The 288,358-nt window shown below is 41.4% G+C and overlaps 6 protein-coding genes and 1 long non-coding RNA gene across 12 annotated transcripts; 4 read left to right on the plus strand and 3 right to left on the minus strand.

Annotated features, from left to right (window-relative positions):
• The first annotated feature begins 324 nt into the window (after positions 1–324).
• Positions 325–24,759, plus strand: chrna6 (cholinergic receptor, nicotinic, alpha 6). 3 transcript variants are annotated; one of them, XM_037116107.1, is made up of 8 exons: positions 325–485; positions 11,979–12,118; positions 13,115–13,159; positions 15,887–15,996; positions 17,102–17,309; positions 18,752–19,372; positions 19,861–20,133; positions 22,958–24,759. In XM_037116107.1, exons 1-8 carry the CDS (start codon positions 428–430, stop codon positions 23,081–23,083), a joined length of 1,581 nt encoding a protein of 526 aa, XP_036972002.1. In that variant the 5' UTR covers positions 325–427; the 3' UTR covers positions 23,084–24,759. The 3 variants fall into 3 exon arrangements, with proteins under 3 accessions (XP_036972002.1, XP_036972020.1, XP_036972010.1); XM_037116125.1 differs by lacking the exon at positions 325–485 and adding an exon at positions 6,645–6,730; XM_037116115.1 differs by lacking the exon at positions 325–485 and adding an exon at positions 6,872–6,989.
• Positions 24,760–43,721: 18,962 nt separating this feature from the next.
• On the plus strand, positions 43,722–58,192 carry chrnb3a (cholinergic receptor nicotinic beta 3 subunit a). The gene is made up of 8 exons (XM_037114744.1): positions 43,722–45,402; positions 51,166–51,317; positions 53,139–53,183; positions 54,680–54,789; positions 54,919–55,432; positions 56,568–56,758; positions 57,198–57,411; positions 57,661–58,192. The coding sequence occupies exons 1-8, from the start codon at positions 45,342–45,344 to the stop codon at positions 57,790–57,792; spliced, it is 1,419 nt and encodes a 472-aa protein (XP_036970639.1). The 5' UTR covers positions 43,722–45,341; the 3' UTR covers positions 57,793–58,192.
• A 9,492-nt stretch (positions 58,193–67,684) lies between these two features.
• Positions 67,685–116,188, plus strand: LOC119028579 (neuronal acetylcholine receptor subunit alpha-7-like). The gene is made up of 10 exons (XM_037114731.1): positions 67,685–67,797; positions 78,527–78,666; positions 88,186–88,230; positions 93,292–93,401; positions 101,518–101,597; positions 102,559–102,726; positions 108,911–109,105; positions 109,672–109,758; positions 111,923–112,032; positions 112,826–116,188. Exons 1-10 carry the CDS (start codon positions 67,728–67,730, stop codon positions 113,423–113,425), a joined length of 1,605 nt encoding a protein of 534 aa, XP_036970626.1. The 5' UTR covers positions 67,685–67,727; the 3' UTR covers positions 113,426–116,188.
• Positions 85,810–110,366, minus strand: LOC119028592. Its single transcript, XR_005077754.1, has 4 exons — positions 110,287–110,366; positions 108,964–109,101; positions 102,575–102,694; positions 85,810–85,886 (listed from the first exon to the last, which is right to left on the minus strand). It is a non-coding gene; the product is annotated as an uncharacterized LOC119028592 (long non-coding RNA).
• An 8,948-nt stretch (positions 116,189–125,136) lies between the features above and the next one.
• On the minus strand, positions 125,137–184,623 carry dnah6 (dynein, axonemal, heavy chain 6). Its single transcript, XM_037077719.1, has 85 exons — positions 184,488–184,623; positions 183,912–184,002; positions 183,106–183,182; positions 182,608–182,787; positions 182,222–182,318; positions 181,943–182,019; positions 181,630–181,773; positions 181,145–181,366; positions 180,865–180,999; positions 180,666–180,762; positions 180,510–180,576; positions 179,723–179,888; positions 179,402–179,503; positions 179,202–179,309; positions 178,956–179,045; positions 178,749–178,869; positions 178,355–178,506; positions 177,928–178,080; positions 177,494–177,739; positions 177,198–177,326; positions 176,965–177,078; positions 176,713–176,856; positions 176,400–176,555; positions 176,080–176,130; positions 174,848–174,940; positions 174,631–174,750; positions 174,124–174,304; positions 173,906–174,002; positions 173,403–173,616; positions 172,504–172,668; positions 172,208–172,318; positions 171,918–172,043; positions 171,598–171,753; positions 171,111–171,272; positions 169,445–169,582; positions 168,945–169,112; positions 168,456–168,604; positions 166,446–166,553; positions 166,114–166,240; positions 164,876–165,088; positions 164,576–164,797; positions 164,309–164,431; positions 162,796–162,978; positions 161,967–162,110; positions 160,185–160,406; positions 158,555–158,702; positions 158,247–158,404; positions 156,293–156,424; positions 155,908–156,079; positions 155,097–155,243; positions 154,610–154,683; positions 154,366–154,520; positions 153,359–153,590; positions 153,071–153,223; positions 151,983–152,123; positions 151,223–151,465; positions 150,820–150,987; positions 150,451–150,671; positions 148,788–148,932; positions 148,361–148,477; positions 147,386–147,509; positions 146,961–147,157; positions 146,366–146,569; positions 144,903–145,028; positions 144,659–144,823; positions 144,039–144,106; positions 143,674–143,854; positions 143,311–143,490; positions 142,902–143,135; positions 140,351–140,486; positions 139,923–140,089; positions 138,839–139,029; positions 138,500–138,660; positions 137,878–137,966; positions 135,773–135,919; positions 135,509–135,647; positions 130,202–130,321; positions 129,959–130,080; positions 129,458–129,587; positions 129,130–129,257; positions 128,375–128,560; positions 127,383–127,455; positions 127,045–127,196; positions 125,665–125,887; positions 125,137–125,433 (listed from the first exon to the last, which is right to left on the minus strand). Exons 2-85 carry the CDS (start codon positions 183,979–183,981, stop codon positions 125,330–125,332), a joined length of 12,273 nt encoding a protein of 4,090 aa, XP_036933614.1. The 5' UTR covers positions 183,982–184,002; positions 184,488–184,623; the 3' UTR covers positions 125,137–125,329.
• A 197-nt stretch (positions 184,624–184,820) lies between these two features.
• On the minus strand, positions 184,821–198,345 carry sclt1 (sodium channel and clathrin linker 1). The gene is made up of 22 exons (XM_037077829.1): positions 198,238–198,345; positions 197,763–197,811; positions 196,436–196,503; positions 196,163–196,215; positions 195,957–196,029; positions 195,548–195,603; positions 195,103–195,238; positions 194,138–194,260; positions 193,863–193,928; positions 193,119–193,189; positions 191,060–191,150; positions 190,743–190,834; positions 190,242–190,419; positions 189,968–190,066; positions 188,675–188,746; positions 188,464–188,538; positions 188,178–188,320; positions 187,814–188,006; positions 186,742–186,938; positions 186,002–186,080; positions 185,250–185,345; positions 184,821–185,126 (listed from the first exon to the last, which is right to left on the minus strand). The coding sequence occupies exons 2-22, from the start codon at positions 197,794–197,796 to the stop codon at positions 185,067–185,069; spliced, it is 2,055 nt and encodes a 684-aa protein (XP_036933724.1). The 5' UTR covers positions 197,797–197,811; positions 198,238–198,345; the 3' UTR covers positions 184,821–185,066.
• c1h4orf33 (chromosome 1 C4orf33 homolog) lies at positions 197,781–205,051 on the plus strand. 4 transcript variants are annotated; one of them, XM_037078093.1, is made up of 7 exons: positions 197,874–197,891; positions 198,590–198,676; positions 199,041–199,234; positions 200,939–200,999; positions 201,088–201,139; positions 201,229–201,428; positions 204,136–205,051. In XM_037078093.1, the coding sequence occupies exons 3-7, from the start codon at positions 199,054–199,056 to the stop codon at positions 204,230–204,232; spliced, it is 591 nt and encodes a 196-aa protein (XP_036933988.1). In that variant the 5' UTR covers positions 197,874–197,891; positions 198,590–198,676; positions 199,041–199,053; the 3' UTR covers positions 204,233–205,051. The 4 variants fall into 4 exon arrangements, with proteins under 4 accessions (XP_036934065.1, XP_036933988.1, XP_036933917.1 ...); XM_037078022.1 differs by lacking the exon at positions 197,874–197,891 and adding an exon at positions 198,357–198,499; XM_037078170.1 differs by lacking the exon at positions 198,590–198,676 and having other exon boundaries at positions 197,781–197,891.
• The last annotated feature ends 83,307 nt before the right edge of the window (positions 205,052–288,358 follow it).

The following is a 288,358-nucleotide window of genomic DNA, read 5'->3' on the forward strand; positions in this document are numbered from 1 at the left end:
TTCACCGTCTCGGCTCCATTCAAACCTGCACGATGAAAACAAACAGAACTTGCCTTCAGTTAGCAGGCACCGGTGTCAAAACACTCCCCCTGAATTCAGCCTCACATTTTGATTTATTCATTAACGTTCTCTCTCCTGCCATCGCCGGAGCCAAATAACGCCTATTATCCTTGAGAGCAATTGTCAGGGCGGTTTTTTTTCTCCCCTCCCTGTGTGGAGTCCGTATGGATGCGCCAGAGGGGAGCTTTGCGCTCATAGGGGAGGGACGAACCAAGTCAAGTTTGGATCGGATCAGGAAGGAGCGCACCGGCAGAGCGAGACAGGCGGCACCAGGGGACAGACGCGCGTTTGTTAATGCGCTTTCACGATATTTCTTCCTCTCGTCGACTGGAACCAAAGAGTTCCTACAGAAAAAAGTGAAGAAGCGATGGAGCCGGCGGCGAGATGCACTTTGCTGTTTGTTCTCGTGGGTTTGTTGGCGCAAGGTAAGTAGGATTCATCCCAGGTTGGCTTTTATATGATGTGGATTTGATGCTGCCAGATAGAGGATTTTAGAGGATCGTTAAAAGCGATGGAAGGTCTGAGATTTACGCGCGGCTGTGCCTCGAGAGTCAACTTGGAGATGTTGTGACGGTCAGATGAAACGCTTTTCACTAACTTTGTCTTAATCTCTGCGCTGTGAGAAGTCAGGAAAGATGGAGAGGAGTTTCTGTCCGGCGCGTAAAAGCCGAAGAAGTTCCTCAGCCGTTAGCGCAAAAATAATCAATTACCAGTCTCTTAACTTTTTCAGTTTTATCATAATTCTGAAAGTGACAACATAATCTTTAGACGTCCGGTGATTAAAAGCCAAAGTGTTCATTTTATCCCTGTGAATATATGTAAAACGTGCATGTGTCCCCACATGATCGTGTCAGAATCCTCGTCCACGAGTTGTTTCTCTGTTAACTAGGCCAACAAAATGAAATGCAGAAGAATGCGAGGAAAAAGCAAATGAATTTTGATGAATGCAAATGATGTTGTGAGGCGTGAGTCGTGATTTCAGGAAACCCAGAGAGATTAGACTTTGTTTACAGGATCTCTTCCCCCGTGGACGGCGGGTGAGGGAGCTTGTGGGGTGACGCGGGGCCTGCGCACAACAGTGTTTTATTCCGACTGAGGGCAGATAGATAGGCGCTTTTCAGCCAGGGCAGGGAGATAGTCTGTCTGCAGGCTTTTGATAAAACAAAACAAAAAACCTTCCTCACTGCAGTGTGCGTCTTTGGATAAGCCTGGTAACCTTACTTCGTTTTACCCCCTTTATGGAACAAAAAACTACACTGGCTTGTCTTTAGTGTGTCTGTTCCTGTCTAATGCATTTTTAGACAATTGGAGTGAGGGTGTATTGTAAAGTGGGGTCATTTAAAGGCTGTTTCAATGGACAACCCCCCACCCACACACACAAAATTCACTCTTTTTGGTTACAAGTTGTGTTTAACTGGGTTAAGTTTATGAGGATATTTTTAAGTATACTGATGACTGAGATAAGGACAAGGTAATCTCTAAAACAACAAAAAGGAAGGATAGAAGGAAGAAAATGAGGAAGGCTGATAGAGGGGGACAGAGGGTGAAAGACAGGAAGTAAGGAAGGAAGGAAGGAAGGAAGGAAAAGGGAAGGACAGATGGATATAAGGGACAACAAAAGGTGTTAAAAGTGGAAGGTACAAATTGGATAAAGAAAGGGTGAAAGGAAACAAAGAGGAGGCAGGGTCAGAGGAAGCAAGGCATGATGGGTGGAAGGAAGAAAAGGATAGAGGAAGGAAGGAAGGAAGGAAGGAAGGAAGGAAGGAAGGAAGGAAGGGAAATTAGAAGGAAGGGAGGGAGGCAAACATTAACAAAAGAATAAGGAAGGAAGGAAGAAAAATCGGCAAATCGGGCAATTAAGGAATAGATGGAGGAGGGAAAGAAGGGAGGTGGCTGAAAGAAATAAAATAATAATGAAGGATGGAACGTGGGCAAGAGGAAGAAGTAAGGAAGGAAGGATGGAAAAGAGAAAAGATGGAAGTAAGCAAGGACAGAGGATAAAGGAAGGAAGGACAGAAGGAAAGTGTTTGGTCCTTTTGAAGTCCATGCAGAGAGTTAATCAGTGACCGCAGCTGAGGCAGAGCCTGGCTGTGACCTGGAGCCTCTCTGTGAACAGACGCACACACGTAATTATGCAGCGGCATTTCAAAGCAGTAACGTAAACATTTGCTCCGAGGGCACAAATAGCAGCTATCTGATTTATGGAAGGTGGCAGATAGGCTCTGTTATGGTTTATCAGCCTCTACACACATACTTTATTCTGTGCATGACCCTCTCGGCTGAGAGGTGTCTGTCTGTGTGTGTCTATGTGTGTGTGTTTCTCTTTCACCCCGTGTTATCTGAAGCCACATGTGGAACTAAATCATGTGTAAATGTTTGTGGGAATACGTAAACCTGAATCACAATCTGTAGTTGTAGTAAACATGTACTCTGACCAAGGGACGTATGGGAACCATTTTAACGACTTCTACTGGTATTTACTGGGAGGCCAGATACAACAGTTAGCGTTAGCCAGGTAGGATGAGAGCTTGCTAAACTGTACTGAAGTTGACTAAGCTCAGAATCCTGCGGTTTTCATGATCAGATCTGAAGAACCTTTTTACAGATTAGAGTGAAATACAAACAATTCAGCGCACATTTCTAGATTGTTTAACATAAATATAAATACTATAAACTGTCAGCAAATTGACATGCATATCATGGCATCTAGATGAACCCTTTTCTGGTTTTGTCCTTGTATTCCAAGGCACTATTTTACTAATCAAAGTGTGTGAACAGGTGAACAGAACAACTGCATACCTGAAAAGGCAGGATAAAACTTCTTGTGGCTCTAGATGAAGCTGCATGTAGTCTGATAAATTGCCTCTAGTGATGTCACTCAGTGGCCATGTTGCATTGTGGGTGATGTATGCATGATATCTCTGGTTCTGCTGCATAGATTTTGATCATTTTGTTTCTAAAATGTCCACAATAAGTCCAACAGTGTTATCGGAATGCATAGCAGACCAGTAGACTGCTGTTCAAGACCTCGCACCTACATTACCCACAATGCAACATAGCCACTGAGTGACTTCAGATTTTGTGCAGCTTCCTCTGGAGCCATAGCATAAGATAAAAATGTCTGTATATCACATTTTCACATATGCTTTAATACTCCCCAAGACCTTTACAGACATTTCAGTAAGAATTGGTGAAATTAGCCTTTATGGTTAAAAAGAGGATCATAGTGTTTTAAGTTTAAACTTGAAAGAAAAGATTGATTGAAAATTGGTTTGAAGCCTGTTTTTGAGTAACCTAAAGACAAGAGAGGCAACAACATAACTTTGTACACTTATCCATCTGTTGAATATGTATATATATGGAAAATGGTGATGTCACACTTGGTGAAAAGGCAACATTGCAGTGAATGCAATCAGGGTAGCCATTATGTTTTGTCTGAAGCATATTTTGCAAAGTTATCAGACAGGGTTGAAGTAAGTCACTTCTAAATCCAACTACACATTTATGGATGGAAAACATACTCACAACTCCACACATAAATCAGCAAACAATTTAAGCCATGTTAGCTGACAGTTAAACAGTTCGTAAGTCTTTGAAGCTATAGATAAATGAGGTCAGCTTGTAAAAACAATGATAGCAGCACACTACAGGACTACAAACTGTAGCAACTGCTCTGATCACCATTTGTTTATTATGTATTATCAAAAACTGTGACATCACATCCTTTGTCGGGGCTGAATGTGGGGAAATGTTGGTAAACAGACAGGATAATATGACTGTACCATTGGCCTCATACGCACGCCAACTGTTACTGACGGGGAGGTCCCTGTGCCTTCAAGATACACGCCAACACACACAGAGTAAATAGCATGTACACATGTAATATTTATTTAGCTTCTGGGGGGTTCAATGTGCTCGGACTAATGTGTTACCTCAGCCTGTAGGTATGCTCATGATGCTGTCGCTTGTATTCAAATAGAGGCTGCTCTCTTAATGCATTTGAATGCATGACTGATGATCCGGTCGGTGAACTGTGGTGATGAAGTGTGTGTGTGTGTGTGTGTATGCGTGTGTACAGTAGCTGTGTGGTAACAAGGCTTATATCACAGTCACATTTATAGAGCAGAACACAGGGCGGAGGGGGCGTGGCTAAAGAGGACCGAGCCACAGATAAATGCTTTGAGCATGCCTCACACCCGCACTGTAATCGTAGACCTGTTTTCATGAACACCCAACCGGAGCACTAGATTTCACTCTTTTACCAGAACACATAAAGTCTGGGAGTGTTTTGATTTCCGTAACAAAAAGAAGTCCAATGTCAGTCATCAGCATATTCAGTGATAAGGAATATGTGTACAATCCCCAAAAATGACGCATAGATGATGGCTTATTTCTCTTCTCCTTTGCCAAGGTTAAGATGACATTACCTGAGCCCCGGAGACAGAGGAAGAATATGGCCAATTCAGGGCCTCATTTACACCGAATCGCCAAGAAATGTACATTTTAAGATGTTCAGATATTGAACTACAAAGGTTGAATGACTCTTTTACATGAAACACATTCAAATTCATGTAACCCACTTTTTTTTTGGGGGGGGGTGCCTCAAGGGGGAAAGACGAGCAGTTTCTTCTTGATCCGCTCATTTTGAAGGTGAAAAAAAAATGTCTTTCTGCATGTAATTGTTGGAGCGCACGGAGAGCTACTTGTGCAGTCTTCTGTGAACGTCACAGGGCTTTTAATAGCACCGTATTGAACCTGCATTAGTCCTTATATCGGTCCAAAAAAATATAGAAGCAAAGAATGACACTCCATTTGCTGGACACACACACACACACAGACGCACAATCCCTGCTCCACTATCCTATCTTCTCTGGCTCTTTGCACCTGTCCCTCACATTCGGTTGCGTCCACCACACTTTCTCACCCACAAATCTCCCAGGTTCTGTTTCTGTCACCAGATTTTCCACTCGGCCTTACTCAGTTGTATCTCTGTCTCCCTCTCTCTCTCTCTCTGCTCTCCTCCTGCCGTTTAATCTCCGTCAGTCGACTTCAGCTCATTTCAACCCGGCTTTAATCGTAACAAAAAGGAAAACAAACAGTCTGAGCAGGGCCCTCCAGCTCATCTTGAAGCAATTACTCCTTTTTTTTATTCAGTATTTACAATGTAAGCGTTGCGCACAATGAAGATGTGAAGAGTGAAAACATACTTTCTCCTTCGCCCCTGTCTGGCTCTCTTCCTCTCCGTCTCTCTCACTCTCCTTTAAAAGCATTTGCACGCTCAGGGGAGAATGGAAGCTAAATGGCTCTAACAGTATCCTCTCGTGAAGCCCATAAAACGGCGTCCTCTTCTCCATCACTCATTATTTGTCCTTCGCTCTATTCCTCTTGTTCTGTTCATGCTCCCTCTCCATCATCGTCCTGAGTGACAGTCATCTCCAGACCATGTTTTTTTTCCTGCAGCATGCCGATGACCTCTAACCCTCGTGTCTACGGGAGCATTAAATGTCTCACGGGATCTGTGTTTCAACTTACTTGCTTTCAAAGTGGGTTTTGACAGTTTCTGCATATCGAGTTGAATAATTGATACTGTACATTTGAGTGCATTAAATGTACACGCTGCTGACTTGACCGTAATCAGTCACTGCTTTTTTTTTTTTTTTTTAACGCTGCAGCCGGCTTCTTTTTCTCTTATTTTGTTTAGTCCAATTGAAAAGAGAACCTCAACCAGTGATGTAGAACTACACAGATATACAGCTATTTGAGTCATATCAAATTGCTGTTTAAGCTGTCATTATGTTAGGACAGAGGTCAATAAACATGTCTACATTGACATAGTGCTAATGAATGAAATACTTCTATGTGGCTAAAACTAAAGCCACACTAAACCTTTATTCAGGCTTGGGTGGCATCCGAAATTTTAGAATACAATATTGTCCTGTCCTCATATCGCGACAGACGATACTGTCATTGCTTGTTCCATCACTTAGACCAGCCTAGCCAACTGCATTGGGTGATGTACTTTTAAGTGAGACTGCAAATGTCTGGTGTTGCTCTGTTTAGTTAACACCTGCTCATAATAAAGACGACATGTAGCCTCATTCTCTCCCACTTTGAACTGGAATTATTGACACATTGGTGAGCTGGCGTTCCTTACATCAGGCCACTTGACCTATAACCTCCCAATATTGACGTGCGTTGCCTCGCTGCCATTGCAGCTCTGTGTCAAAATGAAAGCCCAAAGATGCTGTCACGGCTGTTCATTACTCGATTATGAAAATAAAAATCCCATACAAAGAGAAATGTAAGATAATATCCAACATCAGCCCAAGCCTACCTCTATTCCATATAAAACATGACCCAGGTTGTGTCAGATGCTAATAAGGACCCAGATGCACTTGATATTCTTCTTCCAATTTGTCCTTATTGCACATGTGTTTGAGTGAAGATTTAAGCATTAATAAATCAGACAGGGTTGCACTGCATAAACAAGTTCTTACAATGAGATTAGTCTTTAAATATTTTAGGCTTACCCAGTAACTGTCAGGCTCAACTGTTGCTTGGCTAACTCAACCATTTGACAAAACTGACGTTAGCTTAGTCAGGAGAGGATCCTCAAACACAACCGTCCTTTTTCATGGACGACACTTTGTCACAGCAGGAAATCACAGGTGTAAGTAATACAAAGATTGATGGAAGTGCTGCGTTTAGCTGCTTTAGTTTGGAAGTCCTGTTATTTTGTTGGCCGGTTCACTGTCACAATATCATGGGTCAGCTCACTGGGACACTTCAGTAGAGCAGAACCATGGTTAATCTCATTAGCAACACCTGTGCTTTGCCTGAACGACTGCCGTGACACCTCATGAGTCATGGCTTGTGTTTCTGTCCTTCCTTTTGGCAATGATAACACATTTCTGACAGCAATTCTCCTGGTGAGTACTATTTTAGTATAACTGAAAGAAATTTAGTATTTGTGAATAGTTTTGCTGGTGGAAAAGACAACTTTCCTAGGCAGCTTGTGCTAGCGAGCTTGCTAGCTTAGCCCTCTGCTGAAGTGGTTGGTGAGATATTATTCTAACAGCAGAATCGTTGAAATACTAAATATAAATACTAAAATACTAAATACTGAATACTAAATATTTTGTGTCATAAGCTAGCCAGCTGGACCAGCCAACTATTATAGCTCACAATAGTGTACATTAATACACACCATAATCAATTTCTCAGACATTCGCTGTTGTGTTTTTGATTTTGAAATTCATCTCCAGACTCTTCAAATGCACTTGAACTCGCTTATTACAGCCCCATGGTTACAACACATGGAGAAAGCCAAAGCTATAGCAATCACAGCTGGCCTACAAATTGCAGCCATTTAGTTTGCAGTATAGTGGAGAGGAAGACTCCCCCCTCCCCCATGTGCTCTCTGCTTAGTAAATAATTGTTCACCCTGATACCTTTTTGCCATGTTAATCCTAAAGAAAGCAGCCATTGAAAACAGGCGAGTTACACAAGAAGACATATAATTGGATACAGATAGAGAGACGGCGAGAGAGAGAGAGAGAGAGAGAACAGAAATGTGATAAACCCAGATGAAAGTGGTTTGAACCTGTGGCTCATTCTCTGTCATAATTGGTTCTCTTATGATTCTCAACGTGAAATGCACCTGACCAATGTTAAGTGTGCGCAAGTGTGTGTGTGTGTGTGTGTGTGTGTGTGTGTGTGTGTGTGTGTGTGTGTGTGTGTGTGTGTGTGTGTGTGTGAGAGCGTGTGAGTGTGTGTATGAGCGTGTTTTGATCAAAGAGGTGGTTTAGTCAGTGGACATGTAACAGAGAGCAGCTCTGCTTTTGTAATTACACTGACAAGTCCATGAAGCAGCACGTCCATTTCAGGCCATATAATTTCTCAGATTCTTTTATTCAAGCTTTCCATTAAAATGACCTTTTATTCCTGCCTTTATTCCTTGTTCTATTCTATTCTATTCTACTCTATTCTGTTCTACTCTATTCTGTTTCTTGTGTGTGTCCAAACATACTGCTGTCAGCGTCGTCTTTTGGAATGCCCCCCCCCCACACACACACACACGGATCAGATACAAAGTGTTCTAACGTGCTGCCTTTAAACTCTACTTAAACTCTATTTAGCATAGCATTAGCACATGCTAGGCAGCTAACAGACAGACGGCTATGAAGTCTGGATTCACATAATCTGCTGAATGACATCTTAAGACGGCTTTGCTTTCATTCTCTCTCCTCTCCTCTCCTCTCCTCTCCTCTCCTCTCCTCTCCTCTCCTCTCCTCTCCTCTCCTCATCTTGATGTTTTTTAACATCAGCTGGGTTTCTGGTGTCATTGTTATCTGCACGATGAGGGTTATCTCTTGCCTTTAAGGAAGGCATCTTGATGTAATAGGGTCAACACTGTTTCATCAGCACTGGTTTTTAATGCCTTCTCCAAAGAAGTCCATTTCAATTAAGAGAAGAGATCTCATCTCAAACTCACTTTTGATTTTTCAGTCAAATGAGGACAGTATTTGAGGAGTTTAGGGGAAAAAACAACAGAAGCAAAATCTGCTGGTGTCTTTGAGGTGGCAAGATCTGCAATGTTTTTCTGACTGGTCTTAGTCTTTCTGCTTCCCTTGTTCTCTTTGTTTTTTCTTTTTCATTTTTTTTTTGTCCCTTTGACGCATTTCCTATCCAATCTGGCTCTGTCCTGCACCCTTTCTCCTCCATCCACCAACCTTGAGAGCTGTCCAGCAGAGAAGAATGTGTTATTGATTTAGATATTTATAGAGTGTGATGGGGAGCGAGCAGGGTTTCTGCGTGACAACTCTGAGGGCACTGGGGGTCTTGAAGCAGGAAGAGTGGGTGATCATCTTCACAAACTGCGGGAGTGATAGCTGCTGTGACTCAGTCGGCCTCAAGGCAGCAAAAACCAGTGTGGGGAACTTTCAACTAGTCGCTTTGATATGGTACACTTTGAAAACGTGCGCCGCTTATGCAACCAACAAAAACTGGTTTGTCTTAATAAAGAGTGCTGTTTCACTTGGAATCGGAACGATTTCAGAAGTGCAGTTTAATACTACAGGACCCAGAATATGGGATTGCGAAAAACTAGCGACCACCATTGCCTATCATTAGTTTAGTAAAATCTTGATATCGATTTGGGGACAATGACATGGTTAGCTAGCGTTCTAGTCATGTATCGTTAAATTAGATTTACTGTTTGTCAGCCTAGCTTTGTCTAGCTTCCTGGCTAGAGGTTTTTATGTGTTGAGCAGACTAGTTTATCTTTAGCCACATCTAAAAATTGTCCTATTTTACAGGAGCAGCAAACAACATTTCCATTACATAGGAACCAAATGAGATTTTAATAATGTTCCAGTATTAGTCGAGCCCTGAGGTGTCGCCGGGGATAGAGAGTTATTGCCAGTTGAGGTGTTCATCATCAGGAAATTACGGATTCCCCGGAGGTCTCCACAGCGTCCATTAATTCCTGATGATGGACACCTTGTCGAGCACTTTATTTAACGGTGACAGATAAATTGCATTTCATTTGGTTTTCTTGCCAATAAAAGCCACCCCCTGTTTAGCCAGTTGAATGCTTTTAATGTGAAGCATCAGCAGAGGGAAATCATTGGTTGCCTCAGCAGTAAGTTGATACTGATCTGATATGGTGTTAAGAGAGTGACCAGAAAACGCTGAAGTTTTTATCAATGAAATCAAATTGAAACAGTTACACTCTTTCCTGTGCACGCCTCATATGTAGAACGGTAATTTGAAATAAGCTAATCGGCTATTGGTGAAAGAATCCCGGGCGGCTGTAGCTCAGCAGGTCGATTAGTGATCGGAAGGTCGCTGGTTCAAATCCCGGCTCCGGGCAGGGCTGAGCTGCATGTTGAAGTGTCCTTGGGCGAGATACTGAACCCCACATTTGTCATCAGTGAGGGCCCTGCGATGAGCTGGCGACTTGTCCAGGGAGTACCCTGCCCTCGCCCTGAGTCAAGGCTGGGATTGGCTTCAGTAGCAACACCCCGCGACCCCATGGAAAGGGATACGCGGTTACGGACAATGACGTGACATGACATGAAAGAATACTGGCCATTAGTAGTACCAAAACATTTAGTTTCAGGACAATCACAAGGATTATTGAATTGGATCGGACTAGTTGGGAGAGAACAATGTCTTTTGAATAATATTGAGGAACAGAAGTTCTCCAACTACTTGATTTCAAACCTGCGCCAAAAAAATAATTAAAAAAAAAAAACAACTTTCCGTTCTTCACCTCCAGTCCTCAGGCTACAGTCTATAACTCCTCTGCACTATGATAAAATAGCTTGCTGTGCATTTTTGTAGACATGCTAATATTGTGCCTCAGGCTGTCCAGGCTTCTTCCTGGATAATTAGTAAATAACGCCCCTCATAGTTTGGTTATGTGTACAGCACTTAAGCAGCAGTCTAGACCTAAATATAACTCTATTAAGGTAAATTATTACAAAGTGTGTCCTCATACAGGATGAACTCCCACAGCTGCCAACACCCACCTATCTATATTTACCATTAGTCAGGAGAAGAGAAGAGGACATGCTTGTCACTGTGATTTATCTCCATTTAGATGTTACATTTTTTATTTGTGCTTAAATGAGTTTCTATTCTAGGATATCTTGGATATGGTAATATACCACCTGCCCATAATTCTACCAAAATAAGCAGACACGTTTTGGGCTTTTAAAGTGATACTACTCCCACACACGTAACAACAATGGACTGAAGAGAGGCAGGGGATTCAGCTGAAATAAGCAGCTTCCATGTTGGATTGACTTGAAACATTTACTGTAGCCATGACCTTGAGGCATAACTGTGGAAAACATATTGCTCAGCAGGCAATTTGATGACATGCTGTAAACACAAGATCAAGTGGAGGAAGAAATGAACAATCTGAGTCAATAAAGTAGCTACCAAAAGATTTGTCACCCTGGAAGGTGTGTTTGTATAGATACCTGGAACTTCAAGAAAGGCTGATATCAGGGAGAGATTAGGTGAAGGTTCGATTTGTCAAATACTAGTTGGATATCTGCAGTCGTAAAAGCTGAGCCGAAACTAAAATCAGGTCTGTAAAGACAGTAGGTCCCAGATCAAGAGGGCAGGACGGTGGCTTTGGAAACAGGAGCTAATGAAAAAGGCCTCACGGTTAACTGAACTGAACTGAAATAAATTGAGGCATCGAGACTGTAAGCCATCGTGTCACTCAGGAGGTCAGGTCTAAAGGTCACTGTGGGGCGTCCGTGTCCTGAATGAAGTGATGAGTTTTCTTCCTCCCTTCTCACATTCCCAATTGAGAGCAGCAGCATAACATGAATGTCACAGATCAAATACTTCAGACTGCATGTGATATATCACTATCATTCAAGGTGGACAAGGCTGTTTTGTACTTCCTTACTTTGCACTTTCAAATGACATGACTCCATTTAAACACCCTAAAAAGCCATCTCATGTCACAGACTTGTTCAAAGTGGACTTTCTCCTCTGAAGATGTGAGCAGGGGATCTATAATCTAAAGAGAATTTCTTCATAGACGATTCATCAGATATCATAAAACATTAATCCACACGCTCAAAAGACTTGACTGATGCGACGCTTCATCAAAACTCGGAGAGACCAATTTCTGTTTTTCTCTCTGTTGGCGATAAAAACTGATGCGTAGCGGTGAGTTGAGTTGATTTGAATGTGGTGATTATCACCGATAGCATCAGCCTTTCAGAAATCTATCACTTCATCGAGACGGTTAGATTTCTATTGGATTTACAATGTGTGGTTTACAATTCAGAACACTTCTTTCACTTCTTTCAGTTTCTTCCTCTCACTCATCCAGCCACTGATCACTCTCCATGTCCCTTCTCTTCTTAATGTCTCTGTCCATTGTACAGATTGCTTCTCATCCAAGGCAGAGGACCGGCTGTTCAGGAAACTGTTCAGAAGATATAACCAGTTCATCAGACCAGTCGAAAACGTCTCTGACCCTGTTACAGTGGAGTTTGAGGTCTCCATCTCGCAGCTTGTCAAAGTTGTAAGCTACTCACGCATAAACACACACAACCACACACACACGCACACACACACACAGGTGTCGATATCATAATCATAATGTGCGCACAGCTTATAAAAGCTTAGTTTGAAATGATGTCAAAGGTGTTTTAAGCACCTTTACGCTTTCATTTCATCCAGCTCTGTGTCTTGTTTTCTACGTGTGCATGAACAAAGGTGACCAAAACCATGTTTTACTTACAGCATCCAGTGTGCGAGTCTCTGTGAACTTAGAGACGTCCTCCTACGAACATCGTGATCATATTTCATACCTTTGATACAGAAAAGGCAGAAGATAAGCTGCAGAACGAGAGGAGTGAAAGCCGAAAGTGAATGCAGTCTTTATTTAGTCTGCTCAATTTCACGGATTCGGAAAATGCCACACAGTGTTGTTATACACTGCTATTTTGCTTCGGCAATGTTAAGTTTAATGCGGGTGGGGGATGGTGCTGTTCGGGGGTTTGCGGCACATCCGCCAGTGAAAAGAGGTTTTGAGCTCAGAATGGAAATCCTCAGATTAAGAGAAAATTGCCTGCAGGAGCCTTTTTCAGACTGGACTGATAGGTAGCTATATCTGCTTGCTCGGCAAGGTGCGGTTAATCTAAAGGTGTGTGTGTAAACTTAGGCGCATTGACTGAATATGTGTGTCTCTGTGCATATTTTCACCTCTGTTTCTATGCAGAATATGAGGCTCATCTGTGTGTGGTGGAATTTAGAGAATCACATGACTGCAAATCAAACTGAATGGGTCACAGACAAGGATACCCCTTACCTCATATATTATTGACTTACTCATGACCTTTTCTGTCAATCAACTTCAGCCCTGGAGGACAAAGCATAGGGATGAATTCCATTTCGTTCATAAACACACACTCTTTCACATGGACGTACTCAAACACACACACACACACACACACACACACACACACACACACACACACAACTGGCTAACAAGCTCTCCTCCTCCTTGTCTCTGCAGGATGAAGTGAATCAGATCATGGAAACAAATTTATGGCTTCGACATGTAAGTACACACACACACACACACACACACACACACACACACACACACACACACACACACACACACACACACACACACAGACACACACACACACACACACACCATCTCACACAACATGCAACACTACTGACATAAGCTCATCTCTACAGGAGACTACAGAGACAGAAGTAAGTGAAGACTGAGGAGGGTTCATGTGTGTTAGCACATATCTATACATACTAAACAGACATCAATATGGGATGTCACCGCTCTCTGTTTCTCTGTCCCCGTGTGTGTGTGTGTGTGTGTGTGTGTGTGTGTGTGTGTGCGCGCACGCATATGTCTGTGTGAGTGTCATACATCACTGAAATGTTAACAGTAAGGAATAAAGGAGAGGGGGCAAGTGACCAAGAACGATGCATATCTCAGACAGATACCAGAATGCAATCAGCTGGTGATCAATGTTAGCATTATGTTGAGTCACGCTCTGCCTCTCAGCAGACACGGACCCTGAACTTCTGACCTCACACAGCAAGCTATTCTCCAGAATAATGCATTTTGTCTCTGTCCTGCAGGCTGCTTCTTTTCAGATACCTTTAACCTATTTTAGTTTGATTTGTTTCTGTACTAAATCCCTTTAAATGTCCCCTTAAAATAAACTATGATTTAAGCTGCAAGCGATAATAAACATAACACAACTTGCCTTTTTAAATCAGTGACTAATTGCATTACATTGGACAACCAGCTGTTGGATGCTGATGTGATTCAGTGATGGATAAGATGCTGTGATCTCTGAGCTCTCCAATTAAAATGCATTGAAAGACCCGTACAGACTGATCGTATTTGTTCTTTGTAGTGGCTGAGCTGTTTATTTATAACAAGGCATCACTAATGAGAAGCTGTGTCAACACCACAGTCACTGATAAACACTTTGAATCGCAGCCAGTGGGATTATAGTGGTAGCCATTTTAGGAAGCCCCCCTTGATGAATGTATTGCATCTGTTCTGCAGTAACACTGCAGGGGATTCCTCTTGTATCAGAATACAGTGTTTCTAAATGTGTTCATTTCAGGCTCCTTCAGCCACACTCCATTGACTACTTTTATGTTGGAGATAAGAGAAGTTAATTTCAACAAATGAAAACTCCACACTTACAGACAGCCTCTGTGTAAGACTCATTAAATAAGTGATCTTTGCTGGGCTTTAAATGTATAGATGATTTATAGCTGAAGTGTGCTTACAACACACAAGAAGCAACATTTAAGAATACTTGATCTACTTATGAAAAAGTTTAGTTTTTATGTTTCTGATTTTTTCAATCATGTTCTTATATCCGCTTTTCACCCCCATCAACCAGATGGGCCATACATTTAATACATAAACAGACAATTATACAGTAATTGCTACATTTAATGAAGATGCATACTACTATATGAGTATCTCTACCTAAATTGAATATTATAAATTATGTTAAAACTAACCCATTCCATTACTGTGAGTTATGAATATATGTTACTGCACTGTCAGTTGGGATGCTTCAGTTTGGCTTTTGTATGGATGTGATTACATTTTTTTTCATTCTTTCCTGAGAAGGTCTCTTTTATTTATTTTATGATGTAAATATTTCAGTTTGACATTTGCTTGTCAGACAACCTTTGATTTGGTTGCGCTGTTGCATGGAAGAAATTCAGTGAAAAGCTATCGAGTCAGACCAAAATCCCTAAACAGTACATGAGTATCTAAATATTTTGTACCCTCATTTAGTATGTGTGAATAATGATAAGGAAATATTACATGATCCCAAATTTAAGAAAAAATATAACACAATCTGCATCCTATCGAGCTACTATTAGCTGTTAGTACAGTCACAAAATGTGCCTGTAGAACAGTCTATTCCTTGTGGAAATACTAGCTGTTCCACACTCTGGCAAACTGTTACACTGCATTAAACAGAAACACACATCAAATTTACCAGCATGTTTAAATGTCCTCAGTGTGTGCTTTTCACATTGCTAGATTGTTGTGTTCATTGATAGTAGGTGTGCGTGGATCATTTCATTTTGTAAATGGTGAGCCATAAACCTCGACCTAGATCAGGAATTACATCTCCAGCCAATCAGATTGTAATAACTCTGGATAGATAAATGGAAAAGCCACTGTAGCATGAAGTGGTTAATTAAACTGCTCCCAGGTCATAACTGGGTATTAATCCGCCATGCTAATGAATGAATTCATCTTGAATGACATGCAAATAGCCAAGACTAATGGATCTACAGCTCATGAAATATTACCCTCAGGTATGTTGACAGAACAGCAACTGAGCGCACACATCCTTTATTTCTCCGCGTCACTGAGAACTGCTTTTTATACAAATATGACTAATGTAGATGTCTTATTATTTACCTATTGAAGCTCTGTGGCTCTATTACCATGAGGAATTGCATGAAAAACATACATGTTTGTGCTTGATTTTCTGTAGAAAAAAAAAAAAAAAGAGCAGCAGATGCTCCTTGAAACTCATGTTTCCGTCTCCAAACATCAGATTTTTAGCTAAAATATCCTTCTTTGGCTCTACTGTAAGACATCAAAGGAAGTTCTTCCGGCAGTATAAATATGTATTTCAAAATATTCCCATGAAGGGGGATGTCTCCAGTGACTAAGACTGTCTGCAGTGTACAATGCAAAACACAAAACAGATGGTTGACTCCTCAGTATGCTCACAATGTTTTTCTCTCCCCCGTCTCTCAGATTTGGAACGACTACAAGCTGCGATGGTTGCCAGCTGAGTTTGACGGGATTGAGTTCATTAGAGTTCCATCAAACAAGATCTGGAGACCCGACATTGTGCTCTACAACAAGTGAGGCATAATTATCATCATCATCATCATCATTATCATTACCATCACCTTGTTCACTAGTATTGCATCATTATTAGAGTTCGGCTTCAGAAAGACAACAGTGACCTCTGCAGGGTCGATGGCTCTATATACAAAGTCAAACAATTGTGTATTAGCCTTGTTTTTTGTTTTTGAAACCTAATCTGCTGTTAGAGTCATTGTTTTAGCTAACTTCCTGTCCATTTTGCAGTCAGCAATGTGCAGCAGTAATTACCAATATTAGCAGCAATTTCATTGCGCGATCACGAGCAGACAGGACCGCCTCCTTCTGGAGTTCTCTGTCCTGATTGGACAAACTAAGCAGGGACATCAGAAAATGTTTTATCTCTTTTACTGCAAGAGCAGGGGGAGGAGAGACATGAGTTACTGATACTCTATGACAGTTATTGCTGTTGGAATAATGAGCTATTAAATAGTTATTTGATTGAAAATATATGACCAACAGCAGCTTTAATTAAACCTTTACCCACTGAGTTGGCAGATACTACTACTCATATGAAGGCATTAACAATAAACCCTTGCAGTTTCAGCATGAAAACCTGTTACTTACATCATGAAAAAATGACAGCATTGTCCAAATTTGCGTTGCTTTCATTTATCCCTCCAGCTGCCACACTGTGAAACACAATGTACTGTAATAACACTGAAGTATGCGAACATGATTGTCTATTGTTCAGGGTCAGTTTGTGCTCTGCTCTGTTCTTCAAATGTTAATTATGGTCTCAATTATTTTTTCCACACACAAAGGTGACTCATAATGTTAATCAAAGGCAATTTTGTATTTCACAATACTATGTAATGCAGCTTCATTGTCCTCTGTCTTTTAATCCTAATGCTCTCTCTCACCTCCCTATCTTCACCTTTTTTATCTTCTCCCCTCTCTTATGTTCCTCGCTTTCATTTTCTCCTCGCCTTCCCTCTCATTGTTTGATGGGTCCGCCTTCGTCTAACCTTTGTGTCCTTTACAAAACCCACATATGCTTGTGTCATATCTCCTCATTCCCCCTTGCCATGGGAATACTTGTGCTCGATTATACAAACACACACACACACACGTCATACACAGCGCTGTAGGTGATTTCCTAGTGGAGGATAAGACCAAGGCTCTCCTGAAGTTTGATGGCACCATCACCTGGGTTCCCCCAGCAATTTTTAAATCCTCCTGCCCCATGGACATCACCTATTTCCCCTTCGACTATCAAAACTGCTCCATGAAGTTTGGCTCCTGGACTTATGACAAAGCCAAGATTGACCTGGTACTTATCGGGTCTAAGGTCAGTGTTTGTGACTGTGTGTAAGTCTGCTGTAACTTTCAATTATTTATCTCTTACATCTCTGAATGACAACAACTAATAACACCCATCCAATCAGATACTGCATGCATTTACTTTAGGGATCATTCTTTTTTCTTTTTTTTTTTCCATTGGAGGGAACTCCTGATGGTATCATTTCCTCTTCATTTATAATATTACTGAAAGACTGTCTGTGTTATTTAGTTGAAATAACAGTTCTCAGTGCCTTCTTGAAACAATATAACATTTTGGGTGCATGTAAACATGATGTCTGTGACAATCAGCTTTGAGTTGACAAATCCAACAAATTCATTTTGTCAGCAAAAAGAATGAGTGCTTTTATTGTGGTGACTAACAAGGTCTAGGGTCTAATCATTGACTGTAAAAATAGCAGACGGAGCCGCCGTGACATCACCCATAGCTTTTCTAAAGACCAAAAATGAACCTCAAGGTGGGTGGTGGTGGTGGAGGGGTGGAACATGAGTGGAGCTGAACTTGGAAGCTGCTAACAAGCAAAACTGAAATTCGCCTCAGGTTAAAGGTGTGAGTTTGATTGAGATCATTTCTGTGTATTCAAGATTCTGTCATGTTTTTGAACATATATTTGTCACAAAAAGCCTAATTGTACATTACCAGCAAGAAAGTGAACAGCAACTGACACTGAGGGTTTGTGTCCAGTTTTGTCTTTGACTCTGAGTTAGAAAACACCAGATACTCTGTTTCTTTCTCTCCCATAAAGTTACCATGAGCAGGGAAATTAATGTTTTAATACTATTCATTTTGTTCCAGGCTGTAAACATGTATATATTTGCTTTATTGTTAAGTATAGCCTCAAGTGACAATTCCAGTACTTCTTAACTGGTTTCATTTTTCAGCCCTGGAGGATTCTTATTGAGAAACAGCCGCAGGACAAAAGTCCCTGGATGTAATTGGATTGACATATAACTAATCAGAGCACCAAAATGTGATGTAGCGCTGCAAGTCGAGAAGGTTTTCAAGGAGATAAGAAATTGCAGCCTGGTCACAAAATACCTCTTCAGCTAAACAGACCACCACAATCCATTTCTGAAAACACTGAAGGCAGGAAACAGGCAATGCAGTCACAGAATCTTGATTTCTATTTGGCAGTTTGATCTGAGTATTGAGACCTTGGTGCATTGCACTAGATGCTCCTGTGTCAGTCATTGTATTAAACTTATCAATATAAACAGTTGTCACTCGTCACAAAGCAAGTCACATGCAAAGCTGTCTGAATAGGAGGCTGGTCAGACGTACTGTATCTGTCAGAACTACTGAAACATGAGCTTGCAAATTTGTTTGCTTACCAAGCTAGACATGGCCCTTTTAAGAATGGTAAGTTGACCCTGAATGTTGTACTTGTGTTAAATCTTTATGTGATTTTAAGACTGTTATCAATCTCCTAGGTGAACCTGAAAGACTTCTGGGAGAGCGGTGAATGGGAAATCATTGATGCTCCAGGCTACAAGCATGATATTAAGTACAACTGCTGTGAGGAGATCTACCCGGACATCACCTACTCCTTCTACATCCGGCGCTTGCCGCTCTTCTACACCATCAACCTCATCATCCCCTGCCTCCTCATCTCTTTCCTCACAGTGCTGGTTTTCTATCTCCCATCTGACTGTGGTGAGAAGGTCACGCTCTGTATCTCCGTCCTGCTCTCCCTCACTGTGTTCCTGCTCGTTATCACGGAGACCATCCCCTCCACGTCGCTGGTCATCCCGCTCATTGGAGAGTACCTGCTCTTCACAATGATCTTCGTCACACTCAGCATCGTCATAACTGTGTTCGTGCTGAACGTACACTACCGCACGCCAATGACCCATACTATGCCGAGTTGGGTGCGCTCAGTGTTTCTCAAAATGTTGCCGAGGATTATGCTGATGCGGAGGCCGATTGACGAAGACAGCAAGGCTCGGGGGTTGGACAGCAGTGGGGAGGCAGGAGGAGCTGGAGGGGGAGGAGGAGGCGGAGGAGGCAAAGGAGGCAAAGGAGGAAAGAAAAGGAAGAACAGCTTGATGCAGGTAAGGCCTTCTCATCCCCTAACATCAAGTTCATGTCTGGACTATTTAATTAAAACACAGAAATTTATGGGGGGTATGTCTCCCTTTCACCACCTAGAGAAGGTCAAGAACCTGATCAAGACAGGTTAGATGCATGATACCTTTTATTTCCCTTTTCATGTTGCTTAAAAGACTAAGTACTGTCAGTTGAAAATCTAAAAAACTTTTCTTTGCTAGTGAAGAAGTCGGTTCTTACACACAAACTATACACAGTATGATCACGTAAGTTCCTTGTGGTCAATACTGAGAGCTCAAAAGAAGCCCCTATTAAAGTTTTACTACCAAAAACACTGGAAAGAAACAAGTGTGTCCTTGAGAACACCTTGCTAAGATCCCACTGACATACCCCACAAATCCCTTTGATTTATAAATTATTATCACCTGATAATGTCCACTTTGAGTTGAAGCGGAATGTGGAACTTAATCTGATCTCTGCTCACGATTCACAGCAGGTTGGAGGAGGCTCCCTCAACTGTTTGGAGTTCGGGGACAGTAAGCTCTCGTCTGTGGAGGGCTGCACTGGGAAGAAATGCCCCTGCCCCTGCCAGCATGGGAAGGAGACCCCAGAAACACCAGAGATGGGAAAGATCACACGTCAGCTGAGTCCACAGAGCATCAACACAGTGGTGGCCTTTTCTGTGGTGTCACCTGAGATCAAACAGGCCATCGACAGCGTCAAGTACATCGCTGAGAACATGAGGAGTCGCAACAAGGCCAAAGAGGTGAGTCATTATTTTCATTGAATGACAGTGAGAATAAAGTAAATCAAATGCAACACAGGTCTTCATCAAGAGCCGCTGATGTTCAGTGTCCTCCAAATTATACATGTATACAAATATACGGATGCTCCAGGTGTTCCTTTTCGACAGTTCAGTTGTTTGCTTTCTCTCAGATTGTTGTCCTGCGTTTGTCCTCACACAAAAAAGATATTGTTTTATTTAGGGCAATACAGAATGTGTTCCATAATAATAAGAATCCATTTTTTAAAATGTCAGTAAGCATTTGTCTACACTGTAAATAAATAATGAAGTTAGTATCAGCTTTCACTAAACCATCACTAAGGAGAGAGACAAATGGAAAGCGAAAGTGAACCGAAAAGTATATCAAAATCCAAAATTAGTGATATGTGGAACTTAATACATACTTAAAATGAATGGTGGGCAGTATAGTGCTAGAGGAACAGCTAAGTGCTGCAAATAGCGTAGCCATGCAGCTAGCAGCCAGGACAGGGAGTGCAGGAAGTCTTGTTGTTTTCACCGTTTATACAGGAGCTTTGGATCGGGATGGGCTAAGGATAGCTGGTTAACGTGCTGAATCAGATGCTCATTAACACAGATTCTCTGCATCACAATACACACTACTCATATTGTCAAAAAACGTTATTGCCCCGCATACTGTTGATAATTTTAGTCAGTTTTTTTTTTGTTTTTTTTTTAAGTTTTCTGCCAAAACACGTATAGACAATATTGCACATTTAATTAAATTCACCAACATATCTTTTTTATGGAGACTGGTATTGTGAGGATTAGCAGGTGGTGAGGTGTGATATTTTCAGAAAATAGCAAAAACGCCAGTAGGTGCTACCAAGGGAAAAGAAAACCTCCAAAACTGTGAGGGAAGGAATGCACCCAAAAAGACATGGCATTAAACACATAGTTGTGTGTCTGAGAACTTTGCAGTTTCAATTCTGGTGATACCTAGCTCGTATTCCTATGGATTATAAACGTAATTTTGACAAGAGTGTAAAATATTAAACCGTGGCCAGCTGCTTCCAGTTCTCTTAAGATTCTCCCAACCACAAACCAAAATTGTTCTTTTCCTATCAATAGTAATGTCAGTCAGTAAGGACAGCATTGTGTTTACGTGGCTACTTGCTGTGATCTATGAACATCACTGAAAGGAAGTCAACACAAGCAGTCCAATCACTGGCCTTTTCATGGCACACATGTGACTGCTCCCGACAGGAAAACAACAGTGATAATTAATCATATTTATAATGGCGCTGTCCCAATAAGTTTACCTGTGACTTCGCATGCACCGTTCTTCACAGCAGATATTTTGACCCGTCACGGGTGTTACTAATAAAATGAACAATGGCTCTGTGGGTTTTTTCATGTTCCAGTCAGACATGACATTGAGGTAGTGACAGTCAGCAGACGACACAAGAACTTGCATTTAAGCGACTAAATTCTGCCAGTATATTTTATTTACATCTGAGCCGGCTCCTGCTGTGACACATCCACATATTTTCTGTGAAAAAGGTCAGTGGTAATGAAATGCAACTGTTTTTGTCTCAGTATTATTGGCTCAACCTGCTTTGTTCTGGGATGACGTACCAAAATGTCTGCTGTGAAAAAGGATTATCAGACAGAGTTTAAACAGACCTCATAGGTCAGCTCTGTTAATTTTGAAGACAAAACAAAGACAAACAATGTAATTATTATCCAAGGTCATGTAAACCTACATCTCAGCTTACAGTGGTTTTGATAATCATGCTAAACCATGGGCTTGTTTCCAACCCATCTTACTGCTTGTGTCTCGATCAGACTATCACACAGATTAAAATGTCATAATAAAAGACAGAAGTGATGCCCAAGCTATGACAATACAATACAAATTGTAATTAATCTCATTTATCTTTTTAAAGATGACACTGCACATCAGCACAGTTTTCCGCAAGTGAAACAATATAAGACCGCCTTTATTGTGATGTTCCATAATGACAAGTTGTAGTTACTGCACTGTATGTGTTGAATATAACACCAACAACAGTAAAATGCTCATCTTGTAGTCTGCAAATAAAAATGGACTACTACGAGCTTTTTTAGGAAATACAGTAGCCGACCAAAGGTTTCCGATCAAGTCTCATTGGAAGTCTGATATTGTAGGTTTTCTAAACTTTATATAAACCTCCAGGCAGTCATGGAAAGCGAACAGACAGGGAATGTGGTGGATGCATAATGTATTTATGCAAACACACTCCTAGGAGCATTGGCCTGGGAGCGCACTGCTGTGATTCAGGGCAGCATTGTTGCAGATCCTAACCTGCTCCATAAGTGAATATCAGTGTAAGTTAGAACCAAATAATTTTAGATTCGAGTGGAGAGCTCTCCCTCCTCCCTCTCAGTCAGTTATAAATACAGTGGGTGAAATCTCCCAAAGGGGAGAGGCAGCCTTTGATATGCAAAACTCGTGGCTCAATCAGCTTTGTCAAAACGCCTGTCGCTTCTTTTGACACCATGGTTTGAATGTGATTATCATAGTAATTTCCTCCTGTGTAAATTATGTATCAATTTTCTGTTGGCTTAAAAGAAATCTTCAACTCCTTTTCTTCTTTCTTTGTTTCTTTCCTTCATTCCATTCCTGCTGTGTAATTCTCCCCCATCGACTCCCACAAACCTCCCACCCTCTGAGATTCTGAACCAGTGTTTCCCCTCACTGAGCACCTCTCCTCACCCGCTTTTCCCCAAAATCTCCTCACTTTTCATCTTGCATTTGCCACTGCTGACACTGTCCTCATTGTTGTGTCCCCTCCCTCACTCACAGGTGGAAGATGACTGGAAGTATGTTGCCATGGTGATCGATAGAATCTTCCTTTGGGTGTTTGTGACCGTGTGCGTCCTGGGAACCGTGGGCCTCTTCCTCCAGCCGCTTTGTGGCTTCGTCTCGTAACTGCTATCCGATCAGGGTTCATTGCCGCCCTGTGTCGACCAATCCTGAACAAGTGACTAACTCTCAGTTCTCAGTTGACCAATCAGAAGACAGAGTTTTGAGTCCTAAAGCACTGCTTGGTGTGCGGGTTTTGCTTCTTGCCTTTTGCAGAAAGCAGTGACATGATCATGGATAAATGTTACATTTGTACTTAAACTTAAGTTAATTGTTATATGATTGTTAACAAACAATGAAATGCATTATTTACCATTTTTTATGCAGTTGTAAAGGTTTATAAAAATCATTTTCAACTTTACAATAACAAATCGTTTATAAAGCATTGTACTGTAATATTAACTAAAGTTTAATTAACTTTAAATATGATCTATATTAACGATGGTTATTCAGTGTTACCAGTATTAATGAAGTCTTACCAAGGGTTTTAAAGTTTTTAGACTGGCTGATAAAGTGCAGATACAAAGGTTGTAATGCCTTAATTTGAAACTTTGTAAGACTGATTATCTGACCTAAAAAACACTGACGAAGAACCAACATTATTCCTAAAAGTGTTGCATTCTGTCTCATTTTCACAAAGATTTGTACAGGTTTAATAGATTTATTTGATTAGATGAGAAAATGTAATTAAAAGTTGTTGTAGATCCAGGAGATAACTAAACAGACTGTAGTTACAAATAAGTTAATGTGATAGAGCTCTTTATTGCAAATGAGACATGTTATCTCCATGCACTTTATTTATATGGCATTATGATCATTCATATGGTAACACATCGAAGAGTAAAATTAAGGTCTTACCTTACTTTTGACCAAATTCAGTTACAGTGGTTCGCCTTGTAGTCATGATACCTGTATAATTAAAAAGAGGCATGTTAGTGCTTGGCTGGGAACAAAACTTGGCACATCTAGTAGTCCTTCAGGACTGGAACCAGAGAATCAACATCCAATAGATGTGAGCGAACTGGGAACTTGTCCACATCCAGTAGCTATGACACAAACTCTCCTGAACTCAGCCCTGCAGCAGCCGGTTAACTCTGTCCCCTCTGAGCTGACTGATGACTGTCGTACCCGCTCCTCAATCTGATTCATCAAGCTGCTCCCTGTCAGAGCCGATCGCGCTCACCGCTTTTTTGTGTCATTTCCAATTAGAGTACCGATTTCGGTGCACTTGGCAGTGCTTTATACAAATAAGGGCAGGCTGTTCTTCTTTTTGTAATTAGAAACCATGTGTTTATAAATGTTCTCTCTGATTAATGTTCCACAAGGTAATTGGTTGGCCTGGTAAATATTGAATTAAATGGTACTTGATGAGATTCCTGAAATAGCATTGCATTAATTAATTCATGAGAGGATTCTATCATCCAATTCCATGGCTATTAATTCAATGTTTTCTTTTTCTTGTCACTTTTGATTACGTTTGTTATTACGAGCAAACATGCAATGCAAGAGACATGCATGACAGAAATTTTGATTGCTTTGGCCACAAATATATTGTCCCCTGATTACAGCCCTATGATGGTACTGCTTCAGTGGTTTAATTTCATTTATCCCCAGTCCTTTTTGGTCATACGATGCATTAGAAAATTCACAACTCATGCTAATGGGAGAAAACCTGTTTGTATGAAATTATCTTTGTCTTTCTTTTTGTCTGATTGTCTTAAAATAAATGCAATATTTCTTCAAATAAAGTGAATGGCATTTGCTGGTAGAGGTTTTCATAAATACTACTGGAAAGAGTCTATAATGTAATAATCTATTCTTCAGAGGGCTGTAACACATACACATTTACAGTATGAGCACACGCACACACACACACACGCACACACACATGCACAAACACACAGAAACAGGAGGATTGCTTTGATATTTTTCTTGCCATTTCACACAAAAAACAGCTAGCAGAGTTATAATTAAGCCTCCAGTTCCAGCGTCTAATTTAAATCTGGACATTTAAGTGCTGCAGACATAATTTTAGAGGTAGATGAAATGCATTATTATGCATGACATTGCCGCTTGATCACATTCTTCTGTCAGAGGGTCGACCTCCTAGCTTTATTATACATGTGTAAATATGAGTTGCAGTGGCAGAGTCAGCTGTTAGCGTCTGTAAAGAGTCAGTATTGCATATTTATTTTACTACGGATGACTCTTTTACTGTTGCACTGGCTTTTGTGTGCTGTACTGTGGTATCTCTAAGCTCCCCCCTTGTCTTTATGTCCATCTCACCAGGTACAAACAAACAGTACGCAAACATCTTTATACTATGGAACAGTGGATTGTAGGCTGCGTGTCTAAAATCACTTAATTTCTTTAGTAATTCACTGCAACTTATTTAATTGATATTCACAATAGTGAAATAAGAGCAGGACAAGAGTCATATTAACCACACAATAGTAGTATTTTGACGTTTTCGAGAGTTTGTGGACATCAGTGATTCTGTAATTAGGTACTGTAGTTGATGGTTGAGCGTCATTCCTAGGTTGCATGGTTGTTTGAGGGCCCAAGACATTGCAATAGGCAATCCATCCAGGCAATAGGCATCCATCTATAAAACTGTGATGGACTCCACTTCCTGCACCTTCAGCAGTTCCTCTCTGGAGGGCCTGACCAACCTCTTCCTCAGCCTTTAGCTTAGCGGCAAACTTGAGGTTGGTTGATGCCAATTCCCCTGGTCTTGTTTCCAGACTCTCTAAGTCCTGACGGAGAGCATCCAGCTCACTGCTCAGCCCCTGATCAGCTTCTGATCTGAACCTTTTCAGTATCTTCATGTTAGCCCCAAGTTTTGCTGATGGTTTTTTTTTTTTGTAACTGCGCCGCTCGCCAGTCCAGTCTTCTGGTCTGCCCTCCCTGGAGCTCATTGCTGAGATACTTTGTGTGCTTCCAGAGGGACTTGTTAATTTTTTGAGAGCTCACTGACTTTCTCCTCCTAACACGCAATATGTCATCGCATTTAACATAAATCTCTGGTGCAGAATAGTTGCGTATATAAATGTAATTCATTGGAGACATGGCTGCACACACACAAACGCGGGCTTGGAGGAGATCAGAGAGCAGTTTGACTCACTGGATAATCTCTTCTATGGTAAGTTATGGTGCCATCAGAGCATGAAACACACGGCTGTAGCCCAGAGGCTGGAGAAGCCTCAGTGATGCAGTAACAGTTACAGGGGGCAGGGACAGCTAACAGGGACACTGAGGCTGGTCTAGAAGAGAACACACTGTTCATGCTGAGTGGGACTAAATGCTGCATTACACAACTAATTGTTGCCCAGTGGATGAAAATCTAATGAAAAGGCAAAATGAAAAGGGCTTTTGCTGTTTGAATATTTCTGTATTGACACAGAAATATTTGAGATGTCATCTTTTATTAGCTGAACAACCTTCACACGTTCACAGTTACATTGTCTCAGTAAAGTAACTGTGTGGTACAAGGCTGTAGAAACTGTGTTTCCAGCACCCAGCGTGGTCTTACTGTCAGTAATTATTTGTTAGTGAGGGAGTTCATTTGTCTCTGTGTGTGTGTTGGTGTACAGATTGAATTTGGATGATGGATTAACTGGCAGAAAGTCTTTGCTAAGGAAAACAAATTCCACACAGAAGAAAGTTTAACACTCGGCGCTTCCTCGATAAGTCAACCAAACAAAGAAGTTGCAAACAGAAATAACAGCTGTGCTTTTATATTCAATGTATTGTTCATCACAATCTCCATGCAAACAAGCGCAGCCTTCCTAGCTTAATAATACGCATAATAAACAAATATTTAGTATGCAGAGTGGGTCTGGAGACCCAGAGAGTCACACAGGAGATGAATGGCTTCATTTGTTGTGATAAATGCAAAAACATAACATCCTGATCTGTCCCCTGGGGCTTGTAATCATACATACGGCACTTTAACAAACTTTTAAAAGTGTATTTGTGTGTGTGCGTGAGAGAAAGAGAGAGAGAGAGAGCAGACAGAATACAGAGAGAGAAAATAATGGCAGCAGAGGAAAACACAGTTTTTCAAAGACTAGGTTGGAGGTAAGGTAAGGTATGAGTACAAGAATGAAAACTTTCAGATGAAGCAGGCTCACTGGGAAGAATGTACATATTAGCTGTTAGTCTGCAAAAATAAACCCTAACTAGATGTGCACTCAGTAGAGTGTATACCTCTGCCAAGGACACAGATTCTCCTACTCAGTCTTTGATACCAGTCAACTAATCTATGTCCAGCAAAGTCAACAGAACATACTCAGGCTGTGCAAAAAGAGGGAATTAAAAGGTCTTAGGAGTGGGTTTCCAAAAATTGAGTATTACAAGGTGAGAGTATGCTCAATTTGTTTGATTTTCCCTCAAGTGTGCACAGCACTTCTGTCTGCGTATGTGTTGGCATCTATAAACAAAGTGTGGCTTATATTCGATGATATCGGTCCCTGAAGACTTCAATGTAATTGGCGGATATTGCTTATGTTGAAATTGCTGATACGTTCATTTTTTATGTCATGGCTAGAATATTGCATTGCTACCCAGCTGTGATTTTCTCCCAGTGCCAGAAGCATCACAGTCAGCCAGTGCTTGATTAATAAATCCTGGGTTTGCAGAGGCTTCCAATTCAACTCTAAAGCTTCATCTTTAGATGGTTTGGCAGTGGGTGTATTTTTTTTTTTTTTACACCCACAGACCACAGGCGGGCAGTAATGAGATTCTTACAGCACCAAGAGACAAACTTAGACAGGCCATGCAAAGGTGAGATTTATACTTTATTTTCTGACAGATTTTGGGGGGTTTGCAGGACTTAAAGATTACTGTTTGGTTTGGAAAGTACCATGCTAATTGGTTAGCTTTTTAATGAACTATGAACTACAATCAAAAAACAAGCCTTTGCCTTCAAATTTGATGGTTCACCCTGTAAGTACCAGCGTCTACTCTCTAAAGGAGGAACAGACTTTTGCATCCACAGCTTTTTATTCGCAAAGCTGTCGCCTCTTGACCGGTCACTGTCTCTTTGTCACTTCTCATCTTCTTCTGTCAGTGTCCTCTTCAGCCTCTTCACCTCTGTCTAGTCCAGATCCAGATCCAGGTGAGCGGGCCGTGGAGCCAGACTCAGCTGTCTCCACGGCCCGCTCACCTGGATCTGGAGAGCATTCCGGCCCCTGGACCTGAAAACCTCCTTGTCCCAGTGATCCAAAACTGCTGTGATAGCACTGATGCTAACAAAGCTAACCTGCAGCTACAGTACGCAGCAGTTACAGGTTGCTTTCAGTAAACTCTAGTAAAGTAGCCGGAGAACTTCAGATTGAAAACCAGAAAAAATGTTCTCAACAAAATACGATCCAGGTTCACCAAAATCAGTGATAGATGGTGCTGTTTGTAGCATATGGCTGCAAAGTTACATAATGCAGGAACAAGCCATATGTGGGGCAGAGTGGCTGAGACTCTATCCACCTTATCAGAAGCTTCTGTACCATCATATTGGTTGTGGAGCTGTTATTTTAAGGTGACGCAGATATTTAATGTTACTTGACTCAACACACTGAATTCAGAGGAACCCTTTTTAGATTGACAGCCAAACACCTTTGACGTTTTTGGAGTCATTCATTGAGTTTCTTGTCAGGAGCCACGTGTAAATCGAGTTTAGAAAAAATGAAGATGCTTTGTGGACTCGATGACGTCGACACTGAGTCATTTGGCCAGAAAGTATCAATAATGTATGCTTTGCAACTGGCAGGCGTTTTGTGCGCTCTGTCGCTTCATTTCCCACTTTGTATACAAGATTTGATTTATATTTAATTTGCAATCAGTTTAGCTTTATGCTTAGAGGCAGAAGGAACATGGCCAAATGAAAAACATTAATGGAGAAGCGTGACGCCACACTATAAAGTGCCATCGACAATAGAGGGCTCTAAAGTAACGGAGGTCAAATGAAATTGGGATGTCAGGCAGAATTGGAATTACATTGTATGCCGTGATTCATGTTCTATTTTCCATGGGATTTGCAAAAAAGGGAATGGCGCTCGATCCTAATAGAAAACATTATCATATGTAATACAAATTTACATCTGAGTCCCTCTAGAAAATTACCTCTCTGGGCTGCACTGGCATATTCAATCTTGTTATATGACTTTATGAAAAGCCAAGTTGTGGAAATGAATGAAGCCAAGCAACCTTGTGCTCGGTTCTGGTATGATATTTATATTCATATTCAATTATTTTTTTTTATGCTGTGAAGGATTTATGATTTTTTTTAAGAATTCTATTTGAGGAAGAGTTTGTAGAGGGCGAATAAGAAAGCCTAGTTGATCAAATGAGTGAGTGGGATGATGACAATGTTGAAAATTGTGTTAAATGTAACAGTTTGAACGTTGTAATAAAGCAAGTACACTGATGTATGGGCCCAGATCGTGTTATCTGAAGCTCTGTTGCTCTCAGAGAGACGCCGACATAGTTGCTGGCAGAGAGTGTAAAACAGCTGTGCACTCGATTTAAATTCATTTTGAGTTGTTGGTTTTTATTTTGTTAACACTGGAGATTCTTATTAAGAGTTATGATGGGACCAGTAATTCAGAAATTTCATCTAAGACTCATATCCATCTAGCTTTTCAAGGCAGCGTTTAATTGTATCAAACACACACACACACACACACACACACATGAAGGACTCCTTCTAGTCCCGGGCACCTCGGTCCACACAACAACTGTTGACTGTATTAATGGTGGATAGAGCCACCTGAAATTATCCCGAGGTTCCTGAAGAGCCAGAATGAAGCTCAAAGTGGGTGGTAACAGCCGTCCCAGTCTTAACAGTAGCTAACTCCTGGTTAATCAAAAGTGAGCAAAGACATTGTGGGTGCAGCTGAGATGATCCAAATGAAGCCTGTTTAATGAAATGCGCCCACCTAGCTCCAAGCTACCTAGCTAGGGAAAGGTTAAAAAAAATTGCTAAAAGCGAAACCTCACAAAATTCAGGTCTTTGTTGGATCATTTGTGCTTATTTGAGTTACCTGTGTGAGTTTGACCATGAGTTTATTCAACCCAAGCAGCCATATGTCATGGTTCTGTGTCTTGTGGTGTCTTGTATTTGATTTCCATGCCCTCTTGTGTTTGTCTCCCTCTGCCTGTCAGTGTTTTCTTCCCCCCTCGTCACCTCACCTGGCCTCCTCCCTCCTCTGTCTCCTCACCCGTTCCTCGTCTCATCGTTAGTGTTTGTGTATTTAGCCTAAGACCTGCCTGGTGTTATTGTGCGTGATGTCTCCTCCAAGTTCCTTCCTCTGAGTTCCTTGTGTTTCATCTCCAGTTTTTGAATGTTTTTGCATTTTTGATTTGAAGTTTGCTTTTGAGTTGTACTCAGCCTTTGTGTTTGCACTTTGTTCAACTGTTTGATTTGCTACTTAGCTTTTCTCCCTTTTTACTAGTTTGTATATCTAGCTCCCTTGGTTTGTCTGCATTCAGCCACTTTTTGTTCCATCTGATCCTGCCTCCTGTTCTAATCTGCGTTTGGGTCCACCTTTAGTTTTCCCCTTTAAACCTGTGACACCAAAATATCTTGCTGTACATAAGCCAGAGAGCAACAGCCAACCCCGTGTGTGTGTGTGTGTGTGTGTGTGTGTGTGTGTTTGAGTTCAGTGTAACATTCTGACTGAGACATTCACAAGAGATTGTTAATCACTAGAGGTTTCTGTTACCTTCCAGTGTCTTTCTCTGTTTTAAGTAAAGTACATTTACCCTCCATTCAACTGTCAAATCAGAGAGAAGTACAGTACAGTACAGGGGCCTTGGGCTCTGTGCTACAGTCATTTTTAGAAGTGAAGAAAAGTCCTCTTTGAGTTCCAAAAGTTTAAGTAACAACCTCCTCGACTCCAGGTGTTCATTCCTCCACTAGCTCCAGGCTCTGCCCATAGCTGTCTCCTCTAGAGCTCACAGCTCCAGCAGTCTGCAGGTTAACACTTATTTGCTAAGTTGCTTATTAATCCAAAACCCTGGCATCTGTCCCTGCACGCTGGTCTGATCAGTACATGCACTGGCTAATTAAGCAACAAAGGGCCTTGCAAAGTCAATAAATACCATCCTTAGTGGTGCTGCTGTTGTAAATACTCCCTGACCCTCAGTCTATTTTACAATGATTAAACTGACTGTGATGGGATACGTTTGTTGCAAATCACGTAGCCTCTTCTGATCATTCCCATTGGGAATCAATGTTGTTTGACGTCCCATCAGGCACTTCAGTAGTTTACCACAATGAAAGACTCTCAACCATCCTCTCCCCCTTCTGATCTAATTAAAGGATCATCCCGTCTGATTCAATCGGATACTGTTCAATATCCTGATGCAGACAAGATAAACAGATACAACAAGCCTCATCTTCTGTGATGCTATTGGTGGACACGTGTATAAAACACCTGACTTTGTTATTCATACCCACAAACTTTACAGAAGTCTTTTAATGTGTGAAACTCCTTCCCTCACTTTTTTTCTAGCGGTACTTATGAGGGCGACTTTCCCTTTCATGAGAATCTGTTTGCATGTGGGATACTGGAGGAGGAGGAGGAGGAAGAGGTACAGGAAAAGAAGAAAGACAGTGATGCTGCGGTCCAGAGCAGCAGCAGCAGCAGCAGAGAGGTGTTTCTTTGATGGCTGGCGGAGGCAGGAAATCACAAGATTTAATGTTCAATGTTAAACTGAGCAGCTCTCACAGGCACACTTCAGACAGAGCAGTGGGAGGGAAGTGTACAACAACGCTGCATACCGGCTTTAGTATTGTGATTTCACTGCAAAAATATATCATTTTGGGTGCTGTTACGCAATGTAGCATTCCCACGCATAAATGATGAACTTTATAATGCAAAACAGTGTAACAATATGGGAAAAAAAATCCTTTCTGTGAAAAAAAAACATCTTAAACATTGGAAATAGGAAGTTGGACAAAGTGCTTCACTGTGCTGAAGACTAATATTTCAGGCTTGTTCAATGCAACAACACTACATATTTTTTATAAATTAAAAAAAAAATGACTGTCTGATGTAAAAAGGCGTTAGTTGTAGTCTGAACTCAAACAGAATTATCACACAGCTCAACTCTACAAAGTGTCATTGCATCTTTCAATTCATCTAAGAGCACTAACTGTACTATCAACTGCCTTTCAAGTGGCAGCAGGCAACTGAACCTACGATACACTGCTAGTCCTGTACCAAATGGCAGATGTACAAAATTAGCGTTTAAGCTGGTGATTATGATGGAGCATTTCAGAACTAAAGAGACAAATATTTCCATCAGTTTGTCAAGACCAAAACAGTGCTAAAAGACAGTAAAGCTTGTACTTTTGGGCTTTTCACACATACCAACTCAAAAGGAAGAGACCTGGCTTTGAAGCCTGCAGCTACAAAGATCCATAAGGTGCCCACTGCTATGGGCTTCTTTTTGTGTATGCAATCAAACAGAATAGGTTTGAAAGCAAAACTATTGACACTGCCATTAAAAAAATTTATTATTGCAAGTAAAAGATATTTGTGATGAAAAATGTATTATCGCAAATCTGAAACTTTTGTTTGCCATGTTAGATCGTTGATCATAATTCCCGTTAACTAGTGGCTAACTTTACATGCACATGCAGGCTAATAGGCAGCCTTTTTTTTTTTTTTTTTTACCCATTATTATATCACAGATCGTTCAACAAAAGCAATCTACATGCATTACTTCAAATATTATTTCTATTACTAGGACAGAGGTGTAAACATACCTGCTCACTGATTAAGTGTCTTTTACCGTCATGCTCAACTCCCGCAGGACTTTAAAAGCTGTCACTCCCATCGACACTGGCCAATAGAGACATTTCTTGCATCTTTCTGCATAGATCCCACCCACAAGATGCAGCTCAGCAGTGACCAAAACCTTTTGATTTTCATTAATACATTTTTACTTGCAATAATGGATTTTTTAATTGCAGTGTCAATAGTTTTGCTCTCAAATCTATTCTGTATTGCATAATAAAGACACAAAAATAACTTCATAGCCCAGGAGCACTACAGGGGAAAGTTGAGAAAAGCTCAAACTTTATGCAAATGTCTTCTGACGCAATCCAAGCGACAACCAGGCAACAGAGGCTGAGAGTTGTTTACGCCTCTGCTGCACTGGTGGAGTGGGGGCTCGCTCCCAGCACAAATTCAAGGCCGCAATGAGAATCAGTCTTGCCAGGTCAGGCAGCAAAATTGTTTCAACACTTTCAACAGTGCCACTCGGTGTACACCTCACTGACAAGCCAGAATCTGCCTCCTACTGCCTGTGAAGTCAGCGTTACAGTTGTCAGTCATCCAGAAACACTAGTTCGCGTTAATGATGGTGTTGCTTCAACGTTTGCATGATGTGTGAAGGCGGCTGTCGGTTAACAAATTCACTGCAGCAACTATTTGAGCTGATAAAATGTCAATATTGAATTTACAACTTATTCTGCTGCTGCCAAGTGGCCAAAAAATGATCTATTGCAGCTTTAAAGCCTGTCATATTTACCTTTCAAGTTTCTAACTTTCACAACCAGGGCTGTAAATGGTTTATTATTATTATTATTATTATTATTATTATTATTATTATTCCAGAATGACAAGGAACGCAAAACTCCCCTGATATTTCATAGTTTTGGTGTAACATTTTTCTAAGAACACTGTTTCCTTCAGCACTGAGTAACAGTGACATAAAGTCACACAGCTTTGAAATGCAGAGAAAGACCACTGCAGATGGCACCAAGGCCATGTATAATTCAGACAGCTGAGCCCCTTGTAATCTTCTGCCTGTAAGAATCCCTTTGACAACTCATTTACACCGATGACCAGCTCCTTTGCGCTTCCATTCTGAACACAAGAGGATAACTTGACGCTAAAGTGTCACTCTTCTGTATCAGTCTTGACGCTGATGCACCCATCTGCCTTGTCTTGTTTCAACGTATTGAAAATGTAACACACGCTGTGATTCTCAAATATTTCAAGTTCAACTTGTGTAATCTTGTGCCTTTTTAATGACTTTGTTTGTTTGTCAGCTTCTCTAACCCTTCCGCGCTTTTCATTGTTTTACTGTATTTTCTTGGGTCATCAAATATTCACAACCCTCGACTGAAACATTCTGGCGTGTGAGTGCACGTCTTGGGATCAAATGCAAGTTTGTGTCAGCGTCCCGGCTTCCCCACAGGCGGACCCACACGCAACCCTCCCCCACCCACCCCCCACCCCCATCTCAAGTCGCTTGTTTTCTCCGCCTGCCTTTTTGACTTCCACTTTCTCTTCCTGTTTATCCGACAACATCGTGAGCACGGTGGAACAAATCAGCTGGGCCTCAAGCCTGCTTGTTTGCACTTAACGCAATCCGGCTCTTTTTTTTTTTTTTTTACTAGGTCAGTGGGGAAATGTTGCTTCATTGAGAATGTATTCCTGAAGAGCATGTGCTATACATGTTGGCAGATTGTTTATGTTGTATGTGCATTTGTGCGTGTAGTACTTCTGTACAGTTCAGCATTATTGCCATGGAGCTGCCACGGAAATAACAAGGAAGAGGCTTGCGTGTCTCTCAATAATTAATGACAAGTCAGACATCCCTAGATAACAACTCCTACTTTTGGAATTCAACCTGTTACTGAAATGATTCAAACAGTGGAGTCAGTAAATTTATAATGTTACCCTTCTGTATGAGCCTTGTACACTGTGTAAAACATGAATAAAACAGAATGTGATCATCTGCTGAAAAACAACAACGTTGTAAACAATATTTTAAACAGTACAGGACAAGACAATGTATTTAAAGTTCAGTGACTTTAATAAATAAATGTTAAACATTCTGAATTAGATGGCAGCATCAAGTTCCAAACAAGTTGAAACAGGAGCAACAAAAGTCTGGGAGAGTTGCTCAGACACTCTACAGGTGAACAGGTCCACTGGTCACACGTGTTAGTATCATGATTGGATATGAGAGAGGCATTTCTCAAAAGGCCCAGTCGTTCACATGCAGGGACAGGATGAGGTTCAACACATGTTTGCATAAAGGGAATTACTACATGGGCAAAGGAACACATCTGTAACACTGTTTCTTTGCACGTGATGGCATTCTGTTTTACTGATGAGTTACACATCATCCCAATGTTCTGGGAGTGAGGATTGTACAGTGTCCTCTGGTGTCTCATTGGATTGGTTATGTGATCAATTGATGATGATTACATGCTGCAGTGATAATCAAATGCATATTTTTGATTGGATTTTTTTTCCTGTTGACCCCTATATATATATATAGACAGACATGTAAACATACAGGAAATATGGAAAATTATTGATTAATTTCATGCTGTGTTCAGGCAGCTTCACTAAAGCCCCAAATTAACATAAACATACAGCCTGTAGTCATGAAAATCCCATCAGTCATTTACCGTCATTTACTCAGTCACCCACGTCACTCATTTATTAAAGTGCTCTCTCAGAAAGCTTCATATCTCTGATGTCCAAAGGTCATTTCAGGGAAGTCACGCAATCCACAGCATGATCTGACCCTCGCTAAGACAACTGGCATGACATATTCATCCCACTGTCCTTGACGATGACTCAGTGAGACAGCGCTGTGACATCATAATGGCTTTTTAATGACCCACTCATTAGAAATCTCCTCAAAGACCCCTCACTTAGAGCTCTTCTCACAGCGAACAGGAGTGGGCAGAAAGAGATATGTTTTTATAATAACACACTTATCACTCTGTGAGCATCATCACTTTTTTAACACTTCAGAACAATTGTGGCGCTCACAGTCGGCTGGTAAAGCGTTTTTTTTTTTTTTCAGCTTCAGGCATGTCCTCCGCTGAGACTTACCAGGCACATTTACACTGAGCAAGGTCTTACTTCCCAAAAGTGTTCATCATTACCTGGTCGCTTATTGGAACAAAGACTGTTAATGCCAGATATCTGACTACAATTCCCAGTGCAGGGGACTGTAACTGTAGATAAACTGCTAGGTAAGTTTTGCAGTGACAGAAATTCATGAGAAATCCAGCACAAGAGTCAAATCAGAGCACTACTTTCTATTTTCAGTGTGCATATAGTAATACCACAAGACAAAGTGTGTGTGTCTGTGTGTGTGTCTTTAAGTATTTTGGAAAAAAAATACATTCCATATTACAGCAAGCTGGGTGAATCATTATGCTTTGATAGCTGCCACTGCTTTGCCCCCAGGGTACTGCAAAGACTTCAGATACCAGTCCGTTGCAGGGTGGTAGATAACAGGGTTTCTGTATGTTTGTGTGTGTGTGTGTGTGTGTGTGTGTGTGTGTGTGTGTGTGTGTGGCAACAGAATTGCTACAGTCTGAATGAGTCAGATCCGCAGAACTGTCTGCATATTTGTCACAGCTTTACTTGATGACATTTGTGTACGTGAGACATTGGTGTGTGTGTGTGTGTGTGTGTGCGCGCGTGTGCGTGTGTCGAGCATGCATACACTGAGACATGCCATGTGCGATGCAGTGAGTAGAGGGTGTAAAAGTAAGGAAGGGAGAAGGAGTCTGATTGAGTCATACCTTTAAGTCTGGGATCAGAACATTTTTGTGACAACTTCGGTGGTGGAGGAGCAGGGGGAGTGTGTACACCCTGTGTGTGTGCAGATGGAGCATGCGTGCATGTATCAAGGTACGCAGCATCCACGAGAGCAGACAGTGAGTCGCACTGAGTCAGTTCTCTGTCTCTCTATCAGAATATTTTTGTGACAGCTTTAGTGGAAAAGAGGCAGAGAGGAAGAGTAGAAACGACAGACTTGGTTTTAGTTAATGCCAACTCCTGTTTCTCCGGTGTGTGTGTGTGTGTGTGTGTGTGTGTGTGTGTCTGTGCACATGTAGATTCGTTGTATTTGCTTGTTTGCTGTTGTGATGACTTTGTTTTTCACTGAACGGGCATGTAGCTGTCTTCAGACAACAAACAAAACGTCAGTTCAGCTCTAGATGCGCTACAGCACACAACAGAACTGATGCTACAAGACTGATAACGAAATGATGACGTTGATTTCATTAAAAACTTCAATTCCACTCCCTGTCTGTCAGCCCGTCGCACCAACAGTGTACTCATATTAATCAAGTGGTGGAATTTTCTTCTACTTCAGTGACTTATATAGATTCTTGTTCATGGAAAATATCTTTAAAATCGAAAGGGTCCACAACAACAGACGCTCCACTCTCCCACAGGAAACACAGCCCCTGAAATGCCTCATCATTAATTCCGTGACCTTATGACATCACATTACATCACAGAGTAACACAATTTCCATAATTTATGTCCAACAGCTAGTTTGGCACAATTTTTTTGGCTGCTCTGTTGTTGTTGTTAGCAGTGCAGAGGAGACTTGGCATTCAGGGAATGGGGCCTTAAAGAGGGACAGAAGTTAAAACAGAAGATTTCAGGCACAGGGGGGAAACACTGAACAGTATGAGCAAAACAATGTTTTTCTAGCACTAAAACATGTAAACTTATTTTAGTAGTTACCCATAATGAAATGAAAATCTTGAAAATGAGCCTAATATGTCTCCTTTAAGGGGACTCATCTCTCATTTGTTGGACAATAAGCTGCTCCCAGTCCAGGTAATCCATTCAGTTTTAGGGTTAATGGCCTTGACACACTGGGTCTTGATACATTTTTTTCAACTGTTGTTTGTTTGTTAAGTATATTTACACATCTCACATCTCCGTTGTGTGTAGGCGGTGTACAAAGGGTAAGAATAGGGTAAGGATAGTCCTGTTTGAGATCCATCTCATCCATGGCTTCACAGATATTGCCAGATGTTAACCACTGGGAAGGTGAGAGAAGCAGTATTATCAGAAGGGTGTCTTAGCTGCCACCTTTGGCAAATGTCTTAATAAACATCCACCTGTAACAGCAGCTCTGACCATCAACTTTGCCCCAAATTCCAACAGGTTGTAAACCCATTTTCACTCATGTGCAACATGAAGAAAACAAACGTGAAAACTTACTTGACCACAGGTGAGATTTACGGATCCAATCAAACATGGATCCTCTATGTCATTAAATCCAAATGATGTAAGCGCTCACTTGACATGGAGTCATTGCCATATTTAGTATCTGTCTCATGTGAGGGGATGTGGCATCACACATATGGTTAATGTTAGTGTAAATCCCCAGGGAATTAATGAAAGTCGATACAAGTACCTCCTGAGGGACGCAGCCAAGTGTGCGTGTGTGTGTACGCGTGTGATTGTTTTCCCTTCCCCATTGTCCCTCGTGCCTTTGAGCATGAACTGGTGTATCAGCTGGCCAACAACATGTCCCCTTCTCCCCCTCGCTCTCTAACCGCTCCTCTCAGTGTATGTCTCACCCACCTCCCCCCTCCTGAGGCCCCAGCATGTGCTGGGCAGCGGGCCCGGCAGGATCTTCCTTGCTTTTCCGTATCATTGATAATCGACCGGCTCGGGGAACGGAGGAGAGGAGCTGCAGAGCGAATGCTACCCTGCAACTGCAGCTGCTCCTGGCTGCCACGGCAACTGGGGCAGAAAATCAGGCCCATCGCTTTGTCGTAATCAGCGACGGATCGTGGTTCCCGATGTGCCTCTCCGCACGCTGTCTTTGTTGTGCTTGTTCTCGTTTTCATTTGATGATCTGTATCTTTCTCAGGTATGATTTTGCACTGGAGTGACTGTTTTGCTAAATTTTGTACACATCTATCGCTCTCCTGCCAGGCACCTGATCCATGCTGTTTGTTTAAACAGATGTGTTGGTGTGCGTCCAACACATGTGCAGCTCTGGATCTTTCCTTAAGCACTACAGAACTTTGCAGGCGCTTTCTCTTGGGAGTCTGTATATTCCTGTTCCTGTTCCTGTGGTCCCTACAGACTCCAGAGAAACTGGTAGTTTCTGTTCTGTCCTTGAGATCTTTTCATCCTCTTAACCTACATTAAAACACACAACCTGGGCATGATTTTGTTTAGATCCAAACAAGTCTCTTTGAAATCCACAGCTCTTTCTTGATTCAGCTGTGGTCCTCTCTGGCCTTTTCTCTCTTTCTCTCTCTTGGTCTCTGTCAGAAGATTTAGCTTCATTCCTCCGGGCGATGCTCCTTGCAAGAGAAACTGGTCACTCAGCCATACTGGATCACTGCACGTGGGAAAGGCTTTGCACCAGCCTTTCTTTGGCACCCGAATGCTTGGATGTCTGTTTTATTTGCTACTGTGTGTGTGTGTGTCTGAGGTGGAAGGAAAATGTGTTTTGGAAGCACAGATGTGTTATAATATGTAAATAAAGAAGCACTGGTATGAAAATGAGGCACAGAGGAGGAGGGAATGATAAAGACGTGACACAACAGTGATACCTCCACAGATGACAGCAGCTGAGGTCCCTGCTATCGGCTCCTGCAGCAGGGATTCGCAGTCTGACTCGTGTCAGCTTTCTCTAAATCTCCTTGTGTGAGATTTAGCTGCTTATATGCTTATACCTTAATGCATAGATTCAGTGCAGGAGTTATCATGCTAATGCACCTTAACACTGTGCCCTACCAGTACGTCTACATTAGATTCATCCTCCAGTATCCAAGCTCAACTCTACAGGCGTAGTCATTTCTTTAAAAAAAGGCAATCAAGGAGGCTGAGATATCCTGTGTTTTATACGACTAGCTGGCTATCTTAATGTAACCTCTCTCTGATAGCAAATGATGCCGGAAAAGTCCAGCAGTAAAGCTGCTGCACTTGGTACCACTCCTGTAATGTCAGTGCAGACTGGCAGGGTAGGAACACGGGTTGCTAATGTTAGCCTACAAAGCTCCACTAGCTAATGTAGCAGTGTTTCTTTTAATTTGATGACTTGATTGATAGCATGATGTTAGCATACAACTGAACAAATTTAGTGTCCATGTTTCTCTCTCTTCCCTTTGATTCAAATGAATCCCAAACAGCCTCGCCTCTCTTTGCTCCATAGGGTTTAAAAAGAAGCTGGTCCTCGTAAAGATAGATGTACAGGAACACATGTGTACACAGCCACAGGCAAATGCTCCTATTTTAGCTGTAGTTTTCCTTTTTCTTTCACTGTTTGCATTGAAAAGGTCACCGAGCACACACTGGAGCCTGACTGTTGAAAGGTGTTGGGAACAACAGATTGAACTGAGCATGGAGGCATGCGTTGTCACTTTGTTTTCCTCGCTCTCTCTCTTTCTCTCTCTTTCTCTCTCTCTTTCTCTGTGTGTGTGTGTGTGTGTGTGTGGTCACTCAGGTGTACACACCCTTATGTTCCTGCAGTAAGCCTCAGTCTGTTAGGGATTGCTAAAAAAGGCAGCTGCTATTCCACTGACTGAGAAGTCCAACAGCATGAAGTGTTGCATAAAGTGAAACTCTCACCATTTGTGAGTGTGTATTAGTCAAACTTTTGTGTAAAAGCATAATTACGACGAAGGCACGTTTAAGAATTACCGTAGATTCATTTTCGGGCAAGAGGCGTCGATCCCTGAGTGCGACCTAACAGGAAGGCTTGAGGAGTGGTCCACCATTACTTACCACCATTACTGCTAATGTGAGTTGCTCAGAAACCTTCTTTTTAGTAAACTTTTTGCACACAAATAAAGTTCTCAATGCTTGTGTTCATGTGTGTTTATCCTCCTCAAAAGGACAGAAAATTGAGATTCCTTCAAATTTGGGGAAAAATTAAGGGTTAAGCAAAAAAAAAAAAAAAGAAGGGGAAAAAAAAAAAAAAAGGACATGTTCACATTGAAGATAAGATCCGGTCATTATCTACTCACCTCGGTGCTGTTCCAAAAGTTGAACGTTTCAAAGTCCAAAATAATATTCTGGATCTTGGGGCTTCTGGAGATTTGCATTATGCCGGACAAGTTATTTGAAGCCATTTTATGTTTTTTTTGTGGGGTTTTTTTCCAGTCGTTTTGGGGTTTTTTTAACATTAAAAAACAAGTCCCCATTTACGTCAGTTGTTAAGCAGAATGCTGTTTTGCTGTGAAGCTATCTTTGTGGACTAACTAACTAACACACTAAATTTCACCTGGCTGACCACAGGCATTGAAGGTGAGTACAATAACTGAATTTTCATTCTGGGGTACACTTACTCTATAAATCCTATTGTGAGGCAGAAGAAAGAAAGAAAGACAGAAAGACAGAAAGACAGAAATAAAGAAAGAGCTCCTATCTTCTGCACAACACTCAGCAGTTGAGTCAATTCTGTCAGAAAACATGGGGCTTTTCGCATTTCTCTCATAATTAAAGCACAGATTGCTCTCCAGACTTCCCCTCAGCTCTGATGACCTTAATGTGAACTCATTTTCTTAATTAACATGGATTGAAAGTGGAATGAGACTAATTACTGAAGTAGTCTGCAATTTAAAGACCATCCAGAATCTCCATTTACCTCCAGCACCAGATAACTAATAAGACTTTCTGGAGCACTCCTGCTGCCAGTTTGTGTGCACTGACACAGAAGTGGCAGAGTTTGTTTGGGTGTTAGATAAGTGGGAAGGTTGTGCCTACTTGAAAGGTGTGTGTGTGTGTGTGTGTGTGTGTGTGTGTGTGTGTGTGTGTGTGCGTGCGCGTCTCTGTCTGTGTGTGTGTTTGTGTGTGAGGCAGATAGGCTGGGTTCCCCCCCGTGGGCAAAGTCTTGGCAATCGCAGAGCTGCGATCAGGTGCCTGAGTAAGACAGCATTTAATGAGATACACAAAGCCGACACTCAGCCAAGTGGCAGATTTTCAAGCATGTGACCCGCGTGTGTGAAAGGAAAATCAGGGTGTGTGCATGTCGATTATGAATGGGCCGTCAAATCCCGTGCATTTGTTGGTTGTGTTTGCGCGTGGGTGCAGAGTGATTCACCTCGCAGTTCTTCTTCCAGCTGCTGTTTGCTCCAAATTAATTACGAGACAGAGATAGAGGGGGATGGTGGGAGGGTGGAGGGGAAGGAGTCCATCTCCTTGTCGAGCTCGCCGTGACTTCTTTACGAGTCAACTAACTGCTTCTTAGATTGCCTGAATAAATGACACAAAGCAAATGAATCCGAGCTCTCAGACCCGCTCGCTGTCAGATGGTCCGGCTTGTTTGTACGTCGGCCCCCCTTCCATAAATCCCCTCCCATTCTTCACATCCTCTGTCTTTTACACAGTCACACAATGAATTTTATATCACATGTGAGGGAAATAAATCCGCTGAGCCTGTTGTGAAGCCTGACCATATTCATGTAGCTCCTATTTTCTTTCTACATTAACTCCAAACAGAGGTAAATTGAACCGGAGGGGATGCGTGCTGGAGTATGGAAAACTCTCCGTGCGATCGATAACTAGATTGCCTCATCTGCTCAGCTTGTACAGCAGGTAATTAGATAGATAGTGCTACAGTAAGTGCTCATATTTGCCACTTTAGTTTTTAGCAGCGAAAGGCGAGAGGTTTGGAATAACACATACACGAAATAATAGCCCCGAGCACCTCCAGTCTCCGCTGGAATCAGGCTCTAATCGCGGTCCATGATGCACTCGTACATAATGGGCTCTAATCAGATTCGGTCTCTGGATGTGGTGTGGCAGGGTGGATCGTGTCAGTCATCTGGGATCTGTTTTTCCCTCTGGTCTCTTTACATCATTCAGTTGCGCCTGAGTCATTCTTTGTGCTTACGGCCTCGGCCATAGTCTCTGTGACAGTAAAGGGATGATGGCATAGCGTGACGTGGCATCTATACGTTATTTGTGTATCTGAGTGAGAGAAGCATCAGATTGCCCTCCCCACTGATTTATGATAATGTGCAGGCTCACCGCCTATAAAACAATGTGATGGGCTTCTGAGAGGAAACGTACAGGTCACTGCTTCCCGAAAGATGATCTTAAGCCATTCATCATCAACTAAAGTGCTCCACGACATCTCCAAGCGTTACTCGTAAAGTAAATTGCTCGGCCTTGTTGTTCCACGCAATCCCCCGCTCCTTACTGCACGTGACCTTTGGTGCAATAACTTGAGTCGGGGGCCTTGATGAAGTCATGTTGACGACTGATGTCGGTAATGTTAAGAGCGAAGAGTGAAGAGCCTCTGTCTCTGATTTAAAGAATGGGCTCACATTTTTCAAGGCTGATACTCAAGTGATACTCATATGCTTGTTTGTACACTGAAGGAGTTTTTGTGAGTTTTTGTCCACTGTCTGCTTGGTTTGTCCAAGATTCCACTCTTTATGTATGGGCAAGGTCGAAAAAAAAATCCACAGTCCTCATTCAGTGCAAAAGGGTATTTCAGTGCAGGCTTTATTAGTCAGTGTTAGGCAAATAAAGTGGTTATCTTTAAAAAGTCACCTCTTCTTAGTGTAAAGCTTAGCCAGCGCAGACTGTCTGTTAGAACACAAACAATACTACACTGTAACTTGAGATGACACCAACCTCATTTGTGTAAATGTTAGACTCAGAGATTAAGAACTGTGTGAACCCAATTAAATCATTAACTAGGGCTCTCCATATGACCAGGAACTCCATCCATCCATCCATCCATTTCTTTTTCATTTTACATAAATCAACCTGTAAATCAAACATGTCAGTTGCAATCAAAACTCAAGAAAGGGCCTCCTGCACACTGGACTCTGCTCTGTATTTACGTACTTTGCTTCATGAAGCTCATTCTCCCTCATGCAGTAACTGTTTAAACGCACAGAGTATAATATCTGCCACTAGGGGGCTCTCCATCAAAACAAAACAAAAGACTTGTGATGACCTGGGTGACTGAGAACCTTCCTCAACAAAACAAAAGGGGTTGTTGTCATTGTTAAAGCAAAGTTATGTAAAGTAAATGCTTCAGAATCATTTTGACGGTACAGTGTAATAGGGTGAATGGTGTCCGCATGTAACTTCAGCGAGCGCGTAGGATCACAGCCTTACATACATGTTAACTTCAAGAAACACATTTTCAACATATAACGTTGTGATGACATAAAGAGTTTTGTCTGACGAATGGTTACAGACCAGGGATTTCTATTTACGACACTGGTGTTGCAGTCAGGAAACTGTGGGGGGCGCCAAATTGCACGAAATGCCAATTTCTACATAATGTTGCTTTCAACAACCACCACTGCTGATGAACATATCTATCTATGTGACTGAGGGGGAAATGTTACGGGACGAGGTAATGTATTAAAGCCTCTGTCGTACACGGAAGTTATATTGCTGGGTGACGAAATGAAGCGCACCGTTACCTTGAATGAAAAAAAAAAAAAAAAAAGATTCCTCTGGATTCAAGCATCGTTGGAAACATTTGGGATCACGTAAGTACACCGCTCGACAAAACATTTATTTTCAGACAGTTTTAGGCAGATACGTTACACATTGTATCTTTAACAGTGGCTGAGGAAGTCTTCATTCTGTTGATCTTCAGCGGTGTTACGTGTCATCTTGCTGCAGTTGTGACAGAGCGTAGTTCTCCCCACCTCTGACCACACCACCACACCTTCTTTCTTCCACACCATCAGTGATGCTAAGCCAGAAGTGACACACACCTGACACTTTTAAAATGCCTTTTAACCCGCTGCCAGATTAATCTTTGAATATACACCGAGAAGTTTTAGGTCGATGTGGCAAGTTCTTTCTTCGCTTCTTGATTCATTTGCATCACCCGCATTAGAACAGCATCCAGATTACTGTGAAATACTTAAATATGAGGTGTTGTTTATCGTTTGACACCTAAATGAAATCTACCAAATGCACATAACCAGAGTGAACTTACTGACTGTTGTTATCATCACTGAGAGATGTAGTATAGTGTGTAGCCTTCATAAAATAACAATTGCCATGTGTATTCATCCAAGTTTGTATTTTGACCTTTATCAGACCTTTATTTGACCTCTATCTATCTATCTATCTATCTATCTATCTATCTATCTATCTATCTATCTATCTATCTATCCCTCTCTGAATGTGGACCGCATCTGTCCTCCCTCCATCTTCTCCATCCTCTATCGGGCCAGCCCTCCTCCGTCCCGCCCTCAGCACCGGCTCCGCTCCGGCATCGTCCATCTCGGCACCGGGACACACACACACACACACACACACACACACACACACACACACGGGAAGCGGCGCAGGCGACACAACTGGAGGAATTAAAGCAGGACTGAAGGGACCGAAGCTGCGTCTGTTCCCTCACATCGTGTTGTACAAAGCCACCAACACGCGTCCGTCCTTCATCATTCAGCCCGGACACCTCGGCGGTGACGCTCCGGAGGTCCCGCTCGGCTGCTGAAGTGAGGAGCGGGCAGGAAAATGAGCTGATCCTCGCTGTGGACACATCCAGTCGGTGCTGCTGAGGATCCGGAGAGAGCATGAAGTTTGCGGTTGCGGTTTTGTGGTTCTCCCTGGCTGTCGGGAAGGCTACTACGCAAGGTAAGAAAAAAAACAGAAAACACACTATTCGGTCTTTAAACAGTTGAGTCTGTTGGTCTTTAAACAGTTGAGGCTGTTGACCTGACTGGAAAGCGTCCCGTCTGTCCGCAACGGCACGGACGCAAAAACCCACTCCGGGTCCAGGAGCAGTCGGACCCTGGAGAGGATTTTGGGGTCTCGTTGCGCGGTTGAAGCGCAGCATCCCACCACGGTGCAGCCTCGTCCATCCACACCACACTTAATTGGTGCTTCTTAATGAGGATGGAGCTTTAATTATAATGTTGCGTAATTCATGTATAGATGCGCTACAACCCGCGGAGGAGGCAGCGGGACGACACGGTGGGGTCAGGTGAGAGGAGCGCGGTCATGATTTATTCAAGAACGGGAGCGCAGCGCCCCCTTGGGATCCCTGACCGAGGGAGAACGACTGAGTGAGCGAGTGAGTGAGTGAGGCGCGACAGGAGGACAGTGTGAGATGGGACAGTCAGGACATGGACATCAATGAGTCAACAGTTCCCTTACATAATAATGCAACTGTAAATCTTTTGCGTCACAGGTGTTATTGTGACAAGTGACGACTGAGATATTGTGTGTGTGTGTGTGTGTGTGTGTGTGTGTGTGTGTGTGTGTGTGTGTGTGTGTGTGTGTGTGTGTGTTGATTCAGCTGAGTGTAAAGCATATACACCACTCTAATCTTAAGATGGAGTAGCTCTTGGCAGCACATGCTCTAAATCTTGCTTGCTGTATATTTATGCTGTGTGTGTGTGTGTGTGTGTGTGTGTGTGTGTGTGTGTGTGTGTGTGTGTGTGTGTGCTAGTGAGAAAGAGCAAAAAAGGGAGAAGGAAAGAGATGAGATGAAAGGTTGACCAGAAATGAGTAATCTGCCTTGGGTAGTGCAGGGCAATACATCCATATCACATTGATATATTAGATTTTGGCTATCGTTATATTGTGATATGGCGTAAGGCTCATTAGACCCACAGAATGCTGGATTCCACAATATTTCGATATTCGATTTTGTCACCCAGTCTCAGTGTTTATGAAGTACTTTTGTGAATATGAACATCACATATCAATATAGCTTGAGAATATCCTGAAAGCGTTCTGAGGCCATATCACTCAGCCTCAGCCCTCAGCGGACAATTAGCTGTCCCAGTGTCAGTCCACGCCGAAGCTCAAGAGGAATCACACTTTAAACCGACACTGATCTTCCTGTAAAGAAGCTTTAATTAATGCCGCTCAGTAGAGGCTCGTTTGCATGCTGCGTCATGCACACATTTGTTCACCCAAATTGCAAAAAACCCCAAACAAAAAAAAACACCATATGTTTTCACTTATTTGTGGTGTAAACCTGCATAATGAATCAAATATCTATTTGGAATAATTGCAGTATCCACTCTCAGTAATTGTGAATCATTGTGCCGTTGCAAAATCCGTCAGATAACTTGGATTTTATCTGTCCAGGTTTCAGATCTGTGGCCGATCTGCTGCCACCTGAAAATAACTTAACAGAATTTCATTTCATTGACCTTAAAAATTCAACTGCAACTGAATCTGTTACGCCAGACGACTCACATATCCTGTTTCCACAAGTACTGACGCTCTGTTACTTCAATGGAAAACAGCTCAGAACTCTGATATTGCACACATGTGGTCACCTCTGGTCATGTGATGTTAAGCGTCTTTGGCATCCAGTGACTGTGTGCAAACCAACATGGGTTGGCGTGCACGCTCACCTACAGTAACCACACGGGCATTGTGACTAATGAAGTTAACCAAAGTGAAAAGTCTTGGCTACCCTAGAGGTACCTGTCTTGTTGCATCATGGGTAAACAAGCTGGTAAACCTTGCTGTCTTTCTCTCTGTATTCTGGATTTAATATTCCTCTATTCCAGCAACCTGGACGCACCTCATCATAATCCAGTGACGGCTGCATGGAGAAAAGACAACAAGTTGAACTGTTTTTTTTTCTTTACACACTATAGTGCAAATGAAAGACAGATTCCCCTTTGTTTCCCTATCATCCCTTTACCCCTTTCAGTGGTACATCCCGCTGTGGCTCTGTAGAGAACAGATGGCGGCAGAGACAAGGTGATCATACCACTGTGTAGCCCATGGGGTGTTTCAGATTGAGAAGGAGGCAGGGTGTTTGTTTGAACACTGGGTCACCCTGGTGTCTATATCAATCATCAGGAAAGTGTTAAACACACACACACACATACACACACACACACACAGTGTATGCATGCACTAATGCATCATAATTTCCCAGCAGAGAGTCAACCCCATCCCCCGCAGCCATCAGACTGTGCGTTCTAATCAATACTCTCCCCTTCACCTCTGCTCAATCAACCACACACGCGCGCGGACACACTCAGATTCAGTCAGCCCCTGTCTGAGGGAGGACGCGGTCTCTTTGAGGAATCCATCCCCGCGGTGTTCGACTTGCTGGGCTCCTGCGTCTTCTGTTGATGACGATCTTGAGACAGAGTTGCTTCCTGCAGAGATGGTAGATAAGATTCAGCTGACTGAGTGTGCCGACTCCCCGTTTCAAGCCTGTACAAAGTGAGAGCTTTACAGGGGCTCTGATGCAATGGGAAGTAATCTGTCTGAGTGCGAACACGCCGCCTGCTTTAAACCTCAGTTTTCAGCACGCCCAACAGGAAGCAGGTGGAGGCAGAAGACAGGAAATGTACTTATTTGTGTCACACACCCGAAAAATGTCGACAGTTTCTCACAATGAAATGTAGACAGTGTGGATTTTCTACATAGGAGACACTATAAATAAAACCCAAACCAGAAATGAATTAATCCGTCACCAAGCCGCTTATCCAAAGTCTGATATAGCTCACTCCTCTGTGCCACAGAGCTCCATTGTTTCTTTTTTACACCATTCATAATTCCTTCATGTTTGAGTAACATTTGCTTAAAACTACGTTGCCCAGCTGTTGTAGAAAATGACTGATTCTCTCGTTTTACTCGTTGAAACACACAGGCAGTAAGAAATATTGAAAGTATCGAGAGACAGACTAAGACATGTGGAGCAGTTGTGCAGCTTTGAGAACCTACTTTACACCTCTCATCTGGTCAAGGAGGCCCTTCTTTTTCCTAAGGGTCCTGAGGTGCAACAACCCCACCTAAAACTGTTTGCACACTTCTACAGCTGCACTATAGAAAGCATCCTCACACACTGCTTTACATCTTTTTTCATTCCCAGAGCTGTGGATGCACTGCTGAACACAGGACACTCCCTCACCCCACCCCACCAAAATACTACCTGACTACAGTACAATTACTGTCAAGTACAATAGCTTAAATGTTTTCAGCACTGAATCATTTTTAGGGACTATTTATTATGGACTTCTTATTGGACACATATTCTATAGACTATACACTATATAGACATATTCGTATGTGGTGCTGCTGTGATGTTGCAGAGAAAATCTCCTCTCTCTCTAAACTACAATAGCACAATACACAAGAGTAATATGTGTGGCATGTCAGATAAGAAGGTTTGCACACTGTAGAGCCTTGTTTAAAAGAGTTGAAATGGGAATCTGCTTTCTCCTCTCTATCTGTTTTGCTGTCTGCTCTCATTCTCCTTGCCCCAGTTAACTTCTCCTTCTGCACCAACCTCTACCCTGCCCCCTCGCTCTGTCTCTCTCAGACGCCGCCGGGAATTGCTCCGGGTCACTCTGTCTCACTCTTTCCTTATCAGCTCTCTCCATTCCTCTGCTGCATCCCTCTTGTTTGAGTGGCTGTTGATTTGAACTTCTCTTCCCTGTCTATCAGCCTCGGCCTCTGCGAGGCCACTGTCGGCGGTGCCAAACAACTCAGAGCCGATAGAGCCACTAAAGTACAGTGGGAGTCTCCGTCATGCTGATCAAGTACAAAAACACCACTAAATGCTCTGAGCGTCCAGCAAATGCTGCTGTCATCTTTTAGGCTGAGTTACAAAGTGAAACAGGGAGGAGGTTCAGTGTCTCACTTGAGGACAACTCGAGGGGACACATAGCTCTTGGTGAGCACCCGGGCTGTCAGTACAATCAAGTATGCAAACTTTAAGTCTCCGAACTGTCTGACTACAAGACTAAAACATCCGTTCTTACTAAATACAACATGTCCCTCTGTCCATTGTGTATTTTCAACTGAACCCAAACTGAATTACAAACCATAATGTTTTTTTTTTTTCTGCAACCGTAAAACATCAGAGTGTGTTTACTGTAATTGTCTACCAAAGAGACCTGATATCTCCCAGCTGTCTGCATTTGAACCACGGCTGGTGGAGTGAAAGCCCTGCTCCTTCACTGCACTGTCTCCTGCTCAGTGTGAGCGTCACTCTTTAACTGACTATTATGTCTTGTGCCTGGCTGCACAAAGCGCTCTGAGCTCAGCTCGTCTCCCCTGGCAATTGTTCTGTCTGAGGTGATCATGTCAGCATGATCATTTTGTCAGCCTTGGGAGCTTAGATGCATTCGCTTGGCCATGGCCAGCTGTCAGTCCAGGGCTGACGGTATTTGTGTGTGTGTGTGTGTGTGTGTATGTGACTCTTAGGCCTTGACTTAATTTTTCTTTCCACTTGCTGTTGAGACTCTTGAGAGGTGGTTCACTTTGTTCATGTATCACGTTGTCTTTGCATGATCTTGAAAGAGAGTGACGTGTATGTACACATCTACATCTGTCTGTGCACATGGAAGTTACATATTACTATTTTATTCAAATTTGTTTTGTTTTTTTTAAATCAAGTAATTTACTTTATAAAATGTCTGAAAAAAGAAAAAAAAAAATCCCATCACAATCACCCAGAGTGTTGAGGTAGCTCCCTCAAATTGCTTGTCTCATCCATCTGTTTATCCAGATTATAGCAGCATGACTCCAGGCATGTCAATCAGTCGGTCCACTCAAAAATCAGTAGATGGATCCAGATATTTATGCACAGATGAACCCTCGTGACCTTTTTGAGCCTCATCAGCTGTACGTTGTTTTTAGTGCTAATCAACGAATGAAAGCTTGCTGACACGCTTAACTTAAAATGTGGAACATGGTAAAGATGACATCCACCACCTCCACCCACCACCATGAAGCTTCCCACCACACTATACTCTACACTCTTCCCTACAAACTGATCTACAAGTTGTAGAGTTAGAATAGTTAGGAGCTAAAAGTTTATAAGAACGGACTTGTGGCACTTACTGGTGTCATTTTTTTCATTGAAGAAAATGTGAAAATGACATAAGCTTGCTGTTATCAACAGCCTTATTTAAGGCGTCTCCCTGGAAACACATTAAATAATAAGAAACGATTGATTTGAGACAAGAAAACAGGAAGTGGATAATTAGAATACCAATTTCCAGGCTGCCAAGACTCATTCATGTGGTACTTCATTGTGTGTAGGCCACCTGTGTTTTGACAGCACTCACCCAACAAATCCAAAACATAATCACTGTTGTTACACATGTGAAATGGAAGAAAATACAGCACAACAGCTGTGTAGACAGTTGCATTGATTGAAAGAGAGGAATATCTGTTCCAGCTTCTGGCAGACGACTGCAAAACAAGGCTTAAACGTCTTGTGGGCAGACACACATTTTTCCCCTTTATCAGAAATTAATTCATCAACTATCATGATTGCTGACAAAACATATAAGCTAACTGATAATCGACTAACTCATTTATTTCACATCCACAGCTGTGCTCTGGCAAACCCTTCGTACTTCCTCTGTCTTCTGTCTTCATCACTTTTCTCTTCTCTGGCTCCCTCAGCTCAAGAAGACTTTGTGTCGCTGGCTGAGATGGAGGATTCTCTGTTGAGGAACCTGTTCAAGGGTTACCAGAAGTGGGTGCGGCCCGTCCAGCACGCCAACGACACCATCACTGTGCGCTTTGGGCTCAAGATCTCGCAGCTGGTTGACGTGGTGAGGAAACAAGGCGCAGCATTTGTGAAATGCAACTTAGTAATCTTCTTTGTATTGAACTCCACGGTCATCGTCTCCCTGCGTCAGATGGGAGGACCTCAGATTGATATGAAAAGAGCACAGATATGGACGTTATTCTCCAGATTTGGATTGGAACACCTGCATCTCATTGGTATGCGGCTGACGAGCTCACTCTGCATTTTTAGTTACGTTGACAGAGGGAGAGCAGCTGAAGGGAAATCAATAGAATCAGTCTGGCCTTTGAAAGGTCAGTCAGCAACGAGATGTTGCCAAAGCCCATAAATTCACCATGTAGAAAAACAAAAACAAAAAGAATGCTGAGGACATTACTTGGTATCCTGATTGTTAGCTCTGTCTCTCTCCTTGCCATACATTATGTATTATATTAATATGATACAGGTGAATTTACTTCTAAGTGTCTCTGGAGTTCCTGAGCGCCCTTGAGCAAACCAGACATAGAGGCTGTAAAGCTTCCAGGAGACAAACCCTGTTCGCAGTCCTTAACTGTGTGTACCTGTTAAGGAAGCTCTCTGCAGAAATTAAAATAGCCTTACGTAACATGGTTAATAAAATCCTGTTAGTGTCTTCTGAGGATCAGAGGGAGGAAAGTAAGAGAGGAAAGGAAGAAGGAGGGGAGGAAAATTGAACTCACCATCGAAGCGATGCATGAGGGAGCGGAAAGAAGTCAATGAGATTTTTTGCGTTCAGAGTTGACTCGTTATCTGTTTTAGGATGAGGCGGAAGGTCTTTATTCAATCTCAGGAAGACATAATAAAAGATAAGCAAAGCAGAAGAACGCATGCGCAAACATAGAGAGTAACAGATGGAAATGGGCGACTATTGAGGGAGTTCAACAGAGGAACTGCAGCACAGAAGCTACGCCGAGGACAGCAGTGTCAGGATAAACAAGGAGGAAGGTGAAGGGCCGAGGGATTTAAAGAGGCAGGAAGAGAAAACGAAAAGTTGAGGGGGGGGGGAGGAAGGTGAAAGGAGAGGTCCAAAGTGGTCTTTCACAGCAGCAGGGGAAGTAATGAGGCCATCAGGCTGAGAGGAACCACGTCACATTTATTATTTACGCAAGGACACACACACACACACAAAGTTGCTTCCACAATTCCACAGAGAGCCACGTTTTGACTACATCAGCATCTGATGTTCCTACTGAAATAACATTTAGATTTAGAGTGCCATCTTGTGGAGTTCTGAATAAACCACCTACTCTCAACTCAATTTCTGCTCCGGATGGGTATGCGATCAGGTTTTTCCTCAGCGCCTCTCAAAAAAAATAAAAGCTACAAACTGCAAAATCCATGCCATAGATTTTTCTCTTTTCTCTGGTTTTGCTTCCCGTTAAGGCTCCCTCCTGCACAGAAACTCCGGCTTCCACAAACTCATTACTGCTCACACCTTCTTTCACCCGCCCTCCACGCTCGACGCTCCACGATACATCGATACTTGCATTCGGCAAATGAGGCAGATCTGCCTTTGTTAGCGCTGCCAACAGTACCATCTCTCGCTCATTAAATGGTAAAGATGTACCCTGAAACAAGGCACTTAACCCCCGAGATGTTCCACTGTGCTTTCTTGGTGGCAGGCAACGGAAGCAATCAAACCACCTTGAAACAAGCATTTCCTTTCTCACCAGGTTTAAGTACTTTCTCTAATCTCACTCATTTTTTTTTTTTTTTTTTTGTCTCACGGTTTGCTCCTTACCACCTCATTAGCAGCTCTTATTGTTCACAGTAAGCCCTGCTAAGATGTGTGAATGGTGAACAAAACCTCTCCTCTGTCTTCCTGCAGGATGAAAAGAACCAGCTGATGACTACAAACGTCTGGCTCTGGCAGGTAACAGTTGATGTCTCTATGTTACAGATACTGGATCTTTAAACTGTGAGGTGCTGTTGTCATATCTGTGAACTCTTCAAGCGCTTCACCACTGAATCGGAGATCTGCTCATGTTAACACAGTTTGATTTGTCAGCTGCAATTTGCTTCTGTGGCCCGAATAAAATGTTCAGTGTCACGCGTTGTGGTGTATTACTGTATTCAAGTGGAGCTTACAAATCTATACTGAACTCTTAAAATACACACAGGTTTTATTCAATTCAATATAAAGACAATGTGGACTTATTTATCTGCTGAAAGTATGGTTTTAGAGTTACGTTCAATGCTAGATGACCGCAGTGTAGAAACACAGTGAACACACAGGTTCCAAGCATATTTTCTAGTGATTGTAAAATATATCAGTGATCGTTATGATTCATATTTGAGGCAATAAGAACATGTATTTTTGGATAGTTTTCACCTACTATTTGCGTTTGTTTGGCTCCCTCTCAATGCAATTCTTGCTGTATCGCAGCAAAAAAAATATCTTGCGGCTCAAAACAGTCAAAACCGTTGACAGGACGATTCGAACTGCAAGCAAGGTCACTTATGACTCGTTTTATTATGTTTTGTCTGTTTTTGTGAAACTCTCCCCCTGCTGAGAAAAGTAATTGTATAAGTATTTAAAGTCTTCACACTGTTAATAAGTATATTAAACGTAAAATCCAAGGGCTGAGTGGGAACTCGTGAGAGCGGGAGAAACACCACTGCGTATATTAATCGGGCCTCGTAACCAGGAAGTAAATCAGGCGAGCAAATCTCCTTGGACTGAATGGGTGCCATCTTTGGGTTCACTTTGTTGTTCTATTCTACCTCTGCTATATAACCTTATTTAATAATCCCCATTACTTAATTATAAATGTATTAGATTATTGTTAATTTCACATGTTAGTTGAAGAAATGAAACATTTTAGACAAATAACGTTGGTTAGCAGAAATAGCAAAATTACTTCGCAGACCAATATATCATGAGTACATTCAAAGGATCGGAAAATGAAAAGAAAATCTGGTAGATAAAGGGTAAATCCTTGTCTCTGATTGGCTCGCCTGCTCAGGTTAGATCATATGTGTGATCATCATGTAATAACTTGAGAGCTGATCTTATCTGTTCCTCCAACATGTCACTGAGAACCTTGGTGACTGTGATTTATTGCTCATTTTCAGTGAAGACAACATCAAAATTGAAACCCGTTCTGTGAAAATAAAGAATTTCACATATTAATCAATACATCTTGAAGGTTAAAGGAGATTATATGGAATCAAAGGCACAAAAATATGGACATGGACAAAGCAACAAAGTCGGGACTGTTTGCATTGCCTTTGTGCAGTCAGCTGTCGGGTGCTGTCCATGGTGCTGAAATGCAGAAGCTGCAGCTGAAGGCTTTTATACAGCGGCCTAAAGTGTCGGCTTAATGTATCAGATTGTATAAGTTATCATGCATTGTTATTTATTTAAAGGAGTGGGTTGATGTGAAGCTGAAGTGGAACCCAGATGACTATGGAGGCATTACCTCCATCAGAGTGCCTTCGGAGACGATATGGCTGCCTGACATCGTCCTGTATGAGAAGTGAGTTACACAGCACTCTGCACACATCAGCGGCACATTGCGAGGCCGTGCTTGTTAACTCTGCTGCATATTTCACACCTCTCACTCACTGGTCTTTATGACCTTTTCATCATCCTTCTCTTCTCCCAGTGCGGACGGCCGTTTTGAGGGTTCCCTGATGACAAAAGCCATTGTGCGCTGGGATGGCACCATAACATGGACTCCGCCCGCCAGCTACAAGTCCTCCTGCACCATGGACGTCACCTTCTTCCCCTTCGACCGACAGAACTGCTCCATGAAGTTCGGCTCCTGGACCTACGATGGAAACATGGTCGACCTGGTCCTGGTGGATCACTACGTGGACCGTAAGGACTTCTTTGATAATGGAGAGTGGGAGATCCTCAATGCCACAGGAGTGAAGGGCAGCAGGAGGGACGGGGTGTACTGGTACCCGTTTGTCACCTACTCCTTCATCCTCAAGAGACTCCCCTTGTTCTACACCCTGTTCCTCATCATCCCATGCCTCGGCCTCTCCTTTCTGACCGTGCTGGTGTTTTATTTGCCATCCGATGAAGGAGAGAAGCTGTCACTTTCCACATCAGTGCTGGTGTCGCTCACTGTGTTCCTCCTGGTCATAGAAGAAATCATCCCTTCGTCCTCAAAGGTTTGTTTCCTGGGGGAGTTTACATCAAACCCTGTGTTCACTTCGAGGTTTCTACTGGGATGTATTTTTACATCCATCCAGCTTTTTTTTTTGTTTGGTTATCATGATTGTAATCTTAATTGCAGCATGTCCTAATTAGCACATATCACAGCCACAGCCCTCTCAATTACCTGCAGCTTAAACTGCATGTCAACTCAATTAACGAGCTGTCGACTTCAGATACATCTCAGGTATACACAGAACTCTACAGTAAGAGCCTAACATGACACAAAAAAACAAAATACCTTTCCCTTTACTATATACATACTATTCCATATTCGCATACACTCCATATGATTTTTTTTTACTTTATGTAGAAGTATCTAACACAATTCAATGTAAAAACTCCTAATGAAGACTAATGAAGACTAATGAAGCTTCTTCTCTAGTGCCTACACAAAGTGGTTCACAGTAAAATACCTCAACAAGTATTAATGGATCCCCTCTTGCTGATGGAAACTTTTCCTGCAGTTATTCAAGGTCTCCACTGGATGATTTTCAAATCATTTTGCTAGTACCCTAACTTTTCATTAAGTGGGGGGGGGGGGCTAAGGGGCGAAACTAAGAATCTGGTGAATACGACCACATCAGCATGCAACGGCGTCATTCTCAGAATGTTATCAATAAGTTTGTGTGATACTTCTGGTGCTCAGCGTAAGTAACAAAGTTTCATGATAACTGTCCCAGCGACAGCACTTTCAAGGCTTTAGAGGCATTAGCTAAGTGGGCTAGGCAAAAATAACATTGTGAGTAGTACTGACTCATTAAAGCCACACCTAATTCTTCATCAATTAATGATACATCGTACTTGCTCTAGGAATGAAAATTACCATCTTGTTATGGCAATATCATTACCACTAATACTTAGGATTGTGTTTTTCAAGCTTTAGAAAGTTCTCTCCAGTGTCACAGAAGACTTCATAAAAATGTTCCCACAGGCCGAGTACTCCTATGAGAAGGGCAACCTGAACTGGTTGGAGTGCCCCTTTAAGAAGCAGTCATTGTGTTGTTTTTTTTTTTGGTTTTTTTCATTTTTGAAGTGCTAAATCACATAATTTCGCTTAATAAATTCTCAACATTACATTTCTGTCTCCAGGTGATCCCGCTGATCGGAGAATACCTGCTCTTCATCATGATCTTTGTCACTTTCTCCATCATTGTTACCGTCTTTGTCATTAATGTCCACCACCGTTCCTCTGCTACTTACCACCCCATGGCCCCCTGGGTAAAGAGCCTCTTCCTTCAGAGACTGCCCAGACTGCTGTGTATGAGGGGACACACTGACAGGTGATCAGCTATGGTTAAAGGAATGGTTCGACACTTTGGGGAAAAGGCTTCTTTGCTCTTTTGTGAGAGGTAGAGGAGAAGATTAGATTAGCAATAAAAAGCTAGCCAGCTAGCTAGGCTGTTGCCAGGCAAGTAGCTGGAAGTAACTGATCCTGGCCAAGAAATAGTCTGATATGTAATACTTGTTAAATGTTGAATTGATGGCTTTACACTTGCTGTTGTCAGCAATGCTAATGTATGCTAGTCTATGCTAACCATCTCCTGGTGGTTGCTTCATATTTAGTGTCCAGCCATCAGAGTAATATTGATCTTCTTGTCTAAATCGCATAAAAGCAAATAAGAATATATCCCAAAATATCAAACTATTCCTCTAAAATCTGCCAGTTTATAAAAGACTTAGCAAAACATGTGTTAAACAGTGAGCATCTATTATCCTCAGATACCACTTTCCAGATATGGAGATGCGCAGCCCAGAGCTGAAGACCCGTAAAGGTGTGGGGAGGAGGGGGGTTCCCGGCTACAGTGGCCAGCAGAGAGGCCCCCTCGCAGGGAAGGAGGACGAGAGCCAAGCCTGGCTGGCCATGCTGGAGAAAGCCACAAACTCAGTCCGCTACATCAGCCGTCACATCAAAAAGGAGCACTTCATACGAGAGGTGTGGGGGCGGGCCGCCTGAGAGAAGGCGTGGGATGAAAGTCTTTGCATGCCTGTGTATTACATTCTCTTTTTACATTTTTGTCTCATATGCACTGTAACTGCTTTAATAGGGACACAAAGAAGATCTGGAGCTCTGAACGAGGGATGTTATCACATGTTATGTGACAGAAGCGCTCAAGGCTGATTCTCACCGGTGCACCTTTCTCTTTTGTTTCTGTCCCTGTCTGTCCCTCTCTGCCTCACTCAGGTTGTTCAAGACTGGAAGTTCGTGGCTCAGGTGCTGGACAGGATTTTCCTGTGGGCCTTCCTCACGGTGTCAATACTGGGAACTGTCTTAATCTTCACCCCGGCTCTGCAGATGTACCTCAGCACACCTTGACGAACACACACATATACTCTCCAACGGCACAGTCTTGTTTTCTAGTATGTCTTCAACTATGATTTATTGATAACACTGTATATTTCTACTGCAGAATCAAACTTTTACCTCCCTACAGTTTGGTCTACACCTGCAGCCTGTAATGACTACTGGAAACTGTAATGTTTGAGATGCAACCTGTCATTCATGTGCATGCACAGCAGTGCAGAGGAGTGCGAGCAATAAGCAGGTTATAGTAGCGTGTATGATTTGAATATCCATGTTTGTGTAACTTTAACTTTGTAATTATACATGCACACAACAGGCACAATGAATAATGAGTTCTGTGTGTCACATGCACCATGTTTTGTCAAGCCATCTGTTCTCTACTGTCAGTGCTGTAATTATGACGATAAATAAAATAAATCTGATGTACGAAATACATTTTTCAGTCCTGTTTTTGAGACTCTGTTCGAGACAAAAAGGAGGAAACCACCCTGGGGCCCAGAGACTCTCAAAGAAGCAGAGGACTGCAGGTTTACAGATAGCAATTTCATTGTGTTAATTTGATTAACTGCAAATTAGTTTGGTAATATCGCCTGCGCCACGAAAGCATCAGAATGTGAAGTAATAGGGTCCTTAAAGGTTCAATATGTGGCAACAACAAAACAAATAGGGGCAGCAAATCACCAGAGTGACTTCTAACTACAGCTAACCACAGCTAGAGACGTGGACTAGGAGCTCAGTGACGAGAGGACTGTTGGTGTTACACAGGCTAGGGCTAGCTGGTTAGTATGCTAACTTCTGAAACACACTAAACATAATTTTCTTCATGCTCTGTTGATAATTAAAGTACATTTATGGATATTTTCAACTTAAATTCTAACACATTGCACCTTGAAGGTGGCCATGGGCCCGTTTTGTAGAAGACAGTGTTTGTGCATATTCCTGATTAAATTCACTACTTGCTAATCACTAAGTGAGCACAATGAGATCACAGAAACAAGGTCAATAGGATCTTAATTTTTGCACTCTCTGGGGTCCCTAAAGGGTTAATCTGGCCCTTTTCCTGAGAACAAGAGCTATGAGCTACAGCAGCCACTCCTATACTTCGATTTTAAAATGGAAAAATCATTTGAGTCCAACCCAAACATTTAATTTGACGCAGTATGAGACAGCCTACATGCTGGTGTGCACTGTTGGCTGCAGGGTTATGGTTGCATACATATTGATGTGACTTAAACACAACCACGGATTAAAATAGATCAAAACATGTATTGATTGTAAATATGTAATTCTAAATATCTTTTGGCCATTCAAACCTGATTTGAAAATATCCTGAACATTCATAAAGTTTGTTAATTTATTGTAAACTGTCACAACCCACCACAGACCACAACCCACACTCTGAGAAACACTGAGCTACAGACCGGAGCAAAGCTGCTCTGCCTACAGACCTAAGTTGGAAGGTTCAATTTGGCCCAAGAAAAATAACTGTGAATAAGAATATTTTTAAAAATATGATGATTATTTGTGAGGTGAAAATCCCCTTCATTATGCACATCCCTTCTCATTAAGTATTTTTCATAATCTGAGCATGGCAGAGTTACACTTTGCACAGCAAGTCAGTCAATTAAGTATACTTGGGATCTTTGTACCATTTTGCATCTTCACAATACGACACAATGATGTTTGCTTTTGGCCTGTTGCCCACCCTCAATTTTCAGTTTTGGGCCTCCAAGGATAAACGTATGCGTTGAGTTTAACCCTGGGCAAGAGTAGACCACTTAGGTTGTGTTGATGGCTGTAATGCCAGAGCATCACCACTAAATGGCAGCAAACATCATTTTTGCCACAAGAAATGCTGCTCCTGCTTCATTAGTTGCTTCACAGAAATAGTGGTGTGATTAAAAACAATATCAAATCAGACATATGAGCACACAAGTAAACAATTAACCAGACAGGGACTGATGATCTGTTAATAAGTCAGATAATTAGACAATTTGTGACCATCTCCTCACACTGCTAATCTACAATGCAGCCATTCAGGAGAAGGAAACAGTGGAGTTTCAACCTGTGCGATGAGATTCAATTTGACAGATAATGTCTCTCTGAAGCTGATAATATCCGATGTTTGTTGATTCAAGGTCATAGAGCATTATAATACCATTACTGTGCCTTTACTGTGCCGATCAGCTTGACTCAAGATTCCCTGAGTTGCTCAAGGGCACTTCCTCAGCAGTGATTACAAGAGGAGACTGTGGTTCATACAATCCCCTGCACTTGTTTGCCCGGCTGGCTGAGTTCACTCTCCATACTTCCCCTGTTATTAGCTGCTGTAACCTTCAGGCCTTCAGTCTTTTGTCACCCAGCAAACATTGTTACAAGTGGCTGTCCCTGGTGATATCATAGCGTTTTGCGCTTTGGCCTAGTTTTTTTCACAGACATGAGTTTGTTCTCTGACTTATTAAAAATGGCTGGCATGCTTAAGTGAAAGCCTCTCCCCATGTTTCCCCTGCACTTGAACAGTCTGACCTCAGCCCGGTCTTCTATTATTCACAGCCACAGATCTGACTCAGGCAGACAGGTGTGTGTGGTGTGTGTGCGTGTTTGTCCATATGTCTGCATGTTCAGGTCAGACAGAATGAGAGTGCAGGAGGAGGGTGCAGTGTGTGTGTGTGTGTGTGTGTGTGTGTGTGTGTGTGTGTGTGTGTGTGTGTGACGCTGACGGACAGCGACAGAGCACGGTGTGAACCCCTCAGGACTGGGCTTATATAAATAAGCTTTTAGGTCTTTGGACGGAGAAAAATCTGTGACCAGATGTAAGACTAGGAAAATATTTGGAAGGGAAATCCTCTTTCCACCAAAAACATATTTCTTGTACTTGTGTTCTCTGTGGAAAATTCATAATTTAATACTGCTAAATTGAAAAAAAAGAAAAAAAGAGAGCAAAAAAAAAAATCTATATTAAACTTAATAGAGTTGCTACCAAAAGTTCACATAAAACCAGAATAAGAATATCGTTATTAAATTCTGATTTCAATAAAAAGAAAACATCATAGCAGCTTTTTAATATGTATAATAATATAGTATTCTATTAAAGAGTGCTGCACTTGTTCACCAACAAGTAAAAACTCATCATCTCTGTCATTATCTTTTATCGATTTCATGTCACGAGAAAGTCTGGTGAAGTTTTTAAGTCCAAAAAACATTTCTGATGTTCCAAAATGTCATGGCAGCATCCTTCTGAACAACCAAAGCAGATGAGGACTTGTTTTAAAACGTGAATATACAACAGAAAAAAATAAATAAATAAATTAAAAAAATGGCTTCATCCAGCACATCAAACATAATTAAGTCTCCATATCCAAGCGATTTCAAATTGATAAGGGAAGATGCTACTTACACCCGTAACGTGTCGTGGAGCATGTCCAGATGGGGTGCGTGCTAACACCTTTAGCTTAGCAGCTCAAGAGCCGATTGCGGCTTAGCACTGTGCTAGCATGCTAACAATAGTCATAATAACACACTTTCTTTACCGAGAGTGTTAGCAACATTCGCAACAAAAGCATCGGGGTAAATTTAAAATGTAACTTCAGTCTAACAGTTCATCCTGAAGGCAACATGGATGTCTGTACGTATTTTTCGTGGCAATCTATCCAATTATTGTTGAGACTTTTAGCTTCAAAACCAGAAACCTCGTCAGGATTCATCCTCTGGGGACCATGGATTTCTGTACAAACTGTTCTCACAATCCTTCTTGTAGTTGTCAAGATAATTCAGTCCTGTTCACAGTGCTGGAACAACATTATTATCCCTAGAGCCGCTAGCGTGGCATATAATAAAACCAGCAAGTAGTTATTAGATGTAATATGAACTGCATATATACTGTACATCTAGGGGCCTGATCCAGTTATATGCTGCACTGAGTCCACAGACATTATTTTCATTTTCATATAGATTTCTGCTCAGTTGTAGTATTTACCTCGTGCCATAGGGCAATTTGATCCATCTGAGAGAACATTCTTCACTAACCTCAATCCTATACGACCTGAATCAGCCTGACCTGCATTCACGTGTCAGCTTCAGTGATTTAAAATCATGGCATTGCTTGACAGACACACAGGCTCGAAGTACACAATAAAGCCCTCACGCTGGAAAACATTCAGAGAGTGTACAGTTTTGCCTCTGTTTGGTATTGACTGGGGAAGTGCATGCTTTATTTTCTGTGACACTAATGTACAGCTCCAGCGGCAGTAAACAAGACAAGATTGAAACGGTGATCACAAGTGGAACTCTGGGGAATTTCAAGGTATATGGAAAGACTCAATTTTCTGCTTCACATCTGTTATCGCTGCTGTGGACTGAAGCTCATCTGGACGGAAAGACCGAAACACATTCTCCACAAGGTCAGTCTCACATACATTGTTAATGAAGCAGGTCCAGGTTGTACATCTTAGGAGAATTACAGGGTAGGGTCCTGCCTCTGTGGCTGCAAGCAGCTCGAGGAGAGTGCTGATCAGGAATCCAATTACTGATGGAAGTGCCAGGAACTAAAGCAATAAGATGGCAGTATCACACCTGTGTTATCCTTTATACCGTCACATATACAAAATGTGTGTGCTTGTGTGGCCCTTGTCACTTCCTGACTACATGACTCAGACAGCCAGAAGCACTATGGCGTTGTGAAAAGGTCAGCGTAGGTGCTGCAGAACAGGCTCTGTTACTCACCTCGACTTCCCCTCCTGAAGGTGTGATCCTGCCTTTTCAAGAGAGACTATCCTGCCAACGTGACCTTTACCTCTAACATCACCTGAGAAGACAGTCAGCAGTGTGAATGTTGCAACATGTGTTAGTAGGTTAATGTCTCTTTGTTTATGTTGCTGACTCAAGCCAGAGAAAGGGAGGCGAGGACATGTATGGAGAAGCCAGAGAGGCAGAAGAAGAGGATCCTGAAGAGGCACTGGCTCCTGTGGGACAGTTAAAGAGGCACACTGACTGTGGTGACGGCTGTGGATTTGAGGACAAGTCTACGGTGCAGCGCACAAGACCTGTGTAAATAAATGTAACTATCCTATTACCCAAAAGTCATACTGGTAACAGTCAAAATCACCCATATGAATAGTACTTGAGTTAAAGTCTTAAAGCATCTCATGTTAAATTTACTGACATCTCAAAGGTACAAGTAAAAGTATAATATACACACGTACGTACGAACAGTATACCCTGGATTGACTGATTAGAAGCCTGGCCAACAAAAGGATTAATAGTAAAATAAATCTGAATTTGAAAGTGCGTTACCTTGGCTGATTCAGCATGTAATCTATAAAGTAACTACAGTTCAAATGAATAGTAGCAGAAAATGGAGATACTCAAGTACCTCAAAATTGTACTTACAGTGTGAGTACAGTGTAATCACTACCTTATGGTCTAAAAAATAGGCAAATGAGATGCAATGAAGTAACAAATCAGTCCATCTAATCATCATGTCCTCATCAGCATGTGCAGACCGAGAAAGAGCGACTGTAAAGGAAAGACAATGTTTAATTTGTATATACAGCGCCAGAGACACAACTCCAAATGAAATCTGACAGCGCTGCATGTCTGCTGACAGTAAATGCACAACTGCTTGCTAAGACATTTACTACATCTACTTTAAAATGTAGCAGTCTGACAATGTTATATTAAGAGCTTGCCGAACTTGTATGTAATTATTGTATGTAATCATGATGACTGAGAATTGTTTTTCCCTTTTTCACTGTTTTCCTTTTTAATTAAATGCCAGTACTATGTTCCTGCAGTAGTAGAGGCTGCACTTTGTAAAGACTGCAGTTTCAGAACCCTGGTTTATTACTTTTTGTTACAGTTACGAAGGTTTGTTCAACCAAAATAACACTTTGATTCATTATTTATAGTTTTAGAGGTTGGTTCACCCAAATGATACCCATTGTTTATAATGCTTACACCTCTGCAGCAAACTGTTATAAGTTTATTATACTTACAGATTTCGCAAACTATTTCCCTCTACCTCCAAAGGTGTTGTCAAATTCAGTAGGTGGTGCTGTGGCTCCTAGAAATGCAATCCAGGCAGTGTGGCCTCCTCTACTGTAGCTACTCCTTAAATATGCAATAAATTAGGGAACAGCAGAAAAAGTTGCTTGTGCAAACCTGTTAGCAAACAGCTCTTTATTCTGCCAACAATTCTTTTGCAACATTATCATTCATCTGGAGTTGTATTTCTAGCAACCTGGTGAATGAAACACCAACATTCACTTTCTTTTAGCTCGTCGTTTGGTCTCCACCAACTGTACACTGCGTCTATCTGCAGTGAGATGCTGGGCAGATGCATTTTATCTTTTTTGCCGCCGTCTGATGAAAACACACTATGATGTTGGCGAGAGTGACACAAAGCAGTAGCAAAGGAGTGGGCGGGACCGCTAAACAATGAGCTGAAACTCTCTATGATGCTCTTCAAAGCCGAGGGGAACTGGAGATCCAGTTAATGATTCTGTTTGCACATTATCATTTGGTTTTAAATCAATTTGGGGGTTATTGCATTCAAGTTATTTCTCTTCCTATACACGTACAGTATAGCAGCCGTGTGGTGAGGTGCGCTGACACATATATGCTATGGCATGGACCTCAGAATAAATCACATGTCCAGCCCTTTGCTTGATGATCGTGCTTGTGATGTTTTTTTATGTGTTTACGATATTTATGGCTTGTGCTCGGGGCCACTATGCCATACAGTGTTGTGTGTGGCAAAGGGTAGTGGGGTCTCTTCAAGTAAAAGGAGAGAACACACACCTACAGTACAGGCGTGCACTGTAAATAAACAGGTGGACACACAAAATGAGAGACATAAAAACACACATCACACAAATACACAAAGCACCACTCCAATCCCTGCAGGCCCAGCCAAGAGGACATTTATTTAATGTGAGCTGATGGCCGTCCACATATATGTGCAACAACGTGTTCAGACTGAAGCCGGAGGGAGACAGAGGGACAAGGAGGCGGGGGAGGTTGGGAGGTTGGGAGGTGGGGAGGTGGGGGTTTACACATCGAGGCTGAAGCGGATGGGAGAGCGAGTGTGATGGATAGCGAGAGCTGGAGAGGCGCTGCGGGCGCTCTCGTAATGGTCTGAGGACATCACTGCATCTAATGCTCACAGGCAGAGCTGCATGAGCACAGAACAGAGAGGTGGCAGGAAGGAAACAGAGGGGGGACAAGAGAGATGGAAGGCGGAGAGAGGACAAAAAGGAGGACAAAAAGGAGGACAAACGGGGAACGAGTAGCAGATGGGTAGAGGGTACAGGAAAGGAGGAAAGAGAGTCAGTGAAGGAGTGACTACGAGGAAGACTAAAAGAGTGAAGAACATTTAGTTTACGATGCAAAGGAAGACAGGGGGCAGTGCTCATGATCAGGAAACAGATCATCAGCATCACAACTAGAAGCATCTCCATGTAAGCTAATGAGACCACACACTGACTCCTACTCACACCTGCACACACACACAAAGGCACACACAGACACACACACAAACACCCACACACAGGAACACTCCATCTCTTGTCATGGCGGAGTATAGGTGTGCTGCCCCGAAGATGTTTTCCTTCCCGCTGACAGCACTGCACTGAAGCTCAGGCAGTCTCATTAGAGGTAATTATGTAGAGCAATATGCTATAACAACTGGCCACATGCACCAAAATCCACCGGGCTGGACGGCTGCCAGGCTGATTAAACAGGCATTCAGTGGTGCACGCTGACACAAACTTCATTCGTCATCCGCACCGCTGCTGCGCAGAAAAAGCATGTTACTTGAAATAGCAATGTGTAATGCCCTTGTTACGAAACGTACGGTACACCGGCTAATATCACAAGTGCAGATTTCCCAGTTGTTTAAAAAACTGAGCAGGAAAACTGACTGAGGATGAAGCAGCGTATGTACCACATGAAAAAGTAAATGAGCCGCAAAAACGATAAGGTTTTTAAGGATAAGCCTCTATTTTAAAGGGGTGACTGGGTTGTTATCACATAGGACACAATGATAATGAGCAGACAGGGTTGGGATCAGCGCCGGTTAATCAACAGTTTCTCTGCCACATGCTGAGATTTATGAATTTCAAAATCAAACTGTGGCGTATAACCTGCTCTGGTAATCATGAGCGAGATGAGTCATGGGCGCCCGAGCAGGCTGAAAGAACTTTTCACCTGTGTTGAGTGAGCGTGCACTTTTTATTGAAATGAATGGGCCCCCAGGTTGGGATACATGATCTATCATCTGTCACATCTGCAAACAGGCCTCACCTTTCATTTGCCCCCATTTCTAATTGTCGTTTAAAAGGGGCTCAGAGGAACTCCATGTGTTGTGCTGCACGCTCGTCATTAGTTTCTGTTAGCGGATCCGTGTCTATGCTAACATTAGCTGCTGTTACTATCAGTTAGTGACTTGATGCGCATCCTCGTTTGCCTCTCAGCTTCGCGAGCATTATTAAAAGACTGGAAGCTACTGTGAGTACAGTCATCATTTTAGCTTACTTACTTAGCAAGCCCCTCCCTCCTCTCTACATCACTACTCCTGCGCAACCCCTTCATTTTTTTGGAGGCAGTGATTTTTTCTGCTCTTGGCCTGTTTGGTAGCATACACTGTCAGCAGATGTACTGGAACTGGCAGCTTTCCCTGTCCAGCCATTGCCTGAGGCAGGAGAATCCTGCAGGCAGGACTATTCCTTTAAGGAATTCTCTCTCCTAATTGGATAAAGTGGGCAGGGATACCAGAATGTCAGGGGGGAAAAGAGACATGGGCGACTGATCAAACACTCTTTGACAGTGAAAACTGTTGGAATACAGAGCTATTTAACGCTTGTTTCAATTAGAAAATAACACCAACAAATCTCTCTTCACGTCGCATGACAGTTGACTCACATATGGCCAATAAAAGCAGTGATCAATACAGTTAAATTGCTACAGTTGTCACGTAAGAGCCCCTTTAAATACTTGAGACAATTCCTTTTAGTTGTTTTATCGTGTCCTGTTTGTCCACTCCATGTAATCATCATTTCATTACTGTCAATTTATTGTTTTATAAAGAAATTCTGCCCCTACGCCAACCCTCCAACACCTTTCTGTTTGTTGTTCAATGAAAAACAAGTTAGAGGACATGTAGAGGAGAGGGCTGAGGATGACACAGGTGATGCCTTGTGGCTGTAAAAATCAAGGAAAGAGTACCAGATGTTTGGTTGGAGGGTGAGCTCATGTTTGCTCCTCCAGAACAGCCCAGAATGCCCCCCTCCCCAAATCCTGATGATTAAGGGCACTATTGAGCATGCGCCAAGCAAATCTGAGCCCACTTGGTTATTATACATTTACACGGCTGGAAAAAAAGTTTTCCAAAGTCGGGGGGGAGGGGTCATGTCGCCCTCTGTTGGAGGTGCCTGTGTGCGTAAAAGCCCGCGTGTGTTCCTCTCTCCCTGAGTCATCGCCCATTACAGCCAGATGAGGATGAGAGGATGAGCCCGAAGTGTCCGGAGGCGACAAACGTTGACGAAGTTGACGACATCGGAGCAGGGGGAGCAGCCAGGGAGACAGGTGGCTGTCATCAGCGGCGCGCACGGAGACGACAGGAAACACGCAAAGGACCGGCTGGAGATGTTTGGTATAAAAAGACAGCTGAGCGCAGGGAGAGGGCGAGAGAGCGGGACCCAGAGTGACTTTTGAGGCGACAGTCGAGTCAAACACAAGGAGACAAGAGACAAGAGTGTGTGTGTGTGTGTGTGTGTGTGTGTGTGTGTGTGTGTGTGTGTGAGAGAGAGAGAGAGAGAGAGAGAGAGAGAGAGAAAGCGAGAGAGAGAGAGAGCGCAGAGGCTGCAGCACCAGCAGTCTGACAAAGCCGCACTCCCTCCAACTTTGACATCCCCAGCAGGCTACAGAGGGAGTTCTGCTCCGCCGCTGACATGGAGCCTTCGAAGTGCACTGGATCTGTACTGATTGGAGTTTACCTGTTGGCCACGTTCTGCTGTCAAGGTGGGTCACTGATGGAGAAGTCAGCCTTGTTTTCTGTCCGTCAAAAGGTGCAGCGAAGAAGAACACGCTGCTCGGCAGTTTTTGTTTTGTTTGTTTTGTTTTTAAAATCTCGTATTTCCGTCATTTGAGCCACTTCGAGAGAAACATTTGTCAGAGGGATGAGAGCTGCTGTTGAGGCGCAATTCGGCTTAGTTCGGCTGCTGAGTGCGCATCTGGCTCGACAGGAACATCTGTATCTAACTGTCAAAGGCAGGTTCAGGAGTTTATTGAGACAAACGTTCATTCAGAATAACTTAAAGGAGAACACAGATCCCTTGACTACACGTATAATAGTTAATTTATGTGTTACACTATGTGCTGATTCCTAAACTAAATGTGTCAGTGTGTGTGCGCACACACGCCAGTGAGCCTTCTCTAGCAGCCCGACCACATCTGGCTGAGAATAAGGAGGGCGTCCCGGCGGTGATGCTTGAAGCCCATTGGGGCCGCTCATCCCTTCAGTGTAATCTGCAGCTAAAGGATTGTAAGATGCGTGACGACAGTAGACCAGAGCCAGTGGACCCCTCAGAGGAGGTTAAACCTCATCATGTGTCTGACTCCCTGGTTTACAGTCACTGGTGCTGTAGGATTTTTTTTTTCTTTTTCTTTTTAATGTACATGTTTTACTTATGCAAGCTGGAATTGTTGTTTTGCCCCGTGAGACTGATTGAAGTAGATACCTAGAGAAAAAGTGAGAAGGTTTTGATACAGAGACACGTAACACATCCCGGGAGATGTGAACCACCTGTCTCACAAATAGATGAATTGAGAGTAAATGATGTTAAATGGCACAGAGCTTTTGTTTGAGCGCCAGCATGTTCACAGGCGAAGGTAAAAAGTAAAGAGCGTCCTCATATATTCTCCCAACAGGCTGTAGAGACTTGTGTTGAGAAATAACACACACATACACACACACAGACACAGACACACGAGGTTCAGTTCTACGTTGTTATTACAAAGGTGGGTGTGATGGCTACAGCACGAGGTGGAGTTGTTCCCACCTGACAACATGATGCACTTTCACACACACCAAGATGAAATCAGATGTTCCTCATGCGATCCCTTACTGTGTAAGCATCTTTTGACCTTAAAAAAACACTTGAGGGTAAAATTCAAGGTAAATGTCTTCCTCTTTTATTTCTCAGTAGAAAGCTATCGCTCTTGAGGGGTGATGTGATGCTCCTCTACGCACTGGTAACAAGTTACAGGACAGCATTATAGGGGGGACGAGCTGACATTCTCCCTGGTGTTCACATAATTAGATGTGTGGGTTATTATGTCCACCAACTGTCCCAGACACAGTCCCTCTGATGAGTCAGATGTAAGCCACACACAGTCTTGTCGCTGCTCACTCATCAGGCTCGTCACAGATGTTGTCAACAGCGTTTGCTCTTGACACTTCTAACTCATGAACAAACTATGAAATAGTTTTTCAGAGGCAATTACACTCGTACTGTACACTATAAATGTGAGGGGAAAACTCCCACTCCTTCTCATTGTTGACACTGCTCCAACACGGGTGTGATTGTGTATAGTGGTTGTTGTAAAAGTTACATTAGATACATAGATTTATTAAAGAACTTTTTCTTCTAAGCGACAGTGTCAAAGGCGTAATATGTAAGAATTCACCATGAAGATGTCTAAAAATGACCATTGTTATATATTTTGTTGAGCTGTGTACTTACATTATCCCAAATGTTTCCCACAGTGTTCAAACCCAGAGAAACCCATAAGTTTACTTGAGGTAATGATTCAGTTTAACGTGATCAAAAGTTGAACCCATGATGATCTCGTCTCTGAATATTTCTGCCTGAGTCAGTTCAAATAGATTTCCATCGGCAATAGTGGTTGCTAAGTTGTGTATACAGCACCAGAGAAGCAAGTTTGACTATGGCATCATTTGCCTTTATTTGCGTTACTTGCAAGTGTTTATTTGCCCCAGACAGTCAGATCACTTTACTGAGTATTAGCTGTAAGATATTAAGCCACGACACCAACCACGGGTGTGTCTGTGTGTTTAAATTCAGGTCGACCGCTGCTGCAGTCAGGTTGATAACTGGCATCTGTAGACTCCTCCTAATCAGAGCAGCATCCAATCCAACTTTAATTGATGACAAATATGTGTTGTGTTTCAAGCCTGCAACACTGCCCACTAGTGGCCATAAAATCTAATAATGCAGGTTTGAGGAAACAAGATAATACAAATAATGCTGCACCTCTGCATGAAAAATACATCACGTTTGTAAACTAATACAGAATGCAACAAGGAAATCTTGCATAATGCATGAGACGACTCTGCATTTAAGAAACTTGTTCCATGTGTACTCTTGGGTCAGAGGAAATGCTCTTTGAAATGTATTTGCATAGGCTAATAAAGTGACCTTGTTTGATATTCCCCTAGAAAAATAAGTTGACCCGATGAGATTCTGTTCTACTGTCCTCTTTGCTTTTCAGATTCTGGATAAGTATTGATCTTGTACAGATATCTGTGGTCCAGCTGCTTTAATGCGATTCGATTTTAGACTTGTCCAAGTCTCCTCGATGTTCAGTGTGCCTGAGGCTAATCAATATTTAATCTGTCTCTGTGGTGGGATAGTCCTTGTGAGTGTTGTCATGTTCTTGAGTTCTTGTATCTAGTTTCTAGTAAATTCCTTCATCAGACTGCAGCAGAGACCCTAACAGGTGCCTGCTGGTACTCTTCTATTGCTATGCATATCTTGAGGTGTTGTGCATACTGACGGACACTGTAATAACTCATCTAACATGATTATGTGAGTAAAACGTGAGCACCAGCAACATTATTGTGAAAGATGACGGGAACATCTGTAAAAGAAAATGTAATATTGGAGATATGCATATATGTCTAAAGCCGTAAAAAGTGCAGGGCCATGTGCAACATGAATGAAATGAAAACTGTCTCAGGTGTTTTATCTTTTATCCAATCGTAGTTGAAAGTAGTTGTAATTTACTGCAACAGTAGTGTATCTCACACTTTCATAGCCTTCGCTCAAATGGTCACAGTGACAATGGTCCATTGTGCCTTTTATTTATTGCTGTTTATTGCTATTCAATTTGATTGCTGTCTGTAAACTAAACTGCTTCATTGGGGCTTGAAAGACTCTTCTCTGGCACGGCCCTACTGTCCTCGAGTGTCTCCCTTAGTGTGAAGTCAAAATTGCTCTGGGCAACAAGCTGTTAGCGGTTGGCTTCAGGCCTTTGAAAGCTCTTATATGGGTCACGATAAGATGGGAAAAGCCCAGGTTACAATTATGCTTAGGGATGTAGAAGTCTGGTGTCCTACGGCTGCTCTCTACTGTACTCCAACAATTTCATAAACATGACCTGCGGTGAGGCTATGCCAGTGTTTGTGTTGATGCTCTAGAACTAAAAAGTAGTTCGTCCCCTCACAGTCGCAGTAAGGCAGGAGTTGTTGGTGTTTGTGACATGTGGTTTTCTTATCGAACCTGCCCATGTAGGCTAACCAATGGCGTTTGGTTACATTGGTATCTCTGGTGTTTCCATTCTGTGGGCCGCTGCTAGTGGGTTTCTTTCAATGGTCCCTTTGTTGTTAGCATTTTCTCAGCTTAGCTTCCTTAGTATAGCTAGTCGGCTGACTTTGAGGTGGGGAGACAAAGACTGGATAGTTGGATGTCAGTCACTCACCAGGTGGGAACATGAGATTTGTTCTGACTGCTACCTTTTGCAGGTGACAGAGGAAAGTTGTCTTTCTTTGGCTGACACAACCCAACCAAAATGACTGGAAAAACAAACCAAATTGCCTTCAGGTGGTTGGGAATGGTTGTGTTTCAGTAACCGGGCCACCACTCTGAGCATTATGAAACCTGATGCCATGACTGCAAATTGGAGGCGTTGAGTTTGAAAGACATGGACATACATGCTGTTAAGTTTTACAATTGCATTGTAAAATCCCATGTTTTTTTTGGAGCCTGACTTGGCCCTCCAGTCTACCATTTTGTGACTCTACCAAACGTGATCTGAGACTGCCATTACAAAATTGTCTGATCATTCCCAAAATTGCAGTTAGTCAAAAAGATCCACCAATCAAAAAGGCCTGTCTTGAATTTCCCTGAATGTGAGATTTGAGTTGGATTTATAACTGGGAATACTGCATGTCAAACCTGTGGCCGGCTTTGTCTCACTGATTTGTAACACCTGCGAGTGTCATCGTCTGTGGCAGGAAAAACGAGCGCACCACACCAAGTCTGTAAAAATGATTTTGAAGGCCGCAAGTACTTTCAAGGGTGAACGACTCATAAAGTGAATTGCCTGTGTGTCTACGGCTGCGTCCTCCCAGCAATAAAAGAAACCCTTTTTATTTCTGCACATTATAACTGAGCTCTAATGATTGAGGATCGAATGAGGCCCCCAGTGGGCTCCGAAATGGAAATATGAGAGGTCAGTAATGCAATGAGGGAGATATATGGTAGCTATTTGAAATTGATAGATGCCTTTGGGCGACATCAGGGATCTGTCTGTATTGGTATGTTCAGTGTATCTGTTGGGGCTGTGGATCATGCAGCAAATCAGTGAGTGCTGGGTTTATTGCTGAAAATTGAGAAAAAACAAACAACAACTGTTACAATGTGAGTGCAAGAAAAGGAGGATAGAAGTGGAATAAGAAATGGAATGTGGGTTATAAACAAATATTGAGCTGAACAATCACATTCTTTAAACTGTATGAGAACGATGATGCAGCCAGTTGCCAAGAGATGCAATACTGTGCACAAGCAGTGATGGTGTATGGCTTCATTTATAACTTTTTAATTCTTAATTTCCAAACACAGTGTGTCGATGTGTCTAATGCCCAACTGGGTAAATCAGCAGGGCAGTGCTGAAGAAGAATACAGTCTTACCTGCAGGTCTGCCAGAGCTGGCCAGATGATTGGATCTAAACAGAAAATACATGCCTGAGTTCATCCATTATAAATGTTTCAATTGAGGTGAATGGAATGTGGATTGAACCCCATCCATCAATTATCTATAACCGACAACCTTTGGAGGGTCAGGGGTGGCTGGAGCCCATCCCAGCTGACTTTGGGCCAGAGGCGGGTTACACCCTGGGCAGGTTGCTAGTTCATCACAGGGCAGGCACAGAAACAAACCATTCATAATCACATTTGTTCTGCAGACCACAAATTACTTGTTGTGCATGACTGCCTTATAAAAGTTTGAAATGTGTTGCCAAATGTGGTTAAAAAATACAACAAATACAGTTTCCTGTGTTGTCTGTGTTGCATTTGAGTAGAGTTGCAAAAATTAGTCGATAAGCAATAAACAGAAAATTAACCCACTGAGTCATTTGTCAGGAAAACATTGCCAAAACTTTCCTGTTAATATTCTTAATTGTGATGTCTGCTGTTTGTCGTTGTCCTACATTTTAATAAACTGAACACACTTGCTTTTTTGTTGGATGGATAAAAGAATATGTTTGATCAGAACAACTAAAGCGCTGGGACGTCATGGTGGACATTTTTCTTTTCTGACCACACCACACAATTAATAAAAAAAATATATTGTTAGATTATGAAATAATGGTTAGTTGCAGCAGTACATTGCATTTATGAGCCCTGCCAATCATTGCCCTCATTGAAAAATAAGCAAATTCAGACACTGAACACAATATCTGGTCTAATGTACATTTCAGGTGCAAATGTCTCCTTGTAGGGTAAGAAAAGGTATAAACAAACTAAAACATTGTAAGCTTTCATCTGCCGTGTTTGATTGAGTTGATTGCCAGCACAGTCGCGCCTTTACAGCTGCCCTTGACAACCACAGCCTCTCAAACATCGTCCTTCAGAACAATAAAGACACAATAAAAGATTATATGAGGAGTTTAATTCACATGTTACAGCATTACAAGAAGAGCTGCGGAATTTCAAATGAATACATTAAACAAAAATAACTAATTATCCAAAGACATTTAAGAGCTAAATATTTATAACACCACAGTACCCAGTAAGAGTTAATGGTGATGAGGCAGGGAAGAGTGTTTTCTAAAGAGAGGAGAATTTTGTTTATTGATTGACCAATAAGATGATGCTGCACACACACGCACGCGCACAAACAGACACACATACACACCAAAAGACTCAAGGCAGAGACGGTGTGAGGGCAGGAGCGTGCAGACAGGCTGCAGTCGCTGCCATCAGGCCCACACAACACAATGAGGCAGTAATCCGGTCCTCTCCTTAAAACCCCTTGTGACCTCCTTTAACGTGGTAGGTCACACTGTCTGCCAAGTACAGTGCACTGGGGTGGTAGACTGATGCTGAACAAGAGATGAGCTATTTGCTCTTATCGGTCGCAACAATCTCGTAACGGAGCTTGTTCTTGCAGCCTGTCGTGACAACAGAGGCTTTTTCTTTATGCGTGTCAGTGACCCATTTAATCATCTGTACATCGGTCGGTCAAATAAAATACGAGTGATGTTGATCCTCAGATTTTCATCATAACCAGTTTAACATCAGTTCTGTTTCATTTTCAGTTCAGGCTAAAGCTGCCATCAGAATTCAAAATAAAAATTTATTTAAAATCTATAATGACCTCCTCCAATGAAAATCAAACAATGAAAATTTAAGCTTGTTAACCTGTCCACATGGTGTTTTTTTTTTTTAATATCATACAAGACAGCAACAACATTGCTGAGCATTTCTGCTCTGAGATTTAGACCGCCAGGGTCACAAACCGAAGGAACAAATCCCGTCAACTTAAACTGCTGACATGTAGCATCACCTTATGGGACACTGTGCAGCTCTCACAGACCTGTCATGATGCAGACCAGAGCCCGGCCTAATAACTCAGACACACTGCCTGAAGCCACTGTGTGGTGTAGTTCAGTCTACAGGACCTGTTGGCAGTTCAGTCTGTCTGAGGAGCTTTTATAAGATGCGTGTCTCTCTGAACCTTTTGGGATTCACAGATAAAATGGAAGCGCTGGTCACAGTGTCATTAAATTCACCCCCGGGTCACTGTCGTCTGCCTCCACCACCCTGACCATCACATTCTGTTACAACAACCTTGCTGATAACCAAAAAACAAGAAAATGAGAGTGCGGGTCCCTCCTGCCCCGCCGAACGAGACTGACAAGGCCAGCGAGGTCACAGAAAGTTTGCCTCATCGGTAAAAATAACTTTTCTGTTTACTACTGCACTTGCGCTCCATGTGCGGCGTCTGTGTCCTTGCAGCAGCTGCCCAGAGTTCAAGTCCAACCTGTTCCCCTTTGCTGCATATCATTCCTCTCTCATCCTATTTCCTGTCAATCTCAAGCAGCCCTGTCAAATAAAGCCACAAAAGGCCAAAACAATAAGAAAGTAAACAGCTTGTGGCCATTAGAGAGAGACTTGCTGCACATAATAATTGCTGTTTATAGCAGCTAATGGCAATGAATGTGCATTACACCCGTGGAGCTAGCGGTCTGCTGACTGTACCCAGATTGGCAGCTCCCAGTGAAGACAGGCAGGCTCGGATGGAACACAACACAGCCCCTGAGAAGAAGGAGGCCGGTTTAACAGTACTGGCTTCAGCTCGCTCTCTGGCTGGAGGGGCTGTGTGCTTAGTCCAACTGAATTATCATGCTGCTGAGGAGCAGGCTCCATGGCTGCGTCATCACTAATTACACCCAACTACTGCATGTCTCACTCACATGTAAGAGAACGCCCGATATGATGGTAATGAGTGGAAACAACAAACATGGCTGCTGTGAGTACTCACATTGGTGTTGGGGAATTTTCACTTTCTCTCATCCTTGTGCCACTAGCTCGCAAAAAACGGGATACGGTAGACGCAAAAAACACACGCCTGCCTGGCCTTGTTGGGGACTCCTGCATGCAGGCAGGTAGATACATAGGTAGACAAACAGGTTGCCTGTCTCATCGATTCATATAGGCTGAATAAGCTGATTGGATGCTTATTAGAGGCCTGTAACTGCAGCAGTAACTGGATTTTTAAATTTTTATTGTCAGATCACTTGATTCATTGATTTCTGTTGAAATGTTCTACAAATAAAACAAAAATGCATCTAGAACAACTAACTAGCTTTAAGAATATGTACAGAATGACTTATTTGATATTTTTGGGCCTGATACTGGCTTGTAGGTGAGATATAAGGCAAAGCATAAAGCATATATATATATATATATATATATATATATATATATATATATATATATATATATATATATATATATATATATATAAATTTCATAACATAATAATATAAAATTTAATCATAAAGCACCTCTCAATACCAGAGTTACAGAGTTCCTCACAGGCGGACATTAACATACATGTAGTAAACAGGCATATAGAAGACAAGTATATAAGATGTTGAACAAATAAATCTAAAAAACACTTAAGTTAAGAGAAAGCCCTACGATAAAAGAAAGTTTATTGTTTTGTTTTGTAATTAATTTTCCTTGTATTACTTTTATATTATGCCTTGATGCCATATGCAAAGCAGCTTGAATTACCTCAGTGTGAAAGGTGCAGACAGATTGATCCGTTGTGCCTTACTGGAGTAGAAAGTACTTGTAGCGCGTACCTCTCTGCTGGAACCCTGGAAAACAAATCGTTCAGAAGTTATTGTACTCGACTGTACCGTCTTCTGTCTTATGGGCAGAAGGTACATACTGCCACTACTTAAAAGACATGAAAAATGACTGTAGTAAACAGATAATCTGCTGTGAACAATGGAAACACTCAGCTAAGAAACAGAGGGATTGACTTAACTAAATAGACTGCAGTAATATGAGCCGCTGTGTATCTCAGGTTGCCATCTATTCCCAGTTATGTTCATTTGTACAGTGGCTCTGTGACAGGGTTCCTCGCTGTCGAGCTCAACTCTGTTCAGCTTGTTTTCCCCCAGCTCGCTTCACTCCATCGAACCCCTCAACACTTCCGCTGGCTGCCACTCTCACCCATTACGCAGATTCCCTGTCACGCCAAGATTTAGGGGTGCCTCATGCGACACTCGCCAACACCCTCCCACCCAAACACACAGGGAGCCGTCTTTGTTTATTTTTGCCTCATTAGCTAATTAGTCATCCACTCAGTCACTGTGGGCGCGCTCGCGTCTTGGCTGTCACTCTGTAATTGCTGAAATATGTTGAGACAACATCTAATTTGGACAAGGGTCGCTGGGGAGAACGCAGGCCGAGACCTTTTCAGTTCTGGCTGAGATGAGACACTGAAGGATGAGGGAGTCTGGGGGTTTTGTAAATTGAGCCTGTGGTGACCTCGACATGAGACATGAGAAGCCACTGTGTTTGGAATATTTTTGTGATTCTGGCGTCCCTTAAATGATTCCGATGGACAGGAAAATGAGACGATCTTGATGCACTTAGCATTTCAAATAATAAAATGTTCTCCTTTAAGTCCTCCCAACCAACATTTCTTTTTAAATACAGTTATAAATACTGACATTTGCCTACAACTACATCATAAGGGGTTTATAATGCTAGACTGTATTGACATGATTGTAAATAAGATGAGGGGCTCTTTTCCCATATGGACATGAAAAGGAGTATCTAATGTTAAATGTTGGGTGACAGGTGGTTACATCTTGAGACTCGTAGCAGCAGTTTGGACCACTGCCTCCCTCTCTTGGATCTAAATATTGCAAGCAGCACTGGACAATGTCGCATTCTGTCACAGACGGATTTGCATCAGATGAGTCATTGCCATATTGGCACATTGGAAACATTGTCGGTACCTTCCAAAACTGTTGAATTACTGTTGGAAAATAAATCCGTGCTGTCGTCAGGCAGCACTTGGGTTAAGGTTTGGTTGGCTGGAAAAAAGGTTCGTAAACAAAATGTGGTTCAGTTTTGTGAGCTAGCTTATTGTACATACAAGACCAGCTTACAAGGTTTTAGTAATGGGTTTTCTGGGAGCGTTAAACGAGACCACATCACTACGACTTTATCAAGTAGAAAAATTATCTTTTAAATTGACAAACAATGTATATATATTTCATGGCACAATTCAGACAGGATCAAAACATTATTTTTTCTCTCTCCATTATTTTTCTGAGGGTTGAGGCAAGGTTCCATGACGGTCTACCTGAAGGGGAGGGAATTCTAGTCTAGCACCCACCTTCATGACTCTCTACGTTTTCCTTTGCATCAGGGACTGAGCTATAATATCCATTCCCGTTGAAGATGGATGCCTCAGTGTTCAATCTAACCCTCCTGATGAGGCCTAATGACACTGGAGAGAGAAAATGAAGGCACAGTCAACACAATTAAAGATTCACTGAGTTAATGATGTGCTCATTACGTCCACCGTATCCCGACTTAATCAGGATTCCTTGAGGGATTTGGCGCGGTGTGAACAACGTTAGAAATAATTGCAATAATAACTGTGATTAGATTACAGACACTGATATGTGTGGGAGAGTATGTTTCATTAAAGAAGTGGGTTCATTGAGTCTTTGGAAGATGTGAACCTCCTGCGCTCTCTTCCTTTCTCCCATGTTTTTTCCTCTTCCCTTTAACTCAAACTCCACTATCTATAATTATTTTATTCTTTTTCTCCCTTCTCCGCTCTCTTACACTGCAAACGACTTCCATTCTTTTTCATTTTACTCTCTTTCATGCTTCACTTTGTCTCACTGATGCTCTCCCTCTCCCTCCATCCTCCCTCATTTTCCTTGTCCATCCTCTTCCTCCAGGCTGCCACGGCGGTGCGTACCAGAGGAAGCTGTACCGCGACCTCATGGTAAATTACAATCGGCTGGAAAGACCCGTCCAAAACGACTCTGCGCCCATCGTGGTGGAACTCGGCCTCACGCTGCTACAAATCATTGACGTGGTGAGTGTGTGAGCCTGTTTGTGTCTTGGCAATGTGCAGAGGTAGAGAAAAACACAGAGAGAAAGTTATGCCGAACGCTCTTTGTCGCACTTTCGGCACTTGGGACTTTTTCCTGGATTTTTTTGTTTTGTTTTGTTTATGTTTAAGCTACTGCGTCTGCTTTATCTACAGCGACTGCGACGCATACTAATTCACTTACTTGAGCTTGCTGCACTTTATCTTCCTCTGAAAACTGTTACCCCAACCAGTGGAGCCCAGCCCCCGACCAAGTGAGAATATTCACCTTTGAAAGAGCGAGTTCTTTGTTTCACCCCCTCGATCCTTTTTCATTTGGTGGCACTACGAGCCCTTTCATTCCGCTCTTTCATCCAACGAGAAGATTCAGTCTCTGTGCTGAGATGTGCTCCGTCACATCTTTTCCCCTCTCACTCTCCCTCCCCCTTACACATTATTTTTTTCCTCCATTCTGATCACAATTTCGGTCATTATGTGTCATCTTTAAAGTAATAGTATAACATCTTGGGAAATGTGCTTACTTGCTTTCCTGCTGACAGTTAGATGAGAGTCCTGAATACCACTTACACATCCACGTTGTTTTTCTCAATTGCTATCTACAGTATACGCCGTCTTGTTCTTTCTTAATAGACGTGATGTTGAGTTGCCCTTGGAGCAACTCTCCTCACACTTTCAATGAAACTCACACACAATGAAACGAACAATATTTCTAAGTCCTGGATCCAATTCAAACTTGCCTCAGACAACACACTCAAGATGCCAAAAGTCAACATGATCTCACTCCCAGCTCCTCAAAGTGAGCTGACAGCTTGGTCAGTGGAATCAAACTGTAAACTATGAGTCTGTACCTGTCCCCCTAGCATCAGTTTTGCATTTGAAGGGCTCCATGGTCTAGTTAGGGGCAATACTACTTGCAAAGTCAAGTTAGATTTTCAAAATAAAGCTGGCACACTGTCACGCTTTCAAGAGAAATTCAGAACACCAGTCGTGACAGAGAATGTTTTTGTTGTAAAACCCCACCATCAAAAGTACCTGTATAGGTATAGCACAGGGCTAGATGTGCACATGGTGCAGCCAGTGATAGGCTATATTTGTGTGGAGTGTTTTTCACAAAAGGTCCAATAATTCTGGATCTGCTGCTGTCATGCCCCAGCGTAGCCAGTTTCATTGATTACAGTGGAAGCATTGTGTTGCAGCAGCTGCTCTATTAAAGCTCTGCCATACGTTAAGTGTTAATTGTAGCCAGCCTGATTCCAAGAAGTCACCCAGCCAAGAAAAAAACAGAGCCTGTGAAACCACAACATGGCATTTTAACACAACTTTGTTATTGTGCATATTAAAATGGGAATCAGTGAGCTAGAAGAAACTATTCCTTTAAGCACTTTCTGTACACTCACAAAACTGAACACAGCAGGCCATCAAGGTATTTGCTGTCTCTAAGGGTTAGGGTTTGGGAAATCTATGCCTATAACATCTGAAGTGGTTTCTCAAGAGAATAGCTTTGTTCAAAAAAGATCTGTTTTAAATCCACTAACACACACACACACACACACACACACACACACACACACACACACACACACATACACAAAAACATACCCATACACAGAGACCCCATTTAGCTCAATGAGGCCACAATCTTACCTTCACTCTTTTTCATGTCAAACTTCTCTTAGCTCCTAAATTGACACTTCTGTGGTTTGGGCAGATTTTCTGTCACATCTCATTTGACGTATTATTTTTAGTGCATCATCGCGTCTTTCCTCCTGCTCCTCTAACTCGTGCACCTTTCCTCCCTCAACCCGTTCATAACCCTGCTGCCTGTTAGCCCCACCACACTGCTGAAGCACTCATCCAAAAAACCCAAGCCGACACCCCATCACATCCCTGAGCCTGCCCTGTCACAAGACGTGTATGCAGTCTTCTCATGATAACTACATGGCTGGTATGAGCTGTGCGCTCTTATGTGCCTTATTCTATTATTAATACGAGTAACTTTTCTACAGCACGTGTGAAAAAAACATTTGAATGTATTCTGAGAGCTTGCAAACAGCAGAATGGAGACAGTCGAAAGGCGAAGCAATCCCCTGAGAGAACATATGGCACTTTGAACACAATGTGACGAGATGACGTAGCTCTTGTTCTGAAGGACGTTTCAATATAAAATATTACTGAATTGGTGTCGATTGAAAATGTGTTTAAATTTTCGTTGTGTCATTTGTTGAAAGGTTATTGCATGTTTTCATATATTTCATATATATATATATATATATATACATATATAATGTGTGTGTGTGTGAGTGGCTGTTAACCACATTGTTAGCTTACTCAATTCATTATGGATAACCTGGCAAGACCATGTAAATTAATGCTTACCGGGCAGTTGTAAATAATGTAAAGCAGGTTGTGTGTGTGTGTGTGTGGAATGTGGCCTTTGATTCGTCCATCTGCTCCTGGGCAACTGTCTCACCAGGAAACTGGGGCAGGTCGATGTCCACAAACTGGGCTCATCACCATGAATAAAGATACACAGACAGACGTGAACGGGACTGGTCAACATCTGCTATATAAAGAAACATCATCTTCCTTATGTTGCTTACAATGAAATTACATTTTAGCACTTAATTATTGTACTTAAGTACAAATTTAAGGGTATGTGTGCTGTACTTAGTATTTAAAGGGACCGTGTGTAACCGTGTATATCAAGTATTTAGCGCCATCTAGCTGTGAGGTTCTACATTACAACACTCATTTGCTCACCCCTCTCGTTCTGAAGACGTTGGAGACATTCCGGAAGCTACGGTGGCCCTGACGGACAAGAAACTCATTTTCAAAATATGGACTCTTTCCCAACAGCGTAGAGTATTTCTACTGATTCAAGTAATGAGGTAAAGATGTAGTTAGTTACTAAGACAGTGACGAGAGCTTTCGCTGAGCGCCCTCTCATTTCCGCAGTCAAACTGGCTCTGAGCGAAAAACACGTTTAGCCTTACTACGTAGCACCACTTAGTGCTTTGTGTCCCTCTCGGCAGTCCATAGTTTTTTTAAAACCAGAAAGACATGGAGGCCTCCATAGAACTTGCCCGTGCTATGTATATTCAGATAGGTAATTCTTCACTCAGGAGGATAAGTCAGATTGTTGGCAGAGGTAATTGTACACCAATGAGGACTTACTTATGAACGAAAACGATGATTTGAGTTAATAAATTACTTAAATCATTACACACTGTCCCTTTATGTTTCATGACACCTAATGTAACTACTCTGTTAAATTCAGATGGGAAAATTGCAACAACTACCAACTATGTGATTAGTGGATGACCCTCTGAACCTTTTGCTCATCAACCGCCCAATTACTTATACGCTTTAGTACTTTCACTAAATTTAAAGTAGTATTGCTGCTTCTATTTAGACAATAGTTTGAACGTTTTAGGATATTTGCTCTCACATGGAGAAGATTAGAAAAGGAAAATCTTGTCATTCTCTACTCTTCGGTGAGGGTGTAACTATTGTCTTTTCACTTCTAATTTGAGATCTGGGTTTCGGGAGCCCTGGATTACAACAGACAAGTTGCATTTCATGGTTTCTCCTTCTACTCCACTTGTTTAGCAGAATCCTGCAATTGTGTTTTGCAGCGAAGCTCCAGAAATGTTTTGCACACTATTTACTTTCCAACTGCATGGGTGTGAGTGGATGCTGGGTGAACTTTTCCTTTAATACAGCCATTCCTGTCCATTAAGCAACTGCCAGTTCCGAGCCAGCTAGCAGGATATGGCACTTGGGATACCAGTGTTATCAAGACAATGTAGTTCAAGCTAATATCAAGCTTCTTGCTTATCAGGTCATTTTATTTTGTGAAATTATAATAAACCATTTGTTCAATCAATCCGAAAAAATTAAATAATAACCTTTCTGTCTTTGTCCCCTTATGGATAATTTCCAGTAATTGCCTGGATGCTAATTTATTGGCAGTTGCTAAGAGCCATAAAATAGCTCTGCTAATTTTAGACAGTGAGCTGTGGAGGTGCTTGTGGGTGGATTCCTTTACCTTTGGACAGACCAAGGCTGGATGTTTCCCTGTTTCCTGTCGCTATGCTACGCTAGATTATCCAGCAGCTGCCTATTTCATAGATAATGGACAAACACTAGAGCGGTGTCTATCTTATCTCAAGCCTGATTCAGAGAGGATTGTTAATACTGCACCTTCCACAGGACCACCTGTAGCTGACATGACAACAGCATATTTGATGAGCTCACAGCGTCTTGCTTAAATTGGTTTTCGCCATTATCCTAGGGTTTCCGATTAGGCCTACATATGGGTGTTACTGTCTCTCTGTCTATTGTATAAGCAAAATGATAGTATTTCACACAAGGCTAAACAAAATGTAGCAGAAGGAAAAACAGAATCAGTCAGCAATCACCGCTAAAGGTAAAACCAGCAAAGCTAAAGATCACCCAACTTCCTCTTGAGAAAATAAATCAGACCAAACTCTTTATTCTGTCGTCAACTGAGATGTCAGCTACTCACATCAGCCAGTCCCACCCATGAAATAGCACAGCAAGGAACCTACATTGCGAGTCTGTCCTCTTGCCGCTTTTTTTTCTCTTTTCTTTTTTTTTAATACATTTAATTCTTTGCCTTTAGTCTGCCTTTAGTTCAGGCATGCTGCTCTTTTGCACACCTCCCCACCACAGGCCAGTCTTTGCACATTCAGCAGCTTGTCATTTTCATCAGCCTGTCAGTCTCAGCAGAGTCATCAGCTGCCACCGTCATCACCGGTATCTGGATCATCCTGGTGATGCTCAGGGCAGATGCCCCTTGATTGCAAAACTCTCCCTGTAGAGTCTCAGCACCAAGGACTTTCTAACAAGGCTATCACATATCATCTGCTGCACTTATCATCATCTTTACTTCAGTCACTTGTCTCTCCTGATTGAAACACACTAACCACTATAAAAAGGAATATGGAAATTTCCCAAAAGGTTGGCTCTAAGGATCTGAAAAATTCCTGCACCAGTCCCAAGGTTATACTTTGTGCATTAAGAGTAAAAAGAGACGTCACCATAAAAAGAGAGAAGAAATGACTGAAACAGTCAACCTGAGTCTCTGTTGGCACGGTGATTATTCTGTGACTTTCACAAGTGCTTCCTGTCAAGATTCACTTGGTCAGAAACATTTATCTTAATAAATGCTCCTCTGCACATCGTTTTTGTGCTTGTCTTCACATTTGCTTCTATCGACTCCAACACAGAAAGTTTATTCAGATTATATTTGAGAGACGCCTCTCGTTGTGCCCCTGCTAAACCAGGCCACGTTGCATCCTTTGTGCACCCACTACGTTGTGGTGGAGCAGAAATCTGACCCTATCTGTCAGTGATGTGCACAGGCACTAAAGTCCCACTTGGGAGCCAAAACATGCGCTAAAGTCCCACTTGGGAGCCAAAAAAGCATGCCAAAGTGCCCTCTTGGTTGGCAAAAGACAGTAAACTGCCCCCTTGGCTGGTTAAAACATGATAAACTGCCCTCTTGGGAGCCAAAACGCACACTAAAGTGCCCTCTTGGGAGCCAAAATGCACACTAAAGTGCCTTCTTGGGAGCCAAAACGCATGCTAAAGTGCCCTTCTTTTCACCACTGCCCTTCAAAAAGTCTGCTCACGCCACTGCTATCTGTTGAACTATTCGAACACAAGGGCATCCAGTTCGTCTGTCATCTCAAAAAGCCCCATTAAAGAGCTGCTTTTTCAGGAGACTGATGAAAATCCAAAGTGAAGCCAAGGACAAGAAACACAATAGAGGGTTTCGAGATACGCTTCATGATTTCATGATTTCCTTTCTTCAATGTTGATTCTGTATTTTAGAAACAGTGGTCGCCTGATCTGGGTCAAATGAAATCATGTAGAAAGTTATCGTGTTGTTCCCCACCGAGGATAAACCTGGATAAATCCCACAGATTGAAACACCACCTCTGGAACAATATACATGAAGATTTACAGTAAAAGAACAATTGATATATGTGTCCTTGACAATATGATGTCGGATGACTTGCAATAAAACATAGATAAGGAGCTTTCAATCAATGCAAGTGCCCATCACTCCCTTGCCGGCCTGTCTGCAACCAATCTGAGCAGATTTATGAGGAGATTAGTGTTGATGGTGGATGTGACGGGGCTGATACCGCCCATAGCAGCTGAGTGAAATTTCCACAAAACACCACAAAAGAGAGGTCAGGTAAATAATAGAGCGAAAACACAGCAACCTCAAGTCGAAGCCAAATCTCCTCAATTGTGAGGTTGATCACAAACACTCACACTGAAAGGACAGAAAAATGCTGCTTTGTGAGCAACACAATGGGTGGCTGTCCTATTTCAGCAGCGGAGAAAAGGGGGTTGTTTATATGAGGGACGGATCAGAAAGGACAGGTGGAGATAAGATTGGAGAGCGGAGGGAGTTAGGGAGAAGGTGAGGAGGCGGGGACGAGACAAAGGAGCTGCGATTGTCTAGGAATTGATTTTCACTACAAGGAGAAGTGAGAGCAGCGAGTTTGCTTTGCTCATCGTCCATGACAACAGGCTATAGCACTTTTTGAAGTCTGTCACACGGTTCATCCAATTCAATGCACTATGGGGATTGTTGGAGTCTAGGATTTAGTGGCATCTGTTGCATTACCATCAGTGTCAGAAAAGCATTTGTCAGAGGAGGATGGACGGAAACCTGGGGGAGAGATACACAATTTGAAAAAGTCATGAAAACCCCAGTCATTAGAAATTAATGAGTTAAGCTGATTTCAGAGATGGCGATCTGATACCAAGCTGGATTTCTCAGTCCCAAATCCGGATTTTAATTATCTAGAGCAACAAGTCATTAAACTTGCAAGTGTGTCCATAGATTGTTTATATTGTGCAAGCGAGAACACATCCTGTAGTTTCACACTACTGCACTGGTCAACAGCTAGCAGCAATAATATGCTGACAGTGTCCCTCTGTGCCCGCAAATAAAACCATTTGAGACATTAAGAGGGAAAATCACTCTTCAGCAGAACAGATAACTAAAATGGAAATTAGCATAAAATGGAAATGAAGTACAAAAAACAAAAAAAATAATGTAATGTACAAAGCCGCTTTCTTTCTCTGGATCTTGAGGATACACACAAAGCTCCCTGGACTGGATCAACTGGATCAGGCCGATTCCAAAATAGTTGGGGACGCTGCGTAAAAAACAGAAATGAAGCAGAATGTGAAATGTAATTCTTTATGTCATTATTGAAAACAGAAAGTTGTGAATGCTCCTGTTTGGAACCTTCCACAGGTGAACAGGTTCACAGGTTACAGGTGATGGTTTCATGAAAGGCACAGTTGTTCAGCACTAAGGACTGGACAAGGTTCTTTGTGAAACACATGATTATGTGGAGGATATAACTGCTGGGGCTCAGAGACACTTCGTAATGCTGTTGTCTGTAAACACAGTTAGTTTGCTAATGACTGCATTCTGTTTTCATTAATGGACAGCCTCCCAGCCTTTATTTTGGAATCTGGTTTGTAGGTTCATCATGTTTAATGACTACTACTTTCTTCAGAGGCACATACGAAGCAGTGCTCCTCTTACTGCGCTTTGATGAACAGGGTTAATCAAATGAAGTACATGGTACTGAGACATCACCCAGATCTGGTAGTCTCTGACAGATATAGGTTTGGTTGAATAACTATCACAATTGAAACACTGAAGAATTAAACACCAAGGTAATAAATTCTGTGCTTTTACAGAAATGAAACAATCCAAATTTACACATGTATATCGGACTGGTAGTAATATGGCTATTGATTTTTCACTTAAAGATTCAAATTTATTTGTAAGCAGATGAAGAAAATGGAGTGAAACACATCTCACACACAACACACACACACACACGTGTCTCAGCATGATGCAATGCAGTTCAGCTGAACCTGGAAGCATCAGTAGAATTATTAAATAATTAAATAAATAGCAGCTGAACATTATAAATCCAGTGGAGGGAAGGTTGAGGAGTTAGTGCAGGTATGTTGAATCAGTATTGAAAGAGGTGCACCTAATAAACTGTCAGATGGGATGAGTGCTGGTGTTGGTTTCCAGCCTCTGATCATGCATGCTTTTTTTCTGTTATAAATCACATTTATGGAGATTAACAAAAAAATAATTCTCCATACGTTTTTTTTTAATACTGAAAATAAGATCATCAGACTATAATCCCTCACTCTGTTTAGGTGCGATACGTTTAGGTGTTTCGCTCGAGAGGGGCTTATACACTACAATCCCATTAAATGCTGAAAGTAGTGTACACTGTGATAACTTCAGGAACGTCTTTTCTCTTCAAAAAATAAACTTTTCAAAAGGCAGTACAGGCGATTTTGTTAAGTTTTATCCCATTAACTACAAATTGCACATACTGCTGAGCATTTTGAAAAAGGCAGCGATAGGGACTGTGAAACCAGCCATTCAGTTAAGGTCAAATCTAAACACTTCAGGTTTCATTTTTCAGCTTCCACTTCTGAAAGTGTCCCTCAGAGAGGCAGGAGGAAACAAGCGAGAACAGCATGGAGCCGTGCGATAAGGAAGAAAAAACTGTACAGTGGATCACGTCTGCTGGGGTGAGAAATAGAGAGGAAATAAAGTGAGCAAATTGATTTCATGATTTCAAACATTAAAGGGAAAGTTTTTCAAAGGGTCCAGTCACGGAGAGGAGATAAAGTGATAAATCTCATAAGTGATTCTATGGAAGTATAACATCTGTGAATAAACAGAGGATAAGAAGACACTGCCGTGACCGCCTAACACTGTCAAGCAGTTTACACTTTTCTTCAGCAGAGGGAGGGAGGTAATAAGTGAGCCACACAGCGCACCAGTGTGGAAAAAGGAGCGAAACTTGTCGCCGCCATGTAAGATCCTGCAAAACACAAGTCCTCAGGTCTCTATTTATGACCTTGTTCTATCTTTTTCTCTCCGCTGTGCCATGAATTATCTCAGCGTCTGTCTGTTTTGCTTTTTCTCCCCGCCAATCAACATTTATCTCACCCTTTCCCTATTTTCTCTCTCCGGCTATTTGACTATGAACTCACAATGCAAATGGAAACGGAGGAGCCGCACCGCTTCTGCGCGGGGTTCACCGTCTATTTCTCGCTCAAATTGCTGTTTACCGTTTATTTTTCATTCAGTGTCGTATTATCAACAATTTCATCCTAGATTTACAATGGCAAAACATGACCTCTGTTGCATTACAAGGATCCCATACAAGGAGGGGGGAATTGTCATTCAGTGAGCACGCCGGCTCTGAGTCATCAGGGTTTGCGGTTTGACTTCATTGCCGATCCGTCTCATAATCTCATCTTGTGTTTACCAAACATGCAGCGTTTATTTTTTTTCACTTCCTCACACCCTGCGGAATAATTTCCTTCACTATATGTCTACAGTCACATCTACTCACTGCTGATTGCTCTCTCTCTCTCTCTCTCTCTCTTCCTGTTCCCCTCCAGGATGAAAAGAACCAAGTGTTGATCACAAACGCCTGGCTGCAGCTGGTATGTCTCCTCTCCAAGCTCATTCTGTGTGATCACTGCATAATTGTCATGAAGTATATTTTTGGAAAGTGCGCGTTGCTCGTGTCCTGTGGGCTCACATCTAACTGCTCTCGGAGTCACAAAGCATGATTCAAGCTGCAACCAAAAACCTCTTGAGATGAACAGAAACAGTTTTCCGTGACCGAAATGACAGGTGTTGTTCTGGGCCTCATGTGACAGCGTGGAATATAAGCTTGAAGTTTACGCTCAGCAAACTGCTTCAATAGATTAAAAGGCAGTCACATTAGGTCGTGTCAAAAACATAGTGATATAATGTGTACTGTCAGCTTTAGGGTATGTAACAGGAGGGTTAGGATAAAAATATCTGACTTTAATATCTTTAATATCTTAAAGCCAGCAACTCATGTCAACTCACAATTCTCGGCCTAGCCAATGGCTGCACTGGATTTCTTATACATATCTTTATGCCTGTAATCTTTCCATTCCAGCCCAGTGATTACGGTGCAGATGAACAACTTGAAAGTAATTCACAAATGGTCCTCATTTTACAGTGGAAGACACAGTGGGTTCATGTCTACCTGGTAACCATTGTCTTTGCTGGCTGAGAAACAGCTGATGCTCCCTGATTTTAAAAGCAGCAGCCTGCTAGCTAATTGAACTAACAATAGCGCCGTGACTAGCTGGCTGACCTCTTTATTTTTACAACTAACATGTTTTTACATTTAGGGCATTTAGCAGATGCTTTTGTCCAAAGCGACTTAGAGTGATTCATACATACATTCATACACTGATGGCTGGTGACTGCCGTGCAAGCTGCCGACCAGCACATCCAGAGCAGTTTGGGGTTCAGTATCTTGCCCACGGACACTTTGATATGCAGACCAGGAGAATCGAACCAGCGACCTTTCGATGACAAGATGCTTGCTCATCACTTGAGCCACAGTCGCCCTCAGTTTCAAGATGAGAACTCCTTTGAAGGTGTCTAAATTGCACTTGATCATGACCACTTAAATGATAATTGTGCCAAAAGAGGCTAGGCTCCATGTTCCAGGAAGTCAGCATCCTTACCAGACTATATAAATCTTCATTGGTATGGTATTGCAGTATAGAACTATAATCAAGACAAAGAATATGAGATGAGACCAGGACTAACTGATGTTCTTGGACAAATGTAATGCTTTAAATCTTTTTGACATTGGTTGGTTTCGGTGGAGTTGTACATTTTGTGGAAAGACGGGCAAAGTTGCTAATGTTAGCCTCATTAAAAGCATCAAATTCTTCAGTGGCTGTAAATGGAGTTATTTTCTTTACATAATCTTTAATTCCACAATTTTAGTTACTTAATCTTTGCCCGGTATCCCATTGAGAAGTGAGAAAGCAGATTTAATCAATAATGTGTCTTAAAAACAACCGATAAGTAGCCGGTGAGAGAACACATGGAGTTACTTAATCCTAGTTCTCAGATTCACACTCTTATTTTGTGTCTTTTGCTCATGCTGTCCATTGCTCCAGCTCCTCCATTAGCCCTCTGTCTGAACACACCATTAGAGTGCCTGTGCTTTTAAGAAAAGCCCGGTCTGCTCTGATAGGTCAGCTCTCTTAGGCCCGAGCAGGCACCTCCCACTGGCATCAGCTGTGCCTTGGTGTTTTTGCAACCACTTTTTCATTTGGACATTTTTCAGTGGATTGAGTATTTTGATACATCCACAGTATTTACAGTGTATAATACCCGGACCTCCTTTTTTTTTACGCATAAAGGATATGCAAACCTAACTTTCCATAATATGGGACCTTTCATGTAGTAGGTTGACGATATGCTAACTCTTAGACTTTGAAATAAGTCTCAGTGACTAATCACACTAAGCTAAACAGCCAAACATGCTAACGATTAGAACTTGCGCTAGAACTGATAAATACAATCCATTACGTAAACTGCCTGGGTGTTTTCAGGCTTTGGAAAGGTAGAACATTCCAAATTCTTAAAATGCACATTGTTAACTATTAATCTATGCACATCGCTCACATCCCATTATAGAAAAGCTGACACTGAGTCAGTGGTAGAAGGAATATGCATTACAATGCTCAGGAAACTGTCACATCAATCAGGTCAGGTAGGTACAACAGCCTCATTATCACCAAAGCCCCAGTCAGAACAGCCCATTAAGGATTTCAGCGTACACTCAGTCAGGCTGAGTTGGCTGCTCACCGGCTTACAAGTTATGAATGAATCAATTATTAAGGAAGCCACCTCTTTAATACCGGCATCCACTTTGGTGTAATGGCCTACAGGACTTTGCCGATGCAGCAGATTTCTAAGGAGACTTGAGAAGTAGGTGACATTAACTAGCTCGCAGACAGTAAGGCACTGAAGGGTCGGATTCAACCCCCCCTCCCAACCTGCTGCAGCATGGAGGATTTTAGGATTACAGGTTTATCAGGTAACAAATGTCCCACATCTGAATGGATTGGATTTTGCATGGTTTTTGGATGCGAGAATAATGAGTTTGAGATTTCTAAGAACTGGGTGCTACCTCCGTGTACTCCTCTACAGTCGGCTCTTAAGGGTGATGAAAGACGGCTTTTTAATGGGTCAGTCCGCCCAAATTTCCCCCAAAAAACTGTTTTCCGTGGAACCGTGTTGCCATGGGTCGATAATCCACACATCATCGTGTCAACAGTTTTCAATTATTTTCTACCAACGAAAATATGACACCTGTTCACTGTGAGCTCTGTGGATTATCCAGAGTAGACAGGACTCTGTTAATGGAAAAGTATCTTACTGTTGAACATTTTAAATACGCTTATTCAATGCCGTGAGTACTACCAATGATTTATTTACCTCAGTTGGTTTGAGGAAAATACATAAATCTCAGAGACAATTGTCTCAAAACCAGGGCACCCAACTCTAAAGTCCAACAACACTGCTAACAGGATGAATTCAATCAACAACGACAGTTCAGCTATTATCTACTCACAACAATGCTGATGGAACATCTTGGCAAAGTTTCAAATATTTTTGGAGCCTCACAGCAAAAATCTGCTGTAAGCTAAGACTCCAGAAGCTCCAATATCCCAAATTGATTTGAAAAGATGCAATTTACACCATGACATGCTATTGGACTTCTGCACCCATTTCAGACAGGGTGCATGCTTTTTTTTTTTTAATATATTTTTAATTTAGCATCTACAGTGGAGATTTTGTCTAAGGAAGGAATGAATAGCTTATTATCAAATCAGTTTGAGATCTTGAGGTTTACAAAGACCTGGATTACACCTGAGGAGCTGTTTTGGAGTTGCTTTTCTTTTTTCTTTTTTTTTTACACTGTTTGTCAAGTTACCATCTATTGTTTATGTGTATATATATATATATATATATATATATATATATATATACATATATATATATATATATATATATATATATATATATATATATATATATACTGTATATATATATATATATATATATATATATATATATATATATATATATATACTGTATATATATAGATATCTAAGCATATTAGCGTCCTACTCCCTAAAATATGTATCATCGTCAATGTTGCATTCAGAGAATAATTTTCACACTCTTGTAATAAGAACCGAGTTGTCTCAAATTAGTGACGCTTTCTTAAATTTCTCTTATGTAACTCCAAAACCTATTCTTAGACAGCTGTTACCTTACGTTGCCTAGTGTCTTCCTCATCTGTCCCTGACAGACTACAAAGTTACCGAGCTGTAATTTGTTCTGTTGGCTGTTGGCTGTGCTTTCCCAGCCAACGAACATGAAAAGAAGACTTTCAAGCACCAAACCGCCAAGGCCCACAGATGACAAGTGTAGTGATTAAGTCATTAGCTGCGTGAGTGGAGACATATGTCAGCAGGCACTCTTCAGATGGATGGCATCTCTTAGTGGTGGTGGTGGTGTAGAAGACACTTTTATGTACAGGGGCTGGGGCTGATTGTAGGTTGTAAACATTATTGAGATGGACGGACACATACATCAGTTCTAAGAGCACATTCATGCAAACACAATACACAGTGCCTACTTTTTATATGCACATATGCACGCGCACAGACACAAATATATACATATATATATATAGGCACAAACAGATGTGCCCGGTGTACTGTGGCCACATTAGTAACAGGACTGTGTTTGCTCCATAGAGAATGTGCCCTACGGCTACAACATCTGAGGGCCTACATCTATACGTGACTTCTATATAAATACATACTGTATACTATACACACATACAAACACACACATAGAAAAAAAAAAACAACAGCAACAAACAAATTAATTGCTTACATGCCACACATTTGAACGGTCATTCCTCACATCTCACGTCTTCCAGCTACTTATTGTTAGTGGTGAAGAGGCACCGAGGCGTCACAAAACACACACAGGCTCTCAGTTCTTTTAAAGGCTTTGATGCCCCTTGCTGAATATGGACCAGCTCAAATGGGAGAGTAGGAGTCAGTGCCAACAACTGTTGCCTTGGCAAGACTTCACTGCCAGGCTCCATTATCATAGCTGGAGACAAAGCGCAAGAGACAACAGCTGCTGGAATATTACTCTGAGTAGAGACGCCATGTTTGACTCTTAATGGTTTGTGGTTGATCAAAGACAGTTCTGACACACTTTGGTTTCACATTGCTGCTGTGTAACATATTGTTGTGTTATAGATTTTAGGAAAGATGCTACGCACAGATGACACATGTATTTTTGGTGGCATTGCACCAACACTGTTGAAGCTGTGAAATGCCCGTGGCTGTCAGAGCTGTAAACATATGCTGTCCCTGCCACACGATATAATCAACAACAAAAGTAACAAAGTGGCTCGTCTGGCTGAGATACAAACTGAAAACCGATTAGTGTGGAGAATCTTAAATGTGGCATTCATCCCATTTTAGTTAAACCTCAGTCACTTGTCCTCAACTGTTCTGTCATTTGCACACTTGGTTTTCATTATCATGTGTTTTGCGCTCGTTTATGTCTTCCCCTCATCTACTGCATTTTGTGTCAACTCGTTTCACTCCCTATGTTGTTTGTTTCAGTATTGGACAGACATTTACCTGTCATGGAACCCAGAGAGCTACCCTGGGGTTCAGAACCTGCGCTTCCCTTCCAACCTGGTCTGGGTACCGGACATCCTCCTCTACAACAGGTAGGGTATATTAACAAGATTTTGCTCTTTTCAGTGGATTAGTCTTGTCTCATTTTATATCCTCTCCACTCCTCTCCCACTTAATACTATGCCAATCGAAGCATTCTTTCACCAGCTACGTGTCAGTTGATTTTAAGACATATTATCCATTAAATCTGCTTTTTTTTACTTCTCAACAGGATATAGGGCACTACACATCCTGAGATTATCAGTGGTAACATTTTTCTCTTCAGTCCTCAGGCAAATAACCCGTCGACAGGCAGGAGCAATAAAAACACATTGAGGTCAAGGAATGAACCATTTATAGCAAATGGTTATACAGTTAGATCTGGCAAAAAAAGAGGCTCTCCACTTTTGGTTAGTTCACAAAGAATCCAAGACACAAAGAGGATCCTGCTGGAAGAAATAATGCAGCCCTACCAAACATAAATGAATGTCAACTCTTTATTAAAGCTAGGTTTGGTAAGTTATTCTGCAAGCATATATCCCATCAACAATCAATACATCAAATCCACTGACAAATGATATCTATGGGAAGCTCCACTACATTCAGCTGGTATGGAAAGGTGTCTTTCTGCATGCTAACATGCTAGCCAGTCAGCAGTGGGTACTAAAAATGTGATAGTAATAATGATAGTGTTAGGTGTTTTCTTACATGTGAGCGAGACATGATACAGTTGGATGTGGTGAGCGATGACATCCATGTGTTACAACGCAATGATGCACAAAGCACACAGCCCAAGAACAGAGCTGCAGTGACGGCCACAGCCAGTCAGCTACTGCAAGCGCTACTTCCTGCTTTGCCTCCTTAGCAATACAAAAAGCTTGCAAGCTAGTTCAGAGAATTATATAAGGTATTTTAAAAAGTCATGTCAGTATTGGTATAATCACTTTAATGTAGTTTTTAATCTCTATTCCACAGACTGTGAGAATCCCACAGCTTTCGTCCTGACAGAGTGATTTATTATCTCACTGCACTAAAACCACAGAGTAGTTTTACTCTTACAAATTAGACTGGCTATTTAATAAAATACATTGATATTAAGGAAGGAATGATGAAAGGAAGCTAAAATGATGAGACCTCACTTTTTGCAAGTAATTGTGTGTATCAGTGCCTACTGGCCACTGTCACGATCAGCACAGTGGTTAATCCGACATTGCTCCGGCTATTTCATTCCATTTTGCACACTCTCTTCATTGTATCTATTTCCTCCACTCTCCTCTCTCTTCTTCTTTTCTTCCTCTCTTAATACCAATTTGTTTTCTGTAATGCACGGACAGATATACGAGATTGTCTGGGCTGTGTTTACCCAATAACCCAGTGGGAGAAAATATTCCCCAGATGAAATTTCACTCTTGGTTACAGCCTTGATTATTGAGATGATCGAGCAGCTTCCCGCTGGGAGGACATAAACCATAACTCCCAGGGGTCTTTGCATCTGTTGCCTGCAATGGGCAGTGGGCATCAGACTACTTATACACTACTGTGAAACAGGAATAGTACATTTAACTAGAGAAAAATAGACAGAATTTAATCTCATGCGTTCAATTTGCAAAATGTACCTTTAGTTGGGTTAGAGTTATTTATGTTTTCATCATCATCACATATAATAATATCATACTCCACAGGTCTTATTGGAAACAGTTACCTGACGGACTCCTTTTCTTTTCATACCTTTTCCAAAGAATGGGATTTCGAAAGAAAGAATCTGTCCTGTGCACAGCTCATTGGTTTCTTTTATTCATAGGTCAGTCTAACTGAACCTCATCTCTATTCAACCTGTGCAGCCATTTTGGCTTTTTTCGCTGTTTGGATGGAGATGAGGCTCCTGTGGCTGCACAAAGAAATTAGGTTTCTACGCGCCTCTGAGATTGATATTCACAATGTGGTTTAGACCTGCTCAGTTTTGGAGAATAGTCCTTGGAATCATTACAGACTTGATCATTTTCCAGTGTCCATTGTGTTTTGCGCTTTTGTGCACGCTAGATGAATATGTGTGGCACCAATTTGGTCCCCAAACATAAGCTTGTTTTAGACATAAATTGCTGACAGCTGCCTGCATGGTAAACATCCAGAACATTTACCTTCTTGTTTCACAGCTGCGGCAAACTGAATAAATATAGCCCATGTACCTGTTTGAGGTGCATGGCTTCATCTAGCACATGCATCCAAAAGGGCAACAGGAGGGAAGGACGGGCAAAAGAGGAAGTATAAAATATGTCAACGTACCTCTCACAGACATACATTGTTAATTTCCAGACCTGCAACACCAGGATAAATTCATACGTTAGATAACATGTTGGAAAAAAAACAAAAAAAAAACAGATGCTTTAAGTCTGTTATCTGGTTATTGCTATAGGAAGCATTTTATACAGTTCCACAGGCAAACAAAGTGATGGAGGAGAATCCTTGCTTGAATGAGGACCTCCCTTGCTAAACATAAATCATATTAATGTGTGAGGGAATACCACTTGAGGAAATAACAAAGCGGTGTTTATCTGTCGAGTAAAACTGCTTTTTTTTATAGCACTGCTGACTGCAAAAGATACCGTGGGGAGTGTGTGACTGTTGACCATTATTTTACTGTCTCGCTCCAAGATAGGCATTTAACGGGGGGGAGTAAGATGCTTTAAATGCATCATTCCCTCTCATGCCGCCTTAGAATCACATGATCTTTTCCCTCACACACACACACACACAGACACACACACACACACACACACTGAACACACTTGAAGAATCACACTTGTAATGGGGGAAAGACATTGCGATACAAGGCAGAGGTGAGGCTGATTGATGGTGCTGGCTTTCCAGCTCTACCTTCAAGGTGATTGAGGATTCTTTTATGGCTCGAGCTGCATGTATGGCTGTGTGTGTGTGTGTGTGTGTGTGTGTGTGTGTGTGTGTGTGTGTGTGTGTGTATGCATGTGAGAGACGAAGAGGGAGAAGGGAGAGGTTTGGCTATCTTACAGGGATGATACAGAACATTAAGCAGCTTACGGTGGGGATCAGTGATCACTAACGATAACGACAATATAGTCCTGACGCAGAACCAGATTCGAGCTGACATTCCGTATGTGCGCGGTGTAAATCAGGAGTAAAAATCATTCATTTCTATTTTTATGCAGCAAGAAATGAGATTAAAATTTTCGCGATAAGATGAACTTTTACTGATCCCCGTCTGGAAATTAGGTCGCAGCACCAACAGTCCAGCAGGGACAATGACAGAAAGTGTAACAAATATGAACATTTTATATAAAGGTAAAAAAAAAACAACTGTGAACAAATGACCAGTCAAGCAGAATGCACCAATTGTGAGCTTTTATAAATGCCCATGTAGTGTTAAAAGCACTGACCCTATAACCTAACAACAGCAGTCAGCCTGTATTTCAACAATGGAACACTGACGCTTGGTTTCAGTACTTTGATTTTGCCCGAGGGATGACCACGAAAACCTTTCTAAGAATCCCTTTGAGAGATGTGGCGTTGTTTATATATGGTGATAAGGACTTTGAAAGCAGTCATAACCTTTATATTTGGTTGCTCACAACAAAAGTGACAGATTGTTGTGACAAGAATGAGGAAGAATCAGCCAAGCATCTGGATATGCTGGCACCTTGAAGCCGTGTTCCGACCAACTTCAGCAGAAGTGCTCCGGCAGAGAAATCGCGGGGTCAACTTGCAAAGAAGTTGGTTTCAACTTCTGTCCGACCAAATGCTGCTGCGGCCAATAAAACACAAGAAAGTGCTCATTCCTGGCATATTACCTTCTACTGTTGACCTCACAATCACAGAGACAACAGGCAATCACCACTCTCTGGATTTTGGCATAATTAGACTTCAAACTCATGGATTTGTGAGTCAAACTCAACATCCTGGATCGTATTTCACGTCGCCCTGGTACCTGAAGCAGCACATGCAGGGCTGTTTTTGCTCCTATGGTCTTGCTTTAAACAAAGTGCAAAGTCAGATTGTCAGACACTTCAAACACGGGGGGGGGCCCTCTGTTTGACAAGCATAGCCACTTTATGCAGCAGTTTGGGTGATGTGTGTGTGAATGTCTTCATTCTTTGCACACCAATGTTACATGCTCTACTTTGTGTGTACAACACTCTGAGGAGAGACTTACTGAGAGAGCGATTGTCTGTGCTTATTCCCCTTTATATGATTCACTGCATCTTGTTCTTCTCGAAGACTAAAACCACGTGAACCTATTTGTTTCCAGTGTACCTCGGCCTTAACCTTTGGTTCAAGCTACCTCGCCTGGGTTCCCCTCCATGAGCGAAGTCTGGGAGGGAAGCTTGCAGTAAAAAAAAACATGTAAAGTTCAGCGTAGAGGCCTGGTGCTCTGTCTATCATGAGGCAGGGGAAGTTGGGGTCCCTGGTGTGCTGACCTCTGTCTGCAAAAACTGTCTCTGGGGACATGAATTGTCTGCGCCCTGGTGGGAAAGAAGCCGCAGGTAGTGCAGGAGGTGGAAAAGGTAGCAAAGGTCACAAGCCTCTCGGCTGAATGCTTCAATGTTGGAGTTTTCTCCGAGAGAACGGGAGGGTTGACTCTTTGTGACTGGGTGTTTTGGAGAGGAAGGCTTGAACTGTTGTTTATGCTTAAGCAGCAAACAGCAGTACAAAGCACAGTGTCTGATCATGGAGCCTTTGGATGGGGTTCAGAAGGAGATGCTGCCTGGGGACTTATCACCAGGCTTTTTTTGATCATAGGGTGGTTCATACAACAACACCTCAGGCCAGAGATCAGTGACTGACTTTGATGTTATCGCGTTTGCAGAGAATGTGCACAGTTATGCATTTTCATCTATCCATGGGTAGCAGATTGTCTGTTTCTTCAGGCCTCAGTAGGGAAGTCTCCAAGTTAGCCAAGACTGTTAAGCCCTGACTGGTGGAGGATCCACGAGTTAGACAGCTGTATGTTCTGCATGTCAGCACAGGAACTTTTCCTAATCCCATTTCAGATGAATAATGTAGAAACCATTTGTGACACCCCTGACATGATCTTGAATATTTCACCATCTATAGCCACTTGGGAAGCTGGGACACCAAGGGACTTGGGGCTAAGTTTTCTGCTTTCATTGTGTTTTCTATGTAAATAATGTAAGCCACCATGCTGCTGAGCTGCTTTCTTTACATGCGCAGATGGTTTCACTTGTGAATCCAGCCAGCACAATGTTGTCTTTCTTTACCTTAGTAGCATATCTTGATGGTGAGGCTTTATCACACACTGCAACAGCATTTTCACAGGCATGAAAAGCCAATGCATGGATGAGGCCAATTCAGTATCTTCTATTGGAGGAAAGGTTATTTTCAGAAAATGTCATTCCTCGATTGTTCCTAGGTTCAGCAGGTTATTTAGCAAGCCAAGTTGACAGATGTGTCTTTTGGCTTTTCAGGCAGTGGTTCACATCTGAGAAAAAAAACTCCACTGGGGGCAAAATGACTCCATTGGGATTCAATACCCTCACCATGCCCTTATCTTTTCCACATGACATATGACCTTTTCTGAAACATGTTCTACTTACCTACTGATCTGATTAAGATGTGATTTCAATTACGCACATCGTAGAAGAAGAAATCTCCTGTGACACAAATGTCTTCCTGTCATATGTCCTAGGTTTAGTTTAATATATCCATATTTCGAAAAGGTTTAGTTTTTAACAATTTATTTCTCATCCGGATCTTTACTGAATCTCATTTTAAAACAACCTCTTTCATTGTAAAGATGTCCTGCATTAGTATTTTGATAGATGAATTAAATAACCAGCAACTGAGGGTCAGTTTTTTTAATGTTGATGCGACCCAGATAATATCCCTATTAGGTAGATGAATTCCAAACACCTTTGCAAGGCTAAATGCTAATTTAGCTCATTTATTCTTGCAGTGGACAAGAGCAATTGCCGCTGTTCCCACGTATTCTCGCAGCCTCTTAGTTTTTCCAACCTCTGCTGAGTAAAAAAAGAGTGATTAGATTTAGATTATTGATGGAGCCGTTATAAATCTGCATCGGGTATAGCCTTGTCTTTTTAAATGCCTCCTGGGCTCAGTCCCAGAGCACTTTGCTTAAATTTATGTTCTACCTGTCCAACAAAAAGCCTTCAAGAGGAGTTTAGGCATGCTCCTCACTTTCTCCTGCTGCTTCCAGGCTCAGACTGTAAGTGGTAGAAATGCACTTGTGTAAAATAATAGATGATGGTATGAGTCAGGATGTTCTGTATGGCTTTGGATTGCATTGCATTCAGTGTATCTCATTCAGCGTTTCTATGGTGTCACAGCAGACCAAAAGAGATGAACGAAAATCATTCGAGTTATGAATACATAAATAAATCCTGTGTTTCCATCAAATGAAGCTTTATACAGTTTAATTACTCCTGTCAGGGTCAGGGTTATGTTTTTAATCCTCCATGGATTTTAGCCTATATGTTTGTTTTTGTCTGTGATGCTAGCAGCTCTGTAAAGTCTGATTTAAGGAACAGCACTAAATGCTTTTTATGTCACTTTACAGACATTAGTAGTGTTCAACTCTTTCCTTTCGTGTCATGTATTTTTTTTTTTTTTTAATTGCAACGTTTTTATTTTGAAGTGTAATTTTCTATTTCATGTTTAGTTCTGTGCTTATGCTCAGGTTAGGTTTAGGCACAGGTATTTTCAGCCAAAACATGATCTTTTCTGAACTCTAAACAACTGTTTTTCCGCTTTGTTGGGGTTAGGGAAAGATCTGAGGTGAGGAAAATACCTGTTTAGGATGCTAAAAATGCAGCTGGAGTTGTCCCAATGTTTCATTGAAGACTGGGGTTTATTGCCACAAACATGGATGGAGAAATCCTGACTTCAAGTCAAAAATATCCAGTTTTTGGTGCCATAAAAGCACTGTCAGGCTTACAAATATTGAAACGCTTTCTTGAACTGGGGTCACTGGCTTGCCCGCCAACAACTGCACCAGCCTCGTCTCCTCGAGACATGAAAGTCAGGTCACAAACATGCAATGTCAATGTTATATGACATGTTTTGCTGATATACAGCTATATATCTATGCAATCAAAGCTGTTGTTTTTGCAAATTGCACATTCTAAACACAGAAAGAACACTCAGGGGTCTCTTTTTAAAATCAAGATGATTTAAAAACTTCCCACTGATGCATAAATTGAAAATGACACACCCCTTTTTTCATTTTCAGATGAGCGACACTCTTTGAAAGTGTACCGCACCGTACCATAATTCATAACGCTGTACAGAAGTGCCTTGAGTTAAACACTAACATTTTCACATGACAATGCTAATGCCGATGCTGAGGAGACAGAGTCATTAAGATTCCATGAGAGAGACTCAGTTGAAATATTGTACAATTTATTTTTGCACGAAGCCCTAAAACCCCGGACGGCATTTAGGACTGTCACAGTATATTTTATTTGGTTTAAAATGACTAATCCTCAAGAAGTAGAGGGCTGTGAAGCCTTGGTGGAGGGAGTGCTTTTTAGTTAACAGTACCACATGACTGAATCAATTTCTTTGGGTCTGTCCACTCTTGTTGAAGATTTTTAATATCTGATGTTGCTGACAAGCTTCTTTTTACTATAATGAATGGAGGAAGAGACTTTGAGACAGAATCCTGAACATTTGTTGTTGTAGTGTAAGCACGACTGTTCTGTGTCCTTGGGTCCTCTTTTACCCCCTGTAAGAAAACTGTTTTCATGTTCCTGGGGTGATTTCTGTTCCTGTGGGAAATATGTATTTTTCTGATTATGATGCTTATAGTTCAGTTTTTGAGCGTACCTAATCCCTGTCTGTTTGAAGGACGCCATGATGGCCGACAATCATGTTTGCTGAAGACGATCAGTAAAATTAAACACTGTCTGTCTGGATCGCCACTAATCCCGCTTGTCTCTACCTCTCTGTCACCTTCATTCTCACCTTCTCGTCTTTTTTTCTGGATTTCTCTTTGCATCTGATTTTACCTTTGTGCTCTAGACCAACTTCATAACCTGTGGACCTTTTATTCAGCTTTCTGGCTTTTGTCCTCTTCCAAAGATCAGTCCCCTTGTTTCTAGGGGTTTCTTCTTTAAATGCTCCAGTGCTGTTCTTACATCATCCACTCTTTTCCCCTCGCAGTGCTGACGAAAGGTTTGATGCTACCTTCCATACAAATGTGCTGGTAAATGCTTCAGGATCCTGCCAGTACATCCCACCAGGTAAGACAGTCACCATGATACTAAATGTGTCTACTAATGTCACTAACTTAATTTCAGTTTCTATTTCAAGTCTAACTATTGCATAACCATTTTGTATGGTTATTGTATGGTCTCTTGTCACATTAAAACTATTAAGATCAACATCACAGTCTTCAGAAAGATCATTAGCTCGATCACTGTCATCAACACCTATCTCGCTAACACCTTTCACATGGTTGGTAATTTGCAAGTATAAATACATCTTGGTGTCAAAGTAAAAAAAAAAAGACAGGGGGGAAATTAATTGTTTTTCAGACACTGTGTTTAATAAAACCAGTGTTCCAATGCTGTTTCAATTACATTACAATGTGGGATCTGCCACAGGTTGAAAACTATTGAAACAACAGTTGAATTTGACATAAACATCTGAAAAAAAGATCTTCTTTCCAGGATTCACCAAAGCATGGTGATAACTACAGTTTTGTTATTATTTTATTGTCAGTAAATTATTAAAACTACAGCTTTAACACTGGGAATTCTTTTCATTTACTCCTCATTATAATGACTTTGTCCTCTTGTTTTCCTTAGAAGTGACTGAAAACATATATATATTTTTTTTAATAAGGTTGGGTAATAATGTTAAATAATAGCAACATTATGTAGAAATTAGTGTTTTGTGTGATTCGGCACCCCCCACAGTTTCTGAGTGCAATACCACTGCCATAAACACAAATCCCAAGTCTGTAATAATTTCTCAGAGGTAATGTAGGTGCTTACTACAGACATAACTCATGACATCGTAATGATGTTATGTCTTGAAAACCTTGTATCTTGAAACATGTATGTGATGCAGTGATCCAAAATGAATCATGAAACAAGACCTCCCACCTCAACATGTTTTTGTGTGACGTTCTAGCATCAGCTGGGCCATTAAAAACCTTGTTCAGTGCCAGAAGTAAGCTCCCCCAACACTTTTCTCCAGGCATCCTGAAGAGTACCTGCTACATCGACGTGCGGTGGTTCCCATTCGATGTGCAGAAGTGTGACCTGAAGTTTGGCTCCTGGACCCACAACGGCTGGCTGCTGGACCTCCAGATGATGGACGTGGACATCTCCACCTACATACCCAACGGGGAGTGGGATCTCGTAGGTAAGAAGAATCAACAAACATATACAGATTCAGTAAGCAAAGTGTAAGACCCGACCCCCCTCCAGTTTCTGTCTGCCTATAAAAACAATAACAAATTCTCTTACAATGCTTTTCTCAAAATGTGTGTTTTTTTCTGACTGATTTAGAACAAATGTATTACATGCTAAGTGAGAAGAGCTTTGGGGAACCGGTATACCACAATGCAGTGTTGTCAATCACAGAATAATTTGATGATGATCAGGTATGGACGAGTCAGAATTAGAATTTGGATCAACTAAATAACAGAGTGCAAAAATAAATGCGGAGTTTGCGCAGTGCCATAAGCGGGATAAAGACACCGTGTGTGAGAGCTGAAGTGAAGATTGACTGAAAGCTCTCCCAATATTTGAGAGAAATGTTTGAGCAGCACACTGTGAATTCCTTCGGGGACCCTGACAGACTGAGACAGACAGACTTTAAATATTAGCTCGGCCCTTCATGTCATATTTCAGGGAGTTAGACAGCCAGTCGGCATTATACAGCTCTGACAGCAGGTGTTTTAGAGATGTCGACTTTCTTGTAAGATGCGACTCTCACTGACATGTTTCTGTCTATCAGTCATCGTTACAGAGCTCCAGACAGCCTGGAGCAGAATCCATATAGTTTCTTCTGGCTGATGAATTCTTCAACACACCAAACTTGCATATTTATTTCTTTTAAAGATATTTGTTTTCCGGTTGATGAGGCCCTTTAGAAAATGATTAACTGATGAGCTATTGATTCTGGCTTTGTTAGAGAATTATGAGACAAAAGGTTAATTGGCTGCTACGGTTTAGAGGAAATTACTCGTCACCTCGTATGATTGAGGTGGGCAGTTCTTTTCAGAGGGACTTTTGGTGCAGGACCAAAATGAAAAAAGATACACTGAGCCAGGTAACAGAACCAAAAGCGAGCATCAGTAATGAAACTGATGTCCAATACAAGAAAATCCCAAATACAAAAATGCAAATGCAAAAGGCAGTCAACAAAAAGCTGGCGACAAAAGGCGATAAAAACAGAGAGAGCCGGCAGACGGAGAACTAAAGCAGTACCAAAAACAAACATGTAACAACGTACAAACCAAAAAAGCGACTGGGAACAGAGGCAGGAACACAAGGAGTAAGCCGAACACAGGAGACACAGGACTGATGTGGGGAAACAGAGCAGAACAGAACACAAACCAAAAAAGAGTGATGGACCAACACAGGCTTTAATACACACTAAAGAAATTAGAGGATGAGGTGCAGGTGGAGAGACACTGAGAACAGGGCAGTGCCAATGGTGAGCATTAAGTGGAAAGTGACACATGTATAATCTAGTATAATTAATAATCAGAGTTAACATCAGCTATTATTAGTCCCATCAATCAATGAAAAGCAGTTTTTGGGTTACAGTTTTTGCAATAATTTCAAGGACCCTTCACTTGCAACTTCTTTTATTTACAATGATGGATGAGCCTTTTTATTTGACTCAAGCTGAGCAGTGTAAAGAATATCTTTCGTGTGTGGATACTATTTGGGGACCAACAGCAAATGCTGCCATTTGGCAAAAAACTCATTCATTAGCCTATTCTCTGAAGTGTCTTCTTTCAGTTTGTAAAGCATGTCATCATCAAAAGCCATATGACTTAAATATGTTCATTCAGTCTGTTTGTTCAAGCATCTCCCACAGACTTCAAGAGAACTGTTATTCATGCAAGAAAAAAAATATAGTCTTGCACAAATAGAAACATAACTTTCTGTCATTTTTTAGCACAACTTAAACTTAGAAGCATGTTGATTTAACTTTAAAGTGGCCAGTAGGGAATTTTGTCTCCTTTGGACAGAGTCAGGCTAGCTGTTTCCAGTCTTTATGCTCAGCTGAGCTAACCATCTCCCGGCTCACGCTTCATATTCACCACACAGCATGAGATTAGTATCCATTTATGCATCTAACTATTGGCAGAAAAAGGAGTTTTGGTGGCTCAGTTGATTCTTACTTGTGTCTGTTACATTGTGTCTTTCTCGGTCCGAGTCCGGTCCTTAGTTTTGTCTGTCTCTTACCAAGAGAGACCAACTTGAAGGGAATGGGTCAAGTTTAAGATAAGATGGTGAAGAAGCATACTGATTCTTTCTCTCAGTTATTTTTGCTTCTTTCCTTCTCCTCTCATTCCCTTTTCCATTTTTTTTCCTGCCCTCTGTCTGTCCATGTGGAAATGAGCAGCACACTTCATCTCTAGCCCAAGTTGGGGGGGTTAATCATAGGCCAACAGAATAATTCACATTCACATACACAAACACACTTTCAGAAGTGAGCTGTGAGTGTACCCAGCTGGCTGGGGGAATGGAGGAGGGGGCCATGGGTGTGTGTGGTGACAGCTGGCCCGGGGACGGTTCACTTAACTCGGGCACAGCCAGGCGGCAAGCCGGCCAAGAACACACACTGTCCTGGTGCCTCGGAACATACCCATGCCAATGCCAGCGTGCGTACACACACAGACACACACACACACACACACACACACACACACACACACACACACACACACACACACACACACACACACACACACACTCAAAGGATCTGGTAGATGCATCTGCAGGTCTGCAATCCATCAAATTAATAAACGGCTAACAAAGGCTATTTCTCTTCTGCCTCGAGGTGACAAAGTTTAAATGAAATGAAATTGAATCCGTGCAATTAATTTGAAGTGAATTTCTGTAGGAATGAACAGTTTCCACACACATACGCGCACACGCAAACACACACACAAACACCAAAATGAGTTGCATATTTTGAATATGCTGCTGATTTCGCTGTAGCAGGATCTCATTCAGACTAAACATGTAATGGTATGAATGCTTGATACAGCTGTACAATGATGCTTGAGCCATAATCAAATTCAGGACACTTGTTACTCTCCCTCCCTCTCTCAAAGACACACATCTACACACATCTACACACACATACACACACAGAGTTCCCAGATTTTCAGATCAAGGGGAAAAGCGAACACTACCTGTCATTCACTTTGAAATGGTCGTGCATATGAAATCTATCACACATCTGGCCGAACAACAGCTCTCATACAACCAGATACACACTTGTTTTATTGGACTTATTTACCTCAGACTAGAACAAGGTGATCACTAACCGTTGTTGATATAATGTACGAGGCAGATTAGCGCATAAATCTCAATATGCCAACAACACAGATAAGGCCACAGGGATAATCATCAGGGATTAATAACGGACTCAGATTGTTTTTGGAGGTGTAGCGAGGTTATTTGAAGTTCATTCAAATTTCAAAGATTTGAATGAACACAGAGGGTTTTTGTAGTAGTTTGATATGCATATATATAGATATGGACTATTCCTCCTGCCCAACCAAGCTTACAAATACAACACTGAGGTGTATAGTAAAAGCAGCTCATAAACATTTGGGTATATAAACAGAAATGGGCATATAACTTGTGTTTTGACATTGTGTTGCTATTATTTGCCACAACTTTCTCTGCTTTTTTCCCCGGCTTGCCTTTTCTCTCATCTCTGGCAGCGATCCAAGGACGGGGATCTGTTGAATTACCTCTCCTAAGTTCTCTTCCATTTTTTCTCAAGTCCTAAGTTTTATTTTCCTTGTACTAGAGGGCTTGGCTTTAGTGGCTCCAAGCTACAAATTGAAAATGAAAAAGATAATCTGGGGGTGTGGAGTGGAGTGAGCATAGAACTCTGTACTCATCTCTGCTTGAAGCAAGCAGCAAGCAGCCTGAGGCAACATTAAAGGTGCGGTGTATATCTACTGGCAGAGACAGAATATAATATTAATAATTCTGTTGTCATTAGCGTATAATCATCGGAGCCAAAAACTGCTGTGTTTTCATTACCTTACAATGAGTCTTTTATATGTGCAGAGGGAGCGGGTCCTCCTCAGGCCCTCAGGAAGTGCATGAGGCTTTGAAGCCGTAGTGAAAGACGACATAGTGGCCAAACGGTGCAGTTACAACACCACATGATGCACAGGAGGCCAAAATGACTTTTCCCCATCAGCTTAAAATGTGGAATAAGTGGCAGTGGTAAAATGTTGGAACTTGAACTTGAACTTTTCTTAGCATCCCAGCCCCTGCTAAATGACTCATTTGACTGTCATAACATGATCCATTCAGCCCAATAGCATTTGGAAAGTCAAGAAGAGCTGCAAGATTTAATAATTTTCCTCCCATTTATCAGAGCCACAGGCTAAAAAGGGTGCAAGCCGCGTTGGCTGGCAGACATCTCTGGTGCACATGCTCTGTGGATCGCAAAATGCCGAAGTTCTGGTTGATTTTATATCCGCCTCAAGTGCCACTGAGCAGCTTTCATAGGAATGAATGGGGCTCTGCCTCTGACACTATTACTAGTTCTCATTATACGTCTACGGCTTCCACAGAGACCGCCATGTTGCACCGCCATGTTTCTATGGTAGCACAGAACAGACAAAACCAAACACTAGCTTTAGAGGAGGCCTTTACTGTTTATTGCATTTTTATAGTCACCACCAATGAAGGTGAGGGTGAGTCAAGGGTTATTTCATTTGTTAAAATCTGCAACCTCAGGGCTAGTTGAATTGATACATCCTACACACAGGAGGTTTAACAGCAGCATATCACCCCAAAATCTCTCATCTTGAAGGTGATGGGTCTGGGTGCATCCATCTTGATTCTTCTTTAAAAAACATTTTGAGTCTGACAATGACAAGAGTGTAATGCTAGGTAGGTGGAGTACTTTTTAAAAAAAAAACAAAAAAAACAAAACTCACATCAATACTCAATAGTCATCTGAAGTATGCACTGGTTGCTGTATTTGCCCCAGCTGTCTCCACTGGCTGTAAAAAGATCCCTTCTGAAGGCTATCTCAATGCTAGGGATATAAGACAAAATCCACGGTCATGGTCCTGATTAAAAAAATAAATTGTAAAGTTCAGTTGAAGTTAATATGAGGCTTTAGCAGTCTGAGTTTCTCAAGAAATCAAGTGGGTATCTTCTAAAGTTACAGACCATTTAGTATTAAATTCCCTCTTTGTGCTCCCACGGACTGTGTTTCCTTGCTAAGTAACAGCAGAGTGACAGTAACACAAAGAGAAGATTTTACACTAAACCAAACCCACCATTTACATTGTAATTGCTTTAGGAAGGGAACTTCTCCACAGCAAATATGAACAGAAGGAACAAACGCAGCCTCCAATAACTTGTTCAATGTTTATATGGGCATGTAAAAAAAAAAAGAAAAAATATGAATCTGCCTTTTCGCTATGGTCTTATAATTTACTATGATCATCTCATTTTAATGCTCTAATCTTTTATTTACTACATTAATGCAAGTCACCTTGAGCAGCTGCTCAATTTGAAATATGCTCTATAGATAAATGGCCTTGCTGTTGCATCAGGAACTGTTGCTGATGTTAGGCTGTAAAATCTATAATCACACTAGATGTGATATTGGACGTTTATGCATATACTTGACCCGTCTTGACTGCAAATCCCCTTGGGGGTTTCACTGAGAAGACACTTAATGACAGATTAAGTAAAGTCTCAGAGTTTAGGAGCAACAGCTACCAGTTAGTCAGCATCCATATTCAGAATACAAAGACTGCTGTCAAAACAGGGGATGACATTTTGGAATGACGATACATTTCCCATAATAAAACTTCTTATTAATGACTCCAAACACTTAACTCTGAGCTGTTCTTCACAGTGATTTTGGATGAGCTAAAATGGGTTGTTGGAAAAACAGTGTAGGCGAGATTAATGTTTTATATAAAAGACTACATCATTACGTCATTGTATTATGTACAGTGTTCATTTAGGCCGTTTGCTGTTTTTCAGCGGCAAGCTGCTTCCAACACATTGAATATGTTCATGGCAAAATCCTGATCCTCCATGCCTGGTCTAGAATTCACCTTCAGACACAAGAGATGTGGATTTAGTGGCACATTTGAATTGGGAGTGACGGATATCAAATCTGTAACATGCTGCCTAGTAAATGATGAACAATGTTTTCTTGAAGGCTCACATTTGTTTTTTCCTTTCCTTTCAAGAATTCATTCCAGCGACCTTCAGACCCCAAAACTCCTCTTTCAATCACATTTATGTAAATGGAACCAGTAAAAATTGTATTAAAATAATACAACTGATCTTAATATCTCCCGCAGGTGTTCCGGCTAAGCGTAATGAGCTGTACTACGACTGCTGTAAGGAGCCCTACCCCGATGTGACGTTCACGGTCACCATGCGCCGCAGGACACTCTACTACGGCCTTAACCTGCTCATCCCGTGCGTGCTCATCTCTGGCCTGGCCCTGCTGGTCTTCCTGCTCCCCGCTGACTCCGGAGAGAAGATCTCACTGGGTACAGGGCAGGACACACACACATCAACACAACCCTGCGCACCCACCCCACCCCACTTTAACACAGACGGACAATGATTCATGATTATAATATACATGCAGACAAAAATGTATCTCTCTCCTCCGCCTTGGTGATCTCAGCCCACCGAGACCCCCACGCCACTGCTAGCGCATTTATTCGGCAATGCTCTATGCTAATGCTGACATTCTAGCTGTGAATTAGCATTTCGTGTTGGGATTTATTCATTAGCAGATGAATAAAAGCTCCATTATAAACAAAAAAAAGATAATCACCTGGACCTGCAAATGCCAGCTTGTTTCAAAATGCCATTCAGTGAGACAAGGTCAAAGTAAATATACAACAGCAAGTATTCCCTCGAGGGCAAGAAAAGAGAGCGAAGAGTCGAAAATAAATCCACGGCTGTTTTTCAGCCTATTTTGAAGAGACCATCGGCATTTATTTTGAGTGGTCTCACGTCGCCATGTAAGAGAAAACCACAGTGTGATTAAAGGATGTTCCCTCTGTGTTTCTGCTCATCTCCCCGTCTACTGTCTCTCTCCATGCAGGCATCACAGTGCTGCTGTCTCTGACAGTGTTCATGTTACTGGTAGCGGAGATCATGCCTGCCACTTCAGACTCCGTTCCTTTGATTGGTAAGACAGTTTAATGCGCTAATTATCGCTTTTTGATTCACCTTCAAACACCAGCTTCTGACACATCTCCACAGATGAACACCACTTTTATGATTTTAGGAGTGTAAATGAAACGCCAGAAGTAAAAGGCTAACTAGCCTACACTGTGCGGTCGCATACATCTTGCTACACTGCAGTATGCACGCTTCTAATAATATAAATTGATCAATCTGCAAGTTGTGAAGTTAGAGTTAGAATAGTTTGCAATGGCAGCCTAATGAGCTGATGAGTCTCTGTGTTCGGCATGATGACGTTTAATGTCCCCGACAACTTCTGCAGTTTCATTTAGCAGCTGAACCCACTGACTCTGAGACATTTTGTGAGGAATGCATGTTTTCTTACCGAGAACTGGATGAGAATGTGTCCATATGCTAAATATAATGCCAACTTGTCCTTTGTTAACACCCCAGTCTTGCATGAACTTACTAAACAATATTTAACATGTTAATAAGTTAGCTTTAGCGATGCCGGTTGTTTTGTTTTTGTTACCTTTGCCCAGAGCCAGGCTAGATGTCTCCAGCTGTTTATTCTAAACTCTTGGATCCAGCTTCATATTGAATAGATATCTGTGAAGGGCTGTTCAGACAGAAACAGAAACGTCATTCACTAAATATGATAGCTGACCAGGTATTTGAAATCTGTATTGATGCTCCCAACAACAGCTTACATATGTAATGTGCAGACATTAGCAGTAAGCTAGCTAGAAACAGAGTGTCTGTAGGAGTGTTTGTGTAGCCAAACTTATTTAAGTTCTTTAGGTTTTTTCCCTCCAGTCCATCTCCTTTTTCTTCCGATTACTTCTTGTCTCCGAAGCGTACATTTACGAAGAAAAAAAGGGGCCATTATCATTTACTTTGAATGCAATTGTTCCGCCAGGTACGAAATAATCCGTCATTTTTTGTTCGCAGACAACCAGACCAGTGGTATTAATCTTCTAGTCTAACTTTTGGCAAGAAAAGTTAATATGCACAGTTTACAAAATGTTGAACTATGCCTTTTCAGAGACTACATTTAATCAGTCTTATAAAATGGAATGATACATTGCAGAAGGGGCAGTTTTCAACATTCAACCAATCATTAAAAGAAAAAAAAAAAAAAAAGTTATATAGCACTTTTTTCTCCCCAACTTGCACCAGCCTCTGACCTTAATTAGGAAGCTATCAGCACATGGTGGACAGGCTACGAGGTGCTACAGTATGGTCCGCTGGAGATTTTTCCCCATTTCCTTCTATAGGTGAGGTTGTGGGGAGAAAAAAAAAAAAAGACTCACTGATGAGATATTCCCACCTCATATCCACACTGGAGGCAGCCTGCTGGAAAAGTTTCAGTCTTCACACAGACTCACTGATATGCTGTGGTTGAGATGGGAAGGGGGCTGGGTGTGGGAGACTGCTGAGGCAGGATGTGAAGAATACCCTCTGTTTAGAAGACGGGCAGAATTGCATTGTGTGAGGTCACACTGATACAGACCAGAAGAGACAAGGCAGCCGGCCATGAGATGGGAGGGGAGGCTGCAGACGGAGATGCTGCTCGCCATCATTTGGCAGCTCAGTGATGTAAATCGAAGCCATTAGCAAACTCGCATTTATTGGAGTACACATATTAACACACTGCAGCTGGAGCAGAACTGATAGACATTATGAAATGCTCCTCACCTTTCACTCTGACACGTTTCCACACAGCTCCAATTATACTCTGACTTTCTTTCGGAGAGCTCGCTGACATCACAGCTGGATCAGGACAAAACATGATATCTTTCTTTCAGAGGGGTGTATATCTCATGTTTGTGTGCATTGGGGTGTGTGTTGACAGGATAGTGTTGTTGTAGCGTCAGTGCCTGCAAGCTCTGTATGTGTTTTGCTTGATCTGTAAAAAATGGTAGTCATCCTCTGACGCGGCCCCTGTGGCGTTCTGACCTTAGGTTTGTTGACAGGCGTAGACCCTCCACTGAGTAACCAGCCAGTTCACTGACTTGGCAACATTTTTCTGCAAAGTCATCATGCTTCTTCTTGTACTGCATGTTGCATGATGAGCATTTCATTCAAAGCTCACAAGTAACTTTCAGAAAACAGGCTGAGAATGTTGATATGAATTGCTCTTTATCCCTGTGAACTTTTTTTTTCAGCTCAGTACTTTGCTAGTACCATGATGATTGTGGGCCTGTCTGTGGTGGTGACCGTCCTCGTGCTGCAGTTCCACCACCATGACCCCCATGGTGGGAAGATGCCAAAATGGGTAGGGTAATATTTTTAAACCCAATAACTATCACTACAAACTTAAAAACAGAGGTTAGCATTGGTTCAAATGACCACATGACCTTTACATATTTGTACATTCGCCTACTCATCTAGGCTCTTAGTAGGCTACAGGTCCCATTTGTTGGAGCAACGAGGTGACATTTACTCGATGGTTTGCAAAGGTTGTCTCAACACAAAGTTCAACTAACAGATCATTTATATATTTAAAAAACAACACTTCATTTTAGAAGTCCCATATTGTGCAAATGTTCACGTTCATACTTCTTTTGGGGAGTCTACTAGAAAAAAGTTTATATGCTTAAGTGTTAAAAAAATAGATTTTTATTCTCACACTGTCTAGTGCTGCTTCACCTCAATTCACTCTCCCTCACTCAATTTAAATGGCTAAATGGTCTTATTATTGATAATCTGTAAGAAAAGGCCAGAATTCTAAGGTAGTTCCAAAAGTAAGGAGGCTTTTCTGACCTATTGCACCTTTTTGTGGTTTTATTTTATCTTCAGGTTAACAAAGCTTTTAATTAAATGTGAGTCTACCCCCACACTTAGGTCAAAAACACAGAAGTACTTCATCACAGCAGCTCCAAGTCTTACAATATTTTCTAAAAGCCCATGGCCGATGTGCACCGCAATGTAGCACAGGAAAAAAAGTTATTTTTTCTTCATACTTTAGTACTTTCTTCTTGCCTTTCTGTATTCTCACTCTCACATCCATATCTTGGTCTATAACTCACCATCTTCATCTCTCCCCCTTATCACATCTCTTCATCCAGGTCCGAGTCATCCTACTCAACTGGTGCGCCTGGTTTCTCCGCATGAAGAAACCTGGAGAGGAAAACAAAACAGCCGTGAGCTCCAGTACCCCTGCAAGCTACAAGTACTCCACCCACCCTCCTCCTCACCACACCAGCACCAACAGCATCCAGATGAGCACTATACCAGGGCAGGCGTCTACGCAGTCCACCACGACCAACGGGAGCATGAACCTGTACTTCGGCTACCACTCGATGGGCACGGACAACCCTGCTTTCCCACCGAGCACCGATTCAGGTGTGGTGGTGTGCGGTGGCGGTGGTGGTGGAGGCCACCCCAATGGCTCTTCCCAACACGAAATTCTCTCAGAACACACGCGGACTCTGCTGCTGGAGCAGGTTCCGGAGATTTCCCGGATCCTGGAGGAAGTGCAGTACATCGCCAGGCGCTTCCGGGATCAGGACGAGGGCGAGGCGATCTGCAGCGAGTGGAAGTTTGCAGCGGCGGTGGTGGATCGGTTATGCCTGGTGGCCTTCTCGCTCTTCTCCATCATCTGCACCTTCACCATCCTCATGTCAGCCCCCAACTTCATTGAGGCTGTTTCCAAAGACTTCACATAAGGCTGATCTCTTCCCTTTCTGAGAGGAGATGGAGCTAACATTGGAAGTCCTGCTGAGATTAGAACTGTGCCACACGAGCCTCCCTGCTACAACTATGTGACGCCTCACAACATATTTGATAAGTGTTGTAACATCTACAATAGATCGAACCAAACCTTGCCCTCTATCATCGCACATCTCTTACCAGTATATGGTTGTTTAGGGTTGGTGTGATTTTTCCCTTTTCAAAGTGGCTCTCCCCCACCTAACACCATACATACAGTATGCCATGTAGGAGGGTGAGGCTACGTGCGGTAGTTAATGATGTAGAAACTCACACTAATGCACTTTTCATCTGTATCCCTGCTGACATCCTTCACCTGCCACCCTTTGGTCTTCACGTCTCATCAGAATTTACCGTTAACACTCATTCCCTTCCAGCTCTTTATCTGCAACTTGTGTGAGCTCTCTTTCACTTCCTCTCCCCACTGTAGCACTTCTCATCTTTGTCTTAATGTCTTCAGCAGTTACAGACAGTACAGTCAATAGAGTTCATTTAAAAGTCTAGTCATGTTAGTTTTGTATTTTGTAAAAAAAATACATCGTACTTTATTAATGTGGTGACATTGAGATGAAATCCTTTTATTAAGTTGGTGGACTTACTGAGAGCTACCGACATGTTAACTCACAGCACTGTACATTACACGTCTTGATTCATCTGATGATAATTGTTTAGATTACTCTTTATTAGTTGTTTTTGTATATAAAATGAAAAATAACACAAAAAAAACTAGTCCCTGGCAACGTATTCCAATTGCTTGTTTTATCTGAACATTTCAAAACTCAAAGATGTTAAATTTGCTCTCGATTCCTTACATTTGAGCAGCAGGAAAATGCAAATGTTTGTGAGACCATGTTCACACAGTGGCCATTTTCTATTGGCGTCACGCACAGGATGGGAAGCTTGAATGCTGGGACGTCGTTATGCTGCCGTGTTCTTGGTTGCAAGTTGTATTAACTCAAGAAAATCTGACAAATTGCTATTTCACAGATTCTTGATTGATCAAGAACTGAAAAGAAGATGGACATTTAAAATCTGGAGGGACATCAGGCCTTATATCAGTCAAAACAAAATTTTTGATAACCCATTAGCTAATGTTAGCATTCAACAACTTCCTAGCTAACACCATTGGGTTACATCCGATGTGTTTCACTTCCAGGCTTTAATGAATTTGACCAAGATGTGTGCTGATATTAGAATTTATTTACACCTATTGTATTGTATCGTGACGCCATCAAACAGGAATTAGCTATGACGTGTTTGAAAGCTAACATTAGCTGAAGTCTAACGTTAACTAATGGACTGTCAAATATTTTGAAGTGTCACCCAAAGTCCTTCTGGATTTCCTGATCAATCAGGATGCAATTAAATGGTATCAACTTGTCAGATTCCCAACATATAAGTCTATACTGCAGGAACTCAGTTGTACAACACTGGAACTTACCACCATGAGCACAATGGTTGCTGTGTAAATATGGTCTATTAACTTCCTCTCCATTGACTATTCCATTCATCGACGACTCATTTCAGCTTTACACCATGTCCTCGCCCTTCATTTATTGCCACTGATATTCTCATTTCCTTCACAGCTTCAGGTTCAATACCCATTAATGTGAATAGAGAAAGTTTCACCATTACCACTGAAAGTCGTACTTTAATGGTGACTTTACTTTTGAAGACAGTTATTAACAAATACGTTTCAGAGTATATTTAGTGTGGGTGCACTCTTGCTCTGTGTAAATGTCTCACATAAATTGACAGCGCATTTATCTTTTGAGAGTTATTCAATGTTATCAGGCTAATGTGCTGCTTACACAATGTGTTGCTGCATGAAGAGAAAAACTCACAATGAAGATCACAGTGAGTAGTGGCTGAAAGACAATATTTGTTTTTGTGAGGGATTTTCAAATTCATTGTCGACGGACATCACCCCAGTAGAGATGCATTTGGTACTAATCTTTTGTAGTGCTGAGAGCTTTGTGTTTTTCCTCCCTAATATTCGGCGAAAGGCAAACACTTTCTTCTCTAATCTCTGGCAACAACATGCAACAGGGATTAGTGGGTGACCTTATGTAACAGATTTGTGTTAAACCTTGTCTCTCCTCGCTACCCGAAGCATCCCCTCTGATCCCCTGCAACCTCGCTGGGAGAAGGCACATGTGAATTCCCCCTTTGACGGGTACAGCTGAGCTCGCAGACTCCTGCAACTTAGCACTCGGCCATTTTTAAGTGGAATTTTAGGCGGAACCGATAAAGAATGGAATCAACAATATCCAGCTCACTGTGAGACTGCTGCAGTAATACTCACGGAAATGAAATTCATGCTGCTAGATTTAATCAATGGGCCAAGTACATACAAATAGCAGCCACCAGCTGACAAGCTTTCCTTTCACTCTGTGACTCCAAGACTGTACAACATTTAAATGTCATATCCACGTGGACTGGCAGGAAAAGGTGAGGTCAATCTTGGCTAAAATGAACATGCAGTACTCTTTCACTTTGAATCAATTTTTTTAGATTCAAAGGTACAATATGAAAGAAGTAGCTACCTGTCCAATTAATACTCAAAACCCGAAAGTGAGCAGGATATCACTGGAGTGACCGCTAAATACGGTATAGTGTTTACACCACTAGCACAAGAACTTTGAAACAGGATAGCTGGAGAACTTCAGTAGATATTTCTGCATCACAATACATGGACGTCATAATGTCAAAACTGCTTATTATTCACACCCTTATTATTCACACCCTGCTGAATAATAACCAGTTTTTATATATATATATATATATATATATATATATATATATATATATATATATATATATATATATATATATATATATATATATATAAACTGGTTTCAACTTAAATTCTTACAAATGATCTTTACACTCTAACCACCAGGAATGGGATATTTATTATTGTTTAAATATCACAAATTGGTAAATTGTTTTATTCTAAAAATGTAATGTAACTGTTTTAGAGACATCACTGTTGCGACATTAAAGGAGGAATTCCAGTCTAGAGTGAGACAAGGGATTTATGCCACTCCTGTCTGTACAGTAAGATGGAATCGGAAAACGGCAGGGAAAAACTAATGTACAAATGTTTTGATTTCACACTTGGGTTATGGATTACACAAATGTTGTCTAAAGGGTTTATCTGTGATCCTTAGTACAGTATAGCTACAGTCAGTTCAAGTCAATATAAAATACTTATTTGTCGGCAGTCAGTTTGTTAGATTAGCACAAACACTGGAAACAGAAGGAAATATTATGCAGATGGATACCATCTCATACTTGAACAATAATTATGAAGCTACGCACAGCAGCTGCTGTAAGCTTAGCTTAGTTTAGCAGAAAAGAAATTGAGTAAAGAACCAAAAGAATAATCTGTGAGATTTAAAGGTGCTGAAACATGGATGTTGTTACCTTCGGACAGAGCCAAGCCAGTTGTTTACCCCCAGTTAGCTTGTTAGCTGGTTGCTAACCGTAGCTTCATATTATAAATGGACAACCATAGGATTGATGTCAGTTTTCTCGTCTTCAAGAAAGCTGATAATCATATTTACCAAAATGTTGTTCTGCTAATGTTGGTCCATATGTCATCCCACATCATGTAGATTGAAATTTCAGAGGATTACTGGAGTTAAAGAAGTGAACACTGATAATCAGAGAGAACCAAACTCTTTTGTTTTTGTTTGTTTTTTGTTTTTTTTTTATCTAAGGAAAACTGTGCTTGGTTTGTTTCTTCTGCCCGTCGAAGTACATGTGGACAGAAGAGGGAAGAGGCTCTTAGATGCTGTAAGCAAGGATGAGTAACAGATTGAGGAATGATTTAAGACCATGATCAGTGACTCATCTTGGAAAATAAGAACAGCGAAGAAGGAATGAATCACATGAGACTGGGGAATGAGAAGTGTCATCAACATACAGTAACATGGACTGACAACTGATGACAGCCAATTATGTAGATACCCTGTGAGATAACCTGACCCATATCTATTGTTACTCACTCGTGCTGATGTTTATGGCATTGAAAGAGTTCATAGTGTGTCCAGTGGACGACTGATGGGCCCTCTCAAAAGAGATTGCACTGCAGTTTTGAGAAGAGAATTAGGTGTTCAGGGTGAAAGACATTCTGTAATTCACAGGTCAAAGCTGTACTGAAGCTAACACCACATTACTGGTTCCTAATAGTAGAGTAAATGTGATATTTTCTTGACTGATACCGAAATGTACATGTAAAATGAGCGTGTGACTGTTTGCTTTTGCCATGCCTTTCTTTTCTAATCACCAGTGTTGTATTTGTCAACTTGAGTGTCTTTTTCTTTGTGGTGTGTGCCTCTCTGCTCAGTATGACTCATTCTCCTTTGAAGGATGTACATAAAGGCTCACTGTACATGACTATTTTGAGAAAAAAAATAAAGGAGAAATGTGTTATTTACTGGCTTTGAGTGGTTGGCATGCTACCTTTCACTAAAAAATACACTTAAAAATGCTTTCACTCACCAAAGTTGTCAGACAAGCCTTGTTCCTTTCTTGAAGTGACACTATGTTAACAACATAATGTGTAATAATGTAATGTAATAATGTGATCTTTCACAGCTTAGACGATAGACAAGCAGAAAACATTTTCTTACTACAAGCTTTAAAGTAGTTTTACATTTGGGAAATACTTATAGAGAAGAACGAGAATATGGATCCCATTTTAAATTTCTCTGCAGTAAAAACAGAGCTGGAGGAGCAGCTGGTTAGCTTAGCTTAGCTTAGCACAAAGACTGGAAACAGGTGGAAACAGCTAGCCTTCTCTGTAACAAAGGTACCAAATGCACCATTTGTTTAACATTCCCATTTGTTCAAAGGTCTCATATTATAATGTTTTTCATCACTTACACACAGCTTACAACACTGTATTTGAAATGTATTGCCCCAAACCCATCCGTTGTCCTGAATTTCAGCTGTCTAAAATTCACTCTACTGAGCTCTACTGAGAGCAGGCTGTTTCTGTGCCTGCAACTTTAAATGCTAATGAGCTCAGTCTGTCAACGCACCTTGCACACACCCTAATGTTTATGGTGGATGTATCGCTATGGCTCACCGAGATGCTATCGTTATACCATACCAGTTTTGACCCAGAATGGGACCCAGAAGGAGAGGCTCCTGAAGAAGTACAGATTCTGCGGCTGCAGCAGGACGTTTCAGAATGGTTAGTGTGTGAATATGCTACTTAGTTTGTTTGTATGTGTTGTTACAGTTACCACGTAGCTAATGCTAGCTCCTGCTAACGGTAAATGTAACTTATAGTTCTTTAGTAACTGTAAATACTATCAAAACTTGGCGACACTTACCTGTGGCTCAGGTGCAGTTGCTGGGTCCTGTACGGTTGGGAATGATCCTTTTACGGGGGTCAGTGTCGAGGCAAAGCCAGCTTTATACTGACCCTCGTTACTGAAGCATGTGAAGTGGTTAGCACACACACGCAAACTTACACGAACCACATTGTTGTTAAAAATGAAATGCAACCATTGTTTTTTCTGTTGTTCTGTAGCTGGGACAGAATATAGGCACTGATGTTGATTTTTACAACCTACAACAGAGCAATTTGTGTGTCTAGCTCTGAGCGACGACATTGCGTAACACTGCTATCTTACCACTGGACACACCGAACTTCACTTCAGGGATGAACGCTCCCCTCTCGGATATCTCCAGGGAGAGTGGGGAGTGTTTTCACGCAGAGGAGGTCAGCCTATGAAAATCTCTCCTGTCGTTATGTCACGTCGGGCGCTGAATCTGAACAGCCTGTAGGAGCACCGTGTTGCCAGCGGGTGGGCTGCAGAGATCATGCAGGACTTGTTTGCTTTCCTCATTCTGGGAGTTGGCAGGCTCAGGGAGGACCAGTTTATATGTAGAGACAAGAGAAAACATGGTTTTCATAATATGAGACCTTTAATATATACAAAAAAAAAGGGTGTACCCCTAAAATGATACTAAAGGAACCTACATATGATGATAGATGTAGTTTTAGACACTTCCAGTCTTAGCTAGGATGGAGCTAACTGTCATTTGGCTCCATATTCATACTGAATGGACAAAACATAAACACTTACTACATCTATATATCTAGCAAGGATTTTGGTATGATGCTTGAAAAGGGGCGTCCATTTACTCTTACAATGTTTGTAATTGCCTACTATCACAAAATTACATTACAAGACAGCATGATGGAAAGCCTGTTCACATTCTGCATGTAAACAGTTACGCTAATTATTAAATAAATAACTGGATTTTATGATATATTATAAACAACTTGACTCAAGCTCCACCTGCAAGTCTCTCCAAATGAGTATCTGGCGGTGCGAAGGAGAAAGTAGACCTTTTTCACATGGCGGCCATTTTTCTCCAACGTCACACTCAGGGTTGGAAACTCAGATGCTGGCATAATGTAATGCTGCTGTGTTCCAGGTTGCAAGTCGCATGAAAGTAGGTAATGTCTGCTATTCTTAACTATTTCTTTAAATCTGAAATCTCCAGCAAAAGCTCCTAATGTAATAAAAATGTTTTTGTACATTGATTAGTTCAGTGCAAGCTGACACAGTGTGATAGAGATGTCACAGCCGAGCACAGCATCTGTTGATTTATGAAACCAGGCAGCTCTCAGTATTGATCCTTTTTATGTTACTTGCTTTTTTGCCGGAGAATTGACAAACAAGAACTGACACATTTTCCATTTTTCAGCACTTTCTCATAGCTATTGAGAACTATTCATCTGATTCTAGCTCAATATTTACATGTCATACACTAAATCCAAACACTCAGGGGTTTCTGTCAAGGCGACAATATTCATAAATGGTTTGTGGGCGTTGTCTCCCCCATGATCTTCTTTTCAGGCGAGTCATGTGGCCAGGTATAGTGGAGATAAAGTTTTTGGACAAGTTTCCAGACTTTCGTTTTTCACGCTCTCTGCACCCAGAGCTGACAGGTTAACATGAGCTCAGATAAGTAAACATGTGAGGGTGAGTCTTCAGACAGCAAGGCTCAGCGGCATTTCTCATTCCCCAGCAGGAAATAAACGATTGAGATAGACCAAGTCAGGAGGGATCCAATCTCCTTACAGTCTGCGATATTAGTTTGGACATTTGGCAGCACACAACACACACACCTGCACACACACACACACACACGCACACACAGCAGAGTGACGACATGTTCAAATTGGTCAAATCTAATCTCAGGCTTCACCACATGCAGACAGACAGCTGTTGCTGGCCAGACTGTCCCACTGTTCCCGTATTCTGGTTTCGAGAAGTCACAGACCGCCTGGGTTGCAATTTGGGGGGAGGCGGGGTTGCTGAGTTATTCATCCCGCTGAGTAATGTTTTCACTCTTCAGTGGCGTTGGCGGTACCAGGTCAGCTGGAACAGATCTCACTGGACCTTGTTCAGCTTCTGTAAAGACCACACACCTGCCCCTCCTGAGATCTATATGGCTGTTTGCTTTGTAGAATAATTGGCTGCATGTACACACCCTTCTGGTGATCAGGGTGCGACTCGCCGACCACCTTACACTTAATATGCATCAGACACTGTTCACTCTGACCTTTAACTTAACTTTAAATTATCTCCGTCCTGTCATTTACCTACCTGCTTGTTCTGCATACCGAACATACTCTAAATCATCACTCAGAGGCTTTTGTCAACTTTCAACAGGGAGATAGACCCAGTTCGCTTCATTAACCCCTGACTTGTGATCTGACTCTGTTGGTTCTTTTGGCGTCAGAGCCATGCTTGGCCATCTAGAGACTGTCGCAGACATCAGTTAGATAAAGGATCAATCAAATTCAACTAAACAACTCTGTCCATGCATTCTCTCTTCTGCAACTACGGAATTAGGGGGGTAGCAGCATGGGGGATGCATTTTGATCATTTTGCCTACAAGGAGGGTGGGTTTCCCCCTCATCCTTCATCAAATCACCTACTGGTTACTATCAATCCAGGGCATAGATGAGAAGATTAAAACCTCATGTTGGCACACTAAGACAAGCCACGACCACCAACAGAGTTTGTAATCTTAGCATAGTTTAGCTTAACATAAATAGACTAGGCCTTCTAGAACTTGGGAAATGGCAAGCAAGCTCCGTCTAAAAGTAACAAAATCTGTGTGATAGAACCTCTAACACTGACTAATTTGCACTTTTTCTCAGTTTGTGTAGCCTGTAGAAAAGATGGAGTAGTAAAAACAACAATATACATATGTGTTTTACAGGAGATTTCTGTAAACTGGTTCTTTCAGCCTGACCTCTTCGGGAAAGCGACCATGTAGGTCTACAGATGAATCAGCTCGTTACGACCCATTTTAACATTTGTTGTTTGGCAGTGATCTTTAGAAGCTGTAGTATTTTTTATGGCATTGAAAGTGAGGAGAAGCAGTGTAAACAGCAGAAAACTCCAAATAAGGGAGGCTGTCAGGGATGGTGGATGGATTAAACAAGGACAGGACTTTAATTCAGGAAACTGCTGTTCATGGCGAGAGTGCCGCTGCTAAGCTGCAACGGTCAAATTGTTTTGGGAACGGTGACAGTCGACCTATTCAGTTGATTAGGCATGACTGTGTTGGTTTCCAAGCTGCTGCTGCAGCTGTATAAAAATGACACATTGTGAGTTTATGGGGATATGTGCTTTACAATTAAACTATTATATTCTATTATATACTATTATAGTCTCATTTGCTTTATGCTGAGCTAAATTAACTAGGTTCTTTCATTTTAAATGTAAAAACACAATTTTCTTATCCAACTCTTGTGTGTACTTCCCAAAATGTTGAAGCATTCCTTTAAATCCGTCAAAGCTGTCAGGATGAGTTCTGAGTGGACGTCCAACAAACCTCAAAGTCACTGCTGCAACTTTTAATGAAATCTGTCCCGGTTAAATAACCCGTGTGACCTAGACAGTCTAGTTTGATAAACACCCGAGTAATCACACAGTTCCTGCTCAGCTCAAATGACTGTTGTCGACATCATTAAACCGAATTACAAATCACTCCAGTGAGAGTGCAAGGCTGACCCACTGCCAATTGGTGCTTTCCATCAGTAATGAAGTGTCGATGAATTGTCAAACAGACGTGTTAACAGCTGTCCTGATTGCCCTACAGCTGTTTTCATCGGCCGCGAACACATTCTTTATCATTTTTAATCTCTGCTCCTCCTTCTTTCTTTACCCCTTTTAATAAAAAACATCCCCATTTTTCTTTGGACCCATCTGTTTGCGACATGAAGCATGTCCCCTTCGCTCTGACTTAATCCACGGGGATGAAAGTGTGTGTGTATGTGTGTGTGTATGTGATAAAACATTGTTAATCTGGTTTCAGAGTGAGCGGGGCATGTAATCTTATTAACTCCTTCAAGCCTTTCCCCCACCTCTTCATTCTGACTTTCATCCTAATAACGGCACAGTACATTCACAGTTATTCATAGTGCATAATCTTGGCTCATAAAAGGATTGATCAGGAGAAAGGAGGTTAATAAAGGAGGTTACGAGGTCAGTGAACATTGGTGTTGATCCAAGAGCTGCGCAGAATCATGCATGTGTGAAGCAATGTGTTCACTGATCGTGCACGCACTAGTGGGAATGAACTGTAACAAAATTAAAACGGAAATGAAAAATAGATCTTTGTGCACTTTCCAAATGTAAGAAAACGCAGAAGGGACATTCTCAGAGCAGAAACCCACTTTCGGATGCAGGAAGTAGTCTGATTTCACCAGCCGTGATTAAATCTGTGTGAAGGTGAGATTAAAGAACAGAGAGGTTTGACATGTCCTGATGACTTGCACTTAAAAGCCCCCATAAAGCCAGACAACTCATCACCATTTACAGCTTTAGGGAGGCCTTTGCATGCCATGTAATGCAATTGTCTGCGCTAAAGATCCCAACCTCGCACAAAAATAGATGTCAGCCCAATAACCTAAAGTGCACAGTGGTCTGCACAGCTAGGGCAGTTGAGGGACAGAGGAGGGATAGCAGAAATGTCACATGATATTGGAAAAGTGAGAGTAAATGATGAACAGAGTGTAAAACTGAGGGGGAAAGGGGAAACTAGGTACAGCCTCATAACAAACAAGCTGGGAATCATTGTTTCATCCTCATTTCAGTTGATGGAAGCAGTGACAAAGCCTTGTTATGTCTCCAACACATTTAACCCAATGATCACTGTGTTATAATATGAATAGTGTGACTACACATTACACTATTTTATGACTGATTTTATAAAGTGCCAAACGAACTTGCTTAATTCTTATCATTATACAAAAAACGTTAACCATACATACAAAGTGCTTATAGCACACTTAATGTTATCTCATGTTTCAATTGTTGTTGTTACTAAGTATACAAATGACTCACTTTATTTTGTGCATATTCTGTCTATATCAGAAACCTGATATCAGTTCTCTGTTTTAATGTTAGCCTTATGAGCAGCATTACAGCAGAGCTGTGATGCATTTAGTCTTTTCAGTCTCTTCAGACTTGAAGAATGTAAATTGTTGTGTACAGTATTTCTGTTCTCCAGCTTCATGGTACAGCTGTAACAGGGAATTATTTATCGATTTGATTAGATATATTTTGTATATCCATTTTCTGGCTGACATAGAACAGAACAAGTCAACTGACACAGTCAAGTACAATCACAATCAGTCAGACCAATCTGCATTGTTTCAAACAATAACTCTCTGTTAAATTGAACTTCTTTACTTTGTGTTATTTATAAAATCTAGCAGAAATGACCATTGCAGTTTTGTGTTTTAATAGCAATTGGTTATTAAATAATATCATTATTGATTTTTTTTCATCTCAGAATACAATTGAATGTAACAATGCTTAAAATCCAATTCTAAACATACAGGTATTATGAGTATCTCATCAATTTACTGTATGATACAGTGTAAGTATTATAAGTTATCCCTCTCCATCATGGTGAGCATGAGCTACTGAGTATTTTTGTATTTCTGTTCTGTTCCAGGTCGATGTTAAATATAATGTTTACATGCCCTGTCCTGCTTGCCGTCAGCGGACCAGTAAGGTGTGGAGGAGGCAGGGTGTGTGTGTGTGTTTGTGACAGAGACAGAGATTCAGTGTGTCTGCACATTGCCTCAGTGCACCAGTGGGTGTACTTAATGTGTTTGAAGAGCCATATTTTATGTGTTAGCACTGCATGCCCTAAGTGACACAAATAGGCTGCTGATGTGTGGGGGGGCTGTGGCGGAAACATTTCATCATTCGATGATCATCACTCCTTCTCTTGTCTCAACTCATCCCTCTTAGCTATGCTGTTTTTTCCCTCAGTGAACCATTAACATCCATGTGTCTGGCCACCCATCTCTGTTCATCCATATATATATCTGTTCTGTCGTCCATCCCTCCATCTCCTCTCTCCCTGAGGCTACATGTGTACTGTAAATTTCAGTTAGCCCAATCTTCCAGTGACTTGCCGCTCAGCAGTAGTGGAGCTGTCCAGTATGGGAGTCTAGTATGTGGTATGGCAAAGATAAGGTGTGTCTCATCTTCAAAGATCTGGATGTACTGCACCGCTGTCATCGAATGTCAGTAGGATGAGACGTTGTTGCTGCATATAACTGATAGTAACCTCAAGTGTCCAGAGGAAACACATCAGTCAGCGGTGGTTTTGAAGTGTTTATTACACTATATGTGATGGAGGTGCACTTTCAGCATAAATCATGTATGTGAAAATCTTTAGAAATAATTCCACAAAGGCTTCTACTTTAACATTAACATTAACATCAACTTAAGGTAATGCATAGAACTGTGCATTTTAATAACATTTAAAGTTAATTTTCATTCTTTAATAAAGACTTAATCATCCAACTGGCACAGAAGAGCAGAGCCTTTTGTTATCCAATAGTCACTGGGTTGCTTGGAGGGGAGCATTACCGTCACAACAAAGTTAGATGAGTGACCTGGTGAGAGACAAAAATAAGGGGTGAGAGAAAAGTCCAGTCAGATCCGCAACCCATTAGACTGGGCATCAAAAATACCTATTGAGATGTACTTCCATGCTAAAGTGCCCTTGAGCAAATCAATAAATCCCTGCTTACTCATGCAGTATACATTTGCCTTCAAATACAAAAACCAAAGTGAGGTGTAAACCAGTATATAAGTGAGTGTCTCAGTATGAATCCAATATGTACCGGTGGTGGACAGAGTCCCGGCTCTGGCTGATGTCTTGTACAGAGGAGCATGGTAGAGGTCAGGCTCAGGCACGTAGTTCTGCTGTGGCTCAAAGTGCATCACTGGCAGCACGGCGTTCATCACTCCAGGTAAAGCATCCTCAATCACCATCCTGTTGTCATCCCAGCGACAAGCATCCAGGAACATACCATGCACGAGCACGCCATCCTCCGGCTCTGGCAACTGTCGTATCCACAAATGAGATGGAGATGGTGAAGATATATAGACTTATGTATGTATGTATGCATAGTATGATTAAACATTAAACATTGTTTGACCATCTCTGCTCACTTTGAAAGCTTGGTTACCAATAGAAACAAGCTCTATGCACACATTTAACCATGGCTTCATTTCATTTTTATCAGCTGGGAGGTGTAGAGTGGTTGTCAGAATGGTTTAGTGATTTATGAGGTAAACTCAGGTGAGAGAGGCCACATCACATGTAGACAGACTGGGTTGGATTTCCAATGCTAAAACAATATGAACCATTTTTTAGATTACATGCTTGCAGGGACTTTGATGAGAAGATAGGTGCCACTCTTATCAATGTTCAACTACATTTTGAAGCTAATGCCAAAAGACAGCGATCTGAGCTCAGCACAAAGACTGGAAACAGCAGGAAACTGCTAGCCAGGCTCTGACCAAAGGTGACAAAATGCACCTTTTGTTTAATATTACCATTTGTTTAATACGTACAAAAACAACAGTGTAAATGCTTTTCCACAAGGTTATGCGTTAGACTGTTTATTGGCCAGGTGCAGTAACTTCACAGGCTTTCTTCTGGTTGCCTGGCAATGTCACGAATATAACAAGATTTCCGGAGGTCACCGCTTACAGTGAAGGAATAATCCGGTGTGTAACGTTTCCAACCAGTCATTGTATGCATTAAATAATAAACAGATGTTAATCTTTTCATCCAACTCTCAACAAGAAAGCCACTCAGGGTTTTTCCCAAGATGTTAAACTATTCCTTTAACTACATTTTATTGCAATTATCTAAATTTAAGCAAAGAGTATATGTGAAGATTAGTCTGAATCTTCAAAGAAATAAACAAAACATAATGACAGACTTAACTTAGTTTAAGTTTCTGAAAAAGAACACATACTAAACAACTACATTAAGACAGTACTGAACTGACTTAACGACAGGCAGATAGATGGCTCTGTCCTGTAAAAGCTACTGTTGTTAGAAGATACCATTACAGTGTTTGCTTGTTGTTGTAGTTTCTATTCTAGTCTTATTTAATATTTCTCCCATAGACACATATGATGTCTGCTGCCCTGACGTTAGCTGCAACAATCATGGATGCAGTCTGGGGCAGCCCATGTTTGAAACATACCTCCTTGTCCATGTCCAGTTTAGCGCTGTTGGGCTGAGTGCGTAGGGCATCACAGACTGCTACTTGGTCTCTGTATGTCGGCACCACGTTGAAGCGGAAGTCAAGCTCATCGATGGGCAAATTGTAGCGCCTGGCATGATTCTGAAGCACCCCTACAGGCCAGCAGGTAGAGGAGAACATGGACAATGCTGAGCTGTTAAAACTCACGTCACTATCATGTATACATATATACATATATTATTAGAGTGTTCACCACTCTGTAGCAGCTTTGAAATTTGTCTTGGTTCTACGGTTCATTAAAAAAACATGGAAGATATTTTGGTGCTGCAGTGTTTTACCAGTGAGAAAGCCCTGAGGGAAGAAGAATCCTGAGATCCAGAAAGATTTGGGCCGACCACGTGTGATCCAATTCTAGCAAGACGGAGAGAGCAAGAGAGAGCGAGAGTGATAAAGGGAGGGAGATGTAATTAGATGGGTGTTTGAATAACTTTTTTATGTGCTGTGTTCAGTGCATTACAGCATCTTTTTACTTATGGGACCTGAAAATGACTCAGTGACTCCACTTGGACTGGGACAGTGAGGTAGACCCTCTTCTGAGGTAGTGAACATGTGCAGTCTGATTCAGCGACTACTCATCACTTTGTGTGCCAATGCAACTCTCGCCTGTGTGTGTGTGTGTGTGTGTCTGTGTGAGAGAGAGAGTGTGAGTTTAAGTGATTGTGCAACACACATGTTCAGACCAGTCTTACGGAAGAGCAGCTTGAGTCAGGGGAGATGAACCAAGTGCTGAGAGAGGGTGTACAGGGAGAGAGGGGGAGAGACAGAGAGAGAGAGCCATAGCGAGAGCAAGAGAGAGAGAGATGGTCTGTGCCTCTGGGAAGAACACAAAATGTCCGTGTGCTATTGGTGTGTTTTGACTTGATAAGAAAAAAAACACACACGCATAAGCAAAAACACACGAAAATATAAGTGCATGTGTGCCAACACACACACACACACACACACACACACACACACACACACACACACACACACACACACACACACACACACACCCAAGCAAAGCAGTGTGCACAGTGAGATTTATCTGTTGTGTCAGTGTATGTGAATGTCAGTGTTGCAAAAAGAGACTTGAGCCGGAAGAAGGAAGCAAATCCAATATTCATATCTTTAGATTCATTCACATGCTTGTCTGTTATCTTTCTGGGGTCAAATTATTTTAGAACAAACTTTAAACACAACTCACTGTTAGCAGTGCCTAAGATGCACACGTGTGTGTGTGTGAGTGTGTGTGTGTGTGTGTGTTTCTTTTTTCCTTTTTCTGGCAAACCTGGAAAAAGGAGGTCCTGAGGGCCAGGTCTCTGACCCAGGATGCCAGAGGTTTGAGGGAAGGGTAGGCAGAGTTCGACCAGTGGGTGGGAACCTGGTTGTTCAGCAAGCTTGTGTATATACGGTCCATCTCCTCTGACATTGACACCAGACCTGCAACGGACTTCTGCAGAGTGATGAGGGAGATCTGGGAAACAAACAAGCACCATACATCACAATGAGGTGGTGGAAAGGACAAAGAATATCTCATTAAATGCTGTTTATTTCTGATGTAAACGATATATTGTGTATTTTTTCATACATCTTTTTGAATGTGTATTACTCTGGCAATATCACAGTTTTAAACATCTTCATGCATCTAAGTATAACACCTCTAATGGAGTTTAGAAATATCTATAGCTGACAGGATGCAAAGTTTGACCAAAGGTGTGTGTTCAAATTTTTACAGTAAACTTAAAACTAAAACTAGGTGCAAAACATATAGTAGACTGACATGAAAAAAAGACTACTGATGAAAACAATATTGTGTACAAGTACTAGTAAAACTACAATAAAATCACTCAGTTTTAATCTTTGTCCGTTTGGATGAATTTGCCAAAAACACATACGGGAACTAATAAAAACTCATTTAAACATTCATTTAAAGATTTTTAAGAATGACTCATAGCCGACTGTCAATTCTGGCAATTAAAAATACAAAACTATGATAACTCTAACTGCCCCAGTGTCATTATGGATGCTAGCAATGTGCGTCACCCTGAGCACTTTAAGCAGGTTGTTGAATCGGTCTGTCTCTTGGCCCAACACAGTTTTTAGGGAGTTAAGGTGACTGTTTTCATCCTGGACAAACAGAGTTTCCACTGTCGCGTCCATGTCCAGACGTTCTGCACACAAACATACAAGTACAGGTTGACAAGCAGGGAGATATATCAGGAAGACAGGATGGGAGATAGACAAGATGGACATGTATGAACGTTGTCATAGATAATGATACACATTCTGTAGAATGACTTTTTTTGTGTTTGCATGTTTACACTGTTTTTTTTATTTTTATGTTTGTACGTGTACGTGTGTGTGTGTCTACCAGGTAGCTTGGCTAAGATGGAATCAGCAAGCTCGCAGACTATGTCATCATTGCTTTTAGCTCCATGACGGGATGATGAGCGAGGATTAACATCCAGTATGGTGCTGATTAGAGTCATGGTTTCTTGGCGCTGTGGACGCAAACACATACACACACAATGTAGCATCTCTGTTTATTCACTGTTTATTTACTTTGCAGTTGCACTCTCATGCTCTATGAATAGAAAATGCTTTTATAACAGTCCATAAACTGTGCGAGCAGCTCTGGATAAAATTATGAAGAAGCCCGTAAATAATGACAATTACAAGATAAATTGAGCTACTGAACACACTACCCTTTTACAACACAAATACATAAAAGGGAAAACAATTTATAAATAACTACATTTACAACATCTGCTGCTATGATTCTATCGTGAAAAGTCTGACAGGAAGACAGGCTGAAAGATGGGGACATAGAGTATCTGCAGATTTTTTTGCAGATACATCTATTGTTCCTCACCTGGAAGGCCAGGCTGGCATTTTCATGCATGCCGAAGATCTCTGGACCATCTGTGATTGGAAGACTCTCAATATATTTATTATATTGCTCGAGCTCATCTGTCTCTGGCGCACAGTAGATACCTTAAACACACGGGCGAGAAAACCATTTATCCCCAAAAAAATATGAGTATATGAGCATGCACTGAGACAAATGGCATTTTGCACACACTCACAAACACATGCAGCTTGAGACTGAAAATACCTGAGGAGGAGAAGGTGTAGCCAGGCTCCAGGGTTTGTGGAGAGAAGACACCTTTGAGGATTGTCCTGAGACAGCGTTGGTCCCAGGCATCCGTCACTCTGCCTCCATACGTGATCTCACCTGGGGGGATGGACACAAAGGCCGCATGATGTTATCAGGGCATCCCGGTTTCAGCACCATTTCAGTGCCACACTCAGATGATTCTAAGTACATTGAGAATCAGCACAATAAAACACTGTATGAAGCAAACAGTACAAATAACACATTCAATATTTCTGACATTTGACTGTGAATGAATGGCTGTCAAGTAAACTTTCTCAGGAGAAAGCAACCTTGAAGAAATCCTTGAGAGAACAGTATGAAAAAAAGAGAATGAAGAATTTGATGTTCGGCACTTAAAAAGACAGTACATACAGTATTCCCTCCTCCTCAGCTGGACAGGTCCACACTACAGCATGTCACTCTACCTGAACCACAGGCTTTCAAAAATGAGTTTCAAGAAAAACAAAGAACAAAACAAAACAAGCAGAAGTAGAAAGCCAAACTCAGGAAGAATGGGCATGCACAGATACAGCCTAGGATTGCATTATATGTATTCATTTATGTATTGTTGTTGTTGAATATCAATAGAAATTTGAAAATATGCACCAGGCAGCTTAAAACACCCCATTATCTTAAAATTCTACAAACACTGTGAGCTACTTATTGGTTTACTAAGCAGACAATCCTTTGCTGAGAGAGCAAACGTAATCTGAATAGTGATTAAGGTAATTATGACTGTTTAAAAAAATCCAAGTGCTTTCAAAACATCTGAAGTAGGGAGTTTTATGAAAAGGCTTCAAGTATGCCTCTTCTGTGGAAAAACTGACATGAAACAGAAACCTTGAACACCATCCAGTATTCAGAGAATTTCTTTGCCTGTAAGAGTCAATCTATAAAGACATATAAATTACATATGTAGCCACATCATTGAGTCTTAGATCTTCACACAGACATCTCACATGTTGGTAAGAATGAGGAAAGTTGGGGAGAGAAATGTGGAGACTAGTACAGAGGCACTGGACAGTCCCTATAGGAAATATCAAGCTGACAAAACAGACTGAAGACAGTTTCCACACTGTTTTAAACATCAGATTCAAGGATTTTTAAAGGACTCTCCAGACCCAATTTTATCAAATTGAAGGACTAAACACAGCAATGTTTGAGACATGGAGAAGGACAGGAAGGTTAATTACTGTTTCAACACTGAGAAGATTTATAATGAGAACTGACAGGCTTTAAAGAATCTCACAGACAACGATTACAAAGTGAAAGTGGCTTAGAATGTGCGAACACTTCTCAATTGTGCAGCTGTATTACAGTGATGGCAAATAACTGTAGGAGACATACATGCAGACAGCGGGACATAGCACATTATCTACTGTCTTCATTAATATTTTTGCACAAAATATATAAAGTTCAAAGCTTTTAAGTTATATACAATCGTGAACGAAAATATTGGCACCCCTGGAACTTTTCCAGAAAATGCATCATTTCTCCCAGAAAAGTGGTGCAATTACAAATGTTTTGGTATACCCATGTTTATTTCCTTTAAATGCACTGGGACAAAAAAAGCAGAAGAAAAAAAGCCAAATTTGACATAATTTGACACAAAACTCCAAAAATTGACTGGACAAAATCATTGGCACCCTATTAAAACGGGTAAATAATTTCATTTCAAGCATGTGATCTTCATTTAAACTCACCTGTGGCAAGTAACAGGTGCTGGCAATATGGAAATAGAAACTGATGCCAGATAGAGTGTATAAAAGTTGACTCAACTTTTGTGTTGTGTGCCTGTGTGTGCCACACCAAGCTTGGAGAAGAGAAAAAAAAGAGCCGAGACTTAAGGAGCAAAATTGTGAAAAAAATATCAACAATCTCAAGGTTACAAGTCAATCTCCAGAGATATTAAAGTTCCTTTGTCAACTGTGCGCAAAATAATCAAGAAGTTTATAACCCATGGAACTGTGGCAAATCTCTCTGGACATGGACAGAAGAGAAAAACTGATGAAAGAATGCAACACAGGATAGTTTGAATGGTTGATAAACAACCTCAGTCAACTTCCACACAAATTCAGGCTGTCCTGCAGACGCAGGGTGCAATGGTGTCAGCTAGAACCACACGTCATCATCTGAATGAGATGAAGCGCTACGGCAGGAGACCGAGGAGGACCCCACTTCTGACACAGAGGCATAAAAAAAAGCCAGACTGCAGTTTGCAAGAACATACCTGAGTAAGCCTCAGTCCTTCTGGGAGAATGTTTTGTGGACAGATGAGATTGAGGTAGGGCTTTTTAACAAAGCACGTCATTCCACTGTTTATAGAAAATGGAACGAGGCCTACAAAGAAAAGAACATGGTAACCACCATCAAATATGGTGGAAGTTCAAAGATGTTTTGGTTGTTTTGCTGCCTCTGGCACTGGGTGCATTGATTGTGTGCAAGGAATCATGAAATCTGGAGACTATCAAAAGATATAGCCCGTAATGTAGGCACCCAGAAATAGTTGGACACAAAGCGCTGGAAAATTCTGAAGTGGCCAGCAATGATTCCGGATCTAAATCCCATAGAACACCTATGGAAAGATCTTAAAATTGCTGCTGCTATGTGTGTGTGTGTGTGTGCGTGTGTGCGTATATATATATATATATATATATATATATATATATATATATCTATATATATATATATATATATATATATATATATATATATATATATATATATATATATATACACACACACGCACACACACACACACACACACACACACACGGACAGAAGAGAAAAACTGATGAAAGAATGCAACGTTGTTTTTATATATATATATATATATATATATATATATATAAAGACAGACAAGAGGAAAGTGATTTTTTGAAAAGACAAGTACATGTGGGAGGTAAATATAACAGAGGAGCGAAAAACGAAGAGGGAATTTAAATTATATTTAACATTTACAAATCCAAACTTACTGTAAAGACACCGTTATGTAAGTCACTAAGGGATGGAGAGAATAATCAGACAAATCTCTGCTGAAGCCTTTAGTAAGCTGCAGGCGTGGAAAAGCTGGTAGAGACATTTTTTTTCCTTTCTTTTGCACCAGAGGAGAGGAACAGCTCCTTCTAAAAAGAGGAAAAGCAATATCATGCTTGGTTTGAGCCCAAATTCTTTCCCTGAAAGAGTGTGCAGCTCTGGCACACAAGGCCTGTTAGAATTAAGGATTAAACTAACAACACCGTAGTGTGATAACAACAATGAGAGACATCAATTTGATGGCGGAGTGGTGCGCTCCACTGAGACTGAACATAATCATCTGAAAGTGTAATTGAAAACCAGATTAGGGAAACAAATGAACTTTAGAAATATGATTAGCAGTGTTAATGTAAGGGATCCCTCCCTTTCCTTCTTAGAAATTTTGAAGATGTCTATTATGGAATTGATATGATCAAATTCAATTGAATGTTCCTGTGTCCATATGTGTGCCCAGAGTATATTATATAATAGAAAGGTTAGGCTGGTAAGTGTACCCTCTTAAGTTTAACAGCACTATAGTATGGTGGTAAAAAAAACAACAACAAAAAAACAACTTTTAAGTGAATTGTGGCATTTTCTAAACCATGGATGATTTTGACCTGCAGACCAAAGTTTGTCTGCCATGAGGTTCATTTTAGCCTGCCAGGTGTTTTTAGTGAAAAATAAAATACATATGTAATCTATAACAGCTGTTTTTTAGCAAGGGCTTCTAGCATGTAACACAAAACTACTTTTTGAAATTGTAAATTGCTGAGTTATGAATGTATATTATCCTGCAGGTACAATGACACTTTTTGCAGGAAGTCAATCAATTAAGGGAACTTAGGATCCTGTTAACATTTTGCACCTTCACAGTACAATACAATAGGTGTTTGCTTTTGGCCTCTTGCCCGCCAGTAATCTGCAGTTTTAGGTCCCCCTAGGGTAAACATTCAGGTACCCCTGTTTTGAACAATGTTGTGTTCTGATTTGAAGTTTTAAATGAAAATGAATACATATAATATATAATAATATAATATATAATAATAATAATATTTATATATATATGTATATATGTATATATATATATATATATATATATATATATATATATATATATATATATATATATATATATATATATATATATATATATATATATATATGACAACTTCTTTTGTTTTTTCAAAAACGTGCCACAGACATACACTTAGTGTCCACAGTATCCAGTTTATTAGGTACACTTGGCCAAAATGAATGCAGTCTAATACAACAGACGTGCGACCAGCTGGCTTGTTATACAGAATCATCTGTGAATTCGTCTTTGTGAACTGTTTGGAAAAGTACGGGTAACTTCAAAAAACACTGGCAGGTGATTGGACAAACTACAGGTGAAACTTCCACCAGTCAGATCAATTAGTAGAGCACTTGTATCTGCGGTTCAGACACAAGTGCATAGTTTGAAGCACGGTGAATTCCTGAGATCAGGTCAGCTTGCAAATCCAACTATCTTGCAAGGTAATAAAGTTATAATGTCAACATTATGGTCATTTTGGAGGCTGCAGTTTGTTGTGGTATTGAACTGTGTTGTACTGCGAGGTGTCTGGCACCATAGAGATAAATGAGATGAACACTACCATGACAAACACTGTACTAAACATAAACCATTTCATATAACAGGACATCTTAGCCACAACATTTTGATTTGGTATCTGCTGTCTTTCACATGGACAAAGAGCTTTGCTGTGCATGGGACCATCTGCTCTTTTAATGTTATTTCTATAAACACAAAGCGGAGAGGAAGGGAGCAGCAAAAGTTCACTGAGTGAAAGTTAAACAAACACGGGATCACAGCTGCAGAACAGAATGAAATCATATTAAAGAAATGCTCTGCATTCCCCAATCCCCACATGATGCTGAAAAAATGTGTTGTTGATGAAACAACAGTGTGCTGTCTGTGCCACACACTGGCAACACAACAAACACGTGCCAGTTTTAGTGGCAGAAAGAGACTGTTTCAAACCACGCTTCATGCCTTGTTTACAGCCAGACACTCTGAGGTTTCATGTAATGCTTTGCTATGATGTTGTGTTTCAGAGCAAAATTAATTTGAATACAAATATAGAGAATGTGACTGGATGAGTAAACCTCACATTCACAGTGCCAAATATATCAACCTGTGCTGTACATGTTTGCCTGTACACACTCACAGTAGATAGACGTGTTAAGGCTGTGTGTAAGCTTCCCTACCGGTGGTGTAGATGAGGGCGTCCCAAGGGATGGCACCATCTTTGCAGTAATTGTAGAGGTTGAGCAGAGCACACTCCCTGTCGCTGTCGTTAAACTCATAGCAGATGTTCCAGCCAAGGGGACCAAACTTCTTCCGCTCCTAAAACACATGCAAAACAAGACAAAAAGATGCACATTCAACAGCTTCTACAAGAGTGAAACATGTATTGGTACACAAAGCACTAATTATCAAGTATATGTCATGTTTTAGAGACTGTGTGTAACCTGTATAACTGCATGGAAGAAACAGATTCCAAAGACCATCTTCCTCCAATTGCGCTTCAGAACGTGGTCTTCAAAGAAACTGATGGAGATTTCTGTGAAAGCTTGTCGCATGTTGGCTCGCAGGCCTTCAGGAGGCTCATTAACCACCTGGCAACAACAAGACAGAGGCACACAGGGCACGATGGCTGTCACTCAGAAGACCACAGTTAGTTCTGATCAGACTGCCAAAAATCAGACTATCCATCTTTGTTGTGCACAATGTCAGTAAGCCTAGCTGTGATACCTGCTGCTCTCAAGGAAACTTGTGCATGATTCCCACTTATCAGGTCTGTTTTGTTTGCTAATTCGAAATGCTGGAAAACCATGATCCTGCAGATCTACAAGTCAAATCAAACTTTTTATCAGTGAGATTCAAGTAGCTAATCAATGACATCAAAGATTATATACAAAAGAGGCTAACTGGATAAAGAACTAAAAAAAAGATTTTTTTTTTTGTTATTTGTGAGAGATAGATGAATAGTTTAATCAGTAAGAAAACTCTGGTGCAGATATGTGCACATCCATCTGAAAACATATCTTACACTTATATTTTTCTTCTCAAGAACACTGAGAAAGATTATTCCTAAAACCTATTGGACCTAACATACCTAAGGATGTATTCACAATGTATTTTTCTACTGGTAGCTCAGACTACATTATATAGTGTGTTCATTCCAAACTGCTACTGATAAAACAATTGTCACAAGTAGTTCCGGAGTCAAGATGGTAAAGTGACGGCCTTGAGAACAGCTTTGAAGTTTTTCATTTATCATATAAGAAAGTTTACAATACAAGATCCATGAAATTGTCTTTATGGTTTGAATAAGGCTGCATGTTTCCTACTAAATGACTAAAATCTTTGATTTGCATAATGGGAAATTTTTAAAATGGACAAAGAGCATGCAGTAGATCTTCAGTCACTGACAACCAATATTCTCAAATATCAGGTAATAAGATGATATAAGAGCCATACCATTACATCTTTAACAAATGCTTCCCCAGTTAAGAGGCTGAATGAAAGCAGCAGCTGGTATTAGCACTGTTTGTGAGTCAGTCCGGTCATTGTTCTCTAAACTATCTCTATCTTCTCACAATAAATAAGAGCTGCTGTTGCCACTAAAGTGATTTGTGAAAAGTTTAGAACTGGGACTGACGTGAGTATGTTCCTTATAGTTCTGGTATGTTGCTATTACTTCAAGTTTTTTTTTACACTCCCAGATAATGTACAGTATACACAGAGCCCACATTTTAAACATTTTGATTGGTGCCAACATCCACTATAAAAAATTTAACCGAGCTCAGAGACTTTGGAGCAACAATGAGCAGCTGTTTGACGGTTGTTTAACTTTTGCTTGAAACCTCATGTATAATACTGAATAGGCTCAGTGAGAGTGCCCATCAAATTATAAACATACAGACCTTAAATATACTACATATTGCAGAAAAATCCTTTCTTTTCTAGGCTCCTTCTACTGAAACACCATTTACACTGGTAGTATGACATTTCCTTTTTAGGAGAAGGTAACAGTTTAGCCTTTTATTCAGCTAAATACAAAGCATGCACAATGTCACAGAACTTTCCATCAAAGGAATGCAAATTCTCATCCATTTGGTCTTTTATCCAAAAGTGTATCTTTGCAATTAATGAGCTTTATCTATCATATCTCTACAATACAGAGCATTGTGAAATGAATTATTAATAGCTGTTTGTACAGTGGGAAACTTATCAACTCTAAGTTTCCCACAAAAAGCTATAATGGGTATGTAAATGCAGAATATTTGCTGTCCAGGCATGTAGGTGTAAATTCCCTTCATGAAAAAGAATGATGAGGAGCCATGTAAAACTGCAGGTGTACTGGAGAAAATGCAGATTTGTTCATGCTGAGAACATTAGTCGCAGGGGCAATCTTTGACATGCAATCGTCAAATGAAATGAACTGAACTAGTGAGATTATTCAGTGGCACTGTGTGTGTGTGTGTGTGTGTGTGTGTGTGTGTGTGTGTGTGTGTGTGTGTGTGTGTGTGTGTGTGTGTGTGTGTGTGTGTGTGCGTGTGTGTGCGTGTACCTTGACAGAATTCTGGAGCACTGCAACAGGAAATACTTCAGTAGGCATGGAACTGAGAAACAAGCGGAAATCCTGGTGGATTGATGTGTCTGTACAGGAACACATAGGAACATTACTCAGAGCCGTAAAGAAAAGAAAAACAAAGTTAATGAATTTTTTTCGACTACTCAGACAAACACACATTAAAGTATTTTTTTTTTCACTGATACAAATGCTGTGAGAAAACGAGGAAACAACAGCACGAGCATCATAATATCATTTAGTCATTTGTGTCCCCAGCAGCTCGGTTATATCGTGCTGTGGGCACATAGCAGCATGCTTGATAGTGTTTTTTGTATTTTCTTAGTGATGTACTTTTTTTCTTTTCAATTTGAGATCAGCTCTCACATTAGACCTGTGCAGCACAAGTCAAAAATTGTTAGTAGATCCGGAGTTGGCAAACTTTTGACATTTTCATTTTCACCTCAGCATCATTGACACGTCTTGAAAATGAGTTGTAGAGATTTTAGAAAAGTTGTTTATATCGAATTCAAGGCTACCGTCAGTCATCTGAAATAGGTCTCATGATGCTTTGGCCGTGTGTGATCATGTGTGTAGCTACATGGAAGTGTTTAGCCAATACCTGGATCAGTGAAGGTCGTGATGAGCTCCTCTATGGCTGACATCCAGGAGACAACCAGATGACAGTTCTGCAGGAAGACCCATTTGCCACTCTTCAGGGCTTCATGGACCATCTTCTCTGCTATCGGCTCCTGGCCTTGACCCATTGAGATGGACTCAACTCTGAGTTACAGGGGTAGATGGAAATACCCCAGATGTTATGTGTGAAAAATTGTATATAGTGATCATTATGCCTCCTCCTCTCTCCATATCTAGACATGCTTGCCACACAAATGCATCTCTATTCCTCTACAAAACCCCAACCTTAAGTCACCCAGCCTTTCTGTCTGTCTTGTTTTACCTGTCAAGACAACCTTTCTCCTTTGCAAAGCGCTGAAAGGCCCCCATAGGGTCAGATCCTGTGCTGAGAATGAAGATCAGCGGTGTGGACGGGGACATGTCTTTATAGAGGTTCGGTAGGTCAACCGGAGGGTTTTCCACAAAACGCTTCCCCAGGTTGACAGTCACAAACTCTGTTGCTGCCACCACCACCTGGGCAAGAGAAGGAGCAAGCAAATCAAAGAATAACCGAAGAACAAGGACAAGTAGAAGTAAAAACAGTAATAAAGACATAGGGATGCCATATGTGTATGAGACAAACGTGACAGATGAAAACAGAGACAGCATCAGTGCAAGAAAGCAAATAAAAAATAGGTCAACATTTAAGTATATTTGAAGTTTTAACCACAGAGACTGTGTAAAACTGACATTATTGGGACATATATAGAATTAATATATGATAGTTAAACAAGATGTTTTGGAAGCTTTATTTTCTCAGCACCAGGTCCAGTGAATTTGTCTTTTTTTCCTCCCTGTTTTTAGAAAAAAAAAAATCAAAACAAAAACACAACAAAAAAGAAAAAATAATGTCTGGCCTATTCATGGTTTTATTGGACAGGACAGTTAGTAATATGACAGGTAACAGAGATGAGAAAGGGGGGATGACAGGCAGCAAGCGGCCACTGGTCACATTCAAACCCTGGGGAAACAGCCGATGTGCATGGTGTGCATGCTGAGCTACTAGGGCTCCCCAATTTTTTTTGTTTTTAATCTATCAAAGTTTTGGCGGGTGATTTTTTTGTATTTGTCAGGATCATTTTTCTAAGTGGTTGTTTTAGTAATATGTATTTTTGCTTAGAGTCTGAAGAGCACCACTACCCACTTGGACAGAAGAGCGTTTTGGCAGGTTCTTGCTGAGGGCTGCAGGCCAGCACAATTGTAAATTGGCATAATTAGCCAAATCTTTGCTGGGATGAAAACTTAAAGATCAACTCACACAGATGATTCCTCTCATTTTAAATAACCTCTGTGAACTTGCAGACCTGAAAACAAACAAACTCCAAATCCTTGGTTAAATATTTTCTATGGACGTCATCAAGGCTCACCTTCTCTTTCATAAAACTCTTGATTAGGATAAGCTTCTGGAAGGAGCCCAACCTCTCATTCCAGTAGCCTCTGATCTGCTGCTTTGCCTCTTTGGATTCCCCAAGAGGAGGCAACTCTGGCACATAGCCTTTCCAGTCCTCAGGATTAACAGATGCTTGAAAACATCCTAAAGGAGAGGCAACTGTCATTCAATGCTACACCAATCTTCATAAGCAATTTTATAGGACCATTGTTCAACACTGAATATATGGATTTGTACACTAGAAGGTAGAAAATGATAGAAGAATGAATAGAATATCTAAGCCTGACAGTGAAAAATGCTTTATAACTGGGTCAAATGTATATTCAGCAGAAACATAATGCACTATATAATATACTGATTCTTGCCAGATTAGCCAGGATAAAAAAAACAGTAGGTTTGGGTCACCTAGTCTGATGTGGATATGCATTCTGGTGATTTCCTTGGAGATGTCCTTGAAGCAGAGCAGTGTGTCCTCCAACTCACAGCATGTCCGCCAGTAAAAATCACCAAGCCATGGAACATCTGGCCGTTCTGCATAGTCCTGAGAGAAAGAGAAATTAAAAAGCAGACAGTTAAGAGATGGTAAAAAGATGGAGGACAGACCTTGAGTAGAGAGACGGCGAAGCAGATGTCAATAAAACTGTGTAGAGAGGATGATTCAAAACATCAAAACAAGGAAGGTAGACACGAGAGATAAAAGATGGTGGTTGCATGAAAATGCAAAGACAATTTGAAATGCATTGAAAATCAGTAAGAGAAGTGTAGATGATGGATGCGTTGAAGGTGCGATGTGAAAGACAGGAGACAGAAGCACAGGGGTGAAGGAGAAGAAAGGAAGGGCAGCATTAGAATGAGGATCACAGGGGCTGACAGGACAGCAACATCTATTGCCATATAAATGAGAGCCAAATGGTTGGTGAACACAGGAATATACCCCCGGGTGCCGCCGAATGATCTGTATTGTGGTCTCAAAACCATTGGAACTCGTCAATAAAACCAGGGCGAAATCTTTAAGGCCCTTTTATCCATTGCTCTGTACTACGGTTTCCCATCTTTGTTGGATGAACCAACGGTGCCTCAGATGCACAGCCGTTTGCACTGCTGGGGTTTGAGATGGAATATAACAATTATTATGAAATATATAGAGAGAAGGAGATAGAAAAGACAGAAAGAAGGAAATTGTTTTCAATTCAAAGAAATCCAATCCAGAAATGTAAGGAAGTCGGACTATATTGAAGTAATTGAATAAAGATGACCTCAGTTAGCCTCTCTGAACGTGTCAAGACAGGCCTTGTATCTGACTTGAGGTTCTCAGACATTCGCACTGATTGTTTAGGGCCTATTAGCATGCTACCTACAGGTCGGATGGGCAGCTGAGAAACAGAGATATTCTCAATTTCTTATCTCTCCTCCGCAGAAACATTTATTTTGTCAAGCTCTCCAGAATTTCTCATATGTTCTTTTGTCTCTCGCTCTCTGTGTGAGTTTCCATCAGTGTCAGTAGTTCCTGAACATTAAGCTGGCCAAGAGAGAGAGTCTGATGACTACTTTGTGAAAAAGGTTTTTTTACTCAATCCAAACACAAGAGTGGGAAAGAATGAAGACACTGCCTACAGGCCAACCTGGGGGGAGTTTGGAAGGGGAAAATAAAATGACACCTTGTTTATCTGCTGTTAAGAGGACCCGGCCAACACACTGTAACTAATTTTTCTATTTTTGTCAATTATAAGAAATAACGGGAAGCCAAACAAGGTGGGTTTTTCATTTAAAACTAATGACACAGTTAAAAATAGGCTGTTATCGTTCCATTCCTGCAGGCAATAAAACCTCATACCTTACAATTTGTTCTGGCTTCAGTTATCCAATCACCTTAATGACAGTTGGCCCGCCTGGTACACTCAAATTCTGAATAGCTGAACTGACGTAGCTTTTCGCAGTGAGTGTTGCACCAACTGCTGTATATGTGAATTCAAAATAGCTAGAAATGGATGTCATTAATACAGGCTAGTTGGAGTGTAGAGCTAATATAAATGTTAAATGACACCATTACACAGCAGCTTTACAGCAGGTCGCTGGAAATATAATTAAACAGAGAATTTTCATTTAATTTCAGAACATTTCCTGTGACATTTGTTGAGCACATTTGTTTTCATTTATTATGACAATTCACACTTAGTATTGTGCTCCACAGTTAATGACACGTTTAAACTACATTCACATGAGATGAGAAGTGTCGCTGGTACCACTTGGCAGAGAATTTAGTTGAAGTTTTATTCAAATTATGAATGTATTTGTCATGGTTTGGGTTTTTGTTTTGTTGTTCCTCTCTATTTTGAATGCTTCTCTGTCATCTCTCATTGCCTGTCTTCACCAGTTTTATTAATTGACAGCTGAACTGTCACAGACAAAATGACAACAAGAGAGGCAGTACACATGGACTAAATACACAAGAAACACAGGATAACACAGACAGGAATAAAACAAAACAAAACAAAACAAAACAAAAACAAAAAACAACTGTGGTTCTCTCCCTTATACACTGTATTAAACAATGATTTGACAACAGTCAATTAGCAAAAACGAAGTTCTAGCAAAATTACAGATGGTAGAACTGAACAAAGTGGTAGGTTAAGTGTTTAACTAAGGCCTGTACAATACTCTCAAATAGACACATACATGGACAGCTGCAGTCACTACTGACACACAGTAGCTCTGTTTATACTACTTTCGGGAGTTTGCTTGGAGGATGCCCTCCACACGTGCATATATTAACACAGCTTGTTGTAGCGGACTGACAGTGCAGACAAGCGGTAAGAACAAATTGCTGGTATGCCGATGTTCAAAGACACAGAGGATTTTACTTTACACTAAAACTTATGCTCAACTGTTCGCAAGATTTTTATCTGACACTGGCAATTCATAAGCAGGAATTTTCTTCTTTGACTTCCAACCTCACCTTTTCCAACAAGGAACCTCCTCTCAGGAAATACTGCCACTCAGCATCGGAGATTTCGCCCCGCTGCCTCATGACCTCCACATACAACATGAAGCTGTAGCTAAGCTTGTGCTGTTTGAAGAGACCACGGGACACACTGACGTAGGAGTTGACCAGGATTTGGTCCAGCAAGATCTGGATGCGCTCCTCTAACACACTGCTCTTCTCTGACGTCTCAATGGTGAAGTTAAAGAGCTGAGGGCGAAGATGGTAAAGAACAGGAAGAATCGGACAGTAAGATGTTTAACAGCAAGAAAATTATCATATTCCCTGGGGGCTGGACTTCTTTTCACAATGTGTTCCTAAAAAATCTTAAGAAAGTCAAATGGAGTTTTCTCTGTGCCTTGAAAAATAAAGCCTGGTTACTCACCTGTTCCAAATACTTGAGGGAGAACTGGTACATTGGATTCAATTCAGAGAGACTGGCAATGACAAAGTACAAGGCTGAGCCTTGGCTGGCTATGGGTCGGTAGCGTTCCCTTGCAGAGTTAACCATCATCTCGGTGGCCTCTGCCTCCTCCAGACGATGCTTTATGGCCTCTGATTTGACCTGAGGAAGAGTGGTGGCAGAGAAAAAAGATGAAACAGCACAGGGCAATAGGTGAATAACAAGGAAAAAACACAAGTGGAAATGATCTTCATAGATGTTGACAGCTTATGTCAAATGAATCATCCGTAACAGTAAAGAACAAGACAAGACATCCACGTGACCTTTGCATGATTTTACAGGTACCTTTGACTCCTGAAGAGCCTGAACGAGCTCCTTGTTATCAAGTATATTCCCCTCAAAGGTGAAAATTAGCTTCAGGATACGATCTTCAATAAATTTTAGCTGTTCGCGATCAGCATTGATGCGCACAATCAGCTCGTTTCTCTGCACCTCAAGATGTGGACTCTCCAGGCGCACCACATCACTGAGGAGAGGAGGAGCGAAGGCAGGAGGGTCAAGGCAGAAAATAAATCAAATACAAACACCACCTAGATAAAAAAAGACTGGGAAAATGGTGAGACAGGCTTATGCAGTGGATTGTTAATGTGTAATATGTGGTTTGGGAAGGATGGGATATCTTTGTTTTTCATGTGTGACTATTTATGTACTTAAGCAACTGGTCCTCCAGGCAAGTCTTGGTCATGGTGAAGTTGATGATTGTAACTTTGATACACACCTGAAGGGGAACAGGAACACAGATTCAAACTGCTGCTGCATTTCCATCATCAATCATTGAAACAGCCAATGATTTTGAGTGTCCCCTTAAGGCTCATATAAAACAATTTTAACTTAAATCTTTAATGTATGAGCCAATGACACACAAGTGGGCTTTATAGATGTCAGCCAAAGGCTTCACGATGTCTGAGTCACTGCCTTTATTCAAAGCTTGCATTTACAGTCAGTGAGCTGGCATGTTATTGCATCTCTCAACAATGCCTGCAAACTTACCATAGTCTATGCCATTAAAGGAGACCAAGCACTGATTGATGTACCAGGCTCTTTGCTACCATGGCAGATGGGCACAAAATGTATTGCTCACAAGCTTATAAACATGTGGGTGTCATGGCTGGAAAATGTTTGGGATTTCTTCTCAAAAACCTTGAGGCAACCAGCAGGGTTGTGTTGTGTGTTTATTCCAAGACACCATAGAGAACTGGCATTGCCTCTCTGATGCACAACTGCAGATGCCAAATGAACTTAATCTGGAGATTGTGTGTGCTGTCCTCACCTCTGGTTGGTAGTGTGGATTGGCCATCTTGGTGGTCATATAGAACCTGAAGTTTTTGTCATAGTCAATATCTGAGTCTCCAAAGCGGATTAATGTCCGTCCACCAGCCACAAATGTCTGCTTCAGCAGGATGGGCTCCAGAGCTGGATCGAGGGTCTCTTTTAACTAAACACATAGAATACAAGAGGAAGGAACACTCACGCATATGGTAATAAAAAAAATGACTGTTCAAACAATGTCTCACCTCCTCTAGCAGAACTGGCATGCCTGTACGTATGGCATTTTCCAAGGTCCGGAGATAGTTCGGGTCTGTCAGCTTGATCACCTTTAGGCCATGCTTGGCCTCCTTTGAGCGGATCCATCGGTTGGCCTGGGGGAAGAAATAACGTTTATCTAATGTACCAAATGTTGCTATTTTCTATCTAGGTTTTTGGAATGAATTTTCAAATGAGAGTGACTTTAATCCAATGAATCACTTTATTCATATTGAGATATTGATTTTGTTTATGGTGATGACGACCATAAACAAAATCCTCAATATGAATAAAATGATTCATTGGATTAAATTGAGCACCAGGTGCCAAGCGAATTCAGACCCAATATGATCTTTTTTGTTGTTAGGGTAATGGTTTTAGTAATTTACTATAAAAGTATCAGAGCTGAAATGGATGTTTTGTTACTACGACTCAACAATCAACTATCATGCAAAAAAGCTTCACATCATTTAAATGTGGATTTAGAATTTGAATATCATTGTCTTGAATGAAGCTGTGAACAAGTTGCGCAGCCCTAATCTCACCAGTCAGAAAAAGATGGCCTGCAAATGTATATAATAAGAACAAATTTTAGCACTTGACATAATAAAGGTAGACTGTAGCCATCAAAGTGCAGCAGACAAGACATAACACTGCATGTGACTGAACTCAATGCTGTGGCAACATATAGTATATCATATGCAGTGTGTCTGTTAGGTACAATCTGTCACTGAAGTCTTCACAAATAACTTTTCAGAGTTCCTGTCCAACCCATAGCTGCATCCCTCTGTCTACAAAAAGTAAGATAGAGCAGATTCAGAAAAAAGAACGACAGACAGATTTTCAGGCATGGAGGAGAAAGAAAAGGCTAAAACATGACAGGAGAGAAAACTGGAAACAGACCAGTCAGCTAGACGGAGGCCTAAAAAGCTGGACAATTATTCATCTTGTACATGTTTGGATATCTGCGTGAGCTGGTCTGTGTTTTTTCTATGTGGGGAAGCTAGGAACTGTGTGTGTGTCCTGGGGCAGAGGCTGGTCTGTGTATTTGTCTCTGACCATGTCTGACAGGTAGTTCTATTTTGAGAGTTGTTTTCTAGTCTTTACAGTGGTACCACAATCATGTAGTCAATGTTTTAAATTACATGGAGTCTGAAAAGACAAGGAATTAAATACACACACACATAAATATATATATATATACAGTATATATATATATATATATATATATATATATATATATATATATATATATATATATATATATATATATATATATATATATATACATATATATATACATATATATACATATAAACATATATAATCCACTCGAGTTTCTTAACTCAGGGTGAATACAACTATATAACTGATTAGTCATAACTTACAACAAATCAATCCACGTCTGAAACACACTGAATTAATGTTGCTATAATCCCAGTTTCGATTTCACCTGGTCCTGTGGGTCGATCATAAGAGGCCAGCGGCGGCCCTCGGTCACCAGGATCCTGTTCTCTGTAGAGAAGACATCATCAGGCAGACCCTCTATCTTCCACTGGTGGATGACAAATGGGTCACCCAGAATGCTGATCAGGCTGAAGCTGGAGCTGATGGGGATGTTCAGTTCCTGACACTGAATTATCCACTGGTCAGTTAGCTGGTGAAAGGGGCCACATTGTATGTTTAAATGATTATTAGTTTGAGGAATTAAAACCTCTTCTGTTTTTGTATTTTGCAAATTAAATATTGTTTGCTCTTCTCAATCAATTTCTTATCAATGATGTTGCTGTTGTTCTGCTGTGTTTAATAATGAAAAAAAAAAAAAAAAATATATATATATATATATATATATAAATATATACACACACACACACACACACACACACACACACACACACACACACACACATACATACATTCTTTATTTCTCGGAATTACTTCTCAAAGAAATACAGTCCACAATAGAGTTTAGTATCTTTTCATATGGATGCTGCAGTGGCATGGTGCACTGTATAGCATCAAGGATTAAGACTCCACACCGTACCTACCAGCTGCCTGTAGTGGGAAGTAAATGCTCCATAGTAGGCCACACAAGCAGCTGCAATGAATACATTCCCCGCAACGTTGATGATATCTTGGTCAAACAAGGCAACATTTTTTTCCCAGCGAATTTGCTCATCACGTAGAGCAGAAGTTATCTTCCCTGCCCTGGTCAACCGAGCCTGCATCAGAGCCATGGTGTTAACTTTGAGGCGAGAGAGGGGTCACAAAGTGAGAGAAAGAAAAAGAATATCAGTAAAGTAGACTTTTTTTCTCAAATCCAATGGGTAATAAAGCTTCTTTCAATACTGAAAGAGATGGAAGACATTTCAAAACAACAGGGATTCAAAAATATAAAATATGCAATGACTGGGCAGTTTAAAAAACCAGGTTGAGTAATAAATGGTAAAATATAATGGGAACAGCCCTTTACCCAACTCCTCCTTCTCATTTAAGCTGCTGTCAAACTGCTCCTGTAGGACCTTGATCTGGTTGTCCATATCCTGAAGCTTCTCTTGCTTCACCCTCAGGGTGGCCATGGTCAGGTCCAGCTCTTCCTGCATGGGTTGGAATAAAAGGGAATTGACAAAAGGAAAATTAATCATTTAGATAATTTTAGTCCATTTTTTCTTCTCATTATAAGTGCAATGTATGCAGGGCAATCCTGAGTGGCACTGAAAGTGCATAATGAATGGAGTGAATAGACCTGACAAAAACGAAATGGTGTCTACAGGTTTTCTGGACACGTAGACTTTAGACACAAGCTTTTTTACAGGTCATTTTCAACCGCATTTAAAATATGTGGTTAAATCATGCTTTTGTATGTGCTATTGTGTGTGTATGTATAATTTTTGGACATCTAAAAAAAAGGTCTGTGATGTGAAAAAGCCCAACGTCCACGCCAAAGGTAGTTACTCTCTCCCACAGAAAACACTGGTCCTGCACCATCTGAAATGCCTGGTTTGGAGTCGAGCCTTTACTTCCATGAATTATGTGCGTCACTCTGTAGCTGGCACTATATAAATAGATATTTTTACATATTTATTGTCGTGTATATACATTCAACTCAGTCAGCAGACATACAGTTACATTAGATGACACTACCTTACCCGGCATGACCTGCCCTACTCTGCCTCTGATTGGCTACATCCTGCCCGTTAAGTAGTGCACATGTGCAGTGAAGATCAAACATCGGCAGAATTAAGGGATGATACATTAGATTTGATACAATTTTTGTGGCAATTGAGACAGACCTAAAAACTACATAAAACCTTTTTAAGGAACTGCAGACACTGAACCATAAGAGCACTATAAGAGCAAGTCTTTATGTAAAGCAATATCCATAAAATCTGTCCATACATATGATCAAAATCTGTATGCATACAGCACTCTGCTGCATGTTACTGACTTGTGCCTTGGCCAGTTCTTCTCTCTTGGGGCCCACATTTTTGAGGGCTCTAGAGTAAAGGTCCATGGCTCTGACCCACATGCACATAGATCTGCAGGCTTTTGATACCTTCTCCACCTAAACCCAACAGCAAAAACAGAAATTATACAAAGTCACAGTCATAAAAACATACTGCGTTACGCACCACAATACATTAATAGTTTATGGTAATCCCAAATTTACATTGTTCTTTTCAGTAACATACAATACATATGACCGTAATGTTATAATCGAAACTTCAGGAATTATTTTTCTGTTTTCCTACCAGCTCTGGAACTTTTAAAACTGTCAACATGTTTGAACTACAATTTCCCCAAAATGCGTTTACTCTGAACCCTGCACCAAAGGATCTGACTATCAGATTGTTCAACATGAAATCCAAACAGACCTTCTCAGGTATGAAATCAGGGTTGTTGATGTATTTCTGAAGTTTCAACAGGATCTGAGGCTTAATATTGTCCTTGTCATAGTCTGTCAGGCGCCTGAGGAAATTGGCATCTTCAAGTAATTGCTTGGCCCCAAGCCTGTCCGAGCTGTGTGGAGAGAAGGATGTTGATGGGGAGTTGTGGAAAAAAATGAGGCCAAACAAAATGGCTAATAATGATTAGTGTTCATATATGGCTTAATTCATATTGGCACAAAGTATACATTTCCAGTTTTATTTTACACCAACTGTACAAGGTACATTGTATATAAACTTCTGCATGTCACAATACTGTGATTATAATGTAGGAATTACACATGTCACATGTTCATATTCATGTGAATTGACATCATAATACCATATGTGGTGGTCACATGGGTGCACCCACAGAAAAGGTTCAGCACCCATGGGGGGAAAAAAAATGAATGAATAAATAATTGGCCTAAATAATTAAATAAAATGACATCTTTGTGTGTAAGCTGTATGTATGTTGATACTGCATGACAAATTCCAAGTTATGGTATTCATATGTGTAGGTATTTTTTGCTTAGATATTACTTTAGGTTGTGGTATTATGGTATTATACACACAAGCAACACACTGTTATGTTGTGGCCAATTTGTATGAGAATACTGCCCCGTTGTGTGTTTATGTCCAACAACAGTAGCCTAAACCATGGAAATTACTAAAGCAAAACCAAAGTGTTTTCGTGACCATTATCACCTTGGTGGTTTGCATGTAACTAGGGTACTTAGAGTGAAATACATAAATTGACACCTTTGCATTGAACCACAAGTGTGTGTTAGTTTCACATAGTATTAGTGTACAGGAGGTGAAACAGTGCATGTTCAAAGGTTAAAGTAGACAGGATATTAGGCAGGACTGGATTTAGTGCAGCAATGCAGTAGATTACTGCTTGATGAAATTTAAGGGTTGACAGAGGGATGAGTCATGAGATGGTAAGGTAATCTCTCTGGATGCTGACAACAAAATATATGGGATTAAAAACTAGGCTTAAATCTCACACATTTGGCAGAGTGACAATTGTGATTAGCACTGTTAAAATGGCTAAACATTTGGTAACAGTAATAACAATGTTGATGATATTTTAGGGTGCCGCAATGATTAAAATGATTGATCAGTGCGATAAATGACACACCCAATGGATCTTTTTTAGGACACAGACATGGTGTGACTACATGATTTTCCTGTTTGGTAGACCTGTTTTTTTGTAGTCACTTATCCTAGACTGAAATTGGATCAGGTTCACTCACCAGCAATTAATTTGGATCTGACAGAATTAGAAAATATTTACAGATGACCGTTTGCCACTGGTGTTGAATTAAATCAGTTGAGCTGAACAAATGATTTAATGTCTTGTCTGTTATTCATGCTCTTATACTTGTTTATGCTTTAAATTGCTTCATCCATCCATATATTTTTCTGAAATAGATTATTAGTATGTGACATAATTAGTGAGAAGAAGGCTAGCAATAATGGCATATAAGCTGGGGAGAGAAGGGCATTCTTATGTGACCACAGAGCAGACACATATCTTCAATCAAAAATCTTTGAGGAAGGGAAGTCTGTTTTTTTTTTATTTTGAGTAGGAGAAAAGCACACTGACTTGGAGTTGAGCAGGATGCAGACAGCCTCCAAGACAGTCATGACCAGGTCTGGGGGTTTGGTGAGTGCCTTGATCTCAGTGAAGTCAGCCCTGTCGAGAGACTTAAGGGCCTGATTGGCATCCTCGATGGCTGACAGAGCCTCATCCAGCTCCCTCAAGGCCTGGGTGTCTTCGGCTTTGGCCTTGGCCAGCGCTTCCTCCTCTTGCACTACTTCACGCACCTGTGGCAAGGATTCATTTTTGTTTAATGCACAAATATATGGGAGCTTTTTCCGCACTTTAAGGACACGATAGATACAATTTTTAGTTTAGTTTTGTTTTGTGTCTATCTCTTGTTCATCTCTTCCTCTCTCATATGCAAACACAGACCTTGTCAGCGCTCTCCTGGTCAGTGGCCAGTTTTTCCTCGAGGGCATCAACATCAATGGATTTTTGTTGCAGGACTGGTTTCAGAACAGACAGGTCCACTTTCATTTTGTCCACAAGCTCATTGGTCTTCAGCAGCTTGGTCAGAACGTTCTTCACACGATCCTTGGCCTATAAATAAACACGCCCCCCACACAGGGATATATTATGCATATTTTGCCTGCTGGCATATCCTACAAAAATTTAATATATACATATTCTTCAACATCCACAAAGACGCTTATCATCAAGAAAAAATGCTCTGTCCTCTGTAAAAATGTGAGGTAAAGATTCACCATCAATTCCAACACTGACAACTAATCACTTGTGCCGATAACCACTTGTGCATTTTGATGGTTGGACTCACAAGCACTTGGTCCTCTCTCTTATCCTCCAACATGGACAGGTATAGGTTGATGAGCTCTAGGTACGAGGTAGGAGTAGTGTAGTATCGGCGCCTCAGCTCTGAGTGGAAGCGCTCAGCCATGTCAGTGACACTAACATGTATTTCCACACACATGGCTGAGAAGTTCTGTTTCTGCTCCTCGTTCACAAAGTCAACATTCTGGAAGAAGGCCTGTGAGACAGAGAGCAGGGCCTCACGAGGCCACTGGGCAAGAGAGGAGAGAGTGAGATTTCAACAGGGGTGAAGATATACACTTTTTATTTTAGCTTTTATTTATTTGTGCAGTGATTCCATAGTACAGCAATAGAAAGAATTAAAAAAACAAATAAACAAACAAAAAAAAACCCATAATAATAAAGACATTAAATGAAGATGAAAATTACAAGCCTCCAGAATGAAAGCATGTGAAACAAGCAGAATACAATAAGAAGAAGAAATGGGGAAAATTGTGTCTGAGTGGAGAAGAATTTCCATTTTGGGTGTAGCTGCCAAGACCAGCAGAATGATGTTAATGTTAGACTGAAAGTATAATGGTGCTGTAGACTGATTCAAGACAGTGATACAACCTAAAAACATGCAGATAATACCTGTAACATGTTTGAACCAGTTATAATAATTTCAATGTATAATTGCAAAATCATCTAGTTTCACAATCCCAAGCTAAGTACATGCACACAAATGACTAGGTACAGTCAGAAAACCGAGAGCTAGCTCAGCATACCTGCACAAACCAATCGATGGTGCAGCAGTTGACCAGGGAGGGAAACATACGACAGCGGGACCTGAAGGCATCACCGACGGGACTCATACAGAGCACAATGTGCAGCTTCTCCCGTACACGAGAGATGAAATACTGAAACACCTGAAGGCCACACACACACAGATACTATAATTGCTGGAAGCACTGTCTCAGCAGGCAAGTAACATTAAAGACTGATATTCTCCTACAGCTCTCCTGGGGCCAAAGACTTTGATGGATAACACTGTGTATGTGTGATGTTTTTGAAAGTTTTTAAATAACCTCTTTTAGCAACAGACAGTGTTCAGTTTTTGTTTTGACCACAGCGTCTGATACAGATAATCCCTTTTTTTCATCTATTAATCTTTACAAAAAAAAAAAAAATAAACAAATAAGTTCCAATATCTGGGATTATTTTTTACTGTTTCAGTCAAATCTCTCTTGAATGTACTTTGCGTTACGGATGTGTGTGAGCGATTGTCTGGCACAGAACCTCCTATAAAACCACAATGTTAGTTATTACACGTTGTTTTTGTTGTACGGATTTAACAAATATGATATGACAGGCTAGCTCTTTCCCCATTTTTCCAATCTTCATGCTGAGCAAAACTAGGCAGCTGCTGGAGGCTGCTTAACATTTCCACACAGATGTGAGATTCTGATCGAACATATCAACTAACTCTTGGCAAGAAAGTGAATAAATGTATTTCCTCAAATGTCAAATCATTCCTTTAATCACATTTCTTACCTCTGGCTAAACCACTATCCTTTCTGGCACCCATTGGAATCCATTAGAAAAACACCCACACTTGTTAGGTTAAAATTGTATTGATATTCGCAGTTCACTGCTCTTTACACAGCCTAATTTTCTTCACATCATGATTCATCATCTTCCAACACCACAACTCACTGAGCTTTCTCCTCAACTTTCTAACTCAATCATTTGCTCAGATCATCTGCACAGCATACTTGAATTCATGTGTTTGCTGGCATATGTTATAGATCTACAAACTTGGTTGCATTTTAACTGCCTGAATGATTTTACAGCAAGTGTTTGTTTCTGTGCGAACCTCGTCCCTGTTCTCCTCACTGATTCCTGCCCCTTTGGCTTTCGGCAGGGTGGCAGCTAGTACTTGCTCCAGTTCATCTTTCTCAAAAAGGTTGGGCACCTTGCCAGAGTTCAGCATGTTGTTGATGTCCTCTAAAAACTCCTCCACCACAATCTATAACAGGAAAGACAAAGTGGAGAGAAGAATTGTATGTGCAACAGAAAAAATAAAACTATCTGCAGGCACACAAACAATCTGCAGGCATTAACTATTTATAATCTCTATGTCAACCAAGTCCTCCCATCATACCTGAGTATCTGTTAAGAGGAACACCGTATCTTTTCCCTCCACACCAGCCATTTTGTAGAGCGTTCTGAGGTCCTCTTGGAAGCTGTCATAGTTGTAGCCTCGACTCTGATCAATCTCAAAGCAATAGTTACCGCTCATATGGGCTGCTAACCGAGTGAGTGACTGCTTGCCTGTACCTCCTACCCCAACTAGCAGGGCATTGCCTCTCTCATGACGAATTATACGGGCAATCCTAGGAGAAAATAAATAAAATCACTGTCATCATTTGTAGTAAGACCCTGCAGCTTTACCTCCGAGCTTTATTCTATTGTGGTTCATTCATACAGTTCTATTGTTAAAACTATCTAGTTATGCCTGTTTTGAGGTTCATACTTTTCTTTAGGTAACTAAAATAAGTTCAAGTACTTCAATGTTCAAAAAACTGTCCCTATCTGTAACCTGTTTCAGTGCCTGTTTACCTCCATTCCGAAAAGCTTATTCTGCTCTGATTAGTCAGCTCCCAGAGGCCTGAGCAGGCATTCGCCCATTGCATCAACTCTGCCAGTGTTTTTGCAATCAGGGTGATGCTGGGTGCATGATTGTATAGTTGTGACATCACAACCTTACAGAAGCCCTGACAGTTTACCCAAAAACATAGTTTCTGAATACGGGCTGAGTACATTTCTCTGTCGACTGACTCACTTTCTACAGTTTGGGACTTGATATAACAGTACTAATAAACATGAGAAGAATCTTACACACAAACTATTTCTCTCAAAATTCATTTAAACATTTGACAGTCACTTCATTATCAGCAACAATCATATCTCTTTCAAACACTACATTTCGAGAGCAGGTTTTCCAGAGATAAACTTGACCTCTTCAATTGTTTTTCTAGATATTTCTTTTGAACAAGCACTTACTTGGTGTGATTTTCATCTCACAGTCCATTAACGTTAACCACCAACTAAGGAGTCACCCCAAAAGAAAATCTGTCAATTCAGCTGTGCACGTTTGCACGTACACACCTGGAGACATGCTCTATGGCATCCTGGAAGAAAACCAGCTTTGTCTCCTTGGAGTAGGTCATGTTGTAATCATCGAGGTAGTGCTGGAGAACAGCCTGAACCTCATCCATGTCTGTCAGATCCTCATACAGACGGTCAGCTTTCGCTGCACCCACCTACAAGTGAAAGTTGTAAGGTACTCAGTGTTAATAGCAAATCAAATGTTTTCTGAACTTAACAAGCATTTTCAACAGGAGAACCTTACCTTGATGAAGTCACCAAATATGATGGGCTGAGTAAGAAAGAACGAGGGGTCCAAGTCAATGCTAAAATATTTGCCTTGAAGAAAGAGACAGACAGGGTCAAAAAGAGGAGTATTCCTCAACTTAGAAAGATACAAAATACAACCCCGATTTAAAAAAAAGTTGGGACACTGTTTAAAATGTAAATATGCAATGACTTTTAAATCCTTTTTTGACTTATATTCGATTCAATATAGTACAAATACAAGACAATTCATGTTATACCTCAAAACCATCTTGTTTTTTGGTAAATATTTACTCATTATGAATTCAAAGAATCCAAAGTGAGAGGCAAACAAAAAAAAGAAAAACATCTTTTTTCCAGGATAACTCATAAACAACATGAGAGAAAAAACACTGAGAAGAATGACAGCGTCGGGATAAGGATTGTAACTGTAAAATGTGGAGAGTGACACATTATTATGTGGGTCTTTGTGAACGCATTCTTACTGGCCATCTCGCAGACGATGGTGTTGAAATAGGTCTTATCTTGGTTGTTGACAAGTCGGTCGTGGAACACCCGCTGACATTCATGGCAGAAGAAACGGAAGATCTGGTTTTTGTCTCTCACTTGACTCGACTCACACTGCAGTATACCTAGTCATCAAGAGAGGACAGATGAATGTAAAGAAAATCCAAACCACCTTAATCAGATTCATATAAAAACAATTTCCAAGGCCACATATGCATGTTTATAAAACAGAAGAGGCCATGTGATGCCAGCAATATAACAACATGACATGAGCGGGTGTTAGTTATTACCCCTCACCAACAATGTGTATTGCAAAAGGGAACTTTGTGTTTGAGTAATGCACTCTTGCTCTGCTGAACAAGTAGTGGGTAGAAAGCAGTCACAGAAGTCACTTCAGCTCATCGTTGCGCTGTAATGATGCCTGCTGGGTAAGGGAAGTGATGGGGAAAGAGGAAAAGAGGCAGAGGGGGTGATGGCACAGACAATTTGGGAGCACGAGGCTTAGACAGAGCTTTGTTGAAGTTGAAGAGATGCATCACGGCTGTGCCCCATGCTGGGGAGGTGCCAAGATTTAGACACCATCCGTATGTCATTCTCGTACAGCAAAGTTAAAGTTTATTTGAATAAAGAGGGTGTATATGCTTTATTCGTGAGCGAGTCCATACTGAACATTAAAAAGCTTTTTTTAGTGATGCAGTCAATAAGCAACCCACTGATCATGTCAATTTCCATGGATGTCCAATGTGAGCATGTCTGTGTGTGCAGACAGCATGTCTGCTCAAGTCTCACCTTGGACACACCTGAAGAAGTCCCAGAGATTGAATACATAGTGGAATTTAGCTGGAGTGGGCAGCAGATCTACACTCAAGCGGTTGTAAATCCCCACAACAGCATACTCGATCTGATGGGCACAGTCCTTCACCTCCTGGGAAAACTCTCTCAGGAATCCTCTCAGGAAAGCCTGGATGAGGATTGGGAGGGAAAACGGATGAGAGCAGGCAGAAATTAGGGTTCAAATAAATAAAAATAATGATGAATAGGGTGAAATGGAAGAATGAGAAAGAGAGACGAGGCTTGAAGAGAACATGAACAAAATGCATTCAGGTAACATAACAATATTTCTGAATCAGTTTAGAACATGTTTGTGTAATAGATAGTATGTGTGTCTCCTCACATTGATGATTTGCTGGAGGGTCTGCACCGAGGGTGTGGGAAGACATAGCACACTAAAGTGGCGGATGAATCGGGGGGTCACCGGATTGCGCCCCCCACCTGGTGGAGCACACGCAGCGGCAATGGTCATTTCCTTAAGGGCAGGAAGAAAGGAAGAAGAGCAGATTGTTTTCCATAAATGAATCATTTTATATGTATTCAGTATGCCCAGCGCAAATTTCCACAGCCACAAGTGTCATCCTCAGGATGCTTGTTTTGTCCAACAGTTCAAAGTCCAAAGCTATTTGTTAATTTATTGTCTTAAAATCTACTGATCATTTGATTGACTAATTGGTTCAGCAATACTTAATATTTATTTCATGCATGTAATAGCAGGTGTTTAGCAATTAGATGAATGATGTTCCTAACATGAACAGATCAGAGGAGATATTTAAGAAATATCAAATATTTTTGCCTTCTAAAGTGAAAGCAAAAAAGTAATGTTTCAGTTTAGTTTGTTTCTCATGCATAGTCACAAGAGTATTATCTTTAATTAAAAGATGTCAAGTACAGAAATATAATTTAAAAATAAAACCTCCCTCATTCAATCTGATCTGTTACAAAAAGAGTACTTCTGCTTTGAGGGCGGACATTCTACCATCTGGAAAGCTGTAGATAGCTCAGAAACTGTATTACTAAGTCTGATGATTTAAAAAAATCTATAAGGGCAATATGTGTTATATTCTCTCCTGAGGGAAACAAATAAGACACATGTTGCTAGTTAAAGTAATAACATTCTCCATATGAGCAGGTGGTAGAGGAGCACAAGAAAAAGAAACAGAAATGGTCAGAATGCCTGCCAAGGCAGGTGGGTGTAAAATACAGTCCACGCTGATTCTTGCATTGGTCAGTGTGTACATATTGAATCCTGAACTTGATATATGTCACGACTAAAAAAGTAATTCACAGTGAGGAGAAATTAGTGTTAGGTATGTCTTGTCTTGTCTTGTCCTCACCGTGAGATAGTTAGAAACGTAATTTTGATTTCCTTTGTATGTCTGGTACATAATGACAATTGACAATAAAGATGACTTTGACGTTAACTTTGATTTTAGTTTACCTTGATTGTGTTTCCAAATGAAAACCAAAAATATAATCCTTTCTTCAGTGTACTGTGTACTAAATACTGTGTGTTTGTGTTTGTATGTGTCTGTCGGTGGTGCAGTGCATTATCACACAAGATTCTGAATGCTAATGTGCAAGTTCAAGATCATGCATACACACATACACACATACACACTCAACTATATTGTTCTATCAGACATCCCATGTAGTACAAAGTCCAATCAATTTTGTGATTGCAGTTAAATTTAAAAAATGTTATATTAGTAAAGAACAGAAAACATCCACTATACAAAATTACCATACATACAGATGCCAACACAAAGGCACGCAAGATGAATAGGTTTCTTATACAAATGGACAAACTTCATTAAAAGTATAACTAGGAAACAAATTAAGTTGATGCTGACTGTGTTAAAACAAAAACCAAAGAGCTATATCTACACTTTGTTACTTAACAGAAAACCAATTTTGCTGTTTGCCAACTCACCCAGTTCTAAATGAGAACATCAATATAATTTCCATCTTAGAGTGTTTAAGTAAGGCACCTGGACAGTTTAGTCTGGCTAAACATAAAAACTGGAAACATTAGAAATAGAAAAGCAGTTGTGTGGCTTAATGAGCACTTAGACTCTAGATTGGAGGAACACTGGTCCTACAACAACTGAGCAATGTTTTTTTTAAATGCTCAATCGATGATCCTCTACATTTAGACTTACAAAAGCCATGACTACATGGGACTGTAACAGCTGTGTGCTGAACACCATGCAGCCACATGTCAGATGTAGGCACGTACATAACCATTAAGGTCAAATGCATCTTCAGTTTAGCTCATATTATTTGAATGCATATACCTTGATGTCCTTCCAGAAGAACTTGTTCCTGTCATAGAAGCCAGAAAAGTCCTGGAACTGACGCAGCAGTTCTATCGGAGGCTGAGAGCCATAACTGTCCAGTTTAGGCATATTCAGATCATCCACAAATACCACTAACTTCTTGTTTCCAGGAGCACCTACAGGCAGGGAAAATTAATTGTTTAACACTTTTAAGGATAAAAGAATGGCTAGATGAATCATCTCAATTGAGGACAATATCAGTTATTACACAGTTTTACACTGCAGCATGTATATGACTGTGTATTACTCCAAATGCACGCCAATACCCAAAACATTTTTTCTCTTCATCTCCAGTTTGGACTCAATGATCTCCTGTGTGCGTGCAGAAGAGGTCTGAGCAGAGAAATTGATGTAGACTGGAAGGTATCCTCCCTTTTTCTGGATACTGCTGAGAAGGCCTCGAGCTGCAGCTGACTGGTGACAGACACATAAAAATACTTCAATAACACGGACACGTTTACATTTTGTTTGACCTGTAACAACTTAAGTTTTACGTCTCTATAATCCTCTTGAATTTTTCCTTTTTCTAACCAAACCTTTAGGATCTAATATCTTGAACAAAATCTTTAACAGAAGAAAACATTCATAGTAGGAACTGAGCACCAAAGTTAAACTGTGATTCATTATTGGGGAATTTCTGATGGATTTGGCGATTATCTCAACAACCAATGTATGAAACGTATCTTACTTTATTTTATCTTATGTGAATAGGTGCTGTAATATCATATGATTAGATATGATTTTTTTTTGTAGAGTCTCATCTGTGGGAATGTTTTCAAGAAGCACTGAATGAAACTGAGGCAAGGAACCAGACATCAGAAGCACACAAATATGTAATTTCCCTGTTAAAGCTAGGGTGTGTAATGTTGCTCAGAAACACGTTTTGTTATACGGGGTGAAATGGTCCTGCTATCCTGAGAGTAGTTAATGCATTATGTATTCAGAAAAAGGAACGAAAATAATCAGACCTCCAACTGAAGGACTGAGAAAAAGCTGACCAATCTGTGCTATTCGGCCTGAATAGCACGGATTGGTCAGATGCCTTCATGTCTCAGAGACCCTGGTGATACTACGAGCAAAGTTTCATGTTGTGTCGAGCCTTTCACGTTGTGTCGAGCCTGATTTTGATGCTAGTGTAAAAGTGCCCCATGTACTCCCACTGAAAATGAGTATTAGCTGAAAACGAAAATACGGCTAATCTTAAAAGTGGCGCTTGCGTCGTAATTATGCTTTTACATGAAGGTTTGACTCATATACATTCACATTTTGGCAAGAGTTTCACTTTAAATCTAACACTTCTTTGAAGTTATGTGAGTATAGTATAGAGAAATACAAGGATGGAACGGCCAGGGACCAGAATTCGCCATTTCCTGGCATTACTGATAATGACCAGTAACCAGCTAGTCAGTTTCAAATGAGCCAGATTCTGTGCTGGTCAGATTTACACACACATGCCACTCAACCCCCCAACAGCTCTTTATAACACACATTCCTCTTTTCTTCTGCTGCCTGTCTCTGTGTGACACAGACAATACGTGAGTTGACAACAAGGTGTGCTGTTAGAGATCTGCTGCACAGGTTGCCCTATGGGAAAGTGAAACACTGCATTCTATCGCTGTCATTGTCTGAACCAGAGCAGTGAACTTTTAACTTCAGCACATCACTGTGGAGATGCTTATCAGGGGGAACTTAACTAACAAGCCACTGAAGAAAACACAGTTTACAATATGTATGTAAACTTAACACTAGCAGCGGGTCCTGCCTAACTTGCTCTTACAGTGGCACTGTCAGTATTCACTGAAACACCATTTGTGATTTTCCTCTCTACAACTAAGATGCCCCTTTAGTGTCTTCTTACATTTACAATATGTCTCAGTGTTGCTACTGTTTTCTTACCTTTCCCACTCCAGTGTCGCCAGTGAAGAGTACTGAACGTCGCACTGATAGCAGTTTCTCCATCAGATAGCCGTAACAGACAGTGTTTGTGGTGTGGACCAGCATCTCAAAAAAGGGCTGCTCCCTGTTGTACGTGAAGAAAGGGATTTTCTTCCCCCATGGCTCCAGGCACTTGTCATTAAAGTTGATGTACATATTCCACAGGTTTTCATACTTCGGGAGCTAAAAGGCCCAGACAAATACAAATTAACTGACATATATGACAATATACAAAGAACTAGATAAATAATAATAATGCATTCAAGTGTTCATATTAAACTGCACATATGTCATTCGCTATAAAACCTCTCTAGAGATAAGGCATTATTATGTCATACTTTGAATGTTTCCCTGTGGCATGTGAGTTTTTCTCTCAGGAAGCAGCAGGGAAATTTTGCCAATGGTCTTACATGAAAAAAGTCGAGGAGTCATATTCTTCAACTACTGTTAAATCTCCAGTTAATACACTTCTGAAATGCCACTTTTTCGTCACAAAGACACTTTGTTCAGCTGTTTTGGTCATGTGTCCAATGTGATTTTGCCATAAACTACTGACATCTCTGTGGTGAAGCTTAACTGTTTATTTTGATAGCTGTTTGTGCTTTTTATGTGACATTTTACTACAAGTAGAAAACAGGTCAATTTCAGCCCAACTTTCTATGTAACTGTATATTGTTTATAGGTTTCATTAGTAAAAGATAGGTCAGCTCAGTTTATGTAAGTTATTAACATCAAAATACCCTCTGCTCACAATGGACAGACAGTTAAACCAAATTATATGGTTCACATGTGTGGACCCCAGGCACACACAGACACACACTAGTTCCACCAGTAGTTTGTGTGCAGCTTATTCCCTCAAGCTTCACAGCTGGGTGCTGGCTGCACTGGCATCATCTCAGGGTAAGCACACACAAACCTACACAAACAGCTATCTGTTATAAAAAACATAAAAATTCAAGTTCAGCTCCACAGACCAATGAACAGACGTGGAAGCATCTGGGATGTTCCAGATGATGCTCTGCAGCCATCAACAATCTTTTACTTACATGCTAACTCCCCCGTCAGGTGAGTGAATCATGCTCCTGCCCTAGTGTGTTCTGTCTCTGTCAGGAAGATGTCCCCTAAATCATCTGCCACTATTGCCAGCCAAGACAAACCTCTTAAACAATTAACTTTCAATTTCCTGTGAGGCTGAAAGACTGAGGGATTCACAATTTCATCCTCCACCTTCCATCATCTTTTTCCCTGCATCTTGTATTCATCCTTTACAATTAAAAATTATTCCCTTCATTCAGTGATGTCCAATTATTAATTCTGCACGAGTGGCATATTATTATGATGGTATGCAATGAACTTACACAACATTGGGCACAAAGCTAATTATTGCAATCTGATTTACCCTATGTTCCTTGTAAACCCACTGAGGGAATTACTAAAATGTACAATATGGATACACTTTCTTAATGTCTTTACTGATATTACAGAGAAGAATCCCCTTTCAGATTAGCTGTGCTACAGCAAGATATATCCATTGCCAAGAGTATTTTGATGTTATACTGTATATAATACAAGCTCATCTTCAAGCCTTTTCACATATTCCATTCCAATAGTGCTTTAGTAAATGGCTTTGACTCTGAGTAATACAGCTCAGGGTAGTGAATGTATGTCAATCTGTTATGCACATACAGTTGTGTGCTTCTATCTCTGTGTATATCCCTGTACGTGTGTGCATATGTAGTATACCTTTGCATCCCTGTTGTCTTCAAACTGCTCCCTAATGAAGGCGTCAAAAGCATCCCAGTGTGAACTAGTCAAGTTGCCACCTACTGCCCACAGGTAGCAGAATATGAAGGTCGGACATAATACACTGTTGGGATGCTCAGAATCCTGACACCAACACACACAAACACAAGAGATAGATGCCAGCATTAGAAATGTCAGGATAAACTGTCGTTCAAAATAAAATATACATGACCTACAAAGTGCTCTTATCAATTCATAACATATTTAACATATTCAGCCTGCTAAGGGTATATTTCTTTGATCTGCTGAATGACCTAAATCTATGTAATGTTTTTATTATTTGGCTAGCTGTCCTACTAACGCTAGCTATCTTAAACAAATAGTCCTCCACTAAAAATGATGGTTTCTTTCTAGAGGAGGAAAGGTCACCTTCAGCTGAATGCTTCCAACTGCACTCGTTCAAAATACTGTGTGGGAGGACACTCTCTTAGTTTCTATATAAATGCAAGGATGGTCAATCAATATATGAAAGTGTGGGCAGACCAGCTACCAAAACCAAGAACAGAGAAGCTCAGATTACAACACACATAGAGGGAGTGTGACTTTAGTCTCTTCTTAGGATGTAAACAGTTGTTTGTTGCTCCATTAATGCTCATATACAGACCCTTAAACACAGAATATGTCTTAGCAATTTGTTGCCTACACCATTTTGAATAAAGTGATGAGTTGTTGTGTAAAACCTCATCTTGTGAACTAATAGATCTGTGTGACACCATAAACAGAACTCAAGCTCTACTGAAGTGACAGTTAAATCTTGTGATTATTATACCGTCTTGAGGTCAGGCCCTCCTTCGCCCAGCAGCAGTGCCTCTAGCAGGGAGCAAAGTGTGGTGACTTTACTGATGTCCACCTGAGGAATCGCCTGTGTGCCATGCTGCAACACAAACTGAAGCCCCTTCTCCACATACTGCTCAAACAGCTCCAGCAGGTATGTGCGCACAGCATCTGGGAGCTTGAAACACAACATGGAGTGATGGAAGAAAGAGTGTCACAGAGAGGTCGATGTGTGCAGTGGAGGGTCAACAATAAGGGATCTTTAAGAGACATGTATCCCAATCACTGAAGCAACCTTGTTAGTTGACATTTTGGGAAACAACATTTATTCATATCCTTGCCTGGAGGTGGATGACAAGAATAATACCACTCTCATATTTGTCAGCTAAATCTGAGTGCAAGCAAGGAGTATATATGTTGACTGGCTCTGTGCAAAGGTTAGAAAAAAACCTACCTGTTTTTGGTCTTTATGCTAAGCTATGTGGTTGGCTGTGGCTTTATATCTTATGAAGAGATGTAAGGGATAAGCTTATTTCCCAGAATAATAAACTATGCCTTGAACAAGGAGAGTGTTAGACAGAGAATTAGAATAAGTGCAGGCAATGTTTTCCCTGTCCCTAAAAGATACAGAGAGATGGACTCCCTCAGTTAAAATAGCCCAGTGGGAATCAATACAAAATTCATTATAAACTCTACCCTAACTACAAAACTGTTTTAAAAATGTAATCAAAGTTACCTCAAACAAGCAGAATGCATCAATTAAACTAAGAAACAAATGTTTCTTCCTCAAAAAGAAAATGGTCTTGGTTAGCTTAAAGGAGAGGTTGAAATACTCAAACATGGGAGATGAATGTGCAGAGAAAACAGAGGAAGGGAGCAACAAGGAAGACAACAAAAGCAACAAACAAATGCAGTGTTATCAAACAGATTAGCCTCAGACAATTCGACTCAGAGAGAAATACAAAGCAAAAGAGTGAGAGAGAGAGATTGTTCTAAAAGTTGAGGGGAGAGATGACCCACTCTCACTGCTGTTATGTCACCCTAAGCAGCTCAGGTCTAATGTTGCAAGCTATAACCTTTGATGAGATGTGCTGTCATCAGTGTTTTTGCTGATGCTGAAGTTCCCCTGCTTGTAATGCCTGAAAAGGGCACATTACCTATCGTGTACCAGTGCACAAACAGAACAAGGAACACACAGCCACAGCTTCACAGACAGAGAATACAAGAGCACGGACGGCAGGTGATTGATGACACATTGGTACTCCGTGATATTAGATAAGAGTATAAAGAGTATTTCATCTTTGGATGATACCCACACCCATACCTCATAAACTTAATGTACTTTAGATATTCTGTGTGTATTTACACTGACCTGTCAGGTGAAGTTAAACATTTAATACTACTTTACAGGTACTCAATACCAAGCGTAAATCCTCTGTTACGTGAAGATGCTTTCAGCCATTTTCAAAAGTTTTTACAATTCCAAATATTGATAAAGTATGCACAACCTTCTCTCCTAGACTGTTGATCCATGTCTGGACATAGGGCATCCACTTGAGCTCGTCTGGGTCAATATATACCATCCCGCAGCGACTGACTGTGGCTGGAGATGCCACAGCCAAGTCCTGGACCTGGAAAAACAGTTACTGAATGAGAACAAATGAGCTGAACTCAGAGCTCAAACTACTATACAGCCATGTAATAAAACACTAAACAAGGGAGCGTCACCCTTACTCTAGACAAAATATTAAAATTTCTCTGTGTTCAGCTCTAACCTCAAACATCATATGTATGGATGGATTAAGTTTGATCCTCTCGCTGTTAGCCAGACAGAGAATCTTATTGTCATCCAGAACTGTGTTCATGTTCTCAATCCACAGGGCGTCGACTGGCCCGTCACAGATCACCCACTTGTGGTCGTCACTGGTGTCGCTGACTGCATGACGGACACTCAGCGCCATCAGTCCGTCCCGCCACTCCAGTGTCAATGTGTTAGCCTGAGTGGTTGAGGTAATTAAAATAAATCAATACAGAGAGAAGAACAAAGAAATTGTTCCTTCTCTTGTGTACAGTACCTCTCCGTAGAGCTCTCCCACTGTGACAGACTTTGGGTTGATAACATACGTCTTGACAGATTGAAAGAAGGGGTTGTTTTCCTTGTGGTCTGTGCGATGGAGGGTCTCCAGTGTGTCTGCGAGGGTGGTGTAAACAGTGGTCTTACCCCCACCTGTAGGCCCTACCAACATGACACCATGACGCACTAACATGGTCTCATACAGCTGGATCACCTGAATGTATAAAACAACATAGGATGGGAGGTTAGGTGCAATATCATAATCAGACAAACACAAATCATCCTCATTTTATTCACCTCTATTATATTGTGTTTGTAGAATTTTAAAGAACCCTCAAAGCAAGAACAACTATACTGTCTCTGAGGTAGATACCACTAGAGATGCATTTTTATAATTTGGGTGCATCAACCCTTTAAAAAGCAAGGCTAGCAATACTCTACAATCTCTAATATTGTCATAGAATTTGATGAAAATACACAAATATGACATATTGATCCCATGAAAAACATTGCCTGTGTAGTCATAGCATGATGTAGCTAATTCCCCTGTGCCACTGACCTCCAATGTCCAAAAACCATCATAGAACATAACTGACATGGTAAATCAACCACATTTAGACAGTAAAGCAATTGTATCCATAGTGCTTTACCGTACAATTTGCATCTTGTTTACTCTTTTACACACACTCCTTACGAGCGATTGGGTTAAGTGTCTCACACTAGGATTTTTCAACGTGTAGACTGTCAAGCTGGAGAATGAATCGGCAAGCCTATGATTAGTGGACAACCTGTTGTACCTGCTAACATGTAATGTATGCAATGAATTTTATGACATTATGATTACTTAATTGTGAGAGTTTATCTTTAGTAAATGTCACATACACAGTTGTAGACATTTATGAATTAATATGTGCACTAAAACACCAAATGTGTATAATTTGATAGCTGAAATATGTTATATACAATTAATTTGTTTTACCCTAACAACACTTTTTGACAGTGCCCAGATGTTTTAGGAAATTAATTTGTTTTTTTTTTCTATGAAGATTTACATCTTCACCTGGAGTGAATGGCCTTGAGGGGTGATTGCCACAGCCAGGGCAAGGAAGCAAACATGGATAGTAATGCTAGCCTTGTCTTCAAAATGCATGCAAAGTGTTTTACAGAGGTAAAATATTAAGAATGTAATAATTCAATATATTTACAATACTAAGGAATCATCACTTTCCCCCCTTGTACCTTATTGGTCATGCTGGCCAGAGGCTGCAGGTTTCTCTTAACCAGAGACTCCGTGATGGTGGAGCGTAGCACACCATAGTCATGCTCGGGGATACACACACCAGGGAAGAGATCTGATAGGATACCACTGGAGGACGTGGGCAACACACACAGTGTAAACACATCAACACAGAATGATAAATAATTGTTTTTTACATGTAACAACATAAAAAACATGTTTTCATTATATCTTTTATTAGTAGTGTGATGTAATAATTTCATGTGTTGTTTTGTCCAGCCTGTGTGCATTTGCAAGCACGAGAGGGAAAATGCTCTTCTCTATCAAGGCTTACCCAAACAGCACAGCATCATCAGCAAGGAACTTTGGCAGGTTGGAGTCTCTCAAGGCTCTGATAAGAACCACATCCTCACTGAGGTATGGGTGTGCTCTCTTCAGAGACCTAAAAACACAACAAAAAACTATCATTGCTTTACAAATTATATGCAGTTCTTGAAAACCTTGTTACCTTGTCATGCATTTTCTTCAAAGCAGGTTATCAGTCAAAGAGCCATTCTCATGTGCCTTGTTGTGACTTTCAACATCCTGTTTTTGTCTCTTTCCCGCCTGTCCACCTGTGCTTGAATTGATAATCATTCCTGTATATTTATGCCTGTATTTTCCCCTCACCCTTAGTCTGTTCATCTGTTTTCGTTCAATTTCCCAGCGCCAGTCATGCGTCTTCTGTGTTCTCTGTTTGCCAGTCATTGTTTTGCTCTGTGTTCCTCCCTGTATTCCCAGTGCTTCTATTGTTTGTTCTTTATTTAGTTTCTGTACTTTTGTACTTCACTAGTTCTCAAATTTGCCCCTGCCCTGCTTCTTCTGTTTTTCTTTTTTTTTTTTTGTCTGTCAGTTATGTTACTTACTAAGCTAGCTTTTAGTTTCTTTACTTGTCTGCCTTGGCATTTTTGCATCTGGGTCCTCATTGCTAAACTGAATCACCAGTGCAAGTTTAAATACTTATTTAATACATAATATAATTACTTCCACAATATGAAAGGCTATATTTAATTTGTAGCAATGATAAAGGAATGGACAGTAATCTTCGGTTAACAGTTTACCTGTTGTTATCAAATGCCTTGACCACTTACTTCATTTGAAACTTAACTTCAATTACTCGAAAAGTTACACTAGAGGCATCTTTTCTTTTTTTGCATACATTACAAAAGTTGGAGAATTGCGTGATACAAATATTAACAATAATGGAAAAGTAATGATATAATGAGCAAATTCATTTGTGCAAATTGGACTCAGTACAAATACAGATGTAATAAACATAACAAGGAGCTAAAATGAGCTGATAATTCAATATTAAATAATCTGATCCCCACAATGGGCTTGCTCCACTCAATTATAAAACAAACAATGAAAACATTAGAGACATTAGAGAAGGCTATAATGAATGTGTGCTTTGTGTGGAACAAGCAGACTCAGAGGAGTAATATCTCAGCAAAGACAGACAATGAATCACAAGCCAATTACAACAGTTCCCAGACCTTTGGCTAATAACCAACAGGCCAAAACATGACTTTCCCTTTATTTGGTAAAAAAAAAAAAAAAAAAAAAAAACACCTATTCAAATATGTTTATGGGCACCTGTGGACCCAGAACAACTGTGTTTTGTCTCCAAATCTCTCTTTGGTCTACCTAATGTTGTTACTCATCTGTCCATGTGTCCCACTGCTCATTCATCTGAGGTTTGAGATCCATTTGACTGAGTGAAGGAATTGCAAACATGACACAGAGAAACTCATGCTTAAAGTGCTAGTGTGTAGGACTTGGGGGGTTCTCCGGCAGAAATGGAATATAATATTAATAATTCAGTTTTAATTAATGTATATTTACCTGATAATAAGAATCATTGTGTTTTCTTTACAATGGAATGAGCCGTTTATATCTACACAAGGAGCAGGTCCTCTTCCACCGATTCAGCCATGTTGCAGAACAGACAAACCAAACACTTGCTCTAGAGAGGCCCTTTCACATTTTTTTGTGTTTAAACAGCCATTGTATGGGAGGATAAGATAAGGGGATGGTTTTAATCTGCAACCACAATGCTTGATGCCACTAAACTCTAAACACTAGACCTTCAAGTAATTCTATATTTTATCAACTATAGGTTCTTATCCTCCAACATGAGTGAGAAGCAGTACCATGTTTGCATGAGACATTAACAATCTCTCAAAGCACTTTCTGTACATGGATGCTAAATGCACTGAGGTTATTAATGTATGTATGTCCAAGTCACAGTTCTATAACTGAGTAGACATGTGTGTCGGTGTAAGTATGAGTGTGTTAATCTGACCCAGCCATGACCAGGACAAACTTGATGGCTCTCATGCCAAAGTCATAGTGGTCCTGCTGGGACAGCTGCTCCGAGCACAGCTTGTACATCTGGGTAATTTTCCTTGCTAAGGTCTCACTGGACTCAAATCCCTCTGAGAACAAAATCACCTGGGGGGAGGGAGATAAACATGTGAATAATAAGTCCTTATGTGAAGAAAACAAGCAAGCATTTATATCAACACTAGGGCTGGGTATCACCAGGTACCTCACAATACGATACTATCACGATATTTTGCCCACAGTAACGATAATATCACGATACAGCAATGTGTCACTGAAGAAATTCAGAATTTATTGATTACACTAAATCTATTTCACAGGAATTACAAAACATTGTCAATCAGTATAACGATAACGATATCGTACCTCAAGACGAAATATCGTGATATATCGTAGTATCAATATTTTGGTACACCCCTGATCAACACACATGGAAGCAGTCTGTTACCTCAGCAATGAGTGCATAGTTTGGCACCATCATGGCTATGGGTCTAAAAAGAGCTTTTAGGTTGTCGGGTAGCTCCGTGCTTCCAGCACAGACGGGGTTCATGGTGATGAACGCAGCGCATGTCATCATCAGCTTGATCTCCTGGCCTTCAAATCGAAATCTTGACAGCTGCATAACACAAAGTGGAGTGATGCTCTTCATGTATGCCGGACTTAGGGACCTAATTAACTAAGTAATGTGACATTAGCTTAGTGGCTGGTATTCAGTTGAACTTGAAGGATAGTACATTTGGTCAAAGATGTATGCATTATGTGTCTGTAGTGCAACATGCAACTTGAGCGATGTGTTTTGTGATTTCCTATGGAATTCAGGGCCAATTATCAATGCAAAGGAAATTACAAAGCAAGAAAATAATTTTACAGTGACAAAGTCTGATAGCAGACATTACATTGGTCCCTCGGAATTAGAGTCTAATTGTACAGCAATGTGTGCGGGTGTACCTTAGCAGCTTTGGCGTTGCGTATGGTGATGAGCTGCTGAGCGATGACTGACAACACCTCAATGTTGATGCGGTTAAATTCGTCGAAACAACACCAAGCACCTGACTGAGCAAGTCCGCTAAAGAAGCGCTGCATTATCTGGAGGAGAGAAGTATGACAGATTAAACATAAATTAAGTATTATTATGCATTTGCGTATTATACATATAGGTTTGGATTGTCATTTCTATTTCTAAGTATTGTTTCATAAAGTGGGAACACTGAGGCCACGTGAGACTGTCACTGTAATTCCAAGTTATGCATAAAATCTTGGCTCCATTTGTCTTGGCAAACTCCTGCTATCTGTTAAGATGAAGTCATTTGCTCATACATAGTAAACAGGCGATTACCATGACTTATTCACAAAGAACTGGACAACAGTGATAAACAGACGTAATAATTTGAAGATGGAAATAGTAAAAAAAATAAATAAATAAAAAATGTTTTTTAGCTATAAATATTAGCAGAGGGCGTCCATGTCTACCAGTGAAGATGACGTATATCTGCAGCAGCTGCGGGGAGTATCAGCTAATTTAATTATGTTTTGTTATTTGCACTACTTCTGTGGGTAACACAAAAACACTGTTTAAAGTCAACAGTATCTCATGGACAATTAAATAGTACAGTTAAATGTTGCTCAGCCACAGTAGAGGAGAGCTGAACAAAGCATTACACATAAAATGCACAGAGTACTCCGAGTCTAGCCTGGCTAAATCAAAGCCCTGTCTAACTCTAATACACAGGCATCTACTTCTAATAACTAACTACAGCAGACACGAAGAAAATGGCTTTCGTGCTGTCTGTCAGTTTGTGCTTTAAGCTGTACTGACTCCAACACCACTGCACTGGAGCACAAAACACTGTTTAACATTTAATTGAAATGTAGAGTTTGTCTCAAGGTTAAAGGAACAAACTAAAGTTTGTTGGCTTCGAAATGTCTTATATACATAAAATATAAGTTAGCGCTTATTGGTGAAATAATAGCATTGTGTTTGCTGTCACCTGCAAAAAATGAACAATAATAAATAATTTAGTATAAAGTATAAAGTTCCTCAACTTTAGGGTTCCAACCCTGCCTTCTGAATTCCAATGAGTCATCCCTTTCATTTATATTTGGATAACAAACAGGGTGTTAGACTAGATTTGTAATACAATAAAAAACACACTAGAATAACACATACCTATTATATTACTGACATAAACACACCTAGTGATGAGGCAGGAAAGACTTACAGAAAAAGTGGATAAAGAATAAAATTTGGCTTTATACAAATGGTATCACACAAGAACTGTAAAAAAGGCTCAGCACTGCGCCTGTGTGCTCTAACTGGCACAAGACAAAAGGCTTGACTCCTTTAGCAATAGTGCCATCTAATGGAGACACTTAGTAGGTACAGTCAGAGTGCCTTCTACAGCTAATTTATCTGGAATGAACAGATACAGTGGGACTGAAAGTTTGTCAAAATGAGTTCTGACTCACATGTATGTATAGAGGTTTCCATAAGAAAATACGTTCAAACAAACAGGCAGACGCAACAAACAGGAAAAATTAAACACATCTGTAATAGAGAAGCACACTGGAGTTAAAATGTGGACTGATTAGATGAATACAGTTTGTCATGGCCTACCTTGTAGTCAAGTCCATCAGAGCAGTTGAATACCACACACTGTATGGCAAGGCCCTTAGCCAATTCCTTGATGGTCTCTGTTTTGCCTGTCCCTGTTGGCCCAGCTGGAGCTCCTCCTAGGTCTAACTGGAGAGCCCCCATCAGACATAGATAGCAACGGTCCTGCAGATCAGGAGTGGGTGAAAGACATAACTGAGATTGTTTCAATGAAGATAAAAGGTATGTTTCATTATTAGCTCATTGTAGTGATGTGGTAGCTTTAGATTTTGTAGTCTGTGCATTTGCAAGTTGTCTGTAGGAGAAACATAATTTCAACGAAGCACTGCCACTGAAGGAAGCTCATCTAAATATTGATACATGTGATCCCACTTCGATTTCTCTGTAGCTGCATTCAACATAAAGCATAGAAAAGTTTCTGTGTTTCACAGGATTTGGCATGAATCAGACATAAATATATGTGGTCTATCAAGGCGTGTTGATGTATTACCGTGAGTGGTGTGATAACCAGTCTAGGACAGGCTCCCAGGTATTCACAGCCATAGGTGTGAGTAGAGAGAGCCATTGTGGCGACACAGTTCTCCAGGTCAGGGTCCCAGTAGTAGCGGAGCTGTTTCTGCCACTCAAAGTTAGACCTGGAGTCCACCTGGAAAAGAGGGCTGACGCTAATTTCTGGATCACCTGAAAGTCCCCAATCACTACCTGGAACAATTGTACCAAGCCAAGAACAAACAAAGATATAAACTTCTTGATGGTTTTTGAGCATGTTCATACTATTGCACACACTGCACTGTGTAAAGTCATGTATACCTTCTGGCTGACTAGATCTGTGACAATGTCTCTAGCATGGACATCTACAGTGATGAGAGAAGTGATGATATTACGGTGTAAAGTAGGCAGCTGTCCTCGTACCAATACTGCCAGAGCATTCAGCCTCTGGAATACACACACAAAAGCACAAACACACACAACCACAAAAACATTTGAAATTCAAAACTCAAAAAACTTGGTTAAGCACAAGTGTAGATTTGATTTCAAATCTAATATCTAACCAGACAATTAGGGACAAGGCAAGTGGTAGAGTAATTAATGTGATTTACATCAAAGTTAGTTTGTTCAAATTCCTGCAGGGCAACAAAATGATCATGGTCTCCCTCCAGGCAGGCTTCCACATCCCTGCACCACATCATCTGAGAGATGGTCAGCACCACCTGGTGGACCAACACAAAAACTGAAGTTAAATTCCTGTATAAAAATAAAAAAGTCTTGATGATGCCATCTTGCCATTTGTGCAAAGCCAATGTGTGTGACACAAAACAAACAAAAGCACACAAGTAAGATGTTTAAATAATCAGAAGAGCACTGGTCCCTTTGACGTAAATCTTTGTATGTTTACCTGTGATGGATGTCCAGCCACCACCCACTCCTGTCTTGACTTCACCTGGTAGTCTGCGATGGCCGCCTTGCTGAGGTGTCGTACTGAGTAGAACATCGCCTCCTCCACCTTGCAAAGCCAATCCTCCACATTGCCTTGTGCCTTCAGACCTCTGGTGAAAGCTACCTGCATTTACACACAGAAAGACAAGATCAGTTATATGAAAGGACATGATCATACATGTCGTCATTAAAGGTTCATTTAAATCCTCTGTGTCAGTTCTCACAATTCACCTTTTTTTTTTTTTGCTTTGCATGATCAAAGATGTGTTGGCGTGTTAATCTGTGATTCCTTACAGTCATTGGTGACAAGCCCTTTGTCCGATACATTGCTTTCAAGAAGTTTTCATCATCCTTGATGCAAAATTTGAGACCCCAAAACCAGTTACACCACAATGATGGCTGTGGTATAATTTACAATTTGAGGATAGACTAGATACAGACCGGGAAACAACTTGCAGCCACAGAGGCAACACCATTCCCCAAGTAGCTGTTATCCAAGTTTTTTAAAAATAAATACAAATCAGATTTTTTTAGCATGTTCAATTTTTTTTCCTTAAATAATGCTCAAATTAAATCTAATCAAATCAAAATTATTGTTTTGAATAACTTCAAAACCTGCTTTATTCTAATTCTTATTCACAGTCGGTAAGTAAGAGAAGACTGGTCATATAAGATGGCTGACAGGGTTGATGTTTGTATAGATTCTACAGTAAGCATGGTAGCATGTGAGTGTATTCTTTTTCCTCCTAACCCACTTTTTCTCTCTTGTTCTCAGCAAGGTTTTACACAACAGAACAACAGGTAGCAAAAAAACAGAGAACATGATGAGCAAATGTGTTAAGGCCACTTCAACCTGACCTTCTCTCCCTCAGGGGAAACCATGCTCAGGATATCTTTGCTGTAGATCGCCTCCTGTTCTCCAGCATCCTGCCCTGAAGACTGTTCGGGCCTCAAAGCAAATTCCAGCCGTGCAATTGCGTCAAAACACTTCCTGAGGAGGGGTTGCACAGCCTGGGGGTTTCTTGTCTGGCCCAGGATCTTTAGTAGCTCATCATTGGATAAGAAGTAGAACCTGCAAGGGATGGATCAAGGACTAATATGTTCATCTTAAAACTTCTGGCATCTTCATCACAGTTTGTCACTCAGTGCTCACAAGAAAGAGATGTTTAGAGTGACAACTAAAAACCTGTCAAGGGGGAAAATGCAGAGCAGTAAACTATGTATATCTGATATTTTAAGACTACATCATGCTCAGAAAAAAACACCAACCGAGGAAGGAAACATGATGAAATGCAAAAAGGTTAGGATGATAAAAAACAAGATGAATTATTAATATGTAACAAATGTAAGTAGGTGTATACCTGGGAAAGATGACTCTCTTGGACTCAAGGTAGGTTTCCAGGCTCTTCTGTATATCATCCAAAACAGTGTTGTTCTGCTGAAAAGTCTCCAACAGATCTGTGCAGGATAAAATGTGTTCATCTAAGTGAGTGCATGTGTGCATCTGTCCACCGTCAGTGCATATATGTATGTCTTCTTGTCTCTTTTTCAAATCAATTGATACTGTACAACTACCTACCAGGCTGTGTGGCTGCTTTAAGGGCATTGGGCATCTTATTGACCATTGCCATAATCTCCTTCCAGGACTTGTCCACTTTAAGAAACATCTTGGACTCAGCAGGCATCTGCCTCTTGATGTCTGGGGCCAAGAAGATACCCTCTAGATATAGCCAGTTTCTTTGGCAGGTGAGCCACTCATCCTGCATAAGAGTGTAGAAGGAGAAGAGAGAGAGAAGAATTAAATAGATTAGAGGGAGGAAGGACAGTAGAGATAATATGAGTGGCAGGAGACTTTAAGGAAATTAATAATTAGTCTTTCCTGACATAAGCCAAAATACAAAAGTTAGGAAACATTATAAACCATAATTTCTTCATGCAAGATATCTAGGTTCTTGTTTGCAGCCACTAGGGAGAGCTGCTGTGTAACATTTGAAGCCTAATCCAAAGTCCAACTCTGCATTAAGCATGAAACCTTGAAAAGATAATGATGACAGATCACTCTATCCTATTCTTCTCTAAGCTTTACCAGTGTTTGATTGAAGAGGGTCAGCTGGCTCAGCAATTTCTCTACCCTGAACTTGATGGGAGCTACGTAGCAAGAAGATGCCACCATGCCCACATCGATAATGCTGTCATCCAGGAGTACCTTCAAATATGGAAAAGCACACAGTCAGATATACTCAAACACAACTAGTGTGTGACAACAGATGGTATTGTGAGACAGGTGTACTGTGTGTCGCCACCTGGATGTCATCTGTGTCTCCTAAGATGAAGCTGTCTCTGGTGTCACCATAAGACAGCACAACAAACTCTGTGGTCTTCCACACATCCTCCACCTGCAGGGCTCAATGAAATGGCAAAAGTTCAACACTGTATTCCAGAAATATGTTTGAGAGTCTCCCACAGACATGAATTACAGGAAGGAGATAGGTGGTCAGAAGTACAGTTTACACGGTTGCACTGGACTAATATCCTTGCTAGAGTGGATGTGACATGAGGAAATAGCATCATAGAATGAAATCTAAATTGTGGATAGCATCAGATTACAGCTGCAAACACTAGTCGATTAGACAACACTTTCATGCATGTGCAGTAATAATGAAGACATACTGTACGTTACATTGCATATACAGACAGGGGACGATTGACTTAACAGACCATAACATAGACAGCCTGGCAATGGCTGGACACCTATTGGCATCTCTAAAGCTCGCTCATTAACATGAAGTCTCATGTTTGTTTTTTCTGTAGCTTTTTTGCTAAGCTAACTGTGTCCCAGTTGAAGCTTCATATTTAACAGACAAACATGAGATTGGTATCAATGTTCTTATCTGATTCTTGGCCAGAAAGCAATAAGCATGTTTCAAAAAAAGTCATACTAATATTCTTAGGAAAAAACATATACTTTTCGATCTCTGGCAGCTTATTTGTGGTTCATATATCCGTTCACTCCTTGTAGCTCTCCTCCTGGGAAAGAACATTAGCTTCCTCCAGAGAGAAGCCTGTCTGGGCTCTCCTCTTCATTACAAAACTGTCAGTCTGCTATGTCAGGGAGGCCATTGCTTTTTACAGTGGATCAGAGGCCCTGAGTTTAACTGGCAATAATTAATGCCAGCCTCAATTATATCAGCTAATAATGTTTCACTCCAGTCCAACCATGCTGCAACCATCAGTGCATCTCATATAACACTAAACACACCGCACCCACTGCACTTTGCACAAAAATAGGGATTCAGCTTGACATGATAATAGGAAGCATCTTAACAAGTGTAGAAAATAGCCGACATCGCTGTGTAATTATTGAGTCGCACAGCATGAGTCAACAAATTGGCATATGCGGGCACAAAATGGCATGGATAAAACAATTAATAATCAACAGGCGGGAAGAGACACTTTTACTGCAGTTTCTCTAGTAGATATAGATGGACATATCATGTCTGTACACATATTCACAGGTAGTTCCCTTTCAACGCACCTTTGTAATAATGTTTTCTTCTGATGCCTCTGCTGAAGCCTGTCGTGACACCTAAAAGTCAAGAATTAGGTTAGGCCTGTTCATCCAGGTCAGATATAAAACTATTAATTATGCGTTCTTCTATAGTCTTCTTGTATTTTGTCTAACAAACATTAGTTAAAACAAGGTAGTAAGCTAGGTTATGTAAGAACAAGATGTTCTACATGCTTACTCTTTTACCAGCTTAATAGTCATCTTAATAGTCTAACTGAGATGTCTAGCAAGAGAAGCTAATTTTGTTGCTCATTATGTAACAGCACGTTATCTGCAGCATGTGTTACCTTCTGTATCTCCATTCCATAGGAGAAGATGTTGATCTCCTCCAAAACAGCCATAGTCAGCTCCTCCACAATCAGGGAGGTCCTCACAACAGACTCCAGAGTCTGCCAGTGTTCTGGCTTCATACATGGGTTACGCAGATCAGTAATCACAGGTAGCTGGAGGAAAAGTAATTTTGATAGAGTCACATAGCAGTCGTCAAGAGCCAGCTCACTACATCACTTGCTTGCAGTCCATATTCTTAATGTGGTATCATTTCATAAAGATATTTGTGATCATTTTGTTATTAATGCCATGTGCTACGTGCATACCCACCCTCTCCTTCATGAGCTCAACCTTTTCCTTAAGACTTGGTACTACAGTGTTATGAGGTAAGCCTTTCTCCAGCTGGTTTACGTAGTTGCCATATTTGATGATCTGTGAGCTCAACTGCTCTAAGTCCAGTTGTTCGAGTTTGCTCTGGGGATGGGGCAAACATGGAAGAACACAATCAAGCTTGGCAGAGAGGGAAAACTGTTTACATTAGTCCGTACATGATACTGATACAATACATTAGCGCCACCTCACCTGCCTCCATCCATCTTGTAAAGAGTCCCATTCCTCTACGGAGTCCCACAGCAGGTGACTCAGCCTACACTGTGCAGTCAAACTCTCCAGGGCATGAAACTCGGTCACCTCCATCTTTATTCATCAGGAAGACGGGGGGGAAATAATAATAATAAAATAATTATGACTTGACTGCAACATGCTTTTTGGTAGACTCATTTTATAATTTATTGAAATGATAAGAATTACAGCACCTCAAATTTCTTCTGGTAGGATGTGTAGGTGGAGGCCTGGGCTAGAAGCTCATCTACAGATATCTGGATCTCCCCCAGCAGCAGACGCACTTCGGAGGGTTCTGCATTGACGTCTAGGACTTCTTTACCCTACACATGAAAACACACAAGGCAAACAAGTACAAATGGAGCAAAGAGATAAACAAAGAAACACCTTGAGCATAAAAAAAAACCTTCCAGACGACATATTTTATCCAAATCGTTGATGCTTTTAATGTTGATATACTTGCATTAGCTGATACAACTTCTCCACATACCTTCACTAATACTTTCCAGACCTCAGAGTTTAGCTCCTCTATGTCTTTGTGCAGGGAGCTACAGAACTTGTCCATGAGGGATGCTCTCCCATAGTCCGCCTCATCAATGAGGTCTTCCAACGAGTCAATGGAGGTTTGCAAGGTGCCAAAAACATAGAGCACATCAAGTGGTGTGGGGCCTGAATATGTGTTAATCAGATTGTACATCTGAGAAACTGTCTTCTGTTGCTCCTCAACCCCCGTCATCTGGTGAGAGGGGGAAATGAAAGAGGTAGAACACAGTGTGGAGGAACAGCGTCCGACGGAAGAGGCAGAGAGGAGAGGAAGTGAGAAGAGGTGACAGAAGAGAAGAGAGGAGACTAGGTTGATGACTTAATACTTACTAATACTTCATACTAAAAAATGTGTTTGCCTAATGAGTGTGTACGTCTTACCTGCTCCCGTACCTCATCCAGGGATGAGAGAAAGTTGGCTAACCCAGCTGTCGTGGAGGGACTGGACTCTAGTTTGAAGTGGGCTTCACAAACCTCAGCAGTGACAGCATCAAGCTTCTTCTTCGCCAGCATAATGAGCATCTCGCTGACGGACTGGGGCAGAAAGTCAAAATGGAACAATGATTCCTACATATCTTTAACATTTTTGCTGCAGTGTTAATGCTATATTTGATTGTATTAGAACATATTTCTACCATATATATATATATATATATATATATTGGACATTGCTTGGATTTTCATTTTGGTGGTATTTAATTAACACAGAATGGCCTCACTGCCCTCTTCTCTAAGGCACTGTCTCCAAGAAGAGTTGCGTAATGCAGTAATAGAGTGTATGTATGTATATACTGTAGCTAGTCCTCACCTCATGACAGCGGAGAGGAGAAGATGCAAGATTCTTTTTAAGCTGTGTTTTGTCCACAAGCAGCAAACCCAGATGTGTCTTCTGTTGGATGGCTAAGGCCTCTTTATGCTCGCTTTGGTATAACTCCAGTGCTTTTGCAAAAAAGGACACATCTGTGGGATGAAGATGTCAACATTCATCAGTCTGAAAGAACCATCATATTTTTCATGCTTTACTCCTGAACTTAAACTTGTGGATGTTTGCTCACTGCATGTCTTTCATGTTTTTTGCCCTTGTAGGAGATGGACAGTTATGTAAATGTATTGTGTGACACAACTGTAGAGCGCTATGCTCAACTGATGTGCTCTTTGCATTATGAGTGGGAGATGTGTAACGCTGACGTATGGTACATCACCATGATCTTGTTGCTGCATCAAATCCAGATCCAGACTCTCGTTCTCTTTATAGAACAGCAGAAAATGCTCAAACGTGTGTGAGTACACTTCAGCTGCATCAAAGGCAAACTGGAGAGATTCCTGCGTGGAAATAAAAGGTAAGACACATATATACCCAGTACCGTACAACCTTTAGAGACAGAAACCTACGCAGAGAAAAATCTGACCTTGATCTCTTTACTGAGACTTTGAAGGTGGCCATCATTGTCTATAATGGATTCCAAACAGGGGCCTTCCTTATGTTGAATTTCCAATTTCTAAAAGTTACACACACACACACAATATCACAGATATGTCTCCAGGTAAATCCATACCTCAATATTTTTAACATATCAACAGCATTAACATTTAGGTTACCCTGACTATACACAACAGGCTTGTCAATCCGAGGTGGTCAATTTGTTTGTATTTACCTTGTCCATTTTGGGCTCTGTCAGTGAACCAAAATCGGGATCTGAAGTCAGTGTATTAACTGACAACACTGTCTTCTCAAACAGCCCAATGATCTCTGCAATGGTCTCCTGCAGAAATTCACAAGGAATATACTGTAGATTGGTACCAAAGGAGTGAAAAACCTGACAGGAAACAGTTCATATCAGTACTGAAGATGTACCTGAAAATTCTCCTCAGACGGTTGGAAAGTCAAAGCATTTGTGTCCAGCATCAACTCAGTCACAAACATAGGGTGGACACGGTTAGTATCTGAACCGTCAGCCTAATAACGACACACACACACACACACACACACACACACACACACACACACACACACACACACACACACACACACACACACACACACACACACACACACACACACACACACACACAGCCAACATGCAAAACTGGTCAGTGTACACTTGTAAATCTCACATTTTGTTGTCATAGTATTTACTGTGGTGTCTCTGTTAATAACACTGAAACAATAGCATACCTTCTTGTCCATCTCGGCCTCAGAGTGTTGGCTCCAGCTCTGAATGATGGCATGGCTGGGCGTATGACGTACTTGCTCCTGGAGCACAGCCAGTAGTTCAGCCACTGCATTCACCACCAACATGTGCAAGGTGTTCATGACCAAATAGTCAACAAGACGGATGAAGCTGGGGAGGTGAGAGACAGAGAAGGGTTGGACTTGGTTCATGTGATAGATGTGCCAGATTAATGATGTCACAGGCCTTTTTCACAGCAGACTTTCTACCTCGTCAGAGTACTGTAGGAGAAGAACAGGTGTTACTAACAACATTAATGATGCCTCTGTTGTATCCACGTGTTGCAGTGAGTCAAGACAGCCAAGTGGAATTCAGCGATCATTAATTTCATCACTCACACCTGTGTTTTCTGACTGTGACTTGTGACAATGTTTTCAGTGATTTAAAAAAAAAATGTCTGGGGCACATAAGACAAATCTCTTTAACATCAAACGCAGCCTGTGCACTCATTGCTTACACTACCATGACACTTAACAGAGTTGTTTATTAAGCTGTTAATCAGACTGAAAAAAGCAAAGAGAACATAGCGAACTCTACACTCACACACATCTCCCAGCTGACCGGCAAGAGCTATTGAGCAGTCGGTGTTGTGAGGCAGTGTGTGTATGTGTTCAACAGGAGTGGGTATTAGGTACTGCCAGACAGATGAACAAGTATACTCATTAATAGATACATAATTCTACCTTATCAACCCCAGCTTTAAAGGTAAACATATGCAAGAAAATGACCTACCAGGCCAGGCGTTTAGCCAGAAAGGTCCCCTTGATCGCTGCAAGTATTGTCCTCTTCTTCTGCACATCTGTGACAACAGATAAGGCTATCAACCCTTTAACATTGTGGTCTATGTATGTACATTCCAGTGTCTCTATATGGTCAGTGTGTACGCACTTGGGTCAGATCTGGATTCGCCTGACAAGCAGTTGCGATAGGCACAGAGTGTCACTTCTTTTACTAGCTCTTGAAACTTCTCCAAGTCAGTTACTACCTGACAATAATCAACAAAATAGGGCAATGAGAACACACAGGCATACACAATGTATGTATACACACTTTAAACATGAGAAGCAAATTTTGTGTACAACTGTACCTCTTGTAGTTGTTTGAGCTGGATGTCCTGGAATTCCTGCAGTGTGTATGTGCGATTTTTCTCCATGTGACCCAAGACTCTGTCACTGATTTGGTAACACATTTTCCTGATGTCCATCAGTGCAGGACTTAAGGACTGTATGACATATACAAATGTTAATCGTAACTGTTAAAGATTGTTCTGGTCAGTGAGTGTATATATAGTGTACGGTATTCTATATTCATTTTTCAGACAGATTAAGAGAAATTCCAGACCTCAATTTATACACACAGTCACACACCTGATTGGCGATAAATAAACGGTTTCGGAGTGACTCCCTTGCAAGATGAATCTTCTTTGCGCAAACTTTTTTGTGCCAGATGTAGAAGGGTTTCCACATTTTGAAGCGGGCAAAGAAGGGGATACGAATCAGCTTGCAGTGGTACTTGTGCTCCTCTTCCCCACTCTCAAGGGAAAATGGTTGTTTGGGGAGGCCATGTGTCTTCACCACATTCCTGAATGGCTGAGAATTGATGAGGAGACACAAGCAAAGAGGAATTTTCTCTAACAAGTAGCCAATTTAAAGTCAGTAAACAATGAATTGGTGCTTTAACAGATTTGTCAGCACCAGTTGTTTAAACTGACAAAGGCAAAGGTAGCCTGGTAGCTTGACACATTTGCCAGAGCCTTTTAGGTGGTCTCCTAGCATTGACAAAATCATTTTTTTAGGGACATCAACCATCATGTACTGTAGACATCTTTTCCGAAAACATGTCTGGCACTGACCTTGGTCGCAGATCGCAGAGGCGGTAATCTGACAGGCAACTTTTGACAATGCCTGTGTAGCTGCTCTGTGTGCTGAGATGGAGGCGACTGAACCTTCTCATGGGTTTTTAAGTGGTCGACACTGGGTTGTCTCTTGAGTCCAGCCTACATTAGGGAAATAATCTGACATCTACAAAAGTCCTATATCCATGTAACTGTAATAACTCTAAGACTGACCCAAGGATAATAAATATAAGTGTTATGGAAAGTATTAGATTGGGCGAACGGTACATAGCATTTCATATTGTCTCACTTTGATCTAAGTTTGTCTTACCTGTGGGTCCCGCACACAGACTGGAGGTTTTGGTGATATGGTGGAGCTCTGTACTTCAGGGGCAGTGGGCTGATGCTCTGGGACAGTATGGCAAGTGGAATAGTAACATTTAAATAAGAGTTGACTAACCAAAGCTAATAGGATTTGCACTTTGCAGTAAGATACATCCACTGTGTACTTCACTCATTCATTTCAACCTTAGTTACACTGAATCGCTGTTGACACTCTTAAACAATGAAACCACTCATCCATTACTGATCATCAAATAGCCATCCTTACTGTACTCATGTACTTCAAATTTGTCCAAGTGTCCACCACTCTTAACTGAAACTGGCCCTCTGGGTAGACTAGTTGTTGATGCCACATCCTGGGACAACTGAGAAATGATGAGGAGACACAAGTAAAGATACATTTTCTCAAGTTGCTCATAATGTCAGTGAACAATTAATCGGTGCTTTAACAGAGGATTTGTCAGCACATTCCGTCACCAGTTGTTTAAACTGACAGGGGAGTAGGCAGCCTGAAGCTGGACACATTTGCCACAGTTTTATTGGTAGTCTTGGGTTTGAGCATTTCGAAACAATTTCAGCGTGGAGACACTGTCCATCATGCACTGTATCTTTTACACAATGGTTATCTTTTTTTCCAACATGTCTGGCACTGACCTTAGTTGTGGATTGCATACGCGGTAAGCTGGAAGGCAACTGGTGAAGAAGTGAGCTTAGCTGCTCTTTGTGGTGAGATGGAGGCGACTGAGTGTACCAGCCAGGAAAATACAGCCGCTCACGAGTTTTTAAGTGGTTGAGACTGGGTTCTTTCCGTAATACTTGTCTCTTTAAAACAGCCTAGGTTAAGGAGAAGAAGCTGTCATCTACCAAAGACCCATACAGCTGTGGTCAAGGTTTTACACACACTTGTAAAGAACATGTACAGTATATCATGGCAGTCTTGAGTTCAAACATTTTCTACAATTCTCATTTTTCTGTGATGAAATGAATGGCACACATACTACTTTCTCACAAAAAAACATTAATAAGGTTGCGAACCAACCACTGTTGGGTTTATGACTGAGTCAAGTATAATATATATAAACATAATGGAACATACTAGATTGGGTGTACAGTAAATTGCATTTCATACTGTCTCAGTGTGCAAAGTCTCACCAGTGGGTCCGGCACATTTATTGGAGGTCTTGGATAGATGGTGGAGCTCTGTGCTTTAGGGGCCATAGGCTGATGCTCTGGAAGAGTATGGCAAGTGGAATAGTGACATTTAATGATAAAAATCTAATATCCCTCATCCCACTAAACTTGTTCCTATGTTTTGTCTTCAGAAATGAGCAATAAGAAGCATCTATTGTTTACTTAACTCATTCATCCAAACCTTTTTTTTTTTCTTTTCTTTTTTTTTTTTTTTAAGATCAGGCATCATCACTGTTCACATCACAAGCCAAGCAACGACAGATTTTTTGTATATGTATACCAGCTCTTCCAACTGATTATTTCCTCCATTTACAGTATTTCTACTTTTGCCATTTTAATTATAATACCACTCAAAATAACTATCAACTCAGGCCTCCTATCTATTGAGCTATATAGGATGCTTTGCCACCTCATATCTTAAATTAAGCACCTGTACAATCAAGGAAAGTGTTCTAATTGTCATTTTCTATGTGTATTCCAATGTCTGATAAGGTATGAGATCTTACTTTGTTGTCACTTTTCTCCCATCATTTTAATAGTTGTGTTTCTCTTTCTCTTTTTGTTAATGGACTAATGTAGTCTTTGCATCAGAGAGCACCCACATCCAGTTCCTCTGTTAGGGGTTTCTGAAGCTCTACATCTCATCTTTTGTTGTTTCTATACATATATAATTTGTATAATTTGTACATGTGTGAACAAAAAATAAACTATGCAGTAACTAGCACTTCTCCATGGTACCAACAGGACCCTGTTTTAGCTAGGCCTACCTCTGGACTCGGTTTCCCAGCTTTGTCCAGTGCAACTCGACAGGGAGCCTCCCGGGGGTGCACCTGCCATGGCAGGCTCGCTTGGCAGGCTCTGTGGCAGTGACATAAACAGTTAGCTAGCGCCCAGCCAACATACGGGCTAAATGAGAGCAGCACATACCCGTATGGGTCCCAGGTGGGTTTGTGCACGGTGGCCTCACTCGAAATTGAGTACCGGTATGTGAGTATGAGTATGTGCGGGCTCGATGGGCAAACCCTGATGGTGCCACCATGAAACAACTAAACAACTGTCCCTGGCGGACAAACCCACTTGGGATCCATGTGCGGTTCAGATGTATCCCGTTCAGACTACGTTATTCGGACAAATTAGGAAGACATTACAAGACTTAGATATGTACACAGATAACTTCCTTACACCATTACAGTTCCAAATATTAAGCGAAAACCAATACAGGAAGAGATAAACATTTGCTCTTAAAGTTAGCGAGCATTAACTTTTGCAACCAAACAGCTAGCTATACTTCTGTGAATATAAGGCGTTGTATTCAATGGATAACGTTATTTATACATGCCTACCGTATCAGATATTCCGGTCTGAAATATTTTTCATGTACCTTCGCTTTTTTGCTGTATAAAAGTGTTTAAAGTCGATGTATACTTAGGTTACTGACAGAGCGCTGAGGTTTACGGTTTCCTAGCAACAAAGTTTTCTCCCAGCATGCAACGCAGTCAAACAACGGCACGTTGCTGGTTTTGTGTTTCACCCATGGCTGTATGACCCAAAACCTTGAATTCCTGATACATTTCTATTGAATATAATACATTTTATCTATCTATCCATCCATCCATCCATCTTCATATATTTATATACATACATTTATATACACACACAATAAATATTAACACTGATGTATTTTGAAGGTGTTTATTTTATAGTAATATTACAAAGTTTATGTATCATCCTGCGCAAAATATCTCATTTAATCCTTATAAATACATTCAACAGAAAACATTTGGTACAATAGTGTAGAAAACGGGAACATGTTTTTCAGTGAATCACCAAAGCACTGACATTGTTGAGGTATCAATATTTTGGCCCAGAGCAACATGTTCTTCACACACATGCTACATTATTTTCCCATAGCAAAGTGACAGTTATGCAGTCTCTTGATCAACTATGGCTGTTTTCCTTCGCTGTGATGCCAACATAGTCAGCTGTATGCAAAGAAAAGAAAAAAGCACAACAGATAAATAACAGCATTCAAGTCATATAAATCACTCACACCATGTCAATGTCACCACATATCTGCACAGAACACAAAATGTAATCACACATACCTGTTGCGTGGCAGTGGTTGCCCTTTGTTCAGCTTGTGTCAGTCGTCTCTGGAGACGACTCGTCTTCTCTTGATACTCTGCGAGCTGCCTCTCGTACTGCACAAACGTATAAATGTGTCAATTTGTAACATGGAGTCAAACAAGAAAAGTCATCTCGATGTTCACAATTATCACTATGCAATACCACAGACATTCTGTTGTGACGAGATGTAGGCTCTGCAAATATAAATATGCAGAAATCGTGAGTGAACTCTCTCCTTTGGGACAGAACAAACAGCTCGTCTCATTTCATTCCAGATTCTCAGAACCTAAAACTGCGCCCATCACTCGCATCCTTATTATTTCACCGTTTATCTCAAATTTATGCTGTAAATGTAAGCTAAGCATCTTTGGTTGAAGTCGACAGGACAGATTGCATCAAGTTATACATTTCCCAGTTGTCTTTGTCATGCTGCTTGTTGCTGATGTTGCAGTTTTCTTTTAAAATGCCTCTTGCTTCTTGTCTTTTTGTAGCTGCTTGTCAGGTCACACTGGTACAAAGGAGGCTTGACATTTGTGGAGGCTAACAGCAGCTGATCAGACCTGAACAGCAAAGGGCAGCTCTTTGACTCAGGTAGAAATCAGTGTCTTACAGTGGACAATCATCTCCAGAATTGTTTAAGAATTGCTCTGTGTCATATCCATTTAAGTCTTTTGGACTGGAAATCAAGCTGCAAGGTTGTGTGCGTGTTTGTGGGTGTGTTTGTGCAAACCTCGGCAACAGTATTATGGTCAGTTTCAAGCTGCAGCTCCAGCTCGTGCGAGCGCTGCTTCTGTCGATTCAGCTCTGCTCTGGAACAGACATAAAAATAAAAAACTAAAGCATTCCTCACACAGACAAAAACATTTAGAAAGCCCCATCTTCAAGTGTTCAATATTTCCAACACATCACATCGTAGTACAGCTGTCGCTGAGGGCAAAACAACTTAAAATGGCAAGTCAATTCTTGTTCCAAATGTTATCGAAATCTTTTGTGTTGCACTTTTGCTGTTGCTTCATCTTAAATCCAGTGTTTGTGATAAAACTGATGCAATAAAAACATCAGTCCTTGGGCAGTATAAGAAGTATCACAAGGAGTTTTCTTTTTTTTCATAAAAACTATGTTTGTATTGGACTTAAGAGAATGGTATCAAATATTAATTGATGTATCTCATCTTATTTTAAAGTGGATCAAACTGGGATCAGAAGTGCTGCTTTAGCAGTCTGTCAGTCAGAGAAAATGTTTGCTCAGCCGGCTTGCTCTTCTGAGCACATTACTTCACATTTATCTACACAAGGAAAATACCCAGTGGAGTCACAGTGGCAGATGTTGTTAATGTAGGCAAATGTTATATTCATGTCTCCTATCATTTTTTAAAATGGCCAACTTTTGATCCCGAGGCATATTTCTCAGTGCATATTTCCTTTTTTCCTTTCTTCAGTAATTTTTAAATCTGAGTCAGCTGGTTCTTACTTTATGCCTGTGATTTTAGTCTCAAAGGACTGAATCAGGTTCTTGGCCTCTTCTTTCCAGTGCTGGGTTCTTTTCTGCTGCGCTGTAACGAGGCTCGTCATTTCAGCACTGGAGCTACGCATACATTCCTCCAGCTCCCGCACCTGTGCGCTCAGTCCCTGCTCCTTCAGGCTGTACTCCTGCTCCATCTGTGACACCTGGGGGGGTGGAGGCAGCAGAGGGAGGGGTTGGATACATGACGTAACCTGCATTGTATCGCTTTATGTAAGCAAGATAAGCATGTGTTTTATTCTTCATCTTTGGTTTTTATTTCTGCCAAGTATCCCATCACCTTTTATACAAATGTATAATATTTCTTTCAGTGAAAGCTTTCCAAATTGTTAATCCAAGTGGATGTTTGGCAAACATTTCAGATCAGCAGGCTAAGTAAATTCTTTTTTTCCCCACTGTTTTCTCCCACACTTCATAAAGAGGCGCTCCACAGATTTTACACATGAAGGTTAATTTACTCATTGTGAGCACAACAACTGAGCCGGGCAAAAAAAGAACAATCTTAAAACAGCTTTTTCAGCACATTTTGGCTACAAAAAATTCTGCTTTTGGAGAACACCTTCAAGGGAGAAAATATTCAGAATCTGTTTTCAGTGTTCAACTCTGGACGGGCAGAGATTTTTTGGAAATGATGACCCAGACACAGTCATTTGGACTTATTAGTGTGTGTACCATCATTGGAAAATGTGAACTCAAATACTCCACCACATGACACATCTGTACATTGATGGAATTGGTGTTTTATTTTCAACTAGACAGACACCAGACTGTACAGTACAATACAGTGATGGTACAAAAGTAGCTGCTGATAATGTTTTAATATAATACAGTAGTATCCACGAAGATTCTCTCCTGTCTTCCCTTTTCTTCCACCCTACCTGTTCATCATTTTTATGGCCCTGCACTCTGGCCTTAAACAGTTTAACTTCCTGCCCTACAGAGTCAAGTGCCTTTTCTGGCAGATCTTATAGAAAGCATCTATTCCTTAATTTCCTTCCTTTTCTGTTGATCATTCAGTTACCTGTTGTTTGGCATTCTTTTGGGCCAGCAGAGTGGCTTTGCGCAGCTCATCCATCTCCCTGCGAAGCTGCAGGTTCTCTTGCTGCAGCTGGAGCCGCTCGTCGCTGACGCCGACACAGTCGTCCCGGGCTGAAGCCAGAGAGCTCTGCAGCCGCCGCACTTCCTCCTGGCACCGCGACAGCTCCTCACTGTAGCTATACATGGAAAGGAAGGGGTAAGAGAGTAGAAGAAAAGGACAAATTGTTATTTTTATACAATCATGATGTACTGGCAGTAAATGAACGTGATGGGAGGAGGAATGGAATAAAAGTAGAGAGCTCAATTTCCTGCCCAAGAGTAATCCTACAATGCTAAATTGCACTTACTCCATCTCCATCTTTTTCAGCTTGTTCTGGGTGCTTTGCAAAGTGAGGCTCATGTCGTCCTTCATCCTCTCTGCATCCAGACACCTCTGGTGAAGAGCATCAATCTTCCTGAACTCTGGCTCTGCCCTACCCTCCTTATACACCTCAAACAAAAACACCACAGGCAGCATTGAAACAATTGTTGCCTCAGCTCATTCATACAACCATGTAACCAAACACTATCAGAACTCTGGAGCTAGCTTTAGCAGCTACTTTCTTGCAGTTTCACTGATCCTTTCACAGATACCTTCTCCAGCTCCTCCTCTACGGCTTTTCTCTCCCGCCGAGACCTCTCAATCTGAGACTCTTTATCTGCACACTCCTGGAGAAAGGTGGAAGGAGAGAATAGTGTCAGGAAGAGAGAAAACATGCGAATAGACAGAGATGGAACAAAGGAAGGATTTAGTGTAATAGTTAAAAAAAATGTTTTTTTTTTCCTCAGTGGGCCAGGTTCTTACCAGCTGCAGTGCAGACAGCTCTTCAGCCATGCGGTGGATTTGAACGTTGCACTGCTTGCGCACATTATCCACCTATGGGAAAAAGAAGTCATACAGTTCCAAAATGGGCAATGACTGCTGGGATCTGGGTAGTACAGTAATTAAATTCATTACTTTAAGGCTTTTGCAAGTACCCTGTTAGTCCCGGAGTTTTTGACCACTAGTAGTGCTATGGTGCAGTGTTGATAAGCGTGGGCCTCATTTTGTTTGTTTTCATGCACGTGTTTCCTTCCTCATAAAACATCTGCAGATATGATTTTTGGAAGAACATTATATGTTCACTGTTAGCATACATGTTTGCTTGCAAGCACTCAGCGTTTGGTATGCTTTGAAGCTCCAGAAATATTTTGTGAACTATGAAACTTCACCCAACTTTCCATCGGCGAGGTAGGTGAGGAGATAATGACTGGATTTTCATTTTGGGGCGAACTTATCCTTTAAGTCCTGAGGTAAGTCTGAGGTCTGACTGCCAATGTAAGCAGTTTTGGGATTAATTCTTCATTACACATACTTATCTCAACATGGAATGGCTTTAAGTGAAGATGAGAGAGAGAGTGAGAGAGAGAGAGAGAGAGGATTAGGGTAAAAAAACTGCTTCACTTTGTCTGCAGCATTTTATGTCAACCTCTGACATCCATGAGAAAATTACCTGGAAGGTGAAAAGTCAAAGGCAGAGGAAGGCCCATAATTTACAGAAAGTCTCACAAATCAACAGTTACTCTGTAAAATACCATCATTTGTTGAAGGCCAGCCAGAGACTAAGATGACAGCCAGCAGTGCGGCCGTACTTAGCGTCATTAACAGGATTAAACAGTTGAAGGACTTGATGAAGGCGACCCATTAATTGAGCATTAATCACCATGTGCCCGACTGAGGTTAGGCGGGGGAAAGAGCAGTGCTTTGCTCTTGGCTAAGTACATCAGTAAAGTTGGAGGTTGCCCTACCGTGTAAGGCTAATTATAAACCTAAAAATTCTGTTGTTTGCTTAGTTTTTACAGATATCAATTTCTTTGAAAATTAAGTATACAGAGCTGGCACCAATTATCTGGAGATCATCCAGTGCTTTAAGTAATGGTGTGATACATTCAGTAAGTTAAAAACAGATTTTAGTCACACGCAGAGCAAATTACATGGAGGGCATTTAGCAGAATAAGCTGCGATTCTAAGATGTTTTGTAGATATTTTGTAGAGTTTCAATGCTGTACCAACTTCTTCAGAAACTACCCAGCAGTTCCTGCTCAGTGAGCCATTCACCTCTTTTCTTGTGCGGACTGCAGCATCGTGGATTAACTGTTTGATGGCCTCCTTTGTCTTCTCCAGCTCTTCTGCCTTCTGTTTCTCTCTTAACAGGGCCTGAAGGGAGAGGATTCGGACAGACACACATTTCAGTGGGCAGAGGGATGAAGGGACACTTGTCAGGAGGATAATGCAGCTCAATAGATTGAGGAGAAGAGTCCGCCAGTGAGAAAAAAAAAAAAAAAAAAAATTGGGGGGGGCGGGGCAGACAAATAAAGGAAGACAAGGTCACCTGATCTTTCTGCAGTGCAGCCTCCTCGGCCACTTGAACACTCTCTCTCACTTTGGCCAGGGCCTCGTACTTCTCCTCTTCTAGAGTGGTGCAACGCGACTGGAGTTCCCCCACTTTTCTCTCCCACACAGTTTGCTCTCTACGAACTGCCTCTGCCTCCTGAGAGGCAGCTTTTAGTCTGGCAAAGGAGGAAAAAAGATTGAGCACCAGTAGGGGGAAAGACAGGAAACTGCTGCTACTGCTTGGCTTTCTGTAATTCTGATGTATAATTCTATGACTTCCAAAAAGAGTCCAATATCCCGCTCCTTCCAGACGCTCAACTACTGCTCTGTCTGAATATTGGTTAATGTTGTTGCACTACTTATTTAATGTCTTTGTGAAAATGTGGTTTGATCATGTCTGGAGACCCATTTCTAAAACATGGTAAATGCTCCCCAATGCTGCATACATCTCCCAAATGATTGAAATGTTAAAAAGGTGAAAAGGTGAAGGTGTGTTCACCTGGTCTCTAGCTGGCTCAAGGCCGCCTGAAGCTGCTGGAGCCGTCTGTCTGCTGCATCCTCTCGGCCCTGAGCCTCTGCCACATCATCCTCCTTAAAACACAAACACACACTGCTTTCAATCTTAATTAACTGGATTTGGCTCGTTTGATTTATTAAGTGTCCAAAACAATGACAAATAATGACAAAATGGGGGCACTACAGCCAAACAGACATAAAACACGAGCTCTCCACTGCCTACCCCACTCCCAGGAAATGGAAAACCATTTTTCTTCTGCAATATAATTTTTATACGATGCATTTTTTATCTTCTCTCACCCGTCTCTGCATTTGGTCCTGGACATTCTGCAGCAGTTTGGTCATCTCATCTACTTTAGCTGTGGCCGTCCTCAACTCAGCCTTGGCCTGCCTACAGCAGGAAGACAGATTAAACAATAGTGTGAGTACATACTGAAACAACATAGACACTGCCATCTTTAATTATGAGTTTAAAAGAGCACTGTGTAGTTTTGGAGGAAAAATTCAAACTCAGAGTTGCAATACTTAAAAAACTAATGAGGTAACAGAACAAACTCAGGAATATTTATTTTTTTCCATAACTGAATAAACAAGCTGTTCTCTCCGCCGTACATAAACAAAGTAGAAAAAGTATGAAATTGTGGGTCAGTTTGTTTATTCAGTATTAAGTCATGAAAATGAAGAGAGTTTGTTTATTTAGGCATAATATAATTTTTTTTTTTTTTAATCAGGAAATAAATATCTTTCTCTTCTGATTACAAGTTCTTCCCAAAAACAACATAGTGCACCTTTCAAGGAAATAATTTGACAGTTTTGGTAATACAAATATTCACTTTCCTGCAGAGAGTTAGACTGTAAAACAGGCAGCATCTACCCTGGCTTGGTCAAAAAGACCAAAATCCATCTACCATCTACACACCCAAAGATCACTTCTACACTTCAGTTGAGTTTTGTGAGTTTTAGGTATTCACACAGAAATTTTGTTACCCTTATAAAGAGCCAGGCCAGCTGTTTTTAGTCGCTGTAATTACTGTACAGACAAGAGAGTGGTACTGATCTTCTCATTCTCACTCTCCTCTAACACTCAGCAAGACACGGAATAAACATAATTTCCCCTAATGTGGATCTATTCCTTCAACTTGGATGCAAAAGATAGATTAAAAGGTAGAAGCTTTGCCACAAATTCTATTTATCACAAACATATTTCACAATATCACATCACGGATCACACACATCCCACTCTTCAACATGGGATTGAATTTGGTCACAATATAATCACTAATTGTGCATTCTCTATCTACATGTTATGTAGTGTGGTGACCCGCGTGTCATGAAGCCCATTCACACTGCCCTTTCAGTGCGGGAACCATGTGCCAATACACTGCCTCACTGTCTGTGCCAAAGTTACAGATGTGGAGAGGGCGGGGAGTTTTGCTGCGGCTCTGATCCACCTCCAGAAGTAGTATCAGAGCCACAGCAGGGGCGAGACACAATCTGAGTGAATGGAAAAGCCTCAGGCACGGAACATGGGTGAGTCAGTCTGATGGTGTTCACAGTCTGACAGCTAAACAGATCCTTCACTCATCAAATAATAGAAAAATGAACAACAAAGCAATACTACAGGACCAAACGACTGTTTTGTGGTAACTGGTAGTGTCCTTGGTAACTTATATGCAGAAAAAAATATGGCATCCATACATGGAGAAGCCTCAGTTGTCCTGTGTGTCCTGCCGACTCTTTGTCACATTTCGGCCCGGAAAACAGCATCTGTCCCCGGCAGCAGAGCCAGGGGGCTCCTGCAGCTGAATGGCAGTGATTATGTGACACGACTCACAGCAAAAAACTCATCATGTCTTTGTCTCCGTCAGTTACTGTGTTATTGTAGTTACTCTCTGGCAACGTGTATTGCAAAAAGTCTCCATGACTGTGAGCTCTCCTGACCAAGAGGGCAAAAAAAAAAACGCAAACTTCATCACTTTTCAAGCTGCATGGCAGGTCATGATCTTAATCACAACACATGACAAGTGCATATATTTGATTATAAACACTTGACTTTTCATGTTTAGATCAACATGTGGAAACAAATAAAAAAAACAATTTGTCAACGGCATGATGTGTACCGTCACGCTTATTTTAGTTCTGCAGCGCTGGCGTGTTGTATGAAATAACACAAAAGAGCAGTCTTAATCCTCCGTTTCTTGGCTCAGTGTGAACAAAAAAAGGCGGCTTAAAAGTGAGCCTTTGTTGCTGCCATAATGCAGAGTCTCTGTGTGAAAAGGGCTATAGTAGGGTTCAGAGCAAGTTTACAGAGCAAGACCTCTGGCAGCAGCCATTTTGAATCTCCAAGGTATTTAGTCACCTGAGCTGGCAGTGTAGCTCCTCCATCTCCGTGCTCTGCTCCGTCACCGTCTTCAGGAACTGCTGGTTCGTCTGCGTGTGGCAAGAGAGACAAGACTGCCATTTGTGTGGCATGACTCCAAACACACAAACCTCAAATTTGACCCCAAAGTCAACTTTTCTCTCAAAACTTGTGTGTCCTTTCACAACAAGCTTGCAAGTCCCTGTCAGTCACTCATGGCTACAAAGACCACTGTCTCACTTGTTAATGAAAAAGGCTGTTTGTATTATAAGTCAGAGAGGGGAAAACCCAAGGCTTGCCCTCTCATTAAAAATGCATCAGAGGGATATAGTGTTACTCTCTCCTCACACAATGTAGTGTGTCCCAAGTAAACACTAGGTGCGAATGTGTATGTCCGAGTGCATGGGTTTGTATGCGAACAAATAGACACAATATGCTGAACGCCTTAACCTCAAAGTGAGGTAGAGCCTTAGTCAGATTACTGTCCAATTGGAGTCCAAACTGACTGGGTGTTCTGAAAAAAGAAAATGCTAAGGTAGTAAGAGGATTACCAAGCAAGCTGACACACTATAATACAACCCAGGCAGTTGTGGCCGACTACCAGAGTGATTTAGAAAACCGATTCACTTAGTTACAAGATTAATTATTAGAGCAGGGTTAATTCCGGAGAATTGCACAGCATTTCGATCCCATGGCTAATTAGAAGGCAATAATTTAACACGCTTTTAATTAAGCGTCACTTACCGATTCCAGTCTCTGATTGGCCAGTTGAAGTTTGTGTGTGTGCTGCTGGAACTGAACAAGCTGATCCTGTGATTGGGAAAAAAAGAGAGGCATTCAATAAAACGTTAACTGCTTGTAATTACCTCAGCTTATAATAAGCATTAACTGAGGTCAAAATGCTCTAATTGACCTCAGTTCCATCATGCTGGCTCCATCTTGTGGTGAAAGGCTGATGTGCTATTAATGGGCAAAAAACCTACTGACTGCATTTTAATGTGGGAAATACTGAAGTGAACCTTGAGCTGCTGTCTCTGTGCATTGTGGATCTGTCCATCAGAGATGGTCTTCTGGTAGGCCTGCTGGAGGCGGTCCAGCTCCTGGGCTGCTGTCTGCCACAGCTCCATGGCCTGCACCCGCTCCTAAACAAATAAACATTACAATATACACGTGTTCATACAAACTCAGATGTATATATTACCTGCTGAGACAGTGGCCTTTTCACTTTGTGAGTCTGTGGTGTGTGTGTACCATTATGGCAAAATGGAAGGTGGTCCTGGAGACACCTTCTGAAGCCAGAACTAACAGAGAAGCAGTTTTTACCAGGTGTTGTTTACATTTATGTCTGTCTGTGGACAGATTTTGTCAGCACAGCAGCATCACAGTCAAGTAAGATGCAGTCACAAAGCTTTGCAGTTTTGTAGCAGAGTTCAAAGATGCATGCGAGTCTATGTAATAATGTAGTTAAGCATACTGGGTATTCATGGGTAAGACTTCAGGCATGCCTGACCTAGTGTAGAACAGCGCTGACAGCAGCTGCAAATACCAAGTTTTTATGTGAGTGTGTTTATGTGTGTCACCACTTACTTAAAAAAATCAAGGGGGACAGAGGGCAAAGCTTGCAACTAATTTACATGTAGTCAGAAAGCCCATTTAACAGAAGTAGCACAGTCTGTTTTGGGGCTTTGTATTCAGCCAATTTTAAGTGAGAATAGGTATATCTTAAAAGAAGAATAACACATTAGTCATATTACAAATTAAAATATCTCCACTGAATGCACACAGATGAAAACTTCTTTAAAAAAAACTGTTGTCTCATCTTACTTCCAAAAACAGCAAACAAGTGCATTTCCCACTGGAAAATTCCTTCAGTTCAAAGTATTTGATGACACAACAGATTACATTACATTTGATTACGACAACAGATTATATGTAGAGCATAAACACACAACTGTAAATGTGGACTTGTAGACATTATACAGACCTGTTCAGACAGCTGGATCTGTTCTTGGAGGTTTTTGGTGAACGCTTCCTCCTCCACTGTGTTGCCCTCCACTCCTGAAGCCATGGGTAGGGCATGAAGCTGCTTCTCAACACACTCCCTCAGCTCTGCATGCAACCTGGCAAAGGCGGGGGTTGACATTGAAGGGGTAATATATGAAAATGATACAACTGCAGATGGCTTTTGATTTTAACTTAAATACCACAACCTTAATTACAGTCAATAAAGCACACTTTTGAAAGCTCAGGAGGCCTCTATAATGGAAACTTAAAATAACTTTACTTGTCTACTACTACTACTACTAGTCACTGTTATCTTGTATTTGGTGAAACGTGGAGCTATGATCTAAGTCACTCAACATGTAATCAATCAATCAATCAATCAATCAATCAATCAATTCAACATGACACTGGTGGATTTTTTCTACCTTTCATTCTCCTTGACAACCCTCTCCAACTTCACTTTGACGTCTGTCATCTGTGTCTGTTGATTTAACAAATAGATCAAAACTGTGTATTATTAATTAGTCGCGACATCAGACTGCAATGAAATCTAAGTCCGGATTTGTACATTAAAAAAGAAACTTACTAAAAAATGCTAAAAGATCACTATCCTTTGAAGAAAGTCATCAACAATATGTATCATCAAAAGAAACCCAGATCAAGAGATCTCTCAGCTCTAAGCCTCACTTTGGCATATTTCAAGGGCTTATTTATACATCCCTTTACTTAACTTTATATCTACAGTACATATAATGTACTACCACAGATGAAGTCAAGATATTTGATATTTTTTTGAGTATTTCGACATACAAACTGAATTCATATCTTTTTCACCTGGTATCTCTGTAGCTGCTCGGTCATTTCATCCATGTGCCGATCATACTCTGATATCAGAGGAGCCATTATACTGTAACACAGATGAACAATGATGTTACTTAGTATGTAAAAATATTTATTCTCGGTGCAAGCGAATCAGCAGAAGATTGTTTATCCCATAATGTGTTGACTGTCATACAAGACTGAATTTCATTGCGCCTGACCTTCTGTCAGAGATCCACGGTGCAGGAGACTCCGCCCGTCTTGCCTCCTCCACCTGATGAAAATAAGAGGTACAGTGGGTGAGTCATTGGTCATTTTGCTCAATACTCTTAGTTAACAACAACAAATCTAATGTAATGGTGTATGTATGTATGGTGCATCTTGTTGAATTATTTCCATATCAAACGGATACAAAAAAAAGGTTACTTATTAGAGATACCAAACACAGTTACATCTTCTATAGTTTAAAGCTTTTTCCCCAGATGTCTTTGTACCTGAGATGATGTAGACTGACTGTGGTGCCCATACTGATACTGGCTGAGAGCCGAGTTTAACCTGTGGACTGAAAAAAAAACACACGTATATGCAGTCAAGCACACATACTCCTCTAGCTCCATTATTCAGAGTTTGAAAAGTTTCCCCACCACACTGGCCTATCTAGAAAATGCAAATTTTCACGAATGAGGTCTTAGTTTGAAATAGTGCAATCCGCCAAATACTTAAAGCATAAAGTATCTGGCCATTCAAGAACAGATTTAGCAGTGGTTGGCTGTGTTTGTTGGCAGGTACACGGTTCAGGGCAGCTATGAGTGAAGTTACAGCAGTTTTGCTGAGAGCAGTGAACAACTTGGGCTAGAAGTTAGTCAGATTTCAGAGTTAGTCAGAGGAAGTCAGGGACACCAACACAAACATTCAGCAAAGATGAATGAGATGGATGAAAGAGCTGCAAAGTCATGATCTTTATGAGAGTGACCAGAGACATTTGAGTGTGAAATTTAAGTTCTATTTTAAAGCATTTCATCAAAAAGGTTCCATAAAGTTTGGCATGGTTTTCTTGGAGCTCTCACCACTGTTAATAGAGCTGCACAATTAATTGAAATACTATCAAAATAACAGTGCAATATCCACATCACAGGTCACAGCATACAAGCCATATCAGACAACATGTTTCTTCAGTACAGACCTCAAACACATGCCCCATCATCACGTTTTCTTTTCTGTGAAAAACTATGATCCAATCATAATGATCATTCCCACCAATAATGACTCATAACACAACCGTTTATAACCGATTGTACCGACTATCACTGTTACACTGTGGTGACAAACTGGCCCAGGAACACATAAATACCTTGACAATGGAAATGAAACATTGACAAGCATTACCAGTTCCATCTGTGTGCATGTTAAAGAGTCATTTTTAGTATTACAGAATATATAATATTGCCCCTAATTAACATCTGGCATCCCAAAATCCTCTCATTTTCAGAATATATTTAGAACTGTCGGACAGTCTCCTACAAGTCCCAGTGAGATTCTTGATGACTAATGGCTCGGATCAAATGTGGTATTCATTTGATCTATTGTAATGAAGAATAGGACATGATTGTAATATACTGTATGTTTATAACGTGACAATAAAGAAGTCATGGTCTCGCGTAGCTACCTTTGGTGCTGTCTCACTGATGCCATACGGTCACAATGGCTTATTATACATTTACAGCCTGAACGTAACTGCTCAGCATTTGAGGTCTTGAGCAGGTCTGGGACTGATCAACTTGCTGTTGGTGTGTCCTACTTAGGAGTGTGTCTTTAACTTACCTTGATCTCGTAAAAACTCAACTTCTGCCTCCATGATGAAGGTGCAGTCCTGATAAAAGCAGAAGAGTGTGCGCTGTCACATTCAAAACGACCACAGCTCAACATTAACGGTCGCTAAAACAAACATAGGTATGTGACAATTAAACCACTAATTCAGTCATGTCAACTGCTTTCGAGGCAACGTCTTGCTGTGGGGGTTTAGAAACTATCTGAGAAATTACACACATTCAGCTAACGCCATTAGAAAGCTGCTTAAGGTCTGTTAGCTAGAACATCTTGTTGCCAAGGTAAGCTAGCATTAGCTAACTCGGGCAGCTAATCAATCTCAGCAGAGATTAGCGAACCTAGCTAACTAAATCTTTTAACTTGATAAGCAAATGTACAACTCGCAGCATAACTGATTTAAGAGAAAGGGGGCCGCACTGCTTTACATGGAATATTTTCAAATACAACAATAAAAGAGCGAAGTGTTTACTTTAATCTTCGGTTCCGCCTTCAGTTTTGAAGCAAACAAACAACGACCAATGGCAATGAAGATATGCACCACAGAAGTTGTTCCGTCTTCACAAAGCGGAAGTAAAAAAGGTTCCGTTTCATGACGGGAGGTTTCAGTCGGATATTATGTGTCAATTTAAGAAACACAGTCTTTTAGTTTCTGTTTGAATATTATTGTGACACACACCTGGTGGAAATAGTTTGTTTTTAGCCCGACGAGCTGCTCTGGTCCGTCAGTAAGTGTAGGTATAATAATGCTTGATAGCTGGTTGAACTGGTCATATGATTTGCTAACTTACCAAAATGACAGATTGGTTATTCTTACTTAACAGAAAAATCCTCCTGGAAAATCACCTCCTCTGGCAAGTTTACCAGATTTCGAAATCAGGTCTTATCTGAAACCACAGCCTGGACACCAAGTAAGTTCGGCTGATAGGTAATAGTTCCAAATTTCTCATATCAGGAAGTCAATTTGACTATCTTTAGAAGTTATTGAGTAACAGACCTGCCTTTGACATTAACCTAATATGATAACAAACTGCTTACAAGGCAGAACATTTAGTATTTTAAGGTGTGGAAAGTGCAGCTTGGGCACAGTTGAGAGTATTTTCACCTGTGAGTCTGTGGAGTTTTGACAACATGGGGGCATCTCGAGGGATACAGTTAATGACACTAATCCACATTCTGCTATGCTGTGAATCTCTGTAAGTTTATGGTTCAGACTAGTGCAGTACTGTGTAACAAACATGGCAGACTGTAATGCTGATTTCATTTTTCTTTCAGTCCTCTTACTCAAATGCAGTATCTGATCCAGAACACCTGGGATAGCAATCCAGTGGATCATGACCCCATCAGGATCGTCTTCTCTCCTGGCCAAGGAGGGCTGAAGATCGAGATGTTTGGTCCCTTCTTCAATGACCCCGCAGCTCCTCTGGGGCCCCCTAGTCAGCCCTTCCCTGGACTCTGGGACTATGAAGGTGGGTGAGAAGGAAGGAGCTGAGGCGATGCTGTACGGTGCTGCACCACAGGGGTTCTCTAGAGATGTAGCGCGAACGACCAGAGTTTTTGAATCCATGATGCATGTGTGAAGAGTAAAGTAGATGCAGAAGTGATGTTAAAGGAGATACAATTTTTTTTTTTTTTTTTTAATGGAATGTGATATGAGGTCACTCTGGCAAATGGAAACACTAAAAGTCAGACCTTTCGTAAAAATGTATTGTATAAATCTCCATTTAAAAAAATCATTAATTTATCAGTTGTTTGAGGCTAATTCGTTTTATCACTTTTTCTCTAATGGTTTTAATATTTCAATTAAAATTTTAGTTGAAAACATTTAAACATTTAAGAAACATTATGTAATTGTTGTACATTGCAAATTGCACTTTCTACATAATGTTGCTTTAACAAAAAAAGTTATAACTTGTTTTTTTGAATGCATCACTAATTAAAGCAATAGTTCAACAATTGGTGGAACATGCATATGCGCTTTCTTGTCAAGAAGATCTGTAGATCTGTATGACTCTCATATACAGTATCATTCATTACAGCAGTAAGCTCTGACATCAACTCCAAAGCTCACTAATTTACAGGTCATTCTGTGTGGAATTTGTTTGTTTAACAATCAAAGTTTGTGGATTCCACTGGATCCTCACTGATTTTCTCTCTAACATCTACCCTGCTCTGCCTCTGATTGGTTGCGTTTGATGCTTGGGATGTTTTGGTTTAGGCATAATTAGAGAAGCTGGTGGGATCTAGGATGAGAACATCAGGTTTAGCCAGTCAGACACAGAGTGGGTCCGGTCTTCACGATAAAAGCAGTGGGATCCACAATCATGCCCTATTTCCAGTCATTAAGTTTGGCTAAATAAACCATCTCTAAGCTTCAGCTTCATATTGAATGGACAGATGCAAAAGTGTTATTGATCCTCTCATCAAACTCTAACTATTCCTCTGACTGAATTGAATTAACAAACTACAACATGTAATTATCCCAGTGACACAATCCTGACTTCACTGAACTATATAAACCTCACAAAGGGCACATTTATGGCGGGTTGTTATGGATTGCATCATGTTGTGCAGGTCTTGCTTTTATTGTGCCCACCCCTCAGTGGTTGTACTAAATAAATCATTGTTATTCCAGTCATGACTGCTCTATGATGCAATTTTAGACCACTCTAAAAGCTGAGATAAAATTATGAATGTAGTCCAATGAGGTTTGAGAGATGAGGGACCAGCTCTGTTTATGAGGGCCATAATAGTAATTGCATTATCATTATTATGGTGACACAGCAATTAAACCCAGTGATGAGGTTGAGTAATAACAATCCTATCTAATTGACCTTAAGTAAGTTCGATTTCCGGTTAATGAGCCCCACATATTTGGCCTCATTAATGTTACTTATTAGATTGGAAGGCAACCCCATTATAATCTATGTAGATAATGAGCATGTGGCTAGGTTAGCGGGTGTGCTGGTCTTCATATCTTTTTCAAAGTTTATGTATTTTAACGTTATGCTGTTCAAATGTAACTTCAAATAAACGACCTAAATTATTGAATTTCTTTTTTTTCTCCCTTGAATAGGTGCTGAGGAGGTTAATAACACCCTTTTAAGCAGTTCATTGATGCAGTACAAAAGGTTTTGTCTTGATTAAATGATTTGTCTTCTTCTCCTCTTCAGTCGTGGAATCCTTCTTCCTTGATAGTACGACAGAAAATTACCTCGAGGTGGAGTTTTGCCCGTAAGTACAGAACAAAGCTGCCATAACACTGAAACGTATATTTGTATACAAATATGATACAATCATGCACACTGTGTTTTCATTTCAGACACGGACAGCACCTGATATTATTGCTGTCGGGAGTTGGCCAAGCATTCCTGGTAGGTAGACATCAAGGGAGTTATTGAAGTGGGCGGTTAGATGCATTGATTATTATATCCTTATTTTTGTCTTTAAATCTTCTCCCCAGCAACAACTCCCCATGGTGTTTAATGCCACAATCAAAGGGGACAGGTGGATGGGTGAGGCTCTCCTCCCTTGGTCGTACTTTCCTCCCAATATCAACAAGATGAACTCCTACGCCATCCATGGCTCAGGAGAGAAGCGCACATATGAGGCTCTCTACCCCATCCCCAAGGAGGACATAGTGGAAGGCCAGAGACCCAACTTGTGAGTGTGCAGACTCCTTAGGGTACAGTTGTTTGAGGCCATGTAGGTCAACAAACCATATAGCATCGCCATCAATTTGATAAGTTGTGACCTGTGAAACAAGTAAAATCTACGGAAGTTAGCGTGCTAACCAGCTAGAGTTAGGGTTAGGGTTAGGGTCATACCAGTATCAGAAATGCCTCGGATACTGCCGAAAATGCTGGCATCGGTATCGGCGAGTACTGGAGTCCAGGCACCGATCTGATACACATCATTTATTATTTGTTAAATACTGCACTATTTAAAGAATGAAATGCCTTTATTTTAGTACATAATGGCTGCGCTATTTTAAACGTTTTTTTAAAGGAATCAGTTGCTGTTGCTGGACTACTTTTTTATACTGATCTATTTAAATGCCTTTTTTATGTTACACTATTGTTGCAGCACTTCTAATTCCTAGATTTATTTAGTTAAGCTGCTCTTGCACTACTGTTTTATACTGTTTAAAAGTAAACTCTATCTCCATTTGCTGTATTCATTCATGTTTTACAAAGGATTTAACCTGAGCCAAGCTATAACAGACTGGTATCAGCCGATACCCACAGCACAATTATCGGAATCAGTATCTGGAGGAAAAAAAATAGTATTGGAACATCTCTATAACTACGCTAACTGTGCTGGCAGTGTGAACGCCAACACTTCCAAGTCCCGACCGCTAGATGCGAGGCTAACTGAGCTAACTCGCTATGCCACAGATTACTCTGGTTATGTGCCCCCTGTTTCTTGTGGGTTAGGGTTAGGGTTAATTCAATAGGTATTAGATCCTTACATATTGCACCTTTACCTGCCTAGTCTGAGTCAAGAACCCTAACTCTTCTCCAAAACCAGTGTGTCCTATATGTCATACACTGCAACACTATGGCTTCTTTCATTCAACCTCTCCTTACTGCTAAATATGTACATCTTTCACAGTAACTCCACACCCCAGCTTTACAATGCAGTTTTACAACGCAGCGTTGTGTTGCAAATTGACACTAATGACAACATGAGAATTATTTTGTTGACATCAGAGTTATTTTCTTTACTCATGAAACTTTCCTCCAGAGTAACAGAGATCGTTTTGCACAGGTTTTTCAGGGGCTGTTGCACTACCTGTGATGTGTAAACTGATCATTGTTCGTGAAAAGAGCACTTTCATTTTTTTTTTTTTGGCAGCCAGACTAGGCCTGTCACAATAACACATTTTGCTGGACGATAAATTGTCACAGAAATTATTGTGATAACAATAATATTGTCGTTTTGAGACCATTTTTCAACTAATATAATGATAATGGCATAATAATGCAAGTACACCCTTTCAAAGATCAAAAAACTTTTATTTCTAAAGAATATGTAACATTGGAATTGGAATGTGAAGAGGACATTTTAAATATCCAAAATAAATAAACAACACAACCAGGAACAATAAATAAACAGGACTCTCAGTCTCTGTTAGCAAAAATTACACTTGAATTACACACAACCAAAAACAATAACCCTAACCCTTTAGTATGTCGTCTTTCACGCTGTACATTTGTGGAATTGCCGTTTATGACACGCATGTTCTCCCAGGCAAGTTGTACTGCCTGTCAAATGTTTGCAGCATTTGTCGAAATGCCGGCTTTTCGACGGTATTTAAGGGCTGCATCCCTTTAGCGATGTAGTGAACTACATTGTCTGTGAGTGGGCACCATTTTGCACTGTCCTGTTTGTATTCTGTTTGTCGACTAAACACCCCAGTGACTGTCAGGAAGACTGAGGCGGCCCCTCTGTAGCTTCAGTCGTAGTTTTGTTTTTTGTTTTTTTTCCCAGCTGGGAAAACTGCATCGGATGATTATGCTTTAGGCGCAGATGCATGTTTGTTGTATTGCCACTTTTAGTTGCTACTGTTTTACAGCAAATACAACATCCCGGCTCGTCCAGGTTAAGTGGTTCAACACGGTCATTTGGTTTGAATCTGAAGTGCTCCCACACTGCAGCTGTCGCGTTCGGCTTTGAAACCAATTCCATCTTTGTTTTTATTCCTCCAAATCTCAACGAGCGTTACCTCTGGCTTGCTACTTTTCACAGGGCTCTCATGCTGCACTCTGTGTTATGTCAGGGGCAGGGCCCAGCCTCCCCGCACAGAGACAAAGAATGACTGACAAGAGGGTTCACGTGAGAGACACGAGGAAAACAAATAAGCATGCAAATGGAAATTATCGAAGCCGGCAAAATTATCGAGCTCATTTTTATTTATCGTACGATTGATTGATTATCGTGACAGGCTTAAGCCAGACTTGTAAATTAGACTTGACTTGAAGTCACTACAGGCTAAACTCCAACTTGCACTTGATATATATTAGCATGGTGTTAATACTTAATACGTTGCAGGGTTCTCCCCATAAATTTTTAGTGTAGTGGTGCACCACCGTGGAAATATTGTCAGATCGGGGGGGGACACTCCTCGCCGTCAGACGGGGGATGGACGAACGGACGCTCGCTCGTCACCCTCACCCTCGCTATAAAGCAGCTAATTTTGAAAATAAGTATAGTGGCGCTGAGCTAGCAGTATAGCAGCGCAGCGCCATTGTTCCACCATCTGGGGAGAACCCTGCATTGTTAATTGTATCTGGCCCAGTAATGGCATGTATATGTTTATCTGAGAGTTTTTGCGCTTCATTTATGATGTTCTCTCTCTGTCTCTTAGCCATCGCCTGGAGTATTTCAAAGATTTCCGCCTGCAAAGCATCATGGGAGAAGGTTGGGTCCAGCCAGGGTCTGATCTGTGGATAGGAAAGCCCTGAGCAGTTCAAAAATACTCTAATTTCCCTCTATCTCTCTCTCTCTCTCTCTCTCTCTCTCTCACACACACACACACACACACACACACACACACACACACACACACACACACACACACAGACATATGCAAACACACACACACACACACACACACACACACCACGGCGGCAGGGCAATAGTACAAACACTCATTGACAGGGAACAAAGGACAATCAATCTTTATTAGTTAATGATGCCAAACGATATGACAAGAAATATGTTATCAGCTTGTCAGGGCGTATTAGCCTTCACACACATCTGTATGAGCACTCGGTCACACACACATCACAAGGCGTCGGACGTCACCCTAAACGGCCTTGGCAGAGTGTGACCTGCAGCAGTTATACTGTGGATGGTGGCGAGGAATGCTCACTTTGACATTCAGCTCCGGTGTTGCCTGTGAGTTTCCCTTCAGTGAGGTGAACCGCGGCAGTTTCTTGTGATTCTTCGCACTGACTGCTGAGAGACACAAACAATCACACGCCACTGATGTGAAAAATCTGGTTCTCTGAGATACAGGCTGGAGCTTCTGAATCACTGCTGTACTATAATTAGTTCCGTTGGCAACATTCCTCTTCCTTTATGGACCTCTTTCAACAGCGAAATATGTTTACATATTGATTACATGTTGCTGATGAAGCATGCTGTCATTTTTTTTCTCTCTGTGATTGTTTGAAAAGTGTCACTGTCATTGTATTCATGATGTGTGTGATCACGTTTCAGTGTCAGGTCCATTTATCAATGTAATGGTTCATTTTGAGAAATAAACATTTTAGCTGGTACACTGAGTTTGTTTGTTAGCTTATGACTGAGTCGAGCTAGCTCCTTCCTCCTGTTTGTAATCTTTGTGCTTAGATAACCTAACAAACTTCCGGCTCTACCTTCATAGTTAGCATGCAGACATGAGATGTATCAATCTTTTCACAAATAAGGGAATGAATTATTTTCCCAAATAGTAGAACGATTCTGCTAGAGGTCCATTATTTTAGACAGAGAGAGATGAAGTGGGTTTAGATTCTATGTAAATACTGTTCACGTAACAAAACACAGAAACTGTGTGTCTTTTCCTCTCCCCCTAATTCCACTGACCTAATACCACATGGCTATATCATCAACAGCTTTACTACTGGCTCACTAACATTTCAAAATTATTAACTTACAATTGTAATAGAAAACATATACTATTCTGAACCTTCCTACAAGGTCTGTAGATGTTTTTTTTTTGTTGTTGTTGTTAATTTTTAAAATGAACTGTCTCCCAAAAAAATGTTTCATTAACATGACCTTTCAATGAGGCATCAAAACGTCTGTGAAGTTGTGATCTAAATGTATACTGTCACCACCCACAGCCACGCCCCCTGCATAGTCTTGTTTGCAGAGCTGATGTGGAAATGCAGTGGGCAGTGCCAGCTCAGGCCTGTGAGAGCTGACCAATCAGAGCAGAGTGGGCTTCTCAGGAGGTGGGCCTTAAAGAGAAAAGAGAACTAAAACAAAACATTTAGACTGAGGGTGAACAGAGGTGCGGAATCAATGCACAGTATTTAAAAAAAATGCATTTTTCAACATGGTAACCAGTATAATATGGGACCTTTAACTTGACTGATGTGGAATCCACAGTATGTCCTGTCACTAGGTCGAATGATTGACAAATAAAGCAGGTTGAAAGCTTTTCGGACTATTGAGTGACTCATCCTGACACTCTGCAGTTCATCCCCCTCACATACACATCAAAGTCCCCCCTCACTTACTTTTCTACCTACTTTTAGGAGTTGAGATCACAGACCCTCTGATCCCCAACATGTACCCACACACACACACACACACACACACACACACACACACACACACACACACACACACACACACACACACGATGATTGGGGACACACACAAATCTCTGTCTTCCTTGCATGACCCTGCGAGACTTCCCACCTTGGCCTTGCCACAGCCCTTTGTAGAGCCCATGTATTTACCAGAGGCTCCACTCCAATCACCGGCTGGCAAACCGCTTCTCCTGACCAGGAGACGGGGGAGGGGGGGGGGGATTGATTTTCATGTTGGATGTGTTGCTCTTCACTGTGGCAACCCAAAAGCCCATATTGAGCCCTATCAGTTTTAATTGGCGTTCTCGCCTTTGAAATGTGTGCAGTGATTAGGCCTAGAGAGCCCACTGCTTAAGCCCCCTCCTTATCATCGCCTGCGGTGCCTTGCCACCTCACTGCACACTATTCACATGCGCAGGCACACACACACACACACACACACACACACACACAGATTTGGCACACTGTAGTCCACCAGCATGTCTAATAAAATGTTGACCAAACTATGTTTCTGGACACATTAGGACCAAAACAGGATCTTCATGAAACACTTTGATGAATGCACACGGCCACGCACACACAGCCGTGCGCAGGCAGATGATGTGTGTCCCCACTAAGACTTAAACCCAGCTCTCTCTAATTAGTGTGAAGAGATGAGAGGGGAGAGCAGAACAGGTAGCTGACTCTTCTCCACCGCCAAAGCCCCGACAGATGAGCAGACACAAGAGCCGTCCCATCCCATCTTGGGGGAAAAAAAAAAAGCGACCAGCCTGCTCTAAAACATTCAGCACCAGCTTAAGGGTGATTCTGCGTGTCAGAAACTTTCTGGTGATCACCCCAGACCTAGTTCCTTTATTCAGTTTTTTATTTATTTATTTATTTATTTATTTTACAAGAGACGTGGGTCTCATTTCCTCAAGTTTAAAGAGTGTTTGAGGGGATGAATGAGGATAAAGTTGTGATGAAAAATAGAACGCAAGGGATAAAGGAGTGATCTTGGAACATGAAAAGGGTGAGAGATTGAAAAAGCGAAAATGGTAATGACTTTGCCTAGTTTTAGGGGTTCTGTGATAGAGACCCAAATGAAAGATTCATACTGCAGCTAAGAAGATACTGGGACAATTCGTAGCCTTTGCAGGCTAGTGCCAAAAAACAGTATCAGATTGTACCCAGTGATAGAACTTATCAACACGGTGCAGTACACAATCCAAGTGTGGCTGGCTTCCAGTATCGCATAAACAGAAGTTAACTTCGGTCAGCGCTCATGAGGGACTTCATCTTTGCCCAATCACCAAAGTGCCATTTAAGCCAAACTGTAGCCAACCTTATCCCTAATTTATTCTTCACAAAACTAAACTATACGTAAAATATAATAACACACCAACTAAGGTTAACGTGAACAGGCATATAATAATAAAGCCCTAATGGAAGCGAGCATGGCATCCCGAGTGTTTCCCCGGACCAAGTGAATGCTTATTAACTCTTTCTAATTATTGTCCAACAAGTCCATCATTATTGAGAGGGCTGCTCGGGGTGAAGGATTTGAAGAGTGGCGAAAAATAGATGTGGACCTAAATGCCTCTGCAGTGTGTTTGAGCGCGCACGTGTGTGTGTGTGTGTGTGTGTGTGTGAAACCATGATAACACAGGTGCTAATTGCAGTTGAAGCCTGCTAGTGTTGTGCATACAAGGGTGGCATGGGTAGAATACGGGATGAAGCTGAAAGAGGCTGGGGAGAGCAAAGGAGAGATGCAGAGCCAAGCGAATGCCAGGGACATTAATGAGGGCCAGACAAGTTTCTACTCCTCAATAACACTGCAGTGAGGGGGTGGGGGGGGATGAGGGGAATAGAGAAGAGAAAAGAGGGACAGAGGGGGTTTCATTACAGAAGAATGTCAGACAACCATTTGCAAACTTAGGCAGAGCGACGGTCCCCCCTTTTTTTTTCTCCTCCTCCTCACACATCCATGGATATGCAAACATTTTTCATGTCAACATGAAGACAAATTGCGCGCAGGGACACACATGCGAACGGAGAGTACAATCTACTCCAGCCAGCCTCGCCTTCATGTTTATGAATCAGGGCTATTGCATTAACATTTTAGTTAGAGTTAATAATTAACAATTACTTCTGCTTTATATGCTCACATACACACCGCACGCACGCACAGACAGAGGAGTATAAAGACAAGGCAGTGCTGCTCGATGCATATGTCACAAGAGGGAATGAGATTCATATGTTATCGGTGCATAAACATTAGGAACAAATGATATCAGTAAGCGGGGAAAAAGAAAAGTAAATTAAGCTTTCTTTGCTATCAAAACAGAATATAAATCATGAGTGTTTGCCTAATTGATTCCATTACATTCCCACCTGCCTGCCGACTCTCTCATCCATCCGTGTATTGTTTATCTTCATTTTAGGCTAGATGGATGAAAAGGGCTGTTATTGGATGCCGAGCCTGCTGAATTTCACCCTTTTTAGCGGGGCACATTAATTGCCAAGTAGATGTGGCGCGCAATTATTATTAGAGAATATTTGTTCTTGCACAATAAAAACCCACGAAGAAGTGAACTCTCGATACAGAAGTTTGCTTGTTTGGGAGATAGGAGATGGCGAGATCCTCTTTGTTTTTCAATAGCAAATGGAGTGCATTACGCTTGAAGGTAATTTATGTGCAGCGCGATATTACTGGTTGTAAGTGAGCAAGTTCACTAACTCTTAATTGGGAAATAAATCACCCCGTTGCTGTGGCAACCAACACTTAAAAGTGGTAATGGCAAAACGAGAGCATGCTGATAACATCTCAGCACATCGGAGTGGTGTGTGTGTGGGTGCGCGTGTGTGTCCACTCATACATGTGTTTTCTCCCCCCTCCAGCTCATTACCATAGAGCCTTGTTAATACGGCTGCGACTGTGTACTGTACATGGCCATGCCGTTTCATTCCATTAGCTCTTGTTTTGTCCTGTTGTTCTTCGGAGGAGCTGCAGGCCTGCCCATTAAAAACACTAACAAATGTTGAAATAACAATGTAGTTAATCGTGTATGGTGAGCCAACAAAATAATTACGGCATTAAGTGTCACAGTCTACCCGTGTTCAGCTTCCACTTAGTCCATATTTGGGATCCTTTATCTACTCTTGCACTACTATTATTTCTCTTTCCACATTTAAAATATCTTCCGTCCTCGCTTTCCTTTTTATTTTTTTCTCCTCTTCCCCTCCCTTCTTCTCCAGGGCCCGGGTTCTCTGCTCTTCAGTCTCCTTCAACTCGTGAAATGGATGGAGGCAGAAAGGGCATTAGCCTAGATGAATGGATAGACTGGACTAACACAATCTGGCCCACTTCAGCAGACAATTTAATATGGACTCGCCCACAGTGTGGTTACCCCGCCATGGCGCTGCACTAAATCTCACTTTGACTTGCTATGATAGATACAGAGTTGACGGATCAAAACAGTGTGTGAGTGTGTGTGTGCGTGTGCGTGTGTTTGCGTAGTCATGATGGATACGACAGACGATCGACAGACGGGTGAGCTGTGAGAGGCAGCGGTGATAATTATAGTATTTATCTGGGTTAGGTGTCATGGCTGCCTATGCTGCATCATGAACCGATAAAAGGCTGAAATGTCTTTCATTGCATTCCATCAATTCAGCACCTGCACCTCGATTCTTTAAAGGGAGCAGACTGTACAGGAAAGAGATTAAGTGTGCGATTCAAGAGAATGTCTTCAAATGCAGAATGTAGACTGCGGTGGCTTTGTGGTGGTTATAGCATTTCATTTCAGTAGAATATAGCTCTATATAGTGAATAGTATAGACTAAAACTGCAGGCAGTGATGAACAGGCTCCTCGCACCTTCCACATGTGTCGGAGCATGCCACCTACTTGCCAGACTTTGAATTTCCATTACACGTTGGGTTCAGTTATATTGGAGCACACCATGAAAATTTCATCTAACTCAACGGTGATTGCCACAAAATTGCCACGTCCTGCTGCCAGTAGGTGGCACAGTGACTATGCCTCCTAATTTGCAGGTAAATGTGTTCAGCCCATTGACCTATTCATTATACCTGCACACAGCCATGGAGGCAAAGTCCCATTCATTTCAATCAAAGCTGCTTACTGGCGTATGAGGCCAAAATGACTCCTGTCTTCCACATAGCTTCTGCAATGTGGCGTGCTAAAAACTTCCACTGACCTAGCCGGCTAACTTCCAGTTTAGTGCCTGGCAAACTTGCATAGGGGCTAAAATAATTCAATCAAGCAGCTCTTCTAGACTTTATTGGACCGAATGGCTCAAATTCTGACAGTGAAACGTGTCTTTTCACGGGGGTTGCGACGCTTGCAAATATGTATCCACCGTTACGGATGCTTCTCTCGCCATGTAAGCTTATGAGAAAATTTTTGGGCTTGTCACATTTGCATCATGTGACAATGTTATTACATGGTTCAGCCACTAAGAAAACTGGCTTCAAAGGCTGGCGCTCATCTTGGTGGCTTGGTTCAGCCCAGGATTCAGGATCAGTGGGAAGTTTGGTGCAGATGTAAAGGAAAGCTACAGCAACTTCTTGTTTTATGGTGAATCACTGATATTCTCTGCACCATTGATGAAAAACTCAAGGTTAATATTGCTAATATTGCTAATATATTGTTAATATTGCCCTGACAGAATCTGGAGCTGAAGGGGTTACAGCTGTGGAGTTCGTTAAAGTACATCAGGAGCACTAAATTCAAAATCGCCATCTTCCTGTAGAGATTTGGTCAGCGGACTTTTTCATCTCAGTGCACTTCACCTGCGTACCAAATTTCATACATGTAGGTGAGAGTAGCCCATGGGCTGCATTTTAGGGGCGCCAGCGAGCCATTTTGACCCGCCCGTAAAACGGGTCAAGATTCCTGAGTGTCTGAGCATGCTAAAGCCCTCGGAAAAGCAATTAATTTGAGATAACAGCTCTGTGCATTCCAAGAGGGACCTGGCACCAATCAGCAGTCTGGCCCTAATTAAGAGGAAATCAACCCATATGAATACAGACTTTATATTACCTTGAAAAAAAAAAAGCAAAAAACCAAGCGCTAGTATTTATAAAGCAAAATAATATTAAGGTACAAAGAACATTTTGGCTCCAAGTGGGCTGCGATTAATACTGCTACTAATGAACTAGCCTAATGTTAATTGTGCTTGATAATTGAACTGTTATTGGTTTAATTAGCCGCAGGCAAAGGAACAGGTAATACTAATTGGCTTAGATCAGAACAACCATGGCAACCCTGTTCTCCATTAACAGCATCTTATTAGCCAGGACAAGAGACAAATCAATGGTTTGAAAGACACTGGATGATCAGTGCACAACCATTCATCCCCACTAACTCAATTAGTCCTACCACTATCATTAAGCAGATCAATCAGTGCAAAAGAGCAAATTTCCAAGTGACAGATTTACTAAGATGCACTAATTGCCCGTTATTACAGGAAAATATCATTAATTTGAGAAATTACCATATGCTAGTCTGATGACCATAAATAGCCGGCTCTCTTCCACAGTAATGTACCATGCAAATGAGATATAGAGTTGTACTCTCATGTGTTGCTGAACTTTGACATGTAATGGAGACATGCAAGTGCTATACCAGGGCAGAGAATTGATCTCCCGCAAGACTTCTGACTGATGCTTTGAACAGATATGGGAGCAGCAAATTCTAAAACAAGTAGAGTCGGTTGGGGCTCGGTACGTTGCGAAGTAGAAGGGAAGGTCTTAGAAATGAAAAGCTCATAAGGCTGCACAGAACTGTGATGTGGTTGGATGGGATGTACACTTGTTACCTTCTGCGGTGCACTCACATTCTCTCCACCTGTCTCGTCTACTTGATGGCTTAATCAGTCTCTACGGAAATTATTCTGTGTGGTGAACATGTGCAGGTGGGCACAAGTGGGCACGTATGCATACATGTGTATGTCAGGGGAAAAGAGCTGGGGTTAGACTGTTGTGACTGAATTACTATGACAATAAATGACATGATATTACTCATTTAATCTAAAATAACAAGTTGGGAGGGGCCAACAAGCAAAACATGATGAATCTTGATGTCAGCGTAATTGTATAGGTTTGTTCCAAACAGTATTCATCACATGTGCACATTTATTTCAAACCTTTGTGATCTTAGAAAATCACCACCAGGGGCTAAGCATTCAGAAATACATAATGTTGGTATGTGTTACAAAAGGACCCAATTGACACAGAGACAGGCGGGTTACAAAAACAAATAGCAAGCTTAACTGACAAAGCCCTAATCCAAAAATCAAACTGCACACAATAAAGAGGCAGTCGACAACAAGACTGTCGACAAAAGCCAGGTTTAAGAGAATCCGGGAAAAAAACTAAGGAAACAATACCAATAAAACAAACCAACAAAGAGACGGTGAAAAACACATGAATTGAAAAAAAGGTAGGGAAAAGACAAAGACAGGAAGTGCAAAGCGGGACTGTTGGATACCTATTCATACCACTCAGTTACATGATATTTTGCAATATCTATCCAGTTGGGACATTATAAACCAAAATATAACTATGTTTTTTTAAGGTAATCTCTTTTCTTTTGTTGATGGTTCAATATGAAGATCAATACATACAATACAAGCATCTTTGGTGTCATGGCCACACCACTGCTGCCTTTTTTCTCTTTGGGTTTGAGGTGCTCCTTAGGGAAAGGAGGGGCAATCCAATCAGAGCAGTTACACAAAGGGCAGGGTAGGTTGTCCTACCTTGCCTTTTCTGCTGACCCCACTATTTTGCATTATGCTGTCTTCAAGAATCACAGGCTGAGGGCTCTAGTAGCTGAGGGCTCTAGTATTTTTGAAATACAACCTTGATAACTAGAATAACTACTACATGCAGCATCACAAAGCCTCAGTTGGGTATTGAAAGCTGTAAAACGGAGTTAAGATGAATAGAAACAACTCAGAATGGCTTGCTCACCGATTTAACCTCCTCCCATTGTGTTTGACAGTGACAGGAAAAAAAGTTAAACTCGATCCCTGAGTTTAAAGTGGGTCATTGAGCCAGCCAAGAGAAGTATATGCTATAGATAGGGCACAGTGCAATGTGTTAATTGTATCAAACTGTGGACATGCAGCACATTCATCGTGCTGACATCGTGCCCTTTGAACATAAACAACTTCCACTGTTGACCTCGTGTAGACGTGTTCATTTTTTGCGCTTTTTTTTTTTTTCCTCTCCCGCTTGTAGTTGGCACGATTAGAACAGTAAGTACTTTCCGACGCGGAAAACTGACAAAGAAGTGTTGTGTAAGTAGAAGGTCAATAATGTGGAGTGTTAATATTCAGCCCCGGCTTTACAGCTTTGAAAGGATTATAAGCAAGTTTCATCACATGAAAGTAGTGCCTCCTGGAGGGTTGGCATCTTTGATAAAAAGATGTGATCGGAATTTGATTGGAGTAGTACAAGCAGAGTGCAGCAAAGTGAGGGAGGATATACAAAGAGGTGGTACAGAATAATATAAAGTAAGAGAGTTGAAAGATGGGAGGCATAAACAGCACGGAGAGAGGGGGGGGGAGATGGGAAATGGATGAAAGCGGCACAGAAAACTCGTCTAAGGAAGAAATTGCGCGGGAGAGGGAAATAGAGGGCAAGCTTAAAGAGAAAGCATGGAAGAGAGGATGTAAATGCGAGAAAGTAAAACTGGGGTTCTGCTGGGAATGCACGGTAGACGGGAGGGGGTTGCGAAGCGGGATTAAGCCGACAGAACAGAGGGCAAATGAGAGGTTATATTTCATTATGATTATTTTTTCACATTGTTGCTGATGTTTTTCTGGCTGGCAAACCAGTCGGGCTGCTCTGGTGATCACAGGCAGCAAGGTGATGAGTGACGCACATAAAAAAAAGAAAGAAAAAAAAACTTCTCCACTCGCTGCAGATAAGACAGAATTAGAATATATTTTATTTCACCCTCCCTCATACTTCTTTTTCCTTCCTCCACCTTTTTTCCCCATCTCCTTTTCCTGCTCTTTCCTCCCCCCTTTTTCTTTTTCTTCTTTTTCACCCCTCTCTCTCTCTCTCTCCTCTTCCCACTTCTGCATCCTCTTCTCACTCTTTTATCTCGCCGATAAGGTTTTTCTATCTTAGCTGCCAGTCAACTCTGAAGCCGAGCAGACGCTGATAATGCTCTGACTACTCCCTGCAACCGCAATTAACTAAAGATCTGTGTCGCCCCCTCGGAAGAAGAAGGAAAAAAAAAAAAAAAAAAAAAAGAATTCCATCTGCATTTCTCCCCTGTCCTTTTTCCTCTCACTCTGAGCCACCTTGTGAATATGTGATCAGAGTGTTGGCACACGTGGAACTTGTGAACCTAACAGCACAGAGCGGCAGGATGAGGCACTTTCACTCGTCTGCTCCGTGTCGTGTCTCTTTGGCGTTTTCTGCGAGGAGTCAGACTTGGGCAGCCCGGCTGATATCGGCTCCAGAAGTAGGTGTGTTCCATTTTGTTAGTGAGTGTGTGCGCGCCCCCCACCCCCCGTGACCTAGTGAGTGAGTGAGTGAGTGCTGAGTGAGTGAATGAGGATAAACTGTCACAGCTGCTCTGCTCCTTTCCCAGCATTACATGGGTAGTGGGTCGGCGACAGCTAATAGCTCGTTCGCTGCTGCAAATTAAAACACAATCACCTAATAGGAGTACAGGGAGGGAGGCGGGATCTAACAGGATTTATGAGAAAATGAAAAGTGACTGGATGTGAAGTTTGAATTAGAGGAAAGCAGTCCGGTGTCAGACTCTATGAAGGTGACTGACTGGACTGGTGAGCGTCCCGCTCTCAGTGGACCGGATCCCATCCAAAACCTGCCTGTCAAATTAGCGTGACAGGTAGGCCCCTCCCAACAGTTCGGCTGTGCAAGCAACCTGCCAGCTATTAATTACGCTGTAGTTTCAACTGTCTTACGTGCCCTCTGCTGCTCTCTGTGTTGATGCAAGTCATCTGCTCATCTGCATGACTTCACATTTTTTTCCTGAAAAGGTAAAATGCACCCCGAGTTTAGTTCATTTTAAAGTTAGAGATAACGGAATTGTCACCTTAAAAATGAAAAGTTGACATAATGCACGCACCAACACGGTGGCTAATCTTAGCTAATGTGAGCAAATGTAGCTGTCCAACTCATATTAAACGGGCAGTTTGCTGACTATTCATGACTATTCTCAGCTTGTGCCACTCTCAGTGTAAGTTTCAGTGGCTCATCAGAAGAACAAAACAAGAAGTAGCACTGTTCGCTTCACCCAGCCCACTGTGGTGTCCTCGATATGGTCCCATTCCAATCGGTCACAGTCAAGCTGCCAAATGATAATGTCTTGATAGCAATTGACACAAGAAGTATTTGCATATTGCAACATATATCTTGGCTAAAGGTAGGCTAGTTAGGCTAAATATGGCAGTAATAAGATATACCACCAACAGCAACACTGGTGCAAAAAGTATTTTTAAACTAAAAGAGTTAGAGTAAGAAGTAAGAGTAAGAGTAAGAAAGTTGTTTTCTGAGTCTCATTCCTATCTAAACAAACTGATGCATAAACATGGTGACAAACCTGAGCCCTAAAGCAACAGTATTTGCTGAGCTGGTAATGAAGAGACTCAAAAATCAATCCAAATTGAATCAACTCAATTTACAGTATCCTGACCTTTGGCCTTATTTCAATTCTTTCCTAGGTTATTTCCTAATTGTCTTTGCATCTTCTTCCTGATGCCTTGATCTATCACATGTACACATTTGGTTACATTTTACCGCAGCAAAGTGGAGAAATCTCACCTCAAAAGCTCCATCTCCAATCAAAATGGACCTCACAGCCTGTTTTCAGAACTCTAAATCAGACGCTTCAGTGACCCTAATAAATATGGTATTGTGCTGACAGCTGTTTTAAACTGGTTGAAGATCCAGTTGACCAATCACATATTTGTAGCTAGGTTTAAGAATGGTAGTATAGGTAGTATAGGTTTCTTTCATAGCTAGCTATCCACTGAGCTTGGGTGAGCAAAAAACAGAGAAGATTTGCACAAAGTGAATGAAATTGCCTGACCTGTACAGGTTGTTGAACAAACGTCTACCTTTAAGTGGAAACAGATAACTTTTCAACTTTCTTTTCTGAGAGAAATAGAGCCCAGTGGCTCACGTAATAGCACAGTGCAAAGGAGGCTTACAGGGAACCAATCAATAAGTGGATGGTGTCAGTTTCCTAAAGCCTACTTCAAAATAAGACAAGTTAAAGCAAGACAGATATCTATTGCCAGTTTAAAGAAATAACAATTCTGAGATCTGTGTATTTTTGTGAACAACTTCAGAAAGTGAAACATCCCTTGCTCATGGCTCAGTTATAGGGCACATTGCGTGAATCAGACAGCAATTCAGTCTATCGGGCTGTAAATGAGATGATATTTTGCCAAGGTCCAAGGTCGCCTGCTAGAGAGTAGCCTAGTCCGAAATGAAATGCTGGTTTGGATGAGTTGTAATAGCAGAAAGACTTTCGAAAACACTCTGTCAAGGCTGTTCCAACCACAAGTCATGAAGTGTCAATCGCGCAACCTTCATTTTTCTTTTCTTTACAGCTGAGATGATTAATGCCTTTTGTTTTTTTTTTATGTAAACACTCCTTTCCTGGCCTTGACAGAGTGGTGTGCCTTTTGTGTGTGGGTTTGAATGGGGCCACGACTGTCCCTCATGAGCCAGTTAAATAATTAGTCATGCCATTATGTGATTTTGTGTTATACCCACACACACACACACACAACTCATCTCTATCTGATGGGGAAAAAAAGAGAAAATCTAAAAAGAAGGCACTTTCTTCTTCAGGTACACCAAAAAAAATCAACCCATCATCCGACATCTCTTCTTCTCCCATCCGTCCATCCCTTGCACTGAGCCATCGTCTATCCCTTCACACATCTTTGTACGTCAGCGGGTGTCGAAGTCATCGCCACCTCCAACCTCATCACTGACAGTGCCCCCGTTGAGGTAATGATGCCACTGAGCACTGAGCACCATGGCCAACCTGCGCAACAGTAAGTGCATCTAACTGTACTTGTATACCTTTCCATTTCACCCTTTCCCTCGCTCTGTTATTATGTCCCCCACACGGCCCCTCACTTAAGTGCTCCCCCCTCTCCTGCCATTATCAAAGTCCTCCATGTATCTTGGAGACCGCGGCGACTCAGCCATCACTGCTGCCGGAAGCGATTGCCTGCTCGGTAAGGAGCGCCCTACGTCAAGCTGAAGGGCTTCAAAGTCCTCCCCAACCCCACCAAACCGCTTCCCTGTCTCCCTGCTAGTCTTTTCCCTCTGCCACTCTCAATTCCCCGTCTCCCTTTGGACGTCTCCTCTCCCTCTCTGTGTGTCTGTCTCAAAAAGTAGCTGACATTGAGAGCTTCCTGCCCTTTTTGTTCCTTCCCCCCGAGTTCTCTTTAGTGTAATTACTGTGGTGGATACAGGCAGGTAGAGGAAGGAAGGAGAGGGGGATATATTGAAGAGGAGAAGGACAATGAGGCAGGAGAGGGAGGAGAATTGAGGAGGAGCGCTTGGGAAGAGGAATAAGGGGGGGGAAGCAGAGAGGTAATGTAATCTTATCGCGGGAAGTGTGGTAATATATCACCTGCCACAGTTAATAAAATGTCACCACGCCATGGCTTTAGACAGGAAAGAAAGGTTAACTGGCGCTTCATATAAATGTACTTCAACAAGCACAAGTGGGGGAGATTAAGACTCAGTTCATGCACACATGCACACACACATACACACACACAGTGTGAGCAGCCATACGCACATAAAGGCAGGGTAGGCTTGTAGGTAAAATAGACAGATGAGCACATAAAAAAAAAAAAAAAAAAACTGGAAATGTAAACGGACAATTTCAGCACACACACACACACACACACACACACACACACAGATGTGCACAAAAACATAAATGCCAGCGCGTAGGCTGCAACAAATTGTGCACATGTTTGAGCACACACGCGCGTGTCTGCACGGCATGTACACACTCAATTACTTTCGCCCTTTGATGACAGTTGTAATCATGTGTGGTGGAAAATCTCATTTTCATAAAGTGAGTTTTTCTCCCTCACTGTCACTTTTTTTTCCTCCTCTTACTCCTGTCTCCACTCGCTCCTCTCCCATCGCCGCTTTTTCCTCCTCCCTCCGCTCCTCTCTTTCCCTTCCTTTCTTCTCGCTCCTCTCCGTGCATATCTCTCCGCTCTTCGTTCTCCACCTCCCCCTCGCCCTCACCCTCCACCTCCTCTCCTCCCTGTGGTCGGCTCATCCCTCTCTCCTACTCCTTCTCTTGCCCCAAGGATATCTTCCCTCCTACACGGCCTCGCCTCATCCCTCTCTCTCTCTCCATTTATTTATATCAATGAGCAAAAGTCATCCTTTCATCTTCCTCCAGATGAACAGACTCTGCTTGTGGAAGAGGACAGAAGAAAAGAGGAGCAGAACACAGAGGAACACAGCTTCTCTTAGTCCATAAATTCAGCTGTACCAAGCGGTGGGAATATTATATAAACTCTCCCTTGTAAGAGGAGATAATTCAATGTGTTTTGGCTGACTGGTAAAGGGATTTGTTTCACCCCAAATGCTCCAAACGCATATTAATACTGAATTGGAGAAATCAAGACTTTATTCCAGCGTTTACACAATGGACTATTGAGAACAACAAACGTTTTAAAAGCGTCAGATTCACCTCGGGCTCAAACGCTGGCCTTGAATCCACCAACCATGCAGACAAAAGAAACATGTTTTGTGTGCACAAGCTGTGAACTGAAAAAAACAAAAAAACAAAAAAGCAATACAGTTTGAAAAACCTGGTTGTTAGGATTGTTTGATATTTGTGGTTTTTAATGGTTGTCTGAAAATCACTGTGTGATTATTCCGCAATTATGATCCACTTATAAAGTAATTATGGCATGTATTACCAGAATGACCGAGCTGGAGGATTGGGAATAAAAGGGGGGAACATGTATATTGGTCTGGTTAATTTTTGATTAGCGGATACTTATACAGGAACAGCAGAATTGTTTTTTTATTTTCAGAAATGGCACAGAATGATCAAGAAGGGCATCGTAGCTTACTTATAAATTAAAGCAGACAGACTTACTGTGAGACCGCAGGCTAAATGAATTGGCTCAGTTGTTGACTTTTATTTCCATTCTGTCGGATTTTTCCCGTGCCACTGCAAATACAAAACGATTTCCTCATTTGGGGCGATTAGAAATTTCACTGGCCTCGATTTGAACCGAGCAGAGAAGCTCATGTTTCCGTATCGTTCGCCGTGATGTGTGTGTACGGAGACCAAAGGATACTGGAAGAAAACATGCGACGGCCTGTTCACCCCGCTGCTGTCTGGCGAGTGATGAAGAGACATCCGCCGCCGCACCACCAGACTACGGAGCAGCTCTGTCCTCAGTCTGCACGACCCCCCTCAACTCATCCTCCACACTCCAATATCAAAGATGGACACATCATCAGATCCATTCAAAATAATTCCTGTTTCCTGTTTTAATAGGACTTAATGTTAAAGGTAATATAAGTGAATCAGAATATACATACATAAATACTGTATGATGAATAATCAATAGGCAAAATGATAAAGCCAATGGGTACGGATGTAAAACCTTGTACATATGTATTATGTCATCTGATATTATTGGAGTGAACAGAGCGGCATGTTACCAAGAAGCGTAACAACAAACCCAAATATAGGTGAAGCCTGACATCAACTGTCATTCTCCTTTTTTTCAGTTTCTGATTAAAGCATTGAATCTTTTTTTTTTTTCTTTTTTCACAAAAACAAAACCAGCTTAGCTGAGACAACCACGTGTGTGTGTAGCTGCAGGGGTTTGAAGGTCCCGGCTCATACATTAAATATAGCCTTTTATTTATTGACTCTTTGTTTTGGGCATCATTTAAGCCAAAAGAAAAAAAAAAAGGAAAAGAAAAGAAAAGAATTGCCTATTCCTGAAATGTGGAAATGAGATTGTAAATGGACAGGCTCGGGCCTGGAGAAGGTAACACATTAATCAAGTGCTGATGCTCGGATAAATCCAAGCACTCTCTTTCCCAAACCAGTACAATAAAGCTCGTCTCCAACCAACAACTGATGACAGAAAACGCTGAAACAACACATCCTAGTTGTGCTGCTGGTGGGTGCTTCCAGGAGTCATATTTGAAGTCAAACTACATTGCACAACGAGCGTGAAAGCAATTAAAACAGAGGTTTATGGAAAACAGTAGAGTTTGGGTTGGATTGAGGCGTAATCCTCACAAAATATTATGATTTTATCTCCTTTATCATACAGATGTATGAGCCTTACATTCAGCAGTGTGTGTGAACAAGTGGATCATTGTACCTCCTTGGATACCTTTTCTTACTCCAGATCTACAGGGAATATACAGCAATTAGCCAAGCATGTATGGCAGCTTTTAACTACCCTGCGAGCGATCAGAGCACATGCATAATGGTGGCCAACTTAATATGTAAATGAGCTTCTGCAATATTGGGTTATTATTACACTTTTTTTTTGCGTGTAACGTTTGCTTTGCCCCACTTTAATATGTTAACGTACCCCATGAGTACTTCTTAAATACAGCATAATTACAAAATTGTTTTTCCATTAGCCCCATTAAGGCTATGTCATCACACTGTAATAAATTCACAAGTCCCTCATAAATAAAAAATTGTTACCGCTTTATTTTGACACCACATATTTTTTTTGCTTCACCGTGCATTATTTCATTATTTCATCTCGCAGTCATTTACCATTTCAATGTCTGGGCTGTGGAGAAAAGTCTCTGTGAAATGGAAAGACATTTATTTTATGCATCTTATGAGCAGCTGCGTGGAACTTCAGTTTGTTTGTTTTTAATCGATTCTGGCGGCCCCTGTGGACAAAAGCGGTATGAGCACCACCTCCCTGTGTCTACAGATCTCGATCCGGTAGCTCGCGTGAAGCACGAGAAAGAGAGACACAACTCTCTTTATTATATCTTTTTTAAACAGAGCAGTTTGCAGGATACAGGCCAATGAGGTAGTGTATCTATTTGTGGCCGTGCTACATTAATTACAGCCATATGACGATGATAAGGCGAAGTGAACTTTGGGATGTGAACAGGAAAAAGCTAAGTGATGCGTGCAGGACATGAGATACAACACATTTATTTCCTTCCTACTAAGTCCAACAATTATTTCAAATATTTCTCCATGGAATGTGAAGGATGTATTTTCCGGAACAAAAACACCATATAATCACAATGTGTGTAAATGGGGCCCTGATCCTTGTGTAACCTCACACATACCATGTCTGGTCTTACCTATTCACCCTTGATTCTCATTACTCTGTCTGTCAAGTAAAAGAAAAACAAGAGCCCTTAGTCTCAGAAGTGCCTCCTCTTTGCTAGCTTTTGTTCAATCAGCCCTCTAAATGTTCCTGAACTTTAATCAACCCCCGACTAGATGCCTTTACCCCCCCGCTCCTAATTAACGTTCGACTGTTTACTAATTTGTATTGCTCTTTTGCAGGTACCTGGCAGTGTCTCTCCACACGCCCATTGTTCAGTCTTAGTGTGTTAACAAGTAGAAAAAAAAACCAGATCTGACAATGAGGTGAGATTACTTGAGATTTTTTTTTTTTTTTCAGATGCAAATGAACTCGCCAGAAGAATGTGCGAGAATCAGGTGCGAGCTGCCTCATTCTCGTTCTGTCACAAGCCGCTGACATGTATTTCTAAAGAAACTGCAGTGGGAGAGAGTTAAGAATGATGTTTTTGTACCTATGTGTCACTTACGTCTCTATTTTTAATGTTCTTTCAGCCTATATACACACGAGTGAAGTGTATTTAACCAAGTCCTCCGCTGCAGCGGTGAGAATTCTTTTTAAAGTGGATGGTGAGCTTTTAAGTTTATCCCAGTGTACTTAGGGGGCTGCCTGAGGGTCTGTGTACGCGAGACTGACTCGGTCAGGAGAGCTGCTGTCTGACACGTGTCTCTCCAATCAGCTCTCCTGCCGCGACTGACTCATCCTTTGTGACTCAGACGGTTAAAAAAACTTCACGCTGTGGCACCTGATGGCTCTGTTCTCAAATATAAAGCTCTGCTGGGACTTCTTAAGGAATCACACACACACACACACTGACACACACACCGGTGATAATGGAATAACAAGCTCCGTTTGGAGAGTTATTGCGTCAGACTCAGGTGAACGCGGAATGAGCCGGAACACCTTTAGTTTCCCATTAAGGGGGAAGCTGCGAGGGAGGGGAAGCTGCCTGGAATCAACGGTCTGTGTCAGGGGAAAAACCGCAGAGCGGGATGGAGAGAACGAGACGGAGGGAGAGTAAAAGGATCATGATGTTATTGGTTAACTGCTGGGACTGTGATTAAATCCTCCTCGCTGGGATTGGTCTCTCTTTGTCAGTTTCTTGTTCGTTCTCGGCGCAGACAGTTCAGCTGTCGAACAGTTTGTTCCTCACTCAGGGTCAGTCCCTCCACACACACACACACACACACACACACACACACACACACACACACACACACACACATCTCCTGTCTCTTTCTGTGTCTCATATAGTCAACATTTGTCAAACACACCCTCACTCACAGCTCAAATAATACAGCAGCATGGTCAGTGGCCTAAAGCTCCAAACCATGGCGCTGTGTTGTGGTCAAGACGACCTGAACTGAGACCAAGTCCTGACCACTAAGTGTATCAAGAGACCAGGACTTTAGGGGTTTAGACCGAGTCACTCCTTCTCCTTTTTTTTTCCAATCAAACTGCCAAGAAGATTCTTGCATTGTTTGTGCAAGAATCAGGATTTCTGGATGACTCTTCCCATAGAAACCAAGTAGAGTATGTAGCAAACAATGAGTGAATACCATGAAATCGCTGCAGCTGTGGTCTACACGGGTCTTAAATTGTAGAGTTGTCCAATACAAGATGAGTAAAATGTAGTCGATTCCTCGAGTACTTAAACACTACGATGATGGTCGGCGTACTCCACAGGCGTCAAGTTTTGCGCGTGCAGCGTTTGCGATCAAGTTAGTGATAATACAAAGTATGCAACGTCCAGTTACACTTTCAAGATAAAGCTCACTGAAAGTACATTAATTGACTTTCCTAACATGAATCACTCTTGACACTCAGTCACAAACCAGACACGAACTTCAGTCTTCAGGGTGGGGGGGCACGCAGACCACTCCCTCGCTGGACTAAAGGAGGGATGCTGGAGGGGTAACTGTAGTGTCAAACTTACAAGAAGTGCCACTGACCGGGCCACTGTACTTGATGCGTTGGAGTGAGAACAGGCTGAATCCGTCTCAACGTACATTTAATCTTTCTCTCTGCTCTCACTTCTTCTCCCTCTCTTTCTCCGTTTGTCTCAGTTTCCACTGGCTTCGCAGTTACATCTCTGTCATGTTATCTCCCGAGGATCACATCAAAGCTTTATCGCAGCGCCTCCAACGAATTCTGCCTGAACCCTACGCCACTGCGCCGTGTGTGTGTGTGTGTGTGTGTGTGTGTTCACGTCAAATGAAACTGAGCTAAATACTGGAGTGCAGATAAACGGTTATGCCTACACTGAGTAAAGGACGGGCCCTATATAAAGACCGCCCGCGATTTTAAAAAACAACTTTTCAAAGTGAGAAAAAAAAATCAATATTAGTGATGATCATCATTAAAGTCTCCTCAACCGAGAGCACAGAAGTGTGTTTAGATTCAATATTCCGTCAAATCGTGTAGAAAGGGAAAATTATTCATAATGCCATGCGGAATAAATGATTTAGAAATCTCCCTCAAATGTGTCAGTATTTAAATAAATGGAAAAGCGAGAGAGCGGAGGCGCATCCTTCACAGACTTCACAGAAGTCTCTTGCATGGGAGTTTCACTTAGCAGTGTGTTCTGACTCTCCGTCTGATGCCTCTCTCTCCCCCCCCCTGCTTCACACTTTCTTCACAGCTTGTCAGTTGTTCCCCAATACCACCTTGCTCTCCAACTGAAAGGCGCATAATTACAATAATTCCAATCACTTTTGCTTTCACACTCTTTCTGCTTGCACAGGCAAAAAAAAAAAAAAAAAAAAAAAAAGCCTCATGACTTGTATGAATGCTGGAGAGATATAAACATGCGTAAGAACAACATTATGTGTGCACGTTGGCCACACACCGCGCTCGGCAACACGTTGACACTTTGAGAGTTCGTGCACCGCCGGCTCACGAGCGGAGGCTAAAAATAAGATGCTAATTGGAGGAGAGTGTTTGTTTAAACTAACATGGTAGCATCAGTCAGCTTAGCGCAGGGGCTAATTATGTTCTACGTTACCATCTGAAAAGTGGAAGAAAAGGAAAACACAGGAGAATTGAAGACTCTGAATAGGAGAACGGCAAGACAACAGCAATGACCTGAAGGTGTGGGAGATTGATGTATGGAATGTGTATGCGTACGCGTGGAACAGCTCATTCACCGCCTAGTTCATCCTGGTTTATGCTTCTGTTTGGCTCAGTTGGACTCTAGATGGCATTTTTTTGCCACAGCATGACACAGTAGAGTCTTTTGGAAGGCAAACACAGGGGTGATGTGATCATTTACATAATTCCAAGTGCTTTTAAATATATGTATATGTGTGTGTAATTAGAGTATTGTTTCACGTAGGCCTACAGTATGAGAGTTTTATGCCAGAATCAGAGCCGAGCAACTTCTTTCCCCCACACATTTTCTTGACTGCAGAGCCACCAGACCACAGTCACATCGGTGATGGAACAGAATCTGGGCTCTTGCCGTCGGAATGAATGCCAGATGGATTTATAACAACGGCACCTGTGATTTGATCTCCAGGTTGGCGGCTGTACAGCGTACCTGAGCAAGTGTTTAAAATGAATGCTTCATTATCTGTGCTTTTCACCTGGACTGAATTATGCAGGGGGAGGACACTTATCAGGGGGAGGACACTTATCCAACATTTTCAAGTTGATGTTCGCAATGAAAAGAGATCAAATTAAATTAGAAGTACTTTTCCCACTTGGAAAATAACAAGTGACGGTTACACTTTAGGAACATTGTGTATCTTGCAGCGTCTCTTAAAGCTGCACTGATCTACTCTTTGATGCTAACAATGGATTATGCACGAGTGTATTGTGAATGTCTCTCTCACAGACAAACCCACAGAGATCACCTGACTCTTCGGTTCTGTGGCGCATTTTAAGGTTTTCCAGCACATTATTTTGGTTTAATAGCCTACAACTGTCCTGTTTTGTTTCACTCTTCTCGTGCATCTTGGCTCACTTTACATTACCCAGCTGAACAGTATGATTCCATATGCTACCTTCCCAGCATGAAGCAACAATCCTACAAAGTTGGCAACAAACCTACTGAGATGGAACATCAAAGGTTGAATATATGAGATTTTTTAACATTTATATTGAACATGTTCACATACTTTGGTATACGCTTTTTATTAATGTTGTTAAACGGTTGCAGTTTGGTTAGGGTTAAGCACTTAAACTACTTGGTTAGGTTTAGGCACAAAAATGACTTATTTAGGCTTAGGAAAACATCACATTATGAGTTAAAAAAAATATGTTCAGTCTCAGTCTGAAGTCCAATCTATGACTGTAGCCCTTAAGCAGTGGCCCACATAACAAAGTTGGTCTGGCCAAGTGATGGGCTGCACAGTCACTTACACTCAGCCCACATGAAGCAATGAATTAAGGTCTGCAGGGGATCCAGATCTGGTAGCCAGAACATGGGTGCCCATGACAGGGGTTCAGCCAACTGTACGACTGCAGCCGGCCCAGAAAACAGGCCGCTGTTATGGGCACCAGGTCGTGAAACCCTCACTTGACCAAACCATCTTTGTTATGAAGGAGTTCTCTTCAATATGCTTAAGAATTGAAACCAATCAGAAGTCAGTGAGCCAAGAAAAAAATAGATCACCGATCCCTTTTGGCCCTAAACAGCCTGATTAGAGCAAAGCTGCTTGACATGACGTCCTCTTGATCTACGCTGTAATGAATATAAATGAGCAGACACTCGGATAAACACACACACATTCACACTCTTCTGCCCACACATGCTAACAAACATCAACGCATACGTGAGTCCATCGTGTCATCATTGTGGAAAAGCGGCACACTCCACACTGGAGCTTTTTAATCGCGCCTGTGAGAAGTTGCCAGGTAAGACACCCTTTACACTGAGCCACGGCGATAACAAGATCCGTTGTAAAAGTGACAACAACATCAGAGAATACCGCCGCCTTCCAACGCCACTGCTTCCACCTGCAAATGAGGGAATGAGAGAATTAGAAGAGATTAAGGAATGACAAGCGCTCTCTAAAAAGGGAACGAGTCGCTCGTGGCCTTTTGCGGAGTGACTCCGAGCTGTACTGCGAAACCATTCTGTCACCACCTGATAAGGACTGAGAGAAGCAGAGGGACGGAGACAAAGAGGGAAGGAAGGAAGAGAGGCAATGTAATGAAAAGAGACGAGGTAGGTGTGAGAAAGACTGGAGGGGGGAGGGAGGGAGGATGGGAGGGGATTGGATGCCAAGTGTGTGTTTTTTTTCTTTTTTTCTGACTGTTTTTCCAAGCAGGTAAAATACACTTGGAAGAGAATCCAACTGCTGAAACTGTCAACCACTGAAATGGACCTCCAACTAGTGTTTGATTAAGCTTCCTCCCCTTGATCCACACACCTCGGTATAATCTCCGATGCCCTCCTGCCTCACCTCTACGCACACACACCACACACATTGAAAGCCTCCCAGCACATTAGACAACACACACACACACAGTCCTGTCCCGTCCCCCTCCCCCCTCCTGGTATGAGAAAAAAAAAAAGTTGCCTAACCTTTCAGCATCTTTTCTCCAGCTTATTAATATGCCTCATCGCTAAAAGGCAAGAAGGGAAAATGTCTCATTTAAATTTGGAGCGGCGATGAGATGGATGTGCGGTTCCATTAAAGGTACCCCCTCGCTTCATGATATACACACACTGGCACTGGCGCGCACACACCTTGGCAGCGTTACACACTGCATTGCATGACTCAGTGATTAAAGGGATGGCTGTGAATCTCAATCTGAGCACATTTTTACCAAGCCTGACATTTCAACTCCTCGCTACTCTCTAATCTTGTGTCTATCACACAAGTGCTAAGTGGCTAGTGGAAAAAAGCTTATGTTTCTCTTTTCTCTTATTCCCTTCTTGGAACACTTTTTTTTTTTTTTTTGCTAACTACAGTTCCTTTAGAGCTTTTTTTTTTCGCCCTTCATTTATTTGAGTTTTAACAACTTCACTGTGCCTTGAGTTCCTCTTACCTCATCTCACCTTCTTTTTTTTTTTTTTATTTCCCGCTCTTCTCTAGTCTACCTGCCTCGGTGTATCAATGTTGCTCTCATCCTAACTTGTACATTTCTGGACATCTTAATATTTGATATTCCCCCTAATTTATTATTTAAACCAAGATTTGACTTTGCTTTCAGGTGTTGTACCATACAGCTAGAAAATATTATCGGGGCTAACAGCAGGAGGCTAATTAATGAGTCTGGCGCTCAGAAAAGCTACAGGGATGGCAAATCAAATCAACAGAAATGTTGAAAGTTTACTCTCACTTCTTCAATTTCAGATTTAAAATGGCTTTATCCGCCTCTCTGGTGTCACTCACCATGGAAGCAAGCGCTTTTGTATAACCCTGCAAGCACCACAGATGTAAAGCAAATAGTGCATGTACACTCCACTTGGAGAAACGCATCAAATTTGGTGCCATATTGGCACAAAGAAGCCGCCATTTAAAGTCAAACCAAACTTTGAACTGATTTCCAGGTGGTTCAGTGTCTTGCAAATGCCATACATGTATTCATAATGCGTGACAGGCTACTTTGTATAATTAAAAATGCACGTTTTTGTATAAAATACTTTACTAAATTATAAAGGGGTTTTAGAAATAAACACAAAATACAAATTCTGATATGTCACAGAATAAACACTCAAGTGAAACACTAAAATATCCTAATAAGTAATTTCAAGAACTAATTAATGAAAAAGGCATAATTTCGACCAGCCAGCTATTAAGTGAATGTCTGGCAGGCTTCACGATTCTGTTCTTCATTACTATTTTATTAAAATGTTATTTGGCTCCTTTACAGTTTGACTCACACATAATGTAGTTAAATGTAAAAAAAAAAACGGTGTTTGTGTTGTACATCCTGATAAATAAATATTACATTATCATACGACCGAACATAGATAACAGCAGAAAGCAGTTGAGCTTCACTCCTACCTGATCAAGAAGTTTAGAGAGGGCTTAATTAGCTGATAGCTATAATGAGATGTGAACGAGCCACAGGGAAGCTGAAAAATCAAAAAAAATATATAAAATGGTTTCAAACCTGAATGCTTTGCCTCGAGGTCTTGCCTCAACTCGCATTTTATAGTTTTCCTCCTTTAAACAGCTTTTTCCTCTTGTCTTCCCTCACTAGTTGTTCCATGTTCATGAAGCGGATCTTTGTGTGTGCCAACTCAATATATCACACTGCACATGCAGGATGTGTGTTCCACCCGCTAGCCTCCATAAATGGAGGCTAGCGGGTGGAACACTGACTCCACCAGGTGAACAATCAGGGAGGCTTCCACCGCATTACAAATCAAAGTTTGACTTGCTTCCAGGCAGTGCAGCACTGCAATATAGAAAATGACACCAAAATATTTTGACTGCCTTTGTTATTGACTGTCTGAAACAAAACGATAATCTTAAAGAAACCAGCATACATCTCTCTCTGCTGGCCTATTTCTTCCAGAACCCACTGACCAATCTATTCGTTTTTCTTGGCCTTCTCTTGTTACTTCTAATGTAAGATAACAACGGGACTCTCTCGCTAATGTTCTGAGCGGTTCCCTGGAAAAATAGCTTACCTTTTAGTGTCCGTGGGCGATCGACAGGTTAACAGCCTCAGTATCCAGCACAAAAAGCACTATACTTCACAGAATCACTAATGACCTCAGATCTGTTGAGTGCACTGCATTAGTGCTGCTTGACCTGAAAGCTGCATTCAAGCTACCGACCAGGACATCCCTGTGACACTCCAATATACAGGTCTGCCATTTGTGGAACACCTTTAGATTAGTGTTTAGTGCTTTATTCGGCACCCGTTACGCCTTAGGTTATTATGCTTTATCAGACTGACTAGTTACAAATGGTGTGCCACAAGGCTCAGTTCTGCAGCCTCTTTTGTTCTCTGTCTGTCCACGCTTGTTGACCATCGTTTACTGTCCCTGTCTCTGTTTTCCATAAAGGTCAATGACCTCATTAACCTGCTGGCCAACGTCCCTGACTGAAAATCCTGCTGCCAGTGATTTTGGATTTGCTTTTTTAAACAATAGCTCTGCAGCAAACACCTCACCGATATTAGCCATTTTCTAAACTATCGGCATTTATAATGGCCGATACATGAATATTTAAAAATAAGATAAGATAGATAAGATAACACCCTCCAACCATGATGTAAGTGCTGGCGTCCACCACAGGGCACTCTACAACATCTCGAGTCTCGGCCACCTGATTGACGTACAGGAGGACCAGTCTGACATCTCTTCTTGTACAAGTCATACGTCACGTGTCACGGGTCACCATGCATGCACAAATGCGCTAGCTCAGCAGCTTAAATCGATATCAACAAAAGAAGGGATGAAAAAAAATGCGCATTTGTCTGATTTGTCAAACTACCATCACTATCCCGAAAAGGGGAATGTTGAGAGGCACTTTCGAACTTGTTTGTAAAAAGTACGACACTGACTTCCCTCCTAAAAGTGAGCTGAGGCCGACACGGAAGCATCGTTACGGGTGGAGTCACTCTATCACGCAAGAGGACGCTGGTGTGAATATCGCCGCTTCTCAATCTGTGGCAAAACTGTTTTTTTCTGTTGGGAAAAGAAAGCCAAGTTGTCCCTACGAGCTCTGGGGCGTGCTACTAACTCTGAAGGCTGCACACCTGAACAACTGGATCCGTGGACTCACCTTTCTCCGCTGATCAGCTGTTAGCCCCACCAATCAGCTGTTAGCCTAGCAACGCTAACTTTCAAACTGACTTGCTGGGTGCTCTGTGGGCTGTCCGTGATTGCTCTGTTGGTCCTCCCTCCGCCACGATCTAAGGGTTTTTCACCGCCTGGCTTCTTTGTCGCTCTCTGCTGCTGTGGTCTCTCCCCCAGCTCACGGCGATGTTGGATGGTTGCTGTCGCTGTTGCTGGCAGAGTCTTCAGGTGTTCAGCGCAGGAGCTCCTGGACCTCTGCTGTCACTTCACCCCAGACTCCATCGCTGGGATTGGATCTCTTGGTCTCCTGCCTCGCACCCGCTGTGTGCATGTAGCCTCCAGACACAAGTTTGTTGATAAGCACAGTGCTATTCCCTCCGTGTGGACTGACAGGCGCTCCATTTATTCTCTGTTTTATTGGTTCTACTCTGTTAAGTGCTAAGCTGATAAAAGAGGCCTTCATTGAGGGAGCTTACTCCTTGTTTCAGGATTTTAAAAACAAACAAGAAATATTATCATCAATCAAAACTCTCCAGTTATCAAGAAGTACAGTTACACAGCGCTGTTAAGTAATGGCCAGGGATTTAACACAGCAGCTTCGGAGAGACATTGCAGACTGTGAGTGTTTCTCACTGCAATTAGACGAGTCTACAGACAGCAGGGGTAAAGCTCAGTTGTGCATTTTTATTTGGATGGTGTTTACAGATATAACTGCAAAAGAGGAGCTATTAACATTACTGCTCATGAACGAACGCATGCAGGAGTTCATTTTTCAGTCATTCAAAAAATTTATGGAGAAAACCACCAGCTCCTGGTGTGTAAACTGTGTGCAGTATTGATGACTGATTGTCACCTATGTGAGTTACTGCCATCAATTTCTATGTGTCTCTCTCAATATCAGTTATGCATTGTGTTGTATAAAGTATAGTCAGTGTATGTATAAATAAATACATGTTTAGTATTTTTTATGTATCATTTTGACTTGGTCATTTTGAAAGTAGCTTGCCCTGCACCCCTGCTCTACAATGTCCCTGTTGGCAACACACACCACAAACCCTATAATATATTTTGATGTGTCTCTCTTCTGTTGTGACACCTTACTGATTTAAAAAAATGTTAAATGCAGACACTTAAAATTCTGGCGACTGGGATTTGAAATCAATTTGGAAATTCTGAGACTAATTACACATTTATCAAAAATAAAGTGTTGTCGACATTTCTTGTGAAATTCACAGTATTTGTTCTATGGGTCCCCTGCTGCAGGCTTCTATACAAATCTAAAATTTAAACGTATCTATCTGAGCATGAAAAATGTGTAATGCAATAAATCCCCTACCCATCATTATTAATAAATCATAAATTTGTATTGACATTTCACATTATAGTTATTAAGTTGCATCTGACGTTTAAAAGACTTAAAATTTTAAATGAGAATTAAATACTGTGTAGTTTGTTGATCGGTTATCGATTAACATTTATTTGACTAAGTCTGCCTATTATGGTTATTATAAAGTGTTACCTGACAAAGTGCTGCTGTTAGCCCATGTCCACACACAGTTCATTATCGCTGATGAAGGGTCATAGGTCATAAACACCATAAAGAGCACAAACACTTGAACATTGTTTGTTTGTTGACCGTCTCAACAAATGCACCATTATCAGCTCCAGGGTTCAGGTTGTAGTCATTGTATGGAGTGTGACGAGTTACACTTGCCAGCTCCCATGATGCACATACGCTCATTCACACACGTGCACTCACACAGAAACACATACACGCGCATACGCGCAGACTTGAAGCTGTCAGGTTTAACACACCAGTCTGAATACCAGCTGTCATCAGTTTCCTTGTCTCGCTGTCCCAGTCTCTTTTACGCTGTCCCCCACACCCTGTCAGTCTTTGTATTCTTTTCATACACCCCCACCCATATTCCCTGTATCTGCTGCTTTTTCTCACCTCTCCGAGTGTGAGGCAGGATCTGACATTGTTTTAGTGCGTTTGTGGGTTTGTTGACATCGCAGACATCGTCGTTGTGTAAATGTCACACCCACGTGGCTCCATCACCAAGGTCTGCCCTGTCGTCAGCGAAAAAAAGTTTTCAACTACCACAGCTCCGACTGAGGATTCAATAAAACGGTGACAATTTACTACTGTATTCATGACAGAACATTGAACTCTGAATTACTGAGCTCAGCCCATGTCCAAGAAACTGTCTACAGTTGTAGATAGGCAGAATGAACCGCATTGAGATGTAGTGTAGGGAGGAACTGGAGGAACTGCTTAACATTTTGAACTTGGAGATTATACAGACAATTATGTACTTGCAATAAGCTATGAAATAGGAAACATATCCAGCAGTACAGTAGAACAAAAGCATATCCTTGGTCCTGTTCAGACAAAACTCACCCTTTCTTAGAATATCATTCACACCATTCACTGCTTCAGGCAAAGAGGAGTAATTGTTTATTTGGCCTTCTCAGCAGGAGCTGGATCTAGTGAACATCTTCATTAACTGCACTGGAGACATTCATTTGTGGCTTGCAAAAAACTGTTTGAAAACCACACAGGTAAAAATCACAAGGCCCCTTGTCCTCAATAATCATCACCATGTAAAATAAATCAAGGCTGTTCCAAACCTGAACTCCATTTCTGCCCTTTGTGTTGACAGCGCTTTAAATCCCCTCAATAAATATACATCACTTAATTTGATGCAAAGAATCTGGCAAGTATCTCCGCTTCCTGTTTTATTCAATTATTTCTCGTTTGTAACTGATCCAACATTCCTGATTTATTCAGCGGTGTGTGTTATCACAAGATCAAGGAACACATCATATCAAACCACATTTATAATAATTGCGCTGGCTCCCAATCAACTCTGGGATCAGCTAATTATTTTAGCTTTATGCGCTATAAAGTGATGTAAAAAGGCTGCATTATGCCAACTAAATAAGAGTGTAAAGTTTAAGATGCTCCAATAACACTTAAACCAGAGAGTGAGGGAGGTGTGAGTATAGCCCAGTATGTTCATGCCCACAATTTCTGAGAAGACATCTAATCAGACAGCATGAGTGCAAACACCAGTGTGGGTGGACTGTCGGTATGTGAGAACTTTAAGGGTTCAGCCTTCTTTGAAGGAACTACATCATCCTAAGTGTTGTCCAAAGACATCTAAAGGCAGAACCTGTTTTTTCAAGAATACACTCAAAGGTGAAAGGTAGACACCTGTATTAGAGAGTAGTAATATAAATAGGGGTAACAGAAGATTGTTTTTACAGTCACTCCTAAATTGCATTGGTTGCACTTTGGACATGGAATGTGACATAAGTAGTTTTATTAGGAGAGGAGACAGACCTACTTTTCTTGCTTAATGGGTATATATTATTTGTTGATGATTAAGATTATTTGAAAACAGTTCCATGTAAACTTCTTAAAGAGGTCAAAGTCAGACAGAATGACCATTTTTAGAACATACAGTATAAAAGCTGATTATCTACAGCAGAGCTGTCCAAAGTAGAGCTTGTGGGCTGAAGGTGGCCTGCCTGAGGGTTCCAATCAGCTCACCAGATGTTTCTAGGGAAAAAAATGTATATCAAACATGCAATATGTGAGAATCTTATTGAACTTGGCATGCTAACCAGCTAGTCCTGACATGTGGAGTCCAAAGCTCTCATACCAACGGTATAAGGTATTAGCGACATGCTTGTGGTAGCCGCAGCATGCAGAAATTGATGTTAACTCTAGTGAAATGCTGCCCCTTATTTGTTGTCGTTATGAATTTGACAGTGGAGCACTCTTACACACTGGATCTTTAAAGAGGTCATATTATGCTTTTGGGGTTTTTTGCCTTCCCTTTATTGTGTTATGTGGCATTTTTGTGCATGTAAAAAGTCTGCAAAGTGAAAAAGCCCAAGTCCAGGCCAAAGGAAGTTACTTTCTCCCACCTGCTCATCAAAAACTATATACACTCCACTCAGTCATCAGACACACAGTTGCTACTGCTATAGCAGCGTTATTTTAGATCACACTACTATGCTCGACATGACCTGCCCTTCTCTGCCTCTGATCCTGCATCCTGCCTGTTATGTAATGTGCACGTGCAACTCCCAACAGAGATTAAACAGAGGCGAGATGTTTCAATCTGTAGCTAAAATGAAGCGTTCACGACCTGTGATCTTTCTCCACTAGGACCCCAAAATAGATGTACAGCAAAGGATGTACAAAACTACAAAACCACAAAACTACGACTATTGCATAGCCTATACATAAAACCTTTGGAAATATTTTTAATCCATTAAAGGGTGTCTTGGTTCACAACATGGTCAAACCACACCACAATATAAAGGTGGATCCTACAGGTCTGACAGCAGCAAAGGCAGAATGGTAAGTCTGAATGTCTCAAAGACATTGATCACTTTCATGGTCGGATTATTTATTCAGAGCGAGGAGCAGTCAGTAAACAGGAGGAAAATGCAGGAAAAGGTAAAAATTTGGTTTGAAGTGGGGGGGAAAAGTTGAAGCTTTGATGGCAAAATATGTGTTTACTGTATAGTACACTATATGCATATGTAACCCAGGGAGGGAGATGTGGTGAAGGTGAAACCGGAGTGAAACATTTTACCAGAGAGGGCAATGAAACGCTTGTTTTTGGCTTCAGTGTTCGGAGAGAGCTATTGATGCTTGTCTGCGTTAACCCTTCTTTTGTGTGGGTTACCTCATAGTCTCAAACAAGCCAATTAAGTGGGCTGGGTACTATCTATCAAGGGTGTCTATTTATGAAGGCACAAACAAACAATATGTTTGAGGATCTGCGGTCTACCTACAAACAGGCAGGTTTCTGAGGCAAGCCAACAACATAATAACGGCTCCATCCCAAGAGTAGTTAGAGTACCAGCTACTGCCATCACTGAGGGGGTTTGGAGCCAAACGAAGCGATTTATAACATCTTTTATCCCCACTTCAATAAAAATTTTAAATGGTGGCAGATGAAATAAGGATGAAATCGATTGATGGAATTGCTTTATTTTTACTTATTTATAGATGCTTGACTATTTTCCCAGTTCCAGCACCTTCATTTATTTATCTGTTTTCTTTCCTTTTTGCTGCACTATAGGTTTTTATCTTTTCATCATCAGTGCTTAGGTATACTGCGCAGTGTACATTTAGTTTTCTCTTTCTGACCGTATACTTTTGTTGGGCTCTAATGATTCTTGTTCTCTTGCTGCTGTATCCTGTCTGTATTTTTTCATGGATGCGTGGAAGAGCAAAATTTCAATAAAGTGAAACTTGAACCTTGGGTAAAACTATCAGTTAAAATGTGTAAATATTATGAATGGGTTAAGGTCTGTGAGTTTAAAGAAATGTTTGTTTGGTGTATAGATTTCTTTTATCTTAACTATCCATCTATTGTCTGTAACCGCGTATCCTTTTTGGGGTCACTGGGGCTGATCCCAGCTGACATTGAACAGGACGCAGGGTACACATCCTGGATAAGTTGCCAGTTTATCACAGGGCTTACATATTGGGACAAAGCATTCATGCTCACATTAGTAACCAATTTACCTAACTTTTGAATGCATGGGATTGTGGGAGGAAGCCAGAGTGCCTGGAGAGAACCTGTGTGTGTGAGTGTTTGCTCCCAATATACAAACTCCACACACCTTCTTGTTGTGGAGCAACAGCGCTAACTGCTGTGCTGCCCATCTTAAGTAAATAATTCATAATTGAAATGAGATCCAAAATTATGATCTAATTAACAGTTGTGATTTCCCAATATGATGTCTAAATAGACAGAGGAGCTGAAAATTTGATTAATAAACGTGATTTCACAATAATGCCACCATTGATCCGTCATATGTTATTCATCACCTGATCTGAAGGGCCACAACCATGATGAAGTCATGAAAAAGTCATGCTTAAAGGAGACCTATGACGTTGTTTGTTTTTTTTTTTTTTTCCTTTCCTTCGGTGAATTATATAGATTCTTATGCATGTAACAGGTCAAAAGGGTCAAAGTAAGAACAGAAGTTCCTCGCTCCCACAGAAAGCACTGCTCCTGAAACACCTCATCAGTAGTCCCGCCTTTAATTCCATGACTTTGTGACATCACACCACATCACCATGTCACACATCGCATAATTGAATGCCTAGTGGTTTAGTTAGCACCTAAGTATTTAATTAGAACAACTGCAATGTTGTTGTTAGTGCTGCTACATCAGGGATGTGCAAACTGTCTAATCAGAGCAGCCTGGATATTCAGGACGAGGGGAGGCTCTTAAAGTGACAGAAGATAAAACACAGTCAGAGAGGGAGTACAGTGCTGCAGAACTGGACAGTGTGAGAAAACATATGTGTTCTTTGCATTGTGGGTAATGTGGGCTCCAAGGTTTTAAAAAGCAGTCCACTGGTCTAGCGTTGCACCCCGGTAACACTGTTGGATTTTAAGAACAAATGATCAAAATCAACACAGCAGAGCCAGACTTCTCCCCCACTTCTGTGTTCGCAAAACCTGGCAACTATGATGCCCCGATGACCTCACGCATGAATCTCCTCACAATTTATGGACCTTCACTGTGATGTCCCATCACATCTTGTCTCACTAAATGCACAAACCCATGCTTGATTAAGCTCAAAAACATTGCCCATTATACCTAAGTGGAATAAACTGATTGAGAATTAATACATGACCATAATTACACCATGTGAATGTGATACAGTTCAGTTCTCAATGACTGAAACTGCATCTTCAAGATGAGTTAATGTTATACTTTTCATGCACTCACACTGCATGCTGATAGAAGCTCAAGCACCTCTCACAGTCGCAACCCTCGAAAGTGGCTGAAATGAATGAGTTGGATTGAATGGGCCTGTATTCTCTCTTTAGCTGCTTTATATATTTATACAAGCTCGCACATACGAGCACTATAAATTTTACTTGACTCGCTGATGCACAAAACACTTTTATTTGCTCACGTGCGCTTTGCCCGCGCTCCCCACACTCGCTGCACTACGGCGTGCTCGCTTGTTTGCTTTTTCCCTGCCAGTTCGTCCGTCAATCACATGCTTACTCTCTGCCCGAAAACTGATTCATTAATTGATCATCCATTCGCTCAGTATGTCTGTAGGTGACTCAGCCTCCGACTTGCCGCGAGAGCCCAAATTGTTGACCAGACGCTTTAATGTTGCCGAGGGTACGTCTACACTGACGGACAGGCAAGAGTGGTGAGCCTGGTGATTAATTACACAGAGGTGGAGATGGATACTCTCAAGGTGAAGTTGTGTGTGTGTGTGTGTGTGTGTGTGTGTGTGTGTGTGTGTGTGTGTGTGTCATTTTTGTTTTTCGTGGGATGAGTGCCTTGGTTCAATATTGTGCTGAGTGACAGTGCATTAGTGGGAGGCTTTAAAAGTGAATCTTAATTTGGGTCAGAACGCTCTGGGCAATTAAAGGTGTGTACACAGGAGAAAAAGGGCAGATGAAATAGCACGAACAGCACAACACATACACATCCAGACACGCACACGTGTGTTTTAAACACACACACACACACACACACACACACACACACACACACACACACACACACACACACACACACACACACACACAAGCACCCTGAAGAGAACACCAGGGACACAAAAACCTTTCACATCCCAGTGTGTTTCTGTTTATGTATCGATGAACACACCAGGCCACACACACAAACACACACCATGGTGCTTGTCTCGCAGCCCACAACGAAAAACACACATGCTCACGTACTCACACAACCATGACTGAATGTAATCACACCAGCGTTCAACTGTATGAACTATCCTAAGTGACTGTGAGTCACACCCCTTTAGTTACAGTACACGTTTAGAGAAGTTTACAATAATAGCAATGACAGATTTATCAATTGAAATTCTTCATATTTTTGATAGAATTAAGTGTTTCAATCCGTACAGTGGTAGACCCAAGAAAGCTCCTCATTTCTTCTAAGCACTGTTAATCCTGCCTTCTTTCTAATGTTTCCAGCCATCATATGTTTTTATACAAAGACCCCTTTAGTTTGCACTCGATGGCTTTATAAGTGTTTGTTAATATTTGATTTCTTTTTGAACATTGTGTTTTGCAAACGTACACTGCCCTGGGCAACGCTGGCAGGGAAACGTAGGCTCTGCACCTCCACCCAAATCCAATCCACCTTATTCCTACCTGTACCGCGTATCATTCATTCAAGAAAATCTAGGTTAGCAACTTTGTAGAAAGAATAGTGCTAACACAATTATGCCTCTAACACCTTGAAAGTGCAGCGCAACAGTTATTATATTTTGTTACATACGCTAGCCCCCAGAGGACCGGAAGTATAGTCATTTCCCATTGAAACTCGTGGACAAAGGGCAGGACTGCAACGCTAACGTGAGCCTACGTTATGATGGCGTCCGGTGGCATTTGTCACACAGTGCGGAATTCACTACACAGTGGATGTGCTGCTCATAAATGTCTCAACAAGCTAATGTAACTAGTTAATGATAGTATATAGGAGCTAGTTAGTTGGTTAAACAGACTGTTTAATCCATTTTTTGCACTTTGGCTTGTGTGTTTTTAGTTTCATTTAGACAAAAAAAGAAAAGACGCCCTCCAAACTCTATCGATGCAAATCATCTGTGCCATAGTTACAAACTATGATTGGACATCGCTGTGTGGTTGAGCCGCTTGGCCCACCTAATAGTCAATCGCGCAGCAGATGCAAACAGTACTTACACAAACAAACGGAACAGGCAGGTGAGCGGGTGATAGAGTGAGCGAGCCGGCCAGTAAATGAACGAGACTGAGAGTAAACAGGTAAATGAGAGAGCGAGCGAGCGGCCGACTAATCAAGTGAGTGACGGAGCAGGTAAGTGACTATGCATCTGACTGATTAAGCCACGGAGCACTTAAGCCCCTCGAAAGCAGCCGGGGACGTTTTATATGTTAATGTGAGCCAGAAGAACGTTAGGAAAGATTGTGCTGTGAAAGGAATATGAGGGGGCATGCAACGGCGTCAAAAAGGTGGAAGCTGGGGCGGGGGAGGAATGGAGGGAGTGGTGGGGAGGGAGGGAGTGGATAAATGTGGGGGAGCAGAAGAAGAAGGGAGAAGCATTGGAGTGTGTAGGAGGGATGGAGAGAAGGAGTCAGGGTGGCTGTGGAAGCTGGTGGTAATCAGAGGGCAGTGATGGGTGGTCAAGCTGTGCGTATGTGGGAGTGTGTGTCGGTGTGTGTGCAAGCCCCACTGTGGTCAGGGCTCTGTGACAGACCGACAGTGAGTTCCTCTGCCCCCAGAGTGTGTCAGTCTGACTGTGCACAGCTGTGTGTGTAAGTTGTATTTTATGGTGGCTGAATGGATTCCCAGACGCTTTTTCTTCTCTCCTGCTGATTTGCCGGGTGCCTCCACCAAGTTCCTGCACCTACCAGCGAGCAGAGGTAGAAAGTTTGCATCAAACCCGAACTCGCCTTCTTTGAAACGGAATATTTCACTTTTTCAAATCCAGGTGACCGATAAGCACGTCTGCTAAAACACCTCTCACGCCCCCCCTTCGCACACTGAAAACGTGCATCACCTACTTTACAAAGCCACAAACTTCATTCAAGAGATCATAATTCATAATTGCTTGCCGTTCTATCCTATACCCAATCTGTGTCAGCTGCATTGTCAGCTTTAAGAATTAAGGACTTCTGTCCCCCTTTTGACACAAAGGTGCCACCGTTGTTTATTTACACTGTGCAAAACAACTGCTGTCTACTGCCACCCCAGGGTGTGATTTTGGATAGGTTGCCAGTGTTCTAAACTATGGTGTAACATGCACTCATTTACACTGTCTGTTATGTGGTGGTTGATTTTGACCTCTGCTCGGAGGGTAAGGAGCTCGAGGAAGCATTTCAGATGTTGTGCTTTTTCTTTGCATTAGCTGCTAACTGCTGCTAGCTGCCCTCTGAATCTTCTGCTCGCAGTGTTGCCAAAACATTGCACCCCCGTCCTGTCTTGCTGCCGTGCCAGCTTGGCAGTATTGGTGGGAGTTGGCAGTGAAAGACAATCCCAAAAGTGTAGTTCGAGTAACAGATTCATGCGGTTAAAGTCTTGTCAAACAACCAAAACACTGCACAACAGTCTGTAGTACTCCCAGACAGGGTTTAACAAAGGTATGACAGTGGCAACTATCTCATCTTTCATTATGAAGTTTGCAAGATACAATACAACAACATGCACATGTTTGTTCATTTCAGCGGTCTACCAGAAATGTCTGCATGTATCTGACTGTAATGATAGTAGACAAATCAAAGCATCAACTACCACTCTCCTACATATTTTTGTTACTCGATTGTTCCTCTGAAAGAAAATTGAATAAATGCTGTTTGCAATGAACACAACAGATGAGAACTCAAGACTCAATTGGCAGTACAGTGCAACCAAGCAACTGCGAGCTGTATGCTCCAACTACGAGAAGTGCATTCAGTATTATGTGACTGTTATATAGATAATTGACGTTGGCAGACAATTGAAATGAAATGTCTGTGTAAACTTGGGACTTGTGGTGAAAGCCTTTGTTGTATTGTTCAAATTGTTTAGTGACAAAGGCCAGAAGTCCTTGGGGTGACTCATTTACGTGATGCGCTGGATGGGGCCTGGATTGTGTCGTTGAGACCAGATAAGCAAGAAGAGTCGTACACGCCCCTCCCTGTGACTTTGTTTTTGGTGACGCGCAACCGATGCAGACACCATTAAGGCAACGGAGGCTGACCAAAGGCTGTCCTGCAATTGTCATAATTCTTAAAAAGCATTTAAACTGGAAAGACATTAACGCTGTTGTCTTGTTCCACTCTCGCCATATTACCCTTGAAAATGATATGTAATCAATCTCACCACAGGGTTTTTCTCAACATGAGGGGAACTTTTGCCTCCCTCTCGTTTGATTCTTGTAGATAACACCGTATCTGAGTATCTGTTCCAGCTCTCTGAACTGTTTACTGCGTATTCCTGGGTGATAAAATGTGTGGGTCCCTGGAATTCATCTGCGTTTGTCTGTGCATGCATACTTGGATGTGTGTGGGAGGGCGTGCGTGCGTGTGTGTGTGTGTGTGTGTGTGTGTGTGTGTGTGTGTGTGTGTGTGTGTGTGTGTTCATGTATTTACTCTAGCTGCTCTCAGTCAAGTGTTTGTTCAAATCCCTTGATGGAGGCTTTGCAGTGATTAGCAATACATTTAAATATTCAAATCAAGCATTTTGCATGTTTTAGATTATGTTGTGAAGCAATATGCTGAATATGTCCTGTTTCTATTTTTTTTTTATATTTACCTTCGAGACTCCAGAAACAGTCCAATAACAGATGCTTAAAAGTTGATTTAAAGTGGGAGGGGGGTCGGGAACTATATACGGCATGGATGACTGTAATTGTTTTGTAATTGTAATCATGCTGTTTCTACACTGCTTCAAATAATTGATTTTTTTTTTTTTTTATAAAAGCTGATTAAATGTGAAACATGTAAGAACTTTAGTCAAAAACATTCAAAAATGAACTGAAATGTTCAACAGAACAGAAGAAGTGTTGACTGTTTTGACATAATGGTGTCTGTGTAACGTGTCGAACAGATATCTGCTGAAATCAGCGTGCTAACCAGCTAGCCGCGACCCGTCCTGGTCCCAAGCTCCTCTGCTAGCCGTGTGAAAACAAACACTTCCCTGGTGTGCCGAGCTCCCAGTCTGGACTGCTAGCTGCACAGCTCACTGAGCTAACTCGCTAATGGTACCCGCAGCTAAGCAGCAGTTAGCACCTTTAAGATGAAAGCGCAGATTGAGTCAGTCCGTCTGGGTTTGGATGTTAAAGTGCTGGCGAGAAGCTCAGACGTCCTCGAACTAGCAAGCTGCTGACATAAATGGTTATCAGTGCTGTGATCGTATGTGTAATTCTAACCATTTATGTGTTGCATTCATATATTCATCCTCGCTCTCTCATTACAAGCTGCTCCTCTCTATAAGCATACACAACTGGAGGAGATTGGTAACCCGCAGTTCCCTCCGTCTCTCTGCGTGCCTTTTTCTTGTGGCTCTCTGTCGGCTCGCTGTCTTCTGACTGGCTAAGCTTTGAGATCACCTTTCTGTGATCATTGTACTTACTACTGTGTGTGGGCGAGGGAGGGAGGGAGGGATGGAGACAAAGAGAGCGATAGCATATTTTCTTGTCTGCGTCTCTCCCTTCTTTCCTCTCTGCCGCCGCGCTCCCTTTGATTTCCCCCCTTCTTTCCTCTCTTCTTCCACTTCTCTTCTCCACTTAAACCCCTCGGCAGACACGGGAAAATACACACACAAACACAAACAGCTTCACAGTGGCGTGTACTGTGTGGACACACAAACGGGGGTCCCAGTAGGATGGGGACACTGAGACACAAACCAGTAGAGCCCAGTGTGAGCCAAGTCATGGATCACCGGTAATCCCTACAGTGGATCAGTGCCCCTGTGTGTGATGTGTCGATGGACATGTCTGCGTGTGTGTGTCCGCCTGTGTGTGGCTTGCTGAACTTTCCCTCACGACTTGTGAACACACACATACACCTCCGCTTCTCCCACACTTACGCACATAATAAGTATGAGTGCCATCCACCTCCCTTGTTGACATTTGCTATTAGTTTAAATGCCAACATAAACATCTCTGTTCCTTTTTATAGACACTTCCCAACACACAAACACGCACACACACACACACACACACACACACACACACACACACACACACACACACACACACACACACACACACACACAAGCCCTCACTCTGCTACTTTACATTCAAATCTTACCTTGGCTGGGCTTGTGATTAAATTCCTTGTCTCCGAGGAGAGCAGATGCTATTGTTTCCTCCCGTTGGCTGCCATGAACGGAATGAGACTTGAGATCCCCATTCTGGCTCAACCGCCTCACAGTTGCACTGCATCTATGAGGCCCGACATGTAGTGGAATGAAACTACAGGATAATATATGGTTGCCATTACCCCGAGGCCTGCCAGCTTAACCTCTCTCATAGATCTCCCAGCAGAATCTCCTCTGTGTAGTATTCAGAGTTAAAGCTTGTTCTCTCTAAGTTGACTTTTGTGGGTGCGGGCTCGTGACCGGCTCGCCGCTCTCATATTCCAGCCTTATTCACATATGTATGAGCATGTGGAAGTTATCTGTCCTGAGTTATGAGTAAAACAATCATTTTCCTCCCCCACTGTCCTGCGGGTGCAGTGCTAACGCTGGCCAACAGGTGTCACTGCAGCTCTGTGTTTTCTCTGCATCGGGAGCTGGCCGTGGTGCTGAATGTAAATCTTCCCCTGATCTGCTGTTGCAAAGGGAGAGGACGGGAGAACAGGAGGCAGAGGGAACGGACGGGATTGAGAGAGAATGTACACAAGAAGAAAAAAGGTTGAGAGGAGAAGAAGAAAAGGAGCGAAGGATTTAAAGGGGGGGGGAGGTGGGGGAAATTAATGGCAAAGATGAAAAGGAAAACATGATGGGAGTGGGAGGCCGTGAGAAAGAGAGGAGACAGGGTTTGTTTCTTTTTTTTTCTAAATAAAAGGGTGATCACAATGCAAAGACATTGAAGGAGAAAAAAATGCACAAAGGAAGGCAGAAATATAAAGAAAATGCAGAGGTAGGGACGCCGTCTGAATAGGAAAAAGAGCAATAAATCAGACAGAGTGCAAAAAAAAGAAAAAAAAACAGAGAGGAGAACAGGAGGAAGAGATGTAAAGTGAGGAAGGGAGGGATGGTGCCGTGCTCAAAAACACAGGGTGCAGGTTAAACAGGAAACAAGTTCACCCCGAAGGGCATCCGGGCGAGGGTTTTTATCAGCTGAGCATGGCGAATGTGGCGGACACCGAGGGAGGATGACCAAATGGATGGAAAGACACGGAGAGAAGGGATGAAAAAAAAAAATGATGAAAAAAACTTAAAAGTGCTGATTACGATGATGACACGAACGAGAAAATACTGCAAGGTGGGGGAAATGGCCGGAAAAAAGAAAAAAAAAAAATCAAACAGATCTGCCTGAATGCTGGCAACATACAGCACTGTGCCCGTGTGTGTGTGTGTGTGTGTGTGTGTGCTTGAGTCCATATCCTCACTTTCCCAGTGTGTATCTCCGTGTTTTGTCACAGTGACAACAGTGTTTATGCGTGCCTGAGAGGGGAGGGGCGGAGGAACAGACGTAGACAGATGGGGCTAAGAGGGGTGGAAGACATTAAGTGTGTCGCGTCCGTCTGTGCGGGAGTGTGCGCGTTGATCACCCGCGCCCGGGTGTGTGCGGGCGTGCGCGGGTGTACTGATGATCTCTGATGCGGCGGCGGCGGTACAGTATGCGTGACACAGATAGCAGGATTTATGCTCTCCACAAGACTACAGATGGTGACAGGGGAAGCCTCTGCCTCCCTCCGTACCCCCCCCCTGCATGACTCTCTTTCTGTCTGCTCCCACCCAATCTCACCAACCCGCTCTTCTTTTTTTTTCCAGCCCCTTCTGTGTATATTTGCTCTGCTTTGTCATCCTTTGACAATGATCCAGTAATGGGATTGTCAAAGTCAAAAGTCACTATCGTCTGTGGCCTCTCTGTCTCTATAGACCTTTCGGCGGTAGAAAAATGGTTTACTTACCATGGTTTACCCTTTGTAGAGCGGTGATCTACGAGGATCTGTCAGAGAACCAATATACTTTCCATATGTGCATATAATTCTGCATTTTCAACATGTGCAGTGAATGTATTTTCTTGAGAGCAAATAAAGTCTGTCGCTGCCGAGCACTTTTTATTTCAAGCGGTGTGCACTTAGAGATTGACAAAAAGAGGCAAGACTATTTAGCTGATACTGAACTTACTACTGTCACGCAATGGAAAATACAATAATGACATACAGTCGCCTGCTTATAGGGAAAGTTCAACCCCCCCAAATCAAAAGTACATATTTTCCCTCTTACGCGTTTTCACGTCTGTCCATCTAGTTTGTTTTGGTGTAGGTTGCTGAGCTCCAGTGATATCAGCTGTAGACATCCCAGCCTTCTCTTAAAAATAATAGCCCCAGATGACATTTGGCTCCTGCGGGAAAAAAGACAAAAAAAAAAAAAGAGAGAATAACTGAACAGCAGTGTGTTTTTTCCAGAAATGATGACTTCGTGGTGAGCAGTTTCATGCAGGAGCTAGTTTCTTTCGACCAAATTACACCTGTCGACCGTTTCCGCGAGGGAATTTTGGTGAGGAACTGTCCGGCATTGTCTCGAGCAAACAGCTCATTTGCATTCTTTTTCGAGTTGTGTTCTATCCAGTAGCTTCATTTTTGGTGTCTACCAAAAGCTGCCAAATACTTCACCATGTTATCCAGGAAGTCCCTAACTGTGTCTGTCTGCTGCTCGGTGCTGAAGTGTACCGTGGGGATTTTATAGCCTTTTTGTCTGAAAACAGCTGCTTGCTGCAGCTGAAAAGGACACCATGATGGCTGTGACAGGCATCCACAACAGTAAAGACACTGGCTGGACAGCTAAACAATGAGCTGAAAGCTGAAACTGTTGCACTTGAGTAAAGTAGTGAGACCCGCTATAGTCAATTTGAAAAACAGTCAAAATCAAAGCAGCAGAGGCTGAAATATCCAGATCTTTAGTCTCTGGTATGGGTCGAGCTCAACAAACTCTTTTTCCCATTTTTCATCAGCCACCCTGCTGCCTCTTCAGCTTCCTTCAAACACCACACATCCAATTTATATCACAGGCTTCCTGTTAACAAACTATAAATCTCGAGGCCAAGCCGTGCTAACCCTGATGACATCTTCAGGGCTATTTTCTCAGACTTTGAAAAGCTCCCCCAGAGCCACAGGAGACATTATTCAGTGGATTCCACTGGGTGAGTTGTACTCATTATGACAAGTAAACTGAACTCCATGTGTAAAATTGGAAGAGTCCTGCCTTTAATAAAGCTGCTTAACAAAAGCTTTGTTCTGGCAAGGCTCAACAGACAGCTTCTTGGGTAAGGGGCATCATCATTACATTGCAGGCGACTGGAATAGTGTTTACGCGGGCTTCTGTGAGGCTTACAAGCCTCTATAGTTTTCAGCCTTTTTATCTAGGCATCTCCTTGAAGTAAAAATTACATGAGCACAAAACCACTTAAAAAATGCATCTTCGTTATCAGAGAAGTAGGATGAGTCTTTGGATTAGGATGCACACTCGGGCAAAACAGTCAAGGATGACTTCATTTGACTTGCCCTGGATTTGTCACTGACATGGATGCTTCCTTTATACACTTGCGGTGCTTAAGCACTGAACGCACTGCCGACGCCAAACTGATGATGATGGCCGTACCGTGGGATCAGTGTTGAGGGAGCTCCATTAAGGTCTCAGTACGCTTCAGATGAACTAGGTCATACATATACATATAGGCTGTCCAACTGCATCTAAAAGAGAAGCGTCAGTGTAGCTTTTCCCACTGGCCACATTTGAAGGCGAGACAAAAAGCTTGCCAACATAGTCCCCGCTGGGTCATCTGCGACTAGCGTGTGGCTTCGTGGTCGCAACATAATAAATTGCACAAATGGGGCTAGCAGGAAAAGCCTTCCAACAGTCTCATCTCTAAGGCATTCACTCGGTTGTAAGCACGGTTGTTCTCCTGTTTCCCTCAGGAATCGAAGTTCCGACGATCTAACAAACACGACATTTGTAGCATACTGAGGCCTTTATACCTGGCCACCTTCCACCAGTCCAAGACCTTTCCCATCCAGCTCTGACGGAGAATAAAAAAAGCTCCATGCAGGTTGGCAATACTCAAGAGAACATTTTCTTGGCTTGCTCCTCTGCACCATCATTGTATATCTTTGGAAAGAGTGTCAACTTGTTGCCCTTGGCTACGATTACAACACCCGAAAGTCCTCCCTCACCACCGTTTCACCGCTGACTCTGTCTGTTATAGGTTGCCTGCTGGCCATCTGCAGTGACGCACATAGTCTTCATTGCCTTGGGACAAACTCCTGAGTGTTGGAAGGCGTAAGGGGAATGATCCTCTCTGCAGCCATGCTCCTCTTTTTAGCTTTACAGATTTCACTAAGGTGGAGGGAAGAACTGGCACTCACTCACCAAGAGCATTACCCTACCATGTAATTATCTTGCTGCCTGCTCCACACTGGGTTCTGCTGAACAGGAAAACTAAGCACAGACACGCAAGTTGAATAGAATACTTTTCCTCTGGGAAAAAAATGATCTTCCTCCTTAAATTTAGCTATAGATCAATTAGCTCTATTTGTGATCACTACCAGAAGATGCAAACATTTTAACAGCATGTTAACCAGCTAGCTGCTAATTGTGAATGTGTACTGTTGGTGCTGAAGTGGGTTTTCAGAGCCTCTGTGTCTGCAAACAGCTGCTTGCCGCAGCTGAAAATGACACCATGGGATCAGTGAGAGGCACCAACAACAGACATGTTGCTGCCCGGACAGCAGAACAATGAGCAGAAAGCTTAAAAGCTCTGCTAAGCCAAGGGGAGCTGCAAATTTAGGTGATGATTGTCTGTAGGTCCATCACTGAGTGAGACTGCTTTGCAATTGTCACATTGTTTTCACCTTGCCATTTGAAACATTTCTATTGTAAAAATACCAACTACAGCTGCTTTAAGCTGATTGATTATGCATCTTGGTGCTGCATTTTCGTCACGAGATGTCAAAAAAGTTGTAAAAATCAAAGCGGCAGAGGCTGACCTCCCAATATTTAGTGTCTGTAATGGGTGAAGCTCCAGAAACTCTGTTCACATAATCCAAACAGATAGCATCTTTGATCAGCTACCCTGCTGCCTCTTAAATGCCCACCCTGTTAAGTACCACACACACAATTTATAACACAAGCTTCTTGTTAACTACATTTAAATCTTCAGACCAAGCTGAAATAACACTTGTAAGAATAAAGAGGCAGCAGAAGTGAAGAGCAGGTGTTGGCTTGCTCCTCTGCAGTTGTACTGTATGTTGTTGGAGAGAGGTCCAACTCATTCCCCTTGATGGTGAGGGAAGTCGAAGGACAGCCACAAAGTTCACTGTTGAGTGACACTCATTCATCCTGTCATAGCCGTCCTGTCAATAAAGGACATTCCCCTAACATGTGATCATCAAGTTGCCCAAGCTGTATGGGAAACACAACCTCATACTTGAAAACATACATCATCGTTCCCCCGTCGGGGATAGCCAGATATACTCCACAGTACAGTGTTGGCGCCAGGGAAAAGTCCGGACGCACCAATTCTCATTCTGGTATAGGGGGAAAACGCTTCTGCATGTCTTGAAACCATCAGGGATCAGAATCGTCTCGGGTGGCTTTTTAGCCGAGGATGCAGCGATGGTATCACATGAAAAATAATGTCAGGGGGGAAACTTGGCTTGCAGATGTGGAGGTCTGGCATTAAACGTCCAAATCCCTGCAAAATTTAAAGGTAACAGCTGCTGGCTTGCTTATCTTGGTGCTGTCAGCGAACAGGTAAGTGTGAGAGTGACTCACGAGTTTCAGCGTCTAGGTTGCTGGCTCGGAGGTTGTTGTTGTTTCATGTAGCGATTGGGATTTTGAAAACAGTATATGCAGATACAGGAAGGGAGGGGAGGAACAGGTGCCCAGTGACAGGCTGTATGCCAACAGTGCGCATCCGGTAAGTCAGACTACTGCTCCCAAACAGCACAACTGTCACAGCGACCTTTCGTCCCAGTTTGGTACAGTTCAAGAAAGAAAAGTACTTGGTTTGGTTCCGCAAAACATTTTGGTTTGGACTTAACGGATTCTTATGTAAATTCAGTTGCAAACGTCCTGACTTTTCACGCATACCTTAAGTTAGCTTAACCATGTCGAGGTGGAAATATTTCACTTTTGACTTTCTGTTTCAGTCTTCATATGACCGATGGTCTCCGGGATCAAAGTCTTGTTTTTTGTTTGACCCAGCTGCCCATCCCAGCATCCTCCTTACATTCCTCCTCCTCCTTCAAGGGGCCCATTTCACATCATGCCCCAACAACATGGCCTTGCTGGCCGTGTCCCTATTGACCGTACAGAAACATACACACTTGTCCTGTCCTGACAGATGTGTGACGTCATGTAATTACACATACAGTGCAGTTTTCTGTGTATATGTGTATATTTTCTGTGTAAGATATATAATTTTTGACTTACATCCGAACTACAGATGCAGAGACAAGTTGCTGAAGCCTTCCTGTTGCAGCCCTGTTTAATTGGCTTTGCCCATGATCACATAACTACATGCATAATTTGTGTGATTAACCCTTAACACTTGTTTGAAACTGCCAAATATGCAAATGTCTGCAAAGCTGACAAAGCTAAAAATATCCTGATATATCAGGATCTGATCTGCATTGGATCTGGGACGGGGGGTCTGTGGTCAAAGAATGTGTTTACTTCATATACTTCTTTCATATTTCACTGCCTGTGTATCCTTATGTGTTCCTTCCTCAGTTGTCTGTAGTCCACTGGTTTATTCAGCCCTCGTCCATTCGTGTCTCTTATATTTTCTGTTTTTCTGTTCCTACTGCAAAGAGAATTACCTTTCTTCCTCACCTTTTTCAGTCTCTCTTTCTACCTTTTTCACACTCAAACACTCAAAACACACACACACACACACACACACACACACACACACACACACACACACACACACACACACACACACACACTGATTTGTTCTTTCTCTCTCAACCTCTGGTTGTGAGATCAATGCCTCCCCCAGGTAGGCTGAGTCTGAGTTATTCTGCTGCACCGTGTGGGAGAGTTAAAAGGCAGACCAGTAGCATATTGAGTCAAATTTTATGTGCATCTCAATGGTCCTCGCATGTTTTCTGTATTTGAAAAACACTAAATGGGAGTCAGACTAGACCATTTCTCTTATCCTGCAAAGATCTGAGGCGAGGATTTAGTGCTGTGCACGGAAATGAAAATAGCACAAAGATTTAGACGAGAGGGGTTGCAATGTGGAGATGAAAATGATCAGCCTGCCTTGATGCTAGCCATCCTAACTTCAATGCAAATTTCTTTTATTGAATTAATATTGAATATGGAAAAGGTTCGGAATTTGTCATACTTTCAACAGGTTGCTGATTTTTTTCACTGATTTATATGTTTTCGTAATGATGCACTCTGCACAGCTGGCGTGATAAATCCCATGGTGCACCAGGTCTTACTTGACCACATGCTGAGTTAAGTGTACATGAGTGCTCTACTCCCTCTATTGTCACAGCCATGTCATTAGAGACACACAACACAGCAAGAGAAGCTGGCATACAAGAAAACACCAGCAGGAATGGCGTGTGTGTGTGTGTGTGTGTGTGTGTGTGTTAGGGTAAATGCATAAATGTCTTTGTATTAGCAGGCAGAACAAACTTAGGGATCAAGGGATTAGGGTGAGGGCGATATTCCAGAAAGAAGGATTAAAGTTAACCAGATGTATCTAACCAAGATTCAGGAAAATCCTGGACTTCCTGTTCCAGGAACAGGGCTCACAGAAAAGCTCCCGGTCCACAACTCGAGATTACCTCCAGCCTGTGTCTGTCGCAATGGCAAGAACTGAAAAGAACCATGTACACGCCGTTTGATTATAACAAGTGATCAGGGTAGTTTTCAACTTTAAGTCTAATCTTCATCATTGGGGATTAACATGATTTCTCTTGATATCTTTGGTAAATTTTGAAGTTGTGTGTGTTCAGTTAGGGGGATTGTTTTTCTTTCAACAAAACCAATTAAGAGGTTACATAGCGATGATAGTTTCAGATACACTATGGAAAATTTCCGCATTAAAATGTCTAAAACAGCCATGCCTTTGTTTTATATATTGTTGAGCTGTGTACATGCGTTTTTACCAACTGTGTACAACAATGTTCTAACACAGAGAAATCCATAATTGCATTATTTAAGGTCACGCTGTAGTTCATATTGGCAATAATAACATTTTCATTGGCAAAGGTGGCTGTTTAACCAAGAAGACAACAACTCCCATGATCCCACGCTACCTCAAGACTTCATCCTGGTGGCAGGAATTACATACTGTGCATTTTTTAAGGTACACTGGTCAATTTTTCCTGACATAAAGTAATCTTTCTTGGCTGCAAGATTTCAATTAACGCCTGATATATGGATACTGGTGGAAATTCAAGTATTTCCAGTACAACTGTCTTTATTATTTTAAATCAATGCACAGCCTTCGTCTTAAATGAGTGGCACTGCCATCAGCTATAAATGAAATGAACGTAAAAAAATGGTTATGTCTTAGTCACTACACCTGAGTGTAGTCCTTCACTGCATCGCCCTGTGTCCACTGGCTTAACTGTCCAATGTTAAGTAAGGGTAAAATCAGAAAAAAAGAAAGTGTGTGAACTGAGTTTATGTGCATTTGCTGCCAGATCATCGCACATCCCATACATTATTCAACATGTTCCTGCAGGCTACGGCCAACCGTAAACATGGACCATCATTGATGTTCATATTGATCCGGGGATTGAGACATGACTGCCTCGCCAGCTAATCCTGTTGTTAAACATGCCATCAGATTAGATGAACTGTTTGTCAACCGTACGTAAAGGCTTTATGTATCGTATCGACTTTAAATCTTTCTAACAAAACTTTGGCTTTCTGGTGGATAACTGAGCTAAGGCGAGTTCATTTCCAGTTGTTAAGTCTTCGCCAAGCTTGGTCGTATTTACTGGTGCAGTAAACAGTGCGCACATCATGAGTTGGTGATGTTTGTTCTGGGCATAAGTCAAAGTCTGTTGGTGTGTTGCCTGGGAAACAGATGGCTTGTAAAAACTTTAGATTTAGCTTGCAAAACACCCTACATACCCTTCATATGTGATTAAGGGCCTTAATTGTTTAGCATGGTGTGAACGTGTTAATTCTCTTTAGGTGTCAGTTATCAAGACACGACTCTGATCTTGACGTCATCCATCCATCTACTCCAGGGAGTAGATCCAGATTCCTGTTTATCAGAAGGTCGCTGGTTCGATTCCCCTGGTCTGCATGTTGAGGTGTCCTTGGGAAAGATACTGAACCCCAAACTGCTCCTGATGTGCTGGTCGGAACCTTGCATGCCAGCCACCACTGTCAGTATGTCATGTCATCATGTATGTGTGAATTACTGTAAGTCGCTTTGAACAAAAGTGTCTGCCAAATGCCCTTAATGTGAATGTACATTAAACAATTGGTATTATTTAAAATGACAAATAACTAAAGCTGAACTGAGAACAAAACAGAGCTGAAAGAGAGTGCGTATTGTGCTTGGATTGACATGACCCTAAATGAATGTCAATGTAGTTCTGTGTTCGCTCAATGTGTAAATAAGCATAATAGCTGAAGAGGTGATGACATGTCAGCGTTGTGTTATAACAAGATGCACAATCCCATGGGCCCTTGTGTTTACAGGATGTGTACAACATGGTGAATTCAGTTGTTTTTAAATGCCTGGTGTTAAAGTTAAAAGACCTCCACCCTCCAGCACACACACACACACACACACACACACACACACACACCGGCGGTTATGCAGGTCCTGAGGTATTATCTCACTGTTCTTTCCGCAGAGCACAGAGCATTTATCAATCTCAGTTTCACTTCACACCCACACACTTTCACACTGGCTCAGTTGTTTTTTTGTTTTTTTTTCTCCTGGTAATGCTGTGTGTAGACGTGTGCGTGCCTGTGTGTATTCATACCCACATAGTGACAATATTGTTTTATTACCAGGAGGGCGAGGCTCCTAATTTCCCTTGAACAAGGTCATATCCTGTCTAGCGCGAAACAGGAAACAAAGGCCACGCTCACCGGGAGGAGACCTGGATCCCACTGCTGCAAATCACCGATGTCATGCCTTCAGTAGAGCCGGTCCCCTTCCTCTCTTTAGCGCTCATGAGCATACACATGCTTGAATGCATAATGCAGGCCGAGCCGAGATCTAACTCACAGCCGTGCTGTTTTGCCTCGCTGTGACAGATAAATCCGAGTTGTGGTTTTGTGCGTCTGTGTGTGCACGCAGCGCCCACGGCACCTGTCAATCACCGCTGTCGTTTTAGAATGAGCTTCGCTGGGAGATGAGGGCCTATTTGATTTGATCGCTGAGGGGAAGCATACGGCCTGTATCACTGTATCACACACACAGGGGGGAAGAGAAAGTTGCTATTCCTGCGATTCGTCAGATCCTCTTGAATGCACACACACCAGCAGCATGCATAAAGACCAACAAAGACCGAGGCAGACACAAAGACACAGACACGTATGCACACATGTGCAGAGACCTGGCACGGCTCCTGGATTGATTCTATTACGGCAATGCTCCGTTCAAATGAACACTCTCCATCCTCATCATTTAGGCAGAAAGAGAGCGATATCAACCTTAAGTAGAGAAAGACTTGAAGGCTAACAGCTGAAGGCATGGAAAAAAAAAAAAAAAAAAAAAAAAGTTGAGTCCTGTGGAGGGAGAAAGAGTGGAAAGGATGTCAGGGATGACAGTGTGAGGAAGGGAGACACGCGGAGTGACAGACATGGAGAGAGTGTGTCTGGTCAGAGGGCTGGAGGCTTGTCTCCTGCTATAGAGAAAGTGCAGACCGAGTGTGGGCTAGCTTGGCCTGCTAACCTTGGAGTGCTAGTAATTGGCACTTAGCATTAAACAACCCCTTTCCCTCTGGGATAATAAGACTCACGGAGGAAAGAAAGGGCTGCAAGCTTTGAGAGATTTAAAGGAGTTCAGCACACACACAATTATCAGCTCCAGAGAAATGTATCTTGAAAATACAAATGCTCAGTATATTTAAATATATGTGATATATAATTGAATACACACACAAGTATTTTAGATTTAAGTGAAACCAGTGAAATATGTTAAAACTTGTGGAAAAAAAAAACTGAGTTGAAGGTTAGTACAGCATTGGATGTCTTACTGCCCAGGCTTCGCCTCTATTCATACATTTGGAAAATCTCATTTTCTGCATTTTGAGCCCCCCAAAGCTCGGTTACACTTACGATTTCAGTCTGTATTCCGAAGCGAGAAGTCATGCACTTGGCTGCGGAAAGAGTAGAGCCACCTTCAAAAGGGCTGTTAATCATCCCGGTCTCACTCGGGGTCCGGATTCAGCCTGCTTTGATTCACCGCACCTCGCTGTAACACTGTTCTTTTTGGGGAGGTCTCATGTTGTAACAGATAGTATCCAGTGCTGTCTGACTGCCGCAGAACAGAAGCTGAACACTCCAAAAAAACATCAGGGCCAAAACGTTGGCTTCAAGTATTTTCAACACATGTAGATGTTCCATCTAAGTTCATTAAATGAGTTAAAATGTCACATTTGATGCAAAGTTTTTTCTACCATGTTGGGTCTAGGGATGTCAGTACTGGTTAATTTCGCTTTCGAGAGCCCGACACCAATTAACTGGTAACTAATTACTGAGAAAGAAAAGAAAACACAGAATGAAGTGAAATACAAGAGGCACTTTCCTTTCAGTCTGATGGTCCATTTACTCGATGAGCTCCAGCGCACCGCTTCATTCCCCGGTGAGTTGTTTGACGTGTGCTGGACAGAGGGGCTCTGATTGAGGACCTCTCACATAAGTGGTTGACTCGTTTTGTTGCTATGCCAGTGCTGGAGCAAAAGCAGCACACTGGCACTGACGAAGTTACGGGTAGTTCTGAAGTTAACTTTGGTTTGTGAAGGCCGTCCAGCAGTCACTTCTCAGAGGTGACGTTAGCTTTTCTACCCTGGCTATCTTGACTTTTAGCTCATCATTCTTCTTTTCAAGGTCGTTTTCCATATTTGATCCAACAATCAATATTCCAGCTCACACCAGGGTCCAGACACAGTATCTGTGGTTGCTGCAGGCACATCCAATCGTCTCATTAGGCCCTTGTGAAAGACTGGCCAGGCTACCTGTGTGTCTAGATACAGTATGCCTGTCTGCCTGTCTGCCTGCCTGCGCTCTACTCATTGCAGATAGCTGGTGTCTTCCACAAGTCTAGGCAGATGTATTCCTAAAGCTATTCACTAACAAAGATCATGCCATCATTCAGCGTAAAAATAATTTTAGTTGAAATGCTAGAAGGTTTATGAGGGTAGGGAAGGGGGGTCGAGGTAGGTGGATGATGGGAAGGAGGGGCCGTCCAGGGAAGGGGAGGGTCCAAATCTGGACAGTATTCTTTCTGCGAGACGGTGATGTCGAAAGCTGGCCAGCTTAGTGATCCTGTGGGGGAGGACAGAGAAGTGGTAGAGGGTCTACGGGGGAGGGGTTGCCAGAACTTGAGACGAACAGGAGAAAACATGGTTAGGCTTACCTATGTAGGTCTGCACGTGATTGGACTGGAAAGGCACATCAGGTGCTACGTTAAAGGGACCCGGGTGGTTTTGGTAAGATGGCTCAGGTGGCAAATTAGCGATGGAGAGAGTCGCGATCTAGTTCCTGCACTTTAGTTACAATAACTTCATTTAGTGAGCAAGTGGAACAAGAATGGTAGAGAAATGCAGCTAACATTTCCCAGTAATAATGTACAGCTGCAACACGCTCCTATAGTGGCTAACGTTAGCACGCAACACACAACCGGAGCGATCTGGGTAGCCCTTATGGACACGTTTGTTCTCGACAGCTTTTTTGCTTGTGTTAACACAACTGTGGCATTTCGGCAACAGCTGAGTGGTTTGTTTTTGTATTTATTGGTCCAAAACACTGACAGAGCGTGTTGAACATAGCGAACTAGCGAGGAGTACATCCCCCAGCCTGGCCAGCAAGAGCTAGGGAGGCAGTTTGTGTAGTCAGCGTGCGTTCATGTGTTTTGGAGTGGATCTGGAGGGAGGGAGTGGGATTTATTTGGTTGGATACATTCACAGTTTAGCTTGCTTTAACTGGTTTCTACAGTCTTGCCAACCGCAGCTGTAAAAACAGTGTTTCAATCATAATTAATCTCTTGAGTAAATGTGCAAAGGTTAATTATTACTAATAATGGTATTGAAATGTGAACTGTTCATCACTTTAAAGCTCCATTAATGTTTTTTTTTCCTTTTTTTTGCCATTTTGCCAAAATGTCTGGCCCTCTGATGAATGGCCTGACGATATTCACTCAAAAAAAATATGTGGATCTTTAGCAGCCAGAAGCACCACTGCGTTCACCAGTAAGTTGTTAATTTTGTCATCTGGGTGCTGGACAGGTGGGCCACACTGGGTTTATCAGAGCTTTTCTTGCTAAACAGCTGCCTGCTGCTGCTGCTGGGAACTACACTAATAAGAAACTGTGAGACTGAACCAGAACAGTTTGGTTGCAGACCATAAACCCAAAAACACTGACACCGTGAAGACACACGTCGCGAAGAGCAACATCTGTCTCATTTCAAAAAGTCATTTGATCCAATGATAGTAAAATATTGATTAGTGCAGCTTCAACAAGGACAAATGACTTTGTTCAAATTAATTGGCTACAGCTCACATGGGTCTCGAACAAAGCCTGTCAACCTTAGCATACTTTGCTGTTGCTTTTTCTTGTCTGTCAACTGTTAAAAATATCAAATGACATCATGCTTTTTGTTTTTAAGAGCAGAAAGAAATGTTAGAGTAAGTGAAAGACTGGTAGAGAGGGAGCCGAAGGGGGAAAGTGATTCATTTCATTGATTTAGACTTATTTTATAATTCAACCAGAAGCACTTAAACATTTCTGTGCTGCCCCATTTTCCCCGCGTCTAAATAGCAAATTACCTCAGCAAACTGGACTGATATATTAATTAAAATACAATGTTAAGCTGATAGCGTTTGCTAATTCTTTTACTCCAAAATAAAATGAAAAAGTATATTGTTCTGTAGCTCCTTTGGCTGGACTATTATGAACTGTAACAAGAATTCCTTTGTTCTGGAGCACTTGTGATGATTAAGTTAGAACTGCATCAAACTCCAACTAATGAATTCTAGAATTAATTGATATTATGTTGGCAACTTTGACAATAGTGGGCTAGTTTGCCACTCGGGGGCCGCTACCTCACTGATGTTATTAATGAATGATGGTAATACTTTGCTTGTACTGTACCACACTGTTGTTGTTGTGAAGAGGAGGCTGAATGTGAAGGAGAAGCACTTCAGTTTACCAGTTGATCGTCCGACCTTCACACATTTTCAAGACATGTCGTCACGTTGAAACATCCGATTAGGGTGTGTGTTAGATATTTGTTTTTCTGATCCCGATTGTGTGATAGAAACCAATTTTTTAAATGATTATTTGTATGACATGTTACATATATTTCCCCCCCCTTTTTTTTTACACTTTTCTTTGACAAAACATGTGCCATGTCGTGTACAGGTTAAAGCGTAAAAGTCTACAGGTCAAATTTGCGAATGTAAATCTCCATTTACTTGGGTTTTGCTCAGTTGCAGTGTGTCAAGCTCTCTAAGCTGCTGCACTGTGTATTTTAAAAGTCAACAGGAAACCGATTATAAAGACGAAGACTGCTCAATTTAAGTTGTATGAGCTAAAACACTTTGACAACTTAAAATTATTATTTTACATTTTGAGGTAATTGGTTACCTCGATTTAAATAAGTGATGTAAAATTGTTAGTGTACTTAAAGATAAACTGCATAAATTTAAAGCAACACTATGTGAAAAATTGACATTTTGTGTGATTACACAATTTCTGAGTCTAACATGTAAATGACAATTTTGTAAGCAATTGTCTGAAGTGCAAACAACTTACAAAATTCACTAAGTCATAAGAAGAAGAATCTCTATTTAGGTCACATTTCATACAATGTCCAACACAGTAAGGTCGGTACTGTAAAGTTACATAATGTAGCTTTAAAGACCAGACGTTAGTGTGACAACAGCACGACTTCCAGCGTGTGAGGCTGTAGTGGCTTTGCTTTTTGCTCATTTACTTAATAGATTTAAGAGTGAGGAGAAAAAAGAACACGGTGCATTTAATTGCTCTCCAAATCAAATCAAATCGATGTAAATGAAAATTCTGAACTAACAAAATATTTCTAATTGCACCTTAAAAAAAATAAAAAATAAAAAATCACTTGAAACTAATTAAACTTTGTACACAGTGTACATATCCCAGCTCTCCCCAGAGCCCATCCCACAACACAGACTGAGGGACTGTACGTGTGAACTATACAAAACACCTGAAATGTTTTACTATGGCGGAGCATTAGGCTAAGGGCTGAGAAAAAAAAAAAAAAAATGAGGGGAGGAAGGTTTTTTTTTTATTTTTCATCATGCACTTCAAGAAAAAAAGTCTAAAGAGAATAAAAGTTGAAATATAGATTTGTGCGGCTACCTCTTCCAAGCCTGTGTGTTTTTTTCCTTCTGAAGAGGCAAAGTTTTAATCACACTCTCCACAAAGTCCTAATACTGACAGCTTCACTGTGTTAATGAGCTAAACAAGAAAAATCATTTCTTTGCTACTAAAGCTGATTCTGAAGTACAGTTACACCAATTCATCTACATGAGGCGTTGTGTTGAGGCAGTCATGTGCGCTGTTTGATGTGGTCCCAAAATGTCAACTTAAGTCATGAAATGTTAAGTTTTTCCTCCACATTTTGACTTCTTTTTCTTAAAGTGCATAATGAAAAAGAAACCTTCCTCCACATTTTTTTCCCCACCCCTGGCACTAAAACTCATCTGTATTTAACATATAACGTGCAATATACTCAAAATATAGTTAAAAAGGAAAGGCATGCACTTAATTTTTCGACTTTGCTTGGATAAAGAGTAGTAAGTACGGTCCAGATGCATCCTGTTATGTACAATAGTCTCTTACTATTCTCAATAGACGCACCAACATTTATTTTCTTGAAGAGTGTGGCTGTGATCTCGAAATCTAAGTCCAAGGATGCCTCTCCTGGGTCTCTTCTGCTGCATCTCACATCAAAGTAGACTTTGTTTCATCATTATGATTTCATCATTATCATATTACCCTAGTGGAGCTATCGGAGCCAACTGAGATGGTTTAATTGGACTTTGCTGGGTATGTGTTAAACATTTTTCTTGTGTTCTGGCCAGTGTTTAAGCACCTCAGGGAATGACTAAACTTACTCACTCAACAAGAAAAAAAGAGACATATTTTTAGTTCTATTTTCTAACACACAAGAAACTGCAAGAAACCTCCACCTCATCCCTGCTGCCATTTGAGAGACTTCTCACTCATTTTCTTGTATTGTCTCATTTCATTTTTTGATTGGTATCCTGGTATTGTTAATCTTCCCACAACACACACAGTCTCTTAAAATTGAGTGTTATCATTGTGTATTGGGTTTTTTTTTGGCAATAATTTCTGTTTAAAAAAAACCAAACAAACACAGATGTTCTTTCTGTGGCGCGTGAAAAATGGCGCTCAGTTTCAGGAGGCGTTTTACCTTTGAATTTCTGAAATAGCAGCAAGGTCCTGACAGCACACATGCATACAGACTAACCAGGAATGACTTATTTTTTACTATGAACCAATTATACTCTTGTTGATACATTCCTTTAATTGCTAATATTTTCATTCTTTACGTAATATTGTTATGGAGCTGGAAATCTTGCCTTTTTGACTAAAGAGACTTCTGAAAACTTGATTTAAATAATTAAGTCTTTAACGTTAATCACCCGGTGCCTAAAAAGGAAAGCTACTTTGCCTCATCAGGACCGCTGTGGGTGTTGGTTGCTCAGAATGTGACATCGCTTTATCCAGCTGAGCCCTGCACACTTCAAACCAGTGAGAAAAGCCAGGACAAACACATAAAAGCTCTAAATTTGAATCCAGAGCCCGAATGGCAGACCCTGCTGCCAACAATGAAAACTACAAATAGAGAGGTAGTGACCAAATGTGAACACACTGAGTGGCATCACTGAAAAATCAGAAGTCAGAGAGGCTATCAAAAACGGGTCTGATTGCATGAAAATCTTACTGCTGAAAGTAAAAACAAATAAGAATTGGTTACGTAATGTATGTACTCATGTATGTATAACAAATAGCAGGTATTCCAGCTATATGCTGCCTGCTAACTGCTGCCAACTCCAGCTGCTGCTAGTTAGCTCAGTTATAGCTAGCGGTCCGGAGTGGGAGCTCAGCAAAACGTGTATATTATTTTTGTTTGCATTGGTCCATTTCCACTTGGGATGAGTGAGTACACCATTATGTGTGTCTAGTATCTACGATGTGAGTCCATAATGGGCAGGATTTAAACCAGACATGTGTGGGCCCGATCCAAAGTTATCTAAAGCCTGAAACTGATGGGAAGTAGTTATTTTCAATTATTCATTCAAAGAAGAGAGAACTCTTCATCGGTGACAGTTTTTTGGTCATTGATGATCTTCCTTCATCATGTGTATGGGCATTGACAGATTTTACTCTGATGATACTTGTGCTCATAAAAAGTACATTATCTGTACCAGCTACTTCAGCAGAGTGCCCATCCAAGCCAAATTACCGCAGCTCAAGTATTTGAAATTCAAAGAAGCCACTGGGAAGAGTCCAAAATGATAATATTTGCTATACCCCTTCTGTTAAAATGTCATCTGTTTGGCCAATTTCACAGCTTATAGCACCCACAACAATCGGCCTGTCACATCACAAAGGCACGTTGTTTGTAAAAAACCCTGTTCTCTCGGTGAGTGGACCGTTTGTATAATCAAGCCCACAGATCATTACCATGTGTGCTGTATTAAATTTCTGCCAAACCCCAATTAAGGTAGGATTACCTATGCATGGCCAGTTTTATCCTCATTTTGGATTTGGGCTGCATATCCATATGCGGCCCACAGTTACTTTGGGCTTGAATCTAACCTTGACCTGTGTTTGCTCTTGCCATTGGAGCTGGCGTTTGTTAGTGCAGACCCCATATTTACAATCACAAACCCCAGGTTCCATTCATGACTGGTGGAAACTCTCAGTTACTGAAACAGCAATCAACTTAAAACTTTTCCTCCCCATTGCAGTCTCAGTGCAGGCATGTAATTGATTCCCATTAATTGCAGGTGCTGCTACAAGTGAGCTGTGCTGAAAATTAGCACTGCATACACACTGTCCCCATCAGGAAATGTATCTCTGTATGATAGACAGTGAATGTGGAATAAGGATTTTAAGAAGATGAAGCGCTCAGTGCAAAACTCATTAAAAATAGTTAACAACTGACGTTGCTTTATTAAACATATGCTTATAGTATGCACACACACACACACACACACACACACACACACACACACACACACACACACACACACACACACACACATGCACACATCTAAAGACACACACCCGCCACCACTCCAGGGACTTAATTATTGCCCCATATGAGCAGAGAGAAGCTATCTTATATTATTAACATGGCTTCATTTTCCTTCTAATATTCAAGAAAATCTTATTAAAAAAAAAAAAAGCTTTGCTGAAAACAGAGATCTTGTCGAGGCAAGGAGCAGGTACATTCTGAGTGATAATATAAACTTCTTGGATACTTAACACCTCTGATGATATTTACTGTATCACTGTTTGTTTCTTTTACATTCAGAGACACATTGCAATAAATGTGGGGGAAAAAAAACAAACCAAAAACACACACAATTTGCAGAGATTGCCCTATTCGCTCATGCCAGCAGAGACTCCTCCTGACACCTTCTCATCTCAGACGAGATTGCTCATCTCACCGTGGCACAAGTCTGGATCAGAGAACATCTTTCTAGGGTTCAGACAGGTCACCTGCCTCCTATTTCGAGGGACTCTCTTCAGACACTTTCTGAAGGAGAGCTGACATCACCTTGATGCAGTCCCTCCGAAACGCCGCATGTGTGAGTTCTCTCATTTTCTGTCTTTGAAGTTCCTGGTGGGGATAATGAGAATGACCTACATAACAAATAGTAAATCCATTTTATGCATCCTGATCAAAATTTGAATGATACACTTGTTATGATCAAACAGGGTGAACCCAAATGCAGAACCTGACTCAGGAATTGGTGGATAAAAAAAAGTTGGTTTATTGAACAAAGAAGAAGGCATGACAACACTACCTTCAGGGCTGATTCTGTGCCAAAGCTGACGTGCACATCCTCCGGATGGATACAGTTCCTCATGTCAGCAGTACCGGTCTGATCAACTGGAGTGGACTGATGTCATTGAAGACCTCCCTCTTGATGAACATATAATGAACAGGAAAACTAAAAATGAACCCAACTAATTTGACAAAATATTTGGAGCATTTTTTCTACAATTTACATTTTAGTACATTTAGCAGACGCTTCTGTCTAAAAAGGGACTTAAGGTAATTCATTCATTCATTCATTCCTTCATTCATTCATTCATTCATTCATTCATTCATACACTGATGGTGGTGGCTGCCATGCAAGGTGCCATCCAGCACATCCGGAGCAGTTTGGGGTCCAGTATGCCCAAGGACACAATTCAATTGAAAAAACTTTATTTGTCCCCGGGGGGCAATTGAACGCGCATGAAGTAGTTGCTCACAGACAATTGGACATGCTGACCAGGGGAATCAAACCAGCTACCTTCCAATAACAAGATGTGGACTCTACACCTGAGCAACAGCTGCCTGTACTAATTAGTACAATTAATGGACATAAAATAGTCATAACCAATTGTATATGACTAGAATAAAGTAATCGTCATCATCTCTACCAAATCCTTTGCATGGACTGGAATCACTGGCTGTGGTCTGGTATGAGGTCAAGAAAGGACTAGAGGTCCTGGTGACAGACATTTAGAAGAACAATTTCTTCTTTGCTGATCTCTGCCCCCTCCACAGTGTCAAAAGACGATGTCTCTGAATTTGTTAGCTTCTTTGACATGACTCTGTCATGAGAGCTGAAATGTTATTAAGCCACCGGTAGCCACCATTCACCAGTGAATGTGGAAGAGTGTGTGCATGGCCCTGAAACCTTCTCCAGTCAGTGTAGCCCCCGACACTGCTCTGCCTTTTCTGGCTGCGGTAGCAACAAGAGCTTCCAACTGTCATTTGATTTGTGAAGCATTTTATCATTTGAGTGATTACAAAAAAAGTCATGCTGGATCCAGATGTGACTCAGTAAGCATTTAAAACCTGCCAAACAGCATATTTTTGTGATGGATGGAGGCTGAACCAGGTAAGGCATCAACAATGATAACATCAATTGAATCATTTATGACTCAAAGCAAACTATTCACTGATGAGCCATGACATTATAACCACCAAATTTTGTGCAGGTTCCCCTAGTGCAGCAAAAGCAGCTCAGACCCGTTAAGGCATAAGACCTCTGGGGGTGTCGTGTGGTGTCCGTGGTTCCTGTATGCCGGGGACTGGGCCTCCATGGATCGGACTTGTTCCAGCATGTTCCACAGATACTTCATCCTGTTGGGATCTGGAGAATCGGGCACCCGGTCAATGCCTCTGGTTCTTTGTTGTGTTCCTCAAGCTGTTCCTGATTTTAATGTTCTAGCTTATCAAAGCACTCTTGAGGTTGGACAGACAAGCATGCAACAAGGTATTTCAGGTTAGTTATATTAGTAATTTTATTTTGGATTTTGGGCTACTTAGTGCAGTACATCCTGGACTGTTCCGTACATACAATGAACGCAACCCCCCAAAATCTGCACTGGACGTGATCTACACATCCTGTTGTTTTGTGTCTGTGAGTTTGTTAAGGCTAACCCAAGCTTGCCAGTGAAGGCTGTCATGTTGGAGAAACAAATCTTCTACTTCTTCTTCTGAATTGTGTGCGTCTGCTTACAGTGAAGGCGTACGCCCGGATGTTTCTGTTGTCTCAGGTGATGGAATTGGAGATAGGGGCGGAGGTGTGATGGAGATGAGGGTAGAACAGAACCGAGAAAGACCAGGTGTTCTTTTTGGCAGGTTGACTTGGCAGATTTTTGTTTCTCACTCTGTATGTGAGATTCCACTTGCTTGAATCGTCGCGTGCCGAGTTTGGAACACTTCTCGCCTGAAGAAGTGCCTTGCTCACATGGCCTGGTACCAGTTTTAGCCACACCGCAAAATCTTGGTTGAATGGCAAATTTTCAGGGGATTTGCACTGGCTCAGTGCTGAACGGGGTAAGTGACAGCTAGCCAGCAGACAGCGGACCTGCGCTTAGTATCCCGACAGCAAAGCAAGAATGAGTGATGTTTGTTCTGCTAGCCTTATCTGTGTAATGTTGGTGCAAGATTTTAAACTTCAGCATCGGAAAAAAAATATTCATATAATATTGCTTCCCCTGTGTTAGCATTTTCAAGGCTGAAAGACTGATTTAAGACATTTTGATGCCAATAAATACCATATTTTTAGATCACTGGATTGAAAAAGCGTTGTGTGGAGCCCTGCTGAATAAAAATATCTTTATTCAGTGCTGGTGAAAGCATAGGGTAGATGTGTTGTAATGATGAGGCTGGCAAGTTTGGCCTTTAAAGAAAAAAATATATACATATTAATATTAACAGCACTCATTGTGCGCCTCCACCCTGACCTCCTATTCTTCTATGACATTTTTCACCCTCACTGTCTGTCTCCCTTGTAAATCCTCACTGTCGTCTTCGTGGTGCCACTGGACATAGATGTAAAGCACAGTCTTTTATGCCTTCACAACAAATCCAGCCCCAAGATCTGAGGAGAGCCTTTAAACTTCCTCCGCCTCATGACTGAACAATGATGACAGGCCTCGAAAGAAAAGGGGCTTTTTTTTTTTTCCCGATGACAACTGAATATGTAATGAAATCCCATCCATCTTGATACATATCTGGATCTTGTGATTTCATATTCTGCATGTTTTTTTGGGTTTTTTTTCCCCCACGCCATTTCATTCAACATCTCACTTTAAAGCAACATGAAACGGCTACACCGTCTGCGGCACAAAAGCCTGCAGGAAACAGTAGTAATGCATTATTTATATTGTGAATTGTTCATGAAATGGCATCTCTTTTCATGTACGGTGGATTATTTACATCATATAGCATACAAAATGACAGTGAGCCTCTGTGCTCTCTTTACTAATTCTTACAGATTTTTTTAATGTTGGTGTTCCATCAAATATACAGTATTATTTATGGTGTCTTTTGTGAGTTACCCGGGGAGATTTGTCTGACGAAGGTTCGGTACAGGAGTCACGGGAGTCAGCAAATCCAGCGAAGAGTTAGAGACAGCTGGTGACATCTGCAACACTGCTGCGTGACACGACTCACACAGCGCTAATAATGCCAGTGCAGTTCATCAACCTTCACTCACCCCATCAACTCTATATCAATCTGTAAACCAAATGAAAAAAAAAAACAACAAACACATCAGGCTGCAAGGACCGAGAGAACACTCAGACCACAAACGCCGCCACGAGGGCTGCTCAGTCGTCTGGATGCTTTCTAAATGACGGAATTAAAAAGAAAAACAAATTCTGCATCTAAATGCAGATCGGCATCAAAATATGCACAGCGGTAGACAACCGTGTGCCAGATTTCTTTCATTCATTCACTCGCTGTGTACTCCTACACCGATCTGTTTGTGGCGTAAAGGGCCTGCTGCAATGTGATGGGCCGTTTTTCTGTCTTTGAAATGTATGAATGTGATTGATGTGAAAGCTACACTGAATAAATTTAATGTAAATAGTGTAATATTTGAATGTGTATTTATGTTTTTTCTGCTCTCTGTTGTCATTTTCAAGAGAGTTCATGAGAAAATAGTTAAACGTTGAAATTTTGCAATGTTACACTGACATTACAGTCCCAAAATTCCCATCTGGGAAATATACCCCTTCATTTGCATTAATTATTGGCTTGTTTAAGTGTTTTGTTATGTCAGAGGACCTTTATGCCAATGGGGTACAGTGGGTTGATTAAAGGGATAACAAAGAAAACATATTTCCTTTTCAGCATATTATGTTGACTCTTGCTCACCACTTTTTGGGCTCTTAATCCCCTTTCTAATGAAACAATCTAAGAAATCAATAATTGTAGCTGATGGCGTGTGATGCAGGGTCATATGTCAACAGTGCTTCATCTTAAAGGATCACAGGCCGATGCCACGATTCTCTCAGGATGGCTTATAATGACTTTGGTGACACCTTATAGGGGAATATCTGTACAATGATTTTAAACCTAAGCCTTGCATATACATGTTTCAGAGTGTAAAATGTTCAGTTTTTAATTATGTCCAGTGGATTTGGCTTAGCTTGCAACCACAACGTGACTGCAATGGTCACAACAGTCGGTTATGTCCACTAAAAGTTATTTCTTTTTATTTTTTTACCTCTGGCAGACTAAGGTTGTTACTAAAATGCTAAATGCTGAATGTCTGACTACACTATGGAAACAGTTCCAGTGGAAACAGAGCTTTTTGTTAAATAATAAAATCCTTTTTGGTAACCAGAAACAAAAGTCTCTTTCAAGAAGACGTCAAACTTGTGATGAGATTGGACTTCAGATAAATTCTTACTTGTAGCTTGTCTAGCTAAACTCCAAACTCCCCTCTCCAAGTCATACCACTGCCATCTTCCTGTAAGAACACACCTCTCGCAACATTTCAGAACGAGACTTCTGCAAGAGCAAGACTGGTGTTTCTGGTTAAAAGGAAGGATCTTACCGTTTATTCATTTTCAATGGACGTAACTTTGACAGTCATAGATGCCCCAAAAGACTACTGTAGCTGTGTTGTGGCTGCCCGACGATGCAATCTTTTATTAAATATTTCACATCAAAACATTTAACTATATACAGGAAACATATACAGTAAAAGCGCAGTTTTAAATCAACAACAATTTCCCTTTAGCTCTTCCACTAGCACCATCATCAGGTCAACGTTTGTTGAATACTTTGGATTATATACCCATATTCCTGCCAAACTAATCCCATTTCTATCAGCCTCAGCTTGTTTGAGCTAATAAGCCGATGTTAGTATGCTAATAAACTAAACCAAGATGGTGAACATGGTAAACATATGTATATAAGTACTTAACATCAACATACACTGTAAGCTTTGTCGTTGCGAGTCTGTCGTCGTGCTAGCCATAAATATTTACCTCAAAGCTCCACGCTGCCTAAAGGCTTTCAGTCTCTTTCATCGCGTACACACATTATTTGTGAGGTTCGATAAAGATGCTAGTAAAAGCATGCAGGGAAAGAGCCCAGATTAATGTTGTTCAGTGCATGACACTGCCGACTGCCATTGTTGGAATTCAGGTCATTGCAAATTGCTTTTTCTCCCTCATTTGCGAGTGCCTGTTGGATGGCTGGTGCTTGTCCAAAGGAATGCTTACACAAAATTCAAATTGGTGCTTGTCCAGTCGCATCCTCACAAGCAAATTGTTCAGGGGTGTTCAGTGCCTTGGCTGTCACACGGTTCCAGGAGAGTTCAATTGAAGTTCAATCAGCCTAGGATGATAGGGCCAATCCTTTACATGCAAATGGAATTAAAGCAGACATGGACATAATGCAAAAGACCTCAAAGATGTCACAAATAACGTGGTTACAGGCTGACAATGGCTGGGCTAAACAAAATCTGTACAGCCATAACCAATGCAGGACCTAAATTTAAAAACAGAGCCCGCTTTCATTTTTCCAACACGCTGTGTGTGGAGAAGCCAGTTCTGACGTTAGTTATTTATGACAGAGGTATGTTCACTTGGACCAAAGTTAAATTTTACTTAAAAAAAAAAAAAAAAATGAAAAAATAGTCCTTGAAGTCTTCCAAGTTTAGATTCCCTCTGTATAATTGGCAGACTCCAAAAATGATTTGTACCGATTCGCTGGGGAGTTCGATATCTGCGGATGTGTGGTGAGTTTTCTTTCCACCTTGAAGGATCTGTCCACTTGAGTGAAGGGAATCCAGAGTAGAGGTGTGGTGGAGGGAAAGCCAGCGAGAGAAAGATATGACATAATCCAAACTGAGATTGGTTGCTGTGTGATATCTTGTTTCTCTGCTCCAGACTTAATCAATAGCTGCCAGTGAGGGAGAGGGAAGCTCTCTCTCTTTCTCTTTCTCACACACACACACACACACACACACACACACACACACACACACATCAGTGAGGAGGAAATGTTGAAGCTAATGAGAAAAGCTTTAAGACATCTTTCTAGCTGTCCTCTTCAGGGACACATGGACACACTGATCTACCTATTTCTCTTTTCAACGGAGCCAAACATCACAGAACTCAATTTTTCCTCTTACAAAGTGCTTGCCGTGTATTCACACTTCATAACTGGGCTGCCCAACGTAGAATTATTCATATCTGAGGCTGAAAAAATTTATCATAGTGTGTAATGGAGGCTTATACAACAGTGAGTTTCAGTGCAGCTCCCATTTGGCAGCAGAAAAACAATTCGCAGCATTATTATTTGCAGCAGATTTCTCTATGTTAAAGAAGCGCTCGGCCAATAAAAAAACCTTCAGACACACATCAGATTCAGCAACTAGGAACTACATGTGCCAGCAAACTCCCACATCACTGGAACAATAGAAACACGATGAGATTACGGCTAAGTCTCTGTTCGCAGTTGAAAATCACGTCAAAGGGAGTTTCAAATTTGTTATGAATATTTGAATATGTTTGAAAAGAAGAGAGCAGCACCAGAAATGTTCCTTTAGTTTTTAAAACCTCTGAGTGGGCGGCCCGACGTTCGTGTAACTTTGTACGCGAATGAAAAGCCGCGTTTTGTTCGCAGCGGCATCATGGGTGCATTTCTGGATACGGCACCTCCCCTCAGCCTCTCTGCCAGTTTGTCCCTGTGGCTGCTTGCAATAATGTATAAAACAAAACAAACAAACAAAAAAACCCCACTAAAATAAACATTAGTGCGTGCCTCCACCAAGGCCCAATCGAGTGAGGGGCACAGATCTTCGATCTCATGTCAGAAATCCTTCACCCACATTTTGTTGAAATATTTTGGGGACATTTTTGTGTAATCCTGCTAACAACCCTCTTTTTCTCAAAACACTTTTCCGTGGTGTAGAGATGAGTTTTTTGCAGTGCAAAATATAATCCGAGCTGGAACGGGCTGGGGCTGCCAATCTGACAAACATTAATGTGCATTTATAGTTGGTCGCACAATGCAAAGTAAACCAGAAAGCTGCGCGACTGTCATGCACAGAGCAGCAACAACAACAAAGCAACATTATCTAGCTAGCTATCAAGCTACGGAGACGTCAACAAACTAGTAGCGATTGTTTTATGCTTGTAATCATATATTAAATGACAGGAAGTTCTCATTACCCTCAGTTGGAAGTTTGTCTTACACACCTCCATTTGAAGGCCCATGTTGCTCAAACATTTGACCCTGCCCCTCTATCCAATCAAGAAGCAGGATGGACTCCATCTAGCCATGAACTCACAGATAGAGGGGGGATAGGGGCAAGCAGTGTATTGGAACTGGACCAAAGTCTGCTCTTTATGTGCTGTTTCATGCTGAGATGATTTCTAGGCTTCATGCAACAGCGGTTCAAAACAAAACTATTCAACTGGCTTCCTGCGAAGAAATTGTCTTCCCACACATGAAGAAAAAAAGAGTATCAGTCAGACTAATGTATGCTCAAACAGGGGACAACACCATGACACCGAAAACAAAACAATTATAAAGTAGATTCCTTTGCGGGAGCAGAAAAACATGCCGTTTAATTACAGTTGGACTAAACCTTCTGATAATAATAATGCTGTTCTTTCACTCTCTGTCACCTTAAATCACACAGATCTGTGGAACCAACAAACAGACCCAAGAGGGGTGATGTGGGCTTTACATCATCAGCATAGCTGGCAGTGAGGGGGCTGGCAGACCAGGCAGACAAATCAGAGAGGTATGGAGAGAAGTCAGGCTAGTCAGAGGACATTCTATAAGCAGGTTTGAACCCCTGGAGAGTGTTGCCGTCCTACGTGTTGAGTGCTAATGGTGGGCCACAACGCCGTCTTGACCGTCCAGAGAACACTCCACCAGTTCGGGAAGACACAGCAGGGAGCGTCGCCAGCTTCACCGCAGGAGAGATAAATAGACTACTGACGACCCAATTACCTGCAGCTGCGACTGCAGCAGCAGCATGCCAGCTACAGCTGCATGCCAGCCCAGGCAGATGCACCACACCCCACTGCCACCGCCACCGCCACACGTCGTCACTTTACACTCTTTCTTCTCTGACAAATAGAAAACAATCTCTGATTAACAGGGGACACAGAGAAAGCCTATTAAGTCAAATTCACAAATTTTGAGTTCTCTGTCACTTTAAGAAATTCTGTCTTATGTATTGGTGAATATCCGAAGGCGCTGATTGCCAGACGTCTTTCTAAAGCTGACAGATGCTACTAATTGGCATTGAACCAAAGAGAGCATTTGCCATGCAATTAAGTATAGCTGCAGTTACCCTGAGCTCCCTTTTCAAGAAGCAGAGGCAGCAGTGTGGGTCAAAGAGCCGTTACAGGGCTCATTTTTCAAAACCTTGATTTCTCATTAAAAATTCACAAAAAGGCAGAAGTGAAGTGGGAGATGGATTCGGTGCCGCAACACAGGTCACAAGCAGTCTGTAACCACCGAGCCTGGTACATATGCACACAGCCACCAAGCAACATCAGGACAATACCAGGGACGCCATATGCACACGCACACAATTATACTCTAATAGATTCCTTTTTCCAATTAGTACCCTGCTCTCTCCACTGGGTTAGTACACTAATAAAAGCCAGATTTCAAGCAGTGGTAAGTGTTTTGTTTTGTTTTTTTTTCTTTTTTTTCTGGAGCACTCAGAACTTTTCAAGTCTGTTACAATACAATACTCACATGCCAGGTGTATAAGACCAATTTTTGAAAAAGAAATATAATTACAAGTTAGGAGAATTTTCCAAAGTTACAGTTTAGTTACAGTATTTCTTTGCTGAGCCACAGAGGAAAGATATGTGCTTGTGTTATGTTCTCAAAAAAAAACCAAAACCCAAAAAACAAAAAAAAACTGCACACTCAACACTCAACCACTCCATTGTTGTGGTTGAGTGTGGGTTTATTGCTGTTTTTTTTTGAGAACATAACACAAGCACATATCTTTCCTCTGGAGATAGATAGATAGATAGATAGATAGATAGATAGATAGATAGATGGATAGATATAAAACATTTGATCTATATATATATATATATATATATACACAAATATTTAGCCTTTGATATATCATTATATCTATCTATCTATCTATCTATCTATCTATCTATCTATCTATCTATATATATATATATATATATATATATATATATATATATATATATATATATATAAATATATATATATAATGATATATCAAAGGCTAAATATTTGTGTCGAGGAGAGCATATTGCCAGATATCACTAACTGTTGCTAACAATGTCTTGGTTAGCCAGTTAGCTCAATTAGCCCTGCAGCTAGGTGTCTAGACAGTGAATTTGTGGAACTGGGGGTTCGTTGGTGTTCACACAACCAGTACAGGAGCTTCAGACCACGATGGATCGGGCAAGTCGATTAGCATGCTAACTTCAGCATAAATATCTTTCCAACACAACACACAGATGTCATGTTGTCAGGCTTGTTATTACATTCTATTTACAGTTATAATTTTTTGAACGTTATTTACTAAAATTCTTTAACATCACTTTTATGATTTCTGAAATCAACAAAATCACCAGCAGTAAAAAGCTCAGGCTGTAAACACACTGTATTGCGATCACATGAATTCAATGCCATCCCCACTGAACGTCCGTATACGCCATACCATACAGATCGACTATTAATTGATCTTGTACGAGTTGTAAAGTTAGCTTCAGAATAGTTTGCAACTGAAGTCTGCCTGTAAAGTCCAACTAGTGAGTAGATGAGTCTCCTTGTTCTGCGTGATTTAAGCAATGTAATTGTTTCATGATTCAGTCGTGGGATATTTACTGATGCATTTTATGTCGAGCTTGAAAGTGTCTCAAGCTTGTGTTAACCACAGGCCTTATTTCAGACATCTAACTGAACCCATTCAGAAAACTCCCTGACTTTGAGACAAGTGAGCCTTAAGTGCAAAAATGCTGATTTAGGACTCATTCCTTCGGCACTCTATCGTAAGTTACGACGGGCATTAAGCATGGCGCTGCGTCCGTCGAAGGATGTTGTCCAAGACTGGAGACGGAGCTTTTGTCTCCCTAAAATGCACAATTTGAATCTATATGCACAGCAACAGTGCACACGTGGTGTCAGTGTCGATACAACTTAGGAGAAGACACTGAATAATGTGGATGTGTGAAAATCATCCTTCACAATTTCACAGCTCTTTCTCTCACCTCTCTCTCTCTGTTTTTAGTCACATCTCGCTCTCTCTCTTCCTCGCGCTCACGCAGAGTGTTATCTTGATGTTCAATTGTTGCATTTATAGGCACTTTAACTCTCTATTGACATTCTCTTTCTATCAATTCAGTCTGTATCAGCTGGAGTCAAGTGCCAGTCGATTTCTGCATATCATTCACATTCTGTGTATTTAAGCCCCCCCCCACACACACACACACTTTTCATACAGCGCAAACTGTTTCCTCTGTCTCGGAAGTCTGCGTGCGCCGTTATCCATATGTGTCGGGGGAAAAATGAGCAAATGGCATTCCCTGACAGCTTGAACTAAAATAACACTGTAGCGCTAGATTATGTTTCTCATGTGCACAGTTTGTGTAACGCAAGGCCTGTCAACATGTTGCAACTCCAACTTTTCCAAGTTTTTATCCACTGTTTTTCTCATCTGTGTTGCCCTTCCTCTCAACTCCCCCCCCAGTTCTCTCACTCAGGCTCCATGCTGCTGCATTTTGATAATGTTCCACGTTTTAAAAACTATCTCGTTATCAGTGTCGCAGCTCCATAACACACCGCGGCCTGCCTCCGCCTCTCCATACTACCAGACACGATTTAGCCCCCTGCTGTCTGATATTAGGCAGCATCATTAGATTCGCAGATTTTCCTGTACCGCGGTACCGCTTTGCTCACGTCCAAATGCGTCCCACGGTTTGGTGAGAGCTCTTCTCCGCACGAATCTCACACAGTTCCGACAGTTTTGGCGTTGACCTTGAGAGATGTTTGAGAGCAGAGCAGGGCGTGCCTTGATATTGTTGAAAGCAAAGTGTACCCTCCTCATAGCATCTTTATCCTTGGAGGTGGACAGGTTTCTTTTCAGCTTTTTTTCCACCTCTCCGCCTCCGTATTAGCCATGGGCTCCTTCTGAAAGCTCTTGTTAGTTCTCTCTGGTCCTCCACTCTCTACCACTTATTGTGCATAAACCTCTTTCAAGGTAAATGGTCCCGTACTTCATGAAATAACACAGTGTGTGTGTGTGTGTGTGTGTGTGTGTTTCATCTTTCATTCTTTCATTCGGAGGGCCGAAAAACCTTGTTTTTGTTTCCGTGTTGGCAGGGGTTAAATTGAAGGAGGTTGGTGGTTAGCAGGGGTACGGCTCTGAGTATTTAATGCTCCCCTCCAGTCAAAAAATGTGTGTTTTCTTCTTGTTTCGACAGTGGGCTATTCAGGCTTCACTGTGCAACATGATGTAGGTGCACAGTTTGACACTCGAAGGCTGAAAGTGTACTTTTTTTCTCTGAAAATCGGATTTTAAATGGTGGGCCTACAAGAGTGATTTCTGACATTACATTAATTTGACACTGTATTCAGCAAACACTATTGTGATGTGGAAACCTGAAGCCTCCAGTTCACAAACAATGAGAATGGACTGTACTGCTAAGCAGGAGACATCTTCTGTCCAGCAGGGGAAAATTAAGAAAGAGAAGTATTTCCAAGTACATTTATTCAGGATTTTTTAATCAAGGAGAAGGAACAAGTACCGTTTTCAGGATTTCTTGTGGCAATGATGCAAAAAACAAAACAAAACAAAAAGTCAGACAAACTTGTGTGTGTGGAGGGGAGCTTTTTTCTTTATTCATAAACACTGCAATAAAACTACTCCAAAATTATCCAAATTGGCCCTCTTGTCCAAGAATATTTCTGAGATTGCTGACAACAATTGAAAGCTACCTGTGTAGAAAAGAATGCATTATTGTAATAATTCTTACCCAAAAAAACAACATGTGTAGGTATATATGAAATATAAACAAGATGCAGACAATTCAAGGATAGATTTCTGAGTTTATTGCATGCACTTGAATGCACCATGAAGTACCTACCCTTACTTTTATACAGTGGGGTGGAGGCATTGTAGGTGAGGGCTGTGCAATACATCATTTCAGCACTGACATCTCATTGGGCATCGCTTAACAGTCACATTGCGGACGAGCAATGCCAGGTGTAATGTGAAGGAAAATAACTGAGCTCCTCCACATTTTAGGTTTTTGTCGCGCTGTTTTTTGCAGCCTTTAAGCTGAACATTAAGATTGAGGCACTTGAGAGATACTAAACAGTACTGCCACTCTGAAATAACACTGCCAAACGTGACATGATGTGAACAGCCGAGCAGAACACCAAAATATTCCAGTAACAGTTATTTCTAATACCTCTCATCCCTAGTGCAGGCCTTTTGTGCCATGGTTCAGTTCTGGATGACCTCGAACCAATTCAAAACTGGAATGTTGTGGATGTTAGTTATAAAAGAAAAAAGAAAAAAAAGTGAAAAAAAAAAAAATCACATAAAATTGAAAACTGGATTCTCAGTGTGGAGTGTCATCCCATGACACATTGTTGTACTTGTATTTTACTTTATCCGTACAGAGAAAACATTCTTCTGACATCACTGACATGTGTCCTCTGTTCAGGTCTTTTCACTGATTGTTTTTCCTTTTTGGAGCGCGCCGTGTTGGGCGGGTGACCCTGACCCAGCTTTCATTTCACGGTGACATTCTCAACCAGATGTGACGTTGGTTTTTCAATAATCTGTGCTGCTCCACTTATCAAAGAATAACTGAAAAAAGGATTCACAGTTTCGGGTGATTATCCTGTTGAATGCTTAGCTGCCCGGATCATAAGCATAACAATACAACCAAGGCTGGGAGTTTTTTACTGCTCATGCCATATATCATTGGAAATCTTAGACACTTATGATATTGTATATTTCACTAATATTTAATACTTGGCTATATTCTCATAACAGCTGGGCCCTGTGTTTTGTTTTTTCAGCAACCTCTGGCAGAAGAGTTTCCTTCGGGGTGAATAAGCCTCTGCAACCTCTGTAATTTTATCTTATGCCTGCCCCAGAGCCTACAACAGCCAATACATGTTGTGCAGACAATATACACTCACTCCCACTCTCTCTTCTTCCTGCTGTCTCATGCACTACTTACATGCCAGCCTCCACATGAAGGTGAATGCAAATGCACGACACGCTCAGGAGGCAGCAGGTTGCAAAGAAAGAAAAGAATAACTTTAAAGGGATAGTTCGTAGTTTTTGATGTGGGGTCATATAAAGTACATATCTATAGTCGATCTGTTCCCTACCTTAATCACCGATCAGCTCAGCCTCAGTTTGGAGAAGTAGAGAGCCGCTCCAACCCAGATGCTCAGCTTTGTACACACAACTATCCCTTTAATAACAACATCCAAAAATCCAAAGTGAGAAAAAAGAAACAATATATACAAAAACAAAGGGAGCAGACAGGGGCATATCTGAGAACCAAAGGAGCACAAGCATACAAAAGACAAAGTCAAGTACAGACCATAGAAGTGCAGGTTAGACAGGCAGAGACACGAGAAACACACAACTGACGTGGGGGGGATAACAGGGGAAGACAAGCGCTTAAATACATCCGGAGGGATCGATAATTGAACACAGGTGAGCGAGGGAAAAAAAAACAGCCAAAAGACAAAACAGACAAAGAGAGGAGGAAATCACACGGACTACATACACAGGAGGATAATCAGAGACAGGTGAGGCTAATTAGGACAATTACAAGTGAGGGAAATCAAGACAAACGGCAGGAAGTAACACGACACGACACATGAGGACGAGCCTTACAAAATAAAACAGGAAACAATAACCCAACTGCCCCAACCACGACAAGAGACGCCAGTGAGATTTCAAATCCAACGTTATACAGCTCATCTCAGTTTCTGAGGCCTAAACATAGAAGCGATGTAAGTTTCTGTAGTTTTACACGTTTTTGCTCTTTTGTACAGGCTGTCTCGTGCGTAGCTTTGTGTTTACCGCACAGACACTGCAGTGGCATCGGTCTTCTCTTCTTACACTCAGCAAGGAAGACAAATTGTGATATATTTCCCAAAATGTTTAAAGTTTTCTGTTAAGAACCCTGTTATCAGCCTGGTTTGATTGATCGAGAAAATAAAGGAACGCGCAGTTATAATTAGAAGAATATACTCCGGTTTGGCAACACAACATACTGATTGAATCAGTTCCTTTCTCTACTTCCAATCGTTTAGCCTCCAAAAACTCAATGCACTCGCAGACAATGGTGTGTAGTTGAGAAAACACACACACCACGAAGTCCAATCTCCACCGAAAACATTTTCTCATAATTGGTCATCAATTAATTCATTATTTACCGTATTTCGCTGGGAGCCAAGGCAATTTCTGGAGCATGTTCTGAGGGCTTATAGATTTGTTTGTGTGCGTGTACGTGTTTAATATGCATATTTGTGCGTCTGTCAGGAGGAAGCGGGGGGATGCAAAGGAGGAAGAAGAAATAAAGGATAACATCTGGTGTATCACATCTGCCCCGGGCCTGCTCACCATGGGGAATCATTAGAGGAATCACACGCGCACACGCACAAACACACAAGCACAAACACAAGCACACACACAAGTCACTGACAGAGTCCTTCATAAGATATAAAAGATGGACTGATGGATGGCTGGCTGGCTGGCTGGCTGGCTGGCTGGATGGATGGATGGATGGGTGAAAAATTTCACACGTGCACACGCACAGACCAATATCCTGCACGCCTGCTGAGACCGATGTGTCGCTTTTCGCATTTCCACGCAGCCACGAGCTATACGATCGATATCTACCGCGCTGGCTTTGATGTACAAGCCCTCATTCCCGGCGACTCCCTCCCCGCTTTGTCTCACAATAATCTCGATGGCTGGGAGACTGATAGAACACGGCCGGGCGTCTGTGTGTCTGTTTTCCCGCATGTCTGAGCGTGCAGACGATTGTGTTTGTGGAGATGTGTTTGTACTCCGAGCTGAGACATTTGCTCATTTGCGGTGTGACTGGCTGATTGCACAATGAGGCTGGAGTTCAGCAACATCAAAGGCCCGAGACAAAACCTAATGGCGGTCCTTTCATCACTGCTTATCGCTGTTTTACTTAATTGCTTCATCGCAGGGGGTTGTGTGTGTTTACTATATGGACTGACGCTGACGTACATCGCTGATAAATGCCACCTTGCTCCTCTGCTTTCCCTTACCAGACAAGCGGATGCAGGACACGGCTCCATCTGCAGACATTTGTAGTCACACAGCCCTTGGGTGCCTGTCATCCGAACCTGACGCATCGGATAGGTTTATGGAATCCTGTCTCAAACCTGTACACTGCCATTATGCAAAGGTATACAGAAACAAACAGTGTGTTACCAAAGACCACAGCAGTAGCGCATGATGTGATGCAGTTCTGACTTGATTAAGCTAAATTTAAAAATATATGGTAAGCATTATTGTCTGGAGATAATTTAGGTTTGCACGCCTTCCGACGGAGCTGCACATAGATAAACCGAAGCGGCGCACTGAAATTCAAAGACAGTTAATGAAAGCCAAGCCATATAACCTGAGCAGAGGCAAACAATAATGGACCTTCTAACAGACAAATACCAAATGAGAAAAAAAGTTCACAAAGTCTGGATTATCTGAGCAGACTTGTACCAAAGCAAGCCGGGAGTCATTTGATTCTGCCTGAACTAATGGGTGGATTTAATTGTGATACTGTTGGACTCCGTTCTGATCTTGTGTTACGAAATCGGACGATGACTCAACACACGAATCAGGATGTAAAATAACAAAACTAATACAAATCCCGCTGGCGACTTTCATTCAGTGAGTTCATGATTCGTGATTAGCTAATCAGTGGCTATTGTGATATCTTGGTCGTTTTAACGATTTGTGCTTTGGACTCGGTCGGACAAAAAAAGGCAATTTGAATACATCCCTTTTGCCATTTCAACTACTTCCTGACATTCAATAGACAAAACAATAAAGAGAAAATTACTTCCCAATTATTTCAGTCATACAAATAATTATTGGAGTTTGTGCAGCGGCTGACACTTAAAACAACTATAATCATATATTTTTTTTTTTCAAATTAACAATGGACCTAATGAGAACAAGTATGAAAGAGGTCTCTCGTGGTGATAAACCCACAGAGATGAATCATCCAACGCTACAGTCCTTTTAGCAGCGCACTACCAACCCAGCAGACAACATAAAACGTGAACACATGAAACGTGACTTCACAGGAACGCCAGTGTTCCCCTGTATCTGCTGGATGTGTAGACAGACACTTGTTTGCTTTATTGTTTTGTCTATCAAATGTTAGAAGAGTTATGGACAGATCAGAGATTTCCCCAGAGGTCCTGATGTGAACAGGGATTTCTCAGGATCTAGGTCACAGGTAATCAGAAGCTTTCGGGTGCACCTGTGGTGTTCTCCCTCAGCTGGCTGCAGTCAGTCAGCTGGGAGACTTTATAAGAGGGTTGTAGTTCCTCTGCTCAGGGTGGTTGTGTGTTTTTCAGGGAGTCAGCACCATCAGCTGGCTCTCTGCGCTTTCTGTTCTGGGTGGAACTCGGAGTTGGAGTGTGTTTGAGATGTCTTTCTTTTGGGAAGTTTCTATACGTTTTGTTTCCCCCCTGTTCAGTGACTCCCACTTCACCTTTGATTTGTGGGTCCAGTGTTTTCTGTCTGTCTTTCATTCAGTGGGTGGCTGTGGCTTTTATTCCCATCGCCACCTTTCAGACCCTTTAGTGATCTGTGCAGTGCTTTGTGTGAACCCTGTCCTTCAGGTTCTGTTTTCTATGCAAACATAACAGAAGCCAAAAGTGACATTTGTGAACTGTTTGCCATAGCAACTTAATAAACTAATACACTTGTTAATTAGTCAGTTTTTGGGGTGTAAACTACCCTGAGGGAGCCAAGAATCCAGTTATTGCAGATTTAAAGATTTAAATCTGCAATAACTGGTTTCTTGGCTCCATCTCTGGTAGTAATGGCATATTTCTCTAGCTTTGGCCACCATTCCTACAAGTAGTCACAACCTTGGTAGCTGTCTGACTTTTTTCCACGTCAAGGTTCCAGGTTCTTGCGAGTCTCAACATGTTCTGAGATCTTAGCAGTTTGTACGATTTTATAAGCAAGATTAACTGTGGCAGAACGCTACAAACATTTGTTCCCGTGAAACTTCCCAAACTGTTTTTGCTGTCATGGGTCTCTGGTCTCTAATTGGAGGAGCTTACCTGAGTGGTTCTATTTTGTGAGAACACTGAACTGTCTGCCACATTTAGTGATTTGATATTATACTCAAATAAAGCCTGGACTGATTGTCAACTTTTGTTCCTGAGGATATTGAACTGATGTCTCCCTGATGTGTCTCAGACTTGGAAAGACCAGAGTTTTGGGTTGCATTTAAAAGAAAAGTGTCTTGCACTGAGGGAGCAAGTAAATAATACCCTTTTTTGCATTAGATGTTCTTTTGTATGTACAGATGCTGATAAAATGATCATTTAAAAAAGATACTGAACGCAGGTGGTGAAACATTTCCAGGTTGATTTTGACTTGAACTTACTGTATAATAAGAATAAAGTAATGCAGTCATTCTTTTTTTGACATACTTGTCAAAAAAGTGTATAATGGATGTGCCTTTTTTTGTTACTGTTGAGGTATAGGTTCTGTATTGTCCTTGCATCCACATACAATCACTTCAGTTGGCACAATACAATTTGATCGTATCAGCGTGTAACCTTCGAGGGAATTTGTTGAAATCCTCCCCCTGCTGCCTTCATGCTGTGCCAACAGGACATTTCCAAAAAAGATTTTAAACTGCATAGCATCAGATTTATTCTGGAAATAGTCATCCCCTCTCCTACCCTGTTATTTACTACAGAACCCGAAAGAGGAAAGGTAATAAACCACTCCTAAATAATGATCAGACATCTCACTAATGAACAACTACAGGCCCGTAACAAACCTCACATCTCAGTCAGTCAAGTTAAATCCCTGAAAAAGGTTGTTTTTTGATTTATTTATTTAATTATTTATTTTAAATGGTTTTGATGTTTTGTAGGCAGGATTTCGACCACATCACAGCGCACAGAGAGCGGAAAAAAATTGGTTTTTAGAGTTATTAGATCTCACAGCTGCATTCGAAAGGTCAACCAAATATTATTACACAAACCAGAAAAAAATGGCGGGAAAGGACAGGGACTGCAATTGTACTTTGTGTGGATTGGTAATTACATAAGTGAGAGTACAAAAATGTCATGTCCCACAAGGCTCCATAATTGGGCCAGAGATGCCACAAATCTCTTTTTGTGTTCTGTCATTTGCTGTATGCTTTGTTGGTCTGCTTGGAGCACTGCCTAACTAGATCTAAAGCATGTACTCTGTTATTATCAGTCCTTTGTCTATTAGCATTCAGTATCTGACTTCATTATTTTCTTTTTGTTTTTTTTTGTTTTTTTCGTCTTAACCGCAGCACATAAACTACAGTTTACCCACCTCCGTATGTATGACACAACCAGTGTAATGGTAACCTATTGAACCTGTAATGTTACACAGTCAGCAGTGAACATGCAGCCAGCCTGTCGCTCATGTTAACCTGGTCTCCCAGTTTAATGTCAGCCAGCAGATGGTGGCCACAGAACGTGGACTATTAAATTGCCTGACCAGTTTTTTACAGTCATGGTAAAGCTGGCACTATGCAAACGAGGTTGACGAGCAAACCCTCACCTTTTCAAATTATTCATCTAATCAAGCAAGTTAATGTTGGATAGCTCATCATGCTGAGCTAACCATCCACAATGCTAACATTAACTTTCACAGCTGACTAACATACCTATCAGGGCGTGTTTTTTCCGGTTCCTCATATAGTTTGATGTGGTCGAAACCAGCGTCCTATATTTTGCCTACACAGATGATGCATTTGGTGAGTCTTTTGTCTGGGCCTTGTGTGAGGTGGTTTTGGCCAAAGGTGATGATAAACGCCACAGCAGCTACTAGCGTGCCGCCATGGTTGTTTTTAAGTGTGTCGCTGCAGCACACATCATCATCATCATCATCATCATCATCATCATCTGTGGCCGTGTGCTTCCAAAACAAGAGGGAGGGAGGGAGGGAACGACAGTTAGGTCGCCAGACTTAAAACAAAAAATGTTTGCATCTCAGATTGTGAATCGAGTCTCAAGTCTTGTTAGTACAAGTTAGTCAATACTAAAGTCTCTGTGTGTGGTGACTTAAGTAGGACTCAAGTCCTATGTTCACGTGTCTGAATTGGGCCTCTATGTAGAACAACAGTGTCTCAATATCAAACAAATCAGTGATTGGATGTGCCAAATGTTTTTTCGAAGTTATTCAAAGAAATAAGTGAAATCAGTGTATTCTGACACAAAGAAGGAGTCAATGCCAAACTTCAGTCACTATTGTCTTTGAGCAGTTTTCGACTGCTGAACTGAAGTGTAACATCAATCAAGATCATTAAAAAATCAGCCTATCGCCTTAAGAATATGTCAAGAATAGAGCTAATCTCTTATTAGACGTAGCCTACATATATTATGTCTTATTAGCAGGATTTAGCAAAACGTGTCCATGCATCTTAATTCAGTCGTATCTGTCAACTACTGTAATGCTGTCTTTACAGGTCTGTTAAAAACGGGATCAGACAGCTGATTCAGAAGACCCATGTCATATAAATGCTACCCTCTGTTTATAAAGGACTGAGTGATCTGTAGCTGTTAGATGGTCAGATCTTCTCGACAGGACTGTTTATTGGCCCTTGAGTCAAACCTAAACACTGAGAGGCTGCAAAACCTCACACCTGCCCATCAGTACATCCGTTCCTTGTATTCAATGCTTAAGACTTTTTTTATTTGCCATGGCACCACCAGTAGCTCCACTATAATTTTTACTCTTTAATCTGTGTTATATTTGATTTTAATCTTCTATTTTGCTTTGTTTTAATCTTTATAAATCCTATTTTTGTGTGCATTTTTTTTTTTACATTGCCTTGTGTGTCTTTTATATCTTGCCTTAATTCCTTTACGTCTGATGTACAGTGCTTTTGAAATGCCACAGTGAAAGGTGCTACACAAACAACTTCCTCTTGTATTTCTTTTGATATGCACCACAGATCTCCGAGCTGGCGCAACTTTAATCTGGAGGATCTGTTTAATAACATACACTTTTAATCATACTGTATTAATGATGAACTGTTCCAGCATCACTGCTTTTTAATTGAATTATCTAAGTCAGATCTTCTTTGTTGTGCTGCACAAAATCTAAAATTGAATTGCTTTCTACCTTTTTTGGGGCAGTCCAGCCTCCTCTGTGGAAGATGGATGCCATTCACCGATGTCTCACAGGTGACTCCTGCTATTCTGTCATTTTTAGATGACACCGAAGTGACATTCCGCCCCCCTCCTGTGGCACCAGTTTCTCTTTTGTGTGCTGCAATCTTTTATTTATTTATTTTTTTTTGTCATCACTTTCAGGCAAAGCCATTTTTCCTTCACCTTTTTTCCACAGTTCCTCAAATGGGTGGCAGTTTGTAACCCCCCCACCCCCACCCTCATGCTATGTCTTTGTATTCTTATTTATTTATTTTACTCGGAGAAGACAGTTGTGAGCTGAGAAATCTTATTTAGCTGAACCACATTCAGCAGCACCTTAACCTCCATTGTTCTCAAAGTTTGTAATTCCTCCTTCACCTATATTTAGGGATGTAGTCACCCATATGATTTTTTATTATTATTTTTTTTTTTAAATGTTCTTATGTAAAGCAGAAAAGATGTACACCAGTTGGCATTTCTAGATGGTATGATCCTCTGTGGCTGCATTCAGTTTTTTTTTTTTTTAATGTTTGCAGTTCTTCTGCTATACACTGCTGGCATCTAACATTATTAGACAGTTTGCATTAATTTACAGTAGGACATCTGGCATATTCCTAGTGTCTGGTGTAATTTGATGGCAAACGGCAATTTGCATGAACGTCATACATGCTCATGCTCCCAATATCCAGGATGATGAGACTTTATGTCTCTCATCTCCTGCCAACCCAATCACTAGAATAAATGTTGACAAATGTACATTTTTGCCAACCAGATATTATTTTTATTTCTATCTCAGTCCTGTTCAGGATAAAAAGGGTTCCAGTACTGTTCTTCCTTCTGACTAATGTTAGCTCATCAGAACCTGCTTTATTTTTTTCCACACTCTGCTGATGTTCAGTGGTTGGGGGAAGGGGCGAAAAAATGAAAAGGGCACCAGTTGCATGTGATGGGGCACCATCTTGATAAGAGGGCACTTAATTACACTTTTTACATATCCTGTCATGTTTTATCAACCATAGGGGCATCTTTTGTGGTGTTTTAATCGAACATTTGGGGCACCAGTGGGAGGGAAATCTCTCTCTGAGTAGCTTTCTTGGATTTTCATATCACAATAGCACATTTCTACACAGAGATTACGGCACTTCTATTCCTTTGTGGGAGAACAGACAGTAATGCACCTTATTTAATAGAAAGGTTATCAAAATGGCAATACAGCCAAGTACAATATTCAAATCGTATTGTGATTTTAATGAAGGTAAAATGTGTCTCAATGAAAATGATGTTTAGTGGTGCTACAGAGATGCCCTGGCCAACAAATGTTTTCTTTCTTATGAGAATATCTCCTCAGTCCATATATTCTATATGTTATGGCAGTGCTGACATCCTGGCAGCTGATGTGAATCATCATTTAAGACACACCATGCCTATCGTGGCTTCCCCTGCGCCGTCTATAAATAGACCCCGCTGCGCAAAGTACCGTTGATCCTTTGATTTTCACTACAGCAGATCAGACAACGTGAGAGAGGTAAAAAAAGGAAGGAAGAAGGAAGAGTGGGGAGTCTGAACGGTGGATTGTGTGTGATCTGTTACCTTTGGGTGGAGAGCTGGTCTAACGTTATGCTCCCCTCAGGGTTGCAAATTCGCTGTCTTGCTGTCTTATTTTGAAGAGGAAAAGTGAACTGAGGGTACCAAGTGCAGAATAGCTGGTATAAACCACCACAAAAATCATTACAGCCTTTTTTTAATTTTATTTATTTATTCATTTTATTTTGTGAAAATGCACTGCAACATTACAGTTCCCAATTAATAATGATTACAGATGTACCGGCCGATTTGCCAGAATGCAGAATGGGGAGGTTAGTTAGGCGGATAGCAGGGGGACTCTGCTCTCTTCCTGGTGGCTTTGTTGAGTCTTTGTGAGGATTATCACTGCTACTAGCTGCAGTTTCTCAATGCCATGTGCTATTTGAACAACTTCAGCTCTGAAAAGTAATTACACCGGTTTCACCATCGTCTATCTTGACAGGGTGTCTTCTACTGTCCTGCTGCGGGAGCGTTCTCAGTTGTTTTGTAATTGTATCTATTATTCATCTTTTCAAGGCAGTCAATTTCATTTGTCAACAAAAAGCACAGGTGTAACTAATAACCAAATGATTAACTTAAGCCATGACAGTGAGCCAAGCGTGTACAACACCAGGATCTTAATTAAATAACTTGCAGTCATAATTGATGTGTGTTAGGCACACCTGTGTTAGACAAGTCGTAATGCTGGTACAGGTGCGCGTATGTGTATTTACGTACCACGCCATCTTTCAGAGAACAAGCAGTTCTTGTGCACAGAATTGGAAAAAAAAAACCAAACAAACAAACAACAAATGTTTGCGTGCTGTGAAAAAATTGAGTCTCAGAGATTCTCTTTTCCTCACTCAAATAAAATTCAGGAATCATTATTTTTAAGACCCTTAAACCCAGTTGGTAATGTTGCTATTTGTATTTTATTTTTATTTTTTCAAGCAAGAGCTTATGATGGCGAATATTGCTTGAAAAGAAAATACCATAAATGATTTCCATTTCTGCGGCATTCTGCCATAGCGCGTGCCACGTTTTTCAGATGGTGGATATCTCATTTTGGAATGAGAACTCGACAGCACGATGCCCACCATGTGTGACAGTCCCCCAGTGGGAACGCTGTGAGGTTGTTTAAGAAGCCGCTCTCACACTATTGCAATGTTGTTTGATCAGTAGAACAATTGGTGTTACTGGTGCACCTGTGTAAACCCTGTTTATTGTGATTATTATGTATCATGTCCAATTTATTTCTACTAATAGCATCTCTGAAAAAGATAAGGGGTCCCGCACAGTGCAATTATGATGAGAGCGCAGCGTATCGCGTTTGATGTTTGTTTCACACAAAAAAAAAGCGTAATGGCATTCTATTTGAGTATTCTCCAATGTAAACTAAAACCCTGCAGAAAGATAAACAGAGATTGCACTTCAAAAAGATGGCAGTGGCAGGAAATGTCTGTGTATTCTCATATTCCTTTAGAAACAATAAACACTGCCTCTTAACTTTCAAACTCTCCACGGTGGCGTGGCGCCGGCTCACTCGGCTCGGGTGAGGCAAGGATCTTTGAAGGAGAGCGAAAGGAAGCGAAAGAGACAGCTTCTGAAAATAAACATTTCTCCTGAGATGCGCACTGTTTTTGTGTGTATGTATCATTTTTGATGACAACAATTCCTTTGACTCTATATCCGTGTGCGTTTATGTGTGTGCGCGCGCCTGCATTACACTGTGGCCATTTCATCAGATTGTGCACGCCTCCCCACCCCCACCGAGCCTTCTTGAAGTGCATGCCTTTATTTGTCTAGTGTAAAAACATGTTCTGCTCAATTTACTTCAATTTATCTATGTAAGTAGGTGTAATATTAGACTTTTATGGTTTGCTTTACAGAAACAAAACATACTCAATTTTACCCTCAGCTCACCAGTGTGAATAGCTATTATATCACTTCAAGGACGGAGAATGAAAAAATGGCCCCGGGCTTTTTTTCACTCAAACCGGTCCACCTGTTCAATGATGCACCATCACTCAATCATGCCATGACACTCAACATAAACTACTCCTTGAAGTATTGCAAGGGATTGCATTAAAGAAAGTTGGACTCAAACTTGAGCCGTTATATATATATATATATATATATATATATATATATATATATATATATATATATATATATATATATAAAAATATTTTTTTTTTTTTCTAAAGGTCATGATGGATACAGGCATCTATGAGTAATCAGAGCCTTCAACAGTCAGTGCAAACATGTTGAAGTATTGTCTTTTTCTTTTAACAGATGTCACCATTACAGACAAATAAGTAATTTATAACATGGATTAAGGAAAAGCAATTATTATTGGCTAATGGAAGACGGGCCATCTGGCGTATTCCTGATGGGTGGCTTCACAATTGGGATGATCCAATGAAAAATCTCTGCCTTTGATTTTATTTGTGTGTGTGTGTGTGTGTGTGTGTGTGTGTGTGTGTGTGTGTGTGTGTGTGTGTCTTGAGTAAACATGCTGCAAGAATGAAAACACACAGTATGTTTTTTTAACTGAGAAAAATAATGATTTTTTTTTTTTTCCCAACAGCTCCTTCTGATCAATTATGTAATGTAATGCTCCACTGCACACCTATTTTCAGCTGACCAAATGTAGCAATGTATGTTTTCCACAAAGAATGGGTATGTTGCAATTTTACGTTTCAATTTGATCTTTTGACTCCACAGTGCTTATGCCCTAGTTAGACACAAAAACCACTTGGTTAAGGTTATCAAAACATCATGTTTTGGCTTCAAATTTCTTGCTCTGGTCACCATAATTGGCAGGACATGTCTATATGTCTTGTTAAAAATGCCCACTGACTCACAAAACTCACTACTTCAGTTTCTTACCAAGAGTTTGGTGAAGAGGTTGACACCCCCTCATGTGTGTGAGGGGAGGTAATTGTCTTAGCTTAGCATAAAGACTTGAAGGGGGGAAATAACTAGCTGGCTTAACTCAAAAGTTTTACAGATGCAACTATAAGCACCTCTGCAGCCCAGAACATGTTTGTATTCTTGTTTAATTTATACACAAACAAAATGTAAAACTGGCAGTCTGCAGTGTCAAAGGTTAGATGATGTAACTATTTCCTGAGTAGCACCAGTTTATCCATGTACCTACCACTCCTGCGTATCATCTCTACTGTTTTCCTGCCCACTTCACAGTGACCACAACACTTCCAGGAAGTCAGTGCTGCCAGCTGTGAACTGCCAACAAAATAGAGCATTCAACTCTCTGTGAGTTTTCTTTGAATTGGTTGGCATATTTTGTGAGCTTTTCACCCTTGCTCATTGTTTCTGCTTGAAATATTTGTGCTAAGCCGAACAAACCTCCCCCTGGTTCTGTCGCCATTCTTACTTACACCCAGTAGGTGTAGGGGGCGCCATCCCTATGGTTTGCAAAATGACCGAAATGGTTCCCCCTGCCATCACTCTCAATCCCTCTAAGATCACCACAAGGTTGACTGCTGTCCATGTCTGGATCCAGACATGAGAGTGTTTTAAGTGTTAAGTGGCAGAGCTCTACCAGCCGTTATCGAACTAGTGGCCCAGGAAACTCAGGCAACTGGCATGTGTTGTAAATCACTCACGTGACGCTACTCAGCAAATTAAATTGGTGTTAAGCTTTGTGATTCAAGTCAGACAACTCAACAAGTGAGACTAAATTACAACAACCCATTAAATGGACAGTGACAGTTTTGAGAGAGCCAAGAATGGAATCTTACGTGTAGCTCAAAATCAGAATGTCTCGGTGATGGCAATTGTTAAAAAATTCTATTGTCAAAATTATCTTAATTAATGTTAGGTTAAACCACATTTCAGTGCTTCAGTCATCTCCTGTTCACCTGTGTACCCGGGGAGACATCCAACCCCAACCCAATCATCTGGATATATTGTAGGTAGGTTACTGCAAAACGCAAAGAAAACTTTCAAATTTGTTTGTTTTGCATTTGTTTTGCAATTTGTTTGTTTTGCATTTTCTTTTTCTCTATTCTCACAATGCTGTGCTTACGCTCTGGTTAGACTGATGCACAAAAATCATTTGGAAGAAGTAAGGAGAAAATCATGATTTGGCTTGAAATACCTGTTTGGTCACAACGATCACAGATAGAGATGGCCTGACTGCCAGTGAAAGATAGCCAGGTTTTGATGCCACAAAAACATCTGGAAGT

This window comes from Acanthopagrus latus, chromosome 1 (genome assembly GCF_904848185.1).
Source record: "Acanthopagrus latus isolate v.2019 chromosome 1, fAcaLat1.1, whole genome shotgun sequence".
NCBI classification, from domain to species: Eukaryota; Metazoa; Chordata; class Actinopteri; order Spariformes; family Sparidae; genus Acanthopagrus; species Acanthopagrus latus.

Coding starts and splice junctions, on each gene's coding strand:
- chrna6 (XM_037116107.1), top strand. CDS start 428: ATGGAGCCGGCGGCGAGATGCACTTTGCTGTTTGTTCTCGTGGGTTTG. Junction 12,119..13,114: donor TCTCGCAGCTTGTCAAAGTT/GTAAGCTACTCA, acceptor TTGTCTCTGCAG/GATGAAGTGAATCAGATCAT. Junction 17,310..18,751: donor TGGTACTTATCGGGTCTAAG/GTCAGTGTTTGT, acceptor TCAATCTCCTAG/GTGAACCTGAAAGACTTCTG.
- chrnb3a (XM_037114744.1), top strand. CDS start 45,342: ATGAAGTTTGCGGTTGCGGTTTTGTGGTTCTCCCTGGCTGTCGGGAAG. Junction 53,184..54,679: donor CAAACGTCTGGCTCTGGCAG/GTAACAGTTGAT, acceptor ATTTATTTAAAG/GAGTGGGTTGATGTGAAGCT. Junction 55,433..56,567: donor TCATCCCTTCGTCCTCAAAG/GTTTGTTTCCTG, acceptor TTCTGTCTCCAG/GTGATCCCGCTGATCGGAGA.
- LOC119028579 (XM_037114731.1), top strand. CDS start 67,728: ATGGAGCCTTCGAAGTGCACTGGATCTGTACTGATTGGAGTTTACCTG. Junction 88,231..93,291: donor CAAACGCCTGGCTGCAGCTG/GTATGTCTCCTC, acceptor TGTTTGTTTCAG/TATTGGACAGACATTTACCT. Junction 109,106..109,671: donor CGGAGAGAAGATCTCACTGG/GTACAGGGCAGG, acceptor CTCTCCATGCAG/GCATCACAGTGCTGCTGTCT.
- dnah6 (XM_037077719.1), bottom strand. CDS start 183,981: ATGGCAGGTGCACCCCCGGGAGGCTCCCTGTCGAGTTGCACTGGACAA. Junction 179,046..179,201: donor CAGAGCCCAAAATGGACAAG/GTAAATACAAAC, acceptor TGTAACTTTTAG/AAATTGGAAATTCAACATAA. Junction 158,405..158,554: donor GAAGAGAAAAAATGTTTTGG/GTATTGGCGTGC, acceptor CCCTGCCTGTAG/GTGCTCCTGGAAACAAGAAG.
- sclt1 (XM_037077829.1), bottom strand. CDS start 197,796: ATGGAGGCAGAAGTTGAGTTTTTACGAGATCAAG. Junction 195,239..195,547: donor GTTGTCAAGGAGAATGAAAG/GTAGAAAAAATC, acceptor CGCCTTTGCCAG/GTTGCATGCAGAGCTGAGGG. Junction 193,929..194,137: donor CACAGAGACAGCAGCTCAAG/GTTCACTTCAGT, acceptor TCCCAATCACAG/GATCAGCTTGTTCAGTTCCA.
- c1h4orf33 (XM_037077939.1), top strand. CDS start 198,897: ATGGGGGCATCTCGAGGGATACAGTTAATGACACTAATCCACATTCTG. Junction 198,962..199,040: donor CTGCTATGCTGTGAATCTCT/GTAAGTTTATGG, acceptor TTTTTCTTTCAG/TCCTCTTACTCAAATGCAGT. Junction 199,235..200,938: donor TGGACTCTGGGACTATGAAG/GTGGGTGAGAAG, acceptor TCTCCTCTTCAG/TCGTGGAATCCTTCTTCCTT.